Genomic DNA, 288,358 nt, shown 5'->3' on the forward strand with positions numbered 1-288,358 from the left:
AAACGATTCATGAGTTAATGCAGACAATCCAACAATGAAACTCGTTAAGAACGCATACCATTAAATATATATAAGTGCGTAATAGAATATATATATAAATATATACTACCTCAGAACGAGGAGGTGTGACGTTCGGGTGGGAAAACATGTGTCCCGTGAAGGGTGGGATAATCCTCGCCTCCGTGTCCTTAATAGAATTGAAACTTTCCTTCACGATAGCTAGGAAATTTTGCATTCTATGGCAGGACCGGAGGCGAGGATTATGCAAGTTCAAAGCTTACTTACCACTAAAGAGGCTGCCTCATGTATTGGTTTGAAATTAAACTTTTTAAAAGTAGATTCTGAAGACCAATCCGCAGCACTCATAATGTCTTCGAGTCGACCTCCAACTTGGATGGCTTTTGAGGCCATGGCACCCCGAGTGGAGTGTGCGCCGAACTCTTGTACATTGACACCAGCCTCCGCTAAAATCCACTTAACCCATCTGGCGATGGAGGGGGATGAGACTGCCCTAAAAGGTTTCTTTAATGAAATTAGAAGTTGATTCTCCCCTGGAGGTCTGAGTCCCATGGTTACGCTCTCATAGGTTTTGAGGCAGCGTACCACACATAATTTAGGAGCGCTAGGGAAAGCGGGGTAAGATACAGACCTTGTATTATTTTTTGTTCTCCTAGAGATCGTAAAAGTTACTCCTTCTGGGGAAAAAATTTGAGCAGAGATATCCAACGCCCTTATATCCGATACCCATTTACATGAAATAAGACATAAAAGAATGGCTAGTTTTGCTGACAACTCCTTCCTCGACAGGAATTGATTATCCTGCCACGAGGATAATAAGTTAAGAACTAGGTTGACATCCCATAGTTCCGAATATCTAGGTTGTGGAGGCCTGGAAAGTCGAATACCTTTAAGGAGCTTACATACCCAAGGATGTTCCCCGATCGGTTGATCGTCAAGAGGAGGATGACCTGCTGAGATAGCTGATCTAAAAGAGTTTATCGTACGGTAAGCCAACCCCGACTCCGCCAGTTCGGCAAGGAAATTTATGATGTCGGTAACGCGGGCCCCCATGGGATTGAAATGTTTGTCCATACACCAGCGAGACCACCTACTCCAAGCGGAGTTGTATCGTTTACGTGTTCCAGGTGCCCAAGCCTGTGAAATGAACTTCCTAGCTTCTTGTGAAAGTTGGCAATCTTCCCAGCGATACCTGAAATCTTCCATGCCACCAAATATAAATGGCCTTGGAGAACTAGGGGATGGAATACTCCTGATGGATCTCGTAGGAGTGATGGAAAGACCGGAAGGCGAATTGGAGCTTCGCAAGAGAGCTCCAGAAGAGCTGGAAACCACGCCTGGGATCTCCAAAGCGGGGTTATTAGAACCACTGTCGCTCTCTGGCGACGAACCTGAGCTGAAACTCTCGGGATAAGAAGGAACGGGGGAAAAGCGTATCCCAGATGCGGCTCCCAGTTTTGGAGAAAAGCATCCACTGCTGCGGCTCCCGGATCCGGGCGCCAGCTGAAGTACAGAGGCAAGTGGGCGTTCCATCTGGAAGCGAACAGGTCCACTGAGCAGGGACCGCATCGATTCATTATTGATTGAAAAATCATGTGGTCTAATTGCCAATCACTGGAGTCCGTTAAGTAACGGGAACTCCAATCTGCCACGGCGTTCTGATCCCCCGGGAGATACTCTGCTGTGACAGATATCTGATGTTGCAGACAAAAATGCCAAAAATCCTTCGCTTGATCCGCTATAGCCTTTGAACGTGTCCCCCCCAGGCGGTTGATGTGTTGAACCGCTGAGACATTGTCCATGCATAGGAGAACCACACAGGAAATTCTGTCCCGTGTTAGGGACTTGATCGCAAAAGAGCCTGCAAGGAGTTCCAGACAATTGATGTGCATTTCGAGCTCTCGAGGTGTCCAGCGTCCCCCGAATGAGATGTTCCCGCAAAGCGCTCCCCAACCGTGGCGACTGGCATCCGACTCTATCACCAGATCTGGGGAGGCTCCGAAGATGGCCCTGCCATTCCATGCCTCCATGTGGTCCAGCCACCAATGTAACTCCGTCTTTGCCTCCAAAGAGAGGGAGATTAACTCGGAGTATGTGACCCCGCGTCGAAGATGATAGGCCTTGAGGCGTTGGAGGGCCCTGTAGTGGAGGGGGCCCGGAAAGATGGCCTGAATAGATGATGAAAGCAGACCCACTATCCTGGCCAACTGGCGCAACGAAATCCTGTTGCGTCTTAGGACCTTCTTTAATTCCTTCCTGATTTTGGAAATCTTCGGGATGGGGAGACTGAGAGATGCTGACCGGGAGTCTATAAGGAAACCCAGAAAAATCATGGTTTGGGAAGGGAGGAGATCTGACTTCTGTTGGTTGATCACAAACCCTAGAATCTGCAGAAGCACAATAGTTGTGTTCATATTGTAGATAAGCTGAGACCTGGCTTGATCCATAAGAAGGATGTCGTCCAGATAAATGATAAGACGAATTCCCTGCGACCGGAGAACCTCCACTACCGGTGTGAGGAGTTTGGGAAGCACCATGGTGCTGATGACAGACCGAATGGGAGAGAGGTGAACTCGAACACCTGGTCCCTCCACTGAAACTGTAGGAACCTGCGGTGAGGCGGATAAATCGGGACTGTGAGGTAAGCATCTTTGAGGTCCAGGCGAACCATCCAGTCCCCTTTCAAGAGGAGATCTCGGAGTAAATGAATGCCCTCCATTTTGAAATGCCTGTATGTTACCCATTCGTTGAAGGACCGGAGATTGATGACCGGGCGAAAACCCTTGTCCTTTTTCTCCACAAGGAAGATGTTGCTTAAGAAACCCCTGGGGTGCAAGGATGTGACACAAATGGCCTCTTTCTGGAGGAGATCCTGAACCTCCGTATCTATGAGATTGGATTCTGCCCTTGAAAAGACTAGAGGAATGGGTAGAGAGTCCTGGACTGGGGTCCCCCAAAACTCTATTTGAAAACCAGAGACTGTTTGAAGTACCCAGGCATCTGAGGTGATACGTTCCCAAGCGGTTCTGAATAAATGTAACCTCCCTCCAAATTTTTGAGGGGAAAAAGGGATAAGCCTCACCCGAGGGTCCTCCTGGGGCATTACTTGCTCCCCCGGCGGGTCTATGCGCTCTGCCTCTTCCTCTGCCTCTGTTGGGGTAGAAGGTTCCCTGGCGACCATCACGCCAACCATTGTTTCTGTATGCAGCAGGGCCTTGTTGGAAATTGCGGCCGGAAGAGCGACCCCTACCTCGTCCGGCCCCTCCAAAAACCTTATTTGGAAAAATCTTTTTTATAGACGTTTGTGCTTTGTCAAGTGCCGAAAAGGTGGCCACAAATTTTCCCAGTTCCTTCACAAAAGGAACGCCAAATAAGTTGCCTTGGGCAATAGCCCCTGCCTCCGAATTAGAAAGTTCCCCCAACTTAGGGTCAATTTTGATAAGTAAAGATCTGCGCCTTTCAGCAGAGAGGGCACAGTTGGCGTTGCCCAGGAGACATACTGCTCTCTGGGTCCACCCCACCACAACATCAGTTGGGAGGGGTGAGTTTGACTGTTTGGCACGTTCTGCCAGTTGAATTATTTGAGTAAATGTAAATTAGCACTTGTATAGCACACTACTCACCCGTTAGGGTCTCAAGGCGCTGTACTCATACCGCTATGGAACCCCTCCTGGCTTTTCCCTGTGAGGCACCCACTCCTGAGCACCCCCAGGGTGAAGCCAGGCATCCAAGCACTGTTGGGGCCGTTGTGGAGATTAAGCAAGCTATTGCCCAGAGTTGCAGAGTGGGACCCATGAATTAGATTAGGCACCGAGGCGAGAATTATCTGGTCTAGGGGAATTGAGCCCAAGACCTGCCGAAGCAGGACTTGAACCCTGGTCTTGAGCCAGATCTCTGCTTCAGAGTCTGCCGCTCTAACCATTGAGCCACACTTCTCCAGCAAGTAAGGGGCCCTAACACATCCAGGAGTTTGTCCTGGCACGTCCTCCAGGACCTATCTATACCCTTCTTAGGGTCCTTCATGTACTTGGAAAAAAAGGTACACAACTTCGGGTCGATATCTGGCGTGGCAGCTACCTTGTCCATTAGCGTTGGACGAGGGCATTCCGCTTTCAATCGGGAGCGCACCTCCTTATCAAGAGGTTGTCTAATTTTTGCTGCCACGTACTCAGCCACCTTGTGGTCTGGTATCCATTCCGACGAACGAGGATGATAAATTCCTTCTGGTTCAAACATGTCTGAACCAGAGTCCTCAGAATCCAAGGTTTCCTGCAAAGAAGCTCCCGGGCGCCAAGGGCGGCCAGCCTCCTCTTCCTCCACTGAGGAGGAGTCCCCATATGAGTCACCAGTGATGCCTCTCTGCGACCCAACATCAAGGTCCGATTTGTGGTGAAGCTTTTCACCCATTACGCCGGGTATATAGCCCTCCCGGGAGGGTATGTGCTTGTGCGCGCGCGCACTCTTACTGAAGGCGCCAGATAAAAGCACGACGTCTTCAAGGTGCCCCGCGTCACGCTTGCGCATTTTCTTGGGAACTGAAGAGGATATACCTTCCATCCCCGTCGCGCCAAACATGCCAGTCCCTTTGGAAACTTGTTCCGTGAGTTGCGCTACACTATCTCTAAGGGGAGCGAGGGCTTGAGAGATGGCTTGAGAAAACAATATATCCATTCCTGAGGGAATGGAACGGTGAGAAGGGCCTTCACCTGGGGACATATTGGAGATAGAATCATTGTTCTGAGTGGATTGCATCCTGTGACTCATATGAAAAATGACAGAAAAAACACCCAGAAAAAGTTACAAAGGGTAAAAAAAAAAAACCTTATCCAGTCCTGTCAGGAGCCAAAGGATTTTAAAGAATATGTAACTGAGTGTTCTTCCCAAAGGGGTAACAACCACCATAAAAAACGGGGTCCGCTGGATGGGGAAAAAACCTGGGTTTAAATGACCCAAACTGTTACAAAGAAACGCGTGTTGAGCGTCGAGAAAACCCGAGCGCTGAACACGCGAGTGAAAAATGTTAGGAATTTGAAGTGCGCGCCCTCTAGAGGGCCCGACGCGTCTCCTGAGAGGAAAAACAGCGCTCTTTCAGGAGTCTGCTGCACTGAGGAGACGCGCCGCAATTACACCGTGTACATGAGAAACTTCAATGGAAGAACGTGCGCAAGCAGAAACGCTTGAAAACAAAGCGCGTAATTTCAACAACGCTCAGAGGCAGAAAGGCACTTATCTGTGTTCCTGAGCAGTGAAGAAAGAGGAAGATTGACAGGCTCGTGGATATATATACTGCCGGCAACACTGGACCCTCATTGGATGACGGTTTCCATGGTGGCAGTCTCGTGGAGCTCCTTGCCGTTTTTTGTTTCTTGTGTTTAACTTTGAACTTGCTGTTTAAATAAAAAGTGAAGAAAGATATGCATAATCCTCGCCTCCAGTCCTGCCATAGAATTATGCTAGTGTGATAAGCATGTAACCACATTGAAGACAATGTGCGAGATTTTAAAATGTTTGTTTATCTTCTTTCTTGCAGGACACGATGAGCGTGAATGAAGAGAGCGCAGACCTGTCCCCCGACTAGGAAGCGGAGGGCTGGGACGAGGACGAAGAATGGAGCAGGATGGGAACCGGTGAGAGGCACCGCTAAGAACAGAGAAAGCAGGACGCTAGGAATCAGGGAAGCCGAAGTAAACATGAAGTCCTGAACGACTAGTTGTCGTTCAGTTTGCAGCGTGCTGCCTAAAAGGGCTACGCACTCCATCCCCTTAAAAGGACTGGGCGATCAGAGCACTGCTCACGCCAGACATTCGACAGGCACAGAGGCGCATGGGCGCCTATAACTTATAATACAGTAGGTTAGGAAAGGATCGTGGGACACAGGAGCACCTGCGGGCCTACTACATGGATTGTGGTTGGTTTGTGGCAATTTCCTGGTGGAATAAGGGGGCCCTCCATCAAAGACTGCCCCTGGGATGCCGCCAACAAAAGAACCAGTGCCCCCAAAGTATGTTCCAACACGAGATTGGCAGGGAGGCGTTGCTGGGTCTCCCTCTGTGCAGAATTGTGAAACGGTAGATGCTCGCCAGTGCGCAGGGCAGCCTTTCAACCTTCTGGGATCCAAGAGAATGCAGTTAAAGACTGCTGGAAGAGAGAAACCTCCTGTGATCCCCGCCAGTTTGGATGCCAACACAAGGCCACCCGCTAGTTAGCACAGAATGCCAACAGGGTACCGTCTTGGGGTCGCCGCAAGGGAACCGTTGTGGCTGCACCATGGTGTTCCTCTTGTTCCAGGGGCCAGGTAGTGGCAGCCCGGCCATCTCCTCAACGTTGGGATGTTCCGGCCCTCCGCATCGATGACAGCCTCACGGGACCCTAGTAGGGTTACTCGGGCCGCAGCAGTGAGGACTGAACAGATGAGTGCCTGCCTCCTTCCATACTCTGACAGCAGGAGATGGTGTCTGCTTGTGCCCCAGGGGAACTAGGTTGTGCGTGCTCTGTCTGCGCTCACCAGCCGGATACCTTCCTCTTCCCAGCCCCTCCTCGCCAGGGGTCGGGCGGTTGGAGGGTTGAACAATGAGGCACTCTCTGTGTTGTTGCAAGAACGAACAACGTCTCAGAGGGAAACTGTGGTACTCAGCACACACTAACTGTAGGACATGGGGCAAGCTAGCCTGCACTTGAGATGAGGAATAAAGCACTCACCATGCACTGTCGTCAGCGCAATATATACATTTGCAGGACCAGGGGCAACAAGTGCCGATCAGTAATTTCATCATGGCCCCTAGGAGAACATGTAGGGGGGCGCAGGGTAAAGAGGCAGGCCTGCCCACAACAGGATGTTTAAGTGGTGGTTCTGCCTGGTAGGGCCATAGTGCCTTTGTAGAACACAAACCAGGGAGCACTGGCAGCAGGGCCACAAGCAGAAAAGCTATCCAGAGAATCCTTTATGGCACCCAGCAGCAGGCAGCAGGGCACCCACAGTGGAGCAGGCCAGATGACTTAAGTGAGCAGTCCTGCAGTCTTTCTGGCTGAGATTCAGTCCCCGTTCCAAAAGTGCTTTAAAAGTAATGGAGTGAGAGCCCCTGTGCTTGTATTTCAGGTGCCCAGCTTCTAAAATGTGTGAGAAGATAGCCAGATCTGACCAGTTCCAAGAATTTCCCTTCTCCCCTACTCTGGTTCCAGGCATCACTAAAGGGTGAAGAAGCCCCTTTGTGTGAGGACAAAAACATTGCTTCATTGCTTCATCCGGGGCATGACAGTCACATTGCCAGTCTGTACCCCTACTGGAGGTCCCAGTCACTCATGGACATCAGGCCAGCTGCTCTCTCAGGCACAACAGATTTTGGCCTTGCTGGGAAGCTTCTCTCTTTGGGGTCTTTTCTGGGGCTCAGTCTTTTAGGGGCGATCCACCCCCTAGCCAGTCCAAGCACTCTCCCCCTGATGGCACCAAAGTCTGGGAGAGCCAGTTGCCACTAAAGTCACAGCCAAGCCTCCAGCCACCACCAGCACCCTAGCGGGCTGCTCTTACAACCCCCACAAGCTCATTCTCACCTTCTTCATGTTGCCAGCACCCTCCAGGGCCAGCATCTTAACCTCGTTCCCCTGGGTTGAGGTACAGCTCATGCTGATCATAAGCACTCCTCACTCTGCCAGGAAGCACTCAATAGGAGTGCACAAGCTACTGTGGCACTGCCCCAGGCAGAGGTGAGGGCCACCTTCCCCGCAGGTCAATGTTGGCAGGCTGCGACTGCCCCCTCTGTGTCCCTTTTCTCTGTGGCTGGCCGATAACGCAGCTCAGCTCCCCGGTGGCACTCCCTCACCGTAGGGGAGTCAGTGTGTCTAATCAGCGGTTCTCTGTGGTGACACACCAAGGATAATGTCACCTGGGCCCACAGAGGAACGGAGCCTCAGCAGGAAGCATCCATTCACGTCGTCATCTTGGCCACACCCCTGCGACCGTTTTCACACCCCTTAATAGACATCAACAGACCAGAGCTTCCAAAAATGAGTTGGAAAACTACTTTGTGTAGTGGTTTTCAGTTCGTCTTTCTTGTGATTTCGTCTCCTCACTGGGTGACCTTGTGAGGGAAGACGATATTGTGTGCCACACAGTGGCACTCTGTGAGTTGGCAGGTCTGTATTGCTGTCTTTTACAGTTCAAACAATATACAGGGGGCATTTACTTTTTTGCACTAGGGTCCATGGCACGCTGGCTACTCCATTGAAGCCCAGCTTTCTGCAGCTACTTACATTTTCAGCAGATAGACAGAGGAGCGACTCGCGTGGCTGGGGCTGGGCGGGGCAAGGGGTGCGGGGGGCATGGGGAAAAAATTATTAAATAATAAAAATATTTTTTTAAACTTACCTCTGCTCCCCCGCTGCGCGCCACACCTCCCCCGTCACTCCCAGGCAGACTGGGAGAAAGTGCAGGCTCTCTCCAGCCCAGCAACACGAGAGCCTGCAGCGCATGTGTGCTTGGCCGGCCTGAGATGGCTGGCCAAACAAAGATGCGCTCTGAGGGGATTGCACAGAGCACTCCCCTTGGCTCGTCACCCCCAATGCCCTGCACCTTTTACATGGAAAGGATAACAAACAGGGTTTATTATCTTTTCCCTGTAAAAGGATTTGCAGAGGTTGCTGCTGGCGGGGGGCGGCACTTCTCTGCCCATACGGAGGAGCAGCACCTGGATAAACACAGTTTTACATCACTAGACTGAGAAACCTGTGTCAATTTGCACCATGCGCCAATATGCAACAGCTGAGCACCTGCATCAGCACGTGCCCTGAATTGGTATATTGTCAAAAAGCCAAGTTCTCTCACTTCTTGTCTTTTTACTGCACATCTCCAGCAAGTCAGTACCAAGCAGACAGTTAAAGTTACATCTGCAACCCTCCAAGTCTTCCCTTCCACATCATCAATTACCTGAACAAGATTCCACTCAAAGTACGAATGAAAAAGGTTAATCGTCAGGTGTGACATTGTGCACTGCCAAATACAGGTGACCAGTGAGCTAATGCTAAGTGATAGAATCCCTGCGAAATGGGAAGAGCAGCCTCCGAGTCTCCAATATGTCACAGATATTCCATGTCCCTGGGCTAAATGGGAGCCTCTTGACGGATTGGGAGCCTCCTGAGGGGTAGGCAGCCTCTGAACACCTCTGTAGCCGTTGGGGACTGTGTTACGCCATCCATGTAACATCTGCAATTTGGGGGGTGACCTGACAGATGGGATAAAACCTGAGGTTTAGCTGAGCTCGTCTCGTACTTGGGATTGTACAGTCAAAGCAGGCCCCTGACTCAGCCTTCCCATGAAGTATCCTGCTCTCCCACATCTAATCACATCCTTTAGCATTCAAAACAGGATTGCTTAAGTGATTAAGCTCTACAGAAGCAGGTACAGTTTCAAGTCAATGATTAAGCACTCTCAGTGTGGTAGCCTCCATTTGTTGGGGAAACAGCCACATCTACGAATCTGAGGCAACAACGATTCTTCCAAGGCTTATAAAATAAGTTTCAAGCAAGTTGGTTGGCTAAGAATGCGGCATCACTAATATAACCTATTCAAATTACAGAACACGTTGGAAAAGCACAGTACGAACAGTGGATGAACACTTTGGGCTGTGATCATACTAGACAAGCTTGGCACCTCTCTGCTTCACTTTATGATGAAGTAATGCTGGTTCTATGCCAGGACTGGAGCCTCGATTATGCTCAACTTTCTTTACTATATTCTTACAAAGCAGCGATAAAAAAACTGCAACTTCTATTCAACCATGTAAAGCCACAACACATGACCAATTCAACCAATAATAATGTCCATAACTAGGGACGTAGCTTCGAGGGAGTGGTGTTTGGGGTGTTACACTTCCCTAATAAATGTATTTTGTGGTAAACAGTTGGGTGCTTTCAGTCGGGTATGGTGAGCAGGGGCGGCCGGCACATATTAAAAGAGGTGGGGCGAGTGGAGGAGGCGTGGGTTGTGCAGGGTAGGCAGGCATGGAGAGAGGGTTTTGACATTAAAGAAAACAAAAACTGACCTGGTGCTGCAGGCTGCCTCGGTCGCTTCTTCCTGGTACCAGCAGCTTCAGAGACTCCCTGTCCAATTCCTGCACTGCTCTCATGCTATTTTCAAGCATGAGAGCAGCGCGGGGATTGGCTTGCACAGGCTGGTTTACTGCTCGCTCAGGCACAGGGAGTCTGTACTGTTTCTCCAACCCGGCTGTCAAATACAGCTGGGCTTGAGAAACCTAAGTGCGCATATCTGATGCACACTTAAGTGCACTCACTCCTCCTCCCCCTCCCAACCCAGTGCCTCCTACATCTGCTGGCTCGGAGCCAGCAGCTGAAAGCTAAAACAAATTATTGTTTTATTTTTCAGCTGCAGGGTCTGAGCCAGTGGGGTGAGGCTCTTTGCCATTGTGAAGGAGGCGCCGTCGATGACGAGGCGTCTGTCCGATTTCACCAGAAGTTTTTACATAAACACAGACAAAACCACACACACCCTCTGTCCCTCTCTGCTTTGAAAGTCTTCAACAATGTTGATTATTTTACAGAATATTGTGTTTTCTCACACTTAATACCCCTGCCAATCCACATTTGTCTCCCTTTCCACTGCCCCTTTATCGCCTCTCATGCACTCTGCTTGTTGTATTTGTTGGAAAATCTGAAGCTCACAACCCCCAAGTCTTACTGACCAAGCCACGCCGTTGTCCATAATCATATATAACACAGCTTCATCCTCTGTTAGTTCTCTTCTTTTGCCGCTCACAGCAGTTGCAGTTAAATTATTTTTTGAAGCCTTGATTAGGTGAATTTTTGCCTTCCTATTGTGCTTTTATTTAGATTCTTATTCCCTCACTGCCACTCACTCTGGTCGTTGTATTTCGGAGGCAGAGCTCGGGAAGGACTTAAAGCGAGGTGCACTCTGTCCTGTTTGGCATGGGACGGTGAGGACTCTGCTCCCTTTCTTCCATGCTACTTCGGAACACAATCAGTGACACAGTGTTCTTAAAGTGTAAAAGGCCATTTATTTAGGACAGGATTGCCTCATATACAATAACATTGTACAACTAAACTTTAACAAAGTTCAAATCCCCCCACCCCTTTGAAAACCTCTCCCCAGTCCTCTTTTCAAAGAATCAAAACAAAAGCACTTAGGAAGAAAGTCATAGGATTTGGGCGCTCACAGTGAGTCCATATAATAGCATTAACATTCCAATTGTGGCATGGTGCTCCTGGCAAGAGGATCTTCCTTAATCCTCCAATGTTTCAAGGGAAACTAACAGTGAAAAAGACAACTGTCAGGGCACTCATGATCATACGATCATGACCTATACGATCATAGGAGTGCCCTGACAGTTGTCTTTTTCCCAGTCCTCTTTTCACTCATCCCCTCCATTAGCCTCTGTTCATCCATCTTCCACACATCCCCCTTTTCCTTTCATCCCCTGCCTGCTTCTGGCATCCCCCACGCTATCATCCTTCACCTGTTTCTTTCTCCCCCCTGGAAGGGTGGCCAAGCCCGCATCTGAGTCTCCACCCTCCCTCATCTACTGCCACTCAGCACAAACCCTATATGCATTTTGCTGCCCCACCAGCACTGCAATATTGCATGCTTAGGCTCTGTTCTTGAGCCACATCTTCTCTCCCCTCAAATCCCCCAACATTAATCGGAGCTCCATGATATAATAAGCATTACCCAGGTCAGAGAGGAGCACACCATTCGACCTAAACATCCCACCTCTTCTTCATTAATGTCCTTGTGTTTCAACACCTTTATACCATTCGCCCAGCAGAAAACCCTCATTGCTCTATTTAGCTTCCTCCAAGCTCTCTCCACAGCCCCATGTTTCAATGCCCCTCTCCACTTCCTCCTAGGTACAAATTCAGTCCATACTAAGCAAGTACCATGCATCTTTTGGCAAAGCAACTCCAGATCTTGTTGCATATTTTGCAGTAGAGTGAGCCCTGAAAGTTTAACCAAATCAGTTTCCCCTAAATGCAATAACAACATATCCAGACAACCCAATTGGGCATCATTGATGTTAGAAAAGGAAGCAAATTGCGCCACCTCATTCCGCTCTTCCCCCACCACAAGACTTCATGCCGTCCACTTGACAATACCAATGAGCGTCCATATATCTGCCTTTCCGCATATATCGCAATGGATGAATGAATGACTGACCATCCACGTGAACATTTTCCCACTCTTGCGGCCGGCCACGCAACCTGCAAAGAAAACAGATTTTAATACAACTTACACCGCTCACGCCCATACACCAACCCCCTTTGTCACTACCCACTCATCAATACCAACCTCCACTGAGACCCTCACATAACGCTCGCAGCACCGCGACCGCCACCTACCTATTCGCCTGATTGCCGCCCAATCCCAACCCAGGTGCGCCACTGCAGTAGCAGCCCCAATCCTGAAAGAGTGAGTCCCATAGCACTGTGCCTGTCTCCCAATCCTTCTCAACGCCATGCGCAAAACAGCCAGCAACTGGAACGCAGTGAGGTTTTCGCCACTTGCATGGCTAAAAACGCCGGCCTCACCAATCAGCTATGCCGCCCTAAAACTGCTCCTCTCGAAAATTTAACAAGCAGCTGCATCCCCCCCTTTTCTCAGCCATACCCACTTTCCTTTCCGAAGCAGGTCCATTCTGGACCAGCTGAGCCATATGCCCAAGCGCTCCTCCTTCAGGCAGATGTCACCCGTCCTCACACCTGCAACGTTCCCCACATCCAACATCTCAGACACCCGGAATGCTCCAAAAAACATCCACCCCATGCACAATTGAAGCAAAGCCAGCTCACGAGGGTCCACATAACAAACTGGCAACACATGCAACAGTTCCAACAACAACTCAATCATAATGGGTTCCCTTGCTGTCCTGCCCATGTCCGCCCTTGCTCTACCCCACCCCTTCAACATCCTACCCAAAATATCATCCTTCGCTGGGTCACAACCGAAAAACAATTTCCCATAAAAGGAGACGCCAGCCAGCCTGCCCCGAATCATTGCAGGCGACAGCCCCTTTTGAATCAAGAACAAAACAAAACGCAAAGTGCGAGACTGCAGCATGTCAGAACTCTGTACTAAAAAATCCCCCTCCCAACATTTAAAACTCTGAAATTCCAACCATGCCAGTCCATAACTCTTCCGAGTTGAATCTGCTAAAGACATCTCCACCAGCCCAATGACCATCACGCCCCCCATTCCCAAATGTCTGCCTGGACCACTGTCTTGAGTCGCTCTGCTCCTGGTGCCAGGCTGCGAAACCAATGCCACTGTGAACGAGACAGGGAATCTGCAATGGCAATGGCATTGTTCACCCTGCCTTAAATATAACATTTAATGATAGGCATCTACGCATAAAACATCTCAACAAATGCAACACCCTCAGATCCTTATTTCTTTGTCTGTTCACCAGTTCCATTACCGTCATGTTGTCCACGTGAAAAACTACCGTCCTGTAGGCGAGTTCGTCACACCACACAGTCAAAGCTACTAACAGAGGGAAGAATTCCAAAAAGGCAATACTCCTGCCTTGTGTCAGCCAACATGCTGGATACTGCTCCGCACACCACCTGCTGTACCAAAAAAGGCCAAACCCAGAGGCCCCAGCTGCATCCGAGAAGATTTGTACCTGCCAGATCGTGTCCTCCTCCCGAAAGTTCATGGAAACCCCATTAAAACTCGCCAAGAAAGTCTCCCATACTCTGATGTCCTCCCGTAGCCCCACCGACACTCGGATCCTATGGTGAGGAAGCAAGGCACCTACAGAATGTCCTACCTCCTCTTACAGAATGTGATGAAGCCACCCACTGCATCCACAATTCCTTGTCAACATCCCCCCAGGTTTTTCTGGATTCACACTGACCTGTTGCTCTAAATTCTTCATCATAATTCAACCATGAGAAACCCCCCAAAAATGCATTTGTGCTTTGCGTATCATGTCCATGTATTTAAAAACCACAATGGCCCTGTCGGGAAGTTTTTCACAATAGATACTAGCATATATAAAAAATGCGGACTTCCAGTTATCCATCGTAATCGTCACCCTGGGCCTATGTGCTTTCTCCCGTTCCTCCTCCTTGGAGCCCTCCTTAGCCTGAATGTCCCTGTGGAGTAATTAGAACACATCTATGTATTTGTGTCGCCAAATCCTGGATTTAGTCTTTTCCGCCACATGAGAACACAAAGGCATCGCAAGACCCATATATGGGAGCCACTTCCTAAGCCCCTCTCTGCCCTTGTCCTCACCATCCTTGCCATCACCCTTCGAGATGTCCCCCATGTCTCCTGCAGGAGCCTCAGCCTGTACTGCTGGCGTAACGTCCCCCACCTGGGCTGCACTAACTCCAGGTATGTCATGAATAGAATGATCGCCCACGCCTACTGACTTGTGCGTAGTCGTAAACCTTGTTTTGACCATCGCCCCAAACGGACCTCCATTCTCCCTTCCCTTGCACCCAGGAAGCCTTCCATTTAGCCATTGTCGGAGCTGGGCGAGCCCGTTCCTCCCCGCATATGATTGTCTTCGCCTTTCCTTTGACTGCCTGCTCCTGCAATACAGAAATCGAAGAGAGGGTTGCGCCGCTCTTGTGCCCTTCCTCCCTTCCACCATCGCTTCTCACCTTGCTTTCGCGTATCTCCCCCTCTTCCCATTCTTCTGACTCATCCTCGTAATCCAGCTCCACCTCTACTTCATCGTCCATCTCACACTCGTCGCCCACACCTTTCCCAGCCACCGTCTCATTCCACTCATCACGAGCGTGTCCTTTTTAGCGTCCACCATACTTGCACCCAATGCGTTCCTGTGGTGTGGAGAAGGCCGACAAAGACCCCTCTAGTGCTTCAGACCAACGTCCTGGAGCCGTGTTGTGCCCCGTTGGCACCACCTTCTTTCTGCCAGTTCGTATGCGCCACTCGTGTCCGTCACACAGCTGGACCCCATGGCCTCACAAGCCTCTTGACTCCCCTCCGGTCGAACCCACACCCAAGTGCCCAACCCAGCCCCAGGACCCTTCTGTCCCCCCACTTCCTCTTTGCCTGCCTTCCTTTTCAGGGGTCGTTCCATGTCTATGGCCTCCACCCTGCCCTTGCATAACTGGGCCCATTTTCCCTCCATCTCCTGGACCACCAGCCTCTGTTCCCTGATCCTTGCCTCAATGTCTACCGTGGACCAGTCCTGGGCCGCCGGCTGCCCAGTTTGCCAGCCAGAAAATGTCTCCCTGCATGTGCCCCTAGAGGCCCTCTAAGCCCTTTGCAGCTCCTCACCAGCTCCCCCCACTCCAGGCTCCTGGTTACTGGCCCCAGGCCCCTCTGCACCCAGTCTGCCTGCTCTCTTTGCCCTCTGTTTGCTGGGGGCCCCTTTGGCCCCAATGCTCCTGGGCCCCACCTTGCCTGCTTGCACCACTGGGGAGGGATTAGCCTGGCTACCAGGCCTAGCCACCTGGCCTGCCTCACTGTCCTTGGGGGCTTCATCCCTGTTTGAACTGTCTTCAGCCATGGGGACTGCTCTGGGCCCTCCCACATATTTGCCCTCCAACTGGGTATCAAACAGGGTCCTCCCCCACCGAGAGCACCATAATGGAGGGCCCCACCCCCCGCTGCCTGTTGAGCCTGTCCCAGCCCTTGAGGGGCTTCAATCGAAGCCGGGGAGAAGATGCGCTGCTTCCCCTCCCCCCAACAGACTTTCTCCGTTTTGCCCTTTCAGGTGAACCGCACGCATCCATTGTGGCAGCCACGCCATTCCAACCTAGGCCTGTCTAGTACACCAGACCTGAGGAGGTCAGACTGTCCGGCCACACCGAGAACCAGCGTTGTGGCTCAGAGCCATGGTGCTGCAAGTATTCAAGAAAAAGCACACACACTGCACCCCTACCTGCCCCAGGGGAGCGGCCAAACTTTCCACAGCGCGAACGGTTAGCGCGAAAGAGGCCGGTCCCCAGGCCCTTCATCCATATATACCCCTGACATATCCCACCCCTACATACCTTTCGACCAATCCTGCCCTCCCACCCTCACTTTCCTGCCGAAAGCTCCTGTGGAGAGACTATACTACGCCTGCTCTCCATAGTGCCCCCCAATGGCGTTGCGCTCTTTCAGCCTTCCGACTGGCAGTCAAGGTAGAGATCACAATAGTACTGTGGTTGCGCCCACCCCGCATATGAGTTTTGGAAGTGGGCGTGCTTCTCTTCTTCAGGGGAGGAGGTATCTGGATTGATTTCCCTTTTAGTTTTTGGCCAACGTGCTCATTTCAAATGGATTCACTCATTCCGTGGTACACTGATCTTTTAATTGTCACCTTAGTGGTAGTGTTCCCCCTTGTATCTTTTGGGATGAAGTATTTTAGTTTGCCCTAATATTAGGATTGCAAACAACCATATATGGCAGACAGGAGGAGATGGGGCAGCAATATGCAGTTGATCAGGAACTGGTGGAGACGATTGACCTTGCGGTCTCTAAGTCAGTGGAAAATGCGATGGCTAGCATATTGCAGAAATTACAGAATTCCCCCACCAAGAACCCCAAGGGTTCTATGGGTACACTATCACAAACACACTGTCCTGGTGAGGGTGAGGCCCCTTGTAGGGTCTTGGGTTACAAACGGCCTAAAGACCTTGCAAACTCATTTGGGAAACTATGCCACTTGTTACAAACTATCCAAGTGGACTTTTCCCAGGAAGGGGCGGGTACCAGTTGACTTTTTTTCATCTGAAGATACCCCTTTGGGTATCAACACTGAGACCATGATCAAGACCAAGGACATGACGACACTGAATCCCAATTCTTCTTGGACTCAGACAAGGCGTCCAAATGCTTGAGGGGCAAATATCCTTCAGGGGATCTATGAAATAAATTGAGGACCGATATGGTCACATCCCCCATTGATGGGGATCTAGGCAAGGACCTTTTCGATCCTGAAGATATCCGGCACTCCCACTCCTCAGAGTGGGAGCCGTCCTCCAAGGTGGCATATTACCTCAAGCAACGCCTAAGGCACCCCTTGTACAAGGAAGTGAGTAATAAACTATGGGTTGAATGCCCCAGACCCTCCATAAATGGCAAGGGCACTGCCCCTCCTGAATTGGATGTCACCATTATCATCTTTCATGGGAAAGCTCATCAAAAGGGGCATAGATGGGTTGTGGTGATCATGTCAGGACAAGCTTCTAGACACTTCTGGGCCGATCATGAAGAATATGGAATTGGCAGAAGATGACAAGCAATCGGGAGAACTCTCAGGATGGACCCAGAGGGTGGCATGCCTTTTAGTAAACACCAGCTATAAGCCTTTTCCACTGAACAGAAGAGTTCTCTCCTCCATCGTTTGGACCCCAAGAGTTAGCCTCCGTGAAGGCAGGCCTGGAAGTCAAAGGTCTGTTATTTGGCAATGCCTTTGTAAAATATTTGGCCAAATTTGTTTGGGCCATCACAGCCCTTGCTAAGGCACAAACCTCACTGAAAAACAACTTTATCCCCAGAGTTTTAGGATGGGCTGGTGGACAGGACTGTTTGATACCCATCGCAGTGTTCCTGCATGAACCAAGGTACCAGACATTCTGATTGGAATGACCAGAGAAGGTATACCCTTTCATCCCCTCCAGGAGCATGTTCGGCTGACGACGCACCATCAGAGGTGATGGCTGAGAAACCCACAGGTAAGAACCAGATTTTATTCCCTCGTAAGACTGGAGGGCAGAACAGCTGAATGCCTGCACAAATGGGAGGAGATATCCTCAGATACATGGGTCCTGCAAAACTTCTAGACATGACAACAAAATCAGATGCTAGCCGCTGGGGCTTGGGTGCAGGAACATCTCGACAGGGGGACATTGTTCCCAGGAGGAACTGAACTGACATATCAACTACCTTGAATTTCTTGCGGGTTCCTTCATGATTCACAGCCTGGTGAAGAATCGGATGAGGTGTTCATTGAAAATGGACAACCTCTCAGCAGTGCAATATGTCAGCAAGCTGGGGTGTACAGAGCTCTGAACTCTGGCAGAGATAGCCAAGGACTTTTGGCAAAATAACCTAGAAAAGGAAATTTCAGTGTCCGCCATCCACCTCCCGGGCACCCGTAACACAGTGGCAGACTGGAACTCTTGTTTTCTGGTGAATTCCATCGATTGGAAGCTTTACCCTCACATCTTTCACCTCCTTTGCCAGAGCTGTCACTAGCTCATCAGGGACCTGCTCACATCAACATTGAATGTGTAGGTTCCACAGTTCTTCAGCTGGAGGGCAGGATCCCAAAGCCACCACAGTAGATGCATTTCTCCAGAATTGGAGCAGAATGTTGAACAACACCTTCCTTCCATTGCTCATGATTGCCATGTTGGTGACTCAGGCCAAGTGTCATCGGAGCTGATTTTAGTGATACTGCTATGGAACCCTCAAGCTTGGTTTCCTCTTCTTCTTGCAATGTCAAGTGTTTGTCCTGTGGTCCTTCCAATGTTTCAGAAAAACTTACAGGGACCGCGAGGAGAGATCCATTCAATGAGCTAGGACGGACTACTGACCCTGATGCTGTGGAACATCTCAGGGGACAATGGAACATACCAGGCCTTTCGAGATCATCTTACACATTTATGGTGCAAGCTTGGACCTGAGGGACCCACAAACAATACAAATTGGCATGGTCTGCCTGGAGCAGTCGGTGTGTGGAACAACACTTGGATCCCAAGAGGTCCGACATTGTACATTTTCTTGCAGAATTGCCAGAGCTAGTTAGAACATACTCCACCAGCAATTTCTTTAGATTGGCCATCTCGGCTGGATATATTCTAATTGCAGGTAAACCAGTTGGTTCACATTCTCTAATATGTAAATTGATGTAGAGCATCAGGCTGGCCAACCCTTCCAAACCGAAAAATACTCAGATCTCGGATGTGAAGGAAGTGGTTTGTTAGTTTATGAGCAGGACAAATAATTCAGATCTTTCTTGGAAGCAGTTCCTTCCCAAATTTACCACGCTGCTGTGTCTTAAATCGTGCAGGAGAGCATCGGATGTCCATGCCTTGAACATAAAAGGTAGATTGGTTACTTCAGAAGGAGTAATGTTTACTATCTCCAATAGCACAAAAACCAAAACGCGGTCGGTGCTCTATCCTTTGTTCTCAGAGCCACCAAAATTATCTGTGGTATGCTGTTTGCAAGAGTATGGAAGTGCGTCCCGTGAGTTGCACCCCAAAAGCGTGAAGCAGTTATAAATTGCCATTACAAAACTGCATCAGGAGGTATCCTCTATGGCTCGATGGGTAAGATATTTGATGCAAGAGGCTGGAGTAGACATTTTGATGTTTGGTGAACATTCAACCACGAATGTGCTAGCGCAGTTGTGTTAATAAAAATTATTAACGAGTGTTTATGTATTTTGAATAACATGTTTATGTAGAAAATGAAATAACGAAGAAAATAATGCACGCATTTGAAAATGTGATTACGAAGAATGGCCACCAATGTTAACGAAGTGTACTAATCAATGATTTAATACTTATAAAATATTGAATATGTGTTAGGCTAATGCAGTAGTATGTCATATTAAGGGTATTGAATTAAGCTTTAACTTTATTAATTGTAGGCCTTAACTTAGCGAGTGTCTTGGCCTACTTGCCAGGCCTCATGTAAAAGCTGTATTTCTTAGCGTTTAATAAAATGGATATTTTAGAAAGTTAAACTGTGAATTTCCATTGTATTGTTTAAATGTGCCCTATAACGGAAGCTTCTCATGTGAACCGGCTGCTAGGAGATGATGTTCCTTCTAATGCAACATTTTATGTGTAATGTGTGTGAGACTGACTTTCCCAGGACAAGAACAATTAAGATACTGACTAGAGTAAAGCTGCAACAATATTGTTACCTGACAAGCTGGATGATGAGGACATTGAAAGACAAACCAATTAACAACATGTAAACAAAGTAATATTAGAATTCATAGATTTGGGATTTTAGTTTTATTGGACAAAGTATGAACATGCGATTAACTGACCAATAGGGATTTTGGGGGTAGTTTTAACAGTTTTGACTTAACAAGAGTACACAAAGAGAAGACAGACATTCTGAGTCATTTTGCCCTTACTATTGCCCATATTGCATCTTCACAAGAGACATGCTTAACTTTAATGCTTAAAGACTTTGCCTTTCCTGAACTCTGATGTCGAATCCTGATGCCTTGCTGATCGACTGATGTCCTGAGGACGAAGTTTGATTCTGCTTTGCTGATCCATACGGAGGATAGTTACTATAATCTAAACTGTTTATTATGCATATTTGCTTTTTCTTTCTAGGTGCCAACTACACTGTTTTGATAGAGCCATAGTTAGATATTTTTCCAAATTTATGTTACTAAATTGTTTTGCATGAAGCCTAACATGCTGATGCTAATCTGCTGTTAGTTATGGATTCCCACTAATGAATAATGATAACAGGGACTAATGCTTGGTGAATTTCTCTGCTAAACTTCATGTACATCATTACATTGATGCAGTTGACTTTGCTATTGATTTGCACCATAACTATAGAAAGTGTTGTAGTTCAATCTCTGATTAGATTACGTTTCTTCTGCCACTTTGGACAGCCAGTATTGTTTCTGTATGTGTTTAATCTAATTTTGAGATTAATCTACGTGACCGTAGCGTTGTTAATAATTGGAAATAAATATTCTAAACTTTTACTAAAAGGTGTGGTTATTCAAGGTCAGGGTGTGTGACAATTACTGACTCCATTGATTATTGATGTTATTGATTACTAATGATCTTTGATTATTGTGTATTGCTTATTGATTATGTACTAAAGCTATGGTAAGAACATCTGAATTGACAGTCAAAATGTTCATAGACCTATTTGCGTTCCCTTGAAAGTTTACTTATTCAGGTCAGGCGCGCTAACATGCATGGTAGCAGACTGATGGTTTGTCTCCTTAGGAGCTTACCATAGATGCCCGGTATAGAATAATAGACAAACAGACGTGGTAGCAGTTTGATGAGTTGGTCCTTTTGAGAGTTCATTATTATTGAGATTTGGATTTTGTTTTTCAGTGATGATAATTGGAGAGAAAATTATGTTCCCTTAAGTCCAGAAATGACTTTCCCAGATCCTGGATCCTGCTAATGGTTATTTGAGGATGTTACCGGTGTTCTAGTGACAGCGTGATGGAAATAGGTTGCTCTTGCACAGCTTTTGCAAATCGCAGGTGAATTGTGAGGTTTTGAGGGTTTTAGGGAGTTTGCGTACTCCAAATGAAGTTGTAGTAGGAGTGTGCGTACTCTGCAGTGTGAGAGTAGGGAAATCGTCGAACTTCATATGTGTGTGGCGCTTTATGCTCAAAGATTGCCCACGTGGTTGTTGATGTACGGACCCTGCGTGATCTAAGACTCCAGAGTATATTGAAAAGTGTATGCACACTTGGTTTTATGTTGTAATCTGTCTAGTTTAGTAGGTTGATCGGGCATAGTCAACAAATCAGTGTGTGAAAAAAAAATTTGACTGAGATGTGGCGAGTCCTATGTGCACCAGGACAGACCCCTTGATCAGTTGAGAGTAAAATTTGCAGGTCGAATTTTGCTTGAGAATCTGGAGGACCGCGAAAGAAGGAGTAGCTGTAAGGGCAGGAAGAGCCATCGGTGAAAAATCCGTAAAGTTTCTAAAGCAATCGTGTTACTTTTTCCTATAGTAAACCAGCAGATTAGTTTTTGTTTTTTGTTTTTTGATTAGTGCTCGCAATATTTGCATTAGTTTTGTGTGAATCAGAGAGTTTGGGAGGACAAGCCGCAAGACTTTGTCAGCTGCAGTACGTGTGAGTGTGACATTAGGTTATTGTCACCAATGGATTCAAAAATTTTCAGTCATTTCAAGAACATTGCAGAAGCTGACTCATAAGGAAGTCACTGATCCCATAGTCTGAGACCAGGATGAAATGAAAACGTTCACTGAATTGAGAGAGAGTTTGTGCAGGGCTCCAGCTTTGGGTATGCCTGATTTCACGAAACCTTTCACATTGTTTATCATTAGCGTGATGCATGCTCCTTGTCTGTCTTGACACAGGTCCATGGTGGTGTAAACCGGCCAGTAGCATATTTTTCAGTTACTTTGGACCCAGTCGCAGAAGCCTTATCGGTTTGTTTGTGCACAGTTGCAGCAGTTGGTCATAGCCTTACACAGTGTGAGGGCATTGTGATGGGACATCCCCTGACTGCAATGGTCCCTCACTCAATAGAGATTCTACTTACAAGGACGAAAACCCCAAATTTGACTGGTGTGAGGTTGACTAGATATGAAACGAGTATTCTAGGGTCACCAAATGTGTCACTGAAAAGATGTAGACTGCTGAACCCGGCAACCTTACTTCAGAGTGAAAATGCTGAAATTGAAAAAGAGGACGATGTTGAGCATGATTGTCTTGAAGTAACTGACTTGTGCACCAAACCGAGACCTGACATTAGAGATACCCGATTGGAAGAAAATGACCAAATTATCTTTGTGGATGGTGGATGTCTGAGAGACAATACAGGGACAGTGTGAGAGCAGGATATGCTGTGTGCACAATTACAGGTACCTTGGAAGCTTCTTGGCTTCGAGGAGTGTATTCTGCTCAAGTAGCAGAACTGGTAGCCCTTACTTGAGCATTCCATGTCTCTGCTCAGCTGAAAGTTACAACCTATACGGATAGCCAGTATGGATTTGGAATAGTCCACGATTTTGGCAGTTGTGGTCACAGAGAGGTTTCCTGACCTCTTCTGGTTCACCAGTGAGAAATGGTGAGAGAATTAAAGAATTGTTACATGCTATTCAAATTCCTGAAAAGATTGCCGTGGTGAAATGCAGTGCACATCTGAAGTCACAGGACTATGTGTCATTGGGAAATGGATATGCAGATCAAGTTGCAAGGTTTTGCACATTGAACTATATATCGTTCAAAGAAAAGTGGGAACTGTTAACTGAAGAAGATGAAACTTGAACAAGCTATTCATTGAAAATAATGGACACTTTGGAAGAACTGAAAATGTTGCAGAATTATGTTGACAGGGAAGAAAAACCTTCATGGAGCAAAATGAAATGTGTGCAAAGGCAAGACGAATTGTGGGTTTCAGAAGAGGGTCATTTGGTGTTACCAAATAGCCTGTTGTCTCAAATGGCGAGGTACTATCATGGTCAAGCACATATTGGGAGTGATGCAATGGTTCGTTTGTTCAAACATGATCGGTTTAACTCAAAGTTTAGACAAGTTGCTGGAGCAGTTTGCCATAGATGTGTCATTTGCCAACAACTAAATGCAGGGAAAGGGACAGTAGTTAATTTGAGCCACATTGGAAGAGCGGGAGGCCCATTCAGCAGAATGCAAATGGATTTTATTGAGATGCCTGTGTGTGGAGGTTTGAGATATGTGTTGGTGATTGTCTGCATCTTTAGTCACTGGATTGAAACTTACCCCATACAAAGGAATGATAGTCTCACAGTAGCGAAGCTATTGCTTAGGGAACTGAAACCACGTTTCGGATTTCCGATCTCTTTAGAATCAGATAGGGGAAGTCACTTCAACAATGAAGTAATTAAATTACTATGTGCAGCATTGAACATTGAGCAGAAGTTGCATTGTTGTTACCGCTCTGAAGCATCAGGACTAGTGGTACAGATGAATGGTAAATTGAAGTCAAGAGTTGCAAAGATGTGTGCGTGCACAAATTTGAAATGGCCTGACGCATTGCTTTTAGATTTGATGTCAATAAGAAACACACCTGACAGGAAGACAGGATTGTCGCCGAATGAGATCCTCATGGGCAGAGCAATGAGGTTACCAGCAGTGCCAGCAAATGCACTTGTCAACATTACAGATGATATGGTGTTGGATTACTGCAAAGGTCTGGCTGATGTGGTTCGCTCTTTTGCTCAGCAGGTGGAGGCCACCACACTTCTACCAATCCATGACCCAGGACACAATTTGAGAGCAGGGGACTGGGTAGTGATCCAAAAAAAACATGAGAAAGACGTGTTTGGAACCTCGTTGGACGTGACCTTATCAGGTAGTTTTGACAACTGCCACAGTTGTGAAGTGTGCTGGAATTCCAAACTGAATTCATGCAAGCCATACGAAGAAAGTGGCATGTCCACTGGATCATGAAGAAGCATTGTTGAAAGTTTCAACAACAGTGAGACAAGCCTCAGGACCGGAAGGAGAACTGAGCCTGTTGAGGACGGTTCAGTCACTCCTGTGAGAGACGAGGGAGGAAGCCTCCAGGAGGGCGACGGAGAGCCTATCTCAATTGAGGTAGCAGGAGAGCCTAGTCAGAGGAGTGCTTTCCCAGAAGCAGACGATCTTGAAAGACAAACAGAGCAACCTCCAGACCCAGATGGGGAAGGAGGTGAGGTGGATCAAAGTCAATGTGATCTGACTCCTCCTGAACCAGTTGCAGGTCAGTCAAGAAAAAAACACCACAGAACAAGGAGAAGGTTCTAGTTCGACTTTGAAGAGAACACTGACAAAGGGTCCACTGAAAGGAGATAAGTGGTCGGAGTCACAGGTGGAGAAAGGGAAAGAGGTGGTTGTTGAACCAACCATCGAAGAAGAAGTAGATACCACAAGGAGAGAACATCTCAGTGAAGAAGAGCTGAATGGCAATTGAAAGGAAAGAGAATAGCAAGTCGAAGATACGCAGGTCCTGAATAGGCGTGTGCAACTACGAACGCATGGCAGCAAGAGTTTTTGTCTTTTTGTTTTGATAGAGAAGTTCCGGGTCAGTATTTTAGCACGTGAAGGAAGTTAATGAATTGAACTGTTGAAACAATCTGAGAGAAATTTTGGGAAAAGAAACTGTTGAAAGTAACCGGAAGAGACTTTGATAACCTGATTTGACTCTTGAATCCTGATTTTGACAAAGCTGCTAACCGATTTTGACAAAGGGATCCTGGAAGTGAAACTGAACAGCTGAAAGAAGAGTTGTCTGTTTTTGATTTTTACTGCAAGTTTTTCTAAATTTCTTCTGCTTTCTGATTCTTTACAGATCATGAGTAACATTAGTCAACAAGGTAGAGATGCTAGGTGCTGTTGATACATGAGCATTGGTTTGAAGATTATGTGTGAGATATTGTTTGTGGTGCTGATTGTGGGTGTGTCTGTTCTTGAGAGAGAAGCCAACCATACTTCTGCTTTTGAGACAGCTACTGCACTAACGGCATTAGAGAAGTTTAGGTTCAATGAGAAATATTTGCATGGGGATACAAATGTGCAGGGAGAACTTTCTTCTAATGTTTTCTATCGCTTATTGAGTGAGTATGTTGAGACAATGGATGCAAAGAATTGTTTTGTGTGTACGCAGATTCCTTCATCAGTCGAGGAAGGAGTCACCTATCATAGTCTGCCTTTAACTTATGGGATAAGTTGTAGTCTGTACCCAACAAGAATTTATAACCACCAGTACATTCAGTACTTCTGTTCCAATTATAATGCTGTGTTTTTGTTTGTTCCTATAATTAGCTATTCAAGTAGAGTAGCTAAGGATAATGACATAGTGATAGTTAGAGGTTTCTTTGAACCTATATTGACGTTTGGCACAGCTTATGCACACTGCAATAATTTGACATGCTTCTTTACACCTTTAGAGAAAAGCTTCATAGATCACACAGATGACAGGAGAAAGGCATTAAAGGAGAAATTAGAAAAGGGCTTAGAGGAAAGGAATTACAAGAATGATTATGCTTATAGTGCAATTAAAACGCAAGGGAAATTAGCTTTGAATGCACAACACGTAGGGAAACTTTGTATATATAGGCCTAAATCGTGCACTGACACTTTATTTGTGGGAAAGAGTGAATGTAGGCATGTGTTTTATTTCAGAGTTAATAGACGTTTATGTTGAATGGACAGGACTCTGCAATTCCAGGGATTTACTACATCTGTGGTCTTAATGCTTATTACTGTCTTCCAAGAGGATGGTATGGACATGTTATTTGGGGATGGTTTTCCCAAAGATTTATCAAATGGAGGATCTGAAAAGGTTTCCGAAAGTGACTGAATTCCGTCATAAGAGACAGAGGAGGGAGTCCTCTTCTTCTATAGTGAGAGATTTATTTGGAGCAGTGATTCCTTCAGAAGGAGTCATTCTGAATTCAATAAAGATTCAAAAGTTGTCTACTATTGTGGATCACATGCTGATAAATTTTTCAGGAGCCATACTCCTGATAGATACTGAATTAGCTGCTGATAGAGCTATGACTCTTCAAAATCGTCTTGCCTTAGACATTTTTTTAGCAAAGGATGGTGGAGTCTATAGAATGATTAATTTTAGCATTGTTGTTTCTATATACCAGATAACAATAAAGAGATAAGAGATTTATTTACTAATCTGACTAGTGCAAGTGCTGATTTGAAAGAATTGAAATAAGAAGGTGTTTGGGAAAAGGTTGGCAAGGGGTTTGCTTCGGTGGGAAATTGGCTCAGCAACATTTGGAATGGGATTCTATTGAAAATATTACAGGTAATATTAATTGTTACGGTTTGTCTATTGGGGATATGGAGATTGTGCAAATTATGCAAAAGAATTAAATTGAAAAAGTCAAAGAATAATCAGAGGAGGGAAGAAAAGAAAAGGGAACAAAATTATTAACGAGTGTTTATGGATTTTGAATAACAAGTTTATGTAGAAAATAAAATAGCGAAGAAAATAATGCACGCATTTGAAAATGTGATTACGAAGAATGGCCACTAATGTTAACGAAGTGTACTAATCAATGATTTAATACTTATGAAATGTTGAATATATGTTAGACTAATGCAGTAACAGGTCATATTAAGGGTTATGAATTAAGGGTTATGATTTAAGCTTTAGCTGTATTAATTGTAGGCCTTAACTTAGCAAGTGTCTTGGCCTACTTGCCAGGCCTCATGTAAAAGCTGTACTTCTTAACGTTTAATAAAATGAATGTTCTAGAAAGTTAAACTGTGAATTTCTATTGTATTGTTTAAATGTGCTCATAACGAAAGCTTCTTGTGTGAACTGACTGCTAGGAGATGATGTTCCTGCTAATGCAACATTTATGTGTAATGCGTGTGAGACTGACTTTCCCAGGACAAGAACAATGAATATACTGACTAGAGTAAAGCTGCAACCATATTGTTACCTTACAAGCCTGATGATGAGGACATTGAAAGACAAACCAATCAATAACATGTGAATGGAGTAATATTAGAATGCATAGATTTGGGATGTTGGTTTTATTGGACACAGTATGAACATGCGATTAACTGACCAATAGGGATTTGAGGGTAGTTTTAACAGTTTTGTCTTAACAAGAGTATACATAGAGAAGACAGATATTCTAAGACATTTTGCCCTTACTATTGCACATATTGCGTCTTGACAAGAGACGCGCTTAACTTTAATGCTTAAAGACTTTGCCTTTCCTGAACTCTGATGCCGAATCCTGATGCCTTGCTGATCGACTGATGTCCTGAGGAATGAAGACTGATTCTGCTTTGCTGATCCATACTGAGGATAAGTACTATAATTTAAACTGATTATTATATATTTTTGTTTTTTCTTTCTAGATACCAACTGCGCTATTTTGATAGAGCCATATTTAGATGTTTTTCCAATTTTGTGTTACTAAATAGTTTTGCATGAAGCCTAACATGCTGATGCTAATCTGATGTTAGTTAAGGATTCCCACTAATGAATAATGATAACAGGGACTAATGCTTGGTGAATTTCTCTGCTAAACTTCATGTACATCATTACATTGACGCAGTTGACTTTGCTATTGATTTGCACCATAACTTTAGAATGTGTTGTAGTTCAAGCTCTGATTAGATTACGTTTCTTCTGCTGCTTTGGACAGCCAGTATTGTGTCTGTATGTGTTTCATCTAATTTTGAGATTTAATCTGCATGACCTTAGCATTGATAATAGAGGGAGATAAATATTCTAAACTTTTACTAAAAGGTGTGATTATTCATCACTGAAAGGTCAGGGTGCGTGACAATTACTGACTCCATTGATTACTGATGTTATTGATTACTAATGATATTTGATTATTGTGTATTGATTATTGATTATGCACTGGAACTACGGTAAGAACATCTTAATTGTGAGTCAAAAGGTTCATCGACCTATTCGCGTCTCCTTGTAAGTTTACTTATTCAGGTCAGGCGCGCTAACAAACATGGTAGCAGACTGATGGTTTGACTCCCTAAGAGCTTACCATGTACGCCCGGTATAGAATAATAGACGAACAGATGTGGTAGCAGTTTGATGAGTTGGTCCTTTTGAGAGTTCATTATTATTGGGATTTGGGATTTTGTTTTTCAGTTATGATAATTGGAGAGAAAATTATGTTCCCTTAAGTCCAGAAATGATTTTCCCAGATCCTGGATCCTGCTAATGGTTGTTTGAGGATGTTCCTGGCGTTCTAGTGACAGTGTGAGTGAAATAGGTTGTGCTTGCACAGCTTTTGCAAATCGCAGGTGAATTGTGAGGTTTGTGAGAATTTTAGGGCGTTTGGGTACTCCAAATGAAGTTGTAGTAGGAGTGTGCGCTCTCCGCAGTGTGAGAGTAGGGAAGTTGTCGAACTTCATGTGTGTGACGCTTTGTGCAAAAAAATTGTCCACGTGGTTGTTGATGTAAGGACCCTACGTGGTCTAAGACTCTGGAGTATATTGAAAAATATATGAGACACTTGGTTTTATGTTGTAATCTGTCTGGTTTATAAGGTTGATCGGGCACGGTCAACAAGTCAGTGTGTGAATTAAAGTGAGTGAAAGAAAATTTTGACTGAGATTTGGAGAGTCCTATGTGCACCAGGACAGACCCCTTGATCAGTTGAGAGTAAAATTTGCGGGTCGAATTTTGCTTGAGAATCTGGAGGACCGTGAATCCGTAAGGTTTCTGAAGCAATTGTGTTACCTTTTCCTGTAGTAAACCAGTAGATTTGTTTTCGTTTTTTGATTAGTGCTCACAATATTTGCATTAGTTTTGTGTGAATCAGAGAGTTTGGGAGGACAAGCCGTAAGACTTTGTCAACCACAGTACATGTGAGTGTGACATCATTGGAGCCGTGCTGGGATAGATAGGTCAGTTAGTGAGAAGGGTCCGCATGGATTGGCAGCCGTCCGTGAGAGGCAATTGCTTGAGAACTTAGGTGAAAGGAATCTTGGGATTAAAAGTCACTTCCTGATTTGATTTTGAATAACAAAATGGTAGAAAAGATAACATTTTTAAAAGCACTAAAAAGTGCCCTGAGGGCATATCCGTATATTACAACGAGTGTAGGCAAGGCTACACCACCAGAAGGTACACCAGTTTACATTGTAATGGAAGAGAAGGGTGTCGCGCCATGTCTTTGGCTAAATCAATGGTGCAAATTGACAGAGAAAGATGGGAACTTAGCGTTTCTAACAGATGGTACGTTCAATTTGAGGGTTTTGGAGCATCTACGGATGGCGCTATATGAATGGAAGCCCCTTCTGAGACCAGCACAGTTTGAGGCAGTCTCCCAGTTGGCTTGCATGGTAGTAAGAAAGTTTTGAACAAGCATAATCGAGCCCCGATCCTGACATTGAATGAAAAATGTCCTAGCTAGGATGAAGGAAAATTTTAATTCTATAAGGATCATGGATGTGAAGATTATCCCACCCTTTTCTTGCCGAACCCCAACCTTTGGAATGAAGATGATGATTGGTGTCAGCATAAGTATCTTTTCTTATGTATCAGACTTATAAAATTGATTCACAACATTTTTGGTGCAAACAGTTATGAATTTTATCATTATATGGTAAAAGAGTGAGTAGCAAGTGTGAATGGAAGGTTAACCTGTAATTTTTTATCAGCTAACAGAGGGAAACAATGAGGTTTGAAGAGACCCTGGAGAAAAGATTCTCCCACTTTAATTTGCACAAAGAAAGAGGACTAGCAGAGGATGATGCTGTCTTATATATGGTAATGGGAATTAATATTGGTTTAATTGGTCACATGTTGAGGCTTTACATAGTTGACATGGGAGTTGTTTTTCTTATGGCTGTAGTGAGAATATAGCGGAGAAAGTTTAGCATAATTAGAGTGACCAGACATCCCAGATTTGCCTGGCAGCCCCAGCATCCCGACACATTTTGGAAAATGAAATACACGTCCCGGTGATTGAGAGAGGGCCAGGTGAGCAAGCACAGATTCACAGTGCTGTGCAGGTTCAAGTTTATACCAACCCTCCCATCACTGGTGAAACAAAGATTACTTGAGTGATCATTATGAACCTGGCGGGAAAGACCGCCCCACTGGCGGTCGTGGTAACTACTGCCAACAGGCTGCCAGTCCAGACCGCCATACAATGAAGCACATGAGAAACAGCCAGTGGCCTATCCACTCACTGCCATCTTGGTAGTGCCGCTGCCGACGGAGGAGGCCATCTTCAGCACAGCGGAAAAGGCCTTACGCATCCACCATATAATGAAACACAACATTGCCATCAGTTTCGGGGCGGGAACCACCGCCACGCAAAGCTTGGTTGAAATGATCCACATAAAGGGAAACACTCACTGGAGGCCCACAGAACACGCTGATGCCGACATGCAGCAAGAGTTGGATATTATGCCAGTGCTTCTCCTTGCCATGTTTCTCCAGGCACATGACCTCCCATGAAGATTACAACGGTAAGTAACGCAGCCTAGCATACGTGGGAGGAAAGGGCACAATTACACACCCACCCACCCCACCCACACCACAATGCACACCCGACCCCTCCAAACACCCCAAGCCATACATACCCTAAAAAAATGTAATTACCAGACACAAGCCAAGAAATACCTGCACCAATGCACACACCTGTGCACACCACAACCCCAGAGTGGCACGCTGCAAAACGGCTTAATATAGCACAAACAGGTCTGCTGGGCACTAAAATGTGTTTATAAGAAATAATAATAAATGTCCAAACAAGGCCATCGGCCAGTCCATATTAAAGTCCCGGAAAGGCAAATATAGCCCACACTTGACTACCACGATGAAAAAAATCCTCCACTGAGAAGGGGCATCAATGGGGCAGCCAGGCACTTCAGGGACCAGGGGCAGCAGGTAGCAGGGATGGGGACTCAGGTTTAGAAGGGGGGTCTTGAATGTAGGTTCCTTAAGGTGGAGAGGGTTTGGGCTTGCCCTTGGAAGGAGGAGGAGTGGGCCTGGATCAGGGGGTGGTAGAGGGACCAGGGGCAACACGGGTCTTCTTCCTCCCTGGGGGAGGGGCACGGGAATAGGTAGGGTGGACTAGGGAGGACTTTGAAGAGGAAGGAGTAGGCTTGTGGAGGCCAAGGGAACGTTTAGGGACAAGACGGGGTGGGCCAGTGGGTTCAAACAGGTCAACACGAGAGAGGAAAAGTTTTCTAGGTGCAGCTGAAGGGGTTTTGGAGACAGCTTTGGGAGTGGAGGTTGAGGGAGTGGTGGTACGAGGTGTAAGTGTGCTGGACTTGGATGCTGGTGCCTGTTTAGTATGCACATGTTTGGTGGATGTGTGTGGAGTGGATGAGTGTGAGCGTTTCTGTGTTTTGGGAGGAGGAGGGGTGGACACAGTGTGTGAGGTGGATGTTGGTGTGTCTGCTTTGGTATGTTGGGTGTGTGCCTGTATGTGGTGGCACATGTGGTGCTTGTGTATCTCTATGTGCTTCTTGTGTGTTGATTTGGGTGCATGGCTGTCTGTATGTGTGCTTGGGATTGGTGAGGGGAGTGGGGTGTTGGAAGGGGTAGAGGTGGTGGGAGGGTGGACAGAAAGACCAGGACACTGGCTGCGGTCAAAGAGGAGGCCAGAGCCTGAAAAGATCTCTGTAGGCCACACATGGCACCGTGAATGCCTTCCAGGAACGCATTGCATTGCTGCATCTCAGATGCCAGCCCCAGGATGGCATTCACAATGGTTGCCTGACCTACAGAGATGTTTCTCAGGAGGTCAATAGCCTCCTCAGTGAGGGCAGCAGGGCTGACGGGGGAGGAGAAGAAGTGCCTGGGGTGAAGGAGATGCCCCCCCTCCTGGGTGAGTGGGCACGGGCAACTCGGGGGGAGCTACTGGGAGGGTGGTGATGGTATGGGTGACGGTATGGGGGTGGTGGAACATGGCAAAGAATGGGTGGGCCCAGTAGGGTCTGCCACCACCAGGGAGCTGCCATCGGAAGAGGTGTTGGAGTCACTACCTCCAGTGGTAGTTGCCTTCCCCGTGGTACTCCCCTTGCCCCCCAATCCCCGGGTCACCTTGGTGTTGGTGGACTCTGCCTCCTGGGAATCGTGGGCTTCAGCATCCCCACTCACCAGTGCCTCAGCTCCCTCACCAGATTATGCTAAAGCACACAAGGAGCACAGGGGACAAATGAAGAAAGAAATATGTCAATTAAAGGGAAAATATACATGTTGGGACACATGCACACCCACCCATTTCAGGCACTAACCCTCAGCAGACACAATATATGATATGAATGTGCCCCTGACTGGTAGGCATGATCCCACAGTACACTACATTACCATCCTGGCCCCCTACTCTGCTACACTTTGCAATGGGAAACAATGAGAGACAATGCCAAGACAACAAATCTGCAAATCCATGAGGCTACATTAAAACCAATAGCCCAAACAGGGGACCCCTCACAGGCATACATTCCCAGCCATATCTACCTAAGGACACTATCCCACGGACATAGAGGGGGGGAGGACTGGAGGGATACACCTGTCTATGGGCCTGGCACTACAATGCGTGCACCCATAACACCTAACTACACTCATCATAGTAGCATCACAACAGTGTTGGTACTCACCCCCTTGTGGCTGCTGTGCTTCCTTCAAGCGGCCATCCAAATCTGGATAGGCCACCACCAGAATGCGGGCCATTGGGGGGTCAGGGTCTGACGGGCACCCCTCCATGACAGACCGTCCCCAGCTGGGCCTTTCCGGTCTTCCGGGCCCAGAGCCTCAGGTCCTCCCACTTCTTCCTGCAGTGGGTACTCTGCCGGTTGTAGATCGCCAGGGTCGGTACTTCCTTAGCAATGGCTTGCCACATTCCTTTCTTCTGATGGGCGCTGACCTGCATAGGACACACGTAAAGAAACAGATGTCAATGTGGGTGCCCCATTAACAAATGCCATGGCAGTTCAACATGACATATCCCATGGAGACATACATATAGACAAGAGCCAAGCCAAAAACTGCCAGACACACAACTGGTAAGCATTCACACAGCCAACAAAAACACCTACAAGTATCCGCCACACTCACACACATTCAAGGAGGACAAATAGCAACTCACCTGGGCCTTTATTCGCCCACACAGCTTTGCATACAGGGGTAGGACCCCGTCCACCAGCTTTTCCAGCTCCTTTGTGATGAAGGCTGGGGCCCATTCCCCTGTAGAACGTGCCATGTCAAGGCCCGGAGTCAGGACACAGCAGCACCTGCAGTGGAGTGCTTCCCTACTCGAGGTGCAGGAGTCAATTGGCAAGGGCATGGCATAATGGTGGTATATACCGCGGTGGTGTGTACCATCACCGCTGGCAGTGATCATGATCGGCCCTACTTCCCCATTGACAACGTTATCCAATGATCAGGTGCACAGTGGTGAACACCACCTACCGCCATTTGCTCATTCCAAGTGACAGTGGGCATGGCAGCCGGTGTGTGTTCAGCCACCTCCTGTCTAATTTTTTTAATTAATCATGCAACACCTGCAAAGTTATGTCCAGTTTCCCCAAAGGGCTGACCTCACCACCATCAAATCCGGATTCTATGCTTTTGCAAATATCCCCCATGTGATAGGTGCCATTGATGGTACCCACATAGCCCTCATACCCCCAAGAGTAAATGAACAGATCTTCAGGAATCATAAAAACATTCACTCCATGAATGTCCAATTGGTGTGTTCTGCTGATCAGTCCATTTCTCAATGCAAGGTTCCCAGGATCAGTCCATGATTCCTTTGTCCTGAGAAACAGCAATGTGCCACACATGATGGGTCAACTACAGGGGGACAGAGCTTGGCTCATAGGTGAGTGTGTATGACACTGTATTAGTTACATACCTGACAGGCAGGATGTATGGAAGCAGAAAGTGTGTGTTTAAACCTCTTTCACCCACTTTTCCAGGGGATTCTGGCTACTCAAACATGCAATTGCTCCTGACACCTGTGAGAAATCTCAGGATAGCTGCAGAAATCCATTATAATGAGGCACATGGTTGCACTAGGAGGGTGACTGAGCGGACCACAGAACTCCTGAAGGCAAGGTTTTGTTGCCTGCATCTCTCTAGAGGATCCCTGTGCTATGTCCCTGACAAGGTGTGTCAGATAGTGGTGGCCTGTTGCATGCTGCACAACTTGGCTGTGAGGAAAGCTGTCCCACTTCTGGAAGAGGAGGATGCTGCCCAACCACTACTGCCACCTCAGAGGATGGATGAGAGCGATGGAGAAGAAGAGGAGGAAGACATCAACTCCAGAACCCAGCTAATCCGCCTATACTTTCAGTGACTCTCAGGTACATTTTCTATAATGCAAATGGGTTTACTGCATTGTTACAGAGTGACTTATGTACTAAGTACTGTGGTGTCCCTTACTAGTGATGTGGGAACTTTATGAATGAAGAAACAGATGTGTGTTACAGCAATGGAAGGTACAGTGTGACATACTTCAAACACTACATTCTGTTAGACACCCTGCTGCAATAAAAGCAGCATTATGATGGAAACTGGCTAATACATGCACATTAACATTTGATTGCTGATATCAAATAAGAACAGATATTTTGTGTGTACAAGTGTATTTATTTGAAGATAAAACATACATGAGTGATGGGGCAATGGAAGGGAGCTGGCACATGGTGAACAATATACTCAGGTTCATTTCCACATCTGTTGGTTGCACAGGGGCATAGTCCATGGGGCCATTGGAAGATGGTGAAATGGCAGTGGCATGTCAACAAGGTAGCTCCTTGGCACAAAAGGGAGACAGTTCAGGGCAGAGTCACTTCCTGGCGGTGGGCTTGGTCTTGGCTGGTGTTTCACTGGGATGTCTGGGTCTGAGACCACGTTTGCAAGGGGGAACCTGGGCTGCATGGGAAGGGGTACTGGTGTCCTGTGAGTCCTCTGGCAGTGCCACCAGTCCACTAGGTGCTGCAATGTCCTGGCTAGGTGAAGGGGCCTGCAGGTGGGTGGAGGACTCAGGCTGGATGTTGGTCTGGTGCTGCAGCACCCCTGCAATGGAGGCCATGTTAGCATTGGCCTGTTTCCATTGCTCCATGGCCTCCTGGTGGTGTGCTACCTGCAGCCTTTGATTCTGTTCCAGCGTGGCCAGGATATGGCTCATCCTGTCCTGGGAATGGTGGTATGCTCCCAGGACCTCAGCAATGACCTCCTAGGCAGCAGCATCCTTCCTTGGGCCACCCCCCTGGCCCACTGGCCCTAGCTCCCTGTGTCCCCTGCACAGGTCTGGCAGTCCCACTTGCACTGGGCCCTTCATCATCCTGCCTGGTAGTGGGTGGAGACTCGGGCCTCTGTACATGTGGGCAGCCCGTCCGTGGCCTGGAGACACTGGTGTGAGGGCGGCGGGCCACAGTTGATGGTGGTGGCTGAGTGGTAGGGGTGTCAGGGGTGTCCTGGGCGGGGCTTCTGGAGGGTGACTGTCCAGGACTGTGGGATGGCCCGGGAATTTCCTCTGTGTCCAGACATCCCTCTGCACTCTCCTGAGTGGGGCCTCACTTTCAGGTAGAGGACTGGCACTCCTTGACGTCTCTGTCCAGGTGGCATGGTTGGAGGTGCCTGTGTGTGAGAGAATAGAGATGTGGGTGTCCTGCACTTTCTTGTCCCTTGCAGCACTGCTCACCAGTAATTCGTGGTTACATTCCCATGTTGTAGAATGCAGGGTCACTTCGTGTTCTTTTTGATGCATTTAGTGAGGGGATGGTGGTGCATTCTGGGTGTTGTAGTGCTCCTGACATTACATGCATGGATTGGTGACTATGCATAGGGGGCTGGATAGTGATTTGTATGGGGGGTTGTGGGCATGCAGGAAACATATCTTTCTGCAGCCTTGGAAGAATCACAGAGTAAGCAAGAATGTCTTGTTTGAGAACAGAGTGCTGGCATAGGAAAAAACAGTCAGATAGAAGATAATAAAACAAGACCGTGAAAGTCACTACTGTGAAAATAATAAAGCAGAGCTAATAAAACATATCTAGGTGAAAGTGCACAGCGACAGGCCTAGTATGCTAAAATAACGGGCGTGAAGCTTATAACTAAAATGGCTACACAACACCCTCCCCTTGTCGTTTGAAGGTGTTCAAAGCCTAAATGTATTTAAAAGCTACTGAAACTCAATATAAAATATATATGTAAAAGTGTCAATAATGTTAAGTTAAAAGGACACATGAGCACATAAAAGGACAATTTAAAACGATTGACATGTGGCACAAAAAGACCGAATTTCAAGAGTCAGAGTTATTTTTAGAATATCCAATTGATTCAGGGACAATGGAGGACAGGAAATCTTCCACTTCGGCAGGTGTTAAAGTTGGAAAGGCATCACCGAGAAGGACCTAGGAGCAGTCTTGTTCCATAGCCTGAGCCTCATTCTGTGGTGTGCCCAATGATGAGTTAAGAGCCACATCCCCCAGAAAGGGCAACTAATATGTAGCTTCCCTTAGCACCCTCAACGCGCATGTCTGGTAATGAGCCCTCAGCGAGAACATCAATAGATCAGCGTCCAAAGAAAGCAAGCGCTGTATAGAAAGACAAACTTCCAGTGCATGTTCCGAAGAGCACCAGAGGCACAGAAACACGGGCTGCACACAGTGTAAAACCGGTCTGAATGACAGAGACCAGTCACACTCCAAATACTCCAGGAGTGTTGCTCCAAAACACTGCATCATGCATTCACGACACAGCTGCGCTGATGGGAGTGCTTTCATTCCTCCTTGTTGCGGCGGGACAGCCATTGCGCATGAAAAATAGCAACAGCGAGACGTCAGCTATTAAAGCCAAAGTTATTGGAAATCCCCCGAAAATACTGGAGAAAATTTAATGAATGGCTGATGGTATTAAATCGAATATGGAGGAGAAGGTGTGAATGAAACCAGAACCAACAGTGTTAAATATCCGTCCCACGAGTTCACCAAAGTGTCTCAGAAAGTTTGTACTTAAAAGAGACTGTATCTCTGCTGACGACCTTGCCACCTGAAATGCGTAGGTCTTGCATGCAGAAATATAGCCACATGTTTTTGAAATAATAAAGCCTGGAGTCTGCTCAACTTGTCAAAATTCACATTAGAAGTAGCAATATGAGGCCAAATGTCAGCTACCTCTTTTACTTTCGTGGGAGGAAATAGTACATTCCCTCAGTATGTAACGATCTTAGAGACTGAAACAACATAAACTATTCCGGCTCGCATCCCACAACAGTCTTCACCATTGAGGAGGACGTAGCTGCTGTTTGAAAGCACCTGGAACGTAGCTCTAATCAAGGGGACTGGAACTCCCTTCAGATAACAAGCCAAGTTCGCTGCGGATGCATCACATGCCCCATGCAAGGACAGCTGTTTACAGACCATCGAATGGCTTACTGAAGTCTCGCATTCACTACCACTAAGAAAGACTTCTTTCATGCCACTGAGACATTTGTATGAGAAGGGAAGCTCCCACACCTCATGGATGTAACTATCTCCCAGCCTTTCATATCTGCCTACCGGAATGTATTTTAAACAAGAGGTGAATTGTAGTGTGGAAATTGGCAGATTAATGACCCTGTGTATTAACCACTCAGCAGATGGTATTTCAGCCACAACTTTTCTAATTTCTCGATGTTTAGCATGCCATAAGTCACTTCTTTCGTAGCTATTAGTTGTTGTTGTTACATTAAATTAAAAGAAGAAAATATTTCCCTTGCGCTGATATGTTGTCAGGGAACGCGACCCGCCTTCAGTGTTTGAAGTGTCCAACCCAACTGCATAATGGACCTTAGTTGACTCTGTCCATGATGTAAGGAAGACATATCTGTTTGTATAATGTCTATTGCATAAGAAACAATATTGTTTAAACTGTATATGCGATCAGACAAGATATTAATCCCATTATCTACAACAGCTAATGCCTTTTTTAAATGTTCCTGGTCTATTTGCCTTAACCGGGCAGCAGCTTCTTGTTGTGAAAGCTTCCAAATTTAATTGTACACTTCGTATAGGAAGCGTTTTCTATGTTGTTTTCTGGGGCCTAACAGGAAGTCCTGATAGTCAGTGTTATTAAACAGGAGACTGAGGTGTACTCTAACCGCATCTAGTGAGGAAGTCTTTAACCATTCCTGGCATAGTTTCCCTACACTGTATGTTGTTACTATACCCACATGTTCAGGCGATATATAGCGAGGGTCTGGCCTACTTGTTCTAAAAAAAACAGAGGAATTGATAAAATGTTTGTGACACCCACTGGTATCTATTGGCCACAATAACCACCCGCCAGAACGAGTGAGTGAAACATTAAATGTACCATTCTGGACCAATTCATTGAGCTGATCTTCAGTTGCATTTATGTTTTTTTGCCATTTGTAAAATGTTGTCGGGGCAGGTATACTGGGCGTGTTCAATTCCTTAATCTTTGCTAAGCCTAAACAACTCGTTTGTTGTACAGTTTAATTTAAAAATATCATTTGAATAGGTATCAGGTATGCTCTAAATAAAGCATACTTCCCCGTTATTTGCCAATGTCTAGTTCCCCACACACTTTTTAAGTCAATCGACTTCAGACAATATTCATAGCCTTCTATAGTCAACCGTGAAACAAAGGAATCCGAATATATAAATTTCGTATTTGTCAATAATATGCGTATGTTTTCTGTAAGTGAAAATTTAAAATAATATGACTCAGCATTTTTTACATAATTCCCAGAAAAATATGTAAACTTTTCAGCATACGTTTTAGAACTCCCTTGTGAGGGAGTCGGACAATGTTCCCATTGGGTATAATTAAAAACAGTCTTTGGGCTGCTCGCTCTATGGATGAAATGGCGCCAATAATAATTATAGCAAAACATATCCCCATAATTTTCCTTAGATTGATAAACATCTTTGTTTTCAAATACAGTATAATACTGTAATTCAGTCATCATAGAATCAACTGTTTTACATCCCAATCATCAGAAACAATGCCTGGTATTATCATATCAATCATTGAAAGTTTGAACACATATCGTATTTGAATGACCTCCGTAGGGCCATATATATCAAATATTACTTTATCCCAAACAATCCCATCAGGCATTGGAACAGCGGAAATGTTAACAAAGGACAAGTCTCTGCTGACCTTGTGTGAAGAATAATGTGGTTTCAGAACCTTATCCACCAGTTCAACTGTCAATTTTTCAGGAAGAAAATGACCATGTATTAACAAAAAGAAAGTGATGACAAGCTAGTACAGTGAAAAAAAGCCACTGATAGTTTGATGGAAGAACAAAATAAGTTACTTTAAGCCAGTTTATCAGGTTACATGTTTTTGACAGTTCTGGAGTCGAAGAGGCGAATTAGTCTGAAACGTCATCATTAATGTCGGCAAAATATCCAGAAGCAGTTTGTGCAAAAACTGGAGCCGTGTTCATTGGTGAAGTTGGTGTTTCCCGTGGTGGCACCGTGCAAATAGCACCATTCGTCTGTGTTGAAGTTATATCAAATCGGTCAATTATTTCTGTATTATTTGCTGTTAGTGGAACCAATGCAAGATCATTTTCCACGCTCCCCAAGCTCGGTGAGGTATCAGTATTGCTGGTTACAACTTGGAGAGGAACTTCTTAACTAGTAGTGAGAGGAATTCGGGAACTACTGGCTGTTCCTTTTGGTCAGCTGTGCAGGATCGGCCACATGGTGTAGTTTTACATTGTCAATGGAGACAAAGCGATTTTCTTCTGCACCTGCCAACGGTGGTAGAATGACAGTTCTGGTACCGTGTATTCCCAAAACTGGGACTGGTGCTCAATAAGAAGGACCAAATTCCTTTTTCACAGAGCCTTTTTCACGCACTAGATCCCCGACTCTAGGAATCCAGCCGGTAGGCATTACAGGTACATCCTTAATTCCTGTGGAGGCAGCACTGGCAGAAGAATTGTCGTCACAGAACTGTTGTAATTCCTGTAAGACAGTGACATGTTCAGTTAAGTCAAAAGGTGTTTCTGCCGCCTCCATGCCAGAACCATCAAGATCTGAAACATACATTCAAGTTCCGAACAGGCACTCATCTGAAGTATGACCCCCAGGGATGTTCTAGGCAGATTGTTAGGTGCTCTCTGGACTCCATCCAGATGATAAAGCCAACTATGACACTATTTCCCTCGGGATGAAATGGAGACGAGTACTGGAGCTGGACCCCCAACATAGCCATGGCGTCCCTGAATGCCCTAGAGGCGAAAGCAGGGCCCTGGTACGAGTGGAAAGCCACAACTGCATACATACCAATAAATACTCGCAAATCTTTAATAACAGTCCAAGCATCAGCTGAGCATTGAGGTCACACCCATAGAAATTTGGAGCATGAGTCAACAGCGACTAGGATGTATTTGTATGCACTATCCAGTGTTAGGGGACCGCAATGGTCCAAGTACACACATTGTAAAGGTTTGTTAGAAATTAAGAGGGGTGTCTGTGGTGGGCGTTTAGCCGTGGAAACCTTAATTTGTTGGCAATTGTCACAACAAAGGACAAACTGCTTGGTCTCCTTGTAGAGGCCTTGCCACCAATAGCCGGCTTGTAAGATTGATATTGTAGCCACCTGGGCAGTGTGCGGAGCCCGGAGCTGGAGGAGGAGTACCCAGGGGGCACTCCAGACGGTGCGGACGCCATCCCGGAAGAGCCGGGAGCTTATGGGAGGTTGACCGCAACGACTCAGAAACCATAGGGGTTTTAAACCCCGTGCGGGAAAAGGAAGAGGAGGTGTTTTCCGCAGGAGACGAACGGAGGGCGGAAAGTGGGAGGGACAGACCAGTGTCGAAGATGAAAATCGGAAGAGGAATGAATGGAGGGGAAGCACCAACCACTACCGAAGCAGAGATCATGGAGGACGTCTTGGAGGAAGGAGAAGCAGAAAGGCCGGCCACGTTCTGGGAAGAACGTGGCCCATTTAGGTACGGGCTATAGCCAAATCGGGACACAGGGAGGCGGGATTTTTGAAATAAAACAGAAGGGGAAGTGGGGGCCGAAGGGAACAATCACGGGAATGCACAAAAATAAGTTTTATTATTTTCTTCCACACACGGAGCACCAGAGATATTAATAAAAGAGAGAATCTTATATATATATAGGTATGATAGAAAAACGAAAGGAAAACAGAGAAAAACAAAACAGCTATTATTATTAGTAGAAGAAATACAAGGAAAAGGGCAAGTAAAGACAGTCCAGATATCACAGAGAGAGACAAGAGACTATAGAACAGCCCAAAATAAGAAAGAAAGAAAGAAAGAAAGGAAATCCACAGGATAGGAAAAGAGAAAACAAAGAGTAGAAAGAGTATTCACAGAAAGGGCAGAATAGAAAGGGGAAAAGAAAGGGGAACCAAGAAGAGACAGCAGAAAGAGAACAAAGGTCGGAGAAGAAAGGAAAAGAGAAAATTAAACAATACATACCTCCTAAAGGTCTCTTCCTCTCTTCTTTCCTCCTATGAACTTCTCGGATGATCTCTGAGATGCCCTCTGAAAGCCAAGAGAGTAGAAAGATGAAACAGAGTCAAGAACCAGAATAACTCCTGGAAGACTTACCAGAAAAGAGAGAGAAAGAGAGAGTGAGAGAGAGAAATAGACTATCGCACAAAATACTACGAAAAATAAATAAAAACATAAATACTACGACGCCTGAAAGCCTTGCTGACCCTGTCACAGTGGTGTAAGAAGTGGGATTTCCAAACTACAGTCTCAAGGACAGGCGCAGGCAATGGAGGAGAGACATTTGCAGCTTGTCTGGGAGAAACAGTTAAAAGAGGTGAAGGAACAGTATGAAGCACTGCAAACCACCTTGAAAAGTCAGGCAACTATCATTGCTAATATTCAGTTAGTGCATGAAACGGCCATTGGGAAACTGACTGAGACGATAGCCACAATAAGGGTACATCCAAATGTACCTAGTAGCGTTCTACAAAAATACCAGTAGAATGAGGATCCTAACGCATTTTTTACGAACTTTGAGCGGTTAACCAGCTCTGACAATTGGCCTATGGATAGATGGGGACAATACATTGCACCCCTTCTCACAGGAACTCTGCAGGCAGCGTATCAGGCAGTGAACCCAGGGGATGTAACCCCTTATACGGAAATAAAGAGAGCAATTCTATAACAGGTGGGACTAGACTAAGAAAACTACCATCTTCTTTTCCGCCATATGAAATGAGTTAGTTACGAAAATCCCAGGACCCTTTATTAGAGGGTCCATCATGAAGCTGGTAAATGGTTGAATCCCACCAATTCCACCAAAGAAGAAATGTTCTAAACAATAGTACTGGAACAGTATCTAGATGCCCTGCCCTCCTCTACAAGAAACTGGATTCGTCAACATTCGGGTCTCAATAATACTACCACAATCCAACTGTTATGTGCATATCACCGAGCACCAGAATTTCGGGGCTCCAATTTAAGGCTATTACCATCGACGACACGAGCGAAGCCACCATAACCGTTCCCGTTTAAATCTTTACTGGGTCCCAGTACAAAAAGATCTGGTCCTCCTCGTAACCCTTCCAAAGAAACCTCGATGGGGCCCCAATGTTTTCACTGTGCAGAATGGGGACACATTGCGTGATACTGCCCTTTTAAAAGAGATCAAAACGAACCCATGGAAATTGGCATGACCAAGGGGAGGGTATTGTGGTTAGGACAGACAATGACTCGATATACAACCCCTCCACTGGTAAAGAAACTAATGACATTGATCGATTGTGTTTGCAGTCAGAGTGTAATTAAACAATTGGTCCAACCAGACCAATGGGTAGCAAATGCACAAGTGCTGGTTACCTGTGTGCATGGAGATAGAAAAATCTATCCTGTTGCTAATATACAAATAAATTGGAGAGGAAAAAAAGAATCTCTTTCAGTAGGAACAATCCCAGACCTAGGTGAAGACCTCATTTTGGGAACTGACTATGAAGAGTTTCCTGAACTCTTACACTCACAGAATCACAATAACCGAATCGACTCCTGGTGGAGTGAGGCTCCATTCGTATCTTCAGACATAGAGAAGCAGACACCCAAGATAAACCTATCTAGATCCCAAAAGCGAGAGCAGAAAACAATGTTTTTTAAAGACATTACTCAAGCACCTACACCCCAACAGATGCTCCTGAAAGAAATCCTATCCATTGCCGGACAGTTTCGACAATCGCAGAGGGTGGATCCCACATTGAAAAATGGCTGGCATATAGCCCTGTCCTATGACGACCCTTCGGTAGGTCCCACGTTTCAAATCACTAATGATCTTTGTATCAAGTGTGTCCTTCTTCCACTAACCAAGGCCCACAGTTGGTAGTTCCCCAAGAGTATAGAGTACAAGTACTTAATTTAGCACATGGCGATACCGGGGAAGGGCATTTAGGAAGAGAAAAAATGGAGGAGTCCGTAAACAAGAGATTTTATTGGCAAGGGATCTATGGTGATATTCGGAACCATTGTCAGTGCTGTCCCAAATACCAACTGATCAATCCTTCCAGAGATCCTAAAGTTCCCCTCTGTCCCTTACCCATCATAGAGGTCCCTTTCACCCGGGTGGGCATGGATCTGGTGGGACCTCTGATACCATCCACTAGAGGTCACCAATACCTGTTAGTACTGATGGACTATGCAACCAGGTGTCCGGAAGCTATTCCACTGGCAAGTCTGACTACTAAAACCGTGGCTCAGGCCATGATTTAATTTTTCTCCAGAGTTGGATTTCCAAAAGAGCTCCTCACGGACCAGGGGACTCCCTTTATGCCCCGATTAATGTCCGAGGTATGTCAGGCTCTCAGGGTTCAACAAATACGGACATCGGTCTATCATCCTCATACCGATGGTCTGGTTGAACGATATAACAAAACCATCAAAATTCTCTGACGCAAGATCATTAAGAACTCTTGGAAGAATTGGGAAAAAAACTACCTCTGGTTTTATATGCTCTAAGAACTCACGTACAATCATCCATAGGACATAGTCCCTTTGAACTCCTCTTCGGGAGACAACCGCGTACCTTGTTGGAAATGTTAGCAGAACAATGAGAAGAAACAGAAGAGGAAATAAACGATGTACTGACCTATACTAGTTAACTTAAAGAAAACTTACATAACGTTTGGGAGGAGGTACAAGAAAATTTGAAAGAAGCTCGAGGGACACAAAACCTATTATGATACTCGAAGCAAAACCCGTGAATTAGCAATAGGGCAACAAGTATTGGTTCTTTTACAAGCTACTGATAACAAGCTACTGGCCCACTGGCAGGGGCCCTATACTGTACTGGAAAAGGTAACTCCCATGACATACAGAATAGAAATACCAGCTGGGTCGGTTCGAAGTCAGATATGTCATATTAATCTTTTGAAAGTATGGCATGAAACAGAAGGACAGGCTAGTAACCTGTACATTTCTACCTGTTACGAAACTGAAATACCCATGTATCCCACTAGTGCGGAAAAGGACAATGGCGTTATTATGCCTCAGTTTGGTACCAACCTCACACCGATTCAATATACTCAGTTAGAAAATATAGTACATACTAACCCGACTTTTTTTCTAAAATCCCAGGGAGGACCCATCTAATAAAACATTATGGGGGCCATTACAACATTGGCGGTAAAAGCCTCTTACTGCCGTGCAGAAAACCGCCAACACACCGCTGCGGCCGTGGAATTCCGCCACGGTCATTATGACTCACAGCTCGGAATCCGCCAAAATCCAGACACCCACACAAGTCCGCCACACCAAAGGTCAGTGATAAACTGGCGATAACAAAACCTCCACCGTCAAGCCCACACTATCACGACCCACGAATCCACGCGGCGGTCTTTCAACCGCGGTATTCCATTGGCGGTACACACCGCTGCGCTCAAAATACACACACATCTACAAAACACATCCACATTGGACAGTTCGAAATACACACACCTGATACAAATACACACACATCTAATACAATATAAAACACATACCCACATCACCCACAAACCCTTACGTCAACAATTGCGACAGAAGACCAGAGAGAGACACCACCAGAAAGAACAATAGCATCCACAGGCACCCTACACCATCACTCACATAACATCCAAGCACCTCACGCAACACACCTCTAAATATCACCCCACACATCACAACACACACCACCCCACATATCACCCACACCACCCCATGGCCCCGCAAAGACACCCCAGGTTCTCTGAGGAGGAGCTCAGGGTCATGGTGGGGGAAATCATCCGGGTAGAGCCACAGCTATTCGGATCACAGGTGCAGCACACCACCATAGCTAGGAAGATGGAGCTATGGCGAAGAATCGTGGACAGGGTCAACGCAGTGGGACAGCACCCAAGAACTAGGGATGACATCAGGAAGAGGTGGAACAACCTACGGGGGAAGGTGCGTTCCGTGGTCTCAAGACACCACCTTGGGGTTCAGAGGACTGGCGGCGGACCCCAACCTCCTCCCCCAGAACTCACTACATGGGAGGAGCAGGTCTTGACTTTACTGCATTCGGAGGGCCTCGCATGAGTAGCTGGAGGAATGGACTCTGGTAAGGCAAATCTTTCACTACTTCATCCCCCACCCACCTGCATGCTATCACATACCCCCACCCCAGCCCTTACCCCCATCATCCCAACTCCTCACGTATGTCCCAATATCACTAACCACATATCCCAAACACAAGCCCTGCATGAAACACCAAATCATGGACACCCATCACCAAAGCATGTCCACTGCACATACCCATACACCTCCCTAAACCATTATCACACAGGAATGCAAGCACTGGGGTACAGGGTCACCCACTCATTGCACACCATGGCACACACAGATGCAATAATCATGCCTTTACACCCCTGCAGAACCACTACCCAACTTCACCGGACAGGAGGTCCAGACATGTCCACTCCACCCACAGAAGTGCCCACAGTAATGACAGCAGCTCTGTCGAACTGGATCTAGATGACCAGCCTGGCCCATCTGGGACCTCGGGACAGTTGGTTCCCCTCACACTGGCACAGGCCACTACAGAGCTTCCCCCCTCTGGTAACACCAGCACAGCATCCACCCAGGGGGCCCATACCTCGGTCCCCAGGACACGTCAATCAGCAGTGTGTCCACCACTACAGAGAACCAAGGCTAACCCACCACCCCAACAACACCAGGGACCTGGGGGCAGTGGCAGTGGGCACACGGTTCAGGGGACAGAGGCCCAGGAACACAGGGTAACTGGGAGGGCTGGTGTGCGACAGGGGGAGGACAGGCCCAGGGAACCCACTCTCCACGAGGCCCTCTCCAACATCATGGGAGCCTACCACCATTCCCAGGAGACGATGGCAATAGTACTGGCCAAGTTTCAGGAGACCCAGCGGCTGCAGGAGGAACAGTATCTGGGCTTCAGGGAGGAACTAAAATCCATCAATTCTACCCTGGGCACCATTGTAGGGGTGCTGAAGGAACTTGTCAACACCAGGAGGGACACTGTGGCACAACAAGGGGCCCCTGACACTAGCCTGGACGATGAACTGCCCACCACCTCCGCCGGCCCTAGTGGACAGGAGGCACCACAACAGGACCACAACACCAGCACCCCACCCTCTGCAGATGGAGAACCACCCGGCAAGCGGTCCCTGAGATCCAGGACGAAGACGGAGAACAATGCCAAGACCCCGCCAAGAAATGAGACCACCCTGATTGTCATCCTTCTGTCCCACTTTGTCACCCTGTCCATCCTTAAAGTGCCCCAGCTCCACTTCCTATGCCCCATTGGACAATGCACCTGTGAGACTAATAGACTGGACTCTGCCATGGACATTCCTCCACCATCACCCCTGACCATCTTACAACCCCCTCCACTATTTAGAACTTAAATAAACATCCTTAAATCACAAAACAATCTGGAGTCAGTCTGTGCTTTCACAATTGTGTATTTGCAATGACTGAGGGAAATAGCAATGTCCATTGTATTGTCAACATACCTATGTCACACAGCTCTAGTCCATGCGGAAACAAAGCAGATGTCACACAGTGGAACCCACATCTGTGAAATCGTAAGGGAAAGTGACAACTCAGTGACCATACACTGGGTGAAAATGACAGACAGATGAGAGGTAGTAGAATTAAATCAGATGTAGCAGGCAGTGTTGTCTTCTTACCTGTGTCTCACTGGAAGTATTGGTGGATCACCGTGTTCCTGTTGTCTATGTCCCCTTCTTCTGCTTCCTCATCTTCACTGTCCACAGGCTCCACAGCTGCCACAACAACTCCATCTGGACCATCCTCCTGCAGAAAAGGCACCTGTCGTCGCAAAGCCAAGTTGTGAAGCATACAGCTGGCCACGATGATCTGGTATACCTTCTATGGTGAGTAGAATAGGGAACCACCTGTCATGTGGAGGCACCGGAACCTGGCCTTCAGGAGGCCGAAGGTCCTCTCAATAATCCTCCTAGTTCACCCATGGGCCTCACTGTAGCGTTCCTCTGCCCTTGTCCTGGCATTCCTCACAGGGGTCAGTAGCCATGACAGGTTGGGGTAACCAGAGTCACCTGCAAAGGGCGAGGGAGAACTGTTAGACACACACTAACTCATAGGGACATCCCCAGACACCTATTCACACTGTATAGGGTCCATGTCCTCACCTAATAGGCACACACGGTGCCTCTGGAGTTGCCCCATCACATAAAGGATGCTGCTATTCCTCAGAATGTAAGCGTCATGCACTGAGCCAGGAAATTTGGCATTCACATGGGAGATGTACTGGTCGGCCAAACACACCATCTGCACATTCATCGAATGGTAACTCTTCTGGTTTCTGTACACCTGTTCACTCCTGCGTGGGGGGACCAAGGCCACAGGTGTCCCATCAATGGCACCTATGATGTTGGGGATATGTCCCATGGCATAGAAGTCACCTTTCACTGTAGGAAAATCTTCCACCTGAGGGAAAACGATGTAGCTGCGCATGTGTTTCAGCAGGGCAGACAACACTCTGGACAACACGGTTGAAAACATGGGCTGGGACATTGCGGATGCCAAGGCCACAGTTGTTTGAAAAAACCCACTTGCTATGAAATGGAGTACTGACAGCACCTGCACTAGAGGGGGGATTCCTGTGGGATGGCGGATAGCTGACATCAGGTCTGGTTCCATCTGGGCACACAGTTCCAGGATTGTGGTACGATGAAGTCTGTAGGTGATGATCACATGTCGCTCCTCCATTGTCGACAGGTCCACCAGCGGTCTGTACATACTCTCCTCACCTGCCCCAGCGGACGTTGCCTATGGAGGAGAACAGCGAGCAGAGAGTCAACCAACTCTGAGGTACGTAAACACAACTTAATCAAAAAATGTTTGCAAATCGACATATGGCTGTATTAGTGTTTAAGCAAGGCCTAGATATGTGTGACGCAGTCCAAAATAATGCCATGTGGGCCCCTGAAATGGCAGCTGCCTGACCTGTAAAGTGGGACAAGGGGATATGAGGTAACTGCGCTGGCGTTGTACACCATCGCGGTAGGCGGTCGAAGACCGCAGCGCAATCCTGCATTGGTTAACATTGGACCCTATGGGTCCCAGGAGCCAATGACGATGTACGCTGGCGGTGACGGTACGCACCGCCGCAGACGTGACCGCCATTTTCTCTCTGTTCAATTACTTGATACCTGATCTTCAACAGGAGAGGACCTACACTGCAAGTGCTGCTGTGACCTCAGTCTGGAAGAGACAATGGCTTGTGTGTCTGGGGAAAGGGCCCCTGCCTTCAGCACAGAGGAGTTGGAGAAACTAGTGGATGGGGTCCTCCCCCAGGACACGCTACTCTACGGTCCTCCAGACAAACAGGTGAGTACACTGTGAGCATGCTGTATGTGCAATGGCTGTTTGGAGTGGTGTGGATGAAAGATGGGGGGAGAATGAGGCGTGCATGAAACGATGGTGAGTGCCTGTGCGTCATGGCAAGGGTAGGGATGCGGGCCAATGACTTTGATGGTGCGGACGGTTATATCTTCTCCTTTTCCCCTGTACTATTCCTGTAGGTCAGTGCCCACCAGAAGAAGGATATTTGGCGTGCCATCGCCAAGCAAGTCTGGACCCTGGGGGTCTACCACAGACAGAGAACCCACTGCCGGAAAAAATGGGAGGACCTTCGCCGCTGGAGCAAGAAGATGGCGGAGGCCCAGCTGGGGATGGCCTCCCAACGTGGGAGGGGTGCCCGTCGCACCATGACCCCCCCTGATGTTCCGGATCCTGGCGGTGGTGTACCCGGAGTTGGATGGGTGCTTGAGGGCATCACAGCAGCCACAAGGGGGTGAGTACACTCTCATTCAGCCGATTCAGCGTGCATTGTAGGTGTCTGGGTGGAGGAGGTGGACTGTGGGTTCCCCTAGGCCAGGGCGAGTTTAGTAGGCAAGGTCCCTTCTAAAGGCAGGCCCTGTGGCACCCCACCCCACCTGTGTACAGAGCCAACTACACCTAGTCAGGCTCTTGTGACATCCATGTGTGCAGCAATCGGGCATAGCCTTGTAACCTACGTCCCTGTGATTGATTAGGGAGCTCCAAGTGCACGGCGTAGTGCAGGGGGCTTCTATGTCTGTAGTGTTTGCCAACGGTAACGGTATTGCATGCACTCAACATGTCTTTCTTCTGTCTCCCCCCCCTTTTTGTGGTCTCCCTGTTCTTGTGTGCATTAGCATCATCAGGCAGAGGAGCAGTGGCACGGGAGCAGGAGGGAGCTGCATCCCACATGGCCCTAGAGGGCGACACAACGGAGTCTGAATTCACCATTGGGACGGAGGGCGAGGGGAGCTCCACGGCGGGGACAGGAGCTGAGACCAGCGATACGGACTCCTCCTCTGATGGGAGCTCCCTTGCTGTGGCGGGCCCATCTGTGCCCCCGCATCCACAGGTACAGCCGCCACCCCCCCTACCAGCACCGCCCTCCCAGCAGCCCCTCAGCGTTTGCCCTATGGCCGCTCACCCAGGAGGGTGGGCATCTCCTTCGCCCCAGGCACCTCAGCCCCTACCCCGTCACCCCTGCTGCCCTCAGTGAGGAGGCCACTGACCTCCTCAGGTCCCTCACTGTTAGGCAGTCTACCATTTTGAATTCCATCCAGGGTGTAGAGAGGCAGTTGCAACAAACCAATGCATACCTGGAGGGCATACATTCTGGTCAGGCAGCCCAACAGCGAGCTTTTCAGACTCTGGACTCAGCACTGATGGCAGCCATTGTCCCTGTCTCTAACCTCCCCCCTCCAACTTCCTCCACCCAGACCCAAACCCCTGTACCTCAGCCTATCCCAAGCACACCATCAGACCAGCATGCACTCACGTCAAAACACAAGGGAAGCTCAGGCAAACATAAGCACCACACATCCCACAGGCACTCACGCAAGCATCATACACATGCAGACATGCCAACATCCACTGCCTCCACTGTGTCCCCCTCTACCTCGTCTCCCTCCTCCCTCCCTGTCTTGTCTCCACTCACACCTGCATGAACTACATCGTCAGCCACTACCTTCATCACCAGCACACCCACCAACCAAACCCGCTCACGTGCACTCACCACCCCCACTACCATTCACACATCCCCTGTGTCCTCTCCCAGTGTGTCTGTGAGCCCACCTCCCAAGGTACACAAACTCAGCCACGCACCCACCCAACAGCCATCCACCTCACGACAGCCTCCCGCCCATGCACCTTCACCCAAAGTCAGCAAACGCACACCTCCTAAAACCACTACCTCTTCCTCCACTCCCAAACCCCCTCCATCTACCCGTCCCAGTGTGCGCAAAAAACTTTTCCTGTCCAACCTTGACCTCTTTCCCTCACCTCCCCCACCCCTTCAGTCTCTTAGGGCCCACCTCTCCAGGTCCCAACCCAGTGCCTCAGCCACAACATCTGCGGGAATAGTGGTGCCAGTAGTAACCGGCTTCTGGAGTGCGCCAGGCAGCAGGGCAGCCAGTGTGGCAAGGAGCCTGAGCACAGACAGTCCCCCACCTCAAAAGCATAAAAAGTTGGCCAGTGCCTGGCGGGAGAGAGGAAAAAGATCTGCCACCAAAGCCGCTCCCAGGGGTACAGTTGGGAGTGTGGAGACAGCTGCGCCACCATCCAAGGTGGGGAAGGGTCACAGTAAAACCGGCAATTCTGGGAAAACCTGCACGGCGGACAGGATCGCAACAAGCACTGCTGCCAAGGACACTATGGTCACTAGCACCGCTGCCAAGGACACCGCCGCCACCAGCACCGCTGCCAAGGACACCGCCACCACCAGCACCGCTGCCAAGGACACCGCCACCACCAGCACCGCTGCCAAGGACACCGCCGCCACCAGCACCGCTGAACAGGACACCGCTGCCACCAGCACCGCTGCCAAGGACACCGCCACCACCAGCACTGCTGAACAGGACACCGCCGCCACCAGCACCGCTGGACAGGACACTGCCGCCACCAGCACCGCTGCCAAGGACACCGCCACCACCAGCACCGCTGAACAGGACACCGCCGCCACCAGCACCGCTGCCAAGGACACCACCGCCACCAGCACCGCTGAACAGGACACCGCCGCAACAAGCACCGCAGGCCAGTGAGCGCCAAAGATTCTGACGCTACTGAGGCCGCCACAAGCAGGATGAAGCACTCTGGGCACAAAGCCCCCTCCAGAACCAGTGGAGAGATCCATCCTCTACCTCAGTCCTTGGCAGGATGAAACACTCTGGGCACAAAGCCCCCTCAAGCCCCCCCCCCAGAACCAGTGGAGAGATCCATCCACTACCTCAGTCCGTGACAGGATGAAGCACTCTGGGCACAAAGCCGCCTCCAGAACCAGAGGAGAATGACATCCACTACCTCAGTCCTTGGCAGGATGAAGCACTCTGGGCACAAAGCCCCCTCCAGAACCAGTGGAGACTGTTATCCACTTGAGAGACTGTGACATTGCACTCCCCAGGATGAAGCAGTGGGCAAACCACCCACTGTAGAGACTTGAGAGACTGTGGCTTTGCACACCCCAGGATAAAGCAGTGGGCAACCCACCCACTGGAGGGACTCGAGAGACTGTGGTTTTGCACTCCCCAGGATAAAGCAGTGGGAAATCCACCCACTGGAGAGACTTGAGAGACTGTGGCTTTGCACTCCCAAGGATGAAGCAGTGGGCAAACCACCCACTGGAGAGACTTGAGAGACTGTGGCTTTGCACTCCCCAGGATAAAGCAGTGGGCAACCCACCCACTATAGAGACTTGAGAGACTGTGGCTTTGCACTCCCCAGGATAAAGCAGTGGGCATGGAGCCCCCTCGTGGATCTGGCGTTGTGCACTCATCCGGCTGAGGTGCCCCTCCTTCCCTTCCCCCTGAGGTGCCTGTTTTATTTCTATCTGATGCCCCAGCAGTGTTCTCTCCGTCTTGTTCGGGTATTGAGTGTGGGCCTCACCCATGCAATTTGGGCCCAGTGGTCCACGGACTATGATGGTGGAATCCCTTGGACTTGTATTCTTGGTGTATATATTTGTTTATAGTGTGAATATCTTTATATATGTGTATATTTTTGATTCATGTATTTGAATATATTACAATCATTCGACTCATTTCCTTTTGTCCTTGCATTCTTCCAGGGGGGTTTGAGGGGTGTAACTGTAATGTATCATGATGTATTAGTGTGTGTGTTGTCGTGGGTGAGGGTGGGGGTGGGGGTGTTGCGTGTTGCGTGTGTGTGTCACTCTCTTTTCCCTCCCACCTCCCCTGTGTCGTAGGTGCAGTACTCACCGTGGTCTTCGCCGCCGTCTTTGTTGTTCCTGGTAGAGAAGCAGGAAGATAAAGGCTGGCAGTTTCTGGCGCTCAGGTTCCATGGCATCCTGATTCCTCGTGGGGTGTGTACAGGTGAGCGTTTTGCCTTCCAAGTCCTCTTTCCGCCGTGTTTTTGTTCGCAGTGAATCCGCCCCGGAAAAGGTGGCGGATTGGACTGTTGTAATTCTGTGGGCGGTACATTGTCCTCCGCCTGTCTGTTGGCGGTTACCGCTGCGGTGTTTGTTTGTACCGCCTTGGCGGTCGGAGTGTTAAAGTGGCTGTCTATGTTGGCGGTTTCTGCCACGGTCATGGTTCCAAATTTATTTCCACCAGCCTGTTGGCGGTTTTACCGCCGCTTTAACACCGACCGCCAGGGTTGTAATGACCACCTATATTCATAGCTTAGGAAATCGTGTGCCACAAAAAATACCCTATCGGATACCAGAATCAAGAAAACAGAGGGTTGAAAAGGAAGTGACGGAGATGCTAAAAGCAGAGGTAATTGAACCCTCATCTAGCCCCTGGTGTTCACCCATAGTCCTGGTCCCGAAACCGAATGGCTCTATCTGGTTTTGCGTTGATTTTGGACAAGTAAATGCCCTCTCCCTTTTTGATACATATACCATGCCTAGAATAGATGACCTCCTAGAACGGTTAGATAAGGCACAATATATGACTACTTTAGACCTAACGAAGGGTTATTGGCAGATCCCCCTTGAGGAAAGTGATAAAGAAAAAACGGCCTTTGCGACACCTTCAGGTTTATATCAGTTCACGGTCCTCCCTTTTGGCCTACATGGAACACCAGCAACTTTCAAAGATTAATTGATATGGTGTTGCGGCCCTTTCAAGATTACAGTACTGCATATTCAGACGACATCGTCATATATAAAGAAACATGGGAAGACCATACTTCACATCTGTCTACCATATTAAAGGCTCTCAAACGGGCAGGACTCACAGCAAATCCGGAAAAGTGCAAACTAGGACAGGATTCCATTAACTACTTAGGATATGTGATAGGACACGGAACCCTGAAACCAAAAATGGAAAAGGTGTACGCTATTATATAAATTCCTTTTTCACAACGGAAAAAGGACGTCAGAGCTTTCCTAGGTATGGTAGGGTATTATAGACATTTTATTCCCCATTTTTCCGATATTGCGGCTCCTCTTACTGCCTTACTTGAAAAGAACAGACCTAATCAAATACCCCACCTAACTGAACTGGAGAAAGAACGTTTTCTATGGTTGAAACACCTACTGGCAACTGAACCTGTGTTATGTTGCCCTGATTTCCACGAGCCCTTCCAGGTTCAAACCGATGCGTCCGACCAAGGGATAGGAGCTGTTTTGTCTCAAAGAGACGAGGATGGACAATATCATCCTATTGTATACCTTAGCAGAAACCTTTTGCCCCAGGAAAGACATTATCCCACAGTAGAAAAGGAATGTCTCGCAATAAAATGGGCTATTGAATCCCTTAGATATTATTTGTCGGGCTGCTTCTTTACTTTGCTTATGGATCATGCTCCCTTGACCTGGCTGTCGCAACACAAAGACATGAATGCACATGTCCTACGATGGTTCTTATCCTTGCAATCTTTTTCCTTCCAGATACAACACTCCCTTGGATCTCTTCTTTCAAATGCAGATTATCTCTCTCGATATCCATTCGATAAGTGGCTCCAACAGCCACTGTCTAGGGGGAGTGGATTTGGCTGTCCCCGGAGCCCGGAGGAGGAGTCTGCCGGGGGCACTCCGGACGGAGTGGACGCCATCCCGGAAGAGGCAGGAGCTTATGGGAGGCGTGACCGCAACAATGACTCAGAAACCATAGGGGTTTTAAACCACGCGCAGGAAAAGGAGGAGGAGGTGTTTTCCACAGGAGACAAACGGAGGACGGAAAGTGGGATGGACGGACCAGTGTCGAAGGTGAAAATTGGAAGAAGACTGAGTGGAGGGGAAGCGCCAACCACTACCGAAGCAACGATCACAGAGGACATCTTGGAGGAAGGAGATGCGGAGCCACGTTCTGCGAAGAACGTGGCCCATTCAGGTACGGGCTACAGCCGAAACGGGACACAGGGAGGTGGGATTTTTGAAATAAAACAGAAGGGGGAGCGGGGACTGAAGGGAACAATCACAGGAATGCACAAAAATATGTTTTATTATTTTCTTCCAATCATGGAGCACTAGAGATATTAATAAAAGAGAGAATCTTATATATATATATAGGTACAATAGAAAAACTAAAGGAAAACAGAGAAGAACAAAACAGCTATTATTATTAGTTGAAGAAATACAAGGAAAAGGGCAAGTAAAGACAGTCCAGATATCACAGAGAGAGACAAGAGACTACAGAACAGCCCAAAATAAGAAAGAAAGAAAGAAAGAAAGAAAGAAAGAAAGATGGAAAGAAAGAAAGAAAGAAAGAAAGAAAGAAAGAAAGAAAGAAAGAAAGAAAGAGAGAAAGAAAGAAAGAAAGAAAGAAAGAAAGAAAGAACAGAAATCAAAAGAAGAGGAAAAGAGAAAACAAAGAGTAGAAAGAGTATTGACAGAAAACAAAAGGGCAGAACAGAAAGAGAAAAGAAAGGGGAACCAAGGAGAGACATCAAAAAGAGAACAAAGGTCAGAGAAGAAAGGAAAAGAGAAAACTAAACAATACATACCTGCTAGAGGTCTTTTCTTCTCTTCTTTCCTCCTATGAACTTCCCAGATGATCTCTGAGACGCATCTGAAAGCCAAGAGAGAAGAAAGACAAAACAGATTCAAGAACCAGAATAACTCCTGGAAGACTTACCAGAAAAGAGAGAGAGAGAGAGAGAGAAAAAGAGACAATCGTGTAGAAAGACTATAGCACAAAATACTACAAAAAAGAAATAAAAACATAAATACTACAACGCCTGAAAGCCTCCATTATTTCTGACACTGCCACACCAGCATGGGCAGATGCTTCCCCTTCTTGCGCTGCTTTAATAAACTCTGGTCTTATCTCTTTGTTGGGAATATCTTGCACCACTACACCTGGAATCTTAACCTCAACATTCAGGCAGCCTCCCATTCGGTAGGAATATTTAGCAGGAAATGTTTTTGGATAGGGCGTACCATCAGCTGTAGCATTCATGGCGGTCCATATATCTGCATCCGGTTTCATACTTAAATGTGTTACTGCAGCAATAGCAACCATAGCTACTGCTGACTTTGCGGCTTCATCAGCCAATGTATTCCCACAATGTGTATTCCAACACGCTGGTGTCCAAGTGTATGTATAACATGGACATTTGGTAGCGTTTCCTTCAGATCCACTACTTTCCCTCACAGATAATGCTAGTATTCATTGAAGGACTGGACAAAATAGTACGAATTACAAACAATAAGTGTTGGCTGTGCTGGATCCGCGTGTTCCAGTGCCATCAGCAGAGCTTTCAGCTCTGCTAGCTGTGCTGTGTGAGTTTTGTATAGCATATGTGCGTGTATGACTGTTTAAGTGTCTGTAGTCTAAGACTATTCTGTACGAATGGTCCGATTTAGCTACTGGTAATAAAGGATTATTCATTGGGGAGAGACAGGGTTCAATTACACCCTGGTACTCTAGTTGTGTGAGTATTTCTCTCATGGGTGCTTTTGCATCATGTTTTATTGGATATCGAGGTTGAGGTTGGGGCTGATTTTTAATAGGTATTATGTGGTAAGGGGATTGTTTATTCCATCCTACGTGGTTGCAGTATAACACGGGTGCCTGCGCCAATGCCCAATCGATGGCGTAGGATTCAGCGAGTTCCTCCGGAACAAGGGGCGAGAAAGAAGGTTTAATAACATCTTCCCCATATGGGCAGGTACGGACAAATTCTGGTGGCCAATCTTGTTCAGCCAATAAAACATCATATATATTCACTACATGATCCCAAAAGATTGTGGGGGTCATTCTGACCCTGGCGGCCGGTGACCGCCAGGGTCACCGACCACGGGAGCACCGCCAACAGGCTGGCGGTGCTCCCTCGAGCATTCTGACCGCAGCGGTTCAGCCGCGGTCAGAAACGGAAAGTCGGCAGTCTCCCGCCGACTTTCCGCTGCTCGGGGGAATCCTCCATGGCGGCGGAGCGCGCTCCGCCGCCATGGGGATTCTGACACCCCCTACCGCCATCCTGTTCCTGGCGGGTCTCCCGCCAGGAACAGGATGGCGGTAGGGGGTGCCGCCGGGGCCCCCGTAAGAGGGCCCCGCAAAGTATTTTAGTGTCTGCAAAGCAGACACTGAAATACGCGACAGGTGCAACTGCACCCGTCGCACCTTCCCACTACGCCGGCTCCATTCGGAGCCGGCGTCCTCGTGGGAAGGTAGATTTGCAATGTTAGAATCACCCCCTGTGTCTATTATGCGTTTAATGTCCCCTTCTAACGGTAGCGTTACTTTATACACCCTATCAGGTGTGGAGACACGCATGTCCGCAGTTTCTACTTGTAGAAAGTCGTCAGTTGCTTTCACCTCCAGATGCTCTAGAAGACTCCGGCAAGCTATTGTGACCTCTGCCGTGCTGTCTAACAGCGCTAATGCCCACTTCCTGTTCTTAAGGAGGACCCTCTTCTTGAGTGGCATGTCGAACTGCAACTGCTGCTCGTTTTTTCTTCTTGAATTGGGGTTTTTGTTGAGGAGGTTTCTCTTCCTTTTTTACATAAACCTCTGATGAACGTTGTGATTCCTGTCTCGGTTTCACGTACTCTGTTCTTCACTCTAATCGCCCACCTCTCTCATTGCATTTTTCCGATGAATCCTGAAAAGAACGAGATTGACATGTATCGGTATATTGATATTTATCAGGCGTTTTTATAGTTTCTCTATTTCTGAAATTATTTTTTGGGGCCTCCATACACAGAGATTCTCCCCTTTCTTTTTTAGGAGTTTGTTGTCTTTTATCCCAGCGTTTCTTGTTACCCTCAGGAGCTTGCTTGGAAAAATCTTTATTTGATTTACCGTGAAATTGTGGTTTATTTGGTCTGACCCCTAGACTATCTCACCCAATACTGGAATAGGTCTCTGTGATAATTTTTTGCAGCTCACGTTCTTGATCCTGTTGAGGAACATCCCGGAGCCGCATGCACACTGCAAGAGCCACTACTTCCCCTATGAGGTTACTTAAAATGATTGAGGATACTGTGGCAAAATTGCCCATTATTTGCATCCCCAAATCTTGGGCCGGGGCAGCCCTGTATTCATCTTGAATTTGTTTCAATACTTCTGGCAAGTTGGCAAGTGTCGATGTACCGTGTGCGGTAGTATAGAACGCGGCAAACACTGTGCCTCATGTATTTCAGTTATCTACTGTGGGGACCATCCCAAATGGCAAACACATAGTTAAAATCCCATGTTTATCCTGAGGTCCCGCATGGGAAAATACTGCTTCCAGTGCATTTATTTTTTGACCTAGCCAAAACGGAGTTTCCTCTTGTTTGGCAGGTACTTTACCCATAATTGAATGTACAGTTGCAGGATTAATACCTGGCATCACCGCATGTCGCTGCGCTGGAGCAGCACGTACTGGGTTTGTATTAAATGTTTGCATTACAAACCATACTAATCGTCTAAATATTGCCGTCAGTTGAGAATATACGCGACGGACTTCAGCTACTGCTAAATTTGCTACTGCAGGGTGAGGTATGTAGGTGGCCAATAAAGGCCAGGTAGGACCATCATTACTTAGAGGACCTAACCTAACTGGTAATATCGTGTGGGGTAGGGAGCCATCAAGCCAATTATTATGTTCTTGATAAGATAAAGGTATTTCTAAATATGCATATGCTCTGTATTGTCCAGGTATGTTTGCAAGTGTATAATTATGAAATGTGTTTGTGTTCCCATCAACTGCTGAAAATGTGACCCAAGAATCGAAACGTTCTGTTCTATAAGCTGCATATGCGTCAACCACAAATGTGACTGGACCCCGCTGGGCCGTTAGGCCATTTGCCAGTAAATGTGCAGTCAGGGGTTGTCTCGTGTTAACTGCAATTGCTACATGCTGTGGATTCGCCATCGTAGATGGTAAATTTGTCCAGCGAAGGCACACCAAATAGGGATTTTCCTTTTAGAGTTCAAGCTTGAACAACCTCCAGCATCAGATAGGATGTCCTACTTAGCTGAGGAGGAAATCCTCAATACCACGCACGTATCCGTATATAGTATTGAGATGTCATTAAATAATTAAACAGAAATACTCAGGAGGACCCGAAAATCAGAGCCTGACCAATTGTTGGCGGTGCCATGTCGCGTAGGCTCTCATTATTCTAATAAGACTACTGGGTTTCAAGTGGCAGAATCGCCTGCGGTGTGGGAGACTGAGTCCAACCCACTGCAGGGGATACCTGTCACTCCAATTTGGGTTTTGCTCCGGCTAACTAGCAGTACCTCATCTCTACCCAAGGGCAGGGATGATTGGGCAGCTGAGCGCATGACATAAAGGGTTTTTTAGGGAAGCCGTGGTCACTCTGGTCACTCCTCTTTCTCTCAGTTACATTAGTCTTATATACATAATGACAAACAGAGGCAGTATATGTTTCAATAAGATTGTAATGAAGCGACTACATCTTAGATAACAAAGTGTGAGCTGCAATAATCAGGACGATACAACATAATAAGATTAAAATTGTGACTAGGAGAGTGCAGCATAGAAATAACCCTACCATGTTGTCACTAAAGTCAATTGACTAATTCCTACCTCAGCTATAATAGAGCACAGCGTGTTAAGCTCTAATTCTGCCCTTCAGGTTCCCCTGGGAAGACATCATCCCCCATAACTGAGGAAAGGCCTGAAGTCTGCGTTAGCATCTGTAGTGAAGCATTCAGCAATCGGCATACAGTCGTGGTTCTCTGGCTGGAATCTCCCTCTAACGTGTAAGGGACAGGGAAGTGTTTATATAATAAAACAGCTGATGTTCTGAGAAAATGTCCCTACGTAAGGATGTGTGTTTTCTATGAATGTCAGAGACTAAACTTATACCACGTTCATCTGCAACCTATCCTTCTGCAGCCTTGGAAGAAGCACAGAGTGAGCAAGAATGTCTTGTTTGAGAACAGAGTGCTGGCCTAGGCAAAAACAGTCAGATAGAAGAAAATAAAACAAGACCGTGAAAGTCACTACTGTAAAAATAATAATAAAGTGGTGCTGACTAAAAAATATCTAGGTGAAAGTGCACATCGACAGGCCTAGTATGCTAAAATAACAGGCATAAAGCTTATAACCAAAATGGCTACACAATAAGTTGTGGGTGGTGTGCTGTAGGTGAGTTTGTGACGGTGCTGTTATGTGATTGGGAGTGTGGTGTGTAATGGTGGGTGTGTATTATTTGAGTTTTGGTGGTGGTTCTGTGTGTGACTTTTGTGAGTGTTAGTTCAGTGTATGCGTGTTGTGGTGTCAATATCTGTCATGCTATTGGCATTGCAAAGGATTGTGGGGTGTGTATGTGTGTGTTTTATAATGGTGTGGATGTGTGTCAGGTGTGCTTTTCAAATTTGCCAATGTGTGCATTTGTTGTTGGAAGTCCCCATTACTGACTGAGGCGGTCAGTACCACCAATGGTTGTTCGACATTCACTGACCGCCACGCCGATTTGTGCATCATTATTTGGTGGGTGGGGGTTTGTATGCGTGGCGGTGGCGGGGTGATATGTACTGTGTTTCTGTAGTCGTTGGCCCTGGCGGTGGGTGGAGGTTGACAATTTTTGGGCGGTATGTCTTTTTGGCATCATTATACGGCGGTGTGAAATCCACTGCCACTGGCAGTCTTTTCTTTCCTTCTGTCACGTAAATTAGAGTTTTTTTGTTGCCCTTTTTTAAGGTTATGCAAAGTTTAAGGGGCAAAGGTTCCTGACCTATTAAGTGAGATTAAGTGAGAGTCAGGATGAGTCTGTATCTAGGAGCCTGGAGTCTCATGTGGCTAATGTTAGTATTGTATTGGAATGGTTGGGAGATAGACCTCCTTGCTAGTTAGCCTACTACAGGCTTTATGTAAACACAGGGTGGAGCTAGCGGTTTGAGCTCCAAATGTATTATAAAGTGCCTTCTATTTGCATACTGTCTGTCCTTGCATAATTACGATGAGTTAAATGGCAATATTTATTGGAGTGATATGTATATTTTTATTTGACAAATTATACATCGATTCTTAGAGAATTTAATTTGTGGATTGACCATGAAATGTGCATGAATGTACATGTATTTTCTTTAATATCAGTTGCACCAGAAGTCTGACTTCAGTGGTTATGAATTGTGACATGGTCAGGCGCTTTATTTCAACAACAGTAATGAAGGACCAATCGATTGTGGTAAACAAGACATTGTTGTTAGGTCAAAATGCTTTTTATTTTTTCCTCTGCCAGAATAAAGGAAATTGAACTCAAAACACCAGGATTGGTGTGGCTCGTGTTTTTCAACAGAATTGGTGAAGTCTTTCATAGGAATATACAAGCGGCGGCATCCACTAATGAAGCCCCAACCCGCTTAGCTGGCTGTTCACTTCTCAGCCTTCTCACGGCGGTCGTCACTAGGTAGTAATAGTTAGGACCTGGTTTCCATAGAAAAAGCGTTTTTTTACTTGCCTATATCTTTGACGCCGGTTGATGGATCTCCACGAAATTTCCACAAAACTTTGACGCTCATGTCAGCTGCTGTCTGGAAAGTTATGGGGTGATCTGTCAAGTGGGGGCTGAGAAAAAGGGCGGGTCAAAAAGGTTGTGTTTCCCATGTTAATTCCCTTAGGGATTTTGAACAGGAGTACCGCCCAAACCACTGGGCGGAATTACACCAAAGTTGGCAGAAAGATAGCTCTTGGTCCAGAAAGCCCCTTTTTATTATTTGGTGTAAATTGGTTCAGTAGTTTTCGAAATATTAAAGAAAAAACAAATGTGTACATAGAGGCTCGTGAAGGCTCCGCAAACGCTCCCAATCTCGTGCTGAGATGTGATTGGTTGACAAGACTTCAACGAGGAAGTGTTGGCAGCCATCCTGGGACTCGGCGTCAGCCGAGTCCCAGAAAAAAAGATTAAAAAAACAAAAGAGGCCAAGGTACTAACACCCTTACTCCTTAGCTCAGATGCTGGGGTCCTAGAGGGACAGCCCCCAAAGCAAAAAAGCATTTTTTTTCAATTTTCAGTGGGAGATACAGTCGATCTGTAAATCTGCTGAAAATTAAGGAAAAAAACAAGCACAGGCTCCAGCCCTCAAATGGGCCAGGTCTAGGAGGCCTTTAAATTTTGAATGCGGTTGGGGTGCAAAGCAGCATTGGGGACTGCCACCTCCCCGGGGCTTTGAACTAAATCAATGAGGGGGGAGCCACCCTTTCCCCCCTGCAGCCCTGGGGACCACCACCTCCCCAGGGCAAAGATTAAGTTGTAAGGGAGGTGCATGGCCCACCTGTAGCCCTGGGGACCACCACCTCTCTGGGGCTAAAATAAAATAATGAGGGCTCCGTTTAGGACCACCGGCCCCGGGAACCACCATTTCCCCAGGCAATACATGTTGGAGGGGGGCCCCGTGGCCTTTCTCAAGGAACCAATGATAGCTCTGGGGATCACCACCCCCTGGGAGCGGCTACTGCTATGTCCCAGGGTGCCCAATCCCGGAATATAGCTGTTTGCTTTTGCATGGTGGGAGCTGACAGCTCCCACCAAGCAACAGCAAATAAAGTCCACTTTTTGCCAGCGGGATCTGTCAAACAGCTCCCACTGGCAGAGAGCAGGGTTTTCATCTGTTTCCCTGCACCCAAATATGTGTGTATGGAAACAGCTCCCTGCTTGTGGAAGCAGTGCCGATTCCCACATGATGTGGGGAGCAGGCTAGGTGTGGGTGCCTTTGAGGCTCTCCCCTGTGGTCCTGTCACTCTCTCTCTCTCTCTCTGTCTTCCATCCAATAATGGGATGAAAGAGAGAGAGAGAGAGAGAGAGAGAGAGAGAGAGAGAGAGATTGTTACTGCAATGGTCTCTCCATAGAATGATTCAAAGAGTCAGACTAGCAAGATGTTTGATAAGAATGCTATAATTATGTTTCGATGGACAGCAGACCATGGTCACCTCTGGCTTACTGGTAAATCTCTTGGGCTGTCACTCAGTAGGCTGAAGGTTCAAATAATTGTATCTCATAGCAGTGTGTCTGTTTATTTTCCAGTGTTTTGACTGTAAACATTCCTAGTTATGTAACTTGGAAGTATTTTTCCACTCAAAATCTTTGGGCTCAATGTCCTAGCTAAGTCTGGACACCAAATGCTAAGGACACACTTTGGGCCTAGTGATTAAGGTCTCAGACATGTACACTGAAGGTTGATGGTTCAAATGTATGTGGGTCTGTGGTCAGTTCCTTGGGTCCCTGGGGCTGAACTCGGCCAGGATAGGGGGGCTGTGTGCCCCCCCCCAAAAAAAAAAAATTGGGACCAGGGGGATGGGGTCCCCTAGGCTGAAATTGGCTGGAGGAGTGGAGCCATGCGGACCTGCAACCAACACCACTGTGTAAGGTCCGAAGGCTGTACGTGGCGCAAGGTTAGGTGGTTATAGGGGGTTTGCAGTAGGGAGGCTGCAGGCCAGGCCCTGAAGCCAACCTCCTCCGCGCGCGCCAAAGGCTGTGCACAGTGGTGTTTGGCATAATGTATAGCAATGAAAATTACTTCACATTAAAAAAAACTGAGAAATTCCCTGGGAAAAAACAAAGGTTACAGGGGCATTACGGTTAGAAAGTAGTTTTAAAAAAACATAGACATTCACTTAAAAAACAAAGATTACAGGGATGTTATCAGTGGTGTCTGCCACTGAACGTGGACGGCGGGGGTGGGTAAAAAAAAACAAAAAAAAAAAAACACATACCTCTTTCTTCCGGAGACGCTTTCACGTCTCCTCCATCCTCTTCCCGGCAACACACAGGCTGCCAGTCATTCACGACGCTCCTGACAGCATTGTTGTGATTGGTGTGAGCGCCCTGTGTCGGCGCTCACAGAGGGAGTGAATGCCTGTGCACTTTCTCCTTCCAGCTGTTCAATACAGCCGGGTGGAGAAATGAAAAGTTTGTATGTCTGTTTGGCAATCCGAACACGGCCAGCCAAACAATCATGCACACTTATTGTGCACATAAAACTCCCCTTCCAGCCCAGCCCTGCCCTCCCCAATCTGGCTCCCAAGAAAAATAAAATGATAATAACGCTTTGTTATTATCATTTTATTTTTCCTTTCACTTCTGCTTGAAAGCAGCGGGTGATGCTCCTCCACCTTAGCGGAAGAGCCGCCCCTGGATGGTATAGCTGGGCTCACATTTTAAACGTACAAAACCATAGAAATTCACCTGTTATAGAGTTATCTCAAGGAACTTTCACCCTAAGATAACTATAATGAGCATCCTTGTTATGCATTGCTAATTACTCCACAAATTACAGCACTTGTGACATTTTTGATAACATCATTGATAATATCAATGTAATATTTGCAGTAACATTTTTACAAAAAACTTTGCATGGTAGGGGCGCAAGTTATAGTTACCTTAGGGCACGGGGATATAGTTACTTGTGATAATTCTAACTATAACAGGGGAATTTCTATGGTTTCGTACGTTTAAAATGTGACCCTGGCTATAACGTCCCTGTAACTTTTGGGTTTTTAATTGAATTTCTTTCTTTTTTAATTCTATTTCCCAACTATAACGCCCCTGTAAACTTTGTTTTTTTTCAGTGACTATACATATAAAGTGTTGCTGCATAAATATATATGTATGTATATATGTATATGAGATTTCAAAGTATACATATATAAAATTTCAAGATATAAATATATCCACATTTTTTATATGTATATATATATATATATATATATATATATATATATATATATATATATATATATATATATATATATGTGTGTGTGTATTTCTGAATATTTAAATCGCTTTCCTAACCTACTCTTCAAAGACTATTGGAGTGCAGCATATAGTTCTATTTTCGTGGCTGTCCCTGTGTTTTGTTCTGAAAATCTGGTCCTCTAAGCATAACGTTCGCTTAGGTGCCCTTAATAACATTGGAATTTTCCTTTGTGCTAGCTGGAAAATTTGTCAACCTTTTCCTGGAGGGGGGGCAACAAGGAGGAGTCATTGCAGTCCAATCACGCAATAAGAGGGCGGAGTCGCAGACCAAAATAAATTCAGCTTATGACGAAAAGATGCGGTAGTTATTAGAATTTGTCAAACATGGACCGGTTGGTTGAGCACGCGCCCACCCCAGCAGGTAGTCTGCAGCGTTGCAAGAATTGGGTTTCGGAGCATATTGACCAAGCAGCGGAGCGGTTGGGCCGACTGAGCGACGACATTTGGAGCCAGCCCGAGCTGGCTTACGAGGAACGTCGGGCGCACGACACCCTGACCGGTTTCTTCTTGGAGGAAGGCTGGTCTGTGGAGCCTCACTACAAGCTGGAGACCGCCTTCCGAGCAGAGTGGCAGAGCGTCGGAGGCGAGAGCAGCGGCCGGCAGGTGACTGTGGGCTTCCTCTGCGAGTACGACGCACTGCCTGGCATCGGACACGCTTGCGGACACAACCTTATCGCCGAGGTGGGGGCGGCCGCTGCCCTGGGTCTCAGAGCTGCTTACGAGAAACTTCCGGAGCCTGCGATAAGGCTCAAGGTGAGATGCGCTCGATCCCGCTGCGACCTGTCACACACCGCCGAAATGTGCTGCCCAGAGCCGCATCCTTCCCAAGCAGACCTTACACCTCAAATACAGCGTCTTCTACCTATTCCGAATGTAGGCAGCTTAACATAACAAGCATGCAGTTGTCTTGTAATTCATCTTCTGCCAGTTCTTGTCCATCATCCTCTAGCCCCAACTATATCTTTTACCCGCGATGTCCTCCCTTTAGCGTCTATGTCCCTGTAGTTTGGGACCGATAGCCTGATCCCTCTTCCTGTCCACACTATAAGCCGATACATCTAACATTCCAGTGCATGGGTATCACTTTCATAGATAGCTGGAAAAAGGAAAATAAACTGCCTGGCTGCAAACCACCTTAAACAGGTGAAGTGGCAACAAGTTGAGTGCCTTTGTTACCTCGATGGCGCTAGCATCAAGGTGTTAGGTTCCAGCAAGTATTTGACTAGAGCAAAAGATGGGCTATTGCCCTAGCCGCCCCCCACCCTTGGTTGCTGCTCTGAATGGCCCCTAAGTGCGAGTGCCGCTGAATGCGTGCGGGCAAAGTGCGCCCGTACACATTTAGCATGTTTCACTGGGGCCAGCAGTGTCCGAGTTCAATAACAACTGCCAGATCTGGTTTCCTGTTTTTGTGCAAAGCAGTTGTGAAATGTTTAACTCCATCAATGCTGTGACCCAGAATACAAACCCGGATTAATATATTTGAAGGTAAAAAAGACGTCATGGGCAGCACCACACGAGGCATTGGGTGAGTTTTGGGGTGAGCTGTTTATTTTGCTGCCATAAGGAGAGGAAGGGGACTGGAGCCCCCTATTCTACAGGACTGCCCCGCAACAGGCCCCGGGCGTTATCTGTCTCCACGTTACACTAGATGAGGATTTTCACCTAGGGACCGATAATGGTGAATGGTCGCCAGTATTCCTCTAGCAGCTTTTGCAGTTAGTGCCTCCTCATCAGAAACATAACCTAAAGTCCCTCAGCTGGGGTCGAGTCTTTTCCGTTAGGTTCAAAATAATTTTCTTTAAGACCTTTTAGCTGGACTGTTGGGGAAAAAAGGAAAACGGTCAGAGGTCCCAATACATTAATCTGCATGGTCTAACTCTCACCATGTTGTACCCAGGAACTTGTAATTCTTTCAGTTTGTATTATTATCCTAAATGTGTGTGTTTCTACTCGGGCTAATGGACAGGACCGACTAGATCTACTGTACAGTGCTTGAAAAGGAAAAAATAAAGTGCAGGTACTCTGCGCCAGAGTACATGCTTATTTCTGGGAAGTGCCGGTACTCTCCTATTTAAAGTATTACGTTTTCTTGCGATGTGCCGGTACTCCCCCCTCGAAATAAAAAAGTGCCGGTACTCAGTACCGGACATTACCGGCCCATTTAAAGCACTGGATCTACATTTTCATATTGAATCAACTGTCAGCTTCCCAGTTTTGAAAACTAGACAGCAGTGAAATTCTCGGAGCTGACAACTAGCCTTCTGCCTTGTGTACAGGTGTCTGCGTGTTTTGATATAGCATTTAAAAGTGTTCAAGCGGTTTCCCCTAGTCAGCAGGCTCACTGAGAGTATCCATTACTACTAGCTCAGTTGCTTCGGGAAAGTATTTTCCCTATTCCCACTGATCACTTATAGAAAGCGCTCTTTCGTAAGCAAAATACACTGTTGCAACCCTCTCCTTAAGACTGCATTAGAGAGCAAAATAAAAATGTGCAAAACATGCCTGCCAAATTCATCATGGGACTTCACAACAGGCCCTCAGTGGCTCATCAAACAGCAGACTTCTACATTTTAATATCTCTGTCATCTACACCCGTTATCTTCCCCTCAGCGTCCAAATTCACAACCAATAGCTAGCACCCAGCTGGAAGCAAAGTCGAACGATCAGGTGGCCTGCTGCTTCTAGCATTACACAACATTAGACTCAAGTGACTCTCAAGCTAAGCAACAAGGTTCTTTCTTGTCACTGTGTACAACAGACACGTACGTTGACGGATACAAACAGCAGTGCATGGAAAGGCCAAACAGAGTTGTGGTTTCTTGCACAGGAGTTGTGAAATGTTTACCTCCATCAATGCTGTGACCCAGAATACAAACCCGAATTAATATATTTTAAGGTAACAAAGACGTCATGGGCAGCACCGCACTAGGCATTGGTTGAGTGCTGGTATGGGCTGTCTATTTTGCTTCCATCTCTGGGAGGAAGAGTGCTGTTGGAAATGGCTCTTCCTGCAGGGTTACTCTCAAACTTCTTGCCTTTTTCCTCCTATTTTTCTGACCATTTTTTGTTTGGTTTAGGACTCTGGGGCCTTAACAACTGCTAATCAGTTCTAAAGTGCATGTGCCCTCTCCCCTTTAACTTGGTGCAATTGGTTTAGATCTGTTTGGCTAATTTAATTTACCTGTAAGTCCCTTGTAAAGTGGTATACAGAGGGCCTGTAAACTAAATACTACTAGTGGGCCTACAGCCGTGATTGCACGACTCATAGAATTAGCCTTGCAAACATGTCTCAGACTTGCCACTGTAGGGCCTGCGTGTACAGTTTACTGCCACACTGACTTGACAAGCCAACCCCCTTGCTAAGTCCTAAACTCCCTTTTTACTGCACCTAAGTCACACCTAAGGTAGGCCCCAGATAGTCCTATGGGCAGAGTGCCGTATGTAAAAGGTAGGACATATGTCTTTATGTACTACATGTCCAGGTAGTGGCAGACAGCCTATTTAGTTTCTCATTACTGTGAGTGCTGCTCCTCTCATAGGATTGCATTGGAAATACCATTACATATGTCTAAGTGGTATCTTCTGATCTATAAGAAGTAGTGTGTGCATGTTTAGTATGTCTGGAATGGCAGTGAGAAATCCTGCTTACTGGTGTAGGTGGTTTTTACATTACTATTTTAGAAATGCCACTTTTAGAAACGTGGCATTTCTCTGTGCTTATAACTCTAGTGCTTTGCAGCCTGACTCCAATCCACATCTGGGGAAGAGTGACAGCTCCACTTGATGCACACTCCCCCTCTTGGAGATCTTGCACCAGGGAAACCAAGGAGGGTTTCCCTATCCTTCCCTACTGGAGGTGTGCCTCCCTATGTGTTTGCGCCCTACTTGTGCCTGGGGGCCTGTGTTTGGTACGTAGTGGGACGGGATGAAGACCTCAACTGAGGCTCCATCCATGCGGAGGATAAGGTTTACCATATTACCTATTGTAGGAGCGCAGTAGCCCTGGATTTCAGTGAGGCTGTGGATAGCGATGGGTATATGGTGATGTAATGATGAACCCTGTATGTTCAATGACCATTGACTGCATTTTTATCCTGTCTATATTCACTATAGTGTGTGGTGTTAGGCCCTGCCCGGCCAAGGTAACCCTTTAGTGGGCTGTGATGGGACTGCTTGTTCAGTGACAGCGTTTTATATGGCATGCAGTCTGGGAATGTTTCTGGCACCTGCATTCATACTGATGATGATCTGACCTCTGCTTGCTTAGTAGGGTATTACTGATTTATTTCCTTTTTGGTCTAAGGATGTTTTATGCAATACAGTTTATTTTGATATAACTTGTGTAATTTTCTTTGTGGTGTATTTGTTGTGCACTAGGCTGTGTGTGTTGAGCAAACGCTTTACACACTGCCTCTGAGATAAGCCTGACTGCGCGTGCCAAGCTATCAAGGGGGTGAGCAGGGCTTGCCCTGACTAGAGTGGTAGGTTCTGTCTGGCTTGAGTGCATACCCTAGCAAACCAGAAACCTAATTTCTAACAAGTGCTGTATTTTTATGGGGGAGACATGACCCTTTTTTTTTTACCCAGCCTTGTGGCAAGTGGCAGGGTTCCAAACATAAGGAGTAATTACACCCTTTTTATCGTGCATGTGTGTTTTGTAAAAAAAAAAGGTTAAGCTCTTTTATATGGCAGGAATCCGGCCAGACAGGATGTCAGAGCACTGTGCGTGTTATACAGAACTAAAGTGACACCACTCTTAATCAAAGTAATCCGAGTAAGCAGATGGCTGAGGCAGCATAAACATAAGGAAATAGTGGTGGAGGCTTGGGGGTTATGGATCGCAGGACAATATTTATAGTGAAAACGTTTGTTATGAACCAACCCTTACACATTCCAAGAGAATATCCTTAAATGGAGTAGTGGTGTTTGAACAATAGGGTCTTTAGTTCCCTTATGAAAGACTTAGTGTAGGGAAGGTTTCTGATTAATGTATGATAGGAAGTTCCAATACTCTGATGCAACTTTAAAAGTTTTTTATTTCCTGGATGTTGGGGTTTACAGTAAAAGAATGCCTGAGATTCCCATTTATCCCTGGCCGTCTGAGATGGGTATTTTGCAGGCCAAATATTTTCTGATTCCACCATGGTAAGCCTTGCAGATGAGGCAGGCCAGATTAATCTGGCTACTTGCTTTGATAGCTGTTTGAAGATGACTACGGGAGGAGTACTATGATGGTATTTCTTCACTCCATGGCCATTACATGAAGAGTTGCCTTGAGAGGACCCAGGTAGATTTTGGAAATCCCCTTAGAAGGGAGTTGTAATAGTCCAGTCTTGAAAGTGCAAGAACTTGGGTGACTTATTTTAAGTCAGCTGGCCATATTAGGTGGTTGATGAATTTCTGCAGCTTCAGTAGAAACTGGACTCCTTTGGCAAGTTTGTTTATGTAAAATTGCAGGTTGGAGTGTTTGCCTAGTAGAAAAACAACTAATTTTGCACACTTGCAAAAAAGATATTGAGCCATTGTTGAACTGGGATAGAGCCATTTCTGTGAGGTATTGGTAAACAGCTTTTAAAAATGTTTTGTGGTGGTTCATTTTTTTAAAAGTGAACATCCACAATTGAATTTTCTCCAGGGTTTGCAGTAGAGATAAGATGTCATTGGTTGATACTTTCTTGTAGAGTGGAGTATGAACATTGTAGTAATGGGATCACATTTTTGAGTTCCAGAGTGGTATGGCTAAGAGTTAAGTTGAAGAGTGTTGGTGATTGAAAAGAGCCTTGGGGTCCTTCTTGATGAGCATAGAGATGTTCAAAAGAGTTTAAAAATGTGTATTTTCACCCTCTCTTCTTACAGATATGATAAGAACCATTTTAGAACAGTGCACTAGGTACTCTTTAATCCCCTCCGAATGTCCAGAACAATGGAATGATTTACTGTGTCATCTCCTGCTGACATGTTTACAAGCATCAAAATGCATGAATCGTCAGTCTAGTGTACGAAGAAGGTTGGCTAACGGTCGAGGGCTCTAGGAAATATCTGGGAGATCCACGGTGGGGAGGGTGTGTGCCCAGTGCAGTATATAAAACTGGATAAGTGTAAGCCGGGCATTTTGTAATACTTTTCCAGGATGTGCATTACTTTATTCCACTCCTTATCATGAACTGGACGGACAAACTCTGCCTCTCAGGTGTCCCTTCAAGGGACTCCATATGGTGTGTATCTGTGCCGCCAAACCCCCTGTGAGAGAGCTGATAAGTTGGTCATCACCAATCGGTGTGTATAGGGCTTGTAGTAACAGAGGTGGCTGGTGCCAAGCAGCATACGGACTATGTAGCCCTTGTGACACCCTTTAGGAAGACATAGAGGAGGAATTAAGAGGTGTAAAATGTAACTGCGCATGTTGTACATTTTAAATACTGTGCACCCTTTCTATGGGCATGCAGGGCCTACTTTAGGGGTGACTTATAAGTATTAAAACAGACTGTTTAGGTCTGGCAAAAGTTTTGTTTCGCCAAGTCGAATGAGCAATTTTAAAACTACCTACCCAGACTGCAGGGGCAGGCCTGAAAACATAGTTGTCACTGTCACTTTAGTGGTGGCAGCTTGATGTGTGGTACAGTCTACTAGTGACATTTAACTTGAAGGCCATGCACACACTTTTGTATCATATACATGGGACTTATAGGCTAAGCTAAATATTCACATCAGGACTAGAGCCAGTTTGACATATGTTTAAGGTTCAGAGCACATACACTGGGCACAGGACAGCAGTGTCCCAGGGTGTAGAGTCAAAAAACAAGCAACAAAGTCTAGCAAAAAAATGGGCGTGATCACTCAAAAGGGCATTGTCTTCCCTTAGGGTACCATTTTTTAAGGTTTATTTTTTTATTTTTTCACTTTTACTTTTTTCCCTATCTAGTCCGGATTCTCTGCAAGTTTTTTTTTCACAGCAAAACTTGTTGTACGCCCCTCCCCCCCTTCTTTCTTTGTTAGGACCTTGTGGGGTCAGGAAAAAGAATTAATGGGTGACTTGTATTTCTAGTCATGGTAAACGTGTGTATTTCAGCCACCAAGATGCCAATTAATAGTTTGAGGCATTTGAGATGAATGGTAGATTCAGATTTCCTTTAGACAAAACTCGGATCACCCTGTGTCGTCAGCGACGGTGTTTCTAAAACATTACCACTGCACACGTTTATTGAGCATAAAACCACACAATCGAAACTGATCTGTATGTGTTTTTAAAAACAGTGCATGCAAAGTTACTAACATGCTTCTATAAAAATCCCGAGCACTGTACAGAAGATCTCAAACAAGATTTACAAATCCATTATGCCAGGCGCGTAATTCTGAATACAGTTCTCTCTTACTGACTTCGGAAAGGCCTGTCAACCGAGGAACACAAGGCAGGCAGAGCACGGTAGTGGGGCTGCTGGACAACATCCACCCACACACTGAGACTGTTGTCGCTGCTGTGTTTATGTCTGTGCCACATTCTCTGCACAGGTAGTCCACGAACAGGCTGAAAGGACGCAGCGAGAGGAGAACAGACAGAGTGGCAAGTGACAGTGAAGCCGCTAGAGAGGGCAGAGGTGGCACCTGCATCTAACTCCAGTCCTGACAAATTAATAAAAGAAGTCCTGCTTTAGTCAAATAACACTTAAAAAATGATCTGTTTGTGCAGAGAATACCTGTGTGAAAGATAAATCAAATCAAATCATTAGCATTTATAAAGCGCGCTACTCACCCGTGCGGGTCGCAAGGCGCTAGGGACAAAGGGGGTGGTTATCGCTGCTCGAACAGCCAGGTCTTTAGGAGTCTCCGGAAAGCGGAGTGGTCCTGGGTGGTCCTGAGGCTGGTGGGGAGGGAGTTCCAGGTCTTGGCCGCCAGGAAGGAGAAAGATCTCCCACCCGCCGTAGAGCGTCGGATGCGAGGGACGGCGGCGAGTGCGAGGCCAGAGGAGCGGAGGGGGCGGGTGGGGACGTAGAAGTTGAGCCGTCTGTTGAGGTATTCCGGTCCCTTGTCGTGGAGGGCTTTGTGTGCGTGGGTGAGAAGTCGGAAGGTGATCCTTTTGCTGACTGGGAGCCAATGCAGGTGTCTCAGGTGTGCGGAGATGTGGCTGTTGCGGGGTACGTCGAGGATGAGGCGGGCTGAGGCGTTTTGAATGCGTTGCAGGCGATTTTGGAGTTTGGCGGTGGTCCCAGCGTAGAGGGTGTTGCCGTAGTCCAGGCGGCTCGTGACGAGGGCGTGGGTCACGGTTTTTCTGGTGTCGGCGGGGATCCAGCGGAAGATCTTGCGGAGCATGCGGAGGGTGAGGAAGCAGGCGGAGGACACGGCGTTGACTTGCTTGGTCATGGTGAGAAGGGGGTCCAAGATGAAGCCGAGGTTGCGGGCGTGGTCTGCGGGGGTCGGTGCGGTGCCGAGGGCCGTGGGCCACCAGGAGTCGTCCCAGGCGGACGGGGTGTTGCCGAGGATGAGGACTTCAGTTTTTTCAGAGTTCAGCTTTAGGCGGCTGAGCCTCATCCAATCTGCGACGTCCTTCATACCCTCTTGTAGGTTGGTCTTGGCGCTGGCGGGGTCCTTGGTGAGGGAGAGTATAAGTTGGGTGTCGTCGGCGTAGGAGGTGATGATGATGTCGTGCTTGCGTACGATGTTAGCGAGGGGGCTCATGTAGACATTGAAGAGTGTCGGGCTGAGTGATGAGCCTTGAGGTACGCCGCAGATGATCTCAGTGGGTTCTGAGCGAAACGGAGGGAGGTAGACTCTTTGGGAGCGGTTTACGAGGAAGGAGGCGATCCAGTCCAGGGCCTGGTCTTGGATCCCGGTGGAGCGGAGGCGGGTGATTAGGGTACGGTGACAGACGGTGTCAAAGGCAGCCGAGAGGTCAAGAAGAATGAGGGCGACTGTTTCACCGTTGTCCATCAGGGTTCTGATGTCGTCTGTGACTGAGATGAGGGCGGTTTCAGTGCTGTGGTTGGTTCGGAATCCGGTCTGTGAGGGGTCGAGCAGGTTGTTGTCTTCCAGGAAGGTGGTCAGCTGTTTGTTGACGGTCTTCTCTAATACTTTGGCTGGGAAAGGCAGAAGGGAGATGGGGCGGAAGTTTTTCAGGTCGCTCGGGTCAGCCGTAGGTTTCTTTAGTAGGGCGTTGACTTCGGCGTGTTTCCAGCATTCGGGGAAGGTAGCAGAAGAAAAAGAAGAGTTGATGACGGTCTGGAGGTGCGGGGCGATGATGTTGTCGGCTTTGTTAAAGATGAAGTGCGGGCAGGGGTCCGAAGGGGCGCCGGAGTGGATAGAGTTCATGATGAACTGAGTATAACAAAACGCGTGATGCTTGAATGTCATTTTCAAATGTAAAACCCTCTCATAAAAGGAAACTGAGGATCTCCTTAGGCCGCTAAATGACACCAGATAGCCAATCGCATTACGGTGAGAGAAGTATCCCCAGCTTGGGCGAGCCAAGATGAGATTGACGGTGTCTTCAGGCTGTGTCTGAAAGAGCTAACTTAAACGTTCTATTTATATTAGATACCATACGCATACCTTTTGCTGCACTGTGAAGCCAAACCGAGATAGGGACTTTTTCCATTCATTTAAAATTTTAGCACGTTTTGTCATTGGGGCAATATACAGGTTCATACTTTTAAGCATATACTCGATTCTTCCGAAAAAAATATTTATTTTCACCTGTGTGTTTACTCTTACATTTGGAGTAAAGATAGTATTTTTTTTCTTATGTACTGTTACAGGTGCATCAGTATGGATGCTACACATTCACATTGTCACGTGTAAATGTCAACGAAGTGCATTTGGCCTTGCCAGCTTATTCATTTCTTTTTATGCAGATGTTTATTTTCTTTTGCTTGCTTATGGATATATACTTTTCACTATACCACGACCAATTTTCGAGGCGTGCCTTCATTCACATCCTGGATAAATGTACTACTACCTTTGAAAGGGTCAAATCACAGACCGTATCCTGAGTTGAAATGTGTTTTGCACAAGTTTATGAAAACCCACAACCCTGGAAGTTTATGGATGTGTATCCACTTTGCAAGGTATTCCTACACTCTAACGCCCATTCCCCGCTCCTGAACGGATTTGTTCGTAAGTCATTTTAGACCATGATGGATCTGTGAGTAGATCCCATGTTTTGTGAATACACAACATGAGCCTAGGTTTCGATTCGGAAATCAAGTTAAATGTGTTTTCGGATGCCAGTTCTGTTTTAAGTACGGACAAATTCTGCTGGTTTATTTAAATTTTGGTTACCGATAGCGGGATTTGATGTGACGATGCTTGCTGATTTCCAATAGGTAATGATATGTTGGTATACCTATTTTGCACTTTATGTCATCACAAGGTTTCCTCACAGTGTGACAATAATTGTTCAGGGAATAGAAGCTTTCAAGGAAATTACCTCTCCTCTGTTTTAGGCCAGCACGAATGTACAATGTCCCAGTAAACATTTGTCAGCAATACATTCTAAAGAAATTATGAATGAAACTTCGTTGTCACGAACACATTTTTTTATTAATGAGATGGAAACAACTGGGGAGCTAAAATTGTGACAGTGTGCCAAGCAGGATTTGAAGTGACATTGACAACATGCCCATCATGTTAATGAGGCCATTTGCGAGAACACAGAAGGCCTTCTAATCCAGCTCTGTTATTTTTTGTTTTTTTTATAACTCTGTTTTATTGAGTTTAGAAGATAGAACCAACAAAAACACAATGCAGTGCATATCAATGCGAGGCATCACAATATCTTTTTGTCTCTTTTCTGGGGGACAGAGTAAACATAGTCAGAAATGTGAATCAACAGCAACCACTGCAGCAGTAGTCCTCTTTAGCCCTCCCTCCCAGAGAAGATCCTCATGTAACCAGTCCTTTCATATATCATGAGTACCAGAGTAACAGCCTCACCACAGTTGGTTGTCACCATTATGACCAAAATAAGGTTCCATTAATCAGCCATCATCATCAGTGTTCCACTCAGAGCTTGACTTTTCCACATCAGTAAAACGTTCCAGTAGTGTCCCCCATGCAATCAAATCCGTTAGTCCCCCCTCCTCTATTCATGTTATCCGCATATATTGTTTTTCAGCAGCACCCCATTCCATTAAATCTGGGATCCAGCAAGGAATGGATGGGCTCCGTGCACTCATCCAGCCTATGGCCACCCTACACTTAGCCAATACAAGTGCTAGTTGTGTAAGTCTATATGGGATAATTCTACCCTGTGGTCTCTGCACTACACCTAAACAGTATGTCAAAGGCTTTACTTCAAGCCCCAATCCTGTTACCACCTCTACTCTCCCAACCACCTCCCGCCAACATCAGTGCACCATCCTACAGGACCAAGCCAAGTGCAGAAAGGAGGCGATTAATGCACCACATCTGGAACACCCATCCCCTCTTGTTGGGTGAATCATATTAAGACGATCAGGTGTAATATATGTACGGTGCACAAAATTGAAATGCAAATGTTTTAACCTGTTATTACATGACACCGTGTGCACTAGCGACAGCGCCACAGCCCAGTCTGTGACCTCTATGGGATCCTCCAGTCCACGCTCCCAAGCCCTACGCACAACAATTATCGCACCTGGTTGATCCCCCTGAAGAGCTTTATAAAACCGAGTGATTAAGTGAGCCTCCTCACCCCAATTTATTAGCCCACTCAACACCTTCGATGCCGGGGGAGGGCACTGGTAAAACCACACCAGATCTCCCAAACCACGCTCTCCATTTTGGAATACTGCAGGAATTGACCAGGACCCAACCCGAACGTGTTCCGTGCTTCCTGAAAGGAGATAAACTCCCCATTCGGTTATAAGTCTCCCGCCACTAAACATCCTCCCATTCTTCAGCCATCCATTGACATTGGGTTATCCATGTCCCTAAAGGGGGCTAAGTGCCATATCTTTAATTCCCTATCAAACAGGGCACATCAAATCACTTTCTTAACCGCTTGCTCCCATATCCAAGCAGTAGTTCTGACTAGATAGGGACAACAGACTCAGACCGGCCACCTGACATCAGTACATGCGCCAACGCATCCCCACCCAGCATTCCTGCAAACAGTCTCTTCTCCCAATTGTCCGACTCAGTCAACCACTTTGCAGCATGTTGTAGGTGCGCCGCGTAATAATAATGTCTAATATTAGGAACTGCCAATCCTCCCTCTTCCATTTCCCTCTGTAGTGTTGATAATGCCACCCTACTACGATGCCCAGCCCACACCAGTGAGATCAACAAACTGTCTAGGCGATTAAAGAACTGAGCAGCCAACAGAAACAAAGAATTCTGAACCAGGTAAAAACACAGTGACAAGAACACCATCTTAGCCACTGCCGCCCTCCCCATCACTAAAAGAGGCAGCCTATTCCAAAACGATACCGAGCGCTCAAGGCCAATCACCATTCATTCTACATTATATTTTACATGCGCCGCCATGGTGTGAGTGACACAGATACCCAAATATCTAAAACTTTCAAACTCCCACCTGAGCCCCACCCCCGGTAAATCGTCCTGAGGAGCACCACAGAGAGACCCTAAAGGCTAAAGAAGTGACTGCTTCCTATTCATCTGGAGACTAGACACAGCCCCAAAAGCCTCCAACAACCGCAACAACAGAGGCACCGAAACACTTGGCTCTCGCAGATATAGCAATGCATCATCATCGTATAGGGAGACAGGGTGGGTAATCTCTCCCACCCGAATGCCCCAAGTTACCAATTCCTCGCGGAGCCAGATCGCCAGTGGTTTCACCGCTAAGGCAAAAAGAAGCGGCGAAAGTGAACATCCCTGCCTGGTTCCCATGCCAGTCGCCCAGGATTCCGAGAGCTCCCCTCCTACCTGAACACGCGCGGAAGGTGCAGTATACAGTAGTCGAACCCACGCACAAAATTGTGGCCCAAACCCTATTCTCCGCAGCACTGCCAGCCAGGAGGTAGCCCCACTCCACTGTGTCAAAGGCCTTCTCCAGGTCCAATGACGCTAGCACCAATTCGTCTTCCGCATCCATAGTTTCATGCAACACATGTGCAAAGCGACGTAGGTTATAAGTCGTACTACGGCCAGGAATAAAACCACATTGATCATCATGCACCAAACTCCGAATCACTCCACGTAGCCGAGTAGCCAGTATCTTACACAGGATCTTAACATCACTATTCAGCATGGTAAGCGGGTGATAAGAGGAGGGGTCACCCGGATCCCCCCTCCCCAGGTTTAAGCATTAAACACACGATGCTCTGGCGCATGGTGTCCGTCAATACACCACACTTCCGGGCCTCCTCAAATCGGATCCCCATTGCAACTGTATTAACACTGGTGCATGATCAGACAGAAACCTCCCCAGATGTTTAATATCCAACACCTGTGAGCAGTTCAGTCCACCCAGAAGGAAACGGTCCAGCCGACTATGCGTATTATGCATCTTAGAATGACAGGGATACTCCATACTCTCCGGGTGTAGTTCCCTCCACCCATCCCACAGCCCTAAATTGCGCATAACCTCTACGTGAGATCTCGTCAACGGTTTAGTACCCAATTTGGACAGATAACGATCTTTCTCGCCATCCAAGATGCGATTGTAATCTCCAACCCATATAACAGGTGCATCTACCCCATCCCCCAGAAACTCAGGTATATTACCATTGAAGGAATGATCATCTGTATTGGGTACATAAGTGTTAAGAATAATGAGGGGCGCCCCATCTAATGTGCCCTGTATGAGGACATATCTCCCTTCTACATCCGCTTCACTGTAAACGTGGGTAAATGGGACGCTGGGCGCAACCCATATTGTCACACCTCTTGCATAAGAGGAAAAGGATGAGGAGAACATCTGACCCCGCCATTTCTTGGCTAGTTTTTGTCATTCCTCCTCCGTCATATGCGTTTCCTGGAGACAGGCTATATGAACCTTATGGTGCCTCAGAAAAGAGTGCACATGTAGCGTGTAGTGTAACTTTTCAGCCCCCTGACATTCCATGTCAGCACATGAATCTGTCGACCCATACCAAGGCTTTGTATCTTCCGCCCCCTAGTCCTCAACCCCCTACCACCCTCCCTCCAAGAGAAGGCAAGATGAGTACTTATTTCACATCCCACATAAATACATTCACTGCTGTTGTGAGCATCAAACACATGCAAACCTGACCTAACCAGATAAAACCAATACCCCATTGCTCACCCCGGATAAACAGTAAAACAGACACATCAAAACATACTGTGGATCCATTTGTGTAAGTGCTTCGAGGACAACAGCCTAATCCCCAACACCCAAGTTACTGGGCTCTACCACTACAGTGGAGTAACCGCCCCCTTCCCCATATGCAATTATACTTTGTGCCCGAACACCTACCCAATCATAATCCAATAAGCAAATTGCCCCCCACTTCGTACAATGGAAATTCAACAGTGCAGGTGCCTCCTGCCCAAACCCAGGCCCCCCAGAAGGAAGCACGACAGCAGCGTCCAAGTAAGGGCAGTAAAATCAAGTGTCCACAGGGATCCTCTTCACTTCCTGATCGAGTACTGCACTCAGTCCTGCAGCCAGTCCAGGACCAACCACCGCCATTGTACCATCCTGTTGGATCTCAATTCTATTGTCAGCATCTACACCCTGTTCCGCAGTGCCCTCCATCTGGCCCCCGCGGTTCCTCCAATCTGAGCCAACCACACCAGAATCACGATGAGCCACCAAGCCAGTCCGCCCAGATCTACCAGGAGTAACTTTATCCCACATCGCCAGCCATCTCCAGACCTCCTCCGGGCTTTCCAAAAAGTGGGACTTGCCCCTAGAGAGCACCTTCAAGCGTGCTGGATACAATAACAAATATCAAATGTTCATGGCATGGATCTTGGCCTTCACCTCCAGAAACCCCTTTCTAGAGGTCTGAACCTTGTTCGTATAGTCAGGATAAATGGAAATTTTGCAATTGTCAAAGACAGCCTTGTCAGTTTCATGGGCCGCCCGTCTGATACAGTCTCTACCTTTATAATTCAAAAGACATGCAATGATAGCCCTCGGAGGCCAGGGCCCTGTGAGCATGCTTCACCACAAACACCTTGGACAGCCCAACAGGCTGCAGAACATCTCTGATCCAGCACTCCACAAAGCCTTCCACCGTGGCACTCTCCGCACGTTCCGGAAACCCAAGCAAACGGACGGGACCTGCCCTCTGAGTCCTCCAGTCTCGCCTCCAGTAGCCCGAATGTGGAAGTGACCTGCACCATTTGTTTTCCTAGAGAACCTACCTCCGTCTACAAATCCGCAATGGACTCCTCTGCCACTTTGACCTTATTAGAGACTTTTTGGAGGTCTGCTCGGAGGAGGTTCATTTACACCGCCACCATCTCTATCTTCCCCTCAAGGGTCACCCTGGAACCCTATATAGCTGCTAGAAGCTCAGCTTGCGATGGTTCCTCCACAGTAACGGGTGTGCCCAGAACATCCCCAGGCCCCCCTACATGAGTCTGGTGCTGTGGCAGAGGCACTGGTGTGGTGTACTGCTCCATAGTGTTCCCCTGTGCTGCGGCTGTTTGCCGGTGCCACCCTCTCTCGCCATTAGTCAGAAAAATAGGCGATATCACCACTGTGACTGACCCAAAGTGGGGCCCGCCTCCAAGCAGTCAGCTCCCGCTAGGCCCAAGCTCACTCACGCCAGCTCTCCAAGTGAGGAGCCTCGGTCTTCCCTCTCCGGGCTGCACCTTGATCCACTTGTCCGCACTCCAGCTGCTTCACTGCAGCCCAAACTCCACTGGTCCGCCGCCGCTCATCTGGGCCTCTACTCCTCACTGTCTGGTAGCGCTGGCCCCCGGGCCCTGAACCAGGCCATCCACCAATGCGTGATCTTGTGAGCCGGGACCCTCCGCTCGCACACAGCGGGCCGCTCCGAAACTTCGTGGTCGCACCGGCGGTAGGGCCATGCACATCAGAGGGCCCACGGGCCCGCAATGCGACCTCCAGGGGACGTTCGACCGCCAGCACAGAGCCCAGAGAGGGCAGAAAGTCTGCAGGGGATGGTCGAGCCAAGGCCTCCCTCTTGCTCAGCCCGGCCGCACTCCACGCAGCCCGAGTCGTACTTCCCTGCCCTGCCGGAATCGGAGATCCTGTAACTCCCGAAACGGGGTTACGATATGCCACTATGATTAAGACACCTTCCCTTGCTGGTGGGAGGGGTCTTGGGGGGGGGTACCTAATGTCCCAGGCTCCCCAGGATTGTATAAGGATCAGGCTGGGATGACGGGAGCTCACTGGAAGCACGTCCCGCCAGACATCTTGCTTGCCATGCCCCCTTTCCAGCTCTGTTATTAACTCTGTGTGATACACTGTTGGGCATTTTGTTTTTGCTGACCTTGTAGTGCGTTGACTTAACAGATGATCCGGCATCTAACTACTGCCATTTTCCTTTTCTAGGTATTAGTTTTAGGAACACCGGCTGAAGAAGATGGAGGAGGAAAGATTGATCTCCTAGAAGCAGGAGCATTTCAAGAAATGGATGTTGTCTTCATGGCACATCCATCCCAAGAAGATGCTGCGTTTTTGCCGGATTGTGCTGCAGGCGAGTAAGTCTTCTTAGCGGAGGGAGTTTGAATACAAGGTGCCAAGGGATGTTACTGGAGAAAGGAATGGTGTCTTCATTCATTTCACTTTAGGTGTACCAACTATGTTTGAAAGAGAGACTAGGCCATTATAAGAGATTTGAGATTTTATGTGAATTATTTAGATTTTATCATGTTTTTAGACTAAAGCATTCAAAAGCAACTACATCAAAACAACTAATGTAATGTACATAATGTTTGAACATAACAGTTTCATTTTTATTTAGTTTTTTAAATTTCATTTAATACAGAATGTGCTTTGATCTTTTCCATCCAATGGTGTTTTTTTTTGTTTCTTGGTCGTCTTAAAAATAATTGTCATCTTTAAACGAGATGGTTTGACTGTAGAGATGGTTTGACTGTATAATGTTCTCATAAGGATATTTCTCGAGGCCCGAATATTTCAACAAGGTGGCCTTGAAGCACAAAAATATTTCCCACGTTTCAGCCAGTCGAACCAAGATGAAATGCTGGGAAAGTACCAAGGCTTAATTCACAAAGCTTTTCGAAAGTTTAGATTGAGCCAAAAAATGTTTTACCTCTTGCATGCATAGTTTATGCCAGATTCACAAGGTGGTGAATGTGTGCAAATGCTTTCATTCTATATGTGCACTGTTTTTAGACTAAGGCGCACTGTCAAAGCAGTTTCAGGAATGGTGAGGAAATCACGTGCACAGTCTTCATCTTGTAGGTATTCACAAATAGTTGCAGAATCCTTCCCACATAAATGTATTCCTACTTCTAACCTCAAGTGCAAGCAGCTTCGAGAAGATCAAGTAATCCTAGTTCAAACACCATGTTCTGCTCCACCCAACAGGAGGGTCGATAGATGGACAGGTTTTGATAGAGGGTTTCTTCCATTGTTGCCATGAAAATTGGAGAAGCTATGCAATATTGAGCAGATGTGATTGTCAGATGTGGTTGGATACAGCACCCTACTTTGGCCTATTACCTGAAGTCAAGAAATAGGTAGTTAAGTCAATTCTTCGTGAAGTGTCAATTATTGACTTTTGCAATAAACCTCACTAACCTTGGATTCCTCCACCTGCTTGATACAGCTGTCATACAAGTAAACAGTTGGCTGATATTAACCTCTTACTGATCTAAACTACATGCAAGTTATTGAATATGCCCTTGATGGAGAATCCTTGTTTCTGGACTTAGGATATGTAAGTTCCAAGATATCAACTTTCAGGAAGTAGTGGGCTCAAATAACATCAAATAAATGGGAATTGGACTTAATCGTTTTGGGATACACCCTGTAATTTCTTCAGCATTGTCCGCAAACACCATCGCCTAAGTTGAAGCAGAAACAACTGCACTTTTAAAATGCTGAAATCGTCCTACTGAAAGGCGCTTTCAAGCCATTGCCAAAAGAACATCACAACATAGGCTTTTACTCCATGTTATTCCTATGAAGTAGAGATCGGGAGACTGGAGACCCACCCTAGACCTATGACATCTCAATGTCTTCTCAATAAAGTACTCATTCCATGTGGTAACTTTGCAGGAGGTGTTCTAGCTATCGATGTAAGGCTAACTAATGGCCTTCTTAGATCTCCAAAACGCTTACTTCTATTTTTTGCCAAACTAACTACCTAGAAACTTCTTGGATTCTAAGAGGACGGTTGCCATTGTCAATTTAAAGTCTTCCCCTGTGGCCTCAATTGGATGTGGTATCTATTTGAGTATTCAGTTTTTGTATCTGCCTCTCTATCCTATGATTCCATCTGCCTGCCCAGTTTTACTCCCCAACTCTTTGAGTGTCAGCCTGTCTACCTATGTGGATGTGTATTGGGAGTGTGTACTTTAAACTTCTGCTGCCCGTGCTGTATCTGTTAGGTGTATGAGGGAAGCTTGCCCTGCCAGTACCCATCTGACATCTGTTCTTTCTGTCATACTAACACTTGAGAACACATTTTTCATTATATAAGAGCCAAAATGATTGTTTTTAGTAATGCTTGTATTTTTGTCGTTCTTGCGATTGGTTCCTAAAGCAGATAGTTAATAGCCTTGCTAAAATAACCTCCAATTATCGATCAATATTTCACCTTCTTTTCACAATCCATTTCCTAGAAAATGGAGGTAAAGAGGAACCGACTACTGTTCCTACAAGCCATAAGTAATATACTATGCTTTCAAATCTGATTGAAGGTTAATACAAAACTTATATTGTGTCAAATATGTTTGCTAGTTTGTGGCGAGGAGACAGAATATTTACCAGAGGATAGAAATACCTGTCTGGTAGCCTGTGATAGAAAATGATACACAGTTAAGGAAGCAAAAAATTATCGTGCGGGAACAGGTGCAAAATTGGAAATCAGAAGCAGGAAGAGGAGAAAAAAGAATATAAATGAAGTAGAAAGACTGTATTACTTGCTCGTTTAGAACCAGGAGGGCGCTGAGAGAGAAAAACATGCCCCACTGCATCGATTACCTGACAGAAGATTCCTGGCAAGAGATCAAACTGGCACACGCTAAATAGTGTGCTGCAAGGAGAACGTGCTTCACAGATGTAGCAGGTCAGGAGGACACTGCGGGAATCCAGCTGGAAAGGGGATTGCTTTGAGGTAATAACCCTGTTTCGACACAGGCGTCCTAGCGCTTATGTGGGAGTGTACTGTTCCAGCCAGGAGGTTTTCTTTCTAGTTAGGTGAGTGATTGGAGATGGGTAAGGTTGCAGTGCAGAGATGTTTGAGGGAAGGCTAGAATGTTGAAGTAATGATAAGTCACTTTCCGTAGAAGTAGAAGGCAGCGAAGGCAACTTGGAGCAAGATTGTTTTTTTAAATACTTTTTTTATTTCTTTATAACATTGCTAGAACCCTTTATAAATAAGGGGACAAAACAAACAAATCAAGAAAGCTGGAGGGAGACTGTACCGCTTAACCAGGTGCATTTGCGCAGCTAGTTGGGGAACAAGCACTGAGGAAAGGAAGACAGTTGAAGAAAAACTTTGAAAAAGATTACAGCAACAGGAAAGGGACAGAAGAGGCGTATAGTAAAGAAAGGGAAAAGAAGGGCAAAATATACATTACCATGAATGATAACATTCTCTTCTAAGGGAAAACAGCTTATGGATAGTGGATCCGAGGAGACAAGGCAGGGAGCCAAAGACCTAGGGTAAGTATAGGGCCAGTTCGCCCAAGAGGGATACTACTGAACAGCATCTAAAAATCTGACACATTTTAGTGATAAACTTAAGAGAGAGAGGAAAGTGATAAAACCCCTCTGAAAAAGACTATGGCCCTCATTCTGACCCTGGCGGTCCTAAACCGCCAGGGCCACGGGCAACGGAAGCACCGCCAACAGGCTGGCGGTGCTTCAGTGCCCATTCTGACCGCAACGGTAAAGCCGCGGTCAGAAAAGGGGATCCGGCGGTTTCCCGCCGGATTTCCCCTGGGCCAGAGAATCCTCCATGGGATTCCGACCCCCTTCCCGCCATCCTGTTCCTGGCGGTAAAACCCGCCAGGAACAGGATGGCGGGAACGGGTGTCGTGGGGCCCCTGGGGGCCCCTGCACTGCCCATGCCACTGGCATGGGCAGTGCAGGGGCCCCCTAACAGGGCCCCACAAAGATTTTCACTGTCTGCTATGCAGACAGTGAAAATCGCGACGGGTGCTACTGCACCCGTCACACCCCTGCCTCCATTCGGAGCCGGCTTCCTCGTTGCAGGGGCTTTCCCGCTGGGCCGGCGGGCGATCTTCTGGCGATCGTCCGCCGGCCCAGCGGGAAAGTCAAAATGACCCCCGCGGTCTATTGACCGCGGTGCGGTCTTTCGGCGGTCTCAGAATGAGACCCTATGTATCATGTTAGACTCACTTTGTACCTGCTCAAAACCACAGCACAGTCCTTTACTGGAGACAAGTAACAACCTTAGTTTTGTTGGACTTATCAGAAGCTTATTAGGCATGAGGGAAATTTCCTAATTTTCAAACATAATTTTCATAAAATGTACACAAGTTAAAATTGGAGGCTGCCTGCATAGCAAATGTGCATGAGATATGGTCTTTCACGCAGAAGTCACTTTACCTGCTGTGTGTACTCTGAAAATTGCATATGCCCTCTTTTATAACAGTCATGCGAGATACCTTTGCAAAGTATTTTCCATTCATTTTCTGAAGACACACAGTGCCACTGCGGTCATCCAGTTTAACTCTTCTTGCAGGATTGATGTTTTCTACTCCGATTTGTCTCTCACGTGAAAATTACATGAAAATCATTAAAAAAAATCTTTGTCATACTCCGTACCGAGTAATCTGAATATGTGCTAGATTAGGTTTGTGCTTTTTTTTTTTAAACTTAAAAAAACGGGTCTAGTGCTTATTTCAGTTTCTTCAGCTGCAGCTGTGAATGGGCTTGGTGGCATTGGAAGTCAAATTAATTACCTTTCCGAGGAACTGTGGCAAGTAACTTTACATCCACTATGTTTCCAGTTTTTTCATTCTTTGTTTTTACATTGTTTTTTTAATGAAAACAATCAATTTATGTATATGTGTGTATGTGTGTATATGTATATATATATATATATATATATATATATATATATATATATATATATATATATATATATATATATATATATAAAATATAGACATGGGGGGGTCTTGTAGTATGGGAGACTCAGGCACCTGAAATAGAGCCATTTCTCATTGCACCAGCTAGGGTATCCACATCTGTGTGTATGAACCCTGCTGATGGTAAAGCAGCTTGAAATAGTAGGCGAACAGGCTTCATCCAAAATACTCTATATATGCATCTCAGAAGTTTGCTGCACAGGACCCTAGAGGGTTAAAGCTCCGGAATGCTGATTTGTTTTACCCACATGATGCTGACTGCCATCTTACACTAGGTTGCAAGATTATGAATGGGCTGTGTTTTAAATGGGGGGCAGAGTGTGGAACCAGGGATTCTTAAAGTGCACCAATCAAAAGGCTCCAGCTTCCGGATGGAAATTGACAGACAAAGCAGCCAGTGATATAACAGTCAGGATGAACGTTGGAAATGGGGGGGGGGCTATGTTTGCTGGGATTTCCCTTGCATAAAATGGCATTTCAGAAAGCTGCAGTGGAGATCAGTTGGAGGCCAAAACACTGACTTTCTCTCTTTACCACCTCAGAAGGAAATATAAGGATCACCAAAAGGAGATTGGTGGACTAGTTAAGTGTGGAAGAGAGGGCAGTATTTAGACTTTAGAACTATAACAATTACTATTTTCATATGCGCAAAAAGGGGGCTTTATGGGCTCTCTGACCACATTTTAATTGTGCAGTGCATATTTCTGTGCTTGGACTCAATGTTATGGCTGTTTGAATATGCCTTTATAATTTGACTTACTTAATTTCTTATGTAATTTGTGTTGTGAGCATGCATTTAATGTTTTGTACTGTATTTTGCTTATTACTTTACTTCAGTAGTGTATTTTATATCTACTGATAAACCCAATAGTAAAAAGGCCAAGTAGGAGCCTATTTGTAAACTATTCATGACAGAGTTTCTGAATCTACTTTGTCTTTCACTCATCCTGCAGGCTGGCTATTTTCAATAAAACAAAAGCATTAAAATCTATAAAATTGGTTAAATTCGGTAAAACTGCTGTGTTCAATTGACCAATTTTTGATAACAGTACCTTAAGTTTTAAGGATAAATAAAAATCCAGATTTGGAAGACTAAACTTAATTTGCAATCCAGCAAAGCTTAGTCGTGAGCTTAGAGTTTCAATATAAACAGAGCATTGTTTTAATAAGTCTTTTGTTTAGTTCATTAGAGTTTGAAGCCACCATGCAACACAGCTAATGTAAAGTTTTCAGAGAAGAGGATGCCTTACACGGAATAAGATTTTGATTGAGAGGGTAGATTGTTGTTGATTGAAGTGCTAAAACACAGCTTAAATATGAATTTGTATGTTAAATGTGAATGGTTGGCTTAAAATTGAACCTTACTATCTACACAGAATTACATTTTAAAGTAGCGTCCAGGGATGTGGAATGTAATAAAATATCTACTTGTCCATGGGAACAGGTTGCTTCATAAATCGACTTGCCCCTTTGGTGCCATGTAGAGTGGTGACAAATTATGGCAGCAATCTCATTATATAAGAGCTCTGATAATGGCCCCCTACTTAGGTCTTGTATTAACCAAGACCTTTTGTTTTATTATTGGCCGGCTTCACTGTAACTGATCCTACTTGCAGAACCTGCTCCTCCTCAGTGCTAGGACACCCTCACAGGTGACAGGTTTTGTGATAGACAGTTCCATGTTACATACATTACAATGATCACAATCTGCTGCTTCAGATGGAGCATATCTGCACACAAAGTAGTTTTGTTCAGTGTCTGGAACTACTGTGGCAATGTGTGCTTTTTGCACCCCAAACATATTTTTGCTTTTTGCTAATATTTGTTATGATGGTGAGGGCCCAGAAACTCACACAACAAAGTTTTACAAAAGCCATGCCAAACCAAGACACGCATTGACAAAACCAAACTAAATGACCACCAATGTCAGACTTATTGGCTTTGCCAATGCTTGTTTATATTAATGTTTCCCATAATCTTGTTGAAACTGTTTACACTGACCATTATGAATATTTTCTGGAAATACTAGGTTGTGACAACACATCTTACTAAATGATGCTTCAATGAAATGGTACCTAAAAGTTCCCAGTAGTTTAGCAAAACGTTTTTTCCCCTAGTTGCATTGTTTGTGAACACTATATTTTGAAAGCAAAACATCATCAAGCTTGCTTTACAGCTTCTGCAACTATTTGCATTTAACCACAGAGCATTCTGAAAGCATTATTCGTTGCCACATATGTTTAAACTTTGCAAACACGTGTACACATTTGTTTTACTGGAACCACTGTCAGTAGTGCAGTCTGAGCTTACAACATTTATTTAGAACGCTCACCCTAATAATAAAGGCTTTGTATTATTTAAACAAATACAATTCCACCAGCATTAATATATGGACACAAATGTTACCTCAACTCTCTTTTTTCCATGTTCTGTAATGTGGTACTGTAAACTGGCAGCCAAAGGGTTTGTGCTTCAGAGGGTAGGCCTATGTGACCCAAGGATAAAATAAACCTAGAAACTAGTTGCCCATGACCCCAAACAATATGTCCTGGGCACTGGGCTATAGGAATTCACAGCCCAGTCATAATGTAGTCTTTGATAATACAAGTGACTACTTCAATGTCTTTGGACCTTTTTCAATCTGAATGCTGTGGAGGAAGTTAGAGTGTGATGGCTGAAACATGTGTCTAATAAAATTTGAAGGCATTAAAAGTGATGTTTTTATTTCCTAGTGTTTCTGTCAAATATTATGGAAAAGCATCTCATGCTGCTGCATATCCATGGGAAGGAATAAACGCACTAGATGCTGCTGTTCTTGCATACAACAATCTCTCAGTCTTAAGACAGCAGATGAAACCAGCATGGCGAGTTCATGGTGAGAGCTTTACTAAATTATTTAAAGTATTGAAAATCGATGCATATGGTGTGCTATCATTGTAGCAGTTCACTGTCATCTAGTTATGATTATATGTACAGTGTAACATACCATTTATTACCGTTAATTAGCGTCATTCTCTCCCTCAACCGTGATAAAAATAGCCTTTACCTCTGTGCAGGTGCATATATGGGTTATGCCATACTGTTCTTTTACGTGCAGTAGTTATAAATACCATACCTAGGCAGAATGATGAATCTTATTGCTACTGCTTCCTGTGGGAGCATGTATATCATTATGATATACTAAAATAAGCTATAGAAGGGAAGCTGATGGGGCATTCAGGGATGGAAACAACTCATACACAATAATTTTTCTGTGTTTTGGGAAAGATGTCTGTGCCACCATGTCAAAACTATTAGAATCTATATTTCAAGACATTGACCATGTCACTGGAAATAGCTGGTGAATATATCACACAAATTGCAAATATACCACTGCATGTAAGGAAAAAAAGTAATTCAGTTGCAGTGCTAGGACTGTGAAGGGCCCTTTCATTGAAGTCTAAAGCTGGAAAAGGAGGTGTAGGAAGTTGGCTCTGTATGCACTATTTCAAAGTAAGGAATAGTATGCACAGAGTCCAAGGGTTCCCCTTAGAGGTAAGATAGTGGCAAAAAGAGATAATACTAATGCTCTATTTTGTGGTAGTGTGGTCGAGCAGTAGGCTTATCAAAGGAGTAGTGTTAAGCATTTGTTGTACATACACACAGGCAATACATGAGGAACACACACTCAGAGACAAATCCAGCCAATAGGTTTTGTTATAGAAAAATATATTTTCTTAGTTTATTTTAAGAACCACAGGTTCAAATTCTACATGTAATATCTCATTTGAAAGGTATTGCAGGTAAGTACTTTAGGAACTTTGAATAATTACAGTAGCATATATACTTTTCACATACAACACAAATAGCTGTTTTAAAAGTGGACACTGCAATTTTCACAGTTCCTGGGGGAGGTAAGTTATTGTTAGTTTTAGCAGGTAAGTAAGTCACTTACAAGTTTCAGTTTTGGGTCCAAGGTAGCCCACCGTTGGGGGTTCAGAGCAACCCCAAAGTTACCACACCAGCAGCTCAGGGCCGGTCAGGTGCAGAGGTCAAAGAGGTGCCCAAAACACATAGGCTTCAATGGAGAGAAGGGGGTGCCCCGGTTTCGGTCTGCCAGCAGGTAAGTACCCGCGTCTTCGGATGGCAGACCAGGGGGTTTTTGTAGGGCACTGGGGGGGACACAAGTCCACACAGAAAGTACACCCTCAGCAGCGCGGGGGCGGCCGGGTGCAGTGTGCAAACAAGCGTCGGGTTCGTAATAGGTTTCAATGGGAGACCAAGGGGTCTCTTCAGCGGTGCAGGCAGGCAAGGGGGGGGCTCCTTGGGGTAGCCACCACCTGGGAAAGGGAGAGGGCCTCCTGGGGGTCACTCCTGCACTGAAGTTCCGTTCCTTCAGGTGCTGGGGGCTGCGGGTGCAGGGTCTTTTCCAGCCGTCGGGATTTCAGAGTCAAGCAGTTGCGGTCAGGGGGAGCCTGGGGATTCCCTCTGCATGCGTCGCTGTGGGGGCTCAGGGGGGACAACTTTGGTTACTCACAGTCTTGGAGTCACTGGAGGGTCCTCCCTGAGGTGTTGGTTCTCCACCAGTCGAGTCGGGGTCGCCGGGTGCAGTGTTGCAAGTCTCACGCTTCTTGCGGGGATTGCAGGGGTCTTTAAATCTGCTCCTCTGTAACAAAGTTGCAGTCTTTTTGGAGCAGGTCCGCTGTCCTCGGGAGTTTCTTGTCTTTCTTGAAGCAGGGCAGTCCTCTGAGGATTCAGAGGTCGCTGGTCCTGGGGAAAGCGTCGCTGGAGCAGGTTTCTTTAGAAGGCAGGAGACAGGCCGGTAGGTCTGGGGCCAAAGCAGTTGGTGTCTTCTTTTCTTCTTCTGCAGGGGTCTTTCAGCTCAGCAGTCCTCTTCTTCTTGTAGTTTCAGGAACTAATTCTTTAGGTTCAGGGAAGCCCTTAAATACTAAATTTAAGGGCGTGTTTAGGTCTGGGGGGTTAGTAGCCAATGGCTACTAGCCCTGAGGGTGGGTACACCCTCTTTGTGCCTCCTCCCAAGGGGAGGGGGTCACAATCCTATCCCTATTGGGGGAATCCTCCATCTGCAAGATGGAGGATTTCTAAAAGTTAGAGTCACTTCAGCTCAGGACACCTTAGGGGCTGTCCTGACTGGCCAGTGACTCCTCCTTGTTATTCTCATTATTTCCTCCGGCCTTGCCGCCAAAAGTGGGGGCCGTGGCCGGAGGGGGCGGGCAACTCCACTAGCTGGAGTGTCCTGCGGTGCTGGAACAAAGGGGTGAGCCTTTGAGGCTCACCGCCAGGTGTTACAGCTCCTGCCTGGGGGAGGTGTTAGCATCTCCACCCAGTGCAGGCTTTGTTACTGGCCTCAGAGTGACAAAGGCACTCTCCCCATGGGGCCAGCAACATGTCTCGGTTGTGGCAGGCTGCTGGAACCAGTCAGCCTACACAGATAGTCGGTTAAGGTTTCAGGGGGCACCTCTAAGGTGCCCTCTGGGGTGTATTTCACAATAAAATGTACACTGGCATCAGTGTGCATTTATTGTGCTGAGAAGTTTGATACCAAACTTCCCAGTTTTCAGTGTAGCCATTATGGTGCTGTGGAGTCCGTGTTTGACAGACTCCCAGACAATATACTCTTATGGCTACCCTGCACTTACAATGTCTAAGGTTTGGCTTAGACACTGTAGGGGCACAGTACTCATGCACTGGTGCCCTCACCTATGGTATAGTGCACCCTGCCTTAGGGCTGTAAGGCCTACTAGAGGGGTGTCTTATCTATACTGCATAGGCAGTGTGAGGTTGGCATGGCACCCTGAGGGGAGTGCCATGTCGACTTACTCGTTTTGTTTTCACCAGCACACACAAGCTGGCAAGCAGTGTGTCTGTGCTGAGTGAGGGGTCCCCAGGGTGGCATAAGATATGCTGCAGCCCTTAGAGATCTTCCCTGGCATCAGGGCCCTTGGTACCAGGGGTACCAGTTACAAGGGACTTACCTGGATGCCAGGGTGTGCCAATTGTGGAATCAAAAGTACAGGTTAGGGAAAGAACACTGGTGCTGGGGCCTGGTTAGCAGGCCTCAGCACACTTTCAATTCAAAACATAGCATCAGCAAAGGCAAAAAGTCAGGGGGTAACCATGCCAAGGAGGCATTTCCTTACAGGAGGCACAGGTGAGAATGATGAAAAGGAGAGCAGGGGTGGACCTAGAGCAGACCAGATTGGCAGAAATTAGTTTTCACATGTCTATGAAAGCTCAAGTGCACAGAGGTTTTACAAAGCTCAGGCACAAAACTATTCCAGTGAGTACGGCCTAGAAAGTGGAAAGATATTCCTCCAGCCCAGAAACACCTGTTTTACCAAACCTGAAGAAGCAGCAGGGCACCTTATCAGTGTGATCTAACCAAATTGTGGTGAGTGATCAGAGAGTGAAGTAGCTTACGGTCCAGTTTGTAGAAAGCCCAATGGGATGACGTTGAGAACATTTAACTAAATTCTCCTCTAGATGTATAGCCAATGGAGAGTACGGCATTCCTCGGAAACCTGACTGAATTTGCTCAAGCCTCCCACCAGCTGTAACTTAATGTTTTGCTTCTAAAGTTTGGTGATCTAGCATTCCTCAAGGCCGAAATATAAGTGATTCCTGTGGTCCAGGCAAGAAAGAATGTTTGCAAGAAAGTGTTAAATAACCTTCGTAGAGGCAGAAAGAGTAGTGGGTCTGAAGCTTTTCAGATCTTTTCAGATTCTTTTCAGAATAACCTTTATACAGACTTGAGGTATACCTCCTGTGAAAATGGAAGCATTAATGGCTTTGCACAGCAGTGGTGCCATTGCAGAGACCTACAATGTAATGTAATGTACTTGCATTTATTGCGTGGCAAGCCCAATTAAAGTTTAATAAGTGCGGCAAACCTCGTCTCACGAAATTGAGAGAAGTTGCCCAAGATTAGTATACGGAGTTGTGTTCAGGATGTCAGTGGGCAAAAAACTCTTGTCACGCGAAATCCACATTATCATAAATGTTCTTGTGTTTTTTTTCTCCTGAGAAAGATGGCAAATCATTGCAGGTGAGTTTGAGGTGGTCCAATCGGAGAGATCATGCAGTAATGGTTAATAAAGGAGCATACCATTTTGAAAAGATCTTGAGATGGATTGGCCAAGCAGACATCATGAGAAGTGATAAGTTGTTTAACTAAATTAAGGCTTTCTTTGAAGTGACACAAATGTTATTTTTTAAATGTGTCACTCAAGTCAGGCGATTAATAACTTTCCACTTTCTCTCAGCTGGCCTTTTTGTAGATGAAGCTCCATGCTCAAGGAGAATACTCTAGCTAGTATTATGGGTTGGTGGTGAAGCGGGCAGCAATAGAACAGCTGTGGGCACCATGGAAAGAGTGAAGTATTTGAAACACCCTATTGATAGGCAGCAGGAATGCCCAAAGCAGTGCTCACCTGCTCTCTGCTTGAAAAGATGGTTTCTATCGATAGAGGGTGTATATATCTGTCGGTGTAGTTGGTGAGTGAGGGAACAAGGAGCTGAAGTAACACGCATTGGCAAGGCTAATAGGTCTCGCCTATGTGAGATCTATTAGCTTTAATGGAGTGGCACTTTGTGGAGTGGCATATCGATTGACGTGGAACATCATTGTAAGATGTGGAGTGGCATGCTGCTGTCACATAGGTTCCCATTATCCTAATGAGACTACTGGATTCGGGCTGCAGAATCACTTATTCTGCGGGGGACGGAGTCTGATCCTGCACCAGGTGACACCTGCCGGTCTAATCCAGATTTGTTCCAGCTAATAAACAGTGCCTCATCTCCACCCAAGAGCAGGTATGATTGGGGCAACCAGGCGCATGACATACAGGGAGTGCAGAATTATTAGGCAAATGAGTATTTTGACCACATCATCCTCTTTATGCATGTTGTCTTACTCCAAGCTGTATAGGCTCGAAAGCCTACTACCAATTAAGCATATTAGGTGATGTGCATCTCTGTAATGAGAAGGGGTGTGGTCTAATGACATCAACACCCTATATCAGGTGTGCATAATTATTAGGCAACTTCCTTTCCTTTGGCAAAATGGGTCAAAAGAAGGACTTGACAGGCTCAGAAAAGTCAAAAATAGTGAGATATCTTGCAGAGGGATGCAGCACTCTTAAAATTGCAAAGCTTCTGAAGCGTGATCATCGAACAATCAAGCGTTTCATTCAAAATAGTCAACAGGGTCGCAAGAAGCGTGTGGAAAAACCAAGGCGCAAAATAACTGCCCATGAACTGAGAAAAGTCAAGCGTGCAGCTGCCACGATGCCACTTGCCACCAGTTTGGCCATATTTCAGAGCTGCAACATCACTGGAGTGCCCAAAAGCACAAGGTGTGCAATACTCAGAGACATGGCCAAGGTAAGAAAGGCTGAAAGACGACCACCACTGAACAAGACACACAAGCTGAAACGTCAAGACTGGGCCAAGAAATATCTCAAGACTGATTTTTCTAAGGTTTTATGGACTGATGAAATGAGAGTGAGTCTTGATGGGCCAGATGGATGGGCCCGTGGCTGGATTGGTAAAGGGCAGAGAGCTCCAGTCCGACTCAGACGCCAGCAAGGTGGAGGTGGAGTACTGGTTTGGGCTGGTATCATCAAAGATGAGCTTGTGGGGCCTTTTCGGGTTGAGGATGGAGTCAAGCTCAACTCCCAGTCCTACTGCCAGTTCCTGGAAGACACCTTCTTCAAGCAGTGGTACAGGAAGAAGTCTGCATCCTTCAAGAAAAACATGATTTTCATGCAGGACAATGCTCCATCACACGCGTCCAAGTACTCCACAGCGTGGCTGGCAAGAAAGGGTATAAAAGAAGGAAATCTAATGACATGGCCTCCTTGTTCACCTGATCTGAACCCCATTGAGAACCTGTGGTCCATCATCAAATGTGAGATTTACAAGGAGGGAAAACAGTACACCTCTCTGAACAGTGTCTGGGAGGCTGTGGTTGCTGCTGCACGCAATGTTGATGGTGAACAGATCAAAACACTGACAGAATCCATGGATGGCAGGCTTTTGAGTGTCCTTGCAAAGAAAGGTGGCTATATTGGTCACTGATTTTTTTTTGTTTTGTTTTTGAATGTCAGAAATGTATATTTGTGAATGTTGAGATGTTATATTGGTTTCACTGGTAATAATAAATAATTGAAATGGGTATATATTTTTTTTTGTTGAGTTGCCTAATAATTATGCACAGTAATAGTCACCTGCACACACAGATATCCCCCTAACATAGCTAAAACTAAAAACAAACTAAAAACTACTTCCAAAAATATTCAGCTTTGATATTAATGAGTTTTTTGGGTTCATTGAGAACATGGTTGTTGTTCAATAATAAAATTAATCCTCAAAAATACAACTTGCCTAATAATTCTGCACTCCCTGTACATGATTCCTCTGGGGAATCGTGGTCACTCAGATCTCATCCGTTTCTCTTGGTTACATTAGTCTCACATATGCAAGGACAATCGGAGGCAGAGTATAGTTCAATAAGTTTTTTTGAAGTAACTGCATCTTAAAGCCTGAATTGCAATAACTAGGACGTTGAAGCACAATACGATTAAAATTGTGACAGGGAGTGTAAAACACAAGAATAATGCTACCAAACTGTCACTAAGGTTTGTAGAGATAGTTCCTACCTAAGCTATGTTAGAGCACAGCATGTTAAGCTCTAGTTTTGCCTTTCAGGGGACCCCTGGGGAGTCATCATCCCTCATATCTGAGCAAGAGCTCTGTAGTCTACATGAGCAGCTGTAGCGAAGCGATCAGCAATCAGCACTCCGTCATGGTCATCTAGTTGGAATCTCCCTCTAACGTACATGGGTCAAAGTAGTGTGTTTATAATAAAACAACTGATGTTCCAAGAAAGGATCCCCACGTAAGAGTGTGTATGTTTCTGTGACCATTGGAGACAAAGTGTACCACTTTTGCCAGCAACCTTTTCTTACTGCAGCCTTGAGAAAAACAAAGAGTGAAAAATATGTCTTGTTCAAGAACGCAGTGCTGACCTAGGCGAAGAACAGCGAGATAGAAAAAACAAAACCGCAAATGTGGCTAATGTTAAAACAATATGAGGCCGAATAAAATATATCTAGTTTAAATTGCACAGCGACAGGCCTAGTATGCTAAAATAACTTGTTTAAAATTACAGCCAAAAATGGCTATACAAAACCCTCCCCTTGCCGGTTTAAAAAGTGGTTCAATGCCTAATCTAATATATGAAAGCGACAAAAATGCATCTTAAAGCATAAATACAGGAATGCAAATGATGAGAAGTCAAAAGACACTTGAGCATATATTAAAAGGCCAATTTAAAATGTTAATTGTGGTGCCACGAAAAGCCGAATTTCAAAAGTCAGTCATTTTTAAAGTCGCCAATTGAATCTTGGATAATTGAAGATAGGAAATCTTCCACTTCGGCGGGGGGTAAAGTAGGAAGTTCATCCCCAAGGAAACCCAAGGAGCGATCGTGTTCCAAAGCCTGAGCACCAGCTGAGGCAGCAGCATTCTGTGGTGTGCCCAACAGTGAGTTTAGATCTGCATGATCCACAAAGGGGAACTCATAAACGGCTTCCTGTAGCAAACACACCCTCAACGCGCATGTCTGGAAATGAGCCCTCAGCGATAACTTCAATAGATCAGCGTCCAATAAAAGCAAGCGCTGCGTAGAAAGACAACCTTTCAGTGCACATTCAAAAGGGCACCAAAGGCACCGAAATACGGGCTGCGACCAATGCAAAACTGGTCTGAATGACAGAGACCAGTCACACTCCAATCGCTCCAGGAGTGGTGCTCCAAAAGTACTGCATCGTGCGTTCACGACACAGCTGCGCTGGTGGAAGCGCTTTCAATCCTACTTGTTGTAAAGGGACAGCTATTGCGCAGAAGCAAAATGCCACCTATTATAACCAAAGTTATCGGAAATCCCCCGAAAATACTGGAAAACATTGAATGTATGGCTGAAGGTATCAAGCCAAATATAGAAGAGAAGGTGTGAATGAAACCAGTACCAACAGCCTTAAAGAAATGTACGATTCCAGTAGTACTGGACACATTAAATATCCGTCCCACGAGTTCACCAAAGTGTCTCAGAAAGTTAGTACTTAAAAGGTACTGTATCTCTGTGGATGACCTCACAACCTGAAGCGCATAGGTCTCGCGTGCAGATGTAAGCGCCACATGTTTTTGAAACAATAAAGCCTTGAGTCTGCTCAGCTTGTCAACATTACATTTGAAGTAGCGATATGGGGCCACATCCCAGCTACTTCTCTCTGACGTGTAGGAGGAAAAAGTACATTCCTGAGCAATTTTGGAGACCGAAATGACAAACTATTCCGGCTTGCATCCCATAACAGCTCTCATTCGAGAGCACCTGGAACACATGTCTAATCAAGGGGACTGGGACTCCCTTCAGATAACAAGCCATGTTTGCTGCCGAAGCGTTGCACGCCCTGTGCAAGGACAGTTGTTTACAAACCATCGAATGGCTGACAGAAGTCTTGCATTCACTACTGCTAAGAAAGGCCTCTTTGATGCCACGGAGATATTTGTACCAGAAGGATAGCTCCCACACATTTTTAACACTGTGTCCAGAAAAATATGTACATTTTCCAGAATATATTTTAGAACTTCCTTGTGGGGGAGTTGGACAATGTTCTCATTGTGTGTAATTAAAAATAGTTTTCGGGGTACTTCCTCTGTGAATGAAATGGTGTCCATAATAATTATAGCAAAACGTCACCATAATTTTCTTTGGATTGCTAAACATCCTCACTTTCAAATACAGTAAAATACTGCAACTCAGCCATCGTAGAATCAACTGTTTTCACATCCCAGTCATCAGAAACAACACCGGGGAGTATTACAGCATTCATTGAAAGTTTAAACACATATGGTATTTGAATGACCCCATTGGGCCGTATATATCAAATGTGACTTTAAACCAAACAGTCCCATCAGGAATTGATATAGCGGAAATGTTCATTAAAGACAAGTCTCTGCGGACCTTGTAAGAAGAGAAATGGGGTTTCAGGACCTTATCTACCTGTTTAACTGTTGATCGTTCAGGAAGGTAATGACCATGTATTAGTAGATAGAAAATAATAACAAAGCCAATCCAAAGAAGGAAAGCTAATATAGTCAAGGAAAGCCACAGATAGTTCCATGGGAGAACAAAGTAATTTGTTTTGAGCCAAATTATCAGATGAGTCTGAAAAGGTGTCATTGGTGTCGGCAAAGTATCCAGAAACATTTAATAACAGTTTGAGCGTCAGCTGACTGTTGTGGTCACACCCATAGGAACTGTATCGTTACTTTGTACACCCTGTCAGGCGCGGAAACACGCATGTCCGCAGTTTCATCTTGTAAGAAGTCATCAGTTTCTTTTACCTCCAGATGCTCTTGAAGATTCCGGCGAACTATTGTGTCTGCTGCGCTGTCTAGCAGTGCTAGTGCCCATGTCTTGTTCTTCAACAGAGCCCTCTTCGTGCGTGGCATGACGAATCGCAACTGCTGGCACTTTTTTCTTTTTAAATTGGGGTTTTTGTTGGGGAAGTTTCTCTTCTTTTTTCAACAAACCTCTGTAGAGCGTTGTGATTCCTGTCTCGGTTTCATGTACTCAGTTCTTCGCTCTGACCGCCCACCTCTGCATTTTTCCGGTAAGCCTTGAAAGGGACATGATTGGTGTGTATCAATATATTGATATCTGTCAGGCTTTTTAATATCATCTCTATATCTGAGATTATATCTGTTCTGTTGGGTCTCCATATGCAAAGATTCTCCCCTTTCTTTTTTAGGTGTTTGTTTTTTATCCCAGCGTTTTTTAGAACCCTCTGGTGTTTGCTTAGTAGAATCTTTATTAGATTTACCCTGCAATTGTGGTTTTATGGGTCTGGCCACCAGACTATCTTGAACAATGCTAGAATAGGTCTCCGCGATAATCTTTGGCGGCTCACATTCTTGATTCTGTACAGGAACATCCCGGAGCCACATATGCACTGCTAGTGCTACTGCTTCTCCTTTAAGGTTACTCAGTATAATGGAAGATACAGTGGCAAAATTGTCCATAAGTTGCATTCCCAAGTCTAGGGCTGGGGCAGCCCCGTATTCATCTTGAGTTTGTTTTAACACTTCAGGAAGATTGGCAAGTGTCAGTGTACCGTGTGCGGTATTATAGAGCGTGGCAAATAACGTGTCCCAAGTATTGCAGTTATCCACTGTGGGAGTCATCCCAATTGGCAAGCACATAGTTAATATTCTATGCTTATCCTGAGGTCCTGTATGGGGAAATACTGCTTCCAGTACATTTATTTTTTGAGCTAACCAAAACAAAATCAAATATCTTCCCGTTTGGCGGGTATCTTGTCCATAATCAAATGTACAGTCGCAGGATTAATACCTAGTGTTGCTGTATGTGGTTGCACCAGGGCAGCACATTCTGGGTTTGTATTTAATGTTTGCATTACAAACTGTACTAATAGTCTGTATATTGCCGTAAGCTCAGTATATAAGCGGCGAACCTCAACTACCGCCAAGGTTGCTGCATCAGGGTGCGGTGTATATGTGGCCAGTAAAGGCCAGGTAGGACCATAATTAGTTAGAAGACCTAACCTAACATGTAGTATTGCATGTGGTAGGGCGCCATCAAGCCAATTATTATGGTCTTGATAAGATAGAGGTATTTCTAAATATGCATATGCTCTATATTGCGCAGGTATATATGAAGGTGTGTAGTGGTGAAATGTATTTGTGTTCCCTTCGGCTGCTGGAAATGTGACCCAAGAATAGGAAATTTCTGTTCTGCAGGCTGCATGAGCTTCAACAACAAATGTAACTGGAGCCCCCTGGGCTGTGAGGCCATGTACCAAAAAAATGGGCAGTAAGGGGTGGCCGCATATTAACTGCAATTGTTACCCGTTGTGGCTTCACCATGGTAAACAGTAACATTTGTTCAGAGATCAGCACACCAAATAGGGATTATCCTTTTAGGGTTCAAGGTTGAACAACCTGCAGCGTTAGTTAGGTACTCCCTACGTAGCTGAGGAGGAAAAATCCTCAATACCATGGCCGTCTCAGTGAATAGTACTGAGGTGTCTATGCATGTAGTGAGACAGAGATACTCAGGAGGATCCGAAAATTAGTGCCTGTCCAAACATTGGCTGCACCTTGTCGCATAAGTTCTCATTATCCCAATGAGACTACTGGATTCAGGCTGCAGAATCACCTGTACTGCGGTGAACGGAGTCTGATCCTGCACCAGGTGACACCTGCGGCCTAATCCAGGCTTGTTCTGGCTAACTAGCAGTGCCTCATCTCCACCCAGGAGCAGGGATGATTGGGGCAACCGGGCACATGACATCCATGACTCCTCAGGGGAATCGTGGTCACTCAGATCTCATCCGTTTCTCTCTGTTACATTAGTCTCACATATGCAAGGACAATCAGAGGCAGAGTACAGTTCAATAAGGTTTTATTGAAATAACTGCATCTTAGATAATAAAGCATGAATTGCAATAACTAGGATGATGAAGCAAAATAAAATTAAAATTGTGACAGGGAGCGTAAAACACAAGAATAATGCTACCATACTGGCATTAAGGTTTGTAGAGATAGTTCCTACCTATGCTATGTTAGAGCATTGCATGTTAAGCTCTAATTCTGCCTTTCAGGTTCTCCCTGGGGAGATATCATCCCTCATACCTGAGCCAGAGGCCTGTAGTCTAGATAAGCAGCTGTAGCGAAGTGATCAGCACTCAGTCATGGACATCTGGCTGGAATCTCCCTCTAATGTACATGGGTCAAAGTAGTGTGTTCATAATAAAACAACTGATGTTCCAAGAAAGGATCCCCATGTAAAAGTGTGTATGTTTCTGTGACCCTGGAAACAAAGTGTACCACCTATGCCGGCAACCTTTCTTACTGCGGCCTTGGGAAAAGCACAGAGTGGAAGAAATGTCTTGTTTAAGAATGTAGTGCTGACCTAGGCGAAGAACAGCGAGATAGAAAAAAACAAAACAAAACTGCAAATGTGGCTAATGTTAAAATAATAAAATGAAGCCGAATAAAATATATCTAGGTTAAAGTGCACAGCGACAGGCCTAGTATGCTAAAATAACTTGTATAAAATTATAGCCAAAAATGGCTACACAACACGGCACAGCATTTAAACTCCTCATCAGGTGTAGTAATTGCTATAAAAAATCCATTAGAGTGGTATTGTGTGGAGTGGCACTGTGTGGCGTGAAGTGCCATTGTTTGATGGGAAATTTTGTGGAGTGAAGTAGAATTGTTTGTAGTGGAATTGTGTGGTGTCGGTTGGAATTGTGTAGAGTGCCATGAAGTGGAAGTGTGTGGCATTTAGTAGAAGTGTGGCATTGAGTAGAAGTGTGTGGCATTGGGTGTTGGAGTGGAATTGTGTGATGTGGAAGTTTGTGGCATTGTGTGGAGTGGAAGTTGCGTTGTGTGGACTGTAGTTGTGTGGAATGGCTTTGTGGATTAGAGTTTAGTGGAATTGTGTGTGGTAAAAATGTCTGGCGTTGTATGGAATGGTATTGTGTGGAGTAGAGTGAAATTGTGTGAAGTGGTCTGGGTGGCGTGGTATTGTGTGGAGTTGCATAATGTGGCATGGAGTAGAATTGTGTGGCATTGTGCGGAGTGGAGGAGTGTAATTGGCATTGTGTGGTGTGGAACTCTGGCGTAGGGAGGTACTGAGTGGAAATGTGTGGCATGGACTTCTGTGGCCTGGAGTTGAAATGTGTGGCATTTTGTGGAGTGGACATGTGTGGAGTGGATTTGTGTGGGGTGGATTGCAGTGGAGTAGAATTGTGTGGCGTGCAAAATAATCTGTCTCCCTCTCTTTCACATCTAAATTGTACTATTGCTGCCACAATTCACCAGTCCTGCTATTATGGTTGTATTAAGCTTGTTGCTGCAATGCTCAGAGCAGTGTTTTTTTTTGTTTTAATGCATTTTTTTAACCTTGTGGCGAGACATGCTCTTGTGATGAAAAAAGGTTCAAAATACGTGTGTAGAACTAGAAATTAAAATGCAAGGAGCTTGTGTTGTTTTAATTTTAATATATGTTAAACAGCGCATGCCATCATAGACGTAGGATGTTTGCACACAAATTAAATTATAGCTATAAAATGCAATGAGCCGGAAGTACAAGTTGCTCACTGCAGATGTTAAGGAAACACCTGTTGAATAATGAAGCATCATACCAGTTTCAGGATAAGGTAGAGGATGAGCAGTGTAGTTATTGATAAGTCGTTTCTTCAACCTGAAGTATTGACTAGAGAAATTCCCCTTTCACAAATTTTATGTAATCACATTTCCTCGTTCTTTGAGGATAGAATTCAAAACATTCAATTTCACTTCCACACTTCTAGTAAAAAATGCTTCTGAGAAGCTGAATTCTTTGCCAAAGGCTTCTCTATCTGTTTCAAAAAATTAGTCTAGCTCAGTCTCGCCTAGCAATATTGTCCTGCAAATCGGGTTAGCCTTTAGATCCCTGCCCAGTATTTATCCTTCATGAGGTTGTGGATATCAGTCCGGTAATGAGTGAGATTCTGAACAGTTCCCTCTCCACAGCTGAGGTCCTGGTAGACTGGAAAACTGCAGTCGTTAAACCTCTGCAGAAAAAACAGGTAGTAGTTCCCTCCATCCTCTCAAACCTGCATCCCATTTCTTTACAAGCTTTTCAATACTTTTGCCTAGGGCAGGAAGTTAACAGCCAATTGACAGCGTTTCTGAAAGAGGCTAGTATCCTTCATCCTCGTCAGTCTGGCTTTCGTCCCAGACACTCTACTAAGTCAGCTGTATTGGAAATTGTAGATACTCTAAAGTTTACTTTAGATGCTGGTAAGAATGCAGTGCTAATTTTTCTAGATCTATCAGCTGCATTGGATACAGTCTTGCATGACATCTTACAGCAATGCATTAAGAACTGTGGCATTTCCCATCTTGTCTTGGCTCAAATTGTTTCTTTCAGATCACGAACAAACAGTTGTGCTAGGTTCTTTGTATTTTGCTGAAAAGACAGTCATTTCATCTTTGAGCCCTGTTTTATTTTTGAGCCCTGTTTTGTTCAATATTGACCCTATTAATTTTGCTGATCACTTCATATGGGATCAAACCTATATCTTATGCTGATCTTAGTCCTGGATAAAGCATCCACTGGTTCTGAATCCAACTTCAAACATTGTCTAACTGAAGTTATCCGCTGGATGCAATCTAACCATCTGAAATGTAATACCAAAAAGACTGAGATCATGCTACTTAGGAAGGACAATTCCTTTAATACTAAACTCTGGTGGCTGATTTCCACTCCTCCACCTCTGACCATGGTTGAAGTTGTAAAAAACGTAGGAGTAAAATTTGTTGATCCCTTATCTTTTCGCCCAAAAGCCCTTACTGTGGCAGGTAGTGTGCTTCAATGTAATGAAATCTCTGAAAAAAATGTTGGTTACCTTCCTCTAGCAGCAAGAAAGACTTTGACCGTTGCAATTATAACTTCCAGACTTTGTTATTGCAACAGCCTGTACACTGGGTCCACTAAACAAACCGTCCAGATGTTGCAGGTGGTCCAACACGCTGTAGCCAGGCTTATGTTGAAATTACCTCGACATGCATCAGCTTCAGTTGCTCTTAAAACCCTTAATTGGCTGCCCTTTTGCAAGAGGGTTCTCAAAAATGTTGTTGTTAACATTCCAAAGGTCCAAAATACCCAGCTGCAAGATTTACTCATTATGTCACTAATCGTACCTTAAGATCCAATCTTCTTATACCTCCTTTGTTCAGACTCAAAACCAGAAGAGGCTAATCTTTTGCTGTTACTCCCTAGCTATTTCAAATTTATGAATTCTGAAATACTCTTCAGAAAACAGCTAAAGACCTGGATTTTTACCGTCCCTGATGCTCTTTGCCAGTCACTTATTCACTGACTCCATTCCATGTAGTCAAGTCTTTCAAAAGCTATGTACTCCCCGCTCAGTGGCAGGATGCTCCCTTGGGAGTGAAAGTTGTACTTTATAAATACCTAATTCAACTCAAGTAGCAAGTATATGAATAGACTAGTCTGGGTGGAGAGTTTACAAGAGCATCTTAAGAACTGTAGCTGAATTCTGTGAACTGAATGAGAAAACACAGAGAAGGGGCTGGTGGGAGAGGGAAGAAGCATCATAGACCTGGAAGATTGGGAGGGCAAGAAATAGTACCTCATCCCCAGAGCAAGCAGCGGATGGACACTAAGAGGAAGCAATCTATGTTTGGTGCATACTCCACAGAAGAAACAGGAAGTGACACTTGGCACCCGCTGGTCAATTAGGGGGCGGCAAAGAAGAGTGAAAATGAAGCCAGTAACTGGCAAGCAGTGGGCAGGCTCCAAGCACTTTATTGTAAACCATAACCCATGCATCTGCTGTAGACAGGCAACACCTCAAAAGCAGGCGCATATGGTGATAAGACATCAGAGAGGACTGTAAGTGGCCATACAGGATGGTTGGACCAGTGGGCTAAGCACTCAGTTGCTTCATATGTGGGTGAGTGCAGTTGCATGCTATTTCTTATTGAGAGTTGTACACAAATAGCCATCCAGTATCCCGGGACAGCTAGCAAGTAAATCTCAGCAAGAACCAAAAACACCCTCTCCTCCAAAAAAATGCAGCTCACCACACAATCCTTATTCCAGCACCTTGCCCCACCAGTCTCCTCTCCACCCTGTGCTGAAACATGGGAACCCAGAAGAACATTGCTTTCTTCCAAAGGCTTGAGAGGATCAATTCAGTAATCACACTATTGGACATGTCATAATAACAATTCTTACTACTTCCTTGGGCAGTTTATCTATGATCAGTTAGTTGGATCATGTTATGTGGAATCACAATGGCTACTAGGGTAGCAAGGAAAGGTGAGCACTCAGAACTTTGAAGTCAAGAATGTTGGCGCAATGCCTCATTCCACCACAAATCTGCCTCCTCGTCTTCTATAGTGAGTGCCTGCTTTTCTATGACTCTCACAAGTCTCTCCACTGAAGTGAATCACTGTTTTACTTCGGGGTGCGATTGTAAACAGTTTCACCTCTAACAAGATTAGAACTACCTGTGTCTTTCATTGACTGCATTGGGAATAAGCCAGGGTTCAGGTCCAGCGTCAGAAGTGTCTCAGGATTTTTGGGAACCAACAATGCCATAAATCTTGTCTACTGTATCCATTACATCTTCCCAAAACTTCTAAAGCCTTGGCCGTTGCCATAATAGGTGTAACAATGTGTCTCCTCCTCAATTTCTTACATTCCTAGCTGTCTTATGCGTTCATTCCACTTGACTCAGCTCGCTCCCTCAGATGTCTCTCCCAGATGTATTCTTTCTTTCTCTTCCTTAACCGTAAGAATTTATAGCTATCTTATATTACGTGTTTGGTATGTTCATAGCTGGCAGCTAATTTTCTCAAGAGATGGGAGTGGTGTGGCTAATGCTGACTTGATGGTGGGCTGTAACACCCAGTGCTGCACTTGACAATACCAAAATGTTTCTTCTTCAGTTATTTATCTGTTTGAATGATTTGATTACCCCCTTGGCTCTTTAGTGCCCAATTTTACAAACGCCTTTTTTCTTGCCCATTGTGAAAACGTTGCTGAGGAGAGCCAGTTGAAATTCAGTATTTGAGCCAGTAGATGTAAGTGCAGTAGGAGATGTCATGAAACATCTAAGAGATGCCAACTTTGCCCCAAGCTCTCAATTTAACCTTAGTAACAGATAATGATTACATCCCCTTTTGGTGAGACTGTTCATTCTGTCGAAGAACTGTCCAAAGCGGTCATCCCTGCAATCATGTGAGTAAAGAAATACCACTGTTTTTCAGTTTCCATGTGAGAACATTGCACCAAAAATGTAATTGCGCCGTCTGAAGGTAGCATTGAATGTCTTATATCTGTCAACTTCATGTCATGGAATGATGGCCATCCAGTCATTTCTTAGTGCTTCTAATGTTCTCAACTAGCCTCTGTAGTTTCTGATAAACAAGATAGTGATTGCCCTTAGGCAGGATTGAAATAAGCCTTTGGGTGAGAAAGGTAGCGGTTAAAACGTCCCTACTGCTGAATCAGAATAGCCTTTGTGTGTTGTGACTAGAGTTCTTTGTGTGGTTCTTTAAGGAATGACAAGTAATTAGTCTGGACCATACTAGAGCTAGACTTGGTCAAGCCACACACCTATGTTTGATTGATTTGGATGTGCTCTGGAATAGGAACCAGGAATTTACTTTTACTCTTTGGTCTTTTTGCATAGCCTAATCCAAAGCTTTGGACTTTTAAAAGTTAATTCTGAATGTAAGACCTTGCATCATCCATCAAGTCCAGGCATGATGGGTAAACAAGACTTTCAAAGGTCTGAGATAAGCTGAAGGACATGGTCATCCTACAACATATATTTAAAGTTAACCTTGCCCACTGTAATATACTTATCTTGTTTTTTCGAAAATAGTTTGTCCAGGGTCTTCATCATTGATGCAAAAAGGATAGAGGACCAGAGGCAGGTAGCCCAACCTTCTCCTACTGTATGTTGTGAAGGCATGTGAAGTTCCACCTTTTTCTTTGACTGTACAAATTGGTGACCTAAAGCAGGGACCAAAACACTGCTTCAAAATACCAATTCACTCACTCAAATGCATTTGTATCCAATGAGTATAATGACATGTTCTTGGTACTGTTTTGTGATTTCTATGAGTAGAAACATTTGTTTAATGTTATCCCCTCCCTGGCTGTGTTTCGTTAATCTGGGTTGATGTGGGTCAGTCAAGGAGGGAACGAATTGGCCCAGTTGCACTGTTAGAATGTTGGTGAAAATGCATGTCTGTGTTAAGGAGTGAAACTGGTCGATAAGAGCTGCAAAGGGATGGACTCTTCTGCCAGGGAATATGGGTCTCCTACATTGAGTGACTTTGTTTACTACCCTGCAAATGAGTTTAAGGGGTACTACAGATCAGAGCTAATACCAGTTATAATTCGTATTAAAAAAACATGTAAAGAAGCTGTCTGGCTTTAGGGACTTCTGTGTTTTTGATTTTAATGATGCCTACTATCACCTTTCTAAGCTTAATGGGTTGTGGTCTAGCAGAATCCAAATGGGTACCTGTTCTGTTCTTTGCAACCTTCCAAGCTTCATATACTTTCAGGTAAATGGGACGAAACCCATGTGACATGCTTTCCTCATCACTGTTCTTACTGCTGGATGTGACCAGTAGATCTTTTATCCTCAATTTAATTATTTCTAACCCTTAGAATATTGGCTAATGAGCAGAATGCTTTGTTGCATCCTGCATAATGTCTTGCTCACTCAGAGTAAGGAATATTCTGCTTACTCCATGGCACAAACCTGATTTCTAAATGCCGCCAATTTACTCCTCATTTAATGGGAATGGGTGTCCATTTCTGGTCTGATTATGCTGTCCGTAGTTCTTTACATTTAGCTTCACGCTATGCCCTAATTGATGCTCTTAGTTTATTCAGTCAAGAGGGGTGTTATTTAAAATGGCATAAATTGCAGCCTTCAATCTTTACTAGGCCCTTCCCTCTGTTTCATTGACCCTCAGGTAGACTTGCTTTTCAGCAGCTACAGGTTTGTCATGCAGAAGATTATCTTGTACTTGGAAAGAACAACCCACCTCCAATAACACATTCTCTTAATGGAGTTGTAAGTTAAATATAACTTTAAAATAACTTTATGCAATAGAAAGTCTCTCTTATTTCTTTAGTTCAGAGTATTTCCATGTTTTGCTTAGCTTTCCCTGTCCCACTCCCCACTCCATTATTGGTTTATTTGGGGGTTCCCTGTATTTGTTCTCCGATTATCTTGTACTCTCCATTCTCTGGATCTCTTGTCAGTTTTTGGAGAGGTCTAACTCAGTGTCAATGATTTGTGGCCTGACAGAGAATTGTATGCAAAGGTTGAGGTCCAGACTTTCTCAGTTAAAGTATATCTCACCAGTAAATGGTCCAGACTTGCATACACTTTTAGTTCTAATGTTAGCCAAGATCGTTTGATTTTACTAAAATTATATATATAATGTACTTACTAATAGCTGCTTTCAGCCAGCAGTCTTCCGCCATTGGTCTATTAATGTGTCATTCACATTTTGATCCCACCCACTGCAGAAAAGAGCAGTGGGTCAACCCACTTCAGACACTGGTTGACCTCACTGTGAGTGATGGAATTCTGATCTTTGACAAATAGAACATACACACAAGGTGTAGCCTTTAGGGACTACTGTGGCAAAGTGGAATTTGTGTGGCCAAAAATATTGTGGTTTTAGTCATTCTTTTGTGACTTGTACTGCAGCTACTCAGAGATGAAGATTAACAAAACCTATGACAAAACGAAAGGTTTGGCAGCCACTGTCAGGCTTATTGGCTGTGTTTATTCTTGTTAGGTTTGACGTTGGCTTAGATCCTTTTAATTTTTTAGTAAATTAAACATATACATGCCTGATAGTGGCTTTAATCCAGGCCTCTTCTTTTACTGGTCTTTTGGTAACCTACATACTGAGTATCCACTTCCTCTCCTAAAGTTCCTCCAATGTCCTGTGGTCTTAACTTTGAATATGGGTCCTGTAGTTTTCATTCTTCATCTTACCAAGAGCCACTTTGTGGGTTTGCAGTTTCAGTCCCTTTCTCATTGCAGTCTGTTTCCACTTTCCCTTATGTATTCATGCTGACCTTCTTTACGCGGTGAAGCACTCGTTCCTTTTGCCATATATGTCCAGCGGATGACTTACTGGAGGTTACTCCTGTGTCAATCAAAAGCTATTTATTTATGGGTCCAATTCAGACAAATTGGTTGGTCTTCTGGGTCACTTTTCAATGATACAAGAACATCTTAATTAAAAGTGTGGAATTCATTGACTCCCTGAGAAACATGTTATTACACCTCAAGCAGGGATTGTCTCTTTCTTTTTTCTAGTTTTTAATTTACTTGAGGTTGAATATTTCACAACTTCAGGGCCAACATCTCCCACATTTATGCCTGGTTTTCTGTTCCTTCTTCTTAAATTTGCTTGAGTCACCTGCTGTGCCTTCTGTGTCTCCTATTTTTTCCTCCAAGGTCATGTAAACTTTCCTTCAGTTCTGGCAGGATTGAGACCACCTCTCTCTTCATGTCTTTAAAAAAAACGTTTTAATAAATTGTGTTGTAGGTCTCATTCTTATGATCTTCGCTCATTTTTTAGGGTACCTACGAGGTGAGGTGAGATATTGGGAGGTAGCAGCTTTCTTTGCTCCCTTGGGTACCAGCATTTCCCTAGAACTCTTATTCCTATTTTCCAGCTTCAGCTTTTTTACCTAGATGTCAATGCACTTGTACCAGAGCAGTGTAATTCACTATAATCTTGGTTGTTCTACTTTGTCTTCAATGATGTGTTGGTGGTTTCAGATAGTTCCCTGGAGGCTGAAGCGTACACTCCGTTAGTGCTTGTGAGGGCATGGTGAAAAGTCACATGAACAGCAGTTCTAAATTGCTTTGTAGCTGCACTGCTATTACAAAGCCACAACTTGTTTATCACTATGTCATATAAGGCCGTGGGCAGAGGAGTGAGGCAATATATGCCATCCATCCCCAAGTGTGCCCACTGCCCGCATTAAGCCTCCTCCCTACCATCACACCCTCCTGTGTGGCTTTATCATTTTCTCACTACCTCCTTGTTCCTGTAACACAGGCACCAGTACAGTGACAATAAAAGGTCTGACAAAGAAGCGGGTCAACAACTTGGGAAAGTTAAAAACAATGCAGCCACAGATGTCTGTGTTCCTCTCTGTTGTGTGTTCTTCTCTGTAGGGCAGCATCAGCATAAAGAAGATTTTGTCAGTGCTTAATTTGTGCTTGCTGTTTCTGGTGCAGAGCACCGTCACTTATTTTTGAGGGCCGGCACTTATTTTTTAGCCTCAAGCATTTACTGGGAGCAAAAGACACATATGGGAAAGACGGAAGAAGAGAAAAACGAAAAAGCGTCCCAAAGGGAGAAAGCAGAAAGCTGAAAGCTGCAAGAGTGAGCTGAAGGGGCAGGGAGAGGCTGTCAATGTATCAAAGGGGCCCAAGATGGCTTTAGGATTACACTGCCTCAGTATTCAGTGCTCATGCATATAAATGCAGCAGCTGTGTGTTTCAAAGGAGAGCTTTGGGCACCCGCACCTTTTCATTTACAAATTGAGCACTGGATTGTGTATTAGTATTTATATTTTTATAAAGTGTTCAATCAACCTCACTAGGGTATTGTGGTGCTAAAAAAAAAAAAGAAATTAAAGTGAAGGAAAAAACCTACCAAAGGGTGAGTTCAGGGAAAAGGCCAAGTTTCCAATAGCATTCTCAGCTTAAATACTGGTTCAGAAAGGAAATAAAGAGGCAGCATATTATATCTCTGAAGCTATGCTCTAAAAAGTTTTCACACATGCATTTGTGGCAGGATTTTTAGGTTGTGATGGGTGATATCACTCAAGCAATCTGAGACATAAGCTTTTCGGCAAATAAGGCTTTGTGAATCAGATCGAGCGATTTAAAGAGAATATGCTTTTTCACAGGCAGCCAATGTTGGGAAGCAAGAACAGAGAAAACATGTTCTTTACATTTGATGCCGAAAGCCAGTCTGGATGCATAAAACCAAATCAAATGCAATTTACTAATTAAAGGAGAGTGCGGACCCAGGTACATAACTCTGAAGTAATGTGGGCAAATGGGCATAAGACACTGAAAAGTTAAATGAATTCTGTGGGCTGAAAAGATAAAGCACATGCCTCAGGGTCCAGAGTTGGTAAAGGCACGGTTTTGCCACATTTGATACCTGCGCTGCTAAAGTTGCAGCAGAGTCATTTTCTTTTCCAAGATTTTTCATCACTTTCACTGAGACAGGTATTGGAGCCAGTGAAAAATGTAGTAATTATGGAGGCATAAAGTCTATTGTGCCTCGTTTCAACAAGTATGCATTTGGTTGTGTTTGTAAGGGAAGTCTGCACAGCTGATGGCCAGGTAGTACTTCTCCTGTATGTGCATGTGAAGGATACTTGCCCTGCTGGTACCTGTAGCTTACTCTGTTGAAGCACCTCAATGTGTGTATGAAGGATACTTCCCTGCCAATGGCAGTGGTTAACCTGTTCTGTAAGGGGTGGTATCTTGCACTGCTGATTCCTATGTGGTCGCTGTTCTCTGTGTGAAGCAGGTAAGAACTGCTGATTCTGTAAGTGTACTAAGAGGGAGTACATTTTAAACACCCTTATCATTCAGCTGCTGCCTATGCTGTACCCGATTGATGTGGGTGGGATTTGCATTTCTTATGCTAGTGCTTTTTCTTTACTGTGGCACATGTTCTTGTCCTGTTCATCAGAGGGACGGCATTCAGTATGCTTGAACTAAAGTGATCTCAGAACTTAAAGTACTGGTATAGCATTACGTATTTTATTTGGCGTACTATGCGCTAAGGAGTTACGTTTTTTCTAAATGGCCACCAACTACTTAGTTGGGGTTAATTTGGTTGTGGAATAATCTACCCAGTGGTAGCTCCTTCTCAAAGGTTCCAAGGCGAAGCCCCGCACCTCCTGTGAGGCCCTCTATTCTGCATCTTGCCTCAAGTCCATTATTGAATTTAGCAGTATTCATGAAAACACAGTGTTAGTGTTTTCATGGACACTGCCAGAAAACTGGTCAGCCTTCTCAGCCCCATCTCAAGGGTCCTCGTGACCAGGGATGGAGTGGGCTGAGGCATGGTCCAGCTACAGAGTGCTATTAAAACACAACAGTCTGTAGGTGGCTCCTCATTGGGAATCATGGGTGTCCCGAAGAGCCTTCTTGCTTCACACAGAGAAGGAAATTAAAAATCAATTAGGTCAGTTACGCTACAAGCAGTGTATTACCCATACATATTTCTTATATATGGTACTAAATCACTACAATGCAATGGCTCACCTGAGAGATGCACTTACTCAAGTGGCTTTGCAGAGGGTATCTGTTCTGCTCAGCCTAGAAGTGCAAAGACAATAGGAAATGAGGGGGAATCTGGTCTGTATGCCAATGTGAGGGATCAGCTTTTCTATGTTTTAAACGGGTGGTTATAGTGATTAAATCAGCAAGCTCTGATTCACTGAAAGAAATGCTGAAGTTCTATACTTGGCAGGTGCAAATCGGGCCCCACTTTTGGCTAAGGACATGAGTCCCATTCTAGTCCTCTCACCCACAGCCTGGTAGCCCTAGTAGAGGTCTGATATGAGTCTTTGGGGAGGCCTGTTCCTTTCGGTCCAATACCTGTCTTTGAACGAGCTATGGTTGCATTAAAAGGTTGAAGAGATGGTGACACTACAAAATCTGCCTTTGGGTGGCTCTGGTCCAGTCTAGTGCCATTTAATATAGCTCTTAGGTTCCTGAGGGTCCTGGCTCATTATCACTGTGATGGCCAGTGCCAGATTTGTGATCCTTCATTAACACCTTTGATTCCTCCCACCCCTGTACCAGGGTTGTTGGCTGCCCAGGTGTCAAATACCTGATGCCTTTCAAAGGCCAAACAGCTCCTATCAATTGACTGAATTTTCTCATACAATTTAGTTTTAAACACTCTCATGCACACGCAAACACGTAGGCTTGCAGCTGTTACCCACTTCCTTTATTGTGTTCCTCTCTCAAAACCTGCGTTGTGTCAATCAAAATAGCATATAGAAGAGGACCATGCATAGGACACAAAACAGTTTAATTTTTTTTTATTTGTTTGTATTTGTCTGTTTGAATGCCTCTAAGTGCAATATGCTATTGAACGTTGTCATTTATGCTGCTGCTTTCATCATCGATGCGGGAAGGAGCAAATAGGCAAATAGTTGATCTTTGTTTTTATTTTCGGTAGGAGTAATTAAAAACGGAGGGGTAAAGCCCAACATCATTCCCTCGTACTCTGAACTAGAATTTTATCTGCGTGCCCCTTCTCGGAAAGATCTTGTTGTTCTCCAGAAAAAAGCAGCTGCCTGCTTTAAAGCTGCAGCAATTGCAACAGGATGCAGGGTAAGTATTTTGAAAGCTGAATTTCCGCTGTGTACAAAAGCTGTAATCTGGCGATTTTTGCTTTTTGTGTGCTTACATGTTAAGGCAAGATTGAGTTCATTCAGCCATGTCCTCTCCATGAAATATGTACAAAAGAGAAAAAGGTAGTCTGATGTACTGCACAGTGAGTCTCTATATACGCCTACTTGCTGCCCACCTTTGTAGGTTAGCTACCAAATAACCCAATGTTAAAGCAATTTATATTACATTAGAGAGACAACACGCAGAGTACTGGACAGTCAATCGGATTCAAAAATTTGATCCAAGAAATTTCTTTTGTTTAGAGCTTTATTCATCTTCATGCACGAACAAGAGCACAACCAAAGCTTTTCGGACAAAATTGAGCTTCATCAGGGAACAAATCTTCTAAAGGAGCCATTCCATGATGTCAGTTGGAACTAGTAAGGGAAATTTAACTGAGGAAGAAAACACTTTCATTCCTTCCTCAACCTCATTCTAAATGCAGTGACAGGCAAAGCATACACAACCTAACAGAGTGATGGCATTCCAACAGCTGCTGCCTCTTTTTCAGACACCTAGACCGATCACTGTTCAAATTGTAATGAAACTATTAGGAATGATGACTTCATGTATAGCAGGTGTCCCATGTGACAGGTTACACATGAGTCCGTTACAGGAGCGCTTTTCACAGCAGATGGCACAAGTGGAAGGGCACTGGGAAGTTTTACTGTTGGTAACAACCCGGGCGCAGCACTCAATGCTTTGGAACAGCAACAGACTGTTGCTTGGCAGACCTTTACTCAACCCCTGCTCCTTTCGTATATAACCATCATCACAAATGCGTCTCTCTTGGGTTGGGGAGCTCACCTTCTTGAGATGGCTATCCTAGTCACCAGGAGCCCTCAATGATGTGGCATCTACGTAAACTACCTGAAGCTTCCAGACATCAGACTAACCTGTTAGACCTTTCTCATACTTATTCAGGGGAAAATAAGGAAAACAACATGAAAGACATGTTTTACATCTAGAAGGTGGGTGCACACCACACACACTTTCTGATGTAGCGCAGGAAATTTGTCAATGGGTGACCAGCAACAACATTCACCTGTTGATGGAGCATTTGCCAGAAGTGGTGAATGACTTTGGGGACTTGTTCAGCAAGACCCGTTCACAAGTTCTTTAAAGGCACTTTCAGAGGTGGAGGACTTCCACAGTAAACCATACCTAAAAATACAAAAATACAAAACCTCACTTCCAGGTACCTACACCCACAGTCCATGAGTTGTGCACTATGGATGATTTGGTCAAAGGTATTTGCTTACACTTTTCTTCCACCCCCCCCTCATCTTTTGCCCGGTGACAAAAATGAAACCAGTGTCCATGACGCTCATCCCAGTTGCTCCAAACTGGGCAACACAGCATTGGTATTTGATGCTTCTGAAGAAGTTAGTCAGTCTCCACAGAAGCTGCTGTTGAGGCTGGACCTTCTCAGTCTGCTTCAGGGTCAGCTTAGACATACAGATGTCAAACAGCTGATCCTTGCTCTCCGGCATCTGAGTTTCTAGAGTTTGGCTACCTTAATCCTCCAAAGAAATTCATAGCTTTGCTATGGGAAGCGCAAGAGCCCGCTATGTGTGATTGTTATGCAGCTAAGTGGGAAAGGTTCATGCATTACTGCATCTCTAAACATTTAGTCCTATTAAAAGATTCAGTGCTGCAGTTTGTTTCTTACCATCTACAGTGCAAGACTTGCCTACGCTTACAAACTCTTATAATTAGCTGCAGTTTAAATTTGGCATCAGAACAGACAACATTAATCTCTTTCTATGGTCCTAGTAATTAAATTCTTCATGGAGGGGCTTCAAGAGCATCATATCTCCAAAGACATTCCCTGCACAGGTGTGGAACCTGAACATCGTCCTCGCAAAACGTATTGGCCCTCCCTTTGAGCCTGTACCCTCATGTGACTTAGGGCCTTATTACGACCTTGACGGAGGGGTTTCCTTCATCACAAATGTGGCAGATATCCCGTCCGCCATATTATGATCCCATTATATTCAATGAGGATGGTAATAGGATGGACGGGACATCCATCACATTTGTGATGGAGAAAACTCCTCCATCAAGGTCGTAATAAAGCCCTTAGTGTTTTTGTCTGGGAAGCTTGCATTCCTAGTTTCAGGCACCTCCCTCTGACACATCTGTGATCTCCAGCCTCTTCATCCAAGGTAGTTCTTCGTATCATCCTTCAGTTACTGCCTAAGTTTGTCTCGCCTTTTCACATGAATCAAACAATTGAGCTCCATGTCTTCTTCCCACAACTAAAATCCATAGCAAAAAGAGCACCTCACACTATGGATGTTAAGAGGACAGTCATAGTAAGTTTATAGAACTAGGACTCTTAAAAAGTCAGATCACCTTTTTGTACCCTTGGGTAAATCCAACAGGGGTTGTGGCATCTCGAAAGCTGACATCAAGTAGGTAGTAAGATGCACCCAAACCTGTTGTGCTAAGGTACCCTCCCAATGGCCCCTATAACCAAATCTACATGCAAAAATGGGCCACATTAGCCGTTATAGGTTAAAATCTTTCAGGCAAAAAATCTGCTAGGCTTCTACTTGCTCATCGCAACATACCTTAACTGCAAACTGAGTGGATGTTCTAGCACATCAACAAACTTTTAGTTGGTCAAGCTGTATTAGCAACACTTTTTCATGCATCATCCGCTCAATAGCCACCACTTTGAAGAGTGAGTGCTTCATAGTCTGTGCTGAATGTGTGTCTCCACAGCCACACATGCTATAAAAGGAAAATGTTACTTAGCCTCTAACCATCTGTTTGTAGCATGTAGTGCTGTATATTCACATGTGCCCATGCTTCTCCCTGGAAGCCAGCGATGATCAGATGTCCTGTGATCGAGTGCCCAACACTCGTTGGCAGGATTATGCAGAACATATAAGTCTACAGCGCATCACACCACTAACAGATAGTTCATGGGTAAGTAACATTATCCATACATATATATTTACAATTAGTGTAGTTTTGATGAAGGAAAAAATGAAAACCACATTACAGTACACAAACCATAACTTGCACCCTCACCTTGAAAACCATTTTGAAATGTGAAAATGCAGGGCTTGGAAGAGTTTAACTGTATAAGTGGCTACATCATGTTGTCACTCAAGGTATAGTCCTGTGAAGTTTCGCTGATCAGTGCATTGTTTTCTATTAGGTGGAAATTGACAACTGTCAAAACACTTATTACAATGTTCTTCCGAACAAGACCCTCACAGAAGCATATACAGAAAATGGAAAAACACTTGGCATGGAATTTACAACAGATGAAGTTGTTTTAAATGGTGTGTCTGGTAAGTTTACAGTATCTCATTATGCAACTTCAGTTTACAGGTAAATGTGGTGATTAAAATAAAATCCTTTTTCTTTCACAGAGTTCATAGAAAAGACCAAATATGACACTCACTATATTCTAGATATAAACTACTTGTTTTACAATGACAGCATTTTTTATCATGAATGAATTAGTGTTTCATGTGTAGCAGTGTCGGGTTGAAACTGTATTTTCAGTAGCTCTGGGGATTTGTGCCTATTTATCATCCTTCTTTGATTCTTAGCATTTAGTGAGCTTATGCCTTTGTTGTCATCATTCAGAGAATGCATGCGCTGTGGCAGAGTGTGCAGCACCTGACTCGTGCACGGCTTGTTTCTCAAATTTAGAAAAACACAGTTGTTTACATTTCTTCTATTGTTGCTGAAAGGCCCTTGAGAAAATCACCATCATTAAAAATGCAACGCATTTAGTTTCCCCAACACAGCTACTGTTTGCTTTTCACAATTAGAGTTGCTTTCTGACAAGAGAAGGGAATTGAAAAACGTGCCAAACATGTCAAACTAGCAAAGAATCTTGAGCAAATGCACCAGTCCTTCTGTGCCCAGTTTCTGCCACTGCAGTATCTCTTCTCAGCGTCAAACGTCAAAGTCTGCATTGCTGGTTTCTTCATTGATATCCATAATCATTTAATATATCTCTCAAAGTGTGCTGGACCCTGGTAAGTTTCACATAGCGAAAACTGGAAATATGGGCAAGTGGTCAACATGGTCCCAGAGAGGAAGAGTGCACTTGCTTTCATAGTTTGCAAACCATTCCCAAAATGCAGTGTAGTGGCATTTGAAAACCAGTTTGTTTTTGCAGCCTGATAGTAGAGTATCTGCTTGCTATGCTCTGCCCTCATTTGCAAGTTTCCAAGTAGATAATATTTTGTAGAAAACCTTTATTAGGAACTTGTCAACATATGCTGGTGTCTTTGATAATATATTTAGAATAATAATGTAATTGAGACGGAATACTTCATTTAGAATTCGAAAGATGATATGCCATCCTTCAGGGCTACAGAACACATTACCTCCGCCATTCTGACTGACCACTGTCAGTCAGATTTATGGGTGTCTGTAGAGCTAGCCGTCATCTCTGTACATAGAAAGGAAACCGCATCATTGTGGTTCTTTTGGATGTGCAAAACGTTTGGTGGGCGGCCACCGTTTTGACAGCCATTCACCACACTTTTCAAACATTTTTGTTTTGCTGAACAAACTCCAAAGCTGGAGTATTACTCCACACAATCTGTGAGATTTCTCCAACAGTTAGGGGCTTACTATTGTTTTTTATTTCTGTCCTTCACCGCCAGGTGTTTTCCTGATAGTGATGGACAGAAAAAAAGACATTACAGCACCTCCTTATTTAGGGTGGATGGTGTAATGTCCTTTCTCTAATGGCCCCTACTCTTTCGGGCAACCAGAGGATGATTTTCGTCAACTGAGTCAGCAGGGCTCCGTCATCTAAAAACTTAAGTTCAGCTCATCTCCAAATGGGGTGGGTGGACCAAGGGTTTGGCAGCCGGGGCACACTGTTGTGTTTGCAATGGAGTACACTTTTTGCCAAACTTTAAATTGGGCCCAGAGTTCCTTACCTTCACTTTTGGCTAGTCACCTGAAGAGCAGCATTCCTTCACTCGTCACATAAAATCCTTCCTATAATGGAGGTGGACTCTATTTTCAACATCAAAACTTTTGACATTGAGAACTACACGACTAAAGTATTTGACATCTATCTGCACACATGCATTGAAGAGAGTAGGACACTGTTGCCATGATAAATTGAGAACGCTTCAAAAGAAGAGACATGTTGGGCCAAATGTTCCTGCATGCCTGCTAAAGCTATGCAGTCTTGCCCTGGACTAACTTTTTTCCCCTCCACCATGGACTCAATAGTCAAGAGTCTACACATTGATCACCAGCAAGGCACATTACTAACTTGAACCAGATGGGCACCCAGTGTGTACATCAACCTGTAGTCTAGGATGACTTTGACAGTTTCATCCCAGGATATTGGGTGACTGATGCTCAGTTTCAGCTGATCTTAGTTCTTGGGCACAGCAGATTTTAACCAGTGCTTCTGGAGATGAGGGTTGGTGGCTGCTTCTTACCAATAAAACCCCTGCAGCAGTCAGCTTTTGGAGATTCATGGCCCTCCTCCCCCACATGATATGTGTTTTTTTTTTAATGTAAGTGACATGCTATAGGTATGTGGTGGTATAGGTTGAACTGTGTCTAGTAAAGGGCACTGTGAGTGAATGCAGAAACTAGTGGTTCCCTTCCAAGTTATCTTGTGTAGTTATGACAGTTTGTGTACATTATCCCTTGGCCTATCCAGAAACTCAGTATTTGGAAGGCTGGACTATATACATATGCTTTCCTGCCAGCAAGGTTCTGCTTGATCGTGTAACCAGGCTCTTACTCCCCATTTGTGTAGTACTGAATATCGCCTATCAACTTATAGATCTTTGCTGAGAATCTTGTTTCATTTGAGCCCAATGCCCATTAGCCAGGCCTGACTCAAGGAAGCATTAGTGTTAATAGGTGCAGATGACTTAAGAAGCATTCCAGTACTGCAGTTATGCTAAACCTACACTGTCCACCAAACCACTTCATCACATCCCTGATCCCAGAACAATCTACATCTACCTGTTTTCGTCCCCAGAGAGACAGATACTTTTTCCAGGCCTTGTGAAATCATTGGCTAAGGTTGGTTGCCATGATTCTGGAACCATTTTAACAGTGCCCCATACTCTGTATGTTCAAGAGACATTATTTTAACTTAATGAGGGGAACTGGGATATGGATCTAGGGTCCACATGCCAACTGCTGAGCCTGTAGGTACAAGGGGTGCCCTCAGATACATTGGTGCCCTTGCCAACTGAAAATCTTGACTGTCTAGTTTTGAGATACCAGCCCATAACCTTTGATACTCTCCATGGGACGTACTTTGGTTTTTGGCCCATTGTAGTACCATCAGTCTACCTTCAATCACTTGTGATCATTTGCTCCAATTGACTTTCTAACCCATGTCAGCTGTATCCCAGTGAGAAGATTGGCTGCTGCGCCCCAGAACTCCCTATTAACTTGTCAAAGATTTGTGAATGGTCACATTGGCACCTGAAGCCTCTGAGTAATTTGTTTCTTCTGGAGTACATCTTTTTTTTCTCTCTGAATATCCCTTGACCAGTTCTTACTCTGTTATTCTGTGGCATCTTCCCCAGCCTGAGTACCTGCCAATGACTATGCCACATATGGAGCTGTGTATTACACGTCTTTATTCCTCTGCGTGTGAGCGCTAACTCAGCTTTCTTAACCTGCATTCACTTTACCACGCTCAAACACTTATGTCACAGTTCTACTGAGTCCATCAGGAGCCAGAAGGGTTCTGTCATTAATAACTCACACAACACTAGGTATCCTCCTCTGTTAAAAAAGCAATTACATTTTTTTCAAATATATACACAATCATAGTTCTTTGATGAACCTTCGTGGCGCTCTGATTACTCCTCAAGATCATGTCTTCGGAAACTGGGAACCGGCAACAGAAAGGTCCATGATCTGCGTTGGTGATGCAGAAGCAACTGCAGTCAGGGGTTTTTCAAGGGTCCTTTCAGAACCAGTCTTTACGTTGACATCAGTATATGACGAGTGGTGAGCTTCATGTCAGAAATGCGAGAAATCTCATGTAATGGACTTCCCTGGACATTCAGCAGTTACCATGTGTCCTCTGCTGGTTATGACATGGAATGGCTCAGCATTGAATGCTGCATCAGACTTGCGTTTTCTCAACTGACTGACAAGCACCAGATCTCTTCAAGTGAAAACAATTTATTTTGCTTGTTGTTGCTTGTCTGCTTAGGCCTTCGTTTTCCTTTAGTGATCGAAGTCTTTGGTACAGATTTATTCCTCTGTACTTGATGTTCTGTTGGTCTATTGAGAAGTTGGTTGTCATGGTTCTCCTGAACATCAAAGATGCAGGGCTCTCACCTTAGGTCGACTGATGGGTCAAACAGTACGCTTGCAGGGTAGAATTCAAGACCGTTTTAAGATGGAGCTTTTCCAATACAGCATCCTGTACAGCTTTCTTCAATGCAGTCATGAAACATTCAATAAGGCCATTCGCCTATGGCCAAATAGGTGTGCTCGGCCGATGCTTCACATTAAGATGACTAAGAGTCTTTGAATTCTCGACTGTTGAAATGTGGACCATTTTAGATTTTTAAGATAACAGGAATACCCCATGCCACAAAGATGCTGTCTAATCTCTCGATGACTCTCTCTTGAGTGATGGGTTGTAGATTTTCTGTCAGTGGAAACGGGAGTATTCCTTATCACCATCAGATAATTTCCATTGTCAAGAGGACCGAAAAAGGCAGCAGCAATTTTTTTCTATACATGCTTTGACAACTCTACCATGCTTAAGGTGTCTTGAGTGCTTTTCAATGAAGGGCAGTTGCATAGATGACAGGCCTTTAACTGTTTTTCGTCTCATCAAGATAAGGAAACCAGACTGTCTCCGAGAACTTGTTTTGTGGCGATGATTCCATGACTCCCTTGATGGGCAACTTCAGTTATTGGTTGCGGACTCTCGGGAATAACAGTTCTCAAACCCCTCATGATAATGCCTTTTTGAGTTATGGATGCTTCCTTTTTGACATGTTTAAACTTCTGGTATCCACTGTCAAGAGGTTAAGTATGCTGCTTCCAAGACTAATGTGTAATAATGTCTTTTAGTTTTAACATGTCACTATCTAGACTCCTGGCAGTGACCATTTATTTGCTTCAATAAAATGTCAGCTGGTGTGTTTGATTTCACGGTGAAATTTATGTAGGCTTCAGCTGTCTTGGCAAATGTTCCATGACTCTGTATAGGTACTCTGTAGGAGTAGTTGGCAGAGTTTTTATCTTTTCCTAGATGGTGCACGATTTTGTAGTTGTATTCTTGTAATCGTAGACCCCAATGTTCAATGTGAGGAGGCATCTTGGCCCTTGGATTGCCAAAGATGATCAATGCTTTATGATCTGTCACAAGCGTAAAAGGCTTTCTGTTTTAGAACACATGACATTTTCAGAAGCCCACACCACTGCTAAACTTACTTTCTCAGGTTTAGTTATGCCACAATATGTCTTTAGGCATTTGGATGTCTGCTATGCAAGGATTGCACCTAAACCGACTAGGCTAGCGTCAAGAACAACTTCTGTAATGAAGTTTTGGATTAAAATATACCATTTTAGTAGTGTTCTTGATAGCTTGTTTGATTCTCTTTAAGCTTTGGTTGCATTCATGTGACCAGTGGAATGAAACATTTTTCTTTGTCAACCCTCTCAATGGAGCACTCATAATAACTGGCCATGCCAAGGATTGAACGTAACATGGAAACAACTTGTGGGGGACTGACTGTTGTCAATGCTTGTACTTTAGCTGGATCGGATGTCATAGCCTCATCAGTAAAGATATTTAGCTTTCTCTTCAGGAATTCACATTTCTCAGTCTTGAAAGTTAACCCTGCATCAACAAGTAAATGACACACTTGCTTGAGAGCTTTATAGTGCTCCTTCTTGTAGGTTCAAAAATTGATATGTCATCACTATAGTTGAAAGCCTTCATAACAGACTGTATGATACGTCGAATTACATCTTGAAAAAGCTCTGCAGCTGATGGCACACCAAAACTTAGGCCCTCATTATAAAGTTGGCGGTCTGGGCCACACAATGAAGACAGGGAGGGCCGCCATAGGCGGCCCTCCTTCACCGCCAGGCTGCCTCGGACAGGCAACCTGACGGTGGACGGCATCATTATCCGACATCGGATAATGATCCCATTTCCTCCAGCCTTTCCCTGGTGGGTTGCCCCACCAGGGAAAGGCTGGTGAAAGAGGTGGCATGGGCAGTGCAGGGGCCCCTGTGCAGTGCCCCATCGCGCAGGTCACTGCCTGATTTACGGGCAGTGTTTTGCGCAACAGGTGCAGCTGCACCCGCCACACAGAGGCATTGACGGCGGCTCCATGTGGAGCCGCCGGTAATGTCCCGGCCAGGCATTCTGCTGGGTCGGCAGAATGTTTATTATACGGCCGGTGGGGTTCCAAGGGAGCTGGTGGTCTATGGAAAGACCGCCAGCATGAACACAGCAGTGTTAACCGCCGTGTTCATAATGAGGGCCTTAGGGCCAGATGTAGTAAGAAATTATTTTGTGACTCGGAAATTGCGAGTCGGTGCGACTCGCAATTTCCGAGTCGCAAAATCATATGCAGAATGGTGTCCATGACACCTTCTGCGAATCTCAAGGGGGTCGCAAAGACCCACCTCATTAATATTAATGAGGTGGGTCGCAATTTGCGACCCCCTTGCGATTCCCTGCACTCACAGGGATGGTGGCCTGCTGGAGACAGCAGACCTCCATGTCTGTGACTGCTTTTTCAATCAAGCAGTTTTTTGTTGTTGTATTGCAGCCCGTTTTCCCTAAAGGAAAACGAGTTGCAATACAAAAGAAAAAATTTAACCATTTGGTTTCGCTTTTCTCTATATTTATGGTGACATTTACAAAGGAGAAAGGGTCCCTTTTGCGAATGAGTTAGCACCTCCTTGACATGGGTGCTAACTGCGAATTGCTTTGCGACCGCGTTCGCGGTCACAAAGCAATTCTGCATCGCGGTGTGAATCGCAAATAGGAAGGGAACACCCCTTCCTATTTGCTAGCTGCATTCCCATTTTGCAAGCCGGAACCGACTCGGAAAATGGGATTGTGCATCGTGATGCGCGTTTTGCATGGCGCAAACTGCAAATTTCGCAGTTTGCACTATGCAAAACACTTCGTACATCTGGCCCCAAGTCTTTTATATCGAAATAGACCAATATTTGTAGAAAAGGTTATAATGTACCTGCAATTCTCCTCAAGTGATATCCTTTATTTAAATCAAGGCGAGAGAAGACGTTTGCACCATTCAAATGTGTTATGTCATAGGGTGCAGCTCCTTCACTGTCCTTTTTGGGGACTACCACTATGGGAGGTTCCCATGGCTTTGGACCAGTAGCACGCTCAATGTTATCATGTTTAAGTAATGATTCAAGTTGCTTTTCAACAGCTTCCTGTTAACGAAATGTCTGTGTCTTTGAGCAACAGGACTAATGTCATCATTATTATGCAATTGTACTTTCATAGTCTTAAGTTTTCCTAATGCATGAAACAACAAAGGGAACTGACTTACTAGTTTGTGATGAGCATGCATGTTTTAGTTCACTGAGATAATTCCCATGTCAGCAGCAGTGCAAACAGGCCCTTGACGAATTACCTTGAAGCACATAAATGGATGCTTGCACTTTTGTCTTCTAGACTTTCATCGTCACTACGAATGAACCGTGATTTTTTAATGGCGTTGATGCAGCCCATGTATATACTTCAGTTTTCGATGGCCTCAGTTGTGGCAGTGGAGATAATTCATTGTATTTCTCCTCGGGAAAATATTTATCAACGCATTGCTGTCGATAATGGAAGTTATTGAACAACTGTTTACTTTCAGTGTGATCTTCGGACACTGTTTGAATAATGCTTTTTCATGTCAACTTTGCTTTGACTGGTATTTTTCTTCAAATGCGGCAAGTCCAGCATACACAAATTTTTCAGAGGTAAACATAGACATTGCACAGCCATCTTCTTCACTTTCATTTGATATTGATACCGAAGAACTTTTTGACAATGGATTAGATGATGATCTGCTTTGTTTGGTATTGAATTGTCTCAACTAGTGTTGTCACTTGGCCTTGTGGTTGTGCGTTGAATGTCACTTCTGGAATGTTTGGGCAGCTATTTTGCCCTGCTGCATTTACTTTTTCCTTCGCCTTGCAAACCTTTACAAAAAAACCTTTGCATATCTGTGCGAAGGTGGGACATTTACCTTCATGTGGAAATGAAAATCCACACCTAAAACACAACTTCTTTTTTCCTGGAGATGTCTATTTGTGTCCTTCAGCTTTGTGCTTCTGTTTACTTTACATGTTTGTGATTGACTCACTTTGGGTACCTCCGGCCTCCATGTCAGCAGCTTGTCGATCAACACACTCTGGTAGCCATGAAAACTCACTTCAGATTAAGAGTTTCTCATAATTAGTTGTCTGAATGAATCTGACAGGCATCCGCTGATAACTCTGAGACGTATTGCTTCCTCATTATTAAATTCATTGAACTTAGTGTTGGGTGAGGGTATCTAGTCTCAACAAATTTGTCTATGGTTTCACCAACTCTGTCATTCTGGACTGAATATGTACCTTTAGCAATCTACATTTGGCATTGGATTGAACTCGAGATTCAAGGCTTCTTTGATTTGACGGCATGAAACTTTGTCAGCTCACAGCATTTTCCTTATGACCTCTTTTACATCCTCACCAGAAAAATTCTTAGGGTATTTGATAATCTTTTTGTTATCTCTTTCTTCTAGTGCATCAATGAAATTCTCAACTGTCTCTATACAGGGAGTGCAGAATTATTAGGCAAATGAGTATTTTGACCACATCATCCTCTTTATGCATGTTGTCTTACTCCAAGCTGTATAGGCTCGAAAGCCTACTACCAATTAAGCATATTAGGTGATGTGCATCTCTGTAATGAGAAGGGGTGTGGTCTAATGACATCAACACCCTATATCAGGTGTGCATAATTATTAGGCAACTTCCTTTCCTTTGGCAAAATGGGTCAAAAGAAGGACTTGACAGGCTCAGAAAAGTCAAAAATAGTGAGATATCTTGCAGAGGGATGCAGCACTCTTAAAATTGCAAAGCTTCTGAAGCGTGATCATCGAACAATCAAGCGTTTCATTCAAAATAGTCAACAGGGTCGCAAGAAGCGTGTGGAAAAACCAAGGCGCAAAATAACTGCCCATGAACTGAGAAAAGTCAAGCGTGCAGCTGCCACGATGCCACTTGCCACCAGTTTGGCCATATTTCAGAGCTGCAACATCACTGGAGTGCCCAAAAGCACAAGGGGTGCAATACTCAGAGACATGGCCAAGGTAAGAAAGGCTGAAAGACGACCACCACTGAACAAGACACACAAGCTGAAACGTCAAGACTGGGCCAATAAATATCTCAAGACTGATTTTTCTAAGGTTTTATGGACTGATGAAATGAGAGTGAGTCTTGATGGGCCAGATGGATGGGCCCGTGGCTGGATTGGTAAAAAGGGCAGAGAGCTCCAGTCCGACTCAGACGCCAGCAAGGTGGAGGTGGAGTACTGGTTTGGGCTGGTATCATCAAAGATGAGCTTGTGGGGCCTTTTTGGGTTGAGGATGGAGTCAAGCTCAACTCCCAGTCCTACTGCCAGTTCCTGGAAGACACCTTCTTCAAGCAGTGGTACAGGAAGAAGTCTGCATCCTTCAAGAAAAACATGATTTTCATGCAGGACAATGCTCCATCACACGCGTCCAAGTACTCCACAGCGTGGCTGGCAAGAAAGGGTATAAAAGAAGGAAATCTAATGACATGGCCTCCTTGTTCACCTGATCTGAACCCCATTGAGAACCTGTGGTCCATCATCAAATGTGAGATTTACAAGGAGGGAAAACAGTACACCTCTCTGAACAGTGTCTGGGAGGCTGTGGTTGCTGCTGCACGCAATGTTGATGGTGAACAGATCAAAACACTGACAGAATCCATGGATGGCAGGCTTTTGAGTGTCCTTGCAAAGAAAGGTGGATATATTGGTCACTGATTTGTTTTTGTTTTGTTTTTGAATGTCAGAAATGTATATTTGTGAATGTTGAGATGTTATATTGGTTTCACTGGTAATAATAAATAATTGAAATGGGTATATATTTTTTTTTTGTTAAGTTGCCTAATAATTATGCACAGTAATAGTCACCTGCACACACAGATATCCCCCTAACATAGCTAAAACTAAAAACAAACTAAAAACTACTTCCAAAAATATTCAGCTTTGATATTAATGAGTTTTTTGGGTTCATTGAGAACATGGTTGTTGTTCAATAATAAAATTAATCCTCAAAAATACAACTTGCCTAATAATTCTGCACTCCCTGTACATGCAGTCAATCTATCACCAATATTCTGCTTTTTTGTGGTATCGAATGGTGGTTTCAGGAAGGCGGCAACATCATAACTTTACGGGATTGATTGACAATGAGAATGAAGTTCTCTCTGATACTGTCTGTCTACTAGGACCAGCTTCCTCCGTGCCATTTGTAAGGCCCTGTGATATGCTGGCCTCGGGTCATTTTGGATAGTCTGTGTAACTGTGACCTCTTTCTTGGTCTCCATTGGAACCCTTTGCTTTTCTGGAGACCTCTGGGGTTGTTTTGGGCTGTCTTTTGGCAGCTTTGGTGGTGTGCCATTTCAGGTATTGGACAGCTCAGTAAGCACAACCCTGTGCTTCTTCCTGGGTCTCTTTGCCCGCTACTGAAGTCGTAGAGCTTTTCTTGTTGAGGCTCTGGTAAGTGCAACTACAGTATGCTTTTTTAAAATCAATTATTCTGTCAGCTAGTGTTTTTGTGTATTCTACTCCTATCTGACTATGGTAGTTTATAGCGCTTCTTATCTGTATGTATCCACCTTCTAGTGTTATCACTCCGTATGATGGATAGATTTATGTTGCGTAGTAGCGCGGTACCTCTATGTCCTTGCCAGCAGGTTCTTGACCAATGATGTGTAGACTTCCCAATTAAGCTTTTGTGATCTTCAAGTGCTTCACACCAGCTGGTGGTGTGCTATTACTCCACATACACCAAACATTGATTCCACACTTCGGAGGCACATGTGGCAAGCACGAGCAGTTTGCTTGGACCATGGCAAACTCTTTGGAAGAGTACTGTGGATCTCTGGGTTACTTATCCCCTTTCTCATCGCCAGTTGCAGCGTCTTCCCCGGCCTGGGTACTTGCCAATGACTAAGCCACACATGGAGCTGTGGCTTTATTCATCTGTGTGGAACCATGACCACATTCTAAACCTGCATTCACTTCACCACGGTCTCACACTTATGTGACAGTTCTACTGAGCCCTCAGGAGCCAAAAGGGGTTTGCCATTAATAACTCACAAAACACTACACACCCTGTCTTCCCTTGCCAACTTAAAATTTGCCAGGATTGGCAAGCAGGACATGATAAAATCATTGGTTCTACAGTGTCTATCTGTACCGTTCTGGGATGTACAACAGCTCCTTAAGGATAAAAAACTATTAGTAAGTAATCAGAGGGCAAATACCCTGGTGCTTGATGGTCGCGTCTATTCCCAGCCGACTTCTTAACACCACATTTAGTTTAAAATATACCACAGGTGGGTGGTGTGGGCTAGGAGCACATCTGTGTAAGAAAGGAGCACGCACATCTGTATAAGCTAGGAGCATTTTGAGACTGATCACGCCTAGAGACATACCCATTGAAGAGGTTAATAGACCTGTGGTTACATCCCTCACATTGATATTTAAACTAGATTTCCTTTAGGGTCCTAGTACACTGATAGTGGGGAAACTGGGAAGCCTACTTTAGAACAAGCAGTCCTGCAAAGGCCCACTGTGCTTGTTTCGAATTGTTGGACCCTTGACAAGAACAATATATCCATCTAGAAATGAATACAAAAAGAAAAGGTAACCTGAACACCAAATCACTATTTACATCTTTTGTTACCACAGGCTTCCTTTCTCTCTGATTTACAAGGGCTTGATGTAGTTTCCCGGGCTGCAGTGCATTTTCTCATGAGCACAATACATATTTCCTGTCGGGGATTTCATGAATCCTGATATTTTTTACTTCAAATAAAATTCTTCTTACTTTTGTATAGGAGTCTGAATTCTCACACTTCTTTGTTTCTTTTGTGATAACTTTACTTCCCCGAAGTTAATGTGCAGCCTTTTATTTTCTTAACTGAACCAATTTTGTCATTCCTTTTCCAGGTTTTGTCCAGCTTCACCTTTTTTATTTTCAAAAACCTTAATAGTCCACACCTGTAGTATTTAATGTTTATTAAGAAGAAGCACAGCTTAATTTAAGTGTTTGCTTTTTCTGACAAGTTTCTTGGTGACCTGGTAGCTTTGTTTATATAAATAAAAAAATAAAAAATAAAAAGAATTTCTGTTTAATGAGAGGTCCTTGTCCTATGCTAACTCCGTGTGGAAGAATGCTTTCACCACATTTCATTACTTTCCCAGATAGAGGAACATATTTAACTCTTTGCCTATGAAACCTAGTAACATCTGAAACATTGAATGTGTCTTGCTTACACATCTGCTTCTTCTGGTATTTTCAAGAGAGATACTTTCCAGTACAGAGATATCTTGGAATTGACCATGATAAATCAGTCCTTCACAGTAAAAACTTTCCAGGACTATCTGTGAGCAAGATGTTATGCATTGGTGTTGAGTACAAGAAATGCAGACAGAAGTGTTTTGTGGTCATGGTTAACTGTCTTGCATAATCTGCAGTAGTTGCCATATCTCTAGTAAGGAAAAAGGTTTGGCTCCCTCTTTATTGTCAGCCCTCAGTAGGGACACTATGACATAGGAAAGGCAAGGTAAGAAGTATTACCAGAATTTCTGCTGTCTGCTAAAACATGATAATGTAGCTTTCTAGTTGCCTGTAATCTTTTTCAACTTGGAAAGCCTAAATCGATTTGCAGAGTTATTTTCTCCTCTCTGCAGAGGATTTGTATTCGCAGCCTTCAAATTTAGAGGCAACTTTGCAGGCTCTACAAACTAACAATTACCATGTATACATCACTGTGCTGGCTCTCTCAAATCTTTCCTACAGACATTTTGTGCTACAAGACTCTTAGATATTCTGCTTTCAGTTTGGCTGTTAGACCACTTTTTAAACTGACAAAACAAGGAAATTGTTGTTCCAATTTCTTGGGCCCAATCTTTGGAATAATCTCCCCCCTGCACCTACGTTCCAGTACTAGATTAGTGACATTACTCAAACACTTTAAGACCTTGTTGTTTTTTCTGCTTCTGCTGGTGTACTTCTTTCACAGCCTCTTATCTAGAGTACTGGGAAACCTCTCATGTCGCAGCCATGCTAAGTTAGGTGTAATTCCTTCCAGTGGTTCGGGCTGTAGTCGTGTCCAAAATCACTATGGGAAATTGCATGGGAAAACCCTTTTCTCTGCCCCTGCTTGACGAGTCACAACAAAACTTTCCACACAGCAGCTGAAGTGACAGGCAAACTAGTTTTTAAAAAAATTGATAAGATTCTTCAAACAGCGCCAAAGTTATTGGCAAAACAAAAAAGCTAGTAGGTAATAAAATAAATATATATAAAACGTGGTTACTTATACTTAGGACCAAGTTTCTATAGAAAAAGCATTTTTTACTTGCCTATATCTTTGGCGATGAAGCTTCACAAAATTCGCCAACAAAATCTGACTATCACTTCAGCTGCTGTCCGCAAAGTTTCGGGGTGATCCATCAAGCGGGGGCAGAGAAAAAGGGTGATCTCAAAACACATTTTCCCCATGCATTTTTCCCTTGGGATTTTGAACATGACTACAGCCCGAACAGCTACACTGAATTATACCAAATTTGCCTGAAAGCTAGCTCTTGGTCCAAAAAGAGCCCTTTTTGTTATTTGGTGTAAATCCATTCAGTAGTTTTTGAGATATTAGAGAAAACTCAAATGCGTGTATATATATATATAGACTTCGCAAACTCTTTCGATCTCATGCTGTGATCTAATTGTCTGCCAACACTTCAACAAGGAAGTGTTGTTGGGACTTGGCTTTAGCAGTCCTGAGAAAGAGAATAAAAAAGAAAAGGGGGCAGGGTAGGGACACCCTAACCCCTTAGCTCTAGTGCTGGGGCCCAGGGCAAAAAAGCACTTTAAAAAAAATGAATTTTTGCTGCAAATTCATGATAAGGTTGCAAATCCGTGGCAAAAAAAATAAAAATAAGCATGGGCTCCCACGCTAGCATTTATAAAGCTCTTTCGTGGGCCAGGCCCTTGGGACGTCTGAAAAATAAAGGAGGGGGCACACAGGCTCCCCCCCCCCGGCTTATTTATGCCCTGGGGACTGCTACCTCCCCGGGGCTTAATTTGTATAGAATGCAGGGGACCGTGCACCCCCTGCCCCTGCAGCTTTGAGGATCTCCACCTCCCAGGGCTAAACAAATAATGAATAGGGGGGAAGGGGCCATACAACCCCACTGCAGCTCTGGGGATGGCCACCTCCCTAGGGCTAAAGAATTTATGCAGGGAGGGCCCACACAGTCCCCCGGAGCCCCAGGGACCGTCACCTCCCCAGGGGCTAAAGAATTCATGAATGCGAGGGGAGGGGCTGCATGACCCTAGGGACCGCCGCCTCCCCGGGCTTAATTTATATAGAAAGTGGGAGCACTCCCCTCTCCCCAGGACCAGCTCCTGCAATGTCCTGGGGTGCTACACCCGGGACATAGCTGTTTGCTCTGATTTGACAGAAGCTTTGACTGACCCAGCAGTCAGATCAAACACTCTGGTTCCAGCAAGTAAGAGCTGTCAAACGGTTCTCGCTTGCTGGAAGCAGAGGTTGCCTCTGTTTCCCTGCCTGCAGAGTTAGTGGCAGGGAAATGGAGGAAAAAAATTGCTCTCATAGGCAGAGAGCCGAATGTTTAGTAGCTCCATGTCTGTGACGGCAGTGCTGGCTCCTGCAGGAGGCAAAGAGCCACCTGGGACCACAGGGGCCTTCAGTCTCCCCCTGCAGTCCCATTGCACACTGGATGTCCTGCGGGGCACTCGGGACAGATGGGGATGCCCCAGGGGATGGGGACCCCGGGGCTAAGGCCCCCACCCCACCCCAAAAAATATATTTTATAAGGCCAGGCCACGATGGATGGGGTATCCAGGACCAAGATCATCTGGGGGAGGGCTGTGCCGCCCCACCAACTGAATTGTAGTGGGCCCCAGGGGATGGCCCCTCCAGCTCCAAAATCGGCTGGTGGAGGGGTGCTTCACGCCTTCCTCCCCCCACACTGGCTATTCACCCAAGGAGGTAGCACTTAACTAACTAACTAGTAGAAAGCGCTCCCTCTTACACCCCCTCTCACACCCACATAGATCCTCTCACACCCAGAGACACCTTCTCACACCCAGAGGGACAGGCGCTTTGGCTAACTCCTCCCGAGCACTGCTGAAGGCCGTGCGCAGTGTGGGTTTGGGTGGTTAGGTTGGTTGGCTGCCCCCGCTGTGCACAACGGAAGGCTGTTCGTGGGGTTGGGTGGTTATAGGGGGTTGGCTGCAGGGCCTGGCCACAGGTCAGGCCCTGCGGCCAACCCCTACCGCGCATGGCAGAAGGCAGTGTGCGGCTGTGTTTGTATTAGCGTATAGTAATGAAAATTACTTTTCGTTAAAAACCATAGTAATTCACTGAAAAAAACAAAAGTTACACTTACTTGCACAAACCAGGCAAATTCACCAGTTATAGTTAGTTATCTCAAATAACTGTAACTCGCGGCCTAAGGTAACTATAACTCGCCATGCTCTGCAAATTACCCCACATTCGTGAAATCTTTGATAACACTGATAATAATTGGTAGTAATATTGGCAGTAATTGGTTTTTTTAGGAAAAACTGTGCATTGCTTGGGCGCGAGTTATAGTTCTCTTTGGTACCGTTTGACGAAACTCTCTAAAGAAAAGGTTAATGTACCTCAGCTCCTTCCTTTAAAGTTTTGGTGTGATCTGTCAATCAGGGTCTAAGATAAAGGGGTGTTGTCCCAAAACACTTATTCCTGGGTGCAATTTCCATAGGAAAAAAATAGACAATGAGGTGTAGAAAATGGCTCAACAGAATTACACCGCATTTGACAGAAGGGTAGATTTTTACTCAACAACTGTGCTTTTTGTGATTTGGTGTAAATGTGTTCAGTCATTTTTTGGGAAATTAAGTTTCAAAATGTATGGATATATTTGAGGGACCGCAAAAAAACTAAACAAAGAAAAAACAGTATCTTGATGGGTTGTGTGGGCTTCTTCCCTCACCAGCCGTCTTGTTCCTGTGGAAGATCTTGCTTTCATTGGCTGGTGCCAGCCTGAACAAAAGTGTTGTGGCCACCATTACTGGACTCGCTTGGTCCTGAAATAAAATAAAAAAAAAAATAAAAAAGTATAAGGGCAAGTTAGTGATGTACTGCTTATCACCTCACATATAACTCCTCTGATTACACCAGTACATCTGTGGTGCAAGTTCAAATCATGTCAGTTAAATATAACTGGGGAATTGTAGTGTTTTTTTGGCTTTTAATTGGTGGTACCTTTTCAGTGAATTTCTAAGGCTTTTCTGATGTTAGTTAAAATCATACTACCTTTCTCGTGTATAACTCCACTTTATCCTTGTTTTTTTTTAGTTAGTATTTGAAAATAAATACAAAAAAGGTGAACTTCCAAAGCAGTAGTGGCTCGAGCCAAAAATAAATGGTTGGCACCATACGTAGACAGACCACACTTTACGCGAGGCAAGGGACAGAGCTATTACGGGTTTCTAGTCTTTCAAAATAGAACAGACCATTCCACTAGTCATTATTCCCCTAGTATTTCCAAGAGGGAATAGCAGAAATCTTCTAGGAACTTCCTTGTAGCTTCTTAATCCGTAACCAAGCATCCGAAATAAGTTCTAAGAAGAAATTTGTTAGTTATTGCTCCTAGTCCACACAAACACATGCCATAACTTGTGCCACCTGTTTTGTTCTCTTTTTTCCTTATTTCTTTGTTTCTCTGCAGTTTGCAAGTTGGTGTTTTGAGAATGTTGGTTAGCACACGTTAGAGTTTCTTTTTTTTTTCTTAGGTATTGGCAACCAAACTGGGAAATCTCAGTGGGGACCAAGTCACTCATGATTTCTTGGAACAAATGGGCAATAATTCGTACTTTACCTTGATTAGACACCCACAGTCATACCATTTTCTTAGATCTTTTATACTAGGTTGAGAAGTTCTTTTGGTTTTGAACAAGTTCTAGAGAATGGAAGTAAGTCTGTGTTTCTTGTCAAATAATTGTTTGTTATGTATAAGCATGGATGAGTTGTGTCTGCCTGTCTAATTCACCATCTTTACAACCTTGTCCTGTCCACATAATACATTAATACAGTGATGTATGGATTGATTTAGTTTTTGGTCTTCTTCTTACGCCCCAGCACATGTGCTGCTGTCAATGTAGGTTATAAAGTTTAGACATGCGTCTCTCCTCACACTCCCTGGCCCACCAGTTAGTGTAAATGTATCAGTGCGTCCTATACATAGTGTAGCAAATAATATTAGTATGATTTGTAAGGTGCATAGCTACTTAAAAACAAAGTGTCCCAGTGCTGAAGGTCTGGCTCCCACAGGGTGTATATGCATCAGTTCCCATTTAATCAGCTCAGTCTGCACAACTAGGTTTTTTCCGGAAAAGGGATTCCAAATGGGCTTGACAGACTAAGAAAGGGAGTAAATTCCAGAGTGTAGGCCCTAGATAGCTGAAGGAGCTACAACTAATGTATGCTCTCTTAGCTTTAGGGATGCTGGCCAGCATGACACCGGAGGATCTAAGGTTCCTAAGTGGAACATAAAATGTGATGAAAGAATGCAGTACCATGGCCTCTTACTTGCAAAGACCTTGTAGCAATAGCACAAGGCTTTGAAAGAACGTCTCTGCTTCAGTGGAAGCCAGTGCAGCTTGGAAAGTGTGGCCCCCATGGGGGTGCATTTGGGGAGATTCAGCAGACAAGATGCTGCTGCATTCTGCACTTGTTAGCCTCTTCAAACCGGTCTGTGACACACATAGACAACACATTGCAGTAGTCCAGCCTAGACATGATTAAGGCCTGGACCACTGTAATTTTTTGGTTCAGATTCTGGTAAAAAGCAGAAGATATTTTTGAGCGTCTATAATCGTAAAACATTTCCCTTTGAGATGTGATTCGGTTGTCAAAGGGCAGTTTCTAGTTAAACCAAATACCCAAGTTTTCAACCCTGGGGTTGGTGCAAGGTACAGGACAAAGTTTCAGGCCACCAAGTGGTCGATCAGATGTTAGGTTGATTATCCAGGATCAAAACCTCAACGTGAGGCAGTTTAGATCCATCCACAAGGTGACCTCCGCAAGACAAGAACTTAGCGAGCAACCCATGTGGATGGAGTTCTGAGAGAGAGAGGGTAATGATAAGCTGAGTGTCGTCAGCTTGTGTGATGATTGTGAATCCATGGCGTTTGATGACCTCAGCCAGGGGGCAAATGTATATATTAAATAGAGTTGCACTCAGGGAGGAGGTCTGCACACTCCCTGCTGCAAAGGGAGCATGTTGGAATGATAGGGCTTTTTCAAGCACCTGGAAGGTGCACTCCTGCAGAAAGGAGGCAACCCACAGCAAGGGTTTATGACTGACACCACATTTCCACAGGCGTTTCATCAGGATGTTGTGGGACAGTGTCAAATGCAGCACTAAGGTCCAGCATTAACAGTGCTCCAGTGTCACTGGTGTCCAATATTTGGCAGATATATTCTGTGGCTTGTAGCAGTGCTGATTCTGTGCTGTAGGAGGGATGAAAGCCCTACGACGTCCTTTAAAGCACTTTGTTGGTATGATGAATAAGAATTCCATTTAGCTTTTTCCTTCCCATGGGCTTGTGCAAGAGTATCCTATTGATGATATATTTATGGAACCCAAGTTGCTGTTGGAGATATTGTGAAGCTGTCAAGTGTGAAAGTGGGAGGTATTGCGTGCCATATGTGAACTTTGTGGATCACTTTATGCTGGTGGAAATAATACTCTTGGTTCTGGCCATCATGCTAGTGTTGGTGGCTGCATGGAGTGGGAGAAGACACAATAGGCCATACACAGCAGGTATTGATTGCTCCAAGCAGTGTCTGTCGCTCTGTAGCATGCATGTTGAACATTTGAGCTGCAGACAGTGTGCCTTGTACTACTGCTGCTGTCACTGACACCGCTAGTAATGGCAGTAGCCATGGTACTGAGTGCTCAGAATAATTGGTGATGTAGTAGTGGCCCAGTGGCCAGTTCAGGCTGTCTCCTCTAACATGCTTTCTATGTGGTTTCTTACTTGTCATCCACTTATGTGCAGAAGTGTGCAGAATGGAACTCGGGGCAAAGATTCTCAACAATGGCAGCAATATCCTTAGTGTTGCCAATGCATTCACAATATTAGGACAGAATAACTGTCAAATGTGGTCAGATATTGCCCCATATCTGGGTATGACACCTGGAGAAAAAAAACAGGAGGCAAAGGATAGTCTTAAAGATTGTGAGAAGGCTTCTGCAGTACTCATTGAATCAGCTATGGATTCAATGCCTGATCTGTCCTGCCCCCATTGTGACACTTAGGACCACTATATCTGTGCCACCTCCATGCGCTGACATCCATTCCTGCCTTTCTGCTCCGTCTGATGCAGATTCAAACTCCACAGAATCCTGTCAGCCTGACTGAATTGTTATTCTGTAAAAATTTCCAGTGTGCTAGGGACACATCCCACTCTGAAATCCACAGTATACAAACTGTGTAGGGACCATCAAATGTTGGTGCCAGACGCCCAGTCTCTGGTGTCCCATCTCCAAAATGAATTGTTATGTGACTTCTGCATGAAAATTAATCCAAAGGCAATCCGTGAACACCTAGCCAAGCTTGCTATTGCAGAACTCTGAGGGAAGTTGAAGAATACTCGGACTCTGCCCAAGTCATGTGCACAGATGCGCTCCTGAAGCCATTCTTATGACTCACCAGTGTCTAAGGCAAAACAATTCTTTTTTCAACCTCTAAGTCACAAAGCTCAGGTAAGTAAAAAGAAATTCCAAGATACACAAAAAAATCCAAACACTGCTCTCCTTCGTCGTCCCCCTACTCCCCCAATAGAGTTGTGTAATGCCCTATGTACATCTAGGCCCTAGAGTCATTCCCTCCCCCCCAGTTTTGGAGCAGATTACATCATTGCTCCTGATGTGCCTTGATTTTCCTGGGCCATCAGCATGCTGAAAAAGGCCTGAAGCAACCTCTTTGGTACTCTTTGGATCCCTCTGAAGAGACGCCCTATGGATCAGAGGCAGCTTCCAGTCTAGTTACAGACGGTAGATTCGTACCAGACACCTACTGTTCTTCTAGACCCAAGGCCAGCCTAGTCTTTGAGCTCTTTTCTACCAAACCCAGCTTGGGTGCAACGTTAGACGCCCCCTTTGGTGCTGCAAACAAATCCACTAACCACAGTCTCAACACTGACACTGGAAGTGGAGCCAATGGTTTTAATAGACCCAGAAGCTCTACCACAACACCCCTGAGGTCACAGACCACACACTATTATCCCCATTCAAGATAGAGAACACATTGTGATGACGATAATACTGAAGACGAGAGCCCTTATGATGATAAGCTTATTTTTGGATTTGCTATATGTCAGTGATTTTCTAGACTTTACCAGACTTTTACCTGTCCTTAATCTTGCCCCTGCCACAGAAGAATCTGCCTTCTTCGCCACAGTGCATCATAGGGCGACTGAAGTCTTAGACCTCACCCTAACAACCACAGAGGTCAAAACTTATGGTCTCACTAAGGTCCTTCAATCAGGATTCTCTTCTCCCTTTTGATGAGACCCTGTTGGACGTACTGATGGGCACCTGGTCATCCCCAGTACACCACCCGTCCAGTCGGATGTGCAAGGCAACATAGACCTGCCCCTGTAGATCCAGGTTTTCTCATTCAACACCCTACCCTGGAAAGCCATGTGGTGCAGGCAGCTACTAATAGACTCAAACCAATCGCCTTACCGATCACTCCACCCAGTGTGTCAAAACGGATGGAAATATTTGCCAAGCACATTTTCTAATCTGCCAGTTTTGCACGTTGATCAATCAGCACTAGCTGGTTCCTGGGGCGGTACTCATGTTGTGGGCCAGGGTAGCAGACATCTTGCCAGTTGTCCGTGATGACATCAGGCCAACCTTACAACGCATCATTACAGATGGCCAGGGCTCTTCAAAGTACTCCATACTTGCAGGTCCGGACACTACAGACGTTTTGGGTATGGGGAGACCCATGTGGTGCTTTGGCACCATGCCTGGATTTGCTCCAGTGGCTGTCCAGCAATCTTTAATAGACATGCAATGTGATGGCTCTGCACTCTTGGAAGCGAAGGCGGATTCTGCCTTAGTGAGATTCAAAGAAAGCATTGCCACTGACCACTCTCTAGGCCTAGACTCACCAGTTCTGCAGTTCCTTCAGCAACTTTGCCCCTTTCAAAGCTTTGGCAGGGGTTACCAGCAGAGGCAACCAACCACTCAGTCAATCACCCTTGACACTGCAAAATTACCCATGTGGGAGACTGTATCACCTTCTGTCTCCCTGGGTAGAGGAGCATCACACTTGACCAATGAGTGCTCTAGATTGTGGAACATGGTTACTCCCTACCCTTCATGTGACATCCCCTTGAAATGCCACCCACACCACAGTGCCTCTCTGAGGACCACTGGTCCATACTCTGAGAAGTTCGAACTCTCTTGCTCTCTCAGGGCTAGCTGTTACTTCCTGTTATTTCCTACTGCAGAGAAAGGAGGGAAGCCTTTGTCTTATCCTGGATCTGCACCCTCTGAACTTCTTTCTCCGACAGGAAAAGTTCAAAATGCTCAACCTGGCACAAGTTCTGTCTGCCCTTTTATCTAGGAGCCTGGATGGTGGCTTTGGATCTGCCGGACCCCTTTTTCATGTGCCAGTCCTACAATCCCACAGAAGTTACTTGCAGTTACAGGTAGGCCAAGAGCACTTTCAGTTCTCCATATTTTCCTTTGACTTAACCAGTGTACCTTGGTTTGTTCACAAAGGTGATGGTCATAGTTGCAGCCCATCTGTTGAGGTTGGGAATACCAGCTTGTTTGTGAATGATCAACCAGTCGATGTCCGGCTTGTTGACATTGTTGGGCTTTTCCATCCGCTTGCCAAAGTCACACCTGACTCCTTCAAGACAGCGCCCTTTTATTTAAGCCATCCTGGACATGGTAATCCACCAAGCCTCTCCCCCGCTTCAACAGGTCTAGGACATTTGGGCTGGGATTCAGATGTTTCAATCCTTGATCTGGGTCTTGGTGAGAGTGGTTCTGAAGCTTCTTAAGCTCTTAGTTTCCTGCATCTTGCTTGAAGACCACACCAGGTGGCTCATGCGGGATCTGCTGTGGAATCTGAAGTCTCAGTGGGCTCTGCATCTGTAAAACGTGTTGAATTCCATTTATGTGTTGAAGGGGTCTTTCTGGTGTCTGGAGACTCGTCTCTACTTCAGCTTGCTGGAGTTGGAGCAATTTGCTTGCCATTGAAGGTGTTCCTTTCATCCATTGGGGGAATGGGTACAGGTTCTCACGGACAACATGCCTGCTATGTAACATTGCAGTCAGAGCGTGGTGCAGGGTTCTCTGTCTTTTGTCAAGAGGCTCTACATCTTTGGAAGTGGTTGGGCATTCAGGGTATTTCTCTGTTTACACAGTACCTAGCGAGATCTTTAAATACTAGAGCAGACAAGCTCAGCCTATGTTGCCAAGCAGATGAGAAATGGCAGTTACACTTGGAGATGGCATAGGGCATGATCCAGCAGTAGGGAGAATCATGACTCAAACTGTGCACAGTGTCCATCAGTTCTCTCTCTCTGCCATGTCTTCCACTTAGATTGGGACTAGGGATCCTGTAGGAAAGTTCCATCTTTCTTGGCATGTTATCCCCAGTTTTACCTGTATGTCAGTATGTTTTTGCCTGTCTCACTGGGATTCTGCTGGTCAGGACCCCAGTGCTCATAGTTTATGGCTTAATGTGTGTGTGTATAGTGCTTAACTGTGTCACTGAGGCTCTGCTAACCAGAACCTCAGTGCTTATGCTCTCTCTGTTTTTAAGTTTGCCACTATAGGCTAGTGACTTCATTTACCAATTTCAATTGGCACACTGGACCCCCAGTTATAAGTCCCTAGTATATGGTACCTAGGTACCCAGGGCATCCTTATGGGCTGCAGCATTTCTTTTGCCACCCATAAGGAGCTCACGCAAACGTTTCTTCAGGACTGCCACTGCAGCCTGAGTGAAATAGTGCACACACTATTTCACAGCCACTTTCACTGCACTTAAGTAACTTATAAGTCACCTATGTGTCTAACCGTCATTTAATGAAGGTTAGGTGCAAAGTGTAAGGGCACCCTTGCACTAGCAAAGGTGCTCCCACATAGTTCAGGGCCAATTACCGAACCTTTGTGAGTGTGGGGCCGCCATTACACGTGTGCACTACACATAGGTCAATACCTATATGTAGCTTCACAATGGTAACTCTGAATATGGCCATCTAAGGTGTCTAAGATCATGGAATTGTCTCCCCATTCCAAATCTGGTATTGGGGAGCCAATTCCATGCATCCTGGGGGCTCCACCATGGACCCCCAGTACTGCCAAATTGATGAATAGTACTCAAATTACGAGTGTTTCCTTTTAGCTCTATTTGTATTTTTAGGAGTCTGAATAAGGATATCTGTCACCCGTTGGATAGTTTATTTACTTAGTATACTGTTTGAAATCAAAGGCTATATCTTAATGTTTGCATTAATTTCACAATGTCGTATACAATATGGTGGCCTTTGTTATTATGGAGTAGTAATCCTTTGTTTATGTTGATGCTTTAAATAGTGTAACGAAAAGAATAGCGTTATAGTGACCAAGGCTCAGTCTAGCCGAAATGTGTTGTTCATGTTTTTTGCTTCAATAAATTTTGCCAAGTGAAGCTGTTGGAGTGCTGATCACTTTTTATCTTGGAAGAGGAAGAATTTCATAGATAATGTGTGTGTATGTATATATTATAGCCTTATGCGCACATATATTACAATATGCCTGAACACTGTGGTCTAACACCTATAAGTATATTCTTGTGGAAGACATATATAAAGTTTCATTTTTTTACCTAAAACATTTTCAAATATCTGTAGAAAAAAAAACCTTGTTTAAGCCATAATTTAAAATTAACACATAAATTGTGCATGTATTTTCTTTTAAATTATAGAAGTACTTAAACTTTTTAATTTTCAGTTTTAATTATGTATTAAATTATATATGTGTGTGTGTGTGTGTCTGTATATATATATATATATATATATATATATATATATGTATATATATATATATATATATATATATATAATATAATTTTTTTTTTTTCACTGAAAAAACCCAAAGGTTACAGGGACGTTATAGAATTTTCTCACACAGAACCATAGAAATCCAGCAGTTATATTTAAGGTTAACTTCAGTAACTATAGCTCGCGCCCTAAGGTAACTCTAACTTGCACCTTTTTTTTTCTTCAATTTTTCTGTGGATTGGCACATCCACCAGTGGATCTGAGGGTCCCCAGATTCACCAGTGGAACCACTGATCTGTGGATCTGCGGATAGGCCCCCCAAAACAAAAAGGCCAATTTTTTGGATAGCTGTACTTTGCCCCCTTAAGAGCTGATGCGACAAAAAAAATGGCGACCAAAACATCTCTGTCAGGTTACAGCCAGCCAGTCAGGGTCTTGCTTTCCCCCCGGATGCGCAGACCCGGATCCGCTGATCTGGACCCGGATCTGCAGAGGATCCGTGTCCCTACATATCTACATTTTTTGGCCTTAAATTGCTCCAAAACTACTGGACTGATTTACACCAGACCTCAAAAAGCATAATCTGCGGAACAGGATTTAACTTCTTGCCAAATTTGGTGTAATTCTGTTCAGCAGTTTAGGATGTAGGCGTGGCTAAAGACCATATGGAAAAATTAATGTGGAAAATGCATTTTGGGGACCCCGGTCCCCCTTTTTCTCTGCCTCTACTTGACGGATCACCCGCAATCTTTCAAGACAGAAGCTGAACTGACCAAAGTAGAAGTTATGAAAATGTTGTGAAGTTTCGTCAAGCGGTGCCAAATTTATAGGCAAAACAAAAAACGCTCTAGTCTGTGAAAAGTAGATCCTAACTATATCTACTCGCGACCGCTGCTAGACCTTTAAATTAAATGCTACTAGTGGGCTTAATGCATTTATTGTGTCACCCACTTTCGTTGCCTTTAAATCTGTCCCAGGCCTGCCATTGAAGCCTCTGGGTGCAATTTTAATCTGCCTTATTGACCTGTCATTATAAACTATTTGCCAGCCTTAAGCATTCCATTTTAATACATATGTTAACCCTAGGGTAGACCATACTAATCCCAAAGAGCAGGGTGCAGTGTATTTAAAACATTTGGCATATACGTTTACCTTTTACATGTCCTGGTGGTGAAAATACTCTTAATTTAGTTTTTTCACCACTGCAAGGCCTATCACTCTCATGGGATAACATTGGGTTTACCTTGTTCCATTTAAAAAGTGGTAACTTTCAATTGGGAGCATATAGGAATGTCAATCAATAAATTAGGCTTTGTATAGTGCGGCTGCTTCACTTGCGAAAGTCTCAAGGTGCTGAGGGCTTGTGCTGCGGGATCACGCTGCCTGGTTGTGCTGGTTGAACATCCAGGTCTTGAGGGCCTTCCTGAACTGTTGGAGCAATTGCCAGGCTCTGAGGAGCAGAGGTAGGGTTTTCCAAGTCTTAGCCACCAGGTGGTAGAAAGAGCAGTCTCTGCTGTTGGCCCAGAGGATGCGCTGGGTTGCTGCCAACGAGTGGGATCCAGAACGGAGTTCTCTGGTCAGTTGGTGGAAAGTCACTTTATTGTTGAGGTACGCCAGTCCTTCGTTCTATAGTGCCTTGTAAGCATGAGTGAGCAGCTTGAAATGGCATCTCTTTGCGACTGGTAACCAATGGAGTTTCGTGAGGTGAGGGGTGATGTGTGTCAGTCTAGGGAGGTCAGGATGAGTGTGGCTGCTGTGGTGTCATGTTTGGTGTCTGAGAAGTTGTAATAAAAATTTTCTTTAATGGTAAAGTCGGATTTTAAGTTACAATTTTGAAAGCGCAACTTTTTGAAAGTTGGCATTTTCCTGCCCTATTGGGTGTCTGCAGCCTGTTACTGGGTCACGTGACTGGGTGTTGTTGGCAGTTGCACTATAGTTCCTCCCAGACAGCCACACAATAGAGTGATTAGGTGTTCCCGGGTGGGCCATCAACTGGTAGGATGGAGGGCAGAAACGGACACAGCCCCATTTGCCCACTGAATAGGCTGTGCCCAGCCTTCACACAAGGACTAGTTACCACTGCATTGTTCATGCAACCAGCTAGGAGCCAGTACAGGAAAGGGTGGAAAATCCAAGGACTTCAAAGAAAATTCTCTAGAAACGTCTCCTACTTCAGAGTGGGCACTAACTCTTCTGTACACTTCTGGACCTCTGGGGACTGCTGTGCTTCTTTTTGCCAGAACTTACTCTGCTACCCTGTTTACTGAGCAGGAAAACTGGATCTGCACTCTTTCCCCCAGGCTGAAGTGACCCCAAAGGTTAGATGAGTGACCTCCTGTTCTGAGCTACAGGGACATAACAGGCTCCAGAGGCCCCCCTGTATGTGTCCATCTTACCTGCAACTGGACCAGTCTGAGCCCTGCTGGCCCCTGCTGGAGTGAGTTTCTGACCTTCAAGAGGTGTCCTCCTTGACCCTTGTGGTCCCAGTTGAGCTCCCCACTCAAAGGAAGGAGAAATCCTGAAGTTATGAAGTCTTTGCGACCACAAACTGGCCTGCTTGCCCCAAGATCTTGCCTCCTACTAATGCTAAGCTCCAGTGAACCCGACTTGCACCATAGCGATGCACGGCAAAGCAAAGCCTGCACTTTCCGCTACAGCTCCTGCCAATCAAAAGCAAACAGTTACCTTCTTGGCCACCTTGGGAGGTACCAGGAGCCTGCCCTGGGAGGTGGTGGTTCCCAGAGCTGTATATGACCCTGGAGGGGGGGCCATGTGCCCCCCACTTCTTTTTTTAAAAAAAAGGTTATTGGCCCTCGGGAGGTGGTGGTCCCCGGGGCCTGGGATGGATGGGGGAGGGGGAGTAGTAGTGGGAGTGTTTGCGCGGCCCTCTTGCATATTTGACATGTGGTCCTTGGGGAGGTGCTGGTCCCTGGGGCTTTCTAGAGCCGTAGGAGGGGTGGGGGCCTGTGTGCCCCCTCATTTTTTTTTTTATATGCGAGTATGTCACCAGGACCAGGCCCTCCTGGGGCCAACATTAAAAGCAAGCAAGGGAGTCCGCTCTTGGGTTTAAAAAAATAAATATATATATATATATTTTGTAATTTACCGTGAAGTTTGCGAAGCAGAGTCGCAAAATGGCTGCCAACAGTTCCTGGTTGAAGTGTTGCCAGCCAGTCAGATCTCTGTATGAGATGAGGACTATTTGCGAATTGTTCACGCTTCTAGATATACAGATTTGGATTTCATTTAATATCTCAAACTACTGAATGGATTTACACCAGATAACAAAAATCATGCACTTTGGACCAAAAGCTACCTTTCTGCCATATTTGGTATAATTCCATCCAGCAGTTCGGGCTGCAGGGTTGTCTAAAGATTCTATGGGAGTTACCATGGGAAACACACTTTTTTTTACCCCTCCCCATTTTTCTCCGCCTCTGCTTGACGGATCACCCTGAAACTTTCCATGAACAACAAGACCCAACTTGACACTTTTTCTGTAAAATTTCATGAAGATTCGTGAAACAGTGCCAAAGATATAGCCAAGTCAAAAAATGCTTTTTCTATGGAAACTAGCTCCTAACTATAGTTGGGTTCCTAACTACTATATGGCACTTCTGCATAGGGCTGCTGGATTGCAGTTGAACTAACTGGTTCCTAATCAAAACTACCTCCTGTGATCCAATGTGTTTCTAATAGATCAGCACTCATGGGCAAGGAGTTATGTCCTCTGGTCAGATAATAGCATAACACAACATATAACACTCAATGTGTTTTTCAGTCCCCCTAGACCTTGTTCATGCAAATTAATTATGGTCCTAATTCACTGTTGCTAAATTTTCCCATCGAAACGCAACATTTTTCCCACCCAAGGCACTAGTGCTTATGTTGGTGTGGAGAGTATTGTGCAAGTTTGGAAACAACAAAGTATGAGCCAAATTGTTACATGGTGGCGAGAGTTCTTTTGAATTGTAAAGAGTTCATTATTGTTAGTTGTGCTGTTGCTCAAATTTACTGAGTTTCCTGAAAACAAATTTTCTCCTGATGTAAAGCTAATGGTGTAATGACTTCTGATGTAGCATTAGCATACCGGTTGATCACAGATTGTGTTTCGTTCTTTCATGCAATGTTTGGAGACCCTCTTAGACACAAAGTAGGAGCACAAAACTTGAGTACCTCTGAAAGACATTGGGCTGTCGGCTAAATAGAATTCTTCCCATACTTTTGCCAATCATTACTGACTGAATATGCAGACAGTATCAAAAACAGAAGTTGGACAGGCAGTACAGCACAACCGGTTTTATTAAGGTGATCCTTATTCCCACCTATGTTGAGTACTTTACTTGTGTTACTGCTTTAGTAATCCTAATTGAAGCACGTGAATATCTGAAAAATCAAAACTAGAGAAGAAAAAGTTACTTATCAGGAACTACAGCTCTTCAGTCTTGGCATCTTTAATTGATTAACATGTGCCTGCTCTCCTCCCTGTTCCTCGCACCACGCTCAAAAGTTTCAAAAGTCTGTCTGTAGGAACTTCTGAGTAGCTTTGGAGCCCCATGCCTTTACATATTCTCCAGCACTAGATGTTTCATAACGTGAGATGCTTGAATTATTCCCAGTTGTCAGCCTAGGAACCTCATATAAACATTGATAAAGTAGCAGTGTACATTCCACTCAATGACATTGAAATTTAAATAGACCATTTACATCCATTCACAATCTCGTAAATGGCACCAAACTCAGCCAATCGGAGACCAGTATCCTCAGCCTGCCCCCTGACAGACGTTTTCAACTTTCAGATTTTCTACGTTCAATGTTAGGAAAACCCAGAAGTCCGCTCTTCTTTTGAAGACTTTTTTCAGTCTTTAAGTTATTTGTGGAAAGACTACTGTAAGCAACACTATGGCTGAGGTGGTAGAGAAAAAAATGTTTTTCAAGGCTTGCAAAGCCTGTGGAAAGAAGATGATGTGTGAATGATATCTATACAAAATGTCTCTGTTTACATCCTATCCATATTCCTTCAGAATGACATCTGTAAACCCTTTTACATTAAACTCTTAAAAGACAGAGAAAGACAGCTAGCACTTGCTATTTTGGAAGATCCGGCTTCTACCTCTAAGTACCAAGGTAATCCTTCAAAAAGCTCAACAGATAAGATTCATCTAAAGACTTCCAAACAGGCTTTGGTATCCCTGACCCTGCCACTAAGCGTGAGAAAACTGGTTAGCTGCTAATTTCTCCATCTAAGCATGGCACTAAATAGATTTCCAAGCGTCATCCTTGGGGGACAAGAAAGACACTATCCTCAGCATCACAGATGCCCTGAGGAAAGCCTAAAATGCCTCCTGAATCTGTTCAGACACCAGCGTTGGAAATGGGCCTTAGGAAGCAGGTCAGTAACCTTCGATGACTAGACTTGTCAGGCTATCACATACTGTTTTTGAGAAGCTTGTAGATTGGGCACCCACCAATGTCGCCAGCGCTGTTGACTGAAAGGAAAGATGTCTTGTATTGAAACATTTATATAGCGCTTACTTTCCCTATGTGGAGCGTGAAAGGCTTGCGCTCAGGGGTAACACACTATAGCATGTAAGGTATGTGGTTGGGGCTGCTTTGTCTATGTTCTGTTCCTGTGTAGGAAGTGTTGTGCATGACGACCACCAAGGTGCAGTTATGCTATGGGAGGCAGTGCTTAGCACTGTGCTGGATCACGTGTGAGAGGCAGGCAAACGCTTAATGGTTTTCAATAAGCTGGCAGCTTTGAGCAGCTCTACAGGTCCCTTTATGATATTTCTTATGTTCATAGTGCACACAGTTGGTTACAGCACAGGGTGGTCCATTCTCTGATATTTAAGGTTATGGTCCTAACCAGACAAAGGTTAAAGGGGGAAATGGTGTACAGATCTGCTGAGATGGACTTTGTTAATATCATCCATATCTGATTGTCATTATGAGTTGTCAAGAAGCAGTCATAGGGGGTTATTCCAACTTTGGAGGAAGTGGTAATCCGTCCCAAAAGTGACGGTAAAGTGACGGATATACCACCAGCCGTATTACGAGTCCATTATATCCTATGGAACTCGTAATACGGCTGGTGGTAAATCTGTCACATTTGGGACGGATTACCACCTCCTCCAAAGTTGGAATAACCCCCATAGTGCTTTGTGGTGGGACCTGCAGTGGTGGACTAAATTAAAATCCTTCCTTTGCCAGGAGCCTGTGGCAGATCTGTTCAGGTATTCCATGCCTGATCTATTGGTGACGGGTGGGTTGGGACAGTCCATGAGTCCTTTGTCAACTAAAAGCCATCCGTCAACATGAGAACAGAATGTTGCATTGAATGCTGCAAAGCCAAAACTTTTGCCTTTAAAGGCAACGTTTGCAGCACCACCTCCACTCTTGCCAGCAGGAGAGCATCTGGTACCTTAGGTAAAATCAACTTCCAAAATCTCCAAACTTTTAACAGTCATGTCTTTACAATCTCTAAAGGTGTTACCAGTTCCTTTACAACAACAAAAAAAGAATATTGCAATATGCATCATCTGGATGGTAGGATAAGGACGATTTCCAGATTTGGATCTAATCCAAGCATTCTTCAGGGAAGAAGGAAATTCAAGCCTTGACAAGACCGGTGACTTGAATATTTCATATCTGGATATGAAGATGGGGATCTTGCTAAGGTTTCCACAGCAAAGACTAAATGCACAGCATTTTCATCTGCCCAGGTTCTTACGGTACATGTTCCAATTAAAATACTAGCCAATTTACAAGAGAAGATGAAAGATACTAACTCTTACCACCACTAATGGTCCCTCAGTCTTAGCCCAAATCAAGATTAACACAGCAACTCCCTGTGTTGGAAATGGCTCCTATCACGCTGCAGTTTTTTTTACCCGCCTCTGGGTATGCTACCCTCTAAGATGGTAACATCAGTGGTCAAGTTTTGAGGATGAGCAGCGTGGCGCAAAGGATTTACATCGTGATGGAAATGTTAGCAAACTGGCCTTCCACAATGTTGATGTGGAACGCTTCAGGGGATCAATGGGGATCTCCTAGTAATCTCAAAATAGGAACTCTGAATACCAGTTTGTAATTATGCTTCGGGATAGTGCGGTACCCACTCCAAGGGCCTCACTGCTGGTTGATGTAGGCAGATTGCATACATTAATCTAAAAAGCATTGCAGCGTTTCAGCCTACCAACATCAACAATAGAGAAGTCATGCTTCTTTTATTGACTTTAAGGAAAAATCTCAGTGAATGTCAGGTCCACTCCCACACTAGACCAAGTGTATGAAGAAGGATAATTTATGAAGCTAAATTCATCTACAGCAACATTTAATCTCATGAGGGTAGAAAACATATATGGCATTAGCATCTCCTTCAGTGCACATCCTTAATCAGGTTAAGAGTGAACCTTTTGTATGAACAGCAGCACAGTGGAAGTCTTAAAACTCATCTACTCAGCATACTTCCTCCACAGCCTGAGGGCAGAAATGTGACCCTGCCAAAGCAAGTTAATGTGTTAGCTGCAGATGCTCTGAAAATAGCTAATACTTCATTGGCCATAGCAAGATATGACATAGCTGTGGAGTGACATCATACCCATACTTCAAAAGCTACCTGAAGAGGATAACGCAAAAGTGCAAACCATCATTAAAGATGATGAACTTGCTTCATCAACACTTATTGATGCAGCAGTGAGTGCTTTGTGTGCATTCAGACACTTGGGGAATTCAACAGTTATATGAAGGCATGGCTCGCTAAAGAGCACATTGTTCAGACAGGAGGTTCAAACAAAATAATTGGATGCCATTTGATGGTCAAATGTCTTAGGGAGGAAAGTGAACGAGGCACCTCAGTCAATAAGATCTGACACTGGAACAGCAGGGTCTTTGGGAGTACTTCAGTACAGACAACCCAATCATGCATACAGATTAAAATCTCAAAGGCCTCTTTGACAAAGCTCCTTTTTCACTCAGGCAGGCAGTTTTGGAGAATATGGTCAGCAAAAAAGATCACAGAGACAACAGCTTGGACAGAAAGGCAAACTGGGTCTGCACAGAAGGAGTAACTAAGCTTCAAAACATGACAAAGTAACCAGAGCCTGACTCCACCAATATCTCATCCTCCTCCCTTGATTTGCCAGTAGAAGGCAGGATGTCACCCTTTTTTAAAGAAATGACAAGAAATAGTGGGTTATGGATATTGTGTACCGTGGTCATGGAGTTTCTGGAAAAATTCTTCATTGCTTCCTCCAAAGAAGATAAAACACTAAAATTTCAAGGAACTGCGTAAATAAGATAAGTTAATAATGAAAGGACATTTAGAGGAAGTACCAGCTCAGTAGAGAAATCAAGGATGTTATGCAAATTCTTTCTCATTTAAAAATCAAGAGAATGGCAAAGTTTATTAGTTTTGAGAAATCCAAACAGTACATCAAGAAACAAAGCTTCAGCATGATCACACTGCCAGCAATCCTACCCTCTATCAGAAGAATAGACTTTCTAATATCTTTAGTTCTGTAGGATGCTTACTTCCATGTCCCAATTCATGCAAAACAGATTTTCTACATTTCATGAAGGTAGTTTTTAAAAAGTTTGTAATCTAGCATACGAGTGCATCTGCAGGCCGCCTTCTCTCCTCCCCAACGCTCTTCTCACATTGTTGATAGCACACTCCCACCCACCTACCTGATACACAGATGGTCCTTGCCAGCACCTGAGACTAGGATGTCATGCTGTCCTATCTCAAAAGTGCGAAGATGACCCCCCTCCTACTCTGCCCCTCCGATCTTCTGCAAACAAGCCCACTGTAGATGAAAGCTGGGGATTCCTAAAAACCTCCATATGGCATACATGTACTGCTCTGCTACCCCTCCGGTTACTGCCACGTTTCTAGCAATGTTTGCTATACTGTATAGTTCCAAGAGCCCTCTTTCCCAATGCCAGAACTTTAAGGTTAAGCAAATGGCACACTTAAAACGTCTCTGCAAGAAGACTTAGGGGGTCATTCTGACTTTGGCGGGCGGCCTCCGCATATTCTGATGGCGGTCCCGCCATCAGAATACCGCTGCGCGGTCAAAAGACCGCCGCAGTAATTCTGAGTTTCCCGCTGGGCGGGCGGGCGACTGCCAGAAGGCCGCCCGCCCACCCAGCGGGAAACCCCCTTCCACGAGGATGCCAGCTCCGAATGGAGCCGGCGGAGTGGAAAGGGTGCGACGGGTGCAGTAGCACCCGTCGCGATTTTCAGTGTCTGCTATGCAGACACTGAAAATCTTGGTGGGGCCCTGTTAGGGGGCCCCTGCAGTGCCCATGCCATTGGCATGGGCACTGCAGGGGCCCCCAGGGGCTCCACGACACCCGTTACCGCCAGCCAGGTTCTGGTGGTCAAAACCGCCAGAGCCAGGCTGGCGGTAAGGGGGTCGGAATCCCCATGGTGGCGCTGCCTGCAGCGCCGCCATGGAGGATTCCTCAGGCCAGGGGAAAACCGGCGGGAAACCGCCGGTTTCCCTTTTCTGACCGCGGCTTTACCGCCGCGGTCAGAATTGGCCTGGATGCACCGCCAGCCTGTTGGCGGTGCATCCGCGGTCCCCGGCCCTGGCGGTCCATGACCGCCAGGGTCGGAATGACCCCCTTAGTGTTACATTGATTTCTATTTAGAATTTTGCTGCAAACAACACTATTAACTAATTAGGATGTGAATTGTGGACAATGCAAGTGCAACCCAGTCCACCAGCCATAGCAAGATAAACACCATAACACAGAAAACAGAGAGGTATCCAAGTGCCAATTTAAGATTTTTTGTTTTTTACAAAAGTAAAAAAAAATGTTTGAAGTAGTGTGGTACTTGTCCGGTACGCACTTCTGTTCCTCGTCAGAGTAGTAAGCGCTATATAACTTACAATATAAATTAAAAACGAGAAGCCAGACAACTCCCTCTTTAAAGTGAACACTTTAAAGTGCACTTCTTTATCGATGTCTTACAGTTTTGTGCTGCTCCTGTGTAGATACATGGACTCCACACTTATCATGTTTTTTTTGCTGTTTTTCATCACCCGTGATCTTACCCACTGAGAGAGGCGTGCGCTCACACACACAAACACTCCCCCCCCACCGCCCCGCCCCCTAGACAAGATACACAAATAACAAAATGCTGCTTTTTAATACTCAAGTAATTACCTTTTATTTATATTATACAATTTTACAATCTGAGTTCTTTTTTAAGCTGGTTATAATGTGTTCTCCAGCACTGCACACGAGTGCATCTGCAAGCTGTCTCATGTCCTCCCTGACGTTCTTCCCACATCGTTTATGACACCCTCCCACCCCCTCTTCCCTCCTCCCACTACGGTGACCATCCATCCTCAAATTTCACAGACTGTCCTTTATTTGGGTGTTCTGTCCGTTGTATGTCATTATTCCTTTTGTCCATAATTTTGATGATTGCAGCAAGCTGTTGCTGTTCTCCTGCGAGAAACTCCACCAGTTTTAAAACACTCATTCTTGGGGCCAGCTTGCACTTCTCTTTGGAAGTCTAGAACCTGCATCAGCCCCTCCCCAACCTTGCACAGGCTGTGGACAGGCCCATTGTCATTCTGTCTGCACCTGATTGTCACATACAGAGTGACAATGCGCCCTATTGTAGTTTCAGCACGTGGAGTGCCTTCTCACTCATCGGCATAGGCTTTTCTGCTTTTGTTGAGGAGCCATGCTGGTGGACTATGCTGCATTTTGAAATATCCGAGAGGGCAACGGCAGACTTCTGAGTTCTTTGCATGCCTGCAGTTTTCAGGCCATAACAAAAATGTCAGTTTAACTCTGGAGATTAATGTATCTCTTGGACGGATCTGAGTTTTGCCTAATTCCAGTTTTGACTCGTCATAAAGTAGCTCGGAGGGATGAAGTGCCTCTTGCAAAGCACTAAGTGTAAGATGCAGATCAAACAATTCATATTTATTAGTAAAAAAGAACCCCAACCACTGTTATGTTTTAAATCCTGAGTTTGTATTTCTCCAGGCCAAGCACTCTTAAAATAGTCAAGACCACTGGAAATATTCACTTGGGCGGCTGTGGCATTTTTCATATGATTGTGGATTTGCTACATTAGCCACATAATCCATCATCTGCTGCATAATTGGAAGATTCAAATTCAAAATATAGGGCCAGATGTAGGTATATCCTGAATTGCGACTCACAAATTGCGAGTCAGAGCGACTTGCAATTTGCAAGTCACAATTCAGGACATCATCTGCGACTCGCACGGGGGTCGCAAAGGCCCAACTCATTAATATTAATGAGGTGGGTCGCAATTTGCGACCCCCTTGCGACTCGCAGCACTCACAGGGATGGTGGCCTGCTGGAGACAGCAGACCACCATGTCTGTGACTGCTTTTAAATAAAGCAGTTTTTTTTTTGGTAATGCAGCCCGTTTTCCTTAAAGGAAAACGAGATGCATTACAAAATGAAAAAATGAAACGTTTCAGTTTCATTTTTTCAGAGCAGGCAGTGGCCCATAGGACCACTGCCTGCTCTGAATTTTTTTTCCAGGCCATTCACAAAGGGGAAGGGGTCCCATGGGGACCCCTTCCCTTTTGCGAATGGGTTACCACCAGTGTGACACTGGTGGTAACTGCGATTGCTTTGCGACCGCGTTCGCGGTCACAAAGCAATGCAGCATCGCGCTGCGACTCGCAAATAGGAAGGGGAACACCCCTTCCTATTTGCGACTCGCAGTCCCATTTTGCGAGTTGGTAACCAGGTTACCGACTCGCAAAACGGGAATAGGGCATCACGATGTGGGCTTTGCACGTCGCAAACAACGAAATTCGCTGTTTGCAACGTGAGAAACCGTTGCTACATCTGGCCCATAGTTTCTAGCTCTAATGGTTCAGAAGTTACTAAAAAACGCAGTGACGCATATTCCTAGGGCCCTTTGCAAAGCTTGACTGGTCACTTTTCTTTCAAATATTACTATAGTTGGGTAGCAAACTGGTACTAATGAGGTGCAATCTATGCTCAGGAAGTGTTAACAAGTGTTAAAATGAGAAAATAATGTAAAATACTATCACAATTTGCCACATGTTGCTGCTTAATTTCCCTTTTCTTGCTGCATAATTTAGTCAACCCTGAAGCATAATTTGGCCCTCCCCTGCTGCATAATTCCAGTGGCCCTGCATATAGTGTCTACCAATATAGATGACATGTGACTCCTACACCTTGTAGCGCTCATTGTCTTAAATAACATATCCTATACATTGACTTACACACTTATGGGTCATTGTCTCTGAATAATGTTTGTGAGATAAAGCACTCTTGGCACCCTACACTGGGATGAGTAGCACCATAAGAGAAATGAAATGCACATTGGGAAAGGCCTGTGTAGAGAAGGGGGCACCATTGGAGGTTGATAGTGAGGGAGACCATTGGAGGTTGATAGTGAGGGACTCTGTGCAGAAAGAGGTCTTTGGTGCAGGGGCATAATGAAGGCTCCTGCAGTGCAGGGGGGCATCCCTTCAAGGGAACCCCAAACCTTCAGGAGACTCCCTTACAGCCTATGGACAATATGCATCTGTGAAATATGGATTACTCAGGAGCCCCTCATCTCATTCTGCAGGGGGAACCCATCATTTTGCTTCACAACACTACTTTCATAGGAAGGTGCACCAACAAAGATTAACACCCCAGGGTTCCATCAGCACTAAAGCCAGCCCTGCTGGATATAATTTCTTGAGCCTGTGCTGTGCTCCAGGTCCTGAGATAAAAGCACTTCAGAAGTTGATTGAAGGACAGACTACTAGCAAGGCATAGCTTATGAACAGAGGAATTTTATTTTGTCATAACCTGTGTTCTGGACAGTTTTTATTTCAACAATTCCAGTTATTGGAGAACAAAGAGTACAATTAGAAATGTCTAACATAACAATATCCAAAATCTTACAGTGCCACACTGTAGCCTGCCAGATAAATGCTCAGATCTGGAACCTTGGATACATTTCTCCCTCATTCTTTGAAAAATAGCCTTTTCTTAACAAACTGTCATTTTCTATCTGTATGTACATCTTATTTCTAAGTTGTGACCCCAGAAAGGAAGTGGACTGCTGTACATGGCCCAAGACCAAATGTATGCGATTCATGGGCCTAAGGATGAGTGCCAGTAGGCCAGCAGGTAGGATGCAGTGCAAAATGGAGTTTTCTATCCTACCCAATGTAACGGGCTACAAGTTATAAAAGGATTTATTCACCACAAAACTCTCCCAGAATCCTTCACCTGTTACTAACCAAGGAATGGTTCACAAAAGGTTGTGATACACAAATGTGGGCCAGATTGTTTTGGGGTGCTTATAAATAGATTGCAGGCAGTTGGATAAAATGAGGAGAGAATAGAGGGGGATGAAGGGAAGCATCACACGAGAGTGTGCAATACTGGGAACCCTGGGGAGTGAAACAAGGAGTGATGAACAAATCACATAGGGAAAGAGGTGAGAAGAACACGGAGCACAGGGGGAGAAGCAAACAAAGCTAGGAGCACCAAAAATGAAAGCATCATATGCAGGGTGCAGAGATGCAAACGAGGATGGGAACAACACTGAGTGCGAGGAGGGTGGGTGAGAAATACACAGGAGAGAAACACAGCACCGTAGGGGTCATTTGGATTGAGCACACAGAGCTGAGAAAGAAAGAGCTAAAACCACATACACTCTCATGGAATGCTTAACCCAAAAGGAATAAAGGTTTGCGAAAAGTGATCAGTGGAAGGATAGAAGCCAGCCAATGAGATATGATAAGCTGGCTATGCTCCAAGGAAGGGCAGACCCAAGAGGGACAAGCTGGGACAATAAAAACCATTGAAAGAAGAACACACAAATGGGTCTGACAGTAAAAGCAACCAAAGGTAAGCAATGGGAGGCTGTAAGCCCATGTACGTTCTTGAACTGTCTGGCAAGCTCAACCTACAAGTGTGCTTCACAAAGTATAAGGCAGGTTCCCCAGCAGCTTTTAGTATTGCTGATTAACTAATTGCATCCATTGACATCTTTCCAGGCAACATTCACACTGGAGATGAGACTTATTTCTTCTTTAGTTATCGGTCTGTCCTCTTGATTCACATTATAGGAGACCCTCTCTTTCCTTTTCAGCCTGATGGTATGGAAGATCAGGTTTGATTGTTCAGGGGTGGTTGTTTTTAACAACAATTACGAGATCTGTTTTGGTAAAATTAAGAAAGCTTGTGAATGTTGTTCCCAGTACATACTGTCCACCCTTAAGCAGAGTTCTGCACAGATATCAGCAACATGTGCACTGTCCCTCTCAGCTTCCTCTCCTAACAAAGTATATTATTGGGATTGAAAGCTCTGACATGCAAGTTACAAAGTGAACTCTCACTTAATCTCTGTTCACTCCCTGCTCAACCTCCTTCTCTCTTTTACCTTTTCTCTATATGTTCCCTTCTTTCCCGTACCTTGCCATTCCTTTCTCTCTCTCTCAGTTCCCACATGCTTTCTTTCTGTTCCCTCTACCTCACCCTTTATATGCACCATCTGCCTTTATTCTCCATTCAGCCTTCTCTCCGTCACCCTCAGCATCTTTTTGTATCTGTTTTCCGCTCTTTTCTCCGCCCCATCATCATCTGTGATCCTTTTATTCTTTCATCAACTGTTCTTTCTCTCAGCAGAGCAACCCATGTTTACTTTTTTTCTCACTTTTCACTCTTACTGTCCAACCTTTTTTCTTTCCGTCTCTGCATATAGTCTTCTGCAGATCTCACCATAATGTATCTCTCTTTCACACTCTCTAGTAGTGCTACTGCTTGTGAGCTCCAAGTGTATGTTCAGTTCTGGCACTATCATTCATGATTGGCTGTTAAATTCAGCTTGGAGTGTTTGTTTGCTAGTTTTATTCATTTTGAAGTATGTCCAAATGTATGTGAATGTTTGCTTAAAACCCAAGTGTGTGATACTACTGAAGAACATAAACATATTTTGGCTTGTGCTTCTGTCAACTGTCTGTTTTATAATTGTGCAACCACCTCAGATGTGTCAGTAAAAATAAACTTTTGGTCTTCATTTTTGCCCTGAATTTTGACCCAATGTCCTGAATTTTGACCTTTTGCCCCAGAATTTTTACTGCCACTGTCCAGAATGTTACTTCTTGCCAGGTGGTCACCCTACCTCCCATGGAGTGACCTCATGTTATTTAGCCCTCCGTTGTTGCTGTTCCCCACAAACCGAGGTGACCAATTTAACAATCGGCGTTCTTTTTCAAGCTGGGTAGTTTCTTTTTCTTTAAACAAGGCTGATAACCTCTGGTCTCGTGTCACTAAATGTATTTGTAAAAAAAATATTCAAACCCAAAATAGTGTCAAAAATCGGCGCACATTTGCTCACTTCAAATCAAACAAATACTGAGTTGATTGGTAAACTGCCTCCAGCGATCAGAAGGTGGGGGAGGACAGGTGATAACTGAAATTATAGCTTGCACTCTCATGTTTTATTAATCATGGCATCTCCGCCTAGCAGAATTATCCTCCGGGTGCAAACATCTTATTTTTGCTGCAAACACAGACAGTACCATGCATTCAGCTTGTGGAATACTCACACTCCACTGAACTGGGCATGGGCCTAATCTGCAAGTTTTAGACAATCAATCAGGACTTGTAAACCACCCATAGGGTCTCAAGGCGCTGAATGAAGGCATGCTGCTCAGTCGAAGAGCCAGGTCTTGAGGTCCTTCCTGAGCTGCTTCAGTGATGTGGTCTGCCTGAGCTTGAGGGGAAGTGTGTTCCATGTCCGGGCTGCTACGTAAGAGAAGGATCTTCCTCCCACTGTACTTTTCCAGACCTTGGGGCATGGCTGCAAGGGCGAGCGGGGGGAACGGAGATGTCTGGTGGGTACATGGAAGGTGAGGCAGTGGTTGAGGTAATACCAGAGTTCCTGTCAACATGTCAAATATATAATTAACTTTGTAACCAAAGAACAGCTGATAACATCTCCTTGAAAGACCAGAAAGACCAGCAGAGTTGCATAAAAATTGCATGCCTTCTAAAGTCTTCCATTGTATGTTAAATTAAACTGCCAGTTTTGCTAATCCCCTGCCCCAGGGCTCTTTGTTTTACTGTTTCTTCTTCCCACTGTATATGCGTGCTGTAGATAGGAGAAGCTGTGTCATCTCAATGCTCACAATGAGCAGCTGGGATATATAGATGTGGACAGTATGGCGTGCAAAACACTTTTTGCTTTATACCCACAATTATTTATTTTAAATGCAGGCGAATAATCTGAAATATTGGTAACTATTTCCCCATATGAGGTACGTTTTCATTTAAGAGATACATTCAAATGCAGTAAAACTGTTTTTTTTTATTCTGTTCTTCTGCAACAGCCGTGTTTGCAGGAAGTTATCTCAACAGTACTTGCAGAGTAGCAGCTTGAAAAACAAAGCATGCTTTTGCAAAGCCCTAGTGCACCGATATTAACCCCATTCACTCCCTAACTTAAAGAGTTTAGGAGCAGTGCTTTGAAACTTTTTCCCTTAATGTAAGCCTTATTCCCACCTTCCGCTAATTTTTCAATAGACTGCTTTGGTAATTTTTATTCAAGCTTGTGAATTAATGAATAATCTGATGCGGGTAAAGGAAAAATGTTGTGTAATGATAACTCCAATTCTCCAGCATTCATATTTTCATAGATTCATGTGACACACTCACCTCTTTCATGACTCCTCAGTTACTGAATAAAGCATTCCAAGGGCTGGAAAATGAAGCAGCTCGAAGTCTCAGTGAGAGGGCTGAAAGTGCTTGTCTCTGGCTGTAGTTTGGACCATTTACAATGATGAGGATGGGATGTAAACTATGTAATTTTCAATGTTATAGAGTGTAGTGAACCCTGCTTTGTTAACACTGTTTACTGGGGGTTCCCAGCAGAGGTGTAGGAGACGCTAAATTTCTGGGGAGACAAGTTCAGCCTTGACTCTATAGAAAGTGCCCACCATCTGAGACTGCCATAACTGTATGCAGTTGCATATTATGAAGTGAAAAAGCAAGAAAGGAGGGCATGTCATCACAGTCTGTATTTATGATTTATTGTTACTTACATTTGGAAAGTAATTAGAAAATATGAATAAACCTGAATCTTGCATCTTCATGCACGAAGCCAATAAGGGTGGAAGAGAAAATAGTATGGATAAACAAAATCTTAGCAGCATTTGTAAACCTTGAAGGGCAACTGAACTAATCAGAAACCATCTCTTGTGCTGCAGGCAATTATAATAAACTTGCCAACTTTTGTTTGAAAGAACAATTATTTTATTGCAATGTTCATTGTGCAGGACAAATTCTTTTGCTATTGAATGTATGTCAAACAATCAATGATTTATTTATATATATTGCTTATGGCATGATTCAGTTTTTTCTGGGACATAATTGGCCTTAACCAAGTTTTCAGTTAGTGGAGACCAATTAAGTTTCTCTCAGCCCAAAGAAGATATTGGAATAACTAAGATAACATGTTGTAGCTTTTCAACCTTTGTAAAAAAAAAATCTTTAAAAGTATGGCTGCAAGTTCTGGCCTTGGTGAGAACTTAAGTATATTTGACAATAATATATTTAACTGAGGCAAGGGTAGCAAAGAGTCAATTTTTTGTTATTGAGAAATGGTGTCTTGTGTGTGTGTGTCTGTGTGTCCATTGTGAGGTTCCAGTCCATTCCGTCAACTGTACAGTAAGCCCTCATTCATTTTGAAAAATAAAGTGGTAATCACTCATTGATTTTTAATGGGTGTGGTTGATGTATCATACCGGAAAGGAGTCAGCACCTGTCTATTACCTCGACTAAACCTTGACCACCCTCAGTTGCTACTCTCAGAGAGTTGGTTATGTAAAGTCTTCCTGATTTGGAATTTAAGAATATCTTAGGCAATGAGATACCAGTAATAAAAGCAGTATCTGTTGCACTTTGGCCTTTATGTAGGGTCACCCTAAATGTTTTGCCTTCTCCTCTCCTGTTTTCCGAACCCATTTTAGTTGGCTTTTAGGACTCTGTGCACTTTACCAGTGCTAACCAGTGGTAAAGTATTTGTGCTCTCTCCTTTAAACATGGTAAAAGTGGCTTACATCCAATTAGCTCATTTAATTTACTTACAAGTCCATAGTAATGTGGTACTACATGTCCCCAGGGCCTGTGAATTAAATGCTACTAGTGAGCCTGCAGAACCTATTGTGCCCCTCATATAAGTAGTTTTTAAAATAAGTCTCACACTTGCCAGTGTAGCCTGCAGTGCAGTTTTGTGATTTTGACCTGACAAAATCTTTTGCCAGGCCTAATCCTTCCTATTTAATTCATATAAGTCCCCTCAAGGGTAGGCCATAAAACACCCATGAGGCGGGAGGCAGTGTTTTTAAACATCTGGCCATGTGCTTTTAAGTTTTGCATGTCCTGGTAATGAAAAACTCTTACATTCATTTTTCACTACTACAAGGCCTGTCTCTCTCACAGGATAACTTTAGGTTACCTCATTCCATTTAATAAGTGATAATTTTCAATTTGGCATTTGGACAGGTAGGAAGGTCAGGTTTAGTGTCCAAAGAATTCTAATTTAAAACCCTCTTTAATGGTAAAGTTGGATTTTAAGTCACAATTCTGAAAATTCCACTCTTAGAACATTGGCATTCACTTGTCCTAACCACTTGGTGCCTGCAGCCTGTGTCCAGGATCACATCACTGCGTATAGTTGGCAGATGGCCTTTGTATATTCCCCCCAGATAGTAAGACAAAGGGGGATTTGGTTTTGGCAGGATGGGTGTAGCGGAGTTGTTTCCTGGCCCAATTACATTTCAAAGCTGCTGCCTCAGCAGACAAAGAACTTGACACCAGTCTGTTGTCACCCCAGACCCATTGGAGCCTTGGCGGGGAAGAAAGGAAATTCCAGAACCAGATGTGAAGGAAGTCTTGATGTTTCTCCCACTTCAAAGGCTGGCACCAGGTAAAAATATTGGACCCTCTGACCAACTCTTCAGTACTCTCCTGGACCTGTGGAAGACTCCTGAAGAGCTGACTTGTACTCCACGAGGCTGCCCTGCCTGCTGCTTGAGGCCAGAGTGTTTCTCAGAGAGCTGCCCTGCTGCTACCAGATGATTGCCCTGCTGCTTGAGGCCTGCCTTGTTCTCCTGAGGACTGCCCTATTGCTTGAGACCAGCCTTGTTATTCAGAGGGCTGCCCTGCTTCTTGAGGCCTGCCCTGTTGCTTGGAAGAGAGAGGACCATCTCCTCTATCAGAGGACTACCAGAGTGACTCTAAGGGTCAGGGTGTTGACCTCTTGTTCTGAGCTACAAACTCCAGGATCCTCTCTGCAACTGCCCAGCTGACCTGTTGCAACTGGCTCTGCCAGGACCTGCAATTAAACCTGCGTGAGCTGGTCTTTGCTGGAGTGAATTCCTGATCCCCAAGAGGTGCCTCCCTAGATGCTGGACCCTGGGTGTTAATTTAGCTCCCCTTGTGAAATCACCCTGTGGTATCCTTGAGAGATTTAGGGTGATGGCTCCCATACAGCAGTATACTGTTGCTGTCAGTAGGTTTTCTATATGTGGGAGTTGTCAGTCTGCTGTCAGTGCGACTGATCAACAAATCAAAGGGGTGACCCTTAACTGAGATGTCTTTTGTGAATTTCAGGTAAGGCATACGTTTGGTAATCCAGTCACAGAAATTGTCACACTTCATTCTGTCCCCTTGCCAGAAGATGATGATGTGATCAGTGTATCTGCGCCAAAGTAGAATGTTGGCAGAGTATGGGTTGGTGGTACTTAGGATGTTGGCCTTCTTAAAATTGGCCATGTAAAGACATGCCAGACTTGGAGCAGAGGTGCTCACCATAGAGGTACCCTTGGTTTGGTGGTACAATTGGTCTCCATATGAAACACATTTTCTGTTAATGCCATGGTTGCACACTCCATAATGGAGCTAACAGGAATAGGAGAACCCTAATCTTCAGACAATAGGATACTTTATATCACCTACAGAGTGTTGTTTTTTGAGGATGTTGGTAAAGAGGGCCTCTAACCCTAAAGTGACCAACAAGTCAATCTGATAAGTATTGTTAGTCTCTTCGATGAGATTAAATATGTCTCTGGTATCTTACAGAAAAGATGATGTTTTTATGACCAACAGTTGTAGGAAGTGATTACAGAATTTTGGTAGAGGTTCCAGAAGAGCACCTGGCCCCAACACAATAGGTCTGCCTGGTAGAGGAATCACCCCTTTGTGGCTCTTGGGAAGGATGTAGTGTGTGTGTGGAATTTTTTTGTACTAGTGTTCGCCAAGAAATCTGCCTCATTCTTACTAGCAGAGGATACAATTGAGGCAATCTGCATTCTCGGTCTCCCTGTCGGATCATGACTGATCGGGGTGTAGTATGGCCGGTCAGCTAGCTGGCGGAGACATTGTTTCGTAATCTGTGGTAGACATGATTACAATTGCTCCCCCATTTATCGGCTTCCTTTATCATAATTTTGGTGTCATTGGCAAGTGACTTAACTGACAGTAGTTCGTGATTGGACATGTTGTGGAAGGTGTAACCATAAGTAAATTTTTCAACTTCTTTCAGGACCTCCTGCTCGACGGTTAGTAACTCATTGGGAATCATCTCTGCAAAGGGAGTGAACTTGGATGGCCTGAATCATGTTGTTCAGGGGCAGATTTCTCGTGGAAGAGGGCCCTTAGGCGAATTTTACTCAAACAAATGTGTAATTCACAATTTGTGTGGAATTTGTCATTCTTATGTGTGCGTACAAAGTCCAGTCCTTTTTGCAGGACCTTAGTCTCTGTACAGGAGAGGGATCTCGTGGTCAGGTTAACAATTAGCCTTTTCCCCTGTTTGGCTCCTTGTGTGCATTGGTGGCGATGGTTTTTGCTGTTGAAAGGTTGTGGAAAGGCCTGGAGGGGGCCCTAATGGAACATGGGGTATGGTTGGTGCCACATTGGTTGGGGTCCCTGAAAGGGTGCCATGCCGAAGCCAAACATGGGGTTGGTTGGTCCCTTCTATTGTCATTGCTACCCCAGCTATCTGAACTGGAGTTGCAATTGAAGGACGTATTCCTTGTTCATGTGGATTGGCTCTTGTCAGAAGAGGTCTCTCCTCCTGTGATTATAAAAACTTCTTTCAGAGAAGGGTACATTTTCTCTTTATTAGATTTTTTCATATACTTTTTGAAGTTTTGAAATGTTCTGTTCCATTTAATAATCTTTATTTTCTTTAATCTCTGTGATAATTTCTGCCAATTTGGTTTTGTAGACTGCAATTAGAATACCTGTCTTCAAAGCACCCTCTGCCATCTGGATCCTGATTACTAAAGCCTCAGCTAAGCATTTGGCCATATTAATAATCAGGGCCAGTCAGTCTCTGGTGCACTTCCAAGTCACCTGTGACCACTCATGTTGAAAAATGGCATCTTTCTGAAAGATTTCTGGCATGTTGGAAACTATCAAGCCATTGGGAGAGATATTAGCCCTCATGTATTCCATCATTGTGGTTCTGTCGAGTGTGGGGCGTAGCTTCAGGGGTGTTATTTGTGGTGTTACTCACCCCCAATAAGTGTACGTCCTGGAAATTAGTTGAGTACAGGTGCTTTCAGTCGGGTTGGATGAGGTGTCTGTCGGATTTCATAAGGAACTTTTACATACATCTGTCGGATTTCACAAGGAACTTTTACATACACCCAGCAAAAAATTTGCAAACTCTCTCACTCTGTGCTTTCAAAGTCTTTAAATAGGTTTGCTATCTTATGAAGTATTGTTTTGTCTCTCACTTAGTACCCCTACCAATCTGCATTAGTCTCCCTTTCCACTGCCCTTTAGGCCCCTTGCCCTGCTTGTTTTTTAATGTATTTTAACATTATATGCCAGCCTAATTGTTGGAAAATCTTAAACACACATCCCCCAAATCTTACTGCCCAAGCTACACCTCTGGTGGAGTGTTATCTTTACAAGTTGTCACTTCATGGCTATTAGAGAATTCCAATTATCGCTTCTGCTGCTCGATGGAGTAGTCCCATCGGCCACTAATAGAGAGGGTTGGTTTACCATACAAACCCTCACTACCAAAGCATTGTATTTAGTGCTTAGTGTGTCTGTGGTTGCATTTGTTGGCCATTGGCATTCATTTTTTAGGCTTGGGACTTTATTTTAGCAATTGCCTGTTGTCAACAGATCTATTGTGCACAACACAATACTTACAGTGGGCTCTGGTGTCAGTTCTTTGTTTATCATTAGTTGAATTTTGTATCAGTTTAATTTACTTAATATTAAATGGCTTTTCTTGTGTTTGTCTCACCCAAAGCTGCTTTACCGTCCTGTTGAATGAATGACTTGTCCTTCCACTGCTAACATTATATTCAGAGAACTGCTTTATTTTCTTTTACTTTTAATACTCCATGGGAGAATTTAGTTGCTTTCTCCCACCTCCCCTGTGTATAGCTTCACCCTTTGCCCCTCCACCCCAAAGCTCTACTTGTTGCTCTCCCACCCCCCCAAGCCCGTTTGTCTCAGTCCCTCTGTTTTTTTTTCATTAAACTCCCTCTATTTTTTTTTAACTTCCTAGAAGCACCTGCAGTTTACTAATTGTATCTGCTTTCTCAAAATGAGCTTTCACGTTCATTTTCTGTATTTATTCTTACTTTACTGCTTCACAGTAGGTGCTCTCCATCTTGGAGCATTTAATTAAAATAAAATACAAAATGGGGCTACATCCTGACTTAGATGGTGACCCGTATGTATATACGTAATTACACTGGCCTGTGTAGCCTCATGACACATGCGCATGCATGAATATATGTCATTGTGCTAGGCCGCCATAGAGTAATTATGCATGCACACTTATATAACCTCACATTTTTTTTCAAGTCTTTTTTTTTTTTTAACCAATGATGTTTTGGCAATAACAGTTTTCCTTATCGTAAAGCAAATAGTCCTGAATTGGCCAAGCCAAAAGACACAGTTGAATGTCCTTGTCAATGCTTACTTCTTTTTAAATAGAAAAGTGGTTTTTAGTTGTTCCGCCTTTCGCTTGCACCGGATTATTTTCCCCCTTTCTCTTTTTCTTGACCTCTTACCTGCGACAGAAGGAACGTTGCTCAATCTGTGTTGATCCCCAAAGAACTCACATTTTACAAATATTGCACTAATTCTGTCTGTGCTTTGGATATGCTCCCCGTAGGCATAACTTTAACAAAACCCCTGTTTCTATGTTGCTCCTTATTTATATCTTGCACTGTTAACAATCGGCTAGGATACCTCAGTGATTGGCGTATGTGGATATGTTTGAGTAAGATTCAATGACATTTAATCATAATTTCCCTCCACTTTTTATGTAAAAAGGCCCTTGGCTGCTTCCCATGCACCCTACAATCACCAAAGCACGCTCTTAGGAGGTCTTCAAATCTGATGCTCTATGAGCTCATTCTCTTTTGGAGAACATCTTTGTTTGGCATCTCAGTATCCCTCCTGTATCCGTGCTTAAATTATTTAAAAGTGTCTTCATGAGCCAAACTGTTCTCCATGGCGTGTATTGATTTACTTTAAGCCTTTTGCTGTGTCTCTATGTTAATGTTGTAGATCTTGGCCACATGTTCCTGGTAAGTGAATCTTCTTTACCCTGTTAACTGAAAACCTTTGCTGGTGTGCTTGTCAAAAGGCGTCTTTAGCTTTAGAAAAAGCTAAAGCTTTTGCTAAAGATGTCTAGTCATATTTAGTCACCCCCCCCCCCCCCCCAATCAGCCAGGCTAGGTTGAATCCAGTGGCAGAGTGAGCCAGGGACCCACGTCTGGGCATACCCTGCACACTTAGGCCAGGTCTTCCCTGGACTGGAAACAAACATATGATTTGCGTTCTGGCTGGGTCCCAGCTGGAATGGCATGAGTAGCAAAAAAACACAGAGTTACGCCCAGATCTTTGTACCGGGGTGAATGTTTGTCATTGTTCAGCATTCCCTCCATGACTTGTTCTTTTTGCACTTCTTTTCTGATGGTGGCTCCTGCATTACGTGTATCCTCACTCCATTGGACAGGTGTGAGCAACGCTGGTACAGAAAACTTCTCATTCGATAACCTTTATTGGTGGTGCTAGCGTGGCCTTGAAAATAAATATAATGTTTCAGACATTTGAAACCATTTTATTTAGTTACAACGAACCGATGTGCTGCCTATGTTGTTCTGTAGCGACATCTAGTGGTTCTTAAAAAAAAAAAAAAAAAAAAAAGCCAGCAGTGCACATTATTACGAAGTTAAAACGTGTTACTGGTAGTGGAAATACAGACCTTATATTTGAATTTCCACGGTATGTTTTCACCCATCTTTACATTGAAACTGTCATGTGAAAAGCAGCAGAAGTAAGTTCACACTTGGTCACTGGATTTCACTAGCAGGTACGACGACGTGCAGAAAAAGCTGAATGGTTCAAACACTTTAAGCGGCTGCCTGACTCCACGCTACTCCCATACCTCCGTTCTTCTCGCCATTGTTTTTTACAACTTCGAGATCAGTCCGTCTCCGCAAGAAGGTACTTCTTTGTCGTATTATTTATCCTGTGAAACCCTGAGGAACCTTTTCCCTCTTTTCCTAAGCGGAGCCATTAAGGACCACCATCCCTTAAGAAATCACGTGTTGTCGCCGAACCCCTCCTGCAGCAACTCCAAAGGAAGCGAGGGACGAAGTCAAAGAGGAGCCCCAAGCACTGTAACGAGGGAACATGGGATTCTTGGTTTATTTCAGACCTTTTATCGATAATATCATCATGAAAGTCATAAACTCCTAAAATTGGCTCATTCTAAGTGCATTCACTATATCGCTCCTGGTCCTCTGTGTTGATAACAGAGAAATCCCAAACCACCTCCTGCTTAAAGATTACACTTAATGCGAGGGCAGCGGCCTGATCCTTCTAGAGCCTTGAGTAGTGGTACCAGAAGTAATAATGACGGTAGTACTGTTCATATGCGCAGTGGATTATGCTTTTGCATGTACAGCAATACTTTAAGTAATGCTGAGGATATTGGTACTAAAGGCACCAGCAGTTGTGATAGTAGTAGCACTGTTAGTAGGGGCACTAAAGACAGCATCAATAACGTAGTGACAGAGTTGTGAAATTATAGCCCAACGTCCTTCAGGTTGCCAGAAATGCAGGTATTATTCACCGTTTCCTATTAAAAAGTAGCAGAAATGGTGCACTGTGAAACTGACTTGATGTTTGGGGCCTACAACTGTTAATATACCTTTTAGCTGAGGAGGGTGTACATGAAATTGATTTGATGAGTTTGAGGCAGGTGAACTTCGACTCTGAAATAAAAAATCCACTTACATTTGGTATCTGCTCCTTTCCATTCTGCACACAGATATTCACTCTGACATGGAGCCACGTTAATCCTCAGTGGACCATATCTTTGCATCAGTATTTTGTTTTGCTGCTTATGGCTTATTTTATGGTTACTTTCATCGACGCCTCTGCATGTATTTGGGAACAGTACACAGTGTTTAGCGGTCGACTGCCAAATACTTCTTTCATTATCTTCAAGATAAGAGAGACTTTTCTCTAGAACTAAGAAATTATGGAGTATTCACAGATTGTGGAACAGTTGTTTCCTTTAATGACTTTTTCTATTGTGTTTTATTACTAATCTTCAAGTCTTTGTTGTGCTGTAAGATACGTTTATTTAGAATTGGATGTGGTTGGGTTGGTAAAAGCCCCTATTTAGCACCATGGCCAGGTTGCCATGCTTATTTATTTTTCCTGTCATAGTATTACTCTTACAAACTTATTTTTACGTTAGTTTTTTTGGAATAGACAATTCTGGTGAAGCACTGTAAATGATAGATTTGACTTTAAAACCCACGGTTGTTCTGGGCATCCTTATCCTCAGCAGTGTCTTCTGCCTTCAGAGGTTTGGAATGAGATGCATTTCATAATAATGCGTCAAGTGTAATGATTATAGTTTAAAAAAGTAAAACCTATATTCCAATGGTCATAGTCATTAAAATGTCTTGCACCTTCTTTCCTGTGATTCTTGGAGCTATGCGAACCATTATATGCAGTGCTTTAAATGGGGGGAAAAAGTGCAGGTACTCATCATGTTGAGCTTTGGTCAGGGGTGTGGCAAGGAGGTGGGCTAGAGGCGGGACTTGGGGCGGTGCTAATGACAAACATTTAAAGGACTCAAGAATTTTCTTTGGTGCATATGATTACAAATTGCTTCAATCTGTAATGTATTGTTATCGCCTTGCACGTATTAAGGATACTTTTAACATTCTCTTTCAAATGTTGCATATATGAAGATTGCCTCTGCACAAAAGACACATGAATCACATTTGAATGTTGATATTAAACATAGTTTCAGTTACCATGGGTAGCTTATAGAAGAAAAGTAGTCAATGATTTTCTACTAACATATGCTAGCTGATAGTTTGTTGAACAGGTAACTATCAGGTTTCCCTTTTTGTCAGAGGCATTGGTCCAATGAAAGTGCAACCTGGAATTCTCAGTACCACTAAGATCAATTGCAAAACCTTAAGTTTAATCATCTAACAGGACACAAATTAGGTAAATATCAACACATTCAGAAAGCACAATGAGCTAATGTACTGAAATAACAAAAAAAGTCGTGGGACCACATTTGTAGCTTGTAAATTGCCAATAAATTTTGCAAAACGATCAGCAGTGATTGTTCACAAAAGCCATGAAAAAAGCGTCCACATAGATTCAAAGGGGGACTTTTCTTCCCCCTGGTTGCGTGAATGACAAAATGTCTCATCAGCTGATCTCCTTCCTAGTAGCAGCCATGTTTTAACATACAGAAGTGGTTCAAACCTTTGAATGGGTTTGCCAACACATTTAAAAACAGAAGGTATGACAGACGATTTGTGGAAAGAAGATTTTCTCTTTGGTGTGAGCAGATCATTCATACAGCTTAAGCTTCTTTCACGTTCACTTCTGGACAAAGCATTGGTTTCATGCTGTGTGCTGCATAAGCAATTTAAAGTTGTCTGCTTTGGGAGTGTCTGCCATTTTAGTGCTGACTTGGGAAGATTTTGTGGTGGAAAATCTTGTTATTAAGTTTTCTGCTAAGCTCCTGTAGAATTGAGGTGGTGAAGCATGGATATTTCTGCTGCTTACATTTCTCCTTTCCATAATGAGTTTCATTACAATCTGACCATTCTTGTGCAAGCCGTAACCCTTGGTTTTTATTTAACCCAGTGTTTTTAGCGATCTACATCTTGAGCAACCTAATTTTATTTTTTTTAACAATTAGCCTGCTATATTCTCTGAAGAAATATTGTATTTGCTCAGTATTTCAGCAGTCCAGTATGTTCACCTCTTTGAACTCATTTGTAGCAGATGTAGTGAAAAGCAGTGTTTGACTCTCACTAAAATGATGCACTGTAGTGTCAACAATAATATAATCATCTGCATTGGATTTCCATTACCACCTTCAGATATAACACATTCAGTGTCGTCAGCAGAATCCGGCTCCATTTGCTTCCTTTTAGTGCCTTGAGAGACATTATCCTTGTGCAACCACTTCAGCAAACTCATTTTCACTACGTAGACTGAATTTGGATCTGTAGCAACCTAACGTCTGACACCGACAACCTCTCCCCTTTCACAACGTCTCTTAAAGTCTGACGCAGTGAAACTGAAACAAAGAAAAAAAACGTAGCTTTGATCTGCAATCCCAATACACAGATGGGGCACGGATGATGTAAACTGACTTGTCAAGGTGAAAGCTTGTATGAGTTGATAATGTTGAACTGAAACATTGTACATCGAGGCGAATTCTGAAATATTCCTACAGACAGTCCTGTTCATAAGACAAGTGAGTAAATGCGATGAGTGAGGTAACTTGCTCAGGATCACACAATTCAGTCATAGCAGAAGACTAGCTTTGAAGGATGATAGAGCTTCCCATAACCAAGTCCTGATTTGCATTGTGCACAGAGATCCATTTCACTGGCAGTGAGTGTGGTGTGCTATTTGCACAGCATCAGTACATTCAACAAAACATTAAAAGCTGCGGACAACTATTGAAGCATGTTAGCTACCAAAACCTGTGCCATCTGCCACTGCAAACTTTGATTAGAGGCTGGGGAGACTGCAGATTATCTGTTGGGAGACACACTTCCAGACTGATGTATAAACAGAGGCACAGGTCATAGGAGCTTCGCTGAAGAGGAACAAAGTGTACCTTTAAGGTTTTTGTGCATTTACATTTTTGCTCATTATTAACCGGGCGCAGAATGTGGATTTATTCTCAAATATACATGTACGTACTGAAACAAACTTCCTAAGACATGTAGATGTGGATTTTCCTAGCTCCTCTTAACTAGGCCTCAGTTTAGGCCCAGTCACCATCTTTTTCAGAACATGTTCTTTCAGCAGCACACAGTCCAGTCATATTTGCTTATTTCCATTGACATCGTTCCTGCTGTTCGATGAAAAAAACTTTCTAGTATGCTCACAATGCTGTATCTTTCTCAAGGACCTGCTGCTAGTTCACTGTTCCCTATTCATGCATATTAGTTTGCTGTTGTTCATGTAACTAGTTTGTCATACCATCTCCTTGTGACATTAGCTAGAGTGGGCAGAATAAATATTCATGTAGTGGGATAGTTTTCAAGCACTAAGGCAATATGCCGTTTACTAAAATTGTGCTCTGACTTTACACTGTTGTAATCATTAGTTCTGTAGCCACGTTTTTGAGGTACATTTTGGGGTATTCACATTTGGGAGTTTCCCGTGCCCACACGTTAAAGAAGGTACTTATGTAGGTTGGCTGGCATATGAGACTTTCAGACTCAGGTGTTTGAGAAGTGTAAATGAATGTCGACATTCTACTTAGAGAAGAGTATCTATGGGGATTGAAAGGATTATGCATGGAGTTGAAGGTATCTGTGGCGGAAGTGGATGGTACAGGACATGGATTCAAGTTGCCTGCATGTGGGGCAAAGTATCTGACAGGTGTGGCAGAGGACCTGAAAATAGCACATACCTATTTGTGATGGACACTACTGTGAAGGGCAGAACGCCCCTGAGAGAATGTGACATATAACTACAAAGGGAAAGGGAGGAGAGTATTAGGAGATGGACCTGATAAAGAGTGCACGAGTAAAGATAGAGTAGAGAGTACCTGAGATGGGACAGAGAAGAGAACATAAAGGTAATGAAGGAAAGAGCATAAAGAGTCAGCTGCAGTGTGCAGGCCAACTTCTACTGGCCAGCATTCCCCAACTAAGGCAGTGGTTGACAGAAAAACATGTCCCCTTCTCACCACTACATTTCCCTGAGAGCCATTATGTTGTCATATATATTGAGCTGCAGTATTAACTTTGCAAGCGGAAGCTCTATATTTATAACAGCATATAAATCAAAGACTATTATGATGGAAAGTTTAAAAAACACATAACTGGATAAGCTAATCAAGCTGACTTTGGATAGCTTGAGGACATAACATGCCAAGCTTCTCTCAGCTTTTAAGTACCAAGGTAAGAAGAACAAATGGAAAGTAAGCACACAGTCTGAGTAGGTCCTAGCCCAAATAAGCTCCACACTTTGTTATATCTCTGCTAATAAACTCAAGCCCAAATGCAGAAAAAAACATGACACAACAGTCTTTCCCCTACCCAGTACTGTAGCAAGGATGCCATGGACCCCTGTGCAAATAAGTAAACTGGTCTCTTTGAATGCTGTTTGGGCAATGAATGCACCTATCATCAGAGCTCAATGGACACCTCAAGCTCTGAGCCTCAGTGCAACTGCACCTGCTGCACCAATGATAGATATGCCCCTGTCCTTGCTGGCAGGGGCCATGGCTTATTTGATCACTACAAATGTCCTGTGCATGCAGTAAGCTGTAGCCAGTTGATTTGAGAAGGACCGCAGCTTACACAATGTCAAAAAGGCATCAGAATTGCCTGATGTACACCTCACAACTGTCGAGAGGCCCTTTATCACTACCCTAATGAAGCCATGGATGGAAACATTCCCACTCAATCCTTGGCTTAACCCTTCGACACTGCCATGCCTCATAGAAAAACTTCAGCTCTGCAAGTGCTTTCATCTTTAATTGAGCCAGAGCGCTTTTTATTCTCTTGCTGTGTGGAGTGGAGCTCATGCTCCTAGGGAGACCCAGAGCGCAGGGCGAAGGATGCACGCACTTTACAGGGAACATACACACACTGACCTGCCGCGTGTCTGAGGTCAATGGGCAATGTGCTGCTCCAGGCCAGGTTTCATCTTCGAATTATGGGACTTGTAATCTTGTTGATTCCATTATAAAGCAGGACTACAAGTCCTACAATTCAAAGAAGAAGAAAAAAATGGACTTGAGCAAAACATCACTCATTGACCAGGAAAAGTTAGCAGCAACAATGCCAGGCCATTAAAGATTGCCCAATGCCTGTCAAGCTCAGTTTCCCAATCAGCTGTTGAAGTGCATTAAAAAAGTATGGGAACTGTGATGCTGCATGCAGTGGGGGGTCAGTGAGCATGGAGCAGGGTCAACGGTGTGGCTAAAAAGAACCAAAATAATAAAAGAAATTGGGGCTTTTCACCATCAGGTAGCTACATATTAATTAGCATGCAGCTGAAATGAAAAATAAATAAAAACATTGTTACTCAGTGGGAAATGGACTATAGCACAACAGAAAACCTCTCTTAGTAAATATAGAGCAGAGTCCGTGTCTAACCAAATTAAATCTTGGTTGGCGCAGTGGAGAATAGTGAATTGTGTGTTTTTAGTGCTTCGAGGTCATAGCCTGTGACAAAGCACTGAATATGAAAGTCATTATTTTAAGCTTGCATTATACACAGTATAACTGAGAGAGGCTGCTCCAAAAAGCGCAAAACGTTTCAGGATAAAATTGTGCCTTTAAAATAAAGTTTAGTATTATCCAGACTGTACGTTGTGCATTTAATTTTATTTTTATTTTACATTACTGTCCCTTCAACACCTCCAGGGCCAGTAAGCACTACATAAATACAGTTACAATTGAAAGCACGTGCTTCACAGCACAATCGTTAACTCTTTGTACTACCACTCCAAAGGAATAACTCTCTCATCACGAAACTTCAATCAAGTAAAGCCAGTACTGGCTCCAAGCATCCTTTACATCTGCAGGTTCCCTTTACTTTTGCAGATTAACTAGTAGTGCACATTATCAGCTCTTCCAGGCAAGCAGCCTGGCAGAAAGGATTGTTCAGCTGCCTGCCGGGCTTCTGTTTTACAGCACAGAAGGCTCACTGAAACACTCTTCAGCTGAATTAACCGTCCCAGGACGGTTGTCTCTTTACAAAAACATGAGGGAACTTAAAAAAAAAAGCATTTAACTAACTCGTGCCCCTCCGATTCTGCCCACTTTGACCTCAGTCCCAATACAGACAGAGACTTACCTGATCTGGAAGATTGTTGTGTGCGCTGCCTTGAAAGAGCTCAGGTGCTTCAGCAATCCAGTCGTGGATGGTCGGAGGGTCCAGTTGCTGAGACTCCCTTGATGTTGCTCTATAAATGGACAGTCGAGTCCAGCAGGAGTCCTGTCCTGGTTAATGACGGTCCTCCTTGCTGACTCCTGGCTGGGTCCCTAATCTGGTGGCAACTCTTTTGCAGCTGCTCTGCCCCCTCGTCTGATGTATGATGAGAGTGTTTTCTGTGCTGGCAAAGAAGAAAGGGAAAACCAGAGCAAGTTGCGCTTTTTAAAAGGCTCCCCTTCCTTCCCACCACACAGCTACCTGGCAGGTGACGTCACATGCTGCTCTGCCGTGACTCGTCACCACCGGTGTGAAATGGCCATCATGAGAATCTTCACCCCAAAGTAGAAATTTGGTGCATGCCCACATGATGACTGTTTCTTTCTTTAAGAGCGGACCTGTTGCAGTGAGTACCGGTACCTTTGTAGCAGAGAACTTCTGGTACTCTTGGGGGGTAAAATAAAGAAGTGCTTGTACTCCGTATCGGTGAGTATTGGCCCATTTAAAGCACTGATTATATTTAATTTCGCAACACCTTGTTTTCTAACCATGTCTTGTAAGCTGTATTTCAACAGGCACGACCTTTCAGAACTTTTTTTTTATTTTTTTAGGTTCCACGGATTTTGGAAACGTTACGTTTGTCCTTCCAGGAATTCATCCGTATTTTTATATAGGCACTGATGCCCTGAACCATACAGAAGAATACACAGAAGCTACTGGTAAGTAATAATTGCAGTTAACTTAGTTTACAGCCTTTTTTGTTAGCACAAGTTATGTATAAATCTATGTATCGTTTGTCATGCACAACTGCAAACATAGAAATGAATTGACTTAACAAACGTTTACAATTTGAATTCCATAGCATTTCTCATTGAGGGGTAAAAACCTGATCGAAAATTGTCTTAAAAGGAATAAACAGAAGATTATTGTGAACAAAATACGTTATATGTGACATTTTTAAAGTCCAAAGTATAAGTTGCTGGATGTAGTAAACAAGATTCTCTTCCACGGCCTCCTCTTGATAGTCGTGAACACTGAACAGTCTGGTCCATGGTTAGGATTGTATTAAAGCTTTACAACACAACACTAATGTTACACGTTAAATTTACAATGCGACCATTACCATACAGGTAAGTACCACACATACCATTTTCTAGCACTTTACAACACACAATTTCACCACAGAGGTGCTTTTTAAATTACATTTTAGTAAGGGAATTAATGGAAAGTAAGGGGTGCGAAACGCTTAAGGGCTCAGGGATGGGTAAGAGTTCAAGTTTGTAAGGCATTTTAGGATTCAGGAATGGGTAAGGGTAGGGGTAGTAAGTTGTGTTTAGGGTTCAGGAATATTAAGGGTGCTGTTTAGTGAAGGGTTTTTAGGGTTCAGGGATGGGTTAGGGGTTTAGTTTAGTTTAGTTTTAAGGATTTATAAAGCGCGTAGTTACCCTAAGGCATCCCAGCGCTAACGTAACATGACTAATGCCAGCAGCAGGAGAATTCAGAAAGTTACCTACAGAAAAGAATAGTCTTAAGTTTTTTTCTAAAAAGCTGCTCTGAGGGTTCATGACGAAGCTCAGAGGGAAGATCATTCCAAAGGCGTGCAGCCTTGGTGGAAAAGGAATTGGCTCCCCAGGCTCTCTTGGACCGCAAGATGATGACATGTCGGGAGGAGGAAGACCTCAAACTTCGAGAGGGGGCATAGAGATATAGCCGCTTTCTAAAAAACATCGGACCCTTATCCTGAAGGGCTCTGTGAACAATACACAGGGCTTTAAAATGGGTATGCTGCTTAATGGGGAGCCAGTGAAGTGTTACAAGAGCAGGCTTTGCGGATAAATCTCTGGGAAGATTAATAAGAAGCCTGGCCGCTGCCTTCTGGACTGTCTGCAGCTTCTTTATGACATAAGCCGGGGAGCTGAGAAACAGCGAGTTCCCATAGTCCAGGCGGGAAAGGATCAAAGTTTGAACGAGGATTCTTCTGGCCGTAGAGGGAAGAAGATTAAAAATCTTCCTAAGGACTCTTAAAATGCCAAAACAAGTAGAGGAGACTCTTTTTGCTTGATAATCCATAGTCAGGCGGGAATCCAACCAAAAACCAAGGCTTTTTACCTGAGCCTTGGGGGGAGGAAGGTTGTTGAAAGCCTCAGAGTGCAGTGAGAGGGGAGAGGCTGGGGAGCCATTGCCTAATACAATGACTTCTGACTTTCCATCATTAAATTTAAGCTTAGACTGGATCATCCAACCTCCAATATCTTCCATACAACACGAAAGGTTGGCCGCGGACGAGTCCCCAGAACTAGATAGTAATACTACAAGCTGAGTATCGTCGGCATAAGCGACCAAGGACAGATTATAGGGAGCGATCACTTTAGCCAGCGGGGATAAGTAAACATTGAAAAGAGTTGGACTAAGGGAGGAGCCCTGAGGGACTCCACAAGTCAATGGAAAAATATGGGAAAAGAAGGCTCGAGCCAGAACTTGAAAAGATCTTCCTTTGACAAAAGCGGACAGCCAAAACAGTGCTAAACCTCCTATCCCTAATTCAGAGAGCCTACAGCAGAGAAGGTTGTGGTCCACCGTATCAAAAGCTGCGCTAAGATCAAGTAAGATCACGGCTACATAAGCCCCTTGGTCCAAAAGTTGCCGGGCTGACTCCGTCACTATAAGGAGGGCTGACTCCGTGCTAGGTGAAGGGGCTGTGAGGGTTTTTAGGGTTTAGAAAGAGGTAAGGGTACGGGATAGTAAAGGGTTTTAGGGTTGAGGGATAGGTAAAGGTACGGGCTAGTAAAGGGTTATTAGTACAGGTTGAGTGATGGGTAAGGGATTTTTGAGGGTAGTGGAATTCATAGCAGGGTTCAGACGAGTTAAAATGTGTGTGTCTGTTCCCCCCCAAAAAGATAACTAAAAATACATATATGTATATCACTTTCATAGATTGTCCGCAAAAGCCATGTGTCTGACGGGGACTCCAGAAAACTGAATCCCATACCACTCTCCATGAAAGAGTCACATCCACTCAGAATGGAAGGCTTACGCATTTAATAAAGGGCTCCAACACCTGCAATGCATTTCGGCCTGACGGCCTCGAGCACACATGAAGGGATTTTTAATACCAACTCCATTAAAAGCATACATTGTGAAAGTAAACAGTGACAAAGAACTGGAATTATCGTGGCCACCAATCATAGAGCAAGTGAGTCCGCCATCTTGGACTAGTATTACAGATGTGTCCAACATATCAATGCCAAATGATCAGAGCAAGACTATTGTGTTAAGCTGAAGATTTTCCAAATGTTGACAGATTGGTTTAACAGTTATATCAAACCTGACTGATTGAATACGTCATCGGGTTGGAAATGAAAGAGAATAACAACCGCCAACAGGGCCACATTTGAAAAATATGTAAAAAAAATAAATACCTATCTCAACAGCCGCCAATATCCTACATAATCATTACACCATGTGCATAACAGAATATAATATTCACTCAATAATACAAAATAAATACCAGTAAAGTATACTAAATATACATAATCATTAGTACATCCAATGATTGTGAGGAAGAAAGAGCTTGCCGCTGTTATCATTTGCAATATTGGTTGTCGGTTATGCGTGCTACAGGCAAACAGCTGTATGGAGAAAAATACAAGGCACATGCAGTCTCATGAGCGCATATTTCAAAATAGAATACAATAAAATAAATCCTCTTGTAGGGGCTCTCCATTAAAGACATAAGCATTTGAATAGTTCCGCTCACATGCAGGCATTTCCGAGCACTTCTTCATATAATATCTTCTTAAGTGTAGATGTTCGCCTTACTTCAGGAAGGCCTGTAGAAACAATTAAAGAACATAATATGCAGCATAGGCAAACAGGCTACAGTGTTGCAAGTCTTCAAATTGTATTCGGAAAAGGATTAAACACCCATATAGATGCATAATTTAAGCGAATGTTTTACACCAGTGCTCAAATCTCCTTCACAAACCCTTTTCTGTAAAAGTAAGAGATGAAGAATAAAAGGAGAGTGTAGCCCCATAGGCTGCTATTATGAGAGTCTAAAAAGTGACTGTGCCTTTAAGGCTGTAGAGACCACTAGTATCCCATCATGCTCGACAGGAAGCAGTTGCTTCAGTTCTTTTTTTCAGGTACCTGGTGACAGGATCCTGGAGCACTGAGCTCGGCCTTCTAAGCTTTTTTTCTTTAAAATTTTGGTTTAAGCTACTTAACTTGCCGTCTTTCATCATTGTCCCACATTTTGAGGCTTTTTCTGACAGAAACGTGAGGCATTCTTTCCATTATTATGCCTTCTCAGTTTGACAAGTGTTCTGCCTGTGGGAGGAAAAAGGCTAAATCAAACCCTCACTGGGTCTGTATTCTCTGCCTTCCCTCTAGTCATCTTCCAAACCAGTGTCTGCATTGCAAGAAGTTTTCACGACGTACCCTGAGAGAGAAGACTCTCCTCCATGGCACAGAAGAATGCTGCAGACAGCAAGTGAGACTTCAGAGCGAGTAGAAGGTCAGTCCTCTACCAGCGCTCTCATATCTGCCTCTGAGAGCTGTGAAAGGTCCACAAAGAGTGCCAGCTCAAACGCCATCTTTTCCGGTCGTCGTTGAGGGAGTCAACGTCAAGACCAGGTATGGCACCGACTTGCTCGCTGTCAAGGACTGGTTCGCCATTGAGGAAAAAACACAGATTGACGTAGAGACAAGGAAACACCCGTACGCTGTCGACGCAAACTGTGAGATCGACATCAAGGAGCATATCGATGTTGAGGCAGCCAGATCCTTCAACACCAAGGAGCTGTTCAACGTCGAGGAGATCGACATTGAGGCGTCGTTGACGGTGGCCGCCATTGGAGGTTAAATTCCATCTTGACCTCGAGGAGAAAAAGGAGGCATATAGATTGTTCAGCTGACTGGGAGTAGTCAAGGGTCTATTCACCTTCATCGCCAATAGTACTGCCAGATTCGTGCCTCCACCTCATGTATCTCCTCCACCACCTCCTCCATCTCCTTCACCTCCTCCTCAACCTGCAACTTTTGCACATCCACCGGCGCCTTCGGCACCGCCACAGACTAGATCGTGCTCCAGAATGAGCTATCGGTCACAATACCACAGGCATCATTCAAGGCGTTTGTCGTCTTCTAGGCGCACTCGGCATCATAGCCATCTGTTTTTGAACAAGGACAACATCTAGACATCGATCCAGGCACACAACGTCCTCATCATCAACAGGACACTAGTCACCGACATTAACAGATTCTTTGCCCTTTGCATCTCTCCAGTGGCAACAGCCACCTTCCAGGAGGTTTTAGTAAGGGGCCCAGCAAAGCTAAACATACAGATATTGGTTCCTACACCTAACACATCTGTTATCTTTAAGACACTTCAACAAAGATCGGCGTCAAGGCCCCTACTTCCATTGGTACCTGGACTGTTGGAGCCTACAATGGAGCTTTTTCTCACCCCAGCGACCACCAAAATGGCTCCTTCGAGGCTACAGAAGAAATATAGGCAAGATCCTCTATTCCTTAGAGTGGATCCACCCCTTGACTCAGTAGTCATTCTGGCAGCCAAGAAGTTTCATTCTACCACTCCTGCGTCTTCTGTTCCTACTGATAAGGAAAGCAGTAAATTGCATTCTGTGGGTCGCAAGTTTATAACACACTGTGACCACCATGAAACCCGCAAGTGCCACCGCCTTCTTGGGTAGATATGATAGAGCGCTCTGGGACTCTATCCAACAATTTTCTGGACCTTCCCAGGGACAGGAGAGAGGACTTCCTAAACCTAGTTAATGAAGACCTCATGGTAGCAAACCAAGTAATCTGCACTGTAGCACATTCTTCATTATAAGCTGCTCATGAACATTGTCATAGTATAGCCTTGCAACAACATTCTTGGCTACTGCTCACGTCGTTAAAATCCAAGTCACAGCAACTGATTTTGAATCGGTCATTTTCTGGATCTACCCTCTTCGGCAGCCACACAGACAATGAAATTGCTCGCTTAAAGTCGGAAATGGAAACCATAAAGTCCGTCGGCCTCGAAACATCAAAAGAACAAAGATGTGCCTTCAGGCCTTCCCAACACCAGTTTTATCCTCAGACAGAACCTGGAAGTTGGTAGGGTGAAGCAGTCGAGCTAATTTGAGGCTTGATTTACTCATGCCAATGGCATAGATTAGATGTGATTTAAAGATTGATTCTGGACCTTGTTGTGCACTATTTTATATGCTTTCTTTGTGCCGACTAGGGATCGTGACCTGGTTATAAAAGTCTGGAACCATTTGTGCTTAATTACTTACTTTGAAACCTAGATTTGTTCTTCTTTGCTCATTAATGCTTAGTGTTAGAAGAGGATATTATTGTATATGCTCCATTATTTATATGTCCTGATGATGACCCTGGAAACAGCAAAGGGTCGAAACGCTGTTGATGCGTTCTAAAGCTGATTGGATACAAACAACTCTTTGTTTCTTGTGAAGACTTATTGTTTTTTTAAATTTTTTATTTTATTTGGATTCACTGCTTTTTTTGTTTAACCCCTTCGCTGCCAGGCCTTTTCCCCTCGTGTGCCGAGCCTTTTTTTGGCTATTTGGGGCAGTTCGCGCTTAGGCCCTCATAACTTTTTGTTCACATAAGCTACCTACGCCCAATTTGCGTTCTTTTTGTCCAACATCCTAGGGATTCTAGAGGTACCCAGACTTTGTGGGTTGCCCTGAAGGAGACCAAGTAATTAGCCAAAATATAGTGGAAATTTTGTTTTAAAAAAAAAAAGGGCTGCAGAAGGTGGCTCGTGTTTTTTCCCCTGAAAATGACATCAACAAAGGGTTTGTGGTGGCAAGATCACCATCTTCCCAGCTTTCAGGAACAGGCAGACTTGTATTAGAAAACCCAATTTTTCAATACAATTTTGACATTTTACTGGGACATACCCCATTTTTGCTATTTTTGGTGCTTTCAGCCTCCTTCCAGTTAGTGACCAGAATGGGTGAGAAACTAATGCTGGATCCCAGAAAGCTAAACACTTCTGTAGACAAAATTCTGAATTCAGCAAGGGGTCATTTGTGTAGATCCTACACGTGTTTCCTACAGAAAATAACAGCTGAAATAAAATATTGAAATTGAGGTGAACAAAACAGCCATTTCTCTCCACGTTTTACTCTGTAACTTTTTCCTACGATGTCAGATTTTTGAAAGTAATATACTGTTACGTCAGTTGGACTCTTCTGGTTGTGGGGATATATAGGGCTTGTAGGTTCATCAAGAACCCTAGGTACCCAGAGCCAATAAATGAGCTGCACCTTGCAATGGGTTTTTATTCTATACTGGGTATACAGCAATTCCTTTGCTGAAATATAAAAAGTGAAAAATAGGTATCAAGAAAACCTTTGTATTTCCAAAATGGCCACAAGATAGGGTGTTGAGAAGCAGTGGTTATTACATCTCTGAATTCCGGGGTGCCCATACTAGCATGTGAAAAGACGTCTTTTTTACACACTGTCTTACATTGAAGGACAAAATGTAGAGAAAGACAAGGGGCAATAACACTTGTTTTGCTATTCCGTGTTCCCCCACGTCTCCCCATAAAAATGGTACCTCACTTGCGTGGATAGGCCTAGCACCTGCGACAAGAAATGCCCCAAAACCCAACGTGGACACATCACATTTTCACAAAGAAAACAGAGCTGTTTTTTGTAAAGTGCCCAGCTGTGGATTTTGGCCTCTAGCTCAGCCGGCACCGAGGGAAACCTAGCAGTTTTGAAAACTAGACACCTAGGGGAATCAAAGATGGGGTGACTTGTGGGGCTCTGACCAGGTTCTGTTACCCAGAATCCTTTGCAAACCTCAAAATTTGGCCCAAAAAACACTTTTTCCTCTCATTCCGGTGACAAAAAGTTCTGAAATCTGAGAGGAGCCAAAACTTCCCTTCCATCCAGCGTTCCCCTAAGTCTTCCGATAAAAATGGTACCTCACTTGTGGATTTAGGCCTAGCGCCCGCGAAAGGAAATGCCCCAAAACACAACGTGGACACATCAAATTTTTCCACAGAAAACAGAGTTTTTTTTTACAAACTACCTAACTGTGGATTTTGGCCTCTAGCTCACCTGGGTAAACCTAGCAAACCAGCGCATTTTTGGAAACTAGACACCTAGGGGAATCCAGGATGGGGTGACTTGTGGGGCTCTGATCAGGTTCTGTTACCCAGAATCCTTTGCAAACCTCAAAATTTGGCCAAAAAACACTTTTTCCTCTCATTTCGGTGACAGAAAGTTCTGGAATCTGAGAGGAGCCACAAATTAGCTTCCACCCAGCGTTCCCCCAAGTCTGCCGATAGAAATGGTACCTCACTTGTGGGGGTAGGCTTAGCGCCCGCGACAGGAAATGCCCCAAAACACAACGTGGATACATCACATTTTTCCACAGAAAACAGAGCTGTTTTTTGCAAAGTGCCTAGCTGTTGATTTTCGCCTCTAGCTCAGCCAGCACCTAGGGAAACCTGCACAGTTTTGAAAACTACACACCTAGGGGAATCCAAGATGGGGTGAAGTGTGGGGCTCTGACTAGGTTCCGTTATCCAGAATCCTTTGCAAACCTCAAAATGTGGCCAAAAAAACACTTTTTCCTGTCATTTCGGTGACAGAAAGTTCTGGAATCTGAGAGGAGCCACAAATTTCCTTCCACCCAGCGTTCCCCCAAGTCTCCCGATAAAAATGGTACCTCATTTGTGTGGGTAGGCCTAGCGCCCGCAAATGGAAATGACCCAAAACACAACATGGACACATCACATTTTTCCACAGAAAACAGATGTGTTTTTTAAAAACTGCCTACCTGTGGGTTTTGGTCTCTAGCTCAGCCGGCACCTGGGGAAACCTAGCAAACCAGCACATTTTTAAAAACTAGACACCTACGGGAATCCAAGATGGGGGGACTTGTGGGGCTCTGACCAGGTTCTGTTACCCAGAATCCTTTGCAAACCTCAAAATTTGGCCCCAAAACACTTTTTCCTCTAATTTCGGTGACAGAAAGTTCTGGAATCTGAGAGGAGCCACACATTTCCTTCCACCCAGCGTTCCCCCAAGTCTCCCGATAAAAATGGTACCTCACTTGTGGGGGTGGCCCTAGTGCCTGCAACAGAAAAAGGCCAAAAACTTGTAGAGATTGAGGGGATAGCACAGCAAGTTGATAAGCACATATTTTTCTTTTATACATCTTTTAGGCTGCCTCTGCTTTGGGGTCCCATGCAAGTGAGGTATCATTTTACTTTGGGGACTGAGGGGAATGCTGGGTGGTAGGAAATGTGTGCCGCAGAGGTGATCCTACAAAGAAAAGTGAGGAAAATATGATTTTTTAATGCAAATTTTGAGGTTTGCCGAGGAGTCTGGGTAAGAAAATGTTGGGGGATCCAGGCAAGCCACACCTCCTTGGACTTCTTGGGGTGTCATTTTTTAAAACATGTCTGGGTTTGGTAGGTTTCCCCAGATGAAGGCCGCACCCGGGACCAAAACCATAGGTGCCCCTCCAAAACACCGTTTTGCAATAGATCATTTTGGTGTGTTCACATACATATGTGATGTTCCAAACACTAAAATTGTGAAAAGAAATGCACTTAGGTTATGTTAAAAAGACCCCTCACCCACCAACTAAGTTGGTGGCATGCTTCATCATTGGGGTCCCACCGAGGCACCTAGCGTGTCACAGGTGTGCTGCGACGCCTGATTACAGCAGAGCAGGTTTTGTCATTTTTACCACACATACTGGTTGGATTTGGCATGAGGGTGAGTGATGGTTCAGTGGATCAAATTTTATTAACAAGAGATTTCACAAAAATGAAATGCACTGTTAATAACTGAAAGGCCAAAAAACTGAACCAATGACTCACAGCTCGTGAGCTATAAAGCCACAGCAAGGCACCAACCCAAGGGGCCGCCCCTCCACTAACACACACACACACACACTATCCCTGGTGTCTAAGTGGCTTCTGCCCCCCTTGGGGGCAGATGGGCCTAAAAGAAATAGGCCCATCTGCCCCCAAGGGGGGCAGAAATGGCAAACAGTTCAATGCCCCCCTTGGGGGGGCGCCCCTTGCCCAAAGGGACGCCCCCCCACATAAATAAACATATAGAAACAAATACCTGGCGTTCTAGTGGTTTCTGCCCCCTTTGGGGGCAGATCGTCCTAAAAATAATAGGCCAATCTGTCCCCAAGGGGGGCAGAAATGGCCTTGGTACACCTGCCACCAAAGGGGGGGCGACCCTTGCCCAAGGGGCCGCCCTCCCTCCACTAACACACACACACACACACTATCCCTGGTGTTTAAGTGGCTTTTGGGCCTAAAATAAATAGGCCCATCTGCCCCCCTTGGGGACAGAAATGGGCAACAGTTCAATGCCCCCCTTGGGGGGGCACCCCTTGCCCAATGGGACGCCCCCACACATAAATAAACATATTTAAAAAATCCCTGGCATTCTAGTGGTTTCTGCCCCCTTTGGGGGCTGATCAGTCTAAACATAATAGGCCGATCTGTCCCCAAGGGGGGGCAGAAATGGTCTTGGTACACGTACCCCCAAAGGGTGGGCGACCCTTGCCCATGGGGCCGCCCCCCCTCCACTAACACACACACACACACTCACACACTATCCCTGGTGTCTAAGTGGCTTCTGCCCCCCTTGGGGGCAGATGGTCCTAAAAATAAAAGGCCTATCTGCCCCCAAGCGGGGCAGAAATGGCCAACAGTTCATTGCCCCCTTTTCCCACAATTTTTTTTTTTTAACCAAAATCCCTGGTGTTCTAGTGGTTTCTGCCCCCCTTGAGGGCAGATCAGCCTAAAAATATTAGGCCGATCTGCCTCCAAGGGGGGCAGAAATGGCCACACAAACATGCCCCTCAAATGGGAGCGACCCTTGCCCAAGGGGCCGCACCCAAACACGAAACATTGCAAAAAAAAATAAAAAATCCCTGGCGTCTACTGGGCATTCCTGCTGCCCGATCGCAATGTGATCGGGCAGCAGGAATGCTCAAAGAGGCACCGGGGGAAAGGAAAACCCTTTCCTTTCCCCCAGTGCCTCTTTGTTTATAGCCCCCTACCCGCCGGAGGAGAAACTCACCTGTTTCTCTGTACTCGCACTGGAAGCAAATGGCTTCCAGTGCGACCGTCACTGTGTAATGATGGCAGCGAGCGATCGCGCGCTGATGTAATTACGGGGGGTGGGGAGGGGCGGGGTGGAAAGGGAAGGGCTTCTTCTTCCATCCCTGCCTTGGGGGGGTGGGAGGGAAGCCCACAGAGGGAGTGCTAGCGCTCCCTCTGAGCTCAGTGCCGAGGACGTAATGGTTACGCCCTCGGCACATGAGCACTGTGCCGCAGGACTAACCGTTACGCCCGCTGCACAGAACCGATTAAACACTGTTTGTTATGTTTATATATATGTTAGTGTGAATTGCAGAGCCTTTTTTAATGGTATAAACATGATTATTGAATAATTATTTGTGTCACTTTGTATTATATTGTGTGTTGGCCCCTTCTTCTTGATTTTGTTTCTTGTTTTTTAATAATTTTCCAGGAACTATTGTTGTTAAAAATATATATATATGGTGCCCCAAGTTCTGGGTTGACAGGGCTGCTCCTGGTATTTTGGTTTTGCACATCTCAGAAGGCACTGAATCTTCATCTCTCCTTATCTAGATGATTGACTAATCAAAGCGTCAACTTCACAAGAAGCCCAACAACATTACAACTGGACTTGTGAAGTCCTCCAATGTTTGGGTCCATACATCAACCACAGTAAGTCAATATCCACTCCAGTTCAGACTCTGCAGTATTTATGGGCCACCCCCTACACCATACAGGCAAGAGTGTCTCCAGAGGAGATATTTTCATCAGTTTGTCGGAAATGTCAATCTCAAATGAAAGTCTCTTATCCCACGGTGAGGTCAGTGTCCTCCCTTCTCAGCTCCATGGCCTTATGTATCTACCGCACTCCGAATGCATGCCTTCACATGCGTCCCCTTCAGGAATGTCTCATGGATCAGTGAGAACAAGCGACAGGCAACTGGGGAAGATAAGATCATCCTCTCCTCTCATGTGAAGCAGTCTGACGTGGTGGTGCTCTCCGACCAACTTTCTCCACAGGATGCCTTCCCACCAGCAAGCCCTTTGCCTAACAATAGTAACAGATGCATTGTTTCTGGGGTGGGGAGCCCACATGGATTATCTCCAAACACAAGGCAAATGGTCTCTCAAGTTCAGGGCAGTCCACATAGTGCTTGAAGCGTTTTGCCCATCATTCAAGACCCAGTCCCTGCTTGTTCAGACTAACAATACAACCACCATGTACTGCCTCAGCAAGCAGGGGGGAACAAGGTCCAGACCTTTGTCCCATGAAACCCAAGCAATTTGGAGATGGCTCATAGCCAGAAACATGCAGATCGTGGCAACTCACCTCCCAGATGTGCAAAATGTACAGGCAGACACCCTTGACAGGGTCCTGTAAGAAAACCACGGTTGGGCCCTTCACGACGACGTTGTGCAAAACATCTTCAGGCTGTGTGGCTCTGCGCACATTGACTTGTTCTCCACAGCACAAAAACAAGAAATGCCAAAACTTCGCATTAAGGTACTTCCAACCAGGGACTCTGGGGAATACCCTATGGATTGACTGGCCAGGCAAATTTCTCTACACCTTTACTCCAAACCCACTGATCCCAGCAGTCCTCCTCAAGCTGTCCCACTCAAGAGCCAAACTCATCCTGATATCCCAGAGTGACCAAAGTCAGTGGTGGTTCACGGACCTCCTTCAAAGGTTACAGCATCCACACCTCAAGCTGCCATACTGTCCAGACCTACTAATGATGTTCGGAGGATAGATGGTTCACCCCAGTCCCTACACTTTGAATTTGGCAGCATGGCTCCTGAGCTAGTGCAGTATGGACACCTGAACCTACTGCAAGAGAGCATGGGACATTCTTAAAGAGGCTAAACGGCCGTCAACTTGTACAGCTTATGCCTTCAAGTGGAAAAGATTCTGCATTTGGTGCTTCCAAGGCCTTAGACCCTACATCTTGTCAGGAAGAAGCCATCCTTCCTTACCTCCTCTATTTGGCAAACTCTGGCTTACAGTTCTCTTCCATAAAAGTTAATTTAGTGGCTGTTACTACCTACAGAAAATGTCCTTCACAAACCTCTCCTTTCAAAATCACAGTAATTAAAGATTTCCTTGAGGAATTAAAAAAGACCTTCCTACTTCCCCTCCAATCAGATGTCCTTCCTCTCCCTGGGAGCTTAACATACCCATTCCACATTTAATGCAAGATTCATTTGAGCCTCTTCATAAGGCATCTCTACAGCATCTCTCTTGGAAAGCAGCTTTCCTCGAAGGGATCAGATCAGCTCGTAGAGCTGGCGAAATGCAAGCGTTATGTACTAACAAACCATATACAGTCCTCCACTCTAATAAGGTAGTTCTCAGAACTGATCTGAAATTTCGTCCCAAAGTTTCTTTGGATTTTCATGTCAATCCGTCAATTTCTTTGCCAGAATGCTTCTACTCCAGCAGAGAGAACCCTTCATTCCCTAGATGTAAATAGGGTCTTGAAGTTTTGTCTGGTGAAAAATGTCCCTATTGCCGAAATTTGTAAAGCAGCTACATGGAGATCTGTTCACACATTCACCAAACACTACTTTTTGGACGCTGACAGCAGAACAGATGCTCAAGTATGGCAAGCTTCCCTCAGAAATGTTCTTACTAGTCTGATCTCTCCTCTGTCCTTTCCACCGCGATTATGGGGGATGGGCTTGCTATTCTATTCAAATGCTTATGACCATCAATGGAGATCCCCTACAAGAGAAGGAATAGTTTCTTACCTGTAACTACAGTTCTCTTGTAGCTGAATCTGCATTGAAGTCATAAGCAGATCTCCCTCCTCCCTGGTGGACATAGAGGAAAGTATTACATTTATATTGTCGCAAAGAACTGAAGCAGCTGCCACCTGCTGAACCTGATGGGATACTGGTGGTCTCAGCAGCCTTAAAGGCACAGCCACCTTTTAGACTTGCATAATAGCAGTCTGGGGTTGCACTGTCCTTTTATTCTTCATATCTTACTTTTACAGAAGAGGGTTTGTGAAGGAGATTTGAGGTCTGGTGTAAAACATTTACCTCAAATTGTGCATCTGTATGGATGTTTTAACCCCTTTCTAAATACAATCTGAAGAATTGCACTACTGTAGCCTGTTTGCCTAGGCTGCATATTATGTTCTTTCTTAAGTATTTCTGCAGGCCTTCCTGAAGTAAGGGGAACATCTACACTTAAGAAGATATTCTATAAAGAGGTGCTCTGGCATACCCACACGTGGGCGGAACTATTCAAATGCGTATGACTTCAAAGGAGATTCCCCTACAAGAGAACTGGAGTTCCAGGTAAGAAACTATTCCATCTTGCGAGTCAGTCTGACGTGTATGGGGAACAACAATATCATGTCTACATGTGGTGTGTGGTAGTTACAATCTGGGCCAAATGGGCTAAACAAAGTTGCGTATATATTAAGCCTCCGTCCCCTATGCAGGAAATGGATTTGACGGGCAAGATTTTATTTTATTGTATTTAGCTTGATTTATTTTGAACTATGTGTTCATGACTGCGTGTCTTCTACTCCATAAAACTGTTTACATGTACTGTGCATAACCAAAACACAATATTGGCAATGATAAAGCGGCAGGCTTTTTCTTCCCCACAACCTTTGGGTGTACTAATGATTATGTGTATTCAGTCTACTTTACTGGTATTTATTTATATTGAGTGAATATTATATTCTGTCATGCACATTGTGTGATGATTATCTAGGGTGTTGGCGGCTTCATGATGATGACATAGCTTTATTTTTTACACCTTTTCCAAAAGTGGAAATGTTGACAGTTGTTATTCTGTCTAGTTTCCAACATAATGATATATTCAGCCGGTCAACTTTAATATAGTTGTTAAACCAATCTAGCAATATTTGCAGAATCTTCAGCTTGATACAATAAACTTGCTATGCTCTTTTGGCATTGATATGTTGGGCACACCCATATTACTGGTCCAAGATGGCAGACTCAGTTGATCTATGATTGGTGGCCTTGCGCCCTTGCCATGCACTGCTAATTACCCCACAAATTACGGCACTCATGACATCTTTGATAACATCATTGATGATATCAATTTAATATTTGCAGTAACATTTTTGACAACCAAATTGCATGGCAGGGGTGCGGGTTAAAGTTACCTTAGAGCACGAGTTAAAGTTACTTGAGATAACTCTAACTATAACAGGTGGTTTTCTGTGGTTTCGAACGTTTAAAATGTGACTAACTATAACGTCCCTGTAACCTTTGTTTTTTTAAGTGAAATTTTATATATATATATATATATATATATATATATACACACACACACATTTATAGGTACCACAGGAATGCATGATAAAAACCCCTTGAGTTGTGGTACATTCATGTGTGGTGACAGCTGATCCCATGGCACTTTAATAAACTATACCTAAAAATTTACATATATACACTGGAACAATACCTTTGTTTAGAAATGAGCGCCACAGTAATGAAAATAAATGTTTGCAACCTGTTTAATTTTTTTTTTTTAATCATCCAATTTAATAAAATAGTCACTGAGTAAACCAAAGTGACTAGAGAAAATCTTTCACAAACCTTTTATAAAAGGAAAGGGAATGAAGGGCAGTGTTAGCAGATAGGTTGCAATGTAAATACATACAAAAAATGGTCACTCCTTTAAGTGCTTCACCCTTCCTTCTGTGTCCCATTACATCTGAAAGGTGACGTTAAGTCATTTCTTTTTACAATTCCTGGTAACAGAATTCTGTTAGATTGTGCTCTGCCTTTTGTTTTCTTTTATAAGAAATCTTTCCGAACCTCACTTTTTTTATGCACTTGATGAAGGGTTTAGATATTTTCTCAGACAGAAAATACCCATATTTTGTCTTTGAATGCCTTCACTTTTTGTGAAGTGCCCTGCTTGTGGGACAAATATTGCCCAGTTAGGACCCTCAAAGAGTTTGTATTGGATGCCTACCAAAAGGCCATCGTCCTGAGGTCTAGCCACTGTCAGAAGTTTTCCAGGAGAGGACAGGCAGAAGATCAGACTACCTTGCCTGCAGGAAAGGCTTCAAGAAGGAGCTTCTGGGACATCTGAGAAGATGTTTCACATCAGTGGGTTGGAGCTCCAAGCCATAACGCTAGGCCTTCTTGTGTTCCTTCTGAGGCTACAAGGTCAAGCAGTCCTCATCGAAACAGACAATAGCACATCTATGTTCTAAATAGCAAAGCACAGGGGAATGTGGTCCCGACTTCTCGCAGAAGCGGTTCAACTATGATGGAACTGGGCCATTTCTCACAAAATCGATATTGCAGTGAAACACCTTTGAGGATGTCAGAACGACCAGGCAGATGCTCTCAGTCAACTGCTATCGATTGCTACAAGTGAGAACTAAACCAGGACCTAGTAAACAGACTCCATCGATGTTTAGGCAGAAAAGATACATGCCTTTGAAAACCTGTTCGATGTCGAGACCACCAGTTCTATTGATGTTGCGTTATACTGGGATTCAGCATTCTCAGAAACCATCCTCTTGGAAGAAGTTGCCTTTATCTTTGAATTGGCTTTGAGAATTGAAGAAAAGTACTCCACACCCTTGATCCAGGGTAATCTAGAACCTATTCTTTGACAGACAAGGCAACCTTGAGAAAATTATGTCTCCGACACTTTTGCCAAGGGGCTCTAATTCTCCATATTTCTCCCCAGGCACTCACGCTAGTCCAGCTCCCTTCAATACATTCACATCTGACACCTCCCTCTGCTCCTGTAAGCAGCGGCTGCTCCTCCGCTATGGCGGAGGAGCATCGCCCTCTCCCTTTGTTTATTAGCGTTTTATTGTTAAAGGGGCAGGGCCATGGGGGATGACGGGGACAAAGGGGGAGTGCACAGCACTCCCCTCAGTGTGCATGTTTGTTTGGCCGGCCGTCTTGGCCCGACCAAACACACATGCACACTGTGCTCTCACCAACCTGGCACTGTGTTGCCGGGCTAGAGAAAGTAGGCACAGGCTTGCAGTTTGCCTGGGAGCACCCAGCCAGGGCGCTCCAGCCAATCCTAATGCTGCTTTCTTGCAGTGTTAGGATTGGGCATTGGGCAGGCTGGAAGACTATGCCTCCAGTGACCAGGAAAGAGAAGCAGCGCTGTGGTGAGGCAGTTAAGTTTAAAAAAAAATATATATATATATATATATTTTTATTTAATGTTTATTCCTCTCGCCCCCTCCCCCTTGCAGCGCGCCACCCTACCCCTTCACCACGCAGCGAGCTGCGGCTGTAAGATCTGTAAGGTAAAAGAGCCCCAAAAGAGCAAAGTTCACGGTCTAGAACATCTAATAGAAGAAGATCAAGATCACATTCTAGGGAATCTAAACCTTCTGTTAGATGTTTTTGTTCTTGTGAATGGCACCGATCTCCATCCTGTGATTATTCTCCATCTCTCTCTGTTTTGGCTCCTGCAAGATTATTGTCAGTAGAAAACATATACACATTTCAATAAGGTACTGGTTAGAGGGGCAACACAGTTGAACAGACACCTCCCTACCTCCCCCAACTACAACTACATTGGTAGTCTTCAAAACGTAGCATCAGAGAACAGCATTTAAGCCCCTTTTGTCTTTGATTCATGGATTGCTTGATCCTGATGTGCATTTATTTTGGACCCCAGCATCAGTGACATCTGCACTATCTAGACTTCTGAAAATGTATTGACCGCTAGACCAAGATCCTCTACTTCTCAAACAGATCTTCTTCTGGACTCTATAATAGTATCTGCTGTTCCACCAGACAAAGAAATTAAGAGGATGGATTAATTGGGAAGAAACATGTGTGCAAGTTCAGCAACAGCAATTAAGTCTGCCTGCAACACTGCACTTTTGGGAAGATATGACGGGTCTTTCTGGGACTATGTCCAAAGGATCACAGAAAGACTGCCAAGAGAACCCAGGCAGGAGATTTGGTAAATCCTTAGAGGGAATGCTTTTCTTCAACCAAGTCATTATTGCAGTGGCAAATACATCTGATCTGGCTACTCATGGCTATTGTCAAGGATTTTGTCTTAAATGAAGGTCTGGGTTGATGCTAACTGAGCTGAAACCAGAGGCTCAACAGCATATCCTTAATTTGCCATTTTCAGGAAACTCAGGTTTTGGCTCATGGTGGATGATGAAAGAAGCCTCTTGAAAACTGAGATGGAAACACTATGTGCTTTTGGTTTAGAGAAGACAAAATTGCCACACGCTGTACTACAGATGTTTCTTTGCTTAGAGGGTTCACATTCCTCAGTGATCTGGTAGTGCATCAGTCCTTAATAAGTAAACTTACAAGGGGATGCGTATAGGTCGATGAATGACTCGTGTAAGATGTTCTTACCATAGCTCCAGTACATAAACAATAATCAATACACAATAATCATTAGTCAAATCAATATTCAATAATCAGTGGAGTCAGTAATTGTCACGCACACAACCTTTCAGCCCTGAATAATCACACCTTTAGTAAAAGTAGTAAAAGTTTTTAATAAGTTTATTTCCCTTATATTAACAATGCTATAGTCATGTAGATTAATCTCAATATCAAATAAAACACACATAGAAACAAGACTGGTTGTCCAAAGCGACAAAAGAAATGCAATCTAATTAAAGCTTGAATCACTACACATTCTAAGGCAACAGTGCAAATCAATAGCAAAGTCAGCTGCAATAAGGTTGTATAATACATAGGATTCAGCAAGATAACTCGTCAAACAATTATCCCTGCAAATTGTCAGTCATCATGTAGGTAACCTCAGCTAACCCAGATTAGCATCAGCATGTGGGGCTTCATGCAAAACAATTTGGAATACAAATTTAGAAAACATCTAGCTAAGAAAACTACCAAAACAGCGTAGTTGAAACCTAGAAAAGAAAGGCATAAAAATAAATTTCAGACATATTGTCATATCTACCTATCCATGGTATGGGTCAGCAAACAGAATCAGTCTTAGTCCTGAGGTCATCAATCAATCAGCAAAACATCAGGCTCTCAATCAGAGAGTATGAGCCCAATGACATGGTCTTGAGTCTCTTCTTCTGGCTCCTTCACTCAAGATCTCCAGTCTTGTAATCTGTCTAAGTTTCCTTTGTCACAGTGTTATAGTAAAGTCACCCAAACTATCCCCTAATTTCCTATTGGTCAATTAATCCTACGTTATTACTCTACTCAATAAATTTTCTATACCAAATCTATGAATTCTAATATTTCTTCCTTCACACGTCGTTGATTGGTCTGTTTTACGATGTTCGCATCATCCGGCTCGTCAGGTATCGAATTTGTTGCATCTTTTTCTCCAGTCAGTGTCTTCATTGTTCTCGTCCTGGGAAAGTACTTTTCGCACTCATTACACACAATTGTTACACTTTTAAGGACACTGTCTCCTGTTAGTTGGTTCTCATGGAAAGCTTCTGCTAAGCATTTTTAATAAGGCAATGAACATTTCACAGTTAGTTCACTCTGTCAGCATTTTTATTAAACGCTAAGAAATACAGCATCTGCGAGAGGCCTGGCAAAACTAGGCCAAGACATTCGCTAAGTTAAGGCGTATAGTTAATAAGATACAGCTTACTTCATACCCCTTAATATGACATATTACTACATTAATCTAATACATTTTCAATATTTCATGCTTATTAATCATCAATTAGTACATTTCGTGAACACTGGTGGCCATTCTTCAAGGTGACATTTTCAAACGTGTGCATTATTTTTCTCAACATTATTCATTTTCTACAAAATTAATTATTCAAAATACATAAGCACTCATTAATAATTTCTAATTAAGACATCTTCTTCAACAGATCACAGCAGTAACACCATCATAGGCAGCCATACCTTTCATATAAGCCCTCAAGGGGAATGAGAGGCCGCAACCATCCCCCAGCAGCCATTTCTGGTCGGTGGAAACCCCTTTCCAAGCAATGATTCTCCCTTCCCACCTCTCCATTAGTCAACCAGTATATTCAACCATCTTCAATTGCGGCACTCCATAATATGGGTCTTAAATATTGTTCAGAATCGATATTCTGTTCAGCTCAAGTATTCTTCTTCTACTATACCACTAAAGAAGACTTCTCCTTGTCATCAGGAGTTCCATTGAAGGAAAGTGAACATCTTATGTCAGACCATCTCATCAGATGGCACAACAGCTATCACTGCTATCATCCCCTTCTAGAATCAATGGCTTCCTGCATTCTTCTCGTCCTCATGCCAGACTTCATTTGAGGCCCTTACAAAAATGTTGCAATCGACATCTAACCGTTCACATGGTGGTGCTCATTGAAACGTACTGAAGGTAATCCCAATCCAGTAGGACTTTCCAACACAGCAATTACAGGTGCAACTCTCCAGTGATGCTGAGTTCACATGGGTCACCTAGATGCTCAAGGCATTTATAGTCCTAGAAGGAGAAGATATGTCTCATCAACCTTCTGGAACAGAAAGCGGTGCATTTGGCTCTGAAGTCCGACCTTCCTTTTCCCTTTCTTTCCCTTTTCCCCTCTCTCTTTCCATTTTTCCTCCCTTTTTCCTCCCTTTTTACGTTTTTTTCACCCGTTCACTCTTTTTACCTCCCTTTTACCCTCCAGTGTTTCCCTATTTATTATTTTTCCTTTCCTTCCCAAGAGAATTGCACACCACTGCTGTTCACTGACCCGAGATTAAAAATATAGAAGCAGACTTACTCCGTTGGTTATTCAAAGAAAAGGATGAGTGGAGTGGAATCTCAATGACAACATTCTGCTAAACATCTTCCAAGATTGGGGCTATACCCAAATAGGCAGACACAGGACTTGCACAGATTACAACTCCACATACTACCAGACATGCCTGAAAGGGAATGCATTTTTGATAGGTTGAGCAAAGAAATTTCTGTGTACATTTCCTCCCATTCTACGGATACCTAATGTTCTGATCAAGCTTTATCACTCAAAAGCCAGGATGAATGCTCCAGAGTGGCCGGAGTATTTTTGGTTCACAGGCATACTATTTATAGTTGAGTGAAAAAATAGGGGACTGATATCCAGACCAGATCTCTTGTACAAGTATGGGGACCAGGTTCTGCATCCCACCCTTCCTTCGCTGAACTTAGCAACCTGGCTCCTCAATTCTTACAGTGTGAACATTGGAACTTGCTTCAGGATTGTATGGACTTTCTGTGAGGCAAAGAGTCTCTCTACCAGAACATCTTACACCTTCAGGTAGAAGAGATTCTGCATCTGATGCATTCAGAACAAACATGGCCCCTGCAGGTGCCAAGAAAAGGTGGTGAGTCCTTATCTTCTTCCTCTAACCTGGTCTGACCTATTGTGTCAATCAGTGCCATTATTATATCTCATTCACAGACCTCTTTAATGAGAATGACTCTGATTGCAGATTATTAGACAGTATTTGGGTAAGTGTTCCATCCCATTAAATTCCTGTGTGAGAACGGAATGTGGTACTTTCCGAGTTAATAGGTCCTCCCTTTGAGTCCATTCATGAAGTTTCATTAAATTTTTTCTGGAAGGCTGCCTTCTTGATGCCCATCATTTCGGCCTTTACAGTGAGTGAGTTTCCTGCCTTGTGAACCTTATTCTGTCTTCCATAAGAATAGTCGTGAGTCGTCTTCCAAAACTGGTTGAGGACTTTCATGTCAGCCAGACAATTCTTTTCCAACTTCCTTTCCAGATCCTTCAACTCCAGCAGAAAGAGCGCTTCGTAAGCTGGATCTAACAAGGTTCTTGTAGCTCTAGCTAGATAAGACACAAGAGATAAGGGAATCTGCTTGTAAATTAAGGTCTTGTAAGGACCAGTTTAACCACAACAAAACATCCAATTTCTAAATGACTAGTATTGTTCATCCTACTATCTTAACAACTGGCACACAAGTCGGTTTCTGGTAAGGCAAGAGAAAAAACCTTGACAAGGGACTCTGTTAAGGAGTATGCCAGTCTTGGAGATATGCAAGTCCGCCACCTTAAGATCCATGCATATATTCACAAAATACTATTGTCTGGATTCAGATTTGAGAATGTTTGCTCAAGCAGGGCAAGTTTTCCTGAGAAATCTGTTTGGGTGATGGTTAAAGCTGTCTTAACGTCTTGCCTGCCTGTTTTGTCGCATAGGCTTGCTATTCTCTTCCATGCTTACGACTATTGATGAGAATACCCTTCAATAGAAAAAGTTACCTATAATCCCAGTTTATAGACGTAAACACCTTCCCATCCACCCAGACAATAAAGGGTACAGCCTTTTCTTCCATTTAAACTGGGTCCTCTTGTTTCTATAAAAATGGGACAGGTATAACTGTCACCTGGGGGCATGATGGACACAGGAGAAAGAGTGAAGCACTCACAGGCACTTTGTCCTTTCCTTTGCCTTTTAAAAAGGGTTTGTGAAAGATTTTTGTAGTCGCTCTGGTTTTCATAGTGACTAAAGTGACTGTTTTAATAAACTGTTTTTAAATGAAAAAATAAATGTCACTGTTAGCCTACAGAAATATGTAAGTATGTTTTATTAAAATGCTCCATGATCCTGCACAAGGACGAGACTACTCAGTGCTTATTACTATCATGAACATTCCCTGACAGAGAGCTAGGATTACAGGTAAGTTTTCCTTCTTGTCTTTCATCAGCCTTTTCTTTTCTGTTGCCTGGAAAATGTCAAATAAGATATTCTCCAGCATTGGATATATCCTTCCCTGCAGATAGGTAGGATTTCTTGAACCCTATTTTCGTATTTTAAATTTGCAGCACTTTACTAGGTATTGCCTCATTAAGAGAGATCTTCAAAGCTGCCATGAGGGTTGTACTGCACCAAATGATACTTGTAGAGTACACGACTGCTAGTCTATAGGATAGTGAGGTAGCTGTGTGAGTGTGAAAAGGGAACATAAATAGTTCAAAGTATTTGGTTCCAAAAACATTTATTCTGATCATGACCAGTCATGCTCTGTTGGGAAAGCATCTGTCGCCAACTGCTTGACAAACAGAAATAGTGAGAAAGCTTTCATGTACTCATTAGTTTGGATATAACCATACTGAGTTCACAGGTTGGATTTGGCTTGCAGATTGGAGGGAGTTTCTTTAAAGCGCTTTTATGACTATAATCTGTGAATGTTTTTTTCCATACATAAAAGCACCACAAGGTAAAATATCAGAGATCAGATTGAACTGAATGTACAACTCGAGGCTTTTCTTAACCTGCTAAAGGGGTCAAACTCTTTTTGTAGGCATTAGATGCATCTCATTCTCTGGTGGATGAGCTACTGTTGTCTGTTTAGGTTCTCTATGCATTACTGATAGTCTAAGAGCAGCCTAAAAGTTTATTTCCGATTGATACGTCTACCCAAGATACCTCGCCTCTAAAATAATCACAGGAGCCAGACTGGATGCAGATTTTTAATAGCAATTGCTTCCGCATGCTGGTTGATGGCTCTGTCCGCTCTGCCACTGCTTTGCACCTCGCTGAAAATTGATGGTGTGAATCCACGTACAAGTACCACCCGTGCCTGCTTATGTCAATTTCTTTCTTTTTTCACCTTTTAATATAGATCCTGAGCTCCACTCTCAACTTTGAGGTTGTGCTGATGCCTAAATTCAACAAAATAGGGAGTATGCTAGGGAAAATGTCTGCTTGCAAAAACAAACAAAAAATGTTAAACCTTACCCCAACTGAAGAAAGTAGATATCAGTCACAGAACTGCATGATGTTTGCGTGTGAAGCCTCGTTTCTGATCACGATTTAAAGTCATGGGACAATTGCTCCTTAAACCACCCAAAGGGAGCTAGAGGTGCAACTCTGCATCATGTAACACAAGAAGAGGTCATGCACAATCCTTCTCCAAGCCATTAAGCCTTTACTACTCCATATTGTGGGGCTGCTTTCATGCCAGATCCATTTCCAAGTCTTTGGGTCAGTCAAAGTCAGTTCTGCCACAAGGCGCAAGAAGGCTATGCCAAGTTTGACCGCTATGCTGGATGATTCAACTCCTGTTGCCACTCCAGATCAGACAAGAATCTGTACAGTTGGCACTCCAAGAGCCGGCGTCTTGTGACTCCAAGCCCATTCTGAGGCTGGTCCCAGTGTGTGCAGAGTTTCCTGTATGGTTGTCAGCTCCACAAAAAGTAGAGGTGTTTCAAGAAACCATGCTGCAAGTCTAAGTTAATGCTTTGGAGGGCCACAGCCTCACAGGGGCCACCAGTCGCGTCTCTGTCAACTGGTCCCTCCTTTGTACTGACTTACACTGCTGTACACTACTCCAGTAACTTGCTGGCATTGGCCCAGAGCTCTACCCTGGCCCCGGAAGCCAGACCGATCAGTGCCTCATAGCACCAACCCCCACAACTCTGGTGGCATCCATGATGGATCTGGTCCAACATAGGTCTCTGAGCCAATGTTGGTCTGTGCTATGAGATCACCAAAGCGCAGCCCCATTAGACAGTGAATCCCTAGCTTCCCTCTCACTGCCAGCACTGTTGGGCACTACTGTTGGGCAGTTGAAGGGCTTTAGAACATATGACGTGACAGTAACGACAATGAGGAGATGCCTAATGAAAGGAGCAAGAGAGAAGATTATTGGAAGGACACCCAAACTTCACACCCCGGAATGGAATATACACCTGGCGAGGAGTTGATGATGAAGCATGCCACATAGTGTGGGTGAGAGTCCTTTGAAAAAATTAGGATCATTTTCCATTTACTCGTAGAAAATAGGTTTCACATAAGTCTTCAACAAAAAGCTTCCTCTTAGCTAAGACATCAAAGAGGTGGGCGTCTTTTTCTTCCTAACTATGCTGATGCCGGAGTGTATCTAGAACTACAAAATAAGAGGGTGTTGGAGACTCTTCTTGAGACTGAGTTAGAGTCTTCAACATGTCCAGCTCCAGAAGAAAGTGCCTCCTTTGCAGTAGATGTCTGCTGTGACAGCAGAACATTTTGATTTGCATTCACCTACAGTAGAAACAAAACAGTTTGTTGACAGAAATCTTGCAACCTTTGTGTGCTGGACTTCAGAACCCTTGTTGCCTTTCAATTAGGCTGTAGCAGACATCTTAATGGCTGCTTTGACAAAGCTGTGCTCAGCTCCTCCAGGCAGTTGTCCAGTGTCTAGATGACAAAGGCCAGCCCCTAGTAACCTTGCCCTTTTCCTCTGACACTGAACCCCCAAAACTTGAAGGAACAGGCACCCACAGACAGGGTCAACCCTAACGCTTTTCCTTCAGCAACAGCAAATAGGTAATTGAAGCACCCTGACCATTCAGAGAGAGAGAGAGAGTATTTTCCTCTCCCAGTTTAGTCCTCTGGTCCCTCAATATGGGCTGTCATTTAGGCCATTACATGAACACGCTCTGGGTCATGGACAGTGAGATCCTTCTGACTGTCCCTCACAAATTCAGAACAGCCTTTACCCAAAAGATTCAGGATGGGCAAAGCGCTACCAGGTATGTGTTACAGGCCATCCTTGACACAGCAGTGCACTTTGGGATCTAGGTCATGATCACCAGGATGGTGCTCATCCGTCATGCCTGGATGCAAGGAACTCTGTTTTCTAGTGACATGCAGTATCCTGAATGGACATTCCCTTCGATGCACCCAGACATTTGGGAAAAGAAGTTAATTCGATGCTAGAGGGCTTGAGAGAGATCTGGCTTATACCTAGTCTTGGTGTCACTGGTTTGCCAGTTTCATTAGCAGTATAAAAAAATCTGAAAGACTTCTAGTCATAGATTCCTTGCCTTAGAATTTTCCCCAGGCATTAGACTGAATCTGTAATATGTTTTGTGGCAGTACCCCTGCGTGTCAGAAGGTGGCATCGTTCAACCCTTTTGTTAAAGAAGTAAGAGACTTTGGCCCTCATTATGACATTGGCAGTCTTTCCCGAAGACCGACGTGGTGATGGCTGCCAACAGACCGTCGCGGAGGCGGTAATCCGCCCACCACATTATTACACACAAACACAAAACCGACAGAAACCAGCCACAACCACAAGTCCGCTAGACCTAACGAAGGCGAAAAACTGTCGGACCCACCACCCTCCTGGCTAGGCCAGCAATACACCGCCCTCCAAATTATGACCCACGAATCACCACAGCGGGCATTCAACGGCGGTCAGCCATTGGCGGTGCACACCGCTGCAGCAGAATTGGGCACCCAACACCACTAGAAGCCAACATTGGCCAGATAAAAAAAAAATACACCTGACACATATACACACACCCATTGACAGTACTATAAAACACATCCACATAACACACAGTCCTTTGCAAAAATGAAAAGACTGCTACACCTTGCCATGCCAAGCCCTTGGAGAACTGCTGACACATACCACATCTACCTATACACCCGTCACGCATCACACACCACACACCCTACCTCAACACCGAGCACCCACTGCACAACACAAACACACTACACAATAGGCATGTCCCTACAAAAGCACTCTAGTTTCACTGATGAGCAGTTGCGGGTGATGGTGGAAGAATTCGTCAGGGTAGAGCCACAGCTGTTTGGTGTACATGTCCAGCAGATCTCCATTGCCAGGAAGATGGGGCTGTGGTGGAGGATCATGGACAGGGTGAACTCCGTGGAACAATATCCACTCACAGGGGACGACATTCGAAAGAGGTGGATCGACCTATGGAGTAAGGTGCGTTCCATTGCATAAAGGCACCAGGTCGCCATCATGAGGACTGGCGGTGGACCCCCACCTCCTCCCCCACAGTTGACAGAATGGGAGAAGCAAATTTTGGCAATCCTGCTTCCTGAGGGCCTCACTGGAGTCACTGGTGGGCTATAGACTAGTAGGTCACCATTACAAACCTCTTGCCACCAATACCTGCATGGCATGTCACCCTCTCACCCTGACTCCCTGCACCCCACACAATCCCATATAGTGCACAGCCCCAATAACCACCCTCAATTGTGTACCCCTGCATACCCTACCCACTGCAAGCACACACACCCAGCTCAGCATGCACACATACCAGTAATGCATGGCCAGCATGTAGTACTACCAATTCCACAGTCCACAAGCATACACCAACCAAAGGTGGGAGGACAACACCCAACCCACAGGGAAACCAAGACATTCTGAATATGTGACAGACAATGACTGTAACAAATCTTTCACATGTCCACAGGTACCCAAGCCTTTGTCAGCGGCTAGCAGGTGCCACGGCAACCCAGTTCTCCACCAGAAGATGCCTTCAGTGATGACAGCAACTCTGGATGCCCCGAGCTGGACGAACTCCCCGGCCCATCTTGGACCACAGGTCAGTCGATTTCCACATCCCAAAGCCAGTCCACCACAGGAGTCCCCCCCCCTCCCCTGACTCCAACACCACAGCAGCCAGCCAATGTCCCCAAACCCCTGTCCCCAGGACATGTCGAACAATAGTTTGCACACCTGTACAGGGACCCGAGTTGACACCACACAGGCAAGACGGCAAAGGTCATGGTGTAAGTGGGACTGGGCATACCGTTCAGGGGACACAGGCACAGGGGGCGAGGGACAGTGGTGGGAGGTCAGCTGTGTGCCTGGGTGAGGCCAGGCCCAGGGAACCGACTGCCCAGGAGACACTCACACTGGCTAGGGGGCATACCAAAAATCCCAGGACAGGGTGGGCCAGGTGATCACCATCAAGCAGGACAACCAGCGGCTGCAGAAGGTACACCACCAGGAGGTCAAGCAACAGTTGCAGGGCCTAAATGCTAACATGGCCTCCATTGTAGGGGTGCAGGTTGACAAGGCCAACACCATGCGGGAGAACAGAGCACACCAGCGGCTAACTTCCATTAGCTAGTCCACTCAGCAGCCATCAATATCTGCTGCAGCTAGTGGACAGGAGGACCTGCAACACCACCCACAGGCCAATAGCACTCCTCTGTTTTGCATTCACTAATGACCGAGCTGCCAAAAATCTCTGGAATGCACTCCTTAGTTCAAAGAAGATATTTATTATTTCACCACGAGGTTCCTAAAAGGAGATTAGCATGTTGAAAACGCACGTTTAAAAATAGTCGCAGCAATGAAAGGAAAATATACCAAAATGATTCTCCACTGCAATGTACACAGCAAATATATTTATTTATATTATATTATAATGCAAAGCAAATAATTAAGTAAAAATGCATCACCGTAGGGCCTTCCAAGCTCTTCATCTTTCTTATGCCAGCAAGACGATGACCCCATTCGACTGCGAGAAAGAGATCTCCACCCTCACGGGACAGATATCAGGTATCTGACATCTAGAATCCTGATTGAGGCACTGTCGCACTGGGTCTTTTTATGTCTTAAAAAACCAAAAAGAGATTTCTGGAAAAAAAAACGAATTTCACAATTCAAACATGCTGGCTAGTTTAGGTCAGGGTTGAAAGAAACAGGTTGGAACTGGCCAGTTTCCCAAGGTGTCTCTCCCAAGCCTAAGCTGTTCCCTGTTGTCCTTATCATGCTGCGGACTAACTCCTCCATATTATGTACTAGCTCTTCGGTGATAATATGTCCTTGCTCTTCGGTGAGAAAGAGCACGAAAACAAGCACAGTTTACAATGTGGAAAAATCTGAGCAGCTTTAACATTGCAGTGTCTAATGCTACAATAAAGTCAATAGGCAGTTATACTGAATACAAAATGTAGTCTTCAACTGGTGAACACTAGACAGCTAATCCAGATGCAAAGTGGTGCAACACAAAGTCAGTGGTCAAAAACACATATTTCACTACACCCTCTCCCTGCAGAAGGTGAACCACCCCTTAAATGTTCCCTGCGACCCAGACAGACACCAGAGACTGTTACTAAGACCACCGCCAGGAAGTGAACACCTCCAGAATGTCCCAATTGTGTGCCACTGAGTCACATTGTTCACTTTGGATTGCCTTTGATGGTCCCATGGACACTGGACCTGTGCTACAAACTAACTGGGCCACTACACTGAAGTATTCGTCCACCATCACCCCACTCTATTGCACTATCCCTCCTTTTTTGTCACTTAAATAAACACCCTTGAACACAACTGGAGTATTTGTGCTTTATCATACAGAAATGTGCAATGTATTGAACTGTATTATCCTGCGCACGTCCTGTAATGTGTGAATCGATCCAAAAATGTATTTAAGCAGTCTATAGTCATCACATCAGTACACTGTTATGAGCACTCCAACATCCGCAAAAAGGGAAGGCATAAGTGACAGTCAATTGAAATGTAAAGGTGGTGATTGGCACAACATGCCTGGCACACATCACTTAACTGAAATGGAGATATGAACAGAATTACAGTCTTACCTGTGTGTCATTGGAAGTACTGCTGTGTGATGTGTCCTGTCGTCCACATCCTCCTCCTCCTCCTCATCACTGTCTTCAGTTTCCTCTGCTACCACAGGTGCATTGTCTCCCCCCTCCTCCTGCAGGTAGGGCACATGACGTCTGAGGGCCAAATTGTGCAGCATGCAGCAAGCCACCACTATCTGGCAGACCTTTTTAGGGGCGTGGCATAGGAATCCACCTGTTAAATGGAGGTACCGGAACCTGGCTGTCAGTAGACCAAATATGCATTCAGCAACCCTCCTGGTACAGCCATGTCCTTCATTGTACCACTTTTCTGCCCCTGTTCTCAGATTCCTCCCAGGGGTCAACAGACAGGACAGGTTTGGGTATCCAGAGTCACCTGGAAGTAGTGAGGGACACACATTACTCATGTACAGTGGCACGGAGTACAACTCAGGTTGGCATACAGTGACATACACTGTGTTAAGACTCAAGCTCACCTATGAGCCACACTCTGTGCCTCTGTAGTCATGCCATCACCTGTGGGACGCTGCTGTTCCTCAATACATAGGCATCATGCACAGATCCAGGAGACTTGGCAGTGACATGGGAGATCTATTGATCAGCAAGGCACACCATCTGGACCTTTAGAGAGTGGTAACTCTTCCTATTCTTTTAGACCAGCTCATTTGCCCTGGGAAGGGCCAAGGCAATATGGGTCCCATCAATGACTCCAGTCACATGTGGTATGTGTCCCATGGCGTAACATGCAGCCTTCATAGTGTGCAAATCTTCACTCTGGGGGGAATTAGATGTGTTTGTGTTTAAGCAAGGCTGCCAAAACCCTTCCAGGCACAATTGAAAACGTTTGCTGTGACATTCCTGCAGCCAAGCCCACTGTCACCTGGAATGAACCACTTGCCAGGAAGTGGAGCACTGACAGTATCTGTACTACAGGGGGAATTTCTGTAGTGCTACGGATAGCAGGAATCAGATCTGGCTCAAATTGTTGACACAGCTCAATAATTGTGGCCCTGTCCAGATGATAGGTGAGTATGATGTGCCAGTCCTCCAGTGTAGGCAAGTCCACTAGGGGTTTGTACACGGGTGCTTACCTCCTCCTCCTCTGCAGTAGTATGTATCTAGGTAAACCAAACATTAGATGTGTGTGACTACAGGAAGTATGGACACACATTATCACAGTACACAGAGCATGTATGTGTGTAGAAGACTGGAATTGTCTTGGTGTGTATAATCGATACCTATGATGAACATAAATTGGTCCAACATAAGTAACAACATAAGGAAATGACAACCGCCTGTACTGTATGCAGGGACAGGTGGAAGTGACCTCACTCCGCCGTCGTTTGGTGTCATGGCGGAAGGCGGTCTGCACCGCCATGCAATTTCTCATTGGCTAACATGGAGCTCAGTGGAGTACAGGACCCAATGATGATCAACGAAGGCGGTGACTGTGTTCACCGATGCGGACATGACAGCCATTTCCTCTGTATCACTTCACTTGATTCCAGACTCTCCACGGTTCAACATCTCCACTGCGTGTGCTGCTGTGTCCTGTGTCTGGAACCTGCAATGGCCCATGCTACAGGGGAAAGGGCCCCATCTGAGGAGCTGGAGAAGCTTGTGGATGGGGTCCTACCCCTGTATGGGCAGTTGTATGGACCCCCAGACCAACAGGTGAGTACATCATGGGTACGTTGGATGCAACATGGCTGCATGAAGATGTATGTGTGTGCTGGCAGAGTGTCATTTGGTGGGGGGATTTTTGGCTGCATGCAATGTGTATGCAGAGGTACGGGTCATGAGTGTGTTTAATGTGGGTTATGTGCAGTATGTAAGCCATTTCTGTTACAGAATGGAGTGTTGAGTTCATGGTGTCCTTCTGTCTGTGTCTCCTCTACAGGCCAGCGCCCATCAGAAGAAAGGGTTGTGGCGTGCCATTGCCAAGGACGGGCGGACCCTGGGGGTCCATAGCCACAGAGCACCCACTGCAGGAAACAGTGAGAGGACCTGAGATGCTGGGCCCAGAAGACTGCGAAGGCTCAGCTGGGGATGGCCTCCCACCAAGGAGGGGTGCCCGCTGGACCCTGACCCCTCTAATGGCCCACTTACTGGCAGTGGCCAATCCTGAGTTGGTTGGGCACTTGAGGGCAGCACAGCAGCCACAAAGGGGTGAGTACAGACTGTGTGGTATTTTGTTTTTGTTGCCTGCCATGGGGTTTGGGTGCAAGGTTCTAGTCGGTGGATGCCCCAATATGCTGCTTTAGCTATTCTTGTGTGGTCCTGCTTAGCAATGTAGGAAGAAGGTATGTTTATTTGGTATTGGTAAGTAGCTAGCATACCCTGGCAGACATGGCTTAGTGAGTCCTAGTAGGTGTGCAGATGGTAGTGTTTGGGTTCTTTACTGCTATTGTACCCAGGTAATGGTTTGTCCTTGCGGTCCATACTTCACAGTGTTAGCCCCAGTGAGTGATTGTGATGTGTATGCTGTTGCTGTGATTGACCCTGTGCTTCCTTTCTTTCTCCCCCACCCTCTCTCCTTTTCTCATCCTCTCCTTGTGTGCATTAGTATCATCTGGCAAAGGAGCAGGGGCACCGGCGAGTGGGGGAGCTGCAACATACCCTGGCAGACATGGCTTAGTGAGTCCCAGTAGGTGTGCAGATGGTAGTGTTTGGGTTCTTTACTGCTGTTGTTCCCAGGTAATGGTTTGTCCTTGCGGTCCATACTTCACAGTGTTAGTCCCAGTGAGTGATTGTGATGTGAATGCCATGCGTGCTGTTGTTGCTGTGATTGACCCTGTGCTTTCTTTCTTTCTCCCCCACCCTCTCTCCTTTTCTCATCCTCTCCTTGTGTGCATTAGCATCATCTGGCAAAGGAGCAGGGGCACCGGCGAGTGGGGGAGCTGCAGCTCAGGGGACCCAGGAGGCAGTCCACCAATGCCTAGGGGGTCAGTGGGTTAGAGGGGGAGTGGAGCACCACAGGGGAGACTGGAGCAACGACATCCGACTCAGATTCCTCCCCCAATGGAAGCTCCCTGGTAGTGGTAGACCCCTCTGGGTCCACCCCAGCTACAAGGTCTTCCACCCCCCCAGTATGAGCACTGCCCTCCCAGTAGCCCCCTACCCAGTTGCCAGTGCCCGCTCACCCAGGAGGGTGGGTGTCTCCTTCACCCCAGGCACCTCAGGCCCTGCCCCAGTCAACCCTGCTGTCCTCACCGAGGAGGCTATTGAACTCCTGTGATCCATCTCTAGGACAGTCAACCATAGTGAATGCCATCCATGGGCTGGCATCCCAGATGCAGCAATGCACTACCTACCTGGAGGGCATTCACGGTGGCTTGGCTGCCCTACAGAGATTGTTTCAGACTCTGGCTTTCTCTTTGACGGCAGCCAGTGTCACTGGTTCTTACGTCCCCCCCTCTAACTACCTGTTCCCAGTCCCAAAGCCCTCCCCCCCCAACCAATCCCAAGCACACAATCTGACAAGCATGCACCCAAAACAAGACATGACTCCCACAGACCAACACAGGCACCCCACTTTACTCCACAAGCACACACACAGAAGCACATACAACAACAGCCACTGCCTCCACTGTCTCCACCTCCTCCTCCCTCACAGTCACATCAACACTCACAACTGCATGCACTGCATCATCAGTCCCAGAACCTGCCACCTGTACAGCCTTGCCCACAGTTGCCACAACAGCAGACACGCAGACTAGCACCCCATACACCACATTCGCAGTCACCACCGCCACCACAATCACAACCTCATGCAGCACACCCACCTCACTTGCAGACACAACAACATACATACACACGTCTTGTTTGTCCTTTCCCACCATGTCTGCCCCCTCCAATAACACAAACGCTTCCACTCAGACACTCAACAGCCATCCACTTCACACACACACACTGTCCATGCACCTGCACCCAAGTCCAACACACCTACTCCTCCTACAACCACTCCCTCTACCTCCACTCCCAAAGCTTCTCCCACAACCCGCCCCATTGGACCTAAGAAACTGTTCCTTTCCCGCCTTGACCTCTTCCCCTCCCCCCATCCTGCCCGTAAGAGAAAGATCCCTCTCCCCCAGCCCAGTACCTCCGTCTCCCAGTCCTCTCATGTCCTGCCCCCTGCAGCAAAACCTATTAGTAAGGGACACAAGACTACCACTCCGTCCCCCTTCTCCAAGCCTTTCCTCTGCCCCTAAACAAAAGAGTAAGGACCCGGCCCCCCCAAACCCAAGTCCAAGGACCCCCTCCCAAGAAAAAAAAACCACACCCCTGCCCCTGAGGTGCCTGCCTATCAACACCATGATGCCCCTGCCCACGGGAGTGCCTTGGGTTGTCAGGAGTCAAATTGGGCCTTGGACGTTGCCCTGTGGCTATTCATTGACTATGGACTGGCCAATGGCCCTTTCTGTATATATATATATATATATGTGTGTGTGTGTGTGTGTGTGTGTGTGTGTATATGTATATATATATATATTTTATTTTAATTGAGGTCGCTGTTTCCACATTATTACAGTGGCTGAACCTGAGGTTTGTGTTCTGGCTTTCTTTGCTCCTGGGTTATGTTGATATTGATTAATTCGGAAGATGGTTCTCGGTGTGTGGTATGGGTGTATGGTGTATGTTGTGCATGTAGGTGTGTCACTCTCCCCTCCCTCCCTTGTGTACTAGGCTGCTTTACTCACCGTCGTTGTTGTCTTTGTCGTTGGACTGCCTTTGTGTGGTACAGCATCAGCAGGACTTCCAGTTCGGGTTCCATGGCACCTGCGGACGCCTCTGTGTCCCTGGAGGGGAGTGTCTCCTTTTATATGATGTGTTTCCGCCAGGCTTTTAGGTGGTCCTGCCCCAGAAATCCTGTCTGTCTGCCGTCTCATGATATGGTGGGCGGGTCGTTGTCTTCCGCCACCCTGAAGATTCCTACCGCCGTGGTCAGTCGACGGACTGCACTCGTGGTTCGGGTGTGGGAGGGATCACCGCCATGGTCATAATTTGGCAGTCTTCACCACCAGCCTGGCATTGGTACTACCGCCATCGCCGGCGTGGTGGCCAGCTGACTGCCAGTGTCATAATGAGGGCCTTTGTCTCGTGGTGTGGCAGGGATATTCACAAGGATGGCTGGTTTCAAGCCCGTGTCACCTGTCACCAGCAAATGTTGGTGATGGATCCACATCTCGTCTGCCTTTGGTGCCCTGAGCACGACCATGAATCATTTGTGATGTCATGCACGCCAAGGCCCTGAGGCAGCAGTCCCTCAAGCTCCTTGCTGCTGCACATGCAACGCTGCAGCATTCTCAAACCTGGTTGAGAGGAGGGTCCTTAGATCGGTTGCAGAGCCACTCCAAGCGCTTGTCAGTCGAAGTTGTCCAGGCATTCAGAAGTCGAAGAGGTCTTCGACTTCTCCCCCTCTGTTGAAGTCATCCAACGAGAAACAGGAGCGTCGGTGTTCGAGGCCTGGCTCCAAGTTTGAGTCTCTGCACCTCCTCGAGTTTCCAGGAGCCAGAGCGACCCGCTCCAAACTAACTTTGTACATCTTATGAGGCCATGCACCTTGTATTTGGGCAGCCTGTTCCAGCTGTAGTTTCTTTGGTCCCAGCGGGCTTTGGGGGGCCCCTCCACTTGTCTTCCGCTGGTGAGTTTGCCCCCTGCACCACTCTTGCCCCTTGGATCCATGGAGTCACCGCAACCTTCCTCGGCTTCAATGCAGATGTCCCCGGCACCACTGGCCCACACAGAGCCGGATGGGCTTTGTCTGGGGGCAGATCACCCAGGCCACACCTGTGCCCTATTCCTTCGGGCTAGGACTAGGAGAAATTGGGAGGGGCCATCGGACTCTGATGAATACCAGCCCCTAGATATCTCTGAAGACACCTGGTGTAGGGATCTGCCAGATGTCAGTGGACTAGATACCTCCCAGATACTGGCTTGGTTTCTCGTCCCTTTGTGTCTATGGAGAAAGAAACCTAATTCGCTATTGTGGTGAGGAGGGTGGCTAAGGTCCTAGATCGTGAGCTACCTGCTGTGGTTATCGAGACTAATGTCTTCACTGAGGTGCTTCAGCCAGTAGTTACCACATCCAATCTGCTTCTCTCATTTAACAAAGCCCTCACGGATGTCCTACTCAGGGTCCTTGTCCAAGCCCTGCACAGGACCTCTGTGACTAGGTCGATATCCTGCCATTATTGCCCCACCCCAGGGGGCTCCAGTTTCCTCACAACATACCCCACCCCAGAAAGTTTGGTGGTCCAAACCTAAACTTCCAAATTAAATCCTGGGGTTTACCCTTACACTCTCCCAGCCAGGGAATCCAACAGGCTGGGTACCTTGGGGAAGATGATGTTCTCTTCCGCCAGCCTGGCACTGCAGTCGATAAACACTGCTTGTCCTTTGGGCCATTACTCACACTAGCTCTGAGGCTCGGTTGTGCATGTTTTTCCTATAGTATTGGAGGAGCCGTGAGCCATACTCTTTCAAGCTATTGCTGACAGAAGAGACGCAGCTAAGTTTACCTTACGCTGTGGGCTGGATATGACCAAGTCGCTTGCCAGTGTGGTTTCCTCATTGGTGGCCTTATGGCGCCACGCATGGCTGGAGACAACAGGCGTTTCTGGGGATGTCCAGGCCTCACTGGTGGGCATACCCTTTGATGCCACCTGTCTCTTTGGAGAGAAGGTGAACTCAGCACTGGAGACTTCAAGGACAGCAGGGCTATGGTCAGGGCCTTAGGCCCCTTTCCAACTATTGTCTGACTTTTGCTCCTTTCGTGGCCACAGAAGGGGCTTCCAGTCGTGACTTCAACTACTCAGCCACTACTGCCAGCAGACCTCTTTCTTTGCGTGGCCAAGGATGCAGCACCCACAGACCATGTGGATCAGATAGCCAGTCTACCCACCCTGCCACCCAGCAGCTGCTGCGTCCAAGCCCTTTATTTTCGCCCTCCAACCAACGTGGGCACCCAGTGGGAGGCAGGATAACCCATCACCTTCACCACTGTACGTTGATAACATCTGATCGCTAGGTTCTCCAAATTGTCCAATGTGGCTATTCTCTACCTCTTTGTTGCTGCCCCTCCACCCATGCCATCTACTCGCAACAGGTGTACTAGGGACTACATCTCCTTACTCCGCCATTCCTGCTGCTTTCTGGTGCCCAAAAAGGACACAGGCCTTCGTCCTATCCTAGACTTGGATCTTCTCAATTTTGTTCCTGAAAAAAGGAGACACTTGAAATGCTCATGCTAGTTTAAGTCCTGTCTGCCCTGGACCTGGGAGACTGAATAGTAGCATTGGACTTGCAGGATGCATACCTCCACATTCCCATCCTGCCTGCCCACAAACGTTACCTGTGGTTCAAGGTGGGCCTAGAGCACTTTCAGTTTGCTATGCTCCCTTTTGGTCTTCCCAGCGCCCCTCAGGTGTTAACCAAGGTGATGGTGGTGGTTGCAGCTCATCTGTAAAGATCAGGGGTTCTAGTCTTCCCCCTACCTCGACGACTGACTGTGGAAGGAGACCTCGTTGCAGGCGGTCGCCTCCCATCTCCAGACTACGGCGAACCTCCTGCACTCACTGGGGTTCACTATCAACATGCCAAAGTCACACCTGATCTCTTTTCAGACATTCCCTTTCATCTGAGCTGTTCTGAACACTGTGCAGTTTCAGGGTTATCCTCCAGAGCAGCAAATCCAGGATATGCTGGCTATGGTACTGATCTTTTAGCTGCTGTCCTGGATTTTGGTGAGACTTACTCTAAGGCTGTTGGGCATCACGGCTTCCTTCATGCTTCTCATGACGCATGCCCATTTGGCATGTGTGGACTCTGCAGTGAGACCTGAAATTCTGGTGGGCGCAATATCAGGGGATTTTCTCTGACATGGTCCAGATATTGGAGGGCACTGCAAAAGATCTGCACTAGTGGCTGACGAATTGCAATTAGGTCAGTGGCAGGCTCCTCTCCTTTCCCCACCCAGATCTGCCAGTAATGACAGACGTCACTCCTGGACTGGGGCGGCCATCTGGGAGAGGTGGAGGTCAGAGGATTCTAGTCTCCGGTGGAATCTGAACTCCACATCAACTTGTTGGACCTCCCAGCAATCCGGTTGGCATTAAAAGACTTACTACCCTCCATCAAGGGAAGCCTAGTGCAGGTGTCCAAGGACAACACCCCTGCCATGTGGTACTGCAACAAACAGGATGGGGTAGGGCTGTGGTCCCTCTGTCAAGAGGTCCTGCTCCTCTGGACTTGGGTTGAATTTCAAGGTATTTCCCTAGTGGTTCAACACTTGGCAGACTCTTAACGCCACAAACTTGGCTGAAAATGACTAGCGGATCAAGAGTGGCGCCTTTAGCCGGAGGTGGTGGAAGGTCTTTCAGCAGTTGGCAGACCCTTAGATCTGTTCACCACCACCAAGAACGCATATCTATTTTAAGGTAAGGAATCTGCGGGTAGAAGTCTCTATCAGATGAACAAGTTATTTGCCTTCGGTAACTCCTTACCTGGTAGAGACTCTATTGAGCTGCATATTCCTTACTGACCTACTCATCCTCGCTGGTCTACGAACTGGTTTTTAGGCACAAGGCTATTTCCTTTTCAGGGCCCTAGTTTCCCACACTCGTGATCTGTGTTATTTTTGGCTCCACACTCCTGGTGTGGAAAGTCACAAAAAGAAACTCACGTCAGAGCACTGACAAAGCACCTTTATAGGCACAGCACGTCACTTCTGGCACGTATGATGCCTCAATGTGGAGCCGGATGGCGCCACCTTCTGGTGTGCAGGGGTACTGCTCACAAAATTTTGGGATTCAGTCTGACACCTGGGAAAAACTGAAAAGTACAGAATCTGCTTATAGTCTCCGCCAGATAACGCTGTACAGAAGGTACGTAACTTGTTCTTCAGGGGCTACTTAAAGATCCTGTCATACGAACAAAGACAGACTTCGCAACCAGTTCAGCAGCCGGCTAAGACTTTTCATGGCTCTATTTGAAGTGGTGGTGGAGGAAGTTATGATTACAACAAGGTGTACGAAGTCCTCCATGAGCTCAAGTTTGGCCCTGAATTGCACGTCCCTATGCACCTGGTACGTGTAGGCCTCAACTACCAAAGACCTGAACTTGTGGAAGGAGCTGCTGCACCGAAATTCCAAATTCCACTGTTGTGGCTATGATAGCTTAGAAGTCTCCGTTGCAGGAGCAGGCCCAGTGCACAACGTCATCCCATACACACCCAGACTGCAAATCCAAGACGTAACAGGGAGCTTGAGAACTGTATGCAAACAAGAGGTTGAATAGCAGGCTGAGTCCTGTGGCACAAACTAAGGCTTTCTCTACACGTATCTCAAGAAATGAAAAGAGAACTGAACTGTTGATCATATATACATCCTGGGAGTGATTGAGTGAGCTGCACTTGTAGGGGAAATCAGTTTGCAGGGGGTGGGTACTGATGGATGTAGCCCCTCAAGATCACTAGCAGATTCCTATGTTACATTCCTCTGTCTGTGCTCTTTAATGTTAAGTAACAATGAATGGTTTAGGTTTTTTTATTTAAAAGATCACCAGTGGGCTAGGCAATACATTATTGTATCTCTTGGTTGAGTACTGAGCTCTTGTCCCCTCCACTGTCTCTCTGAGAAGCCTTTGGATGTAAATACTCGTGACCCAGTGTGTCAAATTCAGAAAGGGTGCCCAGTTTTCAGAACCATGGTAGGACGGACCCAAGGACACCAGTGGGACACAAACTCAACCACCACATTTAAGGCAAAGTAGACCCTGTGTGCACTGTGCCCTCCTCTGAATAGGGGCTGACACAAACTATGAATTCTGGAAATCAAATAATTTTTTAATTATCAGCCAACTCTTAAAAGAAAATTGATAGGCCTCAGCTGAAATCGTAGAAAAGGGTTATGGAGTTGTTTTTCTGGAACTTAGTTGTTTGGGGTTAAGGTGGATAAGAAAATTAGGATACAGAATGAAATGAAGACAACACAGACCTTTGAGGTGATAGTGAGTGTGAGAGTGGTTAGGAACTCCTTTTCCTCATGGACAGGATTCACACCTTCAGGTTTGTCTCCTACTATGGGCCCACATACAATTCAGTATACAAGAAAAACAAAAAGTACACAATGCTAACAGCACCATGTGCATCAAGTGTAAGAGATTACGATTCTTTAGAAAAAGTGACACATTGTATACGTCCTCTTAGAAAATGTGAACGTATTCATTTGTTCCAAGTACTTTCTATAGAAAACAAAAGGAACTAAGCAATTCCTGCATCTGACAGTAGACTGAATGTCAACTATCACTGCACAGCAAATATTCCTGGTAGACATGTTAATACATACAGCCATACTTGAACTTTTTATAGTAGTTCAGGCACAGGTGAGTCCTGGTTAAACAGCGTTGCTCTCCTGGTTCAGACAGACTTGAACTGTGTAATTGCCCTGGGGATTACATTCTGAAATGACGGACTTCCTGTTTCTCAAGATTGTGCTCACCAGAGGTGGACTTTGCCGGTACAGAAGCAAAATTTAAAATATCCAGAATAAAAAGCCGGATTCCAAGTCCTTTGAAATAAACAATGCTCTGGTTTAATAAATGAACAAAGGGGTATTTATCCTGCAGTCTATAAACACTGGAAAAAAACTGTATGATCACAAAACATTCATCTGACATATTCCAGAATGTGTCTGTGCACCACTTTTTGGTGTATCTCTGCTTATATTAACTTAAAATATATCTGAGTTAATGCATGGCTTTCTGACAGCAAAGTTTTGAAACACTAAAGACAACTACTGTCCTGTGCTTCCTGGAAAATTTTATGTCTGAATTTGTCCTTTATATTGTAGAGCATCTACAGACTCTGTGCCCTATTCTAATCTACCGTATATTATATCTAAAAAGGAATTTTCAGTCGGCAGTTGTGCATAATTTTAAGTATACAAGCACTTCAGTAAGGTTATCTTACACGACTGTGTAAAATAAAAAATCATGAGACTTTAACTTTTTCTTCTCTACCCCAGCTATTCCTCCAAACATAGGCATGCTCACTGTGCCAATACAGCTCTCACTTGTTTGTCACTTTGATGTGATTCACATTTCTTTCATCTGTTTCCTATTATAACTGTGAACTCTCATTAGTTGTTCAGTCTTTCTGGCTTCTCTTTTTCCTTCTTCAGGTTGTTTCCTAATGTATATGTTTTTCTTTTTCATGTAGGTTCTAAAGAAGCTCAGTATTACACATTGCGAACAGCAAAAGCTTTGGCTATGACGGCCTTGGATGTTATTTTCCAGCCAGACCTCTTGGAGAGATCCAGAGTGGACTTTAGATATGAAAAACAAATGGAAGAGCATAATCATAACTCCACAGATAAAGTCAGAGAATCCACTAGTGGGGCTGGTTCTGCCTCACATTAAGAAAGCTTGCGAAGTACTCTTTATGATTCTTGGAGTAAAGAATAACATATGAAGTCTCTTTACCCAACTTTGGTTCATTGTTCCTAGAACCATTTTTGTATTAGATGAAGGTGATTTGTTGGTTTGACGATTAACACATTAATTTTTCTTCTTGAAACACTCCTGGGTCTTGAGAAGCACCGTCATACACAACAATGGCAAGTAGCCATTGAAAACTTAGAAACTGGAATATTTTCGTTTAGTGAAATGTTTACTGTAGACACTGAAGATCATTACAAAACAATTTATGGACTGTTTTCCACGTTTCGCATCCCTTCATAGTCATATCAATAGCAGCCACATATTTTTCCAGCGTACAGAAGATGCCACTGCTGCTGATCAGCTCGTAGGTCGAGCATTTCATGATTGTGCAATTACCACATAGTGCACTTTTCTGGTGTGGGCAAGTTAAAGAACACATTGTTTTCTGTGACTCAAAAAAGGAAGAAAAGTGTACTGTTGAAAGTGAAGCAGGGAGGGTAAATATGATTTGAAAACAATAAAATAATTTTCAGTACTTTGTTTTTCCTATAATCTCCATTCCCTCATCTCTCTCGTCCCAATCCTTACAATTTGAGTGAATGTACCCATTTTCTATACCTACACCACTACTTCCCAAGCTGTCTTCTCTTTCCATAATCTGGGAGACCATACGCATAAAACCATGCTCCTCTCTCAGGACTTCCATTTTGTTTCTGTGTGGCCTGTTGCTTCCAGAGCTGGCAGAGTTGGCACTGGCAACTAATAGTTTTCCGGGGAGCAGGTGTTGGTTTCCTGCTGATGTGGGTTGCTTTAAGCATCACACTTTGTTTCCAGGAGCTGCTTCAGCACTGCACAGGTTTTTCTTCGGTTATGGTTGCTAAGGCACCACTGTGAGTACATAAGGGCAGCCCACTTTCACTGTGTTTCACTTTCTACTTATACATTTCAGTAGGGTAGGGATTCTAAAGTGCTTTGCTATGCAGGTTTAAAAAGTCTTAGTCTCTGAGAGGCACTTCAGGAGTTCAGTGGGAAAGAGGGGGGTGTTTTTACAGTTCTTCCTCTGTCTCACTTTCTTTGTATTCCATGGCAGCATAGCCTCAGCAGGGTGTGCACCATCCTGCCTGCAGCACGCTTCGCTGCTCACCACCTTCCTGTTTGTCACCAGATGGGTTCTGGCATACAGGAAGATGTCCTTTATACAGTAGAGAATTCTCCAGCACCCTCGGATAGCCCCTACCATGTGTGACTTTGGAAACAGCCCTTACAACACAGACTGGTGAGAAATGTTTGTGAGGGATGTGGGCTTTCATCTTTTGTCTGAAGGCAGCCAGCAGTCTCTGGGCGAAAGGGCGGGCCAAGAAAAGATGATATGCGTTTTTCTCTGCAGGGCATCCCCTTGGGCAATGTCTATGTGGGCATAAGACCCTTCTGTGCATGAATGGCCATACAGGCAGTGCCATTTGCACAGTCATCAATGCAATGTCCTTGTGCCTGTTTGTCAGGATTGGGGGAAAGAGGGGGTACATTCCCCTGTACGTGTGTTGCTCTCTTGCGGGTGGCAGGTCGCTCCCTGGCTCTGTGGTGTCCCTGGATCTGATCAGTTTGTGAATTGCCTTGGGCGTCCAAAGGCTTGGTCTGATGCAGTTCAGCCTGAATTCCTCCACAAACCTTTTTACCGCTCTGTAGTACAAGGGGAGGTCCCACTTAAAAAAACGTTGTGTTCCCCCATGTATCTCACCCTAGTCTTCTCCACACTGGGAGGAGGAAAAAGCAGAAGGCACGGTAAGCTAAGTGTTCCCTGTTCTCATTTGACAGGGTTATTCGGACGCAGCCACACACAAAGAAGGCCCTGAGGATTATCGAGAGATCAGGGACTGCCTTCCCTCCCTTGCTGTGTTCCTTGTCTATGACTGATATTTTGACCCTGTCCATCTTTGAATACCAGACAAAGTGGAAGACCATGCTATTTATAGCTTATGCTATATGGCCAGGCCTTTGTCACATACTGCACCATGAACAGTGCATTGTTCCTGAGCACAAGAGCCCTCCCTTCAGTGCCCAGGTTTCTCAGACTCCACCAGTTTCTGCTTAACCTTGGCCAGGTGTTCGTTCCAGCTCTTTGCAGCTGCTCCTGGTTCCCCAAACCAGGCACAGTGGATCTTTACATACCCTTCTTTGATGGGGAAGAGGAGATGATCATTAATTTGGCTGACAAGTTTCGCCTGTGAATTGTCCACATTGATTTTGGCCTCTGGCACTTTACCAAAGTTCTTGCATGCCTCCAGCAGGCAATTGGACTGATTTCCCATATGCACAGAACAGGTTGACACCATCCATGTACAGCCCACACTTGACATCTTTCTTCACATGGCCTGGTGTTGGGATGTCTCTGATGTTCAGGTTCTTTCTTATGTACTTGGTGAGTAGTTCTATTATCAAAACCGAGGGGTCGGGAGCGGGCAGCCTAGTCTTACCCCACATGTGATAGGAAAGGGGTCTGTTTCCTAACCATTTACAGTGGCTGAATTGAAGAAGTCTGTATACACCATTTTAACATAACCGAAGAGCCGTTCTCGCAGACCAAAGTCGTGCAGTACCATCTCCATGGACTCAGGCGAGATACAGTCAAATGCCTTCTCTTGATCTAGACCGAGCAGGGCAGCCCGGATTTTGCTGTCCGTGACGTACTGGATCGTGTCCCAGATCAGTGCCAGGCTATCTGCGTCCCTGCGTCCTGGGACCCCACAGGTTTGGTCTGGGTGAACTATCTCTCCTATGGCACCCTTGAGTCTATTTACCATTGTCTTAGCCAGGACCTTTATAGTCCATGTTTAGGAGAGAGATGAGGTGCCAGTTTTTGAGGTCCCACTGATCCACCTTATGTTTCTACAAGAGCGTGATCTTTCCCTCCCTTAAAGTGTGAGACATGATTCCTTCCCTCTCCCTCTCCATCTCCTCATACAGCTGGAGGAGGTCTGGTCCCACAGTTAAGCATATAACTCGTCTGGGAGACTGTCACTACCTGGTGTAATTCCTGAGTTGAAGGATTTAACTGCAAGGTGCCGCTCTTCCAACATAAGGTGGGCATTTAGGACTTCTGTCATTGCTGGGGAAACAGTTCTTGGGACAACAGACAGAAACTTTTCTCTCTGATCTCCCTCTGAACTCTTCTCTGAGTAGAGGTTCCTGTAGAAGTCTGTCCCAACCTTCCTAATGTCTTCCCTGGGGTCAGAATGTTCCCTTCTTATTGCGCAGTTGAATCAGAGGGGTGTGCACAGAGTTTTACCTGAAGAAGAAAGAAGAGTTTCAATCTCCCCCTTTTTTAGGTTCTCCACCTTGGAGTGGAAGATAATCCTCCTGGATTTGTCATGAAAGTGCTCACATAGCTCTTTCTTGACTTCCTCCAGAAACTCATGACGCCCCATCCCGGAGTTGAAGGTTGTGCAGTTCTTGCAGGTCTTGCTGCAGTTTACTGAACTCCCTCCTTTCCCCCTTCCAGCTTTCCTGCCCACATTCTTGAAAAAGTCCTGAATCCTAGTCTTTACCCACTCCCGCCACTCCTTTTCGGATTGGAAGATGTCTTTCATGCCTTGCCAGTGAATATGTCTTCCTCAGTTCCTCCTTTACGTCCTCTCTTCAGCCATTCAGTTTCCAAGTGCCTGGAACTGCCAGGAACTTACCTGTCAGTTCTCCTTTGGGGTGAATAGCTCTGTGATCAGAGAAGTGCACAATCACCATGGAGCATTGCCTGATCTTCACTGATTGAGAGGTAAAGATGAAGTCTATCCTGGAATGCAAGGATCCATCAGGCTGATTTCAGGTAAAGTTCCTGGCATTCCCCCACATGGACCCAATCACATTTTTCAGGGAGGCTTCATCCATCATCTCCACCAGGAGTTTTGTGGCATTGTCCATCCATCTTTACCCAGCCTTGGCTCCGCATCTATCACCTGTTTTTAGAATACAGTTGAAATCCCGCCCATCATAATTGTTCTTGAGGACCAGCTGTGGTCTGAGGCACTGGAACAGCTCCTGTCACTCACCTACATAAGAAGGGGTGTACACATTAATGTTTAACTGGATCTGCTGCCCATGAACCATCTACAAGCGCCCTGCCGCCCTTCAGTTTGGTGATGGTCTGTGGTGAAACACATCCCTCTGACCAAGTTAGCAGCTCTTACAGACCTATTGCTGTTCCCCCGCAGACTAAAAGGAAGGCCCTAGAGTCCACTGCTGTTCTGAGTGTTTGTATGATGCTGCAAAGGGGATGGAGCATTCCTAAATCATGTATACACCACATTCCTGGCTGTCCAGAAAACTCAAAAGTGCTAGCACATCTGCACCTGTCTCTGAATCTTCTTACATTTACGGAAAATACTGAAATAACTATCATTAATTAGTGTTTCAGAGTTTAACTTTAAACTTGAAGACTAATTACCAAGTCAGAGCAATGGGTTTTAATACACAGAACAAAGGCTTCCTACAGGGCTGGTCAGGCTCCTGTTGTGTCTCTGGAGCTGGGTCTTCTGTCTAGGCTGCTGTAGCTTGCCGATGCTCGTTGACTGGCTCTCACTCTTGGCCCGGCTTGGGCTTTCCCTCCTCCATGGTGATGGGCAGGCCCTGCTCTTTTTCCTAAGTGGAGGTCTCTTCTGGTTCAGCTTTTGCTGGTGATAGGGCTGGGGACACTTGTCATCTCCCTCATCTCCTTTAGCACTTTAGTCATTTGGTCTAGCTGGACGTCAGGACCCTCCTTCTCTGACTACTCATCCTCTTCTGCATCTTAGAGCACAGAGTAGGAGTTGAGGTTGCTCAGGTGTTTTTTTTTTTTTTAGCATTTGAGTTACCACCTGTGCGATACTGTGCCTCCTTTTCTGTGTTCCTGTTTTATCTAGGGCCCTTCGCTCTGGTTATCAGGGGCAGGTTGGGGAGGAGCATCCATTGGCTCACTGGGCTCAGGGATGACAGATGTGGGATGTCTTCGGGGGTCTTTGGCTCTAGGGCCTAGGCGGTGCCCTGGTTGGGTTTGGGTTTCTCCTGCTTGGGGACCTTTACCTTCCCAGTTTCCTTGGCCTTTCTGGGGGCAGGGACTGTAGTCCTGGCCTTGGCGGCCCCCTCCTGTGGCCCAACACCCCAAAGAGGCTGCATGGTGTCTCCACTTTGCAGGCCTTGGACGTGTGACTTTCCTGTTTTCAGTCCTTGCAATGTGCAGTCCTTGGCAGTGTGGCCCAGTTTGCTACACCTGTTGCACAGCTTGGGCTGCCAAGTGTCATACAGGTATCCAGAGTCAAGCCCTAGGAAGAAGCTGGAACGGCGATGATGGATTCCATCCAGGGACTACAGGTCCTCTTTCAGCTTCACCATAGCTTCCCATTTACCATCCCAGATGGCATAACTGTCCAGGTTGCAGGAAATGCCTTTAGCTACTGTGCAGTGGCAGCATAGGAAAGTGGTCAGGTCTTGACCTCCATCATGAGCAGGCATTCCAGGTGGGAGTCGGATAAGGGTTTCTCATCCCACCTTGACCAACACATCTGCCGATATCTTCAGCAGATTTGTTTGGATGTGAACGTAAGCAGGTAGGTGCCTTTTAGTGCATCCAACATTATGCACCAGATCTGTGGTGCTGTGAAACTCATCTTGGTCACCATCAGTTCTGTGAAGATCGTCCTGCTTAAGTGCAGTGTGGAGCTGTCTGGTTCCACCTTACACTGCAGCTTTACTGTGTGTGAAACCAGAGGTTCAGTGGTCTGCTCATTTTGCTGTTCTGTTGTGGTGAGCTCAGGAGAAGGGGTCCCTAGGAGAGTTGCAGCAGGTAGATAATCCTTAGAGCCAGTGGGCGGGGTGTCCCTCTTAGGTGGGTAGAGTACACAGGCAGACCCTCAGCTCCACAGGAGGGTGTCCCCAGCAGACAGGGATGGGGTCTCCCTCAGGGAGGCAGAGGTGTTCAGCAGGCTGTCAAGGGATCCTCAGCTGGCAGTTAGTCCCAGCAAGTAGCCCACAGCAGGCAGGCAATCCACAGCAGACAGGCAGCCCCATCAGGCCAGGAAGCATCAGCAAGCAGACAGCTCCAGCAGGCCTGCAGTTCCAGCAGAAAGGATTCTATAGTAGGCAAGCAGGTGGCCACAGCAGGCAAAGCTCCATCAATAGCAATTAAAATTGCCTTTGTGTGCATAAAAGCACCAGGCAGCTCTTCAGCAGAACAATGAACCCTAGTGAAGGCTAGTGGTACTGCATGTGAGGGGGGATTGTGGTGTCTCCCCTGCCAGGTAAATACAAGGACTGCTACCCTGGTGCTGCTTTCAGTTCTTGCTGTGTTGTGGTTGCTGGGCACCACGTACACAGCCTTTTATGTTCTGTCTATAACTTTTTGAGCATCTCATGTTGGGAGCCAGGAGTACATGTTCTAATTCGGCAGAAGTTGTGTGCTTCCACAAAAGAAGTGCTTGCCCGCCACACGGCCGAGGCCATTCTGTTTATTTATCCAGCTGCCTGAGCTTGAAACTTCTGGAGCACACGTGACATTGTAGGGCTATCAAAGCGTCTTAGAGAATTAGATAATTTGTGGTGTTTTATTTGGCAACAGCACAGATGGGAGGATGACAATCATTAACCTACAAATGGATGTTGAGGTCTGCCTTGGCAGTGCAGCTGTCACCTGACTGTCAAATCTACACCAATATTGTTCTGCAGTTCTTTCCTTCCACACAAATACATATCTGTTCTCGTGCTATTTACCTGTAACACTTTGCATTACCATACACCATTCATTTAAAGTCAGACCTATTGGCATTGCCAGTGGTTGTATGATACGTGCTTCCTTCCACCTGGGGTGGGTGGATGAAGGGATAAGGCTTTTCACACAGTTGTTTTCTTGTGTGAGTTTATTTGTTAAACATGATTATGAAAATACTAACTTTGTTCTGCAAGGTTTGTGCTCCTGCTTAACTTCCTTGAACTGTGTAACTTAGTAGGTCCCACCCTTCTATGTTAAAGAGGCCATAGTTGACCTCTCTTTTGAAAGGTTTTCGAGCATTTCATTCTAATGCCTTTAAATTAAGGCATTTGCTTTGTCGTAGCTTTGGAGTAGTCTCTTTTTCAATTGAGAAGGAGGTTTTCTTTGAGTGATTTATTGGACTTATTATCTCCTTCATATCATAGGACTTTTTATAAGCTGTCAGTCAGAGGACACCTAAAGTAAGGACCCCTGTTTAATAGAGGTAGAGATTCATCTTGGTTATGTCTGTTTATGAACTGTCTGGTGTAGCATTGTAATGCAGAAGAAGTCTCACCATTCTTTTTCATCAGAGAGGTTTCCATGGGGTCAGGAACAGATCTCCTCCTGTGGCGGAGTGATCTGCAGAACATAGTCAGGTCCTTATTTGAGTCTTATAACTGTCATTAAGGGAGAACGCCTCCTCCCTACTCTCATTCCTTCAGAAAGAGCCCCGTTTTCTATGTCCTCTCCATCTTCTGTTTCCTCATGGGTCTGTCCTGGATATGATGAGGACTCCGATTTTGCCACAGATTCTTCTGCCCATAGCGGGAAGTACACACTGGAGGAGGGTTTAGAGCTGATCATTTCCTATGCTTAATCTATCCTTCAGTTGCCAGTAGAAGAAGACCAACCAGACACAAGTGGGGAATGGTTTTGCCAGTTTCAGAAGTTTGCCCTCCTCAATAATTTCAGCAATTCAGAACCTTTGCAAGGAAGAATAGAGGGACTTAGGTAGGGTTTCTGTCTCCAGGTTCATGGGGAGACTTTATTCTTTGGACAAGGGAGAGATGGAACGTATTCAGTCATTGGTGATTGACCCCCTATTGGCAAACCTGGTCGGTGAGCCTTTCCTTCTTACTGAGGGCATTGTGTTGTCAGACCCAGTGGATAGACAGGTGAAGGATGCCCTAAAGACATCTCATGCTGCTCTTAATCTGTATTTCAGGTCCAAGATGTATGGTGTCTATGCCTCCCAATCTCTGCCGGAAGATTTCCAAACACTCACTTCAGCCATTCAGAAGTGCAAGGGTTTTGCTGAGATGTTCACCCAAGTGGAAATTCATGCTTGTTTCGTCTGAGTAATGTTTGACAGTCTGAGTGTCACTACTGTGACCTTGGCAGGAACAGTCACAGCCAGGCACCAGCTTCATTTGAGAAATTGGAAGATAGAAGCAAGAGAAAAAATCTCTTCTCAGAATGTCTTTTTCAGCCACCAAACATTTTGATAATGAATTAGAGGAGGCACTTGGAAAGTCATTTAAGAGAGAGAAGCTCTCTAAGCCATTTTTTCCCCGGGGGGGGGGGTGGCAAGAAGAAGTATAACTACGGAAGAAAGAGGTCTGCTTTTTTTTTCTGCAACAAATCCCGCTTCCAACCAAAGGGTCCTCAGCTCGTTCCTACTCTTAAAAAGCTGGGAGAAACAAGTGTAAACAGGGTTTGTGACGCTACTGGGAACCCGGATGGTCCAGTGAGAGTATGGCTACTTCTGTTTCCACAAGTTCAGAGTTTGGAGGGACTTCATTTTGGACAGATGGGTCAAGCAAATAGTTTCAGATTTTTCAGAGCCTCATATTTTGTTCAGACTTTTTGACGAACTGACCACGACCCGAGCCTTACAGGACAGTATCTGTTTATTGAAACAGAAGAAAGCAATTATCCCTATTCTCCTGCTTTTCTGGTCCAGAAGGCCTGAGGGGATTTTAGGATGATCAGCAACCTGAATTTCCTGAATCTCTTTATTCCCTCAACACACTTCAAGATGAACATTCTGCACAGCGTTATTCCTTCAATTTTGAAGGAGGATTTTTGAACAAAGATCTGCATTTCCCGATTACTCTTCATCATCAGAGGCTTGTCAGGTTTGAAGTGACCAGGTCCCACTGGAATTCAATTCAGGCTTTTGCCTTTCAGTATGAAGACCTCCACAAGGGTAACACCAAACATCTGACACCACTGATAGGTCTCATACATAGACCATCCATATGTGGACGACCTTCTTATCCAGTCTTTTCCTCTCAACAAGTCGAGTCAGGATACACATCTAGCGATCCAGACTCTTCAGAGATTTGGGTTCCTAGTCACTGGCAGAAGTCCAATCTTCTACTTTCACCACAATTGTATTACATAGGGTCCACCTTCAACATAGGCCAAAGTCAGGTTTTGCTTCCACAAGCCAGAAAATCCAAGCTGAGGTCAAGTGTATGGAGTCATATGATAAAGCGGGAGGCTCCAGCCAGAGATTGGCTTTGGGTCAAAGAGACTAAAGTAAAAGATCATCTTTTCCCCTTACCCATCTTCTGTCCCATCTTCTTTAAGTAGTTGATACCAATGTTGTATTTTTTTCTCCATTTTAGGTGGCAACTTGGAGTATTGTTCCATGAGCAAGACTCCACCTGGGCCAAGTGGGCTCCCAGTCCTGAATCGCCGCCACTGTCAACAAGTGCAAGAATAGCCAGTTCCACTGATTGCCTCAGTTCGAGATAGTCTATCATGGTGGATAGATACTCCTGCTCAGGACAGGGAGTTTCTCATACCCAAACCCAGTAGTCCTCCCTCACCACAGATGCCAGCAGTCTTGGTTGGGGGGCAGTTCTAGAGAGTCTGAATGCTCAATCTCATCAGATGTGAGAACAGGGGAAATCTTCCAACTGAAAGGAGCTCATAGCAGTCTGGAGAGTGATTCAGACTTTTTCCTGATTTCTACATGGGAGGGCGTTTAGTGGTTTGAGTGGACAATTTTGTAACCATAGCTTACTTGAATCAACAGATCAGTACATGCTTAGAGTCCCTGAACAAATTGGCACAGCAGATTTGTTCCTAGGGAGAGAACACATTCTTTAATCTCAGAGCCATCCATATCAAGGTATCCCTGAATAGTCATGCAGATTATCTGAGCAGGACCCTTTCAAGCTCAAGTTTGTCCTAAGTCCTCTCCTATTTCAGGAAATATACAGAAGACATAGACCTCCCAGCACAGACCTTTCTTTAACTCTATAGTCAATAGTCCTGAGCACTCCAGAGAGTGAAAAGAATTTTCAGTATATCCAGTAAGGAGTTGTAATAATTCTACTGTCTTTTTTTATATGCTCCACAGTGCTTCCTTCAATTTTTCTTTACGTATTGTCTTTCAAATACAATGGTAATCCCTTCATACAGACAGCCAACACACATTTCGTTGTAGTGGGAGTTCCTCCTCCGACTTTCACAGGGCTCAAATGAGAATAAGAAATACATTTTCAACAATAACGATGTAATGGAGATGAGAAATCTTCTGGTCATGTCTGCTCACAAATTTCTGCGACTCAAAATCTTATCAGGTAACGGGGTACTCCTATCCTCTTGTATATGGCATGGGTTTGCAACTGTCCAGAATGCCAAATTTCCTTTTTGTTTCTGTTAAGGATCATGTGGCAGTAGGTTCAGATGCTCTGACCAGTGCCTGGACGGTTGGTCTCCTTCATGCTTTTCCTCCCTCTCCTTTAATCCCCAGAGTCCTAGCGAGATTACAGGAGGAGGGTGGGTAGACATGGTTTTAATTCTCCATTTTTGGATAAGGAGATCCCTGGTTTCCTCTGGTGAGACTTCAGCAATTTATCAGAAATGGATTTTACCTATATCACTTTCCCCTCTAAAATTCCCTCCTCTTTTTCCAGAGACATTGGCCTTTTGAAGACTATCGGCCTGGAGGTTGAAGGGTAGGGCTTTCTAAACAAGGGTTTGACTCCATCTTTTTCTAGTTTCTTGCAGGCGTCCAAAAATGGGTTTATTACCAGGTCCAGTGGTCATCATTAGACCTCCTTTGATAACATGGTGCTCTCAGAGATCCTTGCATCCTGTCTCTACAGCAGCATCTAATATTTTATTTATTAGTATTATTATATTCTATTTCTTCAAGAGGGCTCTGATAAAAGTCTGTCAGTTGCTATCCTGGGATTGCAGGAGGCTGCAATTCACGCATTTAGGTCTCATTGAAATGCCTTTCCTCCAATTGAGTCTTTAGTTGCAAAGCTCTTTAGGAGTTTTGAGCTTCTGAGACATAATGTAAGTAGTCCTTCCCCTTCTTGGGCTTTACTTTTAATTTAATATTTTCTATTGAGGACTAGTTTTGAACCCTCAGAGACTTGTTGAGAGAAATTTCTCAGATACAGAACGTTCTTCCTAGTTGATGTCACCTCAGCTAGGCGCTTCGGTGAATTAGGGGCTCTTGTTTCTAGACACCACTACTTAAGGGTTTTTCGAGGACCGTATAGTTCTCTCTCTTGATCCAACATTTCTACCAAATGTATATTCCAGGTTTCATAAAGGTCAAGAGATTTATCCCTGTGCTTGGAATAGACGGGAAGGCTGCTGATGATTTAATACACATTTTAGATGCGGTGGGGCCTGTTGAAATCGACTTGAAAAGAACAGCTGAATTTAGGATTTCAGACTCCCTTTTTGTCAACTTCAAGCCTGTTAAACGGGATTAGAAATCTTCCTCTTCCACTTTAGCAAGCTGGTTTAAGGCGGTCATTTATTTGGCCTATCTGGACTGTTCCACTCCACAGATGGCTGCGTCTTGGGCAGAATGGGCCGGTTTCACCATTAGAGGTATTTGTAAGGCTGCCACCTGGGGTTCCACTTTGATAATCATTAGACATCATTGATTACATGTGGCTCAGAGTTCTGAACAGACATTCGTTTCTCAGGCCTTGTTTGCTTCCATGTCAGGATCAGGTACTAGTTTCTTTGTTGTTTTCGTGATGTACACATGACAGTAGTCAAAGAATAAAACCAGTGTGAGAAGAATGGAAATACATTTTTTTTACCTAGTTTCTAGTCTGTTTTTCGCAGCTGATGAAGAAGTGTTTTTACTTTTGCAGAACTCAAATCGAAAGGAATGGGATGAGGGAGAAGATGAGGATGGAGTGACCCCACCCCCATTGTTTCTTTCATCAATGCTAGTTTGGACTTTGTAAAAAGGCAGAAAGTCTTAGGAGAGGAGAAGAGCTTTATGGGTAGGATCTTCCAGGTTATGGAAACGGAAGACCACTCGGGAAACAGTTGTGAAGGGATAGTGAATGGGCACATTTACTCAGATCGTAAGTACTGGGATGAGCGAGGAAAATCAGAGTAATGAAGATTACTAGTAAGTTATTAAGTCATTCCTTTTGATTCTGGCAAATGCTTTACATGTGACTCCAAAAGGCTTGACCCTTTACTCTTGTTGTGATTGTAGCGAGTGTTTGTGAACTTTGTCAGAGTGACATAAAAAATTACATAATAGGATATGTCTGTCGATTGAGCACTAACACTCCATTGGCTTCTAATTACCCAACTTTAGTAATAGGCCGAGTCCCAGCTAAGGGGAATAAAGAAACATTTGCAGGCCTAGCTACCATGCAAAATAATTAATACATAAATATATGCACACATACACACATGCAGGTGTTGAATCTCATGGGATATGGGAAGAGTGGATCCACTACACTGTGCTAAAAAAAATAATTCTGTTCCACTTTATTGCTTCATTTTTACTTTTTTTTTTTTTTTTAAACCAGTCACTCTCTTCCTTCTTTGCATTGGTGGACCAGCTTAACCTTTTGCCCTCCTATTTCCCCTAAGGTAGAGTGACCGGCCCTTCAGAACAAAAAAAACAGGACTCTTATTGAGATATGACTAAATTTTGGCACTGTAATGACCAGTTCCTACATTAAATAAATAAATAAATATTCTTTGGAAACAGGCCAAGGCCCAGGCAGCTGGTGATGCCTCTGGATCTCACCTGATTTACTGGGAGGATATCTTCTGTATAGCGAGTCTAAGGTTGCTGAGCCTGGGGATTCCTGGATTTATTTCCATTTGTTTAATTAGGACACAGGGATCAAGTCCACCAAATCCTAACATGGCGGCAGCAACATTTTCTTCATGCTGCTGCCAGCCATCAGTTTGCATGTTTTAACCTCATAATTCTCCACAGTAGTACAGTGCCGCTAGACATCTATATGTTTTGAACCTTCATTTCTCAAAAGCTGCTGAGTAGAGTTACAATAAATCAGAAAAGCAGGCTTTCAGCATGAACAATTAGCATTCTGTCAAATTTGGTGTAATTCTGTTCAGTCATTTTATGTAACATTGCATAGAGAAAATACTTTTTGCTACCCCCTCTGCCTTTTTCTTGGTCCACGCTTTGCCAGTCACCCTGAAACGTCTCAGGAAGAAGCTGAGGTTGAGAAACCTTTATTTGGAAAGTTTTGTGAAGATTGGTCAAATGGTGGCAAAGTAATTAGTAAACCCAAAAAAATCCTATGGACACCTGGTCCTAACTAGAACTACAGAACGGTGACTACCACTGTAATTATATATATGTGTGGGTACATTTACATTGTGTGTATATATATTCACTGGAAAAAACAAAAGTTAAAGTAACATCATAGTCAGGTGAATTTCTCAGGGACTATGTTAATGTTTTGAAGTTAAAAAAAACATAGAAATTCACCAGTTATATTCAGCAGCACTAACTATAACCTGCACTCTCGCCATGCACTGCTTATGACCTCACACATGACATCACTCATGACATGTTCTATGACATCGCTGATAACCTCACTGATGGCATCATCCAGTGAGTGTGCTTGTTTGTTTTACAGTTTACGTAGCGGTAGATGACTACAATAATAGTTTTCTACCTAATTATGTATAGCCTAAGTCCAGCTAATGGTTGTAAGTGTGTACAACACACATGTACACGTAATGCACCATAGATGTGTAGAAGTATTGAGCACGTTATAAGTCTTTGTATTGAAGACTAACTCTGTGTGCAAGGAATAGTTGAATTGTGTTCATTATACACTCTTCACAAGTCTCTGATTCTGCAGAAAACATTTCTAATAGGACAAACACTCTACATAGTAGGTACTAACTTTTGTAAGCATCCTTGTTTTATTAGAGAGAATTGTGCCAGGATAATCATTTATACTTAACTTAGAAGAGTGTGTGCACCAGATGCTAATGTATGTACGTTGTTTTGCTTCAGATTTGTTTTTTGACTAGTAGCATCTTTTTGACAACTGTTGCGTACAATGTTTTTAGGAGATTCTTTTGAATAATGTGTGGTGTATTTCCCATGAGAATTTCACTGTTTGAAACAGTATGTTGCATAGAATCAACTTTGTTCATAGACTAAGCACTGTTTACAGTTCTCCGTTCTCTGCTGATATTAAGTTTATTTCCCAATGTAGCCTCAGTGTGTGTCTGAGATTTGATACAGATAAAATCTGTCCCTAGGAGGGCATTTGTTTTCAATCTGGCCTTCAGTATTTTAGTTTTATTTGACCAGTTGTATAGATAGATATGGTATAAGCTCAATGCTGCATATAATGCTTCCTTTCAACACCTAAGGCAGTTATTTTTGTGTTTGTAGAAATGATGACTGATCTTGTCCTGAGCTGTTTTGTACTTCCCATCAAACCTGTAATGCTATAATAATTTATACTCTAGTATGCAGAAAAATGAAGTTTGGATGATGTTAACCATGATTTAATCAATGATGTGTTTTGAGATGTCATCAGTGATGACTTAAATGATGTAATAGAACATGTCATGAGTAATATATGTGAGGTTGTAAGCAATGATAGTTAGTGCTGCTAACTATATATAACTGGTGAATTTCTGTTTTTTATTTGCTTAACTTTAATAGTTAACATTGTCACAGAGAAATTCACCTAACCAAAATGTTACTTTAACCTTTGTTTTTCAGTGAATTTCTAAGGTTTAAAAAAAAAATCAAAAACAAATATTTCTAATACACCTAACTATAACATTACTTTGACCTTTTTATTTCAGTGAATTTCTATTTTTTTAAATTAAATTATGTATGTATGGTAGAATGATTTTGTAATAAATGTAGAGTTTAGAAATTATTTTGTAAAAAATATTTTTGGTTGTAACATAAAAGGGTATGATTTATATTTTGCAAAATGTTTGTCAAATATGTGAGTAATAAACAAATAAATATTCAATATTTGAATAGTAAATGTGTATTTGCTCAATTCTTGCAACTCTAATGTGGATGCATGATACCAGCAATCTATTTTTATGGTGCTATTACTCCTATAAGAGCCTCTAACCTGTTAACTAAAACATGCCTTTTCAAAGCTACTGTTTGGTTTTATCGTATATATTGTTTTTGTTTTGTACTGTTTCCTTTTTTTTGTTCTTAAAACCACTTCCAAGAGTCCGATAACTCCACTGTAATCTGCGGCTCTCGTAACCCTCTTGTGAGTTTGGAACTGCTCGCGATTGCCGGGGTGGGGCCATCTCTCAAGTGCAGTTTAAGGGATCAGTGCTTCCTGGTTTGCTCTCGCTAGATCGTATTTTTTTATGATGGAACTTGCATTTGCACCAAATATGTATCGATGCAGTATGTAAACTTTATATGCACAGAAATACTTAGTATTTAGGTTAATGAAATAGGTGTGGGGGAAAAATAAATGACTTAGATTTACGAGAAAAAAAAAACCAATGAATTTATGTGCACGAGCCCAGCACTGGTACGCAGCACACATTGATACTCATTTGTTGTTTAATCTATTTATTGTTATTAGAATAAGTTCAATCATTATATAGTTGTTATCCTTGGTAGGCCACATAACAACAATGAAAAAGAACTCTACTGTTCTTCTGCCTATTTATATCTACATACATCTTTGTAAATATTGTTTGTTCTAAAACTTTGGTTGTAGAAATATACGATAGAAATTTGGAATTTTCCAAGGTAGTTTCTGCTTTACTGCAAGAGAAACATCATCACTCCAGTCCAGCTAGATTAGTTTTTAAGGTGGACTGTGTAGTGAGCAGAATTGGTTGGGTGCCCATGATGGAAAACAATAATCACAGTAGTGTATGTGTTCTTATCAATTGATATCCGACCAGCTTTAAAGATGGCAATCAGTATTGATTTTGCTGCAATCAGCTTTGCATCTTTGTAGCATTAGAATGAGATATTTTGAACTGTCTTACAACCAAAGTAGATAGCAGTTCTGATATGCAGTCTGGACAGGCGTTGTCCTGTACAGTTTCCACAACTAGTTTTTCAAATGACACTGACTTGCAATCAGATACTGTAAGGTACTTAAATCGCTCAGATTTAGTGACTTAAGTACCTTTCAGTACCCATCTGTTCTGCTGAATATCTACAGTTTACACATTCATGGTTCTATGAATATTTTGTTGCAGAGGAATCACTAATTGGAATTCCCTCATTTTTTACCACATTTAGCACTACCATTGAAAACTCTTGTGCATCTTGTTGCACGTTCAAAGTGAACTGTGTACTATCTTTGCAGTGGTCAAACATATCACGTACAAATGTAGTAGAATTGCTGCTGTGTTCTTCGGGGTGTAATAAATTAAACAAAGTTGTCAAAGCTTGACATGAAGGTTTCTCTTTTTGTTCATCAGTGTTTTCAACCACTGGCTGTAGGTGGAATAAAACATTAACTACTACATTATAGTAACATGAAACTCCAAAAATGTTAGAAAATGGAAAACCTATTACATTACTGTCTTCATTATTTTTTAATGTTTTCTTAACTCTTTGTAGATACTTCAATTTCTTTTGAAACCTCTGCGAAATCTACAATCTCAGACGTTTTTCACTTTCATTAACTTGGGTGCCTGTCAACAATGTAATAGAAACTGAGATGAGGGCCATAGATCACTTGCAAGCTATTGTACTCTTTCGCACATGATGAGTCAACATTTACTCTGCTCTCATCGAAATAAAGAAGGTACAACTGTGGCTTTGCCCACCTCTGTGATAAAGCTATATAAGACATTCCTTCTTTAAAGACTGTGTGACATATTTATCACTGCTGCATCCAAATGTAATCCTTGAGGTTTGTGAATGGTAACAGCATAGGTCAAGCACAGAGGAAACTGTTTACATGCAGGTGTTTTACCAAGAGAAATCTGGTAGTGCACTTCCATTTTTTTTCCTTCCTCAGTGTGGTCACTTTAATGAGAATATATTCATACTATGTTCGGTCGGCATATGTAATTAAGTCTAGTACATTCCCCATTGCACCATTCACGAATCCCTCTTCAATGTTCAGATTTCGTCGCAAAATGATTCTGCAATTTCTTACAGAGGTTTAGATTCCTCTCTAAACTAGCAATATGAGAAACTGCTTTTACGAAACGTTCCAGTTTCTTTACACAATTTTAAATGTGAACATTATTTCTCTACGTTAATCATTTTCTACAATTTTCATCACTCAACATACATAAACATTTATTAATAATTTCTAATCAAGACATTTGCGTTAACAATCCCTCCTCTGATGACTAAATATGTCATCACACTACTTTTACCCTCAATAGTTTCACAACTCCGTTACCTCAGTATTTTGTCTTCTTCTCAAATCTTCCATATAGACTGTTTCCATGTTTCGTTCTTCCCTCCTCTGATTATTTTTAGACCGTCTCAATTTAATCTTTTGACACAATTTACATAAACCCCATAATCCTAATATGTAAGCAATCATAATTAATATTCCCTGTATGAAATTTGATAATACCCCACTCCAAATATTTCTAAGCCAATTTCCCACTGAAATAAATACTTTTCCAACCTTCTCCCAAACACCTGGGCCCATATTTATACCGTTTTAGCGCCGCATTTGCATCATTATTTGACACAAAAGCGGCGCAAACTTGCAAAATACAATTGTATTTTGTAAATTAGCGCCATTTTCGCGTCATAATGCGGTGCAAATGCGGCACTAAAAAAGTATAAATATGGGCTCTGGTTCCTTCAATTCTTTCAAATCTTTACTTGAGTTAGTCACGTTAGTAAGTTAGGGCCAGATGTAGCAAAACTCCAAATTGCGAGTTGCAATTTGCGAGTCCCAGCGACTTGCAAATTGCAACTCACAATTTGGAATGCAGAAAGGTGTCTCAGACACCTTCCGCGAGTCGCTATGGGGTCGCAAAGACCCACCTCATTAATATTAATGAGGTGGGTCGCAATTTGCGACCCCATAGCGATTCAGGGCACTCACGGGGATGGTGGCCTGCTGGAGACAGCAGACCACCATGTCCGTGACTGCTTTTAAATAAAGCAGTCTTTTTTTTTCATAGTGTAGCCCGTTTTCCTTAAAGGAAAACGAGCTGCACTTTGAAAAAAACCCGAAACCTTTAGTTTCGGTATTTTTCAGGGCAGGTAGTGGTCCCTTGGACCACTGCCTGCTCTTAAAAAATATTTTTTTTCCAGACACAAAGGGGAAGGGGTCCCATGGGGACCCCTTCCCGTTTGCGCCTGGGTTACCATCCACTTCAAGTGGATGGTAACTGCGCTTTCATTTGCGACCGCAATCGCAAATGAAAATGCATAGCATTGCGAGTCGCAAATAGGAAAGGAACACCCCTTCCTATTTGCGAGTCGGAAATGCATTTTGCGAGTCGGTTCCGACATTTCTACATAGCAAAAAGGCTTTTGCGACTCGCAAACGGCGATTTTCGCCGTTTGCGACTCGCAAAACCCTTGCTACATCTGGCCCTAAGTCTCTTATCTCCTATTGTTAGGGATGTAAGCACAACAATGCCTAGAGTTCATTTTACAGACTCCGCCGTCCTTTGCTAGAAGGATGTCTAAAGCAAGACAATTTTGAAGAGTCATAGCTCTATCCGCAGCCAATTCAGTATCTATCTGGAGTATTGCCCCTGTAAAACTTGTCAGCATGTTATCAACAATTGTAGACACCTTTCGTATCTTGATCGAGTTCCGGATGACTTCCAATCAAGGAATCACTGCACCAAATATATCCCCCACTACTGCAGAAGAGGATTCTCTCCTCTGTTGCTTGTGATGTAATTCAGTCAATTTCAGAAACTTTTTCAAGTCATCTATCTGATAAATGTTTGGGAAAACTATCCCCAAATAACATGTCCCTTACCATCCCCTTGGAAGACTGTAATAAGCATAAAGTCCACAAATATGATAAATCCCCGGAATTGCAGGGTCCTGACCATTCAACATAAAAGTCCACTTTCTCTGAAACAAAAACACATGCCTACATTCACTAGTACCCACAAATAAAGTATCAGTGAGTAATTTTGGCCTCTATATACAAAGCTTCCCTACGTGTAATGCATCTAGTGCTAATTTCCCTTGCATTTTAATTGCAGTGAAAGAATAATCATTCTTATAAATCCTTTTCTCTAAGCCTTTTTCTAATTTCTCTTTTAATGTCTTTCTCCTGTCATCAGTATGCCCTATGAAGCTCTTCTCTAAAGGTGTAAGCAAGCATGTGAGATTATATTTATGTGCATACGCAGTCCCAAACGTTAGTGTAGGCTCAAAGAATCCTCTAACCAATACTGTATCATGATCCTTAGCTACTCTTCTCAAATACCTAATGATAGGAACAAATGAAAACACTACATTGTAGTTAGAGTAAAAATACTGTATATACTTCTGATCATAAAATCTTGTTAGTAGCAGACTACAGCTTATTCCGTAAGTTAGTGGAAGACTGTGGTACGTAACTCCTTCCTCTACTGACGAAGGAATTTGCGTACACACAAGACAATCCCTTGCATCGTTTGTCTCAACATACTCACTCAACAAGTGATAGAAGACGTTAGAAGGAAGTTCTCCTTAAGCATTAGTATAGTCATGCAAATATTTCTCATCTAACTTAAACTTCTCTGAAACCATTAGTGTTGTAGTCTCAGAAGCAGAAGTACGATTTGCTCCTTTCACATCAAAGACAGACATTCCCACAATCACCACCATAAACAAAATCCCACACATAATTGCCAAACCAACGCTGACATATTTACAGCGCCTAGTATTCCTAACTTGGGGCCAGATGTAAGTAGGAAAGATTTTGCGAATCGGAAATAGCGACTCCATGCAAATCGCTATTTCCGACTCGCAAAATCAAATGCAAGAAATATTTGCGATACCAATTTGCGAGTTGCAGAGGTGTTGCACCGCAATTTGCGACCTTCTCTTTTAGCGAAGGTCGCAATTTGCGACCTTGCTAAAAGCGAGATCGCAATTTGCGAGAAGGGTGTTGCAAATCGCGACTGACTCGCAAATTGCCTGCAGGTGCAGCACAACAGTTTGGAAACCCACTTCCTGGCTCTTGGTGATGACATCAGAACCAGGAAGTCATCAAATGCACCTGGGAGGAGGGAGGACCACACCCATTTCAAACTGCTGTGCCACACCCAGGAGAGAGGAGCTGCAGCAACAATGGAGGAGACAGGCAGCGCTGGCAGGAGGAGGAAAGTGAAGTTTTCCGACAAAGAGTTGGAGGTGCTGACTGAAGAATGCTGCCTGCACCACGATGAACTTTTTGGGAAAAAGTGTCCCAGACACTCAAAAGAAAAGGATATGGCAGCAGATACAGGACAAGGTCAATGCCATAGGGGTGAGCCACCGCACCCTTGAGGAAATTCGGAAACGGTGGTATGACCTGCGCTCCAGGACGAAGGAGAGGGTTGCGGAGCGCATGAGGGAGATGAGGGGCACTGGAGGAGGCCCATCCGCCATCCCACCACCCACAGCCCTGGAAAGCATGGTTGAGGAGACCCTGGAGCCAGAGGCCATCATTGGCATGGGAGAACTGGAAGTTCAGCGCCAGGGACATCCATAAGTGAGTACCATGAGATATGCTTTGACACGCACAAATGCAGTATACACACTATCCCAGTACACAGCAGCAGGCACCACCAGACTAGCTCCATTCCAGTCTAGGAACCTCTAGAATAGTGCATTATGGGCAATGTAGTACAGTAGTCAGAATATAGGCATATGTTTATTATGAGGCATAAAACAGATGTGAGAGACTGACAGTGTATCCCCTATGTCCCACAGGTCTCCCACAAGTCACCCCCAGCAGCGAGATCAGGCAGGGAGGAGTACATGGGCCAGAGACACTGCAGGAGGCTGCTGGTGAAATTGCAGGGCCCAGCAGGACACCACCAGGGTCCATAGAGGAACAACTGCAGGACATGGGGGCAGCAGAAACAACACCAGGTCCCAGCCCCACAACACCAGGTCCCAGCAGCTGGACGAATGCGCAGACACCGGCGCAGAGTTCAGTCGGTGCCCCAGGAGGAGGTAGGGGAAGCAGTCTTCGCGGGCTTGGAGGCATCACTCATCCATGGTCAGTGCCTACAAAACAGACAATTAAAGACCATCACCAGAAACCTCAATAGAATGCAGAGCAGCATGACACATGGGCTGGTGAATGTGAACAGTGAGTTCAATCGAATGAATGAACATTTGGGGGATTTAACACAGGCCATCCAACATCTGGTTACTGAACTAGTGGCAGACCGAGGACATGCAAGGCGCAGGGAGCGCCACACTGCGGCATGTTTTGACTGCCTGGCTGCATCTATTGGGCGTCTTGCCACAAATACTACAGGCCTCTCAAGACGTACAGTCAGCCTACAGGTGGAACTTGGGCACTTTGCAGGCGATGTGGCACGAAGACTTGGCCGCATCAGCCATGCGGTTGACCTTATGGAGAGTAGGCAGGCTGCAAGGGGCACAGGGGAGACCCCTCAGGACAGCAAGGAGGGGTCAACCATCAGTAGTGTGTCTGCCAGCGAGTCCCATGTGCCTCGGAGTGGTATTGCACGGCATGGATCAGGGGACCCACCAGGGATGAGCCATGATGGCCGCTCTAGGAGGAGGGTGTGAGCCACCAGACTGTACTGTACATGAGGCACATGAAGTACAATGTGTCTTCATTGCAATTGGACAATTACAGACTGTACATACAGCACTATTCTTTTTCCACATAGTTTAGTAATAAAAAGGTTTTGTTTGTTTCACTACACAACTGGTCTATGTGTGTCTGACATTAGTGAGTGTGGTGACAGTTGCCACGTACCTGCCAAAGTATTGGGTTGCAATGTGGTTCCGTCTCTGTCTGCCTTCATTTGCGATGCTTCTATCCCCAGGCTGTCGGTGTGGTAGCTCTTGCTCCTCATCCTCCGTGTCTGTGTCTTCAGGGGTGAGATGTAGCCCACGCCTGGTGCCAATGTTGTGTAGGATTGCACAGGCGGCGACAATCTTGCATGCTGTTTCTGGGGCATACTGGAGTGCACCTTTACTTTTGTGGAGGCATTTGAATCTTGACTTTAACAAGCCAAAGGTCCTCTCAATGACAGTTCTGGTCCGCCGATGTGCACTGTTATATCGCCCCTCGTTCTCATTGCCAGGTGTTAGGTACAGGGTAAGTATCCATGGTCTCAGGGCATATGCACTGTCACCTGTTTGACAAAAATAAGCACTTTTAGCAGGGCAGGAATGGTTTCCACAGTGACCTGTATGTAAGGCTTCAGGGTGTAGTCAGCAACACATAATAGATATCCGTCTCCAAACTCCCCACGTTCTAGGCGTTGGTGTATCCCACTGTGCCTGAATATGTATGAGTCATGTGTACTCCCTGGAAATTTAGCTGCAATGTCAGTAATGAAATCATGGGCATCACATACCACCTGGATGTTTAGTGACTGGGTACATTTCCTATTGCGGAACACATATTCCAGATTTGCAGGAGGGCAGATTTGTATATGTGTCCCATCCACACACCCTATAACATGGGGGAAGTTGGCAATTCTGTAGAAGTCCAACTTGGTGCTGTTGATTTCTGTCTCATTCCTGGGTAGGTATATATATCTGGACATGTGTGTGAGTATATCATCTAGGAATGATCTGAAGAATTGTGAGAGTGAACTTTGGGATACCCCACCTGCCACTGCAATCACCCCCTGATAGCTACCTGAGGCCAAGAGGTGTAGTGAGCATAGCACTTGCACATGTGTAGGGATGGCGCTGTGTGCATTGTCTGTCGTTCAAGCTGAGGATTCAGTAGTTCAATTAATTCTAAGATTGCAGCACTGCTAAGTCTATTTCATATATCTCCTCCTCAGTTTGTTGAAATAGTGACTGCCTGGTTCGGTATATCCTCTCCTGTCTCTGCCTCCTCCTCCTCTGCTGGGCGGCCTGGACTCTCCTCCTCCATGCTATCATGTACAGTTCAGCCATTTTGAGTCACCCAGATGCCTTATGGGTCTCCTTTTATACTTTGGTTCTGGTTACCACCTGCTCTGAATCAGTGGCAATCTAGATGTGCAAAATGGGCTTTTTGCGACTAGTCGCAATTTGAGACTGGCTTTTGCATATGGTTTGCAACTCGCAATTTGCGACTTCCTATTTGCGACTCGCAAAATCAGGTCGCAAATGTTGCGAGTCAGTAATGGCTCGCATCGCTATTTGCATTTCAGAAATGGGATTTTTGCATCCCCTTTTGGATTTTGCGAGGTTGCAAATAGTGAATCGGGCCATTTGCGGCGCGCAAATGTTTGCTACATCTGGCCCTTGATTTCTTAACTCAGCCATGATCTGTAAAGAATCAGAAAGCAGAAGTAACTCCTATAAAGTGCAGCAAAAAACAGTAATGAAAAAAAATTCTTATGACACAGTTCAAGCTCGCATCCAGGAACCCCTTTTTCCTTTGTCAAAAATCCATTAGTATCTTGTCATATCCGGTTTTCAATGTCAAATCAGGTTATCAATGTCTCTTCCAGTTTGTTTTCAACAGTCTTGGCTCAGGAGGAGTTGGATCACTTTGACTTTGATCCATCTCAACTCTTTCCCCTTCTTGGTCTGGCACTTGCTCTGTTTGCTTCTCAGCACCGTCTGCTTCTGGGAGAACCCCTGCTGAGCTAGTCTCTTCTGCTGTATCTGTTGAGATTGATTCTTCCGAACCCTCCTGTAATTCTTCACTTTCGTCTCTTACAGGGGTGATAGAACCATCTTCCACAAGCTCTCGTTCAATTTCAGACTCTCTTTGTTCTTTTTCTGGTTCAGGCACGGCAACATGTTTTACTGTTGTCGGTGCTCTCAACAACATTTCTTCATGATCCAGTGGACATGCCACTTTCTTTGTGTGACTCGTGTGAATCCAGTTCGGGAGTCCTCCACACTTTACAGCTGTTGTAGTTGTTAGAATCACCTGGTAAGGCCCTCTCCAATGTGGCTCCAAACACATCTTGCGAACATGTTTTCGGACAACGACCTAGTCACCGGCTCTAAGGTTGTGCCCTGGATCGTGAATTGGTGGCAGGGTAGTGGCCTCCACCTGCTGAGAAAAAGAGCGACCCATGGGGGCATGGTCTGGCCACGAATGGAGATGGCCGCCTAGGAGCTGAGCTCTGACAGGCGACGGGCCATGGACCGGGGGTGGCTGTGCCGGGGGTCCGCCGAGAGCCCCCCAAACCAACAATAACATTGAGCGCCGAGGAACGTCGGTGAGCGGACGGCGCGCCGACCGTGGAGGGGGTGCGCTCCCCCCCCTGAGCATACGGGGCGCGAGGAGGATGGCGCTGAGGCCTGCGACAGGAAGCTGAGCTGCGGCCTCAGGTAGTTGGCGGACCCGGAACCGGTGGGCGCGCCTCCCTCCTCTAACTACCAAGGAAGGTGTGAGCCTGGAGGCTTTCACCGCTCGCCTCGCTCCTCTCCTCCCTGTCCTCTCCTGGAGTTTAGAGGCCCCCCGCGTGCGTGCCGGAGACCTGGACGGCCCACGGAGAGTGGAAGCAACGTCGCAGGACCCACCCTCCTCCCATTGCACAACCCGGGACCCGTGGAGTCCCTTCTTCAGAAACGACAGAAACCCCAGGACTGCTGCTGCCGCTGGGGGAGTGGAGGCATCGCTGGTGACCCCCACTTGTTCCCCCCCACACTAACTGTGCAGAGCCGGAAGCCTCAACGGGGGAAAGGTGGAAAGGGGGTGAGGAAGGAAGAAAAAAGGGAGAGAAAAGGAAAAAAAAAAAAAAAGAATACAAGGATAAAAACATATTCGGCCCAGCAGCAAAAAGCAAAAAGGAAGGAAAACAAGGAAAACAATTTTTAAAACCCTACCCACGTCAAACATCCGTCGGACCCCTGGACTGACAGGGGGCAGGTAGCACAAACCCTCTCGGACGTGCGTGGGGAAGAGAAGGGTACACTGCACGGGCCCCGCAATGGCGCGACGCACCACGGTTGCCCTCCTACTGGGGCACTTGTTCTTCCGTCTATACCTCCAACTATCACTGGGACCAGCGGCGAAGAGGCCCAGCCACGGCTTTAAGTACCCAGGAGCGCGGACGCAGGAGGTGCGCCTCATATCTTTCTTTATGGACTACGGGGGCGGTGGGGTCTTGCGTACCCCCTCGCTTGGCGCTTAGTGGATTCCTCTCTTGGCGACCACAACACTGGCGCCTGGACGGCGCAAGGGGAACGGAGGCAGCGCCGGGGATCTCCCCCTCCCCTCTTTCCTTTTCCCGTCTGGGAACAGAGAACCACGGGGCTCCCCCCGTGGACCGGGGCCTCCAGGTGAGTGGGGAAGCCGCCGGTGCTTACGCTGAGGACACCTACGACACCCACATTTCCAATTAACGCCCACCCGGACCTACCACCGTATCGACCCCCTCCCTTCCTCGGACAAGTGGGGGAGTGCCTGGATCTGTACCTGTGCTTGGATTTGCACGCTGCCCGGACGCCCAGAGGCCTGATCCTTGAGATTTTGCCGCAAGCACCAGTTGCGTCACAGTCAGACACTTTTTGGCTTTCTACCTGAACGGGGGAACCCGCAATGCCCAGGGGCAAGATGACGGGCAAAGCAACGGGTAAACCAGCCCGTCAACTACTATTCTCTGAAGCCCTTCGCCAGCAGAAACATCCCTCAGTAGAGGACTCTTCACCCCTCCCTTGCGCCAACATGGCAGACGATACACAAGGTGCGACAATGGACCGTATATTGCAGGAGATATCGGCGGTGAGCCGTAAGCTAGAGGGCATGGACAACGCCATTGTGGTGCTGACGGCGGAGACGAGATCTATGCGTCTGGACATAGCCGGCTTCCAATCGCAGATATCCGGGCTCGATCAATGAGTGGCAACGGTGGAAACTCAAGTAACCTCCTGGACCGACAGAGACCTAGAACTCTCGCACCTTCGCAGCAAGCTGACAGATTTGGAGGATAGGAGCCGCAGGAATACTGTTCGCCTCCTTGGATTCCCGGAGGGCGTTGAAGGCGCAGACATATTCTCCTACTTGCGGGACATACTACCCAAGCTAAAGACATAACATTTGACCCCCCTTTGGAATTCCAGAGGGCGCACAGACTGGGCCCCAAGAGACAGGATGGAAATGGGCGCCGCCGTCCAATTATAATCTGCATGCTGCGGCACCTGCAGGCCCGCCAACTACTACACACGGCTCGAACACAAGGGTCGCTCCGATCGGGTAATCTGGAGATCCGGATATCAGCTGACTTTTCCAAGGAGACTGCAGATCGGAGGAAAGCCTTCCTGTCCTTCCGCACCCAACTCCGTCGCTTAGATGTGAAATTTGGTCTATTCAAGCCAGCCAGGATGTGGATCACCAAAAATGGGGAATCACTGAACTTCTACAACCTGGAGGACCTGAGAACATTCTTAGAAGGACTGCAAGATCAAACCCAGTCCATGGAAACGACTGCCCGGCTCCCCCAGGCCACACGGGGCCCACCCTCGGGAACCGGGCACCCGGTACCTGCATCTGAACCTGAAATGCGTTCTACCATAGACCCCCAAACCAGGGGAGGAGATTTTGAGAGTCTCGCAAAAAGTTACGACGACAGGGGCCAAGTACTTCAAGCGGTGGTGATGCACACACAGCTATCAGAAAGAGACAAATCCCGCTCCCCCCTGAAACCCACGATGGACCCCCCTGAGAACAAGAAAGCATTACACCCCTCAGGACCCTCCCTACTATCGACCAAGGGCTGACACGACCGCACCAAAGGGCCCTTGCTGCAGAGAAGACGAAACAGAGAGATGAGTACCTGTTTTTGTGGACTCATAGACATATTATCACAGGGAGCAAATGCCTCTGATTGTTCTAGATAGTGTTTGAATATTTTTGCTTATTATCACATGCTTTAGTATATTCTCCTTTGTTCTCCCTCTTCTTAGAGACCTAGTAATACTTCCTCTCTCAATAGCATGACTCCCGTTTGTCTTTTAAATAGATCTTGAGCATCTCCTTAGAACTGTTACACTGTTTTTATCCATTAATAATTTGTTTTAATTTTGATTTCCTTCAATGATGGTTGCTAAATGTCAACTACGATCAACAACGTATTATTGCATCTGAAGGATTTACAATAGTAGTGTGATACTCCCTTCTTCCTAACAGCAATCCATCCGCACCTCCACGCCTCCTCCTCCCCTCCCCTGGTTTCGACAAAATTCGATAAAACTGATAAAATTGGTATACGCTGTCCCAGCGGCTCCCTTCCCCCTGGATGCTAACAAGGTACAGACACTACCTCCTAAAATCACCACGGATCCATGCAGCGCTGTCCCCCTGTCCCCTGCTCCCCACATAAAACATTGCGTGAGCCACGCGCATGCTATACACGGCCCTCCACCCCTATGTTCCCCACCTCCATCCCCCCCCTCCTCCCCTTTATGCCACTCGGATTTGCGGGTAGATGGGAGAACCAGATTGTGGGGGCTGAGGCGCCGCGTGTGCGCCGCCTCCCTCGGTCCGGGGCCCGCTGGTCGGGCAATGGAGCTCGATAGGCCTGGGTTTTAGACCCGCAGGTTACAGTCCTAGACCGTTGGGACTTTTGTCCTGTTTTTCTCTTTCTTTCCTTAATCTTTCTTAATTCTCCTTTTCTTCTTAAGCTTCGTTCACCTGTTTTATCCCTTAGCAGTTATCCCCTCTCCTCCTCCCTCTTCCCCCCAACTGCCTCCTGACATTTCCTCCCCCCCCTATTTTTCATCCTCCCCAGCTTTATAGTTTTTGTTAAGTCCCTACCCCTCCTCCACCTAACCCCCCCGGCGTCTCCTCTCTGTCCTGTCCCAAGTGCCCCCACATTCGGGTAGATCTCAATAAGGCACAGGGATGTCCGATCCGAGCAGAGTGCCAGCAGTACCTCTGCGGATCATATCTTGAAACGCAAATGGCCTTACCCACTTCATAAAGCGGAAAATAAGTTTTATCCTATCTCAATTCCAAACAGGCTGACATTGCCCTTTTACAAGAGACGCATCTAGATGGTCCGGAATCCGATAAACTGCGACACGCCCTGTTTAGTTGTACCCCTCCTTCCCCCAGCACAGAGACCACCCCAAGAAAATGTAGCGTGGCGTTATTACTGTGCAACACCCTCCCACATACCGTTCTTACATCATGGACTGATCTAGAGGGTCGTTACGTATTCGCCAAATTAAAGATGGGTGACTCCTCACTGTGTGTGGGCTTGGTCTATGCACCAACGGGCCCAAAATGCCTCTTTTTCTTACAAATCAACCGACTCCTGACCGAGATAGGGGCATCTCGCTATGTAATAGGAGGGAACTGGAACATAGTCAGAGACGCAATGCTTGACAGAACGGGCCCCTTGGATGTTAGTAACAATGCAGACAGAGCCCTACAGACCGACATATTATCGGACAACGGCCTAGTGGACCATTGGAGGCTGACCCACCCTACAGAACGAGAATTCACTTTTATCTCACCGGTACATGGCACCCAATCCCGACTTGACTACTTTCTCCTGTCCCACAACCTCGTGGGCCATACCCACGATAATCGCTTATTGGAGGGCAGCCTCTCGGACCACTCTCCGATTAGCATAGCCATCCACCTGGGCCTTGTATCCCCGGGCCGTAAGCCTTGGAGATTCGCTGTCCATCGCTATCGTTCACCCCAGGGTAAGCTACAGTTACAGGACCACGCAATCTCCTTCCCTCAAAATAACCTGGGCTCCGTGAACTCTAACCGAATTATGTGGGCCGCAGCCAGGGCCTCAGTGCGGGGGCAACTTATGCGGGACGTGGCACTGGCAAATAGAGACAGAAAAGAGAAACGGGTGGCACTGGAACTTGGCATCCGCCGGTTCACTAGACATTATACCGCACACCCCTCTCTCCCGGGGCGTCGAAACTTAGAGCGTGCCCAAATGTCCCTTAATGAGTTGTGTAACTCCCAGGCAGAGTATGCTCCACAGAGGCTACAAGGAAGACATTACGAACAGGGAGAGAAGGCAGGGCGCCTGTTGGCAGCCCAGCTCCGACAGAGGACAGCTACCCTTGCCATCCCAGCAATCCGCCCCTCCTCCGGAGAAATACTAACACACCCGCAAGCCATCGCTAACGAATTTGCGTCCTTCTACAGACATCTTTACACATCAGAGACTATATCCAGCCCAGCACAGTGTACATCTTTCCTGGCGGGCCTTGATCTACCCTCCCTGTCAGAGACGCAACCTTCTAGAAGGGGAAATAAGCAGGCAGGAAATAGAAAGAGTCATCTCCGACCTATCTATATGCCGATAACGTCCTATTAACTCTCACGGATCTAGAAAGATCCATACCAGCTCTGCTGGAGATCATCGATGGATTTGCAATCCTCTCCGGCTACAACATCAACTGGGATAAGAGCGAGGCGCTCCCCCTCTCGCGGATGACTACAAGAGCAGCACTACTAGGCTTCCCATTTCGCTGGACACCGAAACGTCTCAAATACCTGGGAGTGCTAGTTAATCCGGGCCTAGTGCATATGGTGGCGGATAACATTGACCCCCTCATTGCACGGATGAAGCTTGATTTTGCAAAATGGAGCCAATTGGGCCTGTCTATGTGGGGTCGAGTACAAGCGGTAAGGATGGTCACGGTGCCCCGTTTCACCTATATTCTAGGACTCCTCCCCCTACAGGTGCCTCTCCATACACTACGAAACATAGATGCACTCATCAGATCATTCGTTTGGGGCTCAATGTGACCACGCTTATCGTCCGCTAAACTCCTAGCTCGCCGCTCCCACAGGGGCATGGGGCTACCGTCTGTAGAGCCTTAGTCACTTGCACTACACCTGTCCCAGCTGTCCCACACTTTGTCCAGAGTGCCGGATCCGCCCCAGTGGATTGCCGTGGAGAAGCTATTGCTGTCCGCGAAGGAGGGACTCGGAGGGCCTTATCGCGACGACCTCCCATCCGTAAGTTCGGTGAACCCCATCTTGAAGGCGACGAGAGCGGCCTGGCGTAGAGTCCGCCGCCTGCTCGGGGTCCATCCTCTTCTTAAAGCCCAAGCACCTCTGTGGTGTAACAGTGGACGGTGAAGTGCTGGACTGGCCGCAGTGGAGGAGGGCTGGCATCCTTACTGTTTTCCAGATTCTGGAAAACGACACGCTCAAATCTTTCTTCAGGCTACGGGAAGAATTCAATCTTCAACCGAGCCAAGAGTGGAGATATTTGCAACTCAAGCACTGCATCTGTCAGGGGACCGAGACTATCCAATGGGGATCCCGGTCTTCACCCATAGTGGCCTACTTACAACAGTGGGGGCAACATAGGGGAGTCATGGTGGGTCTCTATGACCTAATCACCCCACAGCTCTATTCCCAACCCCTCTCGGATACGCTGCGCTTAAAATGGCAAACCCGACTACAACAGGCACTAGATCCGGAGGACTGGGAAGACATTCTAGAGGCTCTGGACAGAGGTACCCGAGAGGCACGTTTAAAGTTTTGCCTCTTTAAGGTCCTACACGATTGGCACTGGTCCCCAGCAAAACTGCACAGGGCAGGACTTCTCCCACACGCGAAGTGCTGGCGATGCCCAGAGCCATACTGCGTTCTCAAACATATCCTAACAGACTACCCAACGGTCCGATCGCTGTGGGGTGTGGTGAGCTCCACCCTGGCTGAATGTATGATACTCCTGGCACCACTCCCCCCCTCCTTCATACTTTTACACGACACGACCTCTCTCCCAGACTTAACCAGACCGCACAAGAGGTTGCTACACACAGCGCTAGCCACTGCAAAAATCTGCATCCTACGCCACTGGCGATCGGCCGTCTCCCCAACCCCGGAAGAATGGATCATAGCTATGACCCATATCGCCATGCATGAAAGAATCATCTATAACCTACAAGACCAAGACCAATTATTCAACCAAGTATGGGCCCCCTTCCCTTACTGGGGGACGACCGTAGGCCACCTGAAACTACCTACCATTCCCCCTTACCCCCCACTTTCACTCTCCCCCCTCCCATCCCCCACCCTCCTTCTCTCTTTCTTCCTTCGATGGATCACCCTTCTCTCCCTTCCGTTATTAGCTTTTCTTTTTTCCTCTTTTCTTTTTTTTCTTTGTCTTCCTTCTTCCTCTCTCTCTCCATAAGTTCCATCAGGGGCACGATTCAGGTCTCTTCCACTTTTATCAGCAAGCTTCGGTCGTAGACCCATACATCCGAGTCGTCATAAGAACACTAAATAACAAGCATGAACTGTGCCGAGAGAAGCTAAAGAACTCAGACCCTGATATCCAGATTGATCTGCTATCTCGGCGACTCACTACCCAGGCGTATACTACCACTCCGATAGCCCGCCTTCCAACTTAAAGATATCCGACCGCAACTCGATATCACACTGTATACAAGCATTGCGACTTGCTTACAATCCGGATACCGATACAGTGAGGAGTGAACTCCCCACTCCAGAGGGGCTAGACGACACTGTATTCCAGCTCCCACCACCCTATTAAATTGTCTACCCCCCTATTCTCTTCCGCCCCCCTGTACAAAGGCGTCCCATAGCACAATGTTCTGCTTATCCTCCATCCCTGACCTTTATTTCCCTTTCCCTTTTATTCTCTGTTCCCTTTATTGTTTTTTCTGATTATTATTATTATTGTGATTATTGTGATCACTATGGTAACGGTTTCGAAGAACATTTGACAATGCCTTAATGCTCCATTTGTTGCCTATATACTTTGATTTATTATGTATTATTGTTTGTAAATGTTGGGACCTCGGTCCCTCTTGGGTTTTGTATCATTTTGCAGTTCTTACAATAAAATAATAAAAAAAAAATAATAATAATCTATTGCCTGCACAGGGTACTGAAATAACAACTATAGCAGAACGTGTCCTTAGGCCCAAAGAAAACACCATTAGCAAAAGGTGTCCCTGCCACAAAAAATTGTTCAAACTTCAGTTTTGAACATGCACTAATTGTGTCATAAATATGTTCCCCCTTTGTAATTTCCCCGAAAATCACAAATTCAATGCTCAAATAAATTTTTTGTAAACATCATCACGTTTGCCATTTTCTAACAATAAATTTGTCATAGAAATTAAATAAAAAAAAGAAAAAAAGAGCAACCCACATCAGCCAGACCCTTGCAGTAGTCCGACACCATATCATCTGTAATATTTGCAAGTGCATTGGCTGGAACTGCTGGCAATCTCATTGTTCTGCCCATAAAAATCTCGTGGGGCGACAATCCTGTCTTTTGTCAGGTGTATTTCTCATTGACATCAATACCGAAGGCAATGCATCTGGCCATTTCAGATTCATAGCTGCACACATCTATGCAATTCTTGATTTCAAGGTACCATTCATCTGCTCCACTAGTCCTGATGCTTCAGGGCGGTAACTACAGTGCAACTTCTGCTCAATGTTTAGTGCTGCACACAAAAGTTTGATCACTTCATTATTGAAGTGAGTTTCCCTATCTGATTATAAAGAGATCGGGAACCCAAAACGTGGTATCAATTCTCTAAGCAACAACTTTGCTACTGTGAGGCTATCATTTCTTCTTGTGGGGTATGCTTCAATCCAATGACTAAAAATGCACACAATCACCAACACATATTTCCACACGCAGGCATCTCAATGAAATCCAGTTGCATTCTGCTGAATGGACCTTCTGCTCTTCCAATTTGGCTCAAATTCACCACAGTCCCTTTTCCCGCATTTCATTGTTGACAGATAATGCAGCGATGACATACTGCTTCTGCTGCCTGCTGCCTGCCTAAACTTAGGATTAAACCAATCAATTTTGAACAATCGAACCATGGCATCCCTCCCAATATGTGCCTGACCATGATAATATCTCGCCATCTGTGATAGCAAACTAATTGACAAAACCATTTGTCCCTCTTCTGATACCCATAGCTCAGCCTGCCTCTGGATGCACTTCATCTTCAGCCACGATTTCTTTTCCTCCCTGTCGACATTACTCTGCAATGTTTTCAATTCCTCCATTGTGTCAAGAACCCTTAATGCAAACCCTGTACTTGTAGTGTCTTCCTCAGACATTAACTTCCACTTGTCCTTGAATGATATACAGTTCAATGTGCAAAACCTTGCGACTTGATCCGCAAATCCATTTCACGGTGACACGTAATCCTGTGATTTTAGATGTGCACTGCATTTCACCACAGCAATTTCTTCAGGCAACTGTATTGCATACAGCAATTCCTTTATTCTGTCACCATTTCTTACTGGTAAATCAGTAGAGGTCAAGAAACCCCTTTGTGACCACAATTGACCAAAATCATGAACAATTCCAAATCCATATTGGCTATCTGTGTAGATAGTGACTCGCAGTCTGGCAGATACATGGCACGCTCTAGTAAGAGCTACTAATTCTGCTACTTGTGCAGAATATACGCCTCAAAGCCAAGAAGCTTCTAATGTACCTGTAATGGTGCACACGGCATAGCCTGCTCTCAGTGTTCATGTAATCTCTGAGACATGAACCCTCAACAAAGACAATTTGGTCATTTTCTTCCAATCGTGTGTCTCTGATATCAGGTCTTGGTTTTGTGCACAACTCTGTTACCTCAAGACAATCATGCTCAATGTCTTCTTCCTTTTCAATTTCAACAGTATCACTTGGAAGTAAAGTTGCCGGGTTCAGCACTGTACATCTTTTCAATGTTACATTTGGAGCACCTAGAATGCTCGTCTCATACCTTGTCAGTCTGGCACCAGTCAGATATTGTGTTTTCGTCCTTGTCAGTAAAATCTCAACTGAGTGAGGTACCATTACCGTCGGAGGGTATCCCATCGCTACTCCCTCACATTGTAAAAGGCTTTGACCAACTGCGGCAACTGCACGCAAACAACCCAATAAGGCTGCTGCAACTGGGTCCAAGGTAGCTGAAAAACAGGCAACTGGACGATAAGCACCTCCATGGACCTGTGTCAAGACAGACAAAAAACAAGCATCACGTTCATGAGAAAACAATGTGAATGGCTTCGTGCAATCAGGCATTCCCAATGCTGGAGCTCTGCACAAACTTTCTCAACTCAGTAAACGCTTTCATCTGGTCCTGTTCTAAGGGAATGGGATCTGTAACATCCTTATGTGTCAACTGCTGTAATGGTTTGGCAATCTCAGCAAAATTTGGAATCCACTGACGACAACCTACCATTCCCAGAAACATTCTGACATCTCTCTGTGAAGTCGGGGTACTTCTTTGCCATGTCATTGTAATTCTCTCTCTGGAAATCCTCCTTGACCCCTTCTCTATTTGGTGTCCCAGATATTTTATTGACTACTGACAATACTGCAATTTTAAAGGTGTCACCCTATGTCCAAATTTCCCCAAATGATTCAACAGGGCAATTGTGTCATATTTACACTCATTCCTTGTTTTGGATGCAATCAGTAAGTCCTCAATGTACTGCACCAGAATCGATTGGTACAGTAGTTCCAGTGACTCCAAATTCTTTCTCAGAATCTGATTGAACAAAGACGGAGACTCCGTGTACCCTTACACCAGCTGCAGACTCTGTCTAGGAATTTGAAACTAAGGAGAAACTGACTCTCCTCATGAAGAGGCACAGAAAAGAAAGCTTGTGACAAATCAACCACTGTGAACCATTCTGCATCGCATGGAATTTGGAACATTATTACTGCTGGGTTTGGCACCACGGGACAAGACTTGACCACCATGTCATTCACTTTTTGCAAATCCTGTACAATTCGCACCTTCCCACAAGGTTTCTTCAAGCCCATTATCGGTGAACTACATGGACTCCTCAGCACTTCTTTAAAAAACCCTTGTTTCAAGAAATCTCCAATTATCTGCGTCCCTTTCATTAGAACATCTTGTGCCATGTTGTACTTTGGAAGCTCCGGAAACAATACATTCGGTCTCAAGATAACCTTAATTGGCTCCACTCCCTTGATCAGACCCACTTCTTTACCTGTCAGGTCTCACACGTTTTCCTACACTGTTCCTTGCAAGTCTGCATGCAACTCTTTCACTGTAAGCATTGGGAAAAACTCAATCAACGGGTATTCCTCATTAGTGGTTTCATTCTCAATTTCTGGAGTTTGTTCTTCCTCATCTTCACTATTTGTCTGGATCTCTATTCCAGCAGTTGAACAAGTAATTGAGCATTTGGTCTTGCACAATAAGTCCCTTCCCAGTAAGGATACTGAACTTGAATCACAGACTACAAACGTATGCAGTCCCTGGAAGTTGCCAATTTCATCCTGTACTGGATTTGTAATCAGATTTGTCAAATGCTTATTCGCTACCCCCACAACCTGAACTGTTCTTCCAGAGAGAGGTAAGTTTGGAACTTCTGCACTCCTCCTAGGTCCTGTGTCCACTAGAAATGAGATCTTATGACCCATCATCTTCCCTCTCACAAAAGGTCCTCACTGATCTACCTCTAGTGAAGTTGCAAGCATACATGGCTCCTCTTCCGAATTATCACTCATCCATTCACCATTATTTCATCTCGCAATGTAATGGGAATTGGTGCACTGTATCACTACTTCCGTCTCGTCTCTCACCTGTGACCTGCTGAGTAAGCATCATCTGTTGCTGTTTCATAGGGGATTGAGGTATCTGCATTTGCTGCCTAGGTAACATAGAAACCTGCTGCTGCATTGATTGCAACAATGTAATTTGCGCACAAGGCATTTGCACCTGCTGCATGGGTTGGAAATTCTGAATCTGATTCATATTATTCTGGAAATTTGGATTAAGACCTCTCATTCTTGAGATTTTCACATTTTGAAATGTATTGACATCACCACTTTGCTGAACACCACCTTCCTGCACCATCGTCGGACACTCCCACTTCCAATGTCCCACGGCTCCGCAAACGTGACATGGTTAAATTTTCTTCATCCCTTGCACATCATTCTGAACCACTACAGTACTCAAATCCACTCCGCGGTTCATATTGATTCCACGTCCTCTACCTCTCACCTGAGGTTGGAACATAACAGTTCTCTGCTGCTGCGGTATCTGCTGCACAAAAGCTCCCTGCACTCCTGTTTGAGCTCTCTTAATCTGCATCACCATCGCTTTCTCCTTCAACTTCTTCTGCTTCAACTCAATCTTGTCACTACAGTATTTCGCATACTGCAACACCTCATCAATTGGCTTCGCTTGCCAACAAATCAAATGACTCTTAATCATCTGACCTATTTCAGGTCTCAATCCTTCCACAAATCTGAACACAAAGTGCAACATGTCCTTCGGCTCAATCGCTTCCTTACCACTCTACTCCTTGAACGCCTTCAGCAATCTCTTATAGTATGCATGTATCGACTCCTTTACCTCCTGTACTGTCCTGTCAATTCTCTGCCAATCAATATTTGTAGGCGAAATTCTCGTCTTCAGGAACTCAATCACCTTATAATAATGTTCCATTACTTCAGGTGACGGTGCACCTGTAGCTCTATCCCTTTCTGGTTCACTTGTTGGCCAATCTACTGCCCTCTTACATTCAACCTACAAATCAGTCAGAACCACTATCTCTAACAGAGTATTCAAGTCTTCCCACAGACATTTCGAAAGCTTCACAAATGTATCTGTCTGCTAATACCATTCAACCGGTTTCTCCCTCAGCTTTGGATAATCATTTGTGAATGATAGAATATCACTCCTGTGCCAAGGAACGTGAACAAACTGCCCTCCTGGAATTTCCCTCATTGGTAAAAATTTTACTGGATCTTTTTCTTTCTGAACACTTTCAGACCCTTCTTGTGAATCTCGTTTCCATTTATCTTTCTTCTTCACCATCTGCCTTGCCACTTCTCTAATGCTCCCCAAATCTGAGCACTCTATAATAGTTCCTTGAGATGCGCTTTCATCCCAGCTGATCTCGTTTGTTCAAAATCCTTTGCCTCAAAATCTAACCTATAGCTCCTTTTCATGCTAAGTGCATGGGCAGTGCAGTGGCCCCCAGGGGGGCCCTGGAGCACCCCTTCCACCAGCCTTTCCCTGGAAATGCTGTGGGAAACAGGGTACATTATCCAGAGGGCAGTGCTGCTTGCTGCGTTGCCCTGTCGGATAATTTAATCCACCATCATCAGGCTGCCTGTCGGCGGCAGTGGCAGTGGCAGAGGACCGCCTGTGGCGGTCTTCCCTTGTTATTTATATGGCGGTTTAGCCCGCCATGCTGGTGGTGGTAATTTCCTACGCCGCAGGCGTGGCGGCCTCGACCGCCAAGTACATAATGAGGGCCTAAGTCATGACATTATTTCAAACTTTATTCAATTTAAACAATTCTTCCATTAATTCATTAGTAACCACCAATAACATGACCTAATCAAAACTTGCATCAGAATGAATTCTAAAGTATTAGCACAGGTCAATAAATGAATCAAAGGTAAATAAGACAACATAAGTAACAGAGTTCAGCAAATCAGTCTGTCAATCACTTGTTTCTGTGTTGTCAGTGTCTTAGAGTGGCAACCTCATCTAACCCAGATTAGCATTAGCATGTGGGACTTCATGCAAAAACAGTTTAGAACATGAATTTGGAAAACATCTAGCTAGGAGAAAACTATTAGACAGCTCAGTTGGTACCTAGAAAGAAAAGGCTCAAAAGGTAATTCAGTCACATTGTCATAGCTACCTATCCTCAGCATGGATCAGCAACAAAATCAGTCTTCGTCTTCAGGTCATCAATTGATCAGCATCACATCAGGCTCTCAAGAGCATGAGCCCAGTGACAGAATCTTGAATCTTCTTCGATCTCGCAGTCGCTTCCCTAACATCTGCACCTAACATCTGAACTGTCTTCCTCTGTCACGTTGTTATATCAAAGTCACCCAGACTATCCCCTAATTCCTAATTGGTCAACTGATCACACAATTCTACTTTATCCAATAACTTTTGAAATTCAAATCTATGAATTCTAGTATTACATCGTTCCCTTGTAGTTGATTGGTGCACTTTACGATGTCCTCATCATCCATCTCGCCGGGTATCGAAAATGTTGCATCTTCTTCTCCAGTCTGTGCCTTCATTGTTCGAGTCCTGGGAAAGTACACTCACACGTCTTCCACACTTTTTGCTACATCTCTGTTCCATCATCTCCTGTCCGTCGGTTCATGCAAAGGCTTCAGCTAAGCAAAATATTATTAAACAATGAGCAGTTCACAGTTAGTTCAGCTTGTCAGCATTTTTTCATTGAACGTTAATATATTCAGCTTCTACATGAGGCCTGGCAAAACTAGGCCACGACTTTGGCTAAATTAAGCTCTACAATATAATAGAAAACATAAGTTATATCTCTCAATATGATATATTACTATGTTATTTTAATACATTTTCAATATTTCACATATGTCAGTTGCTCTTTCAATATAATTCGTGAATCTTGGTGACCACTCTCCGAGGTCACAATTTCAAACGTGCACATTATTTCTCTATGTTAATTATTTTCTACAATTTTCATTAATCAACATACATAAACATTAATTAATAATTTCTAATCAAGACATTTGCATTAACAATAGTTTGTCAAATAACCCAATACCATTGTTACTCAGCACAATAGGATTACTTACTGTGTCCAATGTCTGCATACTGTGACACAAAACCTTTGGAGGTAGATGTCACAATTCAACCAGTAACAATGTATGTTCTTCATCAACAGGTCGAGCTGTCACTGGGCGCACGGAGGGCACAGAAGAGGCTACCACTACCCCCCTGGATGAAGCCCTCAGTGATGACAACATTCCTAGACTTGTGGAGGAAGGTCCTGGCCCATCTGGGCAACTTGGTCAGACGGCAACAGTGAGTCTCACTGTGGCCACAACATCACCTCTCAGCCCTGTTGCTTTAACATCCCAGGCAATGATGCACTCCCCACCCTGTGTACCTAGCACAGTTTCCACCCTCTTGTGCCCCCCAGTCCTGGGTCCTGAGGTACAACTTAACACCCCGGACACTGAAGGTTTAGGACCCAGTTGGAGAGGGCACCCTGTGCCAAGGGCGCAGGCTCATGGGGGTAGGGTGTGTGGGAGGTATGCTGTGGGCCCAGGAATGAGTCCAGTGGGACTGATGTCAGGCAGGACACCTTCAGCCACGTGTTGGGGTTCTATCAGGAGTCCCAAGGTGTGATGGGCCAAATGTTGACTGAACTCTGGGAAATCAAGGAGGTGCAGAGGGACATGCATAGGAACATGTGTGAAAAAATAGAGGCCCACAATTCAAACATGGCCTCCCTAACAGGCGTTCTTCCATGGGCTTTATTGAAGCGGACTTCCCCTGGTGTAAATGGGTTCCTCAGCAGCATCAATAACCAAGGATGGTTTGGATATTCTGACTCACCTGTTTAGGAATGGGACAGAAGTGCAACAAGTCACACACTTCATGATTATAGCACCTTACATTGCTCACACACAATTAGGACAGATGTGACTTTCCAACCAGCCAGGACCTCTCTGGTTGCAGTTCCGACATCAGCTGGGGTATGGTGCTGTTCAGCATTATGAAGGAATCATGAGCTGATCCTGGGAAATGGACACAGACGTTTGAGATATAGAAATCATATAAACAGACAACTTACATGTTAATTGTATGCAAGTTCTTTCTGTTGCAGTAGACTTGTTCAGTGGCCTGCGGTGGCACCAAGACAACATGTGTGCCATCAATGGCCCCAAACCTCATATGGGAGGTGGGCCAAACCATCGAAGTCAGCCTTCACATTGGCCAAATCTTCACATCAGGGCAACATGATATAACTGTTGATGTGTTTCAACATTGCTGATAAGAAATGTTGCAGCACGACTCAACATAGGTTGTGACATACCACCAGATATGGCCATTGTATGTTGGAAGGATGCTGTGCCCAGAAAGTGCAATACTGCCACGAGTCTCACAATGGGTGGTATGCATGAGGGATTAGTGTTTTCAGGCATCAGATCTGGCTCCAACTGATGGCATAAATCCACTATTGTTAGCCTATTCAGATGGTGTAGTAGAATTATGTGGCGTCCTTCCATTCTTTGAAGGTCTGGCAATGGACTGTACACTGGAGCTTGCTGCATCTCCCTCTCCCTTGGTACCTTTGTATGAAAATACATGAGTGGGAGCATTAGTCACTGTGTCTACACCAACAGATGTGATGTATCCCAGCAAATTCATGTGACAAAGCATTTCAGATTTGAAATACATTACACCCAGTACACATCACAGCTGTCAACTACAGAAGGGTCAAGTGTGTCCCCCACAGTTGACAAGACGTGTCCACAACATGGATTTGTGTTACACCCAACTATCTGCTACTCAATTGCCCCTCGAAATGAAATAGTATTTTTCAACCACCAAAAATGCTGTCAGCGGTGGTGGACTGTGCACCTCCATGATATGCCATCTGTGCCCAGCAACACTCTATACTGGTGATTGTGTAGTAGGACCTACACAACAAGGTTGATTTGGAATGTTTGGGATGATCCCACACATATGTTGTTGTTGACTCATTTAACAGGGCCATATACTATATTTCCAGCTTTCAAAGCCTGACCTACTCCAGTGGACATTAGGAACAACCTGCAGCAGCTGGCAGAAGTCGTCTACATGATAGGCGATACCAACTGCAGCAGACACAGCCGCAGGCTAACGCTGTTGCCTGTGGTGGTTGTGGGCCAATGGCTGTGGCTGTCAGTGGTAATGACCACGTACGTGGCATACATGTACGCCGCGTTTTGCAAAATCAGTCACTTGACTCCTGACTCTACCACGGAGCTGCAGAGGCTTGTGGACAAGGTCCTTCCCCTGTATGGTCAGCTCTTGTCTCACCAGAGAAGCAGGTAAGAGTCTCATAGGCTCTATTGACTCTGTTCAACACCATCCTTTCCTTTCCCACGTGCTGTGGCACTGTGCCCACTCCCTGTAGACCTGTATAGTTTGTCATGTGGCCATTATGAGGCTCTAGTGGCAAAACTTACCCTGAATACCTCAGTCTATTGAGTAGATTAGGAATGGGTACTGAGGTAAATCCCTGAACTAGTTCATATGTGTAATTTGCATCATTGTCAATCTGTGTCTTTGACTCATGACAGGTCCCTTACTCACACAGCTCTGTCACCTTTACATTAGTCATATTTGTCCAGCATAGGCATATTGTGCAGTTCATAAACCTACAGTGCAGATAGTGGGTAGATTCTAAGGAGCCAATGAAATGGGACTCAGTCGCTTGGTTACATAGTAGAAATTGAACCAAACATACCTTTGTATGTTGGATTCCGTCTCTGTAGTTTTGCCAAATATGTTCAAAAGTGTGTTCTGTGGTACAGGTACATACCACAGAAACCTACTCTGAAGTGGCATGAGTCGGCATTTGGTAGGCCACATGTACACACATGCAGAGGATAGAGACTCCGTGTCTACCAAGCAAGCCCTTTGTCACTCAACTCTTGGGGTGAAGTCTGTACTGTGGTAGTTGCCTGTAGGGACTGTATGCATTGAGTCAATGTTGCAGAGTGTAAATGTATTGGTCCAGTCAGGCCCAAGGAGTTTACCCTTCAGAAGCCACTTTGGTGTATAGTGTTTTATTGTGGCTAGCATCACTGTACATGTTGCTGGAACCTGGCTACCCTAAGCCAGTAGGCTTACTTAGCAATAGTAGGACATGAACAGGCTAGTGGGTTAGTCTGCAGATAACTCCAAAAGTGTGTAGTCATGTCCCTCTACTTATCAGCATGTGTGTTTAACATTTGTGGTGTGTTGACAAATTGCAGATTTTGTCCTTGCGGTTTCTGATTTGTGTGACATAACCATTTGTGCAAAAACGTGTGTTTGTAATCCTTTGATTTGTCTCATACATCCATACAGGTCAACGCCCATCAGAAGAAAAGGATATGGAGAGCTATCACCCGGAAGGTGTGGACCCTGGGAGTCTATAGCCGGCAGAGCAGCTCCTGTCAGGAGGGGTGGAAGGACCTGAGACCCTGGGCCGGAAAGATCGCTGTGATCCAGCTGGGGCTGTCCTTCCAACGTGGGTGGGGCGCACGTCGGAGCCTGATCCCCATATCTCCCCCAATGTCCCGCATTCTGGCAGTGGCCTACCCAGAGCTTGATGGTTGTTTGAGGGGAGCACAGTAAACCACAAGTGGGTGAGTCCAAAGCATATTCCTGCCTGTCACATTGCCAAGTTGATGTGTTGGGTTTGGCCATCTCCCCCTGATGATTGGCCATGTGGGACACACAAAATGAGTAACTGCTTGTGTAGGTATGGAAGTTGGTGCACGCTGACGTACTTTGCCTATCAGCCCAGTCAGTGTGCTTACTGTCTTCATTGTAGGGACATCCCATTATATGTCAGTGAGAAAGGCTGGCTTAGGGCACCCCAGACTCCAAGGACCCCAGATCCAAAGTCGCACCCATGTACACTGTAGTCTGTATGAAAAGAACAATGCAGTAGGTTACAAGAGCATATCTGTACATCTTATGGGTCATCCAGGAATGCCATCTTTCTCTGACTCAGCTCAGAATCAGGGCCAATTACTGCTCTGTCCAGATGCAGGAGCAGGACCTTGCATCAGTCAGCCAGCTGTCATTATGTGCCAGGAACCGGGCCTGCCCCAAGCCCCTCAGCCAGGATGGGCTCCTTGGAGGAATTGCTGAGAGATGCCCTGGCAGGAGTGTCAGGAAGGAGGGGCTGAGTTTCTTTGACCACATGTGGCAATTGACTTCTGGCTGACGCCATTTTGAGTTATCCCAGAAGACTGCAGGAAGGTTGGGGTAGGAGCAGAGAGGTGATGTGGCACATCAGGACAGGCCACAGGTGCAGCCCTGCTGGACACTTCCACCCCCACTTAAAAGGTCTTGCCCAGGGGAGAGAGCTCTCTCTGACATGTGCTTCTCTGCAGAACACTTGGACTGCAGACAGGCATCATAAACAACTGGAAAGAAGACCCCCTGACTGCCCATTGGGGCAAGGACTGTACCCCTGAGTGATCCCAGACTCAGTGGGGTACACCCCAGGTAAGCTAGTCCCCTTGCTCCCCCCTGAGGACCAGTTGGGGGAAAGAGTGGGCTCTGGCATCAGGAGAGCGTTCTGCCCAGAAGAGAGGAAGGCACCGTATTGGAAGGTTGGTGCAGGAAGTCAGTGGGACTGACTCCCCACCACTTTGGGAACCTTCTAGGCCAGGAGGCCTGCAGGAGTTGTCCAGGTGGCAACTGCTCGCCACCAGGAGTAAAATGAGCCTAAGATGGTTGAAAATGGCCCCTGGGGCCTGGGATATCCCTATGTGAGGGTTGGTGACCTTTGGCAGCTACGGCAACGAAGCATTTGAGGCTCTGCCGCCATTACCCTTGAGGCCCCTGGGGTAGGCCAGGGCCTGCCCCAAAAAGAAGAAGACGAGTGCGCAGGAGTGCCATCTCACTCCCCATGTTGCAAGGAAAGGATCCCTGGACCCCATCCCGGGGCCTCGTGGAGACCTGCCAACTACAGCGCCAGTGTGAAGGGGCCCAGAATCCCATCACAGGACCCCTGGTGGCTAAAGACAAACTGGGGAGTGCCGTCACGCTCCCTGTGAAGGTGTGGGTGGGGCTGGAGCCTGAAGCAAAGCTGAGGAGCGCTCTCACGCTCCCCATGAATGTGCTGTTCAGGGGGCCCAGGACCCCATCCTTGGGCCCCATAGTGCAAAGATGGTGGGGGGAATGCCGTTGCACTCCCTCAGTGTGGCCAGGACGCCCGCTGTCGGAATTGTGTCTGCCCACAGGAACAGGCAGACAGAAGAGAAGAGGCTGGGGAGCGCTGGTGCACCTCCCTTGTGCAGCTGCCTCCTCCAGGTCTGGCCACAAGAGTGGGTAGACCGCCGGCCAGTCAGAAGGTTTCTGCCTGCAGGAGCGAATAGACCACAGCAGAGTACTGGCTCTCGCAACAGCACTGTAGTGTACTGATCATGCTGGGAGCCAGCGGGAGCAGGCTTGCAGCTCCACTCCCTACAAGCCATACCTGGTGTGGGGGTGTCTGGGTGGGACCGTACACCCCCAAAGAGGAGGGTTCCAGCAGGCTTGATGATATGGCGCGAGGCCACAGAAGCATCCCCAAAAGGCAAGCAAAGTGGCCCTTCCCAGCGCAGAGGGAGAGCTGCTCATCAACATGTACGCTCTGGGAGAAGCATCCCATAATGCCCTATGGCCCCTGGTTTTTAGCCAAAAGCTGCTTGTTTTAGGCTTGCAGTGGCCCCAGGAGGATGGGGTCACCACCAACATAAAGCAAATGGATAGGGAGAGCTGCTGTAGGAGTGCAGCCTCCCCTCAATAAGTTACCAAATGACTCTGCCCTCATTTTCAGGGGACTTAGAAATGCTAACCCCTCAAGTGTTTTCAATCCTAGTTAAAGTAGTTAAAGTGCAGCATGCTGTGCTGAACAAGGTATGGCTGCAGTGTTGAGTCCACTGAGGTGAACAATGTATGGCCACATGAAAAGGCACCCTCTAGTGGTGAAAGATGGTATTACACAACATTTAACAACCAAGTGATGTTCTTTATTGACTGTGTAATTTTGTGCATCATTTTTATGTTGAATGCTTCAAGGTGGAATACAATGAACCTTTGCCCACACCCTTTAGGGGTGTGATTAGACTGCGTAGATCAGTAGTCTCCACGTCCCCCCCCAGTTGAAAAATAAATATTATTGGGCCCCCCTCTCAGAATTTTTCACAATTATTTCATAAAAATAGCAATGTTTAAATATGTCTAGACGTATTTAAACATTGCAGTTAAGTACTGTTGCCTTTTTAAAAATGCAATAACATGTTTCTGCTTAAAACAGAACACTGTTATCTGCCTAAAGCATCTTTTGGCCAGAGCCAGGCATCCCCCCTGGGATCACTTCAGGCCCCCCTAGGGGGGCCCACCCCCCAGTTTGAAGACCCCTGGCGTAGATCATGCTGAGAGTAATTGTAACAGCACAAATCATTCCAACCTACCTATACGTGTTTCTTGTTGATACTTATTTGAGCAATGAGACTGACAACCACTAGCGATCAAAGTAGATGTACTTTATTGCCAGTATTAGGTGCTGTCACTCCAAGGTACAGTCAAATATTGCCATTGGAATACAAGTGAATGTTCTGCCATTTAGGTTGTTGGTTTATATCTCCTTTGGAAGAGACAAGAATGAGTATGCAATGTCAACCAAATGTAATTCTATCAGCTTCTGTATATTTGTAAATTGTTGCATAGTATTGAGTAGTGTATGTAATTAATGTACTTTTACTTTATCAAAAGAAAAGCACATGCTGGCCAATCATTTATTGATATTCTTGTGTGCTTTTGAATGGTGATTACTAGCCCACACCACCTCCCTTGAGTAAGCCTTGGACTGCTCTGCAATACTACCCTAAAAGAGTCAAGCACTACAATGGGGTGTTTGGTTCCCAGTGGTGGTAGAGTGTGGACCCATTACTTGTGAAGGCCACACAACTAATGACTCACCCCCCAACAGGACCATACTGTGGTTTGAACAAAATACTCAGGGGCATATTTATACTCCGTCTGCGCCGAATGTGCGCCAAAAATTTTGACGCACATTCAGCGCAAACGTTGCCCCGTATTTAAACTTTGACGCCCGAGCCCGCGCACGACAAAATGTTGCTGTGTCCGTCATTTTTTGGATGCGGCAACCCGCCTTGTGTTAATGATATGCAAGGTAGGCGTTCCCGTCCAAAAATGACTTAAACGGCCGTGCGTCGTATTTATGCTTTTGGGCAAAAATGACGCACGGCCGGGAGGCGGAGCTGGAAAATGACGAACAGACGATTTGCGTCAAAAATTAACGCCTGGGTCAGGGCAGGCGTTAAAATTTGGCAAACACACCTGTATACACCGGCAACAAGACAGCGTTATCACGCGCTGTCCATGCGCTCTCCGCACTGATGGACGCATTACTTAACGTACAGTGACTGGAAGAAATAAGGTTGGGCCCAGAGGGACCCCTTGTCCATCATTATATGTAACTACGGATATACCATTTGACCAATACTCACGAGTACGGCACGCCGCATAGTGCTAAAGACAGGAGTACCAGCCACAAAATATGGCAAGACTGACTATTAACATTGGAACCAATGCTATATTTTAGGGGCTACAGCAGCCCTAGTGAAACTAGTCTTCATCCAAGTCTGAATCTATGAGCCTTGAAAAAGTCCGCTAGGACGAAACACGTGTTGGCTGTTGTCTGTTCTTGGATTAAACACTTCTTGCAACTCTACTCATCTTGGACCATATATTTATTATAGAGACTCAGAGTGCCCTGGTCCCTGTTTCTTTCTCAAATTGTATCTCACAACACCTGTATTTAATCAGAACACACAGAACAAACAGCAGAGCAGCAGAGCAGCAACAGGGAGCCATGGAGGTGATTCTAATCCAGCATGCACGCAGACGCAGAGCCTAGCAGCAACAACAGCAGCTACAACAACACCAGCAGGGACCCCAAAGGCAGCGCAGAAGGCAGGAGAGGATATTCCGCCCCAGAACCACCCTTCAGGGCCTCAGGGAACACAACATCATCCAGAGGTACCGGTTGAACTGGCAGGCCATTCAGCAGCTGCTGCGCAACATTGAACCGCAGTTGGCCCCCACTTTGCTGACACCCCGCACCATCCCAACAGAAACCAAGCTGCTTGCCGTACTTCATATGCTGGCAAGTGGCTCTTTTCAAACAACTGGTGCCCTGGTTGCTGGAATATCACAACCATCATTCTCCGCCTTTTTGCCCAAAGTACTCATTCGACTGACACCCCGCCACATCTGCTTCCCTAACACACTGCAGAAGCAGCAGGAAACAAAACAGGGGTTCTACCTCATCAGTGGCTTCCCATACGTCCTTGGTGCAATCAACTGCACACATGTACGCCTTGTGCCACCTGCTGCAACTGAACACCTCTACCGCAACAGGAATCACACACATTCCATCAACGTGCAGGCCATAGTCGATCACCAGGGATTGATCACCAACATTGTGGCTAAATATCCTGGGAGTGTCCATGACTCATTCATCTTCCGTCACTGCACCATCAATGAACACTTCCAGGATGGACGGTATGGCAATGGACTACTTGTTGGTAAGTACAAAAACCTACTTATATACACACTGCACAGCAACCCTCTAGGACACACAACACATACACCACAACAGCAACATGTGAACAGGAACACACTGAGGTCGTGACATCGCTAGCCATGTTTCTCAGGTCACCATTGAACCTGTCACACATCGGAAATTACTGTACAGCCTAATGTTAAGACGTCAAAGATCACAACCTGTGGAGTGGGTTGCACAAATGTCACCTTGCAAAATGTAAGTGTCCCAATGACCTTTACATTAATCCATTGCATAAGTCTAAAGGTATGGGATGTCCAGGGTACACTGTCAATCTTAACCTGTGTATGGAACTATCATCACACCCCCAGTGAAGACACACGGACACCTGTATCACAAGGCACAATGCTAGGTAGGGCACACTGTACTGCAAATCCCAAAACATACTGCTGACAACCGGTTAGCAGACAAACACTCATTCAGCCAAGGAAACAACACAATGCAGATGGTACATCCTACAAGCCTAGGATGCTACATTATAACACAAAAGAGTCACAGACAACACAAGACAACTACTGCCATGAAAGGTCATTTCACTAGGGCCAGCTACATCAATATGATCCCAATCATTTTCTCTTGCAGCTGATCAGGGGTATGGCATCCAGCCATGGATTATGACACCATTTGGCAGTCTGAGTACTGCTGCAGAGCGTGCATACTACGACACACATAGGAGGACACGCAAGATTGTCGAGAGGACCTTTGGCACCCTCAAGTCAAGGTTCTGGTGCCTCGACATCACTGGTGGTAGCCTCCTATATTCGCCGGAGATGGTCTGTAGGATCATCCTAACATGTGCAATATTGCACAACATTTGCATCAAAAGGAACATTCCCCTCCTGGAACCAGAGCCACACATGTCTGAAGAGGAGGAAGAGGAGGATGCTGGCCTACAACATGAGGGGGAACTACAGAACACGGCCGCTGGTATACGCAGGCGGCAACAGATTGTCAACAATTTCTTTTGCATATATAATCACCTTCGCCACTTTAGTTAACTAATTTAAATAAACACCTATTATAATCACCATATCATGGCACACCTTCATCTCTACTTATCAGAATAAGAGTGTTGCCTCATGGAGCATTGCTGAGATACTGATTAGGACACTGGACATCCCAGAGCTAATGTAATGCATAACATACAACGGTCACATACACACACACTGTTAATGACATATATCATGTACATTTCTCCTTTGAAGGCCAATAGCAGAGGAGCACAACTATTTCATTCATACATGTTGAAATCAAGGTCCAACGCAGCATATGGCACACAACTAAGACACCATCACTCAATAAGGGGAAAACAAGCCTCATACATGAGGCAGTCAATGTGCTTTTGCATCAGTAACAGGAATGTTTGACCAGACCCTTGACAGCAGTAAGTCCAACTGCATCCAATATTTGCAAGGACTATCTTTGACCAGAGTTCCATAAAAGCAGAACATAGACAGCGCAAGTGCCACACATATGAGCAGCATTGCACATATGACATTTCATGTACATGTCAGCCCATTTCATAACTCCTGACACACCCATGCACCTGGCCACAAACCACCTGTCGGAAGAGGTCCCTGGAATACCAAGATGTGTGCCCTGATATTCCCTCCACTACACACACAGACCAACATTAGCAATCCAGTGTGCTACACCCTTTCCTATGGTATGCCATTGTCATAGAACATCTGACTGCATGGACGTCAGGTTAATTTATACACTGTCTTCTATTTTCAAAGCCCTGTTAACACCTGTAGATTGCTTCCCGTGTGAAAATGTCTGTTGGCCCTTAGAATGCAAGTCTCACCTACAGGACTGGTGAGAAACAGATGCAGCCCACACCTGTGATCACCTCCATGCACACCACCCATTTCAAAAAGTACTGCCCCTGCTGATGCCTGGAACAGCATAGGAGTTGCCACTTAGTCAATTACACCATTAAGCATTGATACTAATTAAGCTGTGTAACACATCCCTTGGGTTCATTTGTCACCTTCAAAAACACAGGACATACACAGTTTGACGTGTCAACTCTCTAGTTTGTCCGCCAAACAGTCTGAGTCAGACCACTGATTATGTAACTTGTCAACTTGCTGGATCCTGAATCACCCTGCATTATGTCAGCCTGACTGGCATCTGTCTGTGCGTCACACTAAAGTATCCCTGTGTCTACATATGTACCACACTTCCGTTAGCAAACCTCTCATTCATCAGGGGGTATTGGGCATGGGCTTCTTTAGTGCATACACAAATACATTGGATAGCATCATCTGCCTTTTAACTGTACCATTTGAGTTAAATCCTCTGGGAAAAGCAAAATTCATGGCCCATCCCTTGTCTGGGTCGCATTTATGCATGAATGACAAAGTGTGGCAGTGTCCCAGGGCCGTAGGCAGGGATTGGGTACGGGGCTTTCAGCACAACCAGCAACCTCTGATAATGTCCATGAAAAATACACACATGTCAGGACCATGACAGTTCACACACAGAATCACAGTGCTCACAACATAGTGATGGGCCGTGTGTGGTGAATAGCTGCAAGAATAATCAGCACAGGGGCTATGATGTTCCCAGATGCAGTGGGAATTGCAGAGGCTAACCTGTGTACAAATGTTGTAATGACACCTGCCGGAACATGACACCTGAGACATTATCTCACTCAGCACACCAAGGTTGCCCTGTTGACTGTCTCATTACACGTCTTTAGTGACAGGGTGGGACCAACCCCATGTAGGTTCACATGTCCACATCCACTTTACTCACATTGATCAACCAAGGATACTCAGTAGATACAGGAATAGCTGCCACTGACTCATGATGAGTCCTGGACCGAACTGTGACAAATTACACCCCAAAAAATATACAGGAACAACATTGGACCACACACATGAACAAGACACCTATGTGCAATTGATCACTGGAAATATGTGGACACGTGCTGTCTTGTATGCTGATCCACCACAGCCACTTGATAGTTGGGGCTCACTTCTATGGCCTCAACTGTGGTGTCATCATACATTTGAGATTCACCCTTGTCTGCCTGTGCAAACAACATGGTACCCACTTCCTCAATGCATGTGTATGACTCACTGTGGGATTCACCAACTAGTGCCTAGGAAGCTGTTACCAATACTCTAGGACATAGGATGTTGAAAATGTGGACCATTGACATGAACAAGCGTCTGCCATCTATCTGGTGCATGCTATGTCACATGTAGTGTCTACGTGACCCTAAATCTTGGAAGTCCACTTTACGGATGTTGCTACATGTATAACTAACACATGCCCTCTCTCATTTCCACAATGACTTGCATCTAAGGATTGGACACATGGACGTCACATTCATACAAGCATATGTACAAATATGCTTCATGTGATACACAAACACTTGGTCAACAAATACATTAATTGCCAAAGAACACACTTTGAGCCAAAGGCATTTAGGTATTGTACATATGTGCGTCACATTGCTATCCTCTCCTTATGCCAAACATGCACAATTTGTGCAACACATATATGTAGGCCACACTTATGACCAACTATTGCGTCAGCCAACCGTAAAAATACTGTGAAGGGAGTAGCGGATCATGGTCCGTTGCAGTATGATGTCACACATGTGAACATACACCATCAACACCATAGTGTCTTCAATTAGCATATCTCTGATGTGTCCCAAATGTAACATAACAAAAAAACAAAACAAAATGCCCAAAACCAGTTAATGCACTGAAATTTTGACGTTCCTAGCGTTATGCGTCATTTTTTGTCTACCAAAACTGTATTTGCGTCATTTTTTTGACGCACAGGAGTGAAAATTAGCCCGCATCCAGATATTTGTACAGGCCATGTACTATTATGTGGATGCGGGCTAATTTTCACTCCTGTGCGTCAAAACAAATGACGCAAATACAGTTTTGGTAGAAAAAAATGATGAATAACGCGAAAAAGGCGGGACTTTTCATACAAGAAGTGATGTAATAGGATATCCTTTTTACAGATCATGTACAGTGGGTGTACTTTCACTTTCACTTTGCAGTCTATGATCCTTCTAGACTGTGTGGCTGTGTAGTGAGTGGTGTCCTGAGATTTTGTGCTTTTTTGTACTGTGTGCTATCTGTAAAGTCCGTTTGTGAAATAAATATTGTTGCTGTATACTGTACTACTGTGTTTTGTCTACATTTGTCCATTTATCTTGTGTTTTTGTTGTTTGTGGGAGTCTGTTGTGGGTAGTGTTAGTTTGGGGATAGTTGGGCTCTTTTAGTGGTTAAATTTACTTTTCATCTATATTTGTACCCCTACTTTCCCCCTTTTCCCCTTTCTATTTCTTTTATCCCTATTCCCTTTCACTTTTCAAGTATGTCTGGTAGGCCACGTCTTGGCAGGATGGGTGAAGAGGAGTTGGAGGGCTTTATCTGGCTAGTGTGCCATTTCTTGCCACTCATGATCCAGGCAGGGGGCAGGGTGATACAGGGGTATCCAACAGAGGCACGCAGAATCCGGTGGAGAAAGGTGCTGCATCACCTGCAGCGTGTGTATGCCAGCCAGAGGAGTGACCACCAGCTGAAGCACCGGTGGGCTGACCTCATCACCAGGGAGCAGGATCTCTTTAACCACCTGGGAATCATGATTGGTGGCACTGTTGGTGAGTACTAATCATGTAAATGTGCACGATTAAATGCTCTGTAGTGACATAAGAGGATTTGTACAATGTCTGCCAGCTAACTTGCTGACTGTGTGGAATGCTGGGGAAACATAAAGTGATAATTGATGCACTATGGCAAGGATCACAATTGCTAGCTGTCAGGTAGCACGTGCTCAGCAAACTTACAGGATACTTTTCCATGAAGTAAATTGGTGCAGCCTTTTTGTCAGAAAACCAAACAAAATAGGAGCCAATCATGTCTACATAGGGTACTATTGACAGAGAAGTAAAGCTATACCAGCATATTGGCTAACTGTGTTGAGGCAATAGCTAGACTGACTTTAAAATCACTACATGATGCTGAAAATGAGTGCTGCCTTCACGTCAATTGATAACAGCAAAGTGGCTCAGACATATGTCTCATGTGAGTCTGGTGAGTGTGGAAGGAAAGCGTTCACGGAGGTACTATGATTGTTTGGGATTATTGTGTTCCTTGATCTTTTTGGATACATGTCAGATCTGGATTTGAAAACATCGTGAGAAGGTGTAAGGTGCCCTCAGCTAACATCTTAGAATGTTTGTTGGAGTTAGTTGTGCCACATTCCAAATATGGATGGCTGTCCAAGTGTATGCACATGGCTTTACATCTCCATGGTTGGTGCAAATCACCATAGCTGGGCCACATCAATTGAATCAAAAGTAACAACAGGTGGGCTTACAAAAGTCCCTGCCACTCCCTCTGTACATTGTACCTATGTGTCATTAATGTGTCATGGCCACAAGGCATGTTTGACTGGTAATGCAGTCCTCAAGTAACCAGGATTTGGATGTCTCTCTTGGATGCACATGATGAGACGATTACACTCCATATTTTTTTCTGCTCACCAATTACGGGGCATGTTTGCAACCACATGATAATTAGGGCCTATGTATGTGTGCAGATATGTGTGTAACTGTCACAGGAGAACCATGCTATGTACAAGTTGGCCGTGATATATCAGATGCAGTACCATCATGTCTGAATGGCTGCCATTTCCTTATTCAACCTACACATTGTATATGTTTATGAAATGGTTGCACTGTGCACAGATTTTGAGCACATTTCTTCCTTCCATACCTTACAGGTGGACCGGCACCCTACACTGTGGGAGAGGTGGTGACATTTGAGGACCCCGACCACTCCAGTAAGTGTTGATATGTATCTTATGTGTTTGCTGGTTATGGTCTTGTGTGTGTTGAACGCATAGCAAGGTGTGATGCGTTGGGCAAGCTTTTCTCTTGTTCCATAAGTGGGAATTCAGTTTCTCACATGTTTTGAGTTGGCCAATGCGTATCCAATGGTATTATGTAGGGATTGTAGGCCATTCCTGGAGGCCCCACTGTGAGTACAGGGGTTAGTCATGTGGATGACACTTGTATCAACAAGAGTCGCACTGGAAGTCAGCTCCGATTTAGTCAGCCTGTCAGACCCACATTCTCCAAGATTGGTACAGCAAATTGCTTTCCAATAGACATCTGCTTCCCTATTTACCTACGTAATTATGAAACAGTAGGTAGAACCTCCTAGCAGCATGTACTTCCACATGTAGTGCTACAAGTATGTGGAACTAGAGTGCAATGGCCTAGGTCTGCATGCAATTCATGCTCATGGGTGCTCTTGCAACTCTGTGTCTGATGTAAGTCAGGCCTTAGTGGAAGTATATGTTGTGTACCAAGTTCTGCATTTCCTGACGTGTGGCCCTATGATTGGTCTAGGGTTTGCTGACTCCTTATTGTTGATAGGCCTTACCTGTGGTGTGTGTGTAGAGCCAAACATGTGTGGAGTTTTCTATACACTCCTCGGTGTACATGTTGTTGGAAATTGATAGTTGTTTATCCACCCCCCCACCCTCAAACACGGGCATGGGTTTGTGAATGGGGTACCTAGTACTGATGCTACCAGTATGTTACACATTCATGTGAATAAGTGACGGTTTGGTTGCAACCTAGTATACACACTCAGGTTTGGCACTTGGTACTATACTGGCAAGTCCAGTTACAACTTGCAGACCATGTGGCTTTAGTTTTGCTTTCCGTACACTGACATTTGTAGCCCAGGTCTTGGCGGAGGATATGCAGCATGATTCTTAGCTGATAACTGGCAGAACTCAGATTGCAAGTCAAAGCCAGTTGTTACCCATCTTGTAGGTTATGGATGTGCTATGTGTGATGTGACCTTTGTAGGCTGGCCTGCCATGTACTTCCTCAGGGACATTCAATGATCTGTATATTGATACTAGCTGTTACAAGTACAGTAGATGTATTGTCTGATTAACTTCTTGTGCCATTTCACACAATGCAGTTACTAATGTAGAATATCTGCATTTGTCTTCACAGCTGCAAACATGACCCCAGACCAGGTCCGTAAATTCCAGCGCCGGGCCATGAGATACCAGCACATCCTGCTGGTGGAGTCGGGGTTCCGGAGGATGGCCCGGCACTATCGCCATGAACGGGCCTCCGGGGCATGGAGAGCCTTTCCACAGGGTGGCCCTACTTTGCCCACCGCAGCCGCCACCAGCACAACCACCAATCCAAGCCAGGTGGCCCAACCCACAGCTGGGACTGTTGGTCCTACATCTGCTGGACTTCCAGGCCCCAGCATTGCCACCAGTGCAGGACAGCCCACTAGGCCTGGCACCACACAAACACAGACCTCCTCCACCGGTACCCAGACTGCCACAGCTCCATCTGTTGACCCTGCAGCCTTCAACCAAATGGAACGTAAGATGGATCGTGTGCTGCGCAAGTTGAGCCACCTGAGCCGGGATGTGCTCCACATTAACCGGCGTGTTAAGTCTATTAAGAGGACCCTCCGGAGGGCCAACCTCTAGACATTTTTTGATGGACATGATTCCCTCCCCTCCCTCCTCTTTCCTTGTTCTTATAGTTAGTGGGCTTAGGGGGCTTAGTGTTAGGTTAGTATAGGCTGTTAGTTTAGTTAGTGTTAGTGGGTGGGGGGTGGGGGTTCTGATTCTTTCTATTTTTACTTATTAAGTGTGTGGGTGGGGGGGCTATGTTGGGGTGTTTGTGTGTTTAAATAAAAATAAAAATAATTAAAAAATAATAATAATTACAATATATATATATATATATTATATATATATATTTGTTTAGGATAGCATAGTATGCGTTTAGGTTAGTATGTGTTGTCCTCCATGTGTCCCGTCTCATAAGGGGAGTGGGGGGTAGATGTTTAGAACGTTTCGTTGCATGTGATAAGTAAGTGTAGCTTAGGTTAGTTAGGGACAGTTGTGGGTAATGAGTAGTCAGGGTAGATAAGATTTTTCCCTCAGTTTCCTCTATTGTGATTAGCATGTAATAAATATTTGGTTAACCGTTAATAGTATGTGTTGAATGGTACTTGATCGTGGGTTTGGATTCAGTGTACATAAATTTGGTACTATTACATTTGTGTCTTATGCTACAAACAAATCCCAACTGAGCTGTACGATTGGGAGCTAGCCCAGAGCTACCTTGCAAAGTGTCGACCCTTCGTTGCAACCACCAATCATAGTTAATATGGATGACAATGTGTTTCTGTTGATAAGTGTGTTTTCAAAGTCACAGACAGTGCTTCCAGACTTGGTATTGGTGAAACAGTTTCAGGTCTGACTGCAGTGTGATGATCAAGGACGCCCTTATAAGATGAGTTCTCATTGGCACTCTTGTATTCTTGTCTTCATGACTCTCATACATCAATTGTGACACAGTTCAGCATGATTAACTATTTGTATGTAAACTCAGACACCTTCATTTATGCAGTTTTAGTAGTGTTTGCTTAGATTAGTGTGCCATGTTATTTGTGTTATTTTAGCATGTTGACAACATTTTGCGGCCACTATTTGATGGCTTAGTTATCCCCTGAGGAAGCATTCTTCTGTCCAACACAGCATGATGGTGTATGGTTTCTCACTTCATCCGATTTGTCTCTCAGGATGGGCAGAGTATGATGCAATCATGGGCACTATGCAGGTTTCTCTGACTACATATTATCAGGACAGTTGTATTGACAAGCTACGTAATTTGACAGTAGGTACATTTCAGTTATCTTCTGCACAGTTGATATGTCACATTACCCAGAGACAGATTTGTTGTGTAAGTGCTATTTATTGAAAAGTGCTGTAGTGCTATCTGTACATTGTCCATGATTGTGAGTCCATTATAGTGACATCTTACATTGTGATCCAACACAAGGGGTTACCAAAATGCTTTTGACATGCTGGGGTTGCTGTTTCAGACAGTGCAGAGGGACAGAATTTGCCAATAAGTAGGAGAGAGACAATCACTGGGCTGGGTGACAAGATATACAGTGGTTTGCAGAACAGTGCTTGAGTACAGTTGTTGCAAGACTGGCAAGTTACAAAGCGCAGGACCTTGGTAAATGTTGGCCATGTGGCAGGGACTAGTGCTTCCGGATCATTTTCCTTGTGAATGTGATCTGTTCCATGTCTTCTTCTTCTGATGTGTGTTTTGCCTCCTCTGTCCTTGTTGTTGTTGGTTGTGAAGGGGCAACACACACCTCAGTGTTAGAAGACATGGAGTCAGACATCCCGGTCGCTGCTCCCTGTGAAGGTCTTAAGGGCAGTACTGCAGCAAGGAGGTTCTTGAGAATAGCAGCCACATCACGATGGTAGGCAGCCAGGTCGGCCCTGAGGGGTTCAATGTTGCATTCGTGCACGCGTTGACAGGATTGCTGTTGTAGGTGTTGGGTCAACTGTATTACAGCTGTGCTGATTTCATTCTGGGTTTTCTGCAGTTCCTGCAAGTTAGATGTTAGGGCTTGCATAGCTGCTGCCTGATCTGCAGATGACATCATGCACGAACGCATTCCCTCAAGGCTGGCTGCCATATTTTGCATCCCCACCCGCACCTCCTTGGCCAGCTCCCGCTGTACTCCAACTACAGTTCTCTCAAAGCTGGTGCCAGTGTCGTCTGAGTCCTCAGCTGTATTGGAGCTGGCAGGTCTTACAACTGGGGTGGTGGGTGGACCCTCTGCGATGGCTGCTTGTTCTGTGCTCCTCCTTGTGACTGAAGGTGGGGTCTGGAGGGTTTCAAGGACCTTTTGGATAGTCTCCTGGGGAATGTTTATCGGCTCGTCATCCATGTCATCAGGGAGATCTGGGACAGGCATATCCGCAGGAGATCCATCTTCCTCTGCAATGAAACAGGGTACAATTAGTGTGTCTGTGTTGTGGCAATTTTGATGTGACGTGCCTGCCTTTTGATGAATTCACTTTGTGATCTTGTTTTGTATTAATTGCTCCAGTCCTTCAGATGGGCATTCTTCCAAGCCTATGGCCCACCTGCATATCACATGTATGTTATTGAGTTATTTGACTTATCAGCATCATCGCCTCTAGGTGTTGGTTTAGACCAAATAGAAAATTGCCACCTTCTTGTCCTACTCAAGCCTCCGTCTACATCCATTCTCATAGTGAGACCTTTCACTGGCTGTGGGTGTTCTGATGGCCCTGGCAGAACACTTAACAATCTTGACCTGCCCCAATCTCTGATCTTTCACATCCACTTACATGTATTTGACATGTGGCATATTCTATGCATCTGGATGTTGACATTGGTAATGTGTACTGCTGATGTTGGGGAATGTGTGTTACATTGGATTGCCCTGATAATCGTATCAGTGTCCTATTTCCTCCTCTGACTGTGCAGGTGTATTTCAGTGACCAGTTACATGTGTCCCCCCCTCAATGCTGTTGTCTGAGCAGTATGACATTTGGGATGTTGCATTGTTACCCAGGTACAGGATGGACCCTGACATATGCAGCATGGGTGTGTCCTTAGTGCTGTGTAGCTCCTATTGTTGTTTACATTGGCTGATGTTAGCGACAACTATGGGCATTGACATTTGAGAGTACTGGGGCCTTTGTCTTGTTTCAGGGGATTGTTAACTTTGTCATCCTCAACCCTCTAATTTAGGTGTGTATGATCCATGGGGAGGTTACTGCCATTGGCTACTTGAGCTGCACACAGAGCGGAGGTGGTAGTGGCAACTGTTGTCGCAGTTACATTCCAGTTGCCGGTATGGCTAGAGGTTGTTAATAGGGCCCTAGTTAATGTAGGGGGTATGGTGGCTGACGTTTGCCGGGATGTCAGTTTGATGTTGTGGCCTTCCCTCCTGGTGTGGCTTTCCCTTTACTCCATCGTTGGCATGACAGCATGCCCCCATGGGACTGTTGTTGGTGTTGTGTAATGGTGTGCCCCAGGTCTTCTCAGAACGGGCCATGCCCCCCTGCCGTGCCCCTTTACCCATGCCACTCCATGTATAAGATGACTTCCATGCATTTTGTGGTCGGTATCCCCCCCCCGGTTGTAGATGACATTATTGCATTTTAATTCCCCATGCGACTTACCCTGCATGTGCGTTGTCTCCTGGTAGTCTGCGCTGTCCTGTCCTTGAATCCCTGTGACGATCTCCTCAGGGATGACGGCTGCGACCATCTCCTCCATGTGGTCCAGGCCCTCCTGGTGTGCTGGACTCCCACCTCCAGTCTGCAGTGCTGCCTTCCTGTTCCTGGCCATCTTTTCCTTGGTCCTGTGCTTGCAGTCATGACAAATTTTCTTGCACTCGATGACAGTTCTGCGTACTTCAGCCACACTGTTAATCTTGTCGACAATTTGTTGCCATATAGCCTCTCTCCTACTAATTGGCAACTTTGAGGTGACAAACAGTTGGTGCTGGTGTTTCTGTCACCTCTTTAACCAGAAATTCCTGTTCCTCTGCACTGAAGCGACACTTTCTTTTCTTCTTAAAAGTGTCCTGGTTCTTGTGTGGGTCCTCCTGGCTGGTTCCTGGTCTGCTGTCATCTTCCTGGGGTCTGTAGTGGCATCTGGGATCCATTTTGGCTCTCCTCTGGTGAAATGGCAGTGTTCGCGTTTTTTTTTTACGCTATTGCGTCAAAAAACTGCGCATATCCGGTTTGTGGGGTCGTAAATCGACCCACAGTCATTTCCGCTGCGTTAACGTCGTTTTGCTTTACGACGTGGCGCTGCGGTGTGCGTAAAAAATAATGACTCCCACCTGTGGTTTGCGCCGCCGTGCGTCAAAGTATAAATATGACGCCCGCACGGCGCACCAAAATGGCATTAGCCGGCGGTAATATTTTTACGCAAAACTGCGCTTGTGCAGTTTTGCGTCAAAAAGTATAAATATGGCTCTTAGAGTTCCCTAGAAAGACCGACAGGAATTACTTTGGATTTATGCTGTCTTCACAATTCAAGACCTTTCAATTAATAGCTGTCACTGCACAGTTCAATTAACAAACGTACAAGAAAGTCAATCTTATCTTCATTGTGAAACTGTGTGATGCTCTTTAATACTGTAATCTGGAAGCCTGGGAGGGCAATCAATTCTGAAGAAATTATTAAATTAGTTACAGTGCATGGCAGTCAGCCGGTGTAAAGCTTTGCTGAATCACAAGTATAGATGTATTCAAAGAGGTATTACTCTTCAGTTTTGGCTCTGACAAGAGTGCTGTGTCTTTTAATGTCCAGATCAGCTGAACTTCAGCTTTATTTTATGCAGCTGTTTCAAACATGAAGGAAAGTACTGAATTTGTCCGCTACTCTACACTGTTTGAAAAGGCTAAGTTTTGACTTTAAGGTTTTTATGGCACCAGTTAAGTTGGCAGTTATATTCTTATTGCTCCCTTTGCTTTTTTGGTGTCAGTAAATCAGGCCTGCAGTGCACATTGCTTTGTTTTTGTTCAACTAATAAAACACTTTGAAAGATGGTTAAAATTCTTCTTGATCACTACCTCTTTCTTAATGTTAATAAACTAGGCTTGCAGTAAATCATGCTTTGTTCTTCTCTAGTGCAGCTAAAAACAATTGGAAAGATGCTGATGTATTCATTGCAACTGCATACAAACAATTTCAGTGAGAGACTTGACACTGATTGGTGTCCACTAATCCCCCTGTAATCTGGGGGTATAGCCTGAGAGGGCAAGTCTAACGAAATCATTCAAATGTTCATCAGACGTGTTCAAAACATAGATTTTACAACGTTTATATCCAAGAACGCTGATTGACAAAGATAAGTAGTGCCAAAAAATATCGGAGAACGCTGATTCACAAAGGTAAGTACTGCCAAACAGGAAAAAAAGTTCCACTGCAGCTATGTGGTTGCTATTATACTTTTCAGCATCCACTGGACTCCAGAAATTAATGTTGGAGTGCCTACTGTATTTTTCTGTGTCCAGGAGCTCAGCTTCAGTTTTGTTTTCTGAAAGGATCTGGAGCACAGAGGGAAAGTGCTGCAGCCTCTATTCTTTACATTCTGTAAGAAAAGGTTAAGTTTTGATTTGACTATTTTTCACAGAACTAATCATTTTGGTGATTATCTTGTTTTTTCCTTGTAATTCCCAGTTTGACATTTAATTTTTCAGTCACATCTGTAAAAAAGCTAAGTGGAGCAACCACTCAGTGTTTGATAACTGTGTGGTATCTTCATTTCTAGACCCCAAGAAAGCTCAGTAGTGAAATTAATCTATGCAGTATTTTTCCCATGCTAAGCCATCGGATTGGAGTATGCAGTAAAAGGTCTCTATACTCTGCCGATATTTCTTCAAGGAATAATTTGAAGCTTTGATGGTGCTTAGCATGAATTGAGTTAATAATTTTAACAAAAAGAGTCATCACATGATCAAACCCCATTACCTTAGGCACGTATTGCCTGTTGATGTGAAATGCAGTGATAGCTTAATAATGGAGGGAAATCTGGATCTGCTTTACAATTGGCAATAAAAGCAGAATGACTGCTTATCATTACAAGTTCACCAACTTTTTTAACAGGACATTTTGTTTCACAAAATAATTCTTCACCTCAGTGTAGATGTCAGCTCCTCATGTTGCGGTGGTTTTCAGAACCAATAAAGTTAAAAATTCCTCTTTATCTGTGAAATGTTCAGAAACCATTCTAATGAGCATTGCTACTGGCCAATATTGCTTGCATCAACAGATTCATCACAGTGAATAGAAAAATATTTTCAGGTCTTTAAAATCCCGGTCTTTCTGCTCTATCATGTTGGTCGATAATGGAGATACCCTTCTTGTCATAGTGTTGAACCCTAACTGCACATCTGAAATGGCAGACATAATTTCAGGGCTATTTTTTTAATCTTTGCATAAAGACTCTGCAATTAGTTGCATTGATTCCTTCACTTTGGCTCCATCCGAAAAAAAAAATTGTGCTTGATCAAGTGATGACTAACGTTGAAAGATGCCGCAGTGGCTTTCTTCATTGACTTTGTTTAAAAAAAAAAAAAAAAAAGATTGCTGTGTTTGCAATGCAGATTTCAGTTTTTTAAAAACTTTTTGTGACCTCACAAGAATAGTTACCCATTCATTGTACTCTCACGCAAACCTGCACTGCCTAATTCACTGTTATGATAGTCCCAAATGTTCCCTAATATTGGAAGATCTACATTGTTTACTCTTATTCCAAGCTCTGGTTTTAAAATATGTAACTTTGGCTGCCTATACAATCTTTGCATGTTAACACCCCTCTGTTCCAGTTTTAACGTTTGACTCATCTAATTAGCTATTTTTATGGAATTCCAGCTTTGGATTCCACAATGCCATGACCAACTGTATGATAAATTCAACTATAATGGGATGCTTTGATGCTTGACAGAAAGTTGGATTGAGTTAAAATAATATTTTTAGAACAGACACCACCCCCTCATTTAAAACATCATATGAATCCTTGGATTCCTGTACCAAAGTAAAAATAAGTATAATGCCTAGCAGCACAATGTAGCTCAGATGGGTGCTGTAATTTAAAAAAACAGAAGTCTGAAACTCAGCTTTATTTCAATGTAATCATTAAAATAAGGCAGATTTTCACACTTTTTTAAAACTACTGTTTTGTTTAAAAAAAAAAAAGTAAGGTGCCCAGGAGTACAATCTGCTTACTTACTAAGCCGCCTAACCTATGCGACTATTTTGCCAGGACAGGGGCTCTCACTATGAGTATGCAGCCCTACTAATTAGGTTAGCCTGGTAAATGGCTTACCTCTCATTGTACAGAGAGGTAAGGCTGATGAAACCTGCAGCTCACTCACTAGACGGGCAGATGTAATTGCCACAAGGAAGGCTGTTTTCAATGTGAGAAGCCTGAGGGGAGAGTTGTGGAGATGTTTGACAGGAGCACACATCAAACACGTTAGAACTAAATGAAGGTCCCAATGAGGCATAATGAATGGGGAAGGATGAAAGAGATGAGTAAGACCTTTGAGGAACCAATGTACAATAGGAGACTTAAACAAGGAGGGTTGATCAGGCAACGGCAAAAAGGAAGAAATAGTCCTTAAGAGTGCCAAAAGCAGAGCCTTGCTGGGTAAGGGAAAGAATGAAAAGTAAAACCTCAAAGAGGGGCAGAAAGGGGATCAAGAGAGTTTTCTGTACACCATGTCACAAATGTCTTCCAACAGCAGGCATATACCATTTTGGTGGAGGGACGCCTGATTACCAAAAAAACCTTACAGATTTCAGGAAGAAGGTCAAAAGCTGTCAACTGCTGCTAAGTCTCCATGCAAGAAAGTGGAAAGTGGACAGATTTGGGTGAACAGAGCAAAACAACATTCTTCTGTATCGTTTTAGGATTCTTTTGTTTGATTGAGACTGCTGAAATATTACTAGAGTTATTGCTCAAATCAATATTTGACACACTTGGTACAGAACCTGAAGGCTCTGAGGTAATGATATTACTTGAAATAACGGCCCTCTCAATCCCTTTAGCTTTTTCAATCACTTCAGAAATAGTCGGATCTCTAGAACTTAATAATCTTTCTTGAATCTTTTTAGATGCACAACTGAAAACAAATTCATCATGAATATATGTATCCAGTGAATTTCCAAAATTACAAACTGCTGCTAGATTTCTTAATGCAGACATATACTCCTCAACTGTCTCATCCAAAGATTTTTTGCGTCTGAAAAAATTAAACCTTTCTCGTAGTACATTGGGCTGTTCTGAAAACGTATTAGATAATCTAGCTACAGCCTCCGTGTAAACATTCCAGGAACCTTCAAAGTCCACTGGAGCACTTGCTGCAGGTAAGTTGTCAAATATTTGTTGCCCTTCATGACCCAGATGACTAAACAATATTGCCAATTTCCTTTGTGGTTCAAACTTTGTTGCATCAATTGCAACTAAATAGTTTTCAAAACTGCTTAGCCAATATTTCCATGAAACTTGTGGTTTACCAGGTTTTGTTAAAAAGGTGTCAATTTTGCAAATTGTAATGCGTTGCTAGCCATGGTGCAATGTAAGACAACGCTGGATAAAATTAAATAAATTGAACAAATAAATGAATAGAATGAATAAAGACCAAACACAAAAAAAACAATAACAAGGGTCTGTCACTGTTTCAATAATTGCAAAGAATAATGCAAAATGTTTTTCCTCTGGTAGCAGGCTTATTGGTGTGCCTGTCACCGCATTACAGTACTTCCTGAATGGAGTCAAATACATTTGAAAAATGTACCTTCCACATGTGAACGTTATCTGTTGAATACAATACATGCATCACCTCCTGAGACACCTATGACGAATGAGGCCTTTGTTGCTATGGTTTCAATGAAACGCTGAGCTCTTGGCAACAGCATGCAAATTAGAAGCTAACGATGAAACACAGATCCTTTGGAATCAGCATGAAAATCAGAGTGTTTTCTCCACAGTGATCCCCACTTGCTGCTGCATAAACAGCGGTAAAATTAAATAAACATAAGGATCCTTTGCACGGCTGCACGAAATTGAAATAGATGTGCCTCACCTGACTTGCAAATAAACTTACAAAAGCAGGTAACAGAAATCAATGTACAATAACTCTGCCTTTAGTGACAGAGACATCCGTGAAAAAAAAAAAAAAAAAACTTTAAACTATAGGCGTACACAACAAAGACGTCAACAGCATACAAAAGATCCGGAACTCTAGGATCTCTAAACATGAAGCTGCAAAGCCCGGAAGATGGACGGTGAGCTCGATGATCCTCCAAAATCCAATGTAATAATTTGTAAAAAAACAAGGAAATATCCCACACTCTACGCCAAATGTTGAAGTAGTAAATCCTTCCCAATAAAGATGCAAGTGGAGCAGGAAATTTAAATGAGGTTTATTCGTCCAAAGCAATAATAAGCTCACAAACGACCTCCCACACCTATCAGCTGTTCAACAATGATGGAAAACGTTGATTCACAGAGCGGCGTCAGAAGCCAGAACATGGAACACAGAACACAAATAAACAATCCATAATCCTCATCACAAGGCAAACATCTTGAGGAACTGAAAACAATAACTACAGTATCAACATACATATAACATCATCTTCCCTTTTGGGCGTTCCTGATCTTCTTGAGAACTCTGGGCAGGAGGGGTATCGACAGAAAGCCATACACAAGGCCTGAGTTTCACTTGAGATGAAAAGCGTCTCAGAGTGAGAGCTGCCTTGAAAACTTCAAGTCCCAAAGCTGCTGATGATGTGCATTCTCAGCAGAAGCAAACAAATCTAACCAGGGCTCTCCCTACTGCTGAAAGAGACCTTGCACCCCCTCTGCATGGGGATGCCATTTGTGATCTGCTAGTCATCTTCGACTGAGTTTGTCTGCTCTGGTGTTCAGAAAGCCCATTGGGTGTTGAACCACCAGGGATAGGTCATACTGTTCCCGCCATGTCCAGAGCTGCAGAGCCTCTTGACAAACAGTCTACGTCCCCACCCCACCGTGTTTAATGCAATACCACATGTCACTTCTGTCAGATCTTGTTGGAGAAGGGAGAGGGATCTGCCTCTGACCCAATCACGGTTCGTTAACCACCACTGCAGATCATTTGCAGTTCCCTCCAAGAACTGGATCATGTCCCCTGATGTTGCCACCACTGATATTTCAGGTCCCATTGCAGAGCCCACATTTGCCATCTGGCATGTGCCAGCAGCAGGATGCAGGAGGCCATGAGTACCAACAACCTCAGAGTCAGCCTCACTGAAAGCCAAGATACAGGCGGAAACATCTGTATCATAGCCTGAATATCCTAGACTTGCTGCTCTGGAGGAGAAGCCCGAAACTGCACCATGTCCAGCACATCTCCAATGAAAAGCAGTGTCTGAGAGGGAGTAAAGTGTGACCGGTATGTTTATATTGAATCCCAGCGAATGCTGGACGTTTGCCGTAGTCTGGAGGTGGAAGACGACAGACTGGGGTGAGCCTACCTTCAAAAACCAGTCATTGAGATAGGGGAAGACTGGAACCCCTGATCTCTGCAGATGAGCTGCATTCACCACCACCACCTTGGTGAATACCTGAGGGTCACGGGCAAGGCCCAAGGGAAGCTGGTGAACTGAAAGTGCTCATGGCCTACCATAAACCTCAGGTAACATCTGTGGGCAGCCAAGATGGGAATGTGGAAATAAGCGTCCTGCAAGTCCAACATTACCATCCAGTCTCCTGGGTCCAGAGCAAACAAGACCTGAGCAAACATGAGCATTATGAATTTCTCATTTGTTTGAGGAAGAGATTGAGGGCTCATGGATCTAAAATAGGGCAAAGACCTTTGTCCTTTTTGGGAACCAGAAAGTTGAGGGAATAACGACCACATCCTACTTCTGCCACCGGAACCCTCTCCATGGCTCCCTTGGCCAAGAGAACTTTGACTTCCTCATGGAGAAGGGACAGATGATCCCCTGCCATTCAGTCGTGAGATGGCGGAAAGAAGGGAGGATAGTCATAAAGAGAAGGGAGTAGCCCCTTATGAAAATCTGTAAAACTCACCTGTCTGACTTATTGGACTGACAGTGGGGCAGGTGATGCAAATCCTGCTGCCAACTGCCCACCGTGGTAAAGAGGCAGACTACGAGGATTTAGAGGTTGCTGAAATTGGGGGGATAGGGGACTGACCAGACCACTGGTCACATGACCCATGCGGCCGTGGGTACTGCACTATCATCCATGCAGAGGCTGAGAAGCTTGGGGGGGGCATGGCGGCTGAGCAGGCATTGGCGAGGCTGGAAGCCCCTTTCATAGTCACTAAGGAGTGAAAGGCAGATTGGAGGCAGATGGTTGCAACAGGGCCCTGGCCGTAGCCAAATAGTCTTTGAAGCGCTTGAGCACTGAAGCTGCCTTGTCTCCGAAAAGACTGGTGCCATCAAAGGGCATGTCCATAAGGAAAGCTTAGATATCCCCCGAAAAGCTAGACGTCCTCAGCCAGACGTGGCACCTCAGGGCAACTGTTCTGCAAACTGCTCTGCCTAGTGAGTCGGTTGTGTCAAGTCTACAATAAATTGTGAACTTTGCTGCATTCCTCCCATTGGCATCCACCTGAGAGAGTACACCCGGGGCCTCCTCCGTTAACTATGGCAGCACTTGCTCAACCGTGTTCACAGAGTGTGGGAATAACAGCCCAAAAGGCATGCAATGTTACAGCAGTGCCAGATTGACATCTTCCCAAATTAGTCCAGCCTTTTAGATTCCGTACCCATGGGAGCAGTAGGGAAAGCGCCTTCGGAATTTGAAGTTTGGACCACCAAGCTTTCAGGGATAAGGTGTTGCATGAAGAAAGCTGGGTCTCCAGGTGCAGGGAAATGATGGTGGGCAATCGTCCTATTCACAGGAGCCCTGGTGCTGGATTTGGACCAGGTTACCAGAAGGACTTCCGGAAGTGCATCATTGAACAGAACAGGGGCTCGGATGTGGAAGCTCTTGATTGCAGCACTACTGTCAAGAGATTAGTCTTCACTGCCACCAAGGGCAGTTGAAGTTCTAAGACCTCAGCTGCACTCCTCACCACCATTGCATAGGAAGCCCCCTCCTCCATGGCCACGGTAGAGGGAGAAAACATATCAATATTTGGAGAGGTATTGAGTCTACTAGCTTGACCCAGATTCTCATGCCAGTCCATTTCTTTCTCATAGGGCTGGTATACTAAAGGGTCCAGCAAACCCCCCCAAGTCTTCCAAAAATTCTAGCCCAAGTGAATAAGGCCCAGGCTCCGATCTAGAAACAAGGCTCCTGCTGGCCTTTGGCAACCTACACCCGGCTCCGTGTCAGGAATGACAATGGGAATGATGCTGCTGGTGGGCACCGGTGGCATTAGGACTGGCACCGGGGAAGGTTGAGATGGTACGACTATCGTCGGTCACAATCCCAGACTGGATCCTCAGGAGCAGAGGCTGAAGCCGCCAGCGCGGAACCAGATTTAGCCCCCTCTATCTCTATTGGGCCTAAAGGCGCGCCAACAGTGTCGGCCTGCCGAACAATTAGGTGCATAGCCTCATAAAGCTCCTAGTTGGGTAGGGGTTGCTCTGTCGCCCAGCAAGTTGGGAAGGCACGGGGCCAGTCTAGGTGCTGGTTCGGAAGAATGAGGCCTAAAACACCAACACTCCCTCGTCACGTCAGCTGACGGACGAGGTGAAGTTGGAGACCCCTTTGACTTTTTTCTCTTCTTTTTGTGCATGGACTTACCCGATTGTCCTGAGGACTTGGAATGGGATGATGATGACTTCGGGCTTTGCGACCAGTCCCGGGTCCTAACACTCACCAGGACCTCAACCTGCATGGAGTCTCATGCTGGGCCACCTTAGCTTTAGGGTCTGCTCCCTCAAAGCCTTCGGATGCATCGCCAGGAAATCAAAGCACTACTTTGGGTTGTGGTTACACCCCAAACCCCACAGACAGGTGAGATTTGGATCAGCCACCATCATCAGCCAGGTGCAGGCTCTGCAGGGTTGAAACCCCGTCTTGTGTGACAACATCCTCAACACACGAAGAGGCAAAACGACAAAAAAGTCTAGTAAAAAACTAAGGGGTAGCTCTTCTCTCAGATTGGTGCAGGCTTATGCAGACAGAAAAGTATTGACGCCGGCGTGCCTAAGTGGCGCCTATATAGGTAATGTGATGTCACTTCTGGTGTAAATGCCGCCGCTGACGGACACGGAGCCGATAAACACCACCTACCAGCGGACAGGGGTACTGCTCACCAGAAATCTTCCAGATCCAGTCTGACAACTGGGGAGAATTCAAAGGAATAGATCCTGCAGCTAGAAGTCCCTATCAGATATGTAATAAAATAATAAAGAGCTACAAAATCGAGATGCTGGTGTGAGCTACTCATGGGGTATCGATGAGCTACTGGTATCTTGAGATTAACCAGTTGGAGACCCCTGTTTTAGACCATCACTAGGTCCTCTGCTACCAGATTTAAACAGGCTACACTTTGATTACGGGACTGTTTCATGAAACAATAACTCTCTCTTACACAAACCCATACAGAGTGAATGGTTCACATTTATAACACCCCAGCATCTCTCCTGACAGCCCTGTACAGGTTAGACAGTGGGTGTGAAGGGATTTAGTAATAGACCCATGTGTCTCAACATATATTTTCTCACACTAAACAGTGTATTTGGTTCAGGTCAAAAAGAGCTATGTGCTGACGCTTCTCAAGAGGATAAGAGATGGATGTACAAGGATCAGTACAAACACTAGGGCCCGTATTTATACTCCGTTTGCGCCGAATTAGCGTCGTTTTTTTCGACGCAAATTCGGCGCAAAACTAACGCCATATTTATACTTTGGCGTTAGACGCGTCTAGCGCCAAAGTATGGGCAAATAGCGTCATTTTTTTGCGTGAACGCCTTCCTTGCGTTAATGAGATGTAAGGAAGGCGTTCCCGTCTAAAAAAATGACGGCGACGCAAATGCGTCGTATTTATACTCCCGGGCAAAAATCACGCCCGGGAGTTGGCGGGTCAAAAAAACCCGCATTTGCGCCACTATTTAACGCCTGGGTCAGGGTAGGCATTAAGGGGCCTGTGGGCTCAAAATGAGCCCACAGGTGCCCTCCCCTGCCCCCAGGGACCCCCCCTGCCACCCCTGCCCACCCCAGGAGGACACCCAAGGATGGAGGGACCCACCCCAGGGACATTCAGGTAGGTTCAGGTAAGTATAATTTTTTATATTTTTTAAAAATTTTTGGTGGCATAGGGGGGCCTTATTTGTGCCCCCCTACATGCCACTATGCCCAATGACCATGCCCAGGGGACATAAGTCCCCTGGGCATGGCCATTGGGCAAGGGGGCATGACTCCTGTCTTTACTAAGACAGGAGTCATTTAAATGGCGTCTGGGCGTCGAAAAAAATGGCGCAAATCGGGTTGAGGCGATTTTTTTGCCTCAACCTGACTTGCCCCATTTTAAGACGCCCTAACGCCATTTTCCCCCTACGCCGGCGCTGCCTGGTCTACGTGGTTTTTTTCCACGCACACCAGGCAGCGCCGGTCTGCTAGCGCCGGCTAACGCCATTCCATAAATACGGCGCCCGCATGGCGCTTCAGAATGGCGTTAGACGGCGCTACATTTTTTGACGCTAAACTGCGTTAGCGCAGTTTAGCGTCAAAAAGTATAAATATGGGCCTAGGCCTTCTATTATCACACTTTAACGCTTCACAGAATCTCTACAGTTCAGTTTTGGGAGAGAGGAGCTCCTTTGCTTATAAATGTATACAAACTAAATAATTTCTTCTTTTTTGTGACAAAATAATCTCTGTTGAGGCATCTGTCCACAGTGAGGGCTGCCTGTAAAAGACAACTGAGAAAGTAATCCCTTTCTAGAGATGTCTTGTCTGAGTGAATAGGGTGTTTAGTTCAGTACAGTCACACCACCCTCTCTATTTTGTTCAGAGGAATTATTAGTGTCTGTAGTAGCACTGAAAGAAGGAGGCCCTGTGCACTATATTTCTGCTTGCTATTCATTCTGCATGATACAGTGAAGATGATGCAGAATTAATTTTATTGATAGGATTACTAATATTAAAACTAGTATTCCTTCTTTCTCTTCTGACACGATACCCCTTTATTACATAGTAATTTAGCCACAATCTCTGCTCTGCCTGCCATTAGGAAAGAGCAGCTTTTTGACCTCTTGTCTGAAGAAACATCCTGCTCTCCTAATGACCCCTGTCCTCCTGAGGTTCTAAAAATGTATTCTTTTGCGTTTCCCTGACCTTGCCCTTACCTTCCTCAACACCTCTTTAAATTGCGGCATGGTTCCCAGTTCCTTTAAGGAAGCAATTGTGATCCCTTTACTAAAGAAAACTGTTGATGACCCCACTGACTAGAAAAATACTCGCCCAATAGCTTTGCTTCCTTATCTGGCCTTATCTGGCTAAGGTTGCCAAAAGCATTTGCTCTTTTGTGGAGTCAACTAACTTTCATGATCTCCATCAGGCAAGCTTTCGACCTGCCCATTCCAATGAAAGTCCTACTTGCTGTGGTGGACGATCTTCGTGAGGTGACTGACAGGGGTGTCACCCAGGTATTGGTGCTTCTTGATCTCTTAGTGGCCTTGAGCACATTTGACCATGATATTCTGGTTGACTGGGTCATAGCCTTGGGTCTTTGGGTTACGACACAAGACTGGGTCGAGTCGTTCTTGAAGGATTAGTCGCAGGTGATTCGGTTTCCTCCTTTTCTTCATCTAAGGTTAGGTTGTCGTGTGGTGTCTGTAGGAAGCTGGCCTGGTGTATGGTGAGCACCTGTGGTGTCATCACCTTATACCATGTCCAGGTATCCCTTTTTAGTGAAGTGTAGGCAGTGCCTAGGAAGCCAGGGCTCTCTAGACTTACCTGTGGATGAGCAGCCAAGACTTTTCTAGGAGACATGCAAAGCGTATGCAATACCACTATATTCACACAGCACTGATACACAAGAGCCACACAGTGTTACAAAAATAAAGGTACTTTATTATAGTAACACAAATAGTAGAATACTGAATAGGCAATCCCCCAACTGGAGGTAAGTAACACTCTATTATATACACATTAACAATCAGTAAATGGCATAGAAAGCAATAGGCATTGGTAAAGGCAATAGCAAATAGGGAGGGCCAAACCATATACTAAAAAAGTGGAATGTGAAAGGCAGTCCCCCACCCAAGGAAGTGGAAGAAGTAGAGGGGAGGTGGAGGAACTAGGAACCCCAAGAGGTGAGTTCCAGAGTGACCTCCAGCGACCTGGAAAGCAGAGGTAAGTTCCTGGTTTTCCCCAAAACCAACACAAGAACTTTGGAAAAGGATTGTGCAAGACCCAAACAAGACTGGAAGAACTCAAAGGTGAATCCTGACAGAGGAGGACCTGCAACAGAAGGGGACTGATTCCAGTTTGAGTTGGATTATCCGGTTTTGGCAGGAGCCACTACCCACTCTTCTGTGGATGCAGGACAGGGTCAACAGTAGATGAAGAAGGTCAGCAGTGCAGCACAGGAGCTAAAGAGGAGTTCCAGAAGTGATGCAAGTGGTGCCCAACATCAGCGGTCATGCTGCAGTTAGACAGTGGTGCTGGAAACCACCAACAAGCCTTGGCAAATGCAAGAGACAGAGAATAAGTTTTGCAAGGCAGAAGAGGACCAGCAAGGTCCAGGGGACTCAACCCAAGGAGGGGAGTCTGAGGTGACCCTCAGCAGCTGGAAGAGTCATACGAAGAGGAGGCAACCCACACAGGCAACCCCTAGCAGCAGGCACAGGAGTGGCAGTGAGGCCCACTCAGCACACCTGAAGATGAGTCCCACGCTGCTGGAGCAGCAGGCAGGAGACTGTGCTTTGCAGGGGTCCAGGGCTAAAGGGAGCCTGAAGATCCCTTGGAAGAGGAACAAACAAGACTTGGTAGCTGCAAGAGTCACAGTGCACAGGGGTACTCTCCTGCAAGGAGAGGCAAGGGCTTACTCTTTCCCATGTTGGACAACTGGTAGAGAGGACCAAGGGGACCACTCCAGACCAACATCTGTGATGCAGGACCCATGCAGCGCTGGAAGAGTGAATAGCCACACAGCAGGTTGTTGTTGCAGTTGTTGCCTGCAAATGCAGAGGAGTGACTCCTGCACTCTAAGGGAGATTCCTTCTTACTTCTTGTGCAGGCTGAAGACTCGTCACCCTCAGAGGATGCACAGCTGGAGAAATGTTGCAGTTGCTGGAAGGAGTCATAGAAACAATGTTGCAGAGTGGAGTTGGCGCTGAAGTTGTAGATTGTCGGTTCCTGGAGGCTCCAATTTCAGTCCCAGTGGCCAGAAGATGAAGTAAACGATGCAGAGGAGTCCTGCTGGAATCTTGCACGTCGAATCTGAGGACCCACCCAAGATGGACACTCTAAATAGCCCAGGAAGAGGGATTGGTCACCTGGCAGTGTGACCACCTATCGGGAGGGGGCTGTGACGTCACCTACCTGACCTGACCATTCAGATGCTCCCATGGGCCTCTGCCCACTTTGGATCCAAGATGGCAGAATCAAATGGCCACCTGGAGGAGCTCTGGGCACCACCCCTGGGATGGTAATTGACAGGGGAGTGGTCACTCCCCTTTCCTTTGTCAAGTGTCGTGCCAGAGCACGGACCATTGGTCCCTGTACTAGTACAAACCGTTTTATGCAAGGACGGCACCTAATGTGCCCTTCAAAGCATACCGGTGTCTTGGGGAGGCTACCCCTCCCAAGCCATGCAGCACCTATTTCCAAGGGAGAGGGTGTTACCTCCCTATCCCACAGGAAATCCTTTGTTCTGCATTTTTCTGCCTAAGCTGGTCAAGCAGCAGGACGACAGAATCCTGTCTGAGGGGTGGCAGCAGCACGGGCTGCCTGGAAAACCCCAGAAGATTGTTAGGAGCAATGCTCGAGGTCCTCTAAGGAGCTCCCAGAGCGCATGGAATCATACAACCAATATTGGCAACAGTTTTGGGGTATTATTCTGACATGTTTGATACCAAATATGCCCTTGTGCGGAGTTACTATTATGTAACTGGACACAGATAGTGACTTGTGTCCAGTACACGGGTAAAATGGGTTCCCCGTACTTGCGAAGTCCAGTGTAATGGATCTGGAGTTGGTAGGGGCACTTCTGCTCATGCAGGTTTACACTCACACCCAGGGAGGGACCTGCACCCTGCCCTCTGGCCTCGGAAGGCCTATCATAGGGGTGACTTACAGTGACCTGGTGCAGTGGCCTGTAGCGAAAGGGTACATGCACCTTTTCACACAAGCTGCAATGGCAGGCCTGCACACACATTTTGCATGGGCTCACATAGGTGGCACAATGCATGCTGCAGCCCATGGGGAACCTCTGGTGCCCCAATGCCCTGGGTACCTAAGTACCATATACTAGGGACTTATATATGAGCACCAGTATGCCAACTGTGGGGTGTGCAAAGTCCTCAGCAGCCAAATTTAGAGGTAGAGAGCACAATCACTGGGGTCCTAGTTAGCAGCATCCCAGTGAAAACAGCCAAAACACACTGACAGCAGGCAAAAAGTGGGGGTAACCATGCCTAAAAGAGGGTACTTTCCTACAGTGTCCCTCAGGGTTCCTCTCTGTCCCCCTATCTTTTTAAGTTATAAATATGCGCACTGGTGCATCTCTGGAATCAAAGGAGGATCAAGGTTTACAACTACGCTGAAGATTTTGAATTGATCTTCACCATTGCAAATGACAGCTCCCTGAATGCGCAACTTCTTTAAAAAACACTATGCTATTTATCCGTGACTCGATGAATGACAATCAGCTAAAACTTAACTCTTGTCACTATTAAAATCTAGATTAGTATATGGAGATCTTCACTTTGGCCAGTACCCATGGGCTCTCCCCTCTGCCCAAGAATTCAGTTGAGAGCCTTGGAGTCTTGATTGTTGCCAATTTGACCTTGAAACCCTAAGTGGGGGCTGTAATTTCCTCATGTTTTTTGCAACTTAGGAAAATCAGAATGATCTGTAAACCTTTTAGGTTTTCAAGCAGGTTGTTATTGCACTGCTCCTCTCTAGATTAGTCTATGCTAACTCTTTGTATTTGGGTCTTTCTAAGTGTTTAACTCGCAGACTCCAAGTGGTCCAAAATCAAGCAGCTAGGCTGCTGTTTCAGAAACCTCATAATTGTCACTTTACCCCTTACTGAGTAACCTGCACTGGCTGCCTGTAGAACAGTGCTCCATTTTCGAGGCAGGGTGTCTTATGTTTAAATCACTCCAGTCTGGCAGTCCTACTTTTGTATCTACTCGTATACAAAAACATGGCGCCCCACATCTTAAATGCTTTTCCTCTAGAAATCAGACTGTCTTCCTGCTAAACGGCATTTAGGAAACTCTTAAAGACATGGCTCTTCAGGCTGGCATACTTGTTCTAGTTACTTTAGCGTCAAGAAACCAATCTGATGTATGTGTGCTGTAGAAATATTTGTAACATAACATAACATACAACCCTATAACAGCAGCCTCTCCAAGTGAGAGCTCTACATAGAGCTGATGTTATACATTCAAGACCTTTGAGAGCTGCTACCTTCTGTGTTACATGACTTTAGAAACAGCAAGCTATGCACTCATATTTGTGAACGGAGTAAACGGTGTCTGTAAAAGGCCTTAGATAACCAGTACCCCTATACTAATAAATTTTACCTATAGAGGAGATGAGGAATACTGAAATTCATTTAAAAAGGGTTTAGTAAGTAAATCACCCCTGCACAAAGGCATCTCTAGAATAAGGTTTATAAATGTCTTTACAGACAGCAATGCTTCTACACATACCTCTGAAGAGACTAAAGGGTTAGTGTAGAAGGTTTTAGATAAGCACTAGGTTCTCTGCTACCAGATTCAAACAAAGTACACTTTGGTAGTGGTACTGGTTCATGAAAGACTAACTCCCTCTTATACAAGCCCATACAGAGTGAATGATTCACAATTAAAATAGCACACCATGGCCCTCATTCTGACCCTGGCGGTCTTTGACCGCCAGGGCGGAGGACCGCGGGAGCACCGCCGACAAGCCGGCGGTGCTTCAATGGGGATTCCGACCGCGGCGGTAAAGCCGCGGTCGGACCGGCACCACTGGCGGGGTCCCGCCAGTGTACCGCGGCCCCATTGAATCCTCCGCGGCGGCGCAGCTTGCTGCACCGCCGCGGGGATTCTGACCCCCCCTACCGCCATCCAGATCCCGGCGGTCGGACCGCCGAGATCCGGATGGCGGTAGGGGGGGTCGCGGGGCCCCTGGGGGCCCCTGCAGTGCCCATGCCACTGGCATGGGCATTGCAGGGGCCCCCGTAAGAGGGCCCCTAAATGTATTTCACTGTCTGCTGCGCAGACAGTGAAATACGCGACGGGTGCAACTGCACCCGTCGCACAGCTTCCACTCCGCCGGCTCGATTCCGAGCCGGCTTCATCGTGGAAGCCTCTTTCCCGCTGGGCTGGCTGGCGGTCTGAAGGAGACCGCCCGCCAGCCCAGCGGGAAAGTCAGAATTACCGCCGCGGTCTTTCGACCGCGGAACGGTAACCTGACGGCGGGACTTTGGCGGGCGGCCTCCGCCGCCCGCCAAGGTCAGAATGAGGGCCCATGTCTCCTGACAGCCCTGTACAAGTTAGACACTGGTTGGGTAAGGGATTTAGGGCCTGATTCTAACTTTGGAGGACGGTGTTAAACCGTCCCAAAAGTGGCGGATATACCACCTACCGTATTACGAGTTCCATAGGATATAATGGACTCGTAATACGGTAGGTGGTATATCCGCCACTTTTGGGACGGTTTAACACCGTCCTCCAAAGTTAGAATCAGGCCCTTAGTAACAGACCCATGCCTCTTCACATAGTCTATGT

The 288,358-nt window shown here is 45.1% G+C and overlaps 1 protein-coding gene across 1 annotated transcript; it reads left to right on the top strand.

The window, feature by feature from the left end:
- Window positions 1-65,128: 65,128 nt before the first annotated feature.
- PM20D2 (peptidase M20 domain containing 2) lies at window positions 65,129-213,376 on the top strand. The gene is made up of 7 exons (XM_069235485.1): window positions 65,129-65,604; window positions 81,284-81,432; window positions 88,776-88,918; window positions 112,930-113,084; window positions 116,317-116,452; window positions 172,616-172,723; window positions 212,621-213,376. The coding sequence occupies exons 1-7, from the start codon at window positions 65,176-65,178 to the stop codon at window positions 212,818-212,820; spliced, it is 1,320 nt and encodes a 439-aa protein (XP_069091586.1). The 5' UTR covers window positions 65,129-65,175; the 3' UTR covers window positions 212,821-213,376.
- Window positions 213,377-288,358: the final 74,982 nt, after the last annotated feature.

This window comes from Pleurodeles waltl, chromosome 5, assembly GCF_031143425.1.
Source record: "Pleurodeles waltl isolate 20211129_DDA chromosome 5, aPleWal1.hap1.20221129, whole genome shotgun sequence".
NCBI classification, from domain to species: domain Eukaryota; kingdom Metazoa; phylum Chordata; class Amphibia; order Caudata; family Salamandridae; genus Pleurodeles; species Pleurodeles waltl.

Coding starts and splice junctions, on each gene's coding strand:
- PM20D2 (XM_069235485.1), top strand. CDS start 65,176: ATGGACCGGTTGGTTGAGCACGCGCCCACCCCAGCAGGTAGTCTGCAG. Junction 81,433..88,775: donor CCGGATTGTGCTGCAGGCGA/GTAAGTCTTCTT, acceptor TTTATTTCCTAG/TGTTTCTGTCAAATATTATG. Junction 113,085..116,316: donor CAATTGCAACAGGATGCAGG/GTAAGTATTTTG, acceptor GTTTTCTATTAG/GTGGAAATTGACAACTGTCA.